The sequence below is a fragment of the Urocampus carinirostris genome, chromosome 11, assembly GCF_059441175.1.
Source record: "Urocampus carinirostris isolate Australia breed hairy pipefish chromosome 11, RoL_Ucar_1.0, whole genome shotgun sequence".
NCBI lineage: Eukaryota > Metazoa > Chordata > Actinopteri > Syngnathiformes > Syngnathidae > Urocampus > Urocampus carinirostris.
The window spans coordinates 11,635,507-11,923,864 of record NC_142359.1 but is presented as its reverse complement, the minus strand read 5'-3'; the positions used below and the strand labels follow the sequence as shown (position 1 = coordinate 11,923,864).

Sequence of the window (288,358 nt, the reverse complement as noted above, 5' to 3'; positions counted from 1 at the left end):
CCATTCTTCATTAAAGTAGGTTGAGTAAAAGTGGCAGATTTCTATACGTTCATCAGATTGTCCCATTTTATTTCTCATTAATAAGAGTTGCAATTGTCACGGTTCCCATGGCGCCCAATTGGCCCCGCCCGTGTGGCGCCAGCTGCGTCTCATTGACAAATTGGCTTTCCGTTCATTTAAGCTCTGTGCTCTCATTTTTCCTTTGACAGTCCGTCAACGAACCTCTGTCCCGCAAGATGTGGGTTTGGACTCGGTCCTGTTTCCTGTTGGCATTTCCTCTCCGGTATTATTTCTGTTTATTTTTGTCACGTTTAATATCGGTTTCCTGTTTCGTTCCCGTCTATTTTTACCCTGTTTATTATTGTCTCCAGTTTTCATTCCCGTCTAGTTTGTCCTGTTTTTTTTCAATATCCTGTTTCATTATCAGTCCTGTCTGTCCCGTCCTGTCTGGTATCGACCCCATCTGTCCGATATCTACTCGAGCAATTGGTATCGATCTTGTTGGCCGTTGGCTTCCTGTCTTTCCACGCCAGACCGCTGCCTAACGTGCATGACTCCCCATTTCCCGTAAAAAAATGCTTGTGTGTGGGAAACGTCACACATTTGGGTCCTGATCCTGTTCTGGTTCATGACGGCAATAGTCTGAGGTAGATAGGTATGTGTCTGACACATCTCAGTCAGCAATTTCTTTAAATAAAACTTGGGTATCTATTTTGACACAAGCCACAGGTGATCAGATCGACCCAACCTGACCCAACCTGATCCAACTTGACCCAACTTCACGCCACGGGTAGCTCAGCCTCAAAATGGGCACTATAATGCAAGATAGCTTCACCTTCATTTGTGCCTGTAAACATCCGAGGGGGCATGACAGATGCATGCAAAAACATCTGGAGCTATTTATAGCGAGCTTTCTGCCCGTTTGGCCCCGCACACCCCGACGCGATACTGTAAATGTCAACACTCGCTGGTTTCTCTCTGGCCAGGGATGGCGAGTAACGGAATACATGTAACGGCGTTAGGTCATTAGGATACCAAAAAATGTATTCCGTTACAGAGACAGAAAATAGACATCATTAAATTACAGTTAAAACAAAGATTACGTTGCAGGATAATAAATTTATTTAAAACTATTATTACATATACTTAATGCGCCGATAGACGAGTTGTGTATATCATAATATCTCTCATCTCTCATCTCATTAGCTGTACCGCTTATCCTTATTAGGGTAGCGGGGGGGCTGGAGCCCATCCCAACCATCTCCGGGCAGTGGGCAGGGGACACCCTGAACTGGTTGCCAGCCAATCGCAGGGCGTATATCATGATATCAATCACTAAAACTCGAGACACAGAGAGATAAGGCGCGTTCGTCTTGGTGAAGTCCAAAGGCCAATTTATACACTGTGTTGCATGTAAAAGCACTTCCCTTTTTGTCCCTCTTTATTTTTCACTCATTTTGTTAAATTGGTGTAAGTAGTTTTGTGGTGGTAGCGTAGTTGCGCACTGGTGATGCGTTCAGGGACATTTAGTAAATTTGACTGTCATCTCTTTTTATTTTGCAGGTAATTCATGTTCAAAATCAATATATGATCGTTGTATTGTTTTTTTCGTGAAACGTGTTTTCCATAGCCTTGTAAATCTAAATATTGTCAAGAGGTTTGGCATCCCAACTTCAAACCATCAAAACTTGACACAACAATCCTAAGAGTTTGTTAGAAATTTATAACGTGAAAACTTGTAGACGTTTTTACCACGGAGGAGGACCTCTTGAAGCGCATCTCCCAAAAGTAAGTTGAACCTCACTTTATTTATCTTAATAGAGTGTATTATTTTATGAAATGTTTATTTTTTAGTACAAAATAATACAGGTTACTTCTATAAGCCTTGAACATACTTATATAAACCTTAAACATTACAATCCATACAAAATATAGCACCTAAGCAACTTACGAAAAAATACAACTTAAGAACGATCCTCCAGAACCTCGTGGCTAAGTCGGGCAGCGTCTGTAATATTCTATATCCGGTGTATACTATGTGGTTCAAATTTAAGGACTACAAGCAACTTCCAAACCTTGGTCTGCTCCAATTCTTTTTTCAAATTTCCATTGTTCTAACAAAATTTTATAATTTTATTGTTTTTTGTCATTTATTAGCATAGTTGGCATTAGAGTAATCCAAAAGTAATCATTTTACATCATTGTTATATTACGGTAGTTTGACTACGTTACTGATTACATCCTTTAACAGTAACTAGTAGCTGTATCCGATTACATTTTTAAAGTAACCCTCCCAACCCTGCCACTGACGAGGATTCCTACACATCCGTCGCACCCTCTTTGTTTCCAGCTGCCTCCCTGCAACCGACAAACTCCCCCCCGTCCGTCTCTCACTCCAACCTCCCCGTCCAATCCCGCGCTTCGGATGGAGAACAGGCGCGGGTCACCATAGCAACAGATGACGATAGAAATTAGCTGCTGCAAAAAGTTTAGAGCCGGAATGGTCCGACGAGCCTATGTAAATGTGTCTGAAGGTGAAATCCAATCGAACAGACACTCCGACATCTATTCAACGCGTGAACAATCCGCATTTGGTACAGTGGTGAAGTGGGACACGGGGAACAAATAGACGCAGAGGTCTGCAGGGGAAGCTGAGGAGGAGGATGATGTCATTGTTTCGGGACAAAGTTTTATAATGCTTCTGGGTGCTACTCAATCACCCAACTCATCATGTCATAGTTCATTGAAAGCACAATGTCATCAGGATGAAGCCTCAGGTGACGTTGCCAGAGTATATATATAAACAAATCCATATCGGTTTTCAGGTTACTGCTGCAGTCTATCCGAATTAACTCAATCAATGCCAGATATTTCTCTAAAATGGGAAGAGCCGGTGCCTGCCAATTTTTGCCATTCTGACTCAATGTTTTTTTTGTGAAAGGATGCATTCCAAGCAGGACTTTCACATATACCTCCATTATTCAAAGAATGATTTTCCATAAACACAAGCAGGAACACTGAACTTATGCATAAACAATGCATGAACTTTGCAAAAATTTTGCAGTGACGTGATCACATGATATTGGTCACCAGGGCGATCGCATTTTGCCGACGTGCACAAAACATCATCCCTCTCTGCCCTAACGATAACGGGACTGCGTCATTTTTTTTTAGAAAGGAAAAAAAAGCTTTGTTGAAGTGTCTTTCCGTTACCGCACTGCTTCACAACGCATACTCTGGGGCTGCCTAAACACTCTCGATCCCTTGATAGCGCACACAAAACTATGACGTGGGGGCTTCCTTGATATGTGGACAAAAATCTGATCGAAGTCAGTCCTGCCATATAAAGGTGTTTTTTCATTCTGAAATCATTTCCAGAGGCTTGATACTTACTGATGACAACCCTTTATAATAATAAAAAAAAAACATATTTTTATGTTTTAGCAATCAGGGCCAATTCTTCTGAAAATATATTTATACGTTATGGCTCTAAATGGGTTAAGATGAATTGTTCCTCTCGCACTCCTTGTCATCAACGTATATTATGTAGTTGCAGTTGAAAGTTTAAATGCTTTGACTGATTAATTGACCGATAATAGCTGTTCACTGAAATTGGTGAAAATCGACGTAATTTTGTTAAAGGAAACGAAATAAATCCAAAAAAAGCAAAAGTTTCTCGTATTTCTTTTAATAGAAACTAATTCAAAAAGTGGATTTATGATTACTTTTTACAATTAGTTAGTCTCGATTCAAGTTTTGACTTAAAATATTTCCCGCTACAAGTAAGAAGTACAGTACTAGCACAGTTTCCATCAATAGCTAACACCCTGGTCTCTTGTTGCTTAATGAATTTAGGGCTGCAACAAACAACTATTATGATTGATCGATGGATTGGATACATCTTCTTTTTTCAATCCCAGAATTTCAAACCAAAATAGTTGTCGAAATTACAACCTCCAAAAAAAGGTAGAAAGATGATCATCAATTCCCGAAAAAAAGCTCACCCACATGTGGGGGAGGGCCAAGATTAAGGTTATTTTGGAACATGATGTAAATTACAAAAAGTATCATCTTAAAATTTAAACATCAACAAAATCTTAAAATCCAAACATCAACTAAATGTTTAGATTAAACACACATACACAAATTCAATCTTCAATCATTAAGAAAAAATGCAATTTATTTGCAAATCTTTACTGTTGGGAAAATGAGATTCTCACAATTTAGCAAATTTCAAATCCAAAAAAGAGCTCTTATGCTTGATTTTCCACTGTGCCTATCTGCTTTTATCTTAGTGTAAACAGAGCTGTTCAGCGCGTTAGAATTGGGGGCCATGAAAGGTACTGGACAGTGACGTTATGCTCAAGTTTTTTTTGTTTCTCATTGTCAGTGTGGCATGAAAATGGTGAAAGTAAGAAAATGCATGCTTCAAGTAGAATCTAAACACCAACCCAAAACTGTCATGATTACGGATGTGAATCACCTGTCCCCGCTCCTTTGGCGCCAACTGCCTCGGACTCTGATTGGCTCCCTGAACCTATTCAAACCCACTCCTATCCGTCCCCTTTTGACGGTCCGTCTGTGAATCTCTGTTTTTTACACGGCAAGCCCTTTTTTGACCCTGACTCACGCCTGTCCCGTTTTTTTGCTCCTGTTTGTCTCCCGCTACGATCCGTTTTGATCTCCGCCACGTCTGCTCTTCCGTCCCGAATTACGATCCGTTTTTTTTTATTCCGACCACGTCTGCTCTCCCGTCCTGGCGTACGACTCACTTCCGACCCCGACTACGTTTATGCTTTCCTGTCCTGGCTACTGAACCGTTTTTCCGTTCCCGACACCGCCATCGCTCGCCACGGAAGATCCACTTCCGCGTTCAGAGCGACCTGCTTTCCGCGTCCAGCAATCTCCAGATCGTGAGCATAACCTGTTGTCTTTCTTCAATAAAATTTGTGGTAACGTTTCGCGAGTGGGTCCCGTTTCCGTTCTGGTCCTGACAAAAACCCCAAGAAAGATGAAAAAAGGAGAGTTTTTCAATTGTGTCTAAGAAATGCACGTACTTGCACGCGCATCACGAATGAGCTGACTGGGGCTGCAATGATGACACAAGCCAGGGGACGGCGACAAAGAGTTCCAAACTCTGTACAGTTCTTTTAAAGGCACACAATTTCTGTTAAGCCAACAAAATCAACCACACCACACATTTTCTCAAACTTTGCTAGCAAAACTCCTCGCCTTCGTGTTGCTATATGGAGATTCAATAATGTGATGTAGAGTCGGTAGCGGGGGGCCGGTGACCTACTGTGCGCACATACTCAAAACACAAAGGTAACTCCTGGGCTGCGTTTGTATAGAATTTGGAGTGGGGGGCTTAGTTTCGCTCAAATACCAAGTCTTTTGTTTGGTGCATTGTCCGCTAGCTCGCTCATTTTACCTCGCAGCCCTCCCCTTTACAAGTAGTCAGCGACCTCTCTCTCTCTCAGTCTTTTGTCAGCGACTCCATTTTTATCCTCCAATCTCCTTTTCTTTCACTATCTTCACTCCTCTATTTTCCTTTTTTTACTGTTAACAAACAAGACGATCACTCTAGACCTGCAAGAGAGAGTTTTAACATCATGATGTCATTCGTGGCTCTCCTCCCCAGTCTTTCGGGCTCGTCTCTGAAGAGTGCTTGCTACATTACACGCAAAACCTCTGTCGAGCGCTACACAATCACCTATCCCTGTGTAATGGTTGATTAAAAGGTGACGCGATCACATGATATTGGTCACCACGGCGATCGCATTCCTGCAGATGGGCACAAAACGTCATCCCTCTCTGCCCCAACGATGACGGGACTGCGTCATCTTTTGTTTAGAAAGAAAAAAGCTTTGTTGAAGCAACTGTCCGTCACGACACTGCTTCACTATGCATACTCTGGGGCTGCCTACGCACTCAATCGCTTGATAAAGCACACACAACTATGAAGTGGGGGCTTCCTTGATATGCGGACAAAAATCTGATCAAACTTACTCCTGCCATCTAAAGGTGATTTTTCATTCTGAAATCATTGCCAGAGGCTTGATACTTACTGATGGAGTCGCAAAGCACAACGTCATCAGGATGAAACATCATCTTAGGCGACATGAAACCGAACATGAAAAGACATATATCCACAATAAAGCATGTGTACTTTGCATAAATCAAACATACAACATAACACAAACTAACGCTAAACAAACATTCTCCATGTTTACAGAATCTTTGAGTACATTAAACATATAAAACTAACACAAATTAACACCAAACAAACGTTTTCGGGAGAGGAAGACAGAAAAAGAACTGGGCCAACAACATCAATGAATGAACTGGTGCCAACTTTGCCACAACCCAAGAACAAACCAGGAATCGTCAACAGTGAAAAAGACTGTCCAGAGTTGTGTCCTCAATAGATTTGTGAACCCTTTAACCGTGATACATGAACTAAGCCATATTGGTTCTCAGGTTAGTCTTATACTCACCAACACTACTGTTTTATGCATTAGACTACTGCTTTTCTCCCCTTAACACATACCGGCTGGAAGAAGTTGCAAGCTTTAGGTGCTTGGGTTGTGATGTGGCTGCAGTTGGTGGAATGGAGTGCGAGGAATGGCACTGAGTGAATCAAGGAAGCAAGGTTTTGGGTGCTCTGAGGAGAGTGATGAGTGATGAGTAGGGATGTTAAGAGGGGACTGTATATGAGTGTGATTGTGCTGACTGTGTTGTATGGTGCAGAGACTTGGAGCCTGAATGCAGATTTGAGAAGGAAATTAAATGTTTTTGAGATGAAGTGTTTAAGGAGTATGTTAGGAGAGACAAGATTGGAAAGATTAAGAAATGAAATTGTGAGAGACAGAACTGGAGTAGCAGTGGAACTGAGCAAGCGTGTGGATAAGAGAGTACTCGGTTGGGTTGGACACATGGAGAGGATGGATGAGGAGCGAATGTTGAAGAGGATCTACAGAGCAGAAGTAAATGGGAGGAGAACAAGAGGAAGGCCGTGATTGGCGTGGATGGATGGTGTTATGAGTGCACTGCAGGAAAAAGGTCTAAATGTAGTGAAAGCTAGAGCTCTTGTTGGTGATAGGAATGAGTGGAGAGGTGTTGTGAAAGGATAGTGGGATTGTGGACGCGTTCTTAAGGATGGGCTGGGCACCCGTATGATGTGGCAGGGGTAAACCAGTGAAAGCTGTCGGGCCCTGCTGTTGAACAAAAGAGTGTGTTGTGTCACCCTGACCCGAGTGACATGGCCCGCTTTCTTGTGTCCCGTTTCATCTAGAGGGACGAAAAAATGACCAACTTGGGTGCCAGGGTGCTTAACTTGTTTGGGTTGGCCATGGTCCAAAAATGTTTGTGTGTGTTTTTTGCTATTTCTTCCCCTTTTTTTGTTTTCTTTGTTATTGTATGTGTCTTGCTGTTGGTCACCCCTCTTGAGGGATATGACCAAGGTACACAGAATAGATGGTCCTGCAAGAAGGACGGTAAGTTTTAACATCATGATGTCATTCGCGGCTTTCCTCCCCGTTCTTTCGTTCTCGTCTCTCAAGAGCGCTCTCTTACTTGCAAAACCTCTGTAGCCGCTGTGGTTACCATGACGACAGCCTATAAGGACCACTGACACAATGATAGAAAGTGTGGCCATGGCAACTCCAGGATCACTGGAGGATAATATGATAATTTGGCCACGGCGCAACTGACACATTACGGTCGCATGAATATGCCACGGCTCAGGAAAAGACGGCCTGACAAAGAAGATTTTGCGGTAACCAAGGGCAACCTTGAGCCACACCGGACACGCTTGAACAGGGCTGACGTACACAGAGAAAGCATTGCTTGGAGTCCCGCGGCCGCAGTCGATGTCTTCCCGAATTGACGGTGCTACACGATTGATTTTGCGCAGCGACCCGTCCCTAAAGTCGCTTTAGAGCAGGGAGCATGAAAATGGCACCCACAATGAAAGACAATATGATAAAGAGCATAAAAATAAGCTGGTCTAGATGAGAATAGCACAGGTGTGCAACGATGAATCAATGAATACCTTTGTCAACTATCGTCGCTAGAATGGTTTTTCGAACAGAGTGAGGTATCTTACATCATTATAATCTCTGCTGGGAGTCGCTCATGCGCAAAAGCCTCTTTGTCAAGAGAGGTAACGTACAGAAATGATGGCGTCAACACTAAAACCTATAAAGCCAGGGAGCAATTTAGCCTGGATACGGCGAATACAAATATGTTTGCAAATCAGACCTTGCGTATCATGGCAGTACCTCTGTGATGCACAAACATTTAAAGGGAAAGGACGTCAGACAGTTGAACAAAATGGAGGCTGACTCGCCTCAGTAATACTTAAGTAACATTTAATACGGTTGTTATGACGTCTATTGTATATTTTTACGCATACAGACGCTCCCCTACTTATGACCATTCCACTTACGATAAACTGTAGATACGAAAAAAAAAAATCAGGATGTCGAAAAACATCCGGACATTACTTTAAGTGAGATTTTGTATTGTGTTTACCTTTTTCCGAGTACAGGACATTGTTGTAGTGCTTCTTTCTGCCGCTACCGGCGTGTGGTGCTGTAAGAGGTTACCCGGCATCCACCCCGGAAGAAAAAAATCCGTTCCCTCTTCCTAGTATGTTTGTAAACATTCTATACTGTATCTCCAGCGGGCTAAGAACTTTGACATTTCTATTGTTTAATATCTCGTGCATCCAAGCACTATGGTTGGTGTGAAATGTAAAGAAGAAGCCAGCCATTTCTTTTGAAACAAAAGTGGAATAAGAAAGCTTGATGCGGTTGAGAAAATGGTCGGAACACTTTTTTTCGGCCAGTTTTTACCACGGAGGAGCATCTCTTGGAGCGCATCTTCCAAAAGTAAGTTAAACTAAACGTTATTTATCTTTATAGAGCATATTATTTTATGAAATGTTTATTTTTATTACAAAACAATACAGGTTACTTATACAAGCCTTAAACATACTAGTATAAACCTTAAACATACAAAATATAACACTGAAGCAACTTACAAACAAATTCAACTTACAAACGATCATAAGGAACCTCTCGTTCATAAGTAGGGCAGCGTCTGTAGATTTCTTTATAAAAGAGAGTTTGAGCATTAGGCCAGACTGTGACTGACAAATCTATTATATTAAAAATTAAATACATCCAGTCCGAAGAACAAACATAAATTCTGAAAACGTAAAAAATAACAAACGTAAGTTGTTAAGAACGTTTGATTCTAAACTGTTGAGAATCCTTAAATTCTCTTGTTACAGACTTTGCTGTTGACCACTGAATGTACTTCACAAAATGCACATGATATTTGTTTTATTTAATGTTCTACTACTGCTAATGAGCTTGTTCTTAATTAGCAGGGATAAAAATGTTAAATTGATTTTAAAGTATCATTTATTTGCCTGTCCCAAAAAAAATGGACCAAAGTTTATTTATGGATATTTGTCTTTCATGAACGAGCACTGTTCCTTACTGATTTTAGATGTGGATTTTTTCTTGTGTTTATTATCATTTGCCACATAATTAAATCAGATTAGTGCTAAATTTAAGAAATCATTTACAATTGTCTCTTTATTTGAGTAATCGTTTTAATGGTCTGTGACTAGTTGACTATTGAAATAGCAGTTTGTTGCAATTCTAGAACAGCAGTTGGGATTGCTATTGCTAATGCTGATGCAAGTGTATCAAACTCATTTAGGTCACCAACCAAATAGTAGCAATGATGTCCATTGGTAGGTCGCTAGAAAAATTGTAAATTGCGTTTATACAGCATTTGCGCAACATTCACTAGGACAATGATTGTGTACTGTACAAAATACAGAACATTAACATAAAAACATTCGTTAATGCTAAACTAAATGCTAGCTGGAGCTGGTTAGAGCTGGAGTAGGCTGCCGTCAAATGGCTAACTTTAGCGGCTAACGGAAGAAGCTAATAAAAAGGTCAGTGAAAGCTTAGGGCAGCAAACCAGTGATGTTCGCTTGCATGAACAGCTGCAGAAGGCGGGGAACACTGAAATACTTATAGATATGTAAGTCAAGAAAACTTTATGAACATGGTGGAGCTAGTAATAACAATAGCAGCTACCGGTAAGGCATAGGCCGCAGGCCAAGTGGCTATGGTGAGTGGCTAGTCAGAGTAACAAGCGAAAAATCAGTGGCTTTAATAGAGGATCCAGCCACGATAACGTGAAGGACATAGGAGTAGAATATAAGTGGCAGTTAAAGCAGTATTAAAATACCCTGTCTTTCAAAACCCTGTAATATAGTTTGTAGACCTATAAGTCTTATAAAATGATGTAATGGTTTTATTAAGTATTTTTACACCACTACGGGTGGCTATATAATAAAGACTGGGGCTTGAAGTGCCCTTTTTTTACATTGCTTTTTACTGTGTGTAGCTGTTAGGTCAATTTTTATACTTGTATATGTTTAAATGGATATTATTTCTGGGAATTGGTCTCTTCAACCATAAATGAGTATCTTTTTATTCCACTATAAAGTACGTTTTATTTTTTTGTTTTTCAAAGGTTCGAATTGCGTTTTGCGATGTGGTGAGTTAGCTAGATGCATAAACAGTATAGTAAAGTATTTTAATGTGCTACGGGCATTGTAATACCGCGAGACGGTCTTATGAAGATTTAAATACCTTTTGGCTCATTAAAGGGCCAGTCCTAACCCACAGCCCTTAAGTTTGGCACGTGACATAGACAGACAGACATCCATTATTCTATTATTTGCACCGCTTATCCTCAGTAGGGTTACAGGGATGCACTACTCTCCGGTCTCCCAAAGTCCAAAATCAAGAGCCTTCAGCTGGTACAAAATGCTGCAGCGAGGCTTTTAACCAAGACAAGAAAGTTTGATCACATTACCCCAATTTTAGCTAGCCTGCATTGGCTCCCTGTTAGCTTAAGATGTGATTTTAAGGTTCTGTTGGTAGTATACAAAATCATGCATGGACTTGCTCCCTCATATCTTTCAGATTTAATTTCCCCCTATGTTCCAGTCCGGAGCATTTGCTTTAAAAATGCTGGTCTACTAGTGATCCCAAGAGCCAAGAAGAGAACCGCAGGTTTGAGAGCGTTCTCCATCCGGGCCCCGGTGCCGTGGAATGCTCTTCCCGCTGAGATTCGATCTGTAACCTCAGTGGAACTGTTCTTCTTCACTTCTACTCTATAGCATGTGAATAACCTATATTTTATGTAGATAATGTGCGTATTATTTGCCCTCATGTAGGTTTTAGATGAGGGGATGTTGTCATAATAGTCTGTAGTTTGCAATAGTCTTTGATCTGTGCAGCCCTTTGAGACTCTTTGTGATTATAGGCTATACAAATAAACATGACTTGACTTGACTTGGAGCCCAAGGTAGGAGGAAACCGGAGTGCCCCGAAGAAACCCACGCAAGCACGGATAGAACATGCAAACTGCGCACAGGAGGATTCGATCCGCTGTGCCGCCCGACAGACCGTCATACTTTCCTGTATTTCATACACTGTCGATAAAAGACGCACCCCATTGACAATAAAAATAGTCTGTTCCAGGAAGTGAGTTGCTACACTACATCAATGTTTTTCCATGTTCATGTTTAAGAAAACTGTTCAATGTGTTTAAAAATCAGACAGTATATTGGCAATACTCTGCTTTGTAAAGAGGTTAGCGACTGCATGTCAGTGCAGACATCGCTGATTGACGCGACATGGAGTACAGCGCCACTATTTTGCAAGTGACATCCCGTCGATAAATGATCTCTCCCAAGGTCCGCTTTAATTGAATCTAGCGCAATCTAATTTCATTGGTATGTACTGTCGCTTGTTGCAATGTCATCCGTCATGGGGCAGCCAATAAAAGCCCGGGGCCTCGACCTCCCCCAACCTTTGGAGTGGAACGCTACCATTCGTATGGATGGTCATGCCAACATCGGCCTCCTTCAAGGTGAGAGCCTCTTTGCTGATGGAAGCGGGCTCAAAGTCAACGCTCGCGCATTCGTCTGCTCGAGGCACACTTGGAATTAAATTGGTAAACACAAAACTTTACTTATTGCTCTCCAGAGAACGAGACCATGGGACAATAATTAAGATTAGGAATCTGTAACAGTGGCCTGAAGAAAATGGTTATGTGCCTGGTGATAAATCCTGTAAAGTGAAACTCTGGTAGCGGTAAGACCTTAAAACCGAGCCCGGCCCGTAATTCGGGACGGCCGGGCCTAAAATGTCAATCATTACTTCAGGTTCGGGCCGGGCTTCTCTCACTGCCTTTTTTATCCCACCCATCATTGTTCTTTGTTACTTTTTTTTCTTAATGACACACTGTTATTGTGTTTAATGGTCCAATTGCCAAGCCAACAAAATGACAGCCAGCCTCAAATGTTCGCACCAAATCCGGAAAATCTTCGGTAAATGTAACCTCAGGCAGACATAGAAACATAGAAGTCAAAAAGCCCAACCTCCTCTCGTGTCCTCACAAATAAAATGTAAAATTGGTGCTTGATTCAGGCTCGGTCCCTCAAATCAAGTTAACTGGTCGGACTCGGGCTAGGTCGGGCTTTAATACCCGAGGGCCCGGGTCGGGTCTGGGATAACTAATGATGTAGGGAGACCATTTCTAGTTCACGTTAGGAAAAAGTCCCCCAGGAGATCCTGAAGAGCTTTAGAAATTAGTCAGGTTGTATCAAATACTGGATTTGATTCCTTAGACCCCATTTGGTTTCGGTAACAGTTTTTTACTCTTATTTATCATACTCTTATGTCATAATTAGTGTTGGGTCTTATGCGTTTCTCAGTAATGAGTACTGTGGGGCACAGTTCTGAGGTCGTGCAGAGTTTGCATATTCTCCCCAAGCCTGTGTGGGTTTCCCCTGGGCACTCCGGTTTCCTCCCACATTCCAAAAACATGCATGTCAGGTTAATTGACCAGTCCAAATTGTCCCTAGGTGTGAATGGGCGAGTGAATGGTTGTCCGTCTCTGTGTGCCCTGCGACTGGCTAGGAACCAGTTCAGGGTGTCCCCTGCCCACCACCTGAAGATAGCCGAGATGGGCTCCAGCACCCCGCGACCCTACTGAGGATAAGTGGTGCAGATAATGGATGGATGATTTATTATAACATCTTCTGATTTCTGAATACTCTTGCATTATCTCATGTTGGCACATACAACCATGAGCAGTCAACAACTTCACCTAAATGGCGGGCATGTTAGATTCACCTTCAAAGTACAACTGATTCCAGTTGTGGCATCAAAGTCTCAAGAACACAGTATGAGGGCATTAAATTCCTCCTCATGGAGATATTCTCACTTCCGTATCTAAGCCAATATATAAAATAAAATGCCGAAGTCTGGAGGTCAGCTTCTATGCACATACTGAATTTGGTTGTGTGTCACCAGTAGTAAATGGCAGGCAGCATGTAGGAAGGGTGGAGGGGCTTATACAGGAAAAACAATCCAACAGGAAATTAAAAGGGCATATGTGAGCACAGAATTTACAGTAATGTTGTAACCGCCATAGCACCGCTTTCCATACCTTGTTTCCCAATAAAATGTTTTCTTTTGTTTTGGCAATCTTGGGATCTGATTTGCTATTGCAACTATCAGGCATGACAATAGGTCAGATCTCAAAAAGGTGAGAAGGATGTGGAGGAAATATCGTGTTTATTTGTTTACAACGCACACCACCACTTTTGGATTAAAAATTGGTATAAAACGTAACTTTTTCAGCTCAAACTAAGCATTGCAAGTGACAAAGGGTGTTGAATATATGCGGCCGTGGTTTAAATCTTTTATTGAAAACTATGAACACAAAACCAACATAAAATTTAAGATATGCTTATTTCAGGTCCTTCAATGTCAGACTAATCATTAGATACACCCAAGAGTTGTTGCCCTCTTCGTGCTTCATTGCGTTTATTTACATCTTTTAGGAAGACTTTGTTTCCTCCATTCTCTAACATTTGTTTTTGGTACTGTGAATAAAAATAGTTGCATAATTGAATGCCTTTAACATATGAATAAATACAGCACGCCTGCGCAGACTACACTTTTATCGTCGCCGCCGACTTTAATCAGGCATGCTTAAGGACTGTACTTAACTGTAAATTCATTCAATACGTGGACTGAGCAATTAGGGAAAAACACTGGACCGTGTGTACAGTAAGATCAAACATGTAGTTAGATCCGGCCATCTCTGTCTGTCCCTCACCCCCTCATATACACCCCCCCCCCCCCCCCCCCCCCCCCTCTGGAGGAGAACAAAGCCTATGCAACAAGGACAGTACAAACATCTTCTTCGTTCCTTTATCTCTTTGTTTTCCTTATCCTCGCTGTAAAATATGGACCTGGAGTGCCACGTCCAATTTCGTTGTCACAATATATCCCATGTTGTAACTATGACAATAAATGTATATTCTATTCTATTCTACACTGATTTTAATTCAAATGGACCTCAAACGCCCGATTCCCTCTAGGAAATCTCACAATACCATCTTTTTTTCTCCAGATCTATACAATTCACGCAGGGCACTGTTTTTGGCTTCAAAACGGTGACTTTCTCCTAAACTTGAAAGATTTTCATGCCTGAACTATCAATCAGCTACATGTGCTATTCACTTTCAGTGCTCAGACGCCAGCGCGGTTGATTCTGAAGGCCCTTGGGCAGATTTTACACAGGCTGATGACACAGGCTAGCTAAACTCTGACCTAAAACTACTGGAGGGAGTGGACCCAAATGGATAAAAAACATCATGAAAATGACAAAACCAGGAGAATGATTATAAACATGTATCAAGGTTCACAGATACTTTAGAGCAGGGGTCAGGAACCTTTTTGAGCCATAAAAGCAAAAAATGTTTTAAAAAGAAATTGAGAGAGCCACATCATATATTTTCAGACAAAATTGAATAAACTGCCAAACACACTCTCTAGACAAAAGCTAATTCTTCAGCACATTTTATTTCACTGTGTGTCATTTGATGATTTAATCAAATGTATGAAATAATAATAATGCCAAATCCTGTGTCCCAAATCAATGTAAATATGCCATTTACAATTTTTCTTCCACCTTCATTTAAGAGTGTTGAGGCAACTTTTTTCAATGAAATTTGTCCTTGATAACGTTTTCAAAACAATGTGCATGCAAAGTTTTTTTGTAAAAATGTCAAAAATTACTGCAAACGATAAGCATATCGTCATATTCACTTTAGGTGTAGACTGCACTGAGCAAAACAGAGAGAAGGAAGTGGGATCCGCCCACCTGTACTGCTCACCCAATCAAAGTCGTTTGCCAGCGTTTTCATTTATCAGTTTAAATGGTTTCTTATCAAACTTCTGCATTAAGTTGCTTTGGCTTTATATGGACCAAAATCGGGATGAAATCACTTGACTTTGGAACTCCACAGAGAGATGTGCAATAGTTACATTCTATTTCGGAGCCATACGTAATCATGAAAAGAGCCATATATGGCTCCCGAGCCATAGGTTCCCTACCCCTGCTTTAGAGGCACCAGTTCCAGTGATGTGTAACAATTATGATAATAATTTCTGGTTATGTTAGGCCAGCAGAGGCCCACCACTACTACATTTGGAACGACAGAGAGAAGATTACCATAATCCTTATTTTGATGTACTCATGAAAAGAGCCATTCCTACCTCGCGAGCCTTATGTTCTCACTCCTGTCCTATCAGAACAATTTGATCAATTGTAAAGATTTGTTTTCCCCCCCCACTGTGCCCAGTAGCCAGCGGCACATAGAAATCCCTCACGAGGTCAACCACCTTCATCTGGCGTACGATCTCCTCCACGAAACAGACTCGACTTGCAAACTACGCAAGGAGCACATGAATCACGAAGTCATAGTGGAGGTAAGCAGGACCTCCAGGGCAGGATTAGGTCGGCGAAGGCCGTATCTGACTAGAGAAGAATAAAGCATGTGCACGCCATCGTTTTAATGACCGTCGAAGACGAGCGAGAGCGCTAGCTCGTTATTAGTTGCACAATCATCGACCCTCTTTTGCCCCCGCGGGCTGTTGTGACACACAAGCGTCGGACTGATTTGGGTGGACGGCTGACCCTAATGTTATGGTCAAGGGAGGCTGGATGGAGCAAAGCCCGCCCTCTCTCCAGCCTTCCAAGCCGGCCGTTCCCCGGCCAGAAGCAGAAAGCGAGAGCGCTGAAATGAAGTGACGTCATTATAGTGTCAACCGCATTCCTGTGGAAGGAGGGGTTTAGAGGAGGAGGGGGCACGAGGGACAAGGGGGATAGCAAATTGAGGTTTCAGGGACATTTAAAGCTAATCCCAAATTCTCATTCAGTATATTCCAATTATTTTCAGAGCTAGCGTGTCTTGTCTTTGTCTACTTTAACTGTGACGTCATCAGAGCAACACCAGAACCCTAGCATTCCGATGACAACATTGTTCGATATGTTAATTAGTTGGGTGTTTTAAGCAAAGTTTTGGTAGTTTTTGTAGATAATACCATGGCGTTGTGTTAAAGGTGGATGCAGTAATAGTAGGTCAAAGGGCGACCAGCTAAAATGGGGCTAACTGGGGAAAAACACACAGAGAGCCGCCAAAGGGGGGCTAACTGGGACCAAGAAGCGATAGGCTGCCGCAGCCTCGGCGGAAAAACGGGGACCAAAAAACTAGGCTAACTTTGAGGCAATAACGAAAAGCAGCGATCAACGCAACCCTGGGAGGGAATAAACAAACAGAGGAACATGGCAAAACCGGTGCTAACGTCATACTAGCCGGTCAAAAAACTACTAGCCAGGCTAACTGGGAACCAACAAAGAATAGCAGCGACGGCTACGGAAATAAACGCAAAGCGGGCCGGGGATAACCCAAGGGACACAGAAAACCAGTGCTAACCACAGGCTAGCCAGCCAAACGACACACAACAAGCACCAACCGGGAGCAAACAAAACAGGAAGGCTCTCAGCAGCCCCGCAAGAGAGTTAGCCGGACAAAATGAATACCAACCGCGACCTGCGCAGAAAAAAACACAAGTAAAAGTCAGCTTTATTGCCAATTCTGCAGCATAATCAGAGAATTGAGATTGCGTTTCTCTCAGCCCTCACTGTCTAGAAAATAAATGAAAAAAAACACTATGCTAGACACACATGTAGACAGTATGACACATCAGTCATAGAGTGCAAATGGTACCTTGTAAACAAAAAGTTCTGAGTTGTGCAAAAGTACATGATTGAGCAATGAGCAAGGTTGGCTTATTTTGGTACTGAAGTGTTAAAGTGACATACAAACTAAAAGCTGCAATCACCTACCTCCAAGCAAAACTAAACAGTATGCAATCGCTGTTCAATACATTCTATTCCGGAGCTGGCCTCGCGTGTTGTGGTAATGGGATTTGCCATTTTGAAAAGTGTTGTTTTACTTCAATGACAACATAGCTCTACAGCAAACAAGCCAGATGGGTCCACTTTGGGACTAAATTTCTCAAGTCCCTCTCGTGGAATATTTTGCAACATATCTGCACTGTTGTGAGAAGGAGCACGGCACGTTCTGTGCCTAATTGAAGGAAAATGTCTGTTGTTTGGAAATACCTTTAACCTTTTCACTTTAGCCCATTCGCTCTCGTCGCACAAGCGTTCTCTCGTCACGTGCTCGCAGATTCAATTCCTATGCTTCATCTTTGGACTCCTCATCCACCCCTCCCCATCTCAAACCCCCCTCCCCTGCTTCCCCCCTGTTCTTCTCCTCTTTCCCCTCTCCACCGACCAGAGGAATGCAAGAAACACATCTGGAACGTATTAGCCCGCCAAAGAGAGGAAGGGGTCTATGGAAAGAAAAGTGGGGGCGTATGGGGAAAGAGAGAAACCAAAGTGGGGGCAGGGGTGGAACAATTGAGAATGGGGGAATGTTACAAGTAACTCGTGCAACGTTGGAGATCACTGCGTTGGAAAAGCAGCAATCGCAACATGTTCTAAGTGAATGGGCAGCTTCACTGGGAGGGCAGTTGAGCACGAGTAATGGTCCTTTTTTCTTTACATCCCCCCCTCTTCCTCCTTCGCCCCCCTTCCCCATGCCAGTGACACACACAACTCACTTCTCTTTGCTCTTTCGCCCTCTCTCAATGGAGACCCCTAGTAAAAACGTCAAACACCTCCCTGTACAACCGCTAGCAAACCGGCTTCACCGATTCACAAGAATCGACGCCTTAGCGAAACGGGGTCTTTGCTACAGTGTGTGCGTGGTGGGGGGAAAAGGCCGGTAGGTTCAGTCAGATGTGATTAAGTGCACCTCTCTTGCTTAAGGGGACTCTGCATAAAGAAACCTTTCGAGGGGTTATGTGTTGTTTTCCTTGCCTTCGTTCTTTATATCACTATCGCCTACAGCCTTTCAAGACGTTATTGTGGTCCCGGGTTCTTGTGTTGATCAGCTAACTTTACTCAGGTCTCTAAGTTTCTGTTACATCGTGAGTGTACGCAAAAAGCCAAACATGGGCTTTGCATCAGTCGTGACGAAGCGATGTGTTTGAAAACTGTCGGTCCAACAACCCATTCTTCTCCTTTACTGTCAATATTTCACACAAGCTTTTTTTTTGGGTTGTTTTGCCTATGGCTTATCTGAATCTAGGTTTAACCCACAAGTGGAATATTACACGATAGTGTGTTTTTAGGGGCTTTTATATACGAATCCTAAAGTCCTTTACCAAACAAAGAACCTTTAACTACTAAGACCAGAGCTCTGGTTTGATGTACATTCATATTCATGCGTGTGTACGCCAGGTCTTAAGAAGTCACAAAAGCAAAGTCATTGCTATAGTTGATTTTATAAAAAAAAAAAAGAAAAGCCACAAATGATTGTCGCCCTGATCTCTGAAGAGCAGAAGGATGCTTTACACCGACAACAACGCCGACCAGATGATGAAGGTGCTGTATCTGAGTCAGACCAGAAGGTTCCTCCTGCCACTGGTATCCATTGAAACTGGAACGGTCTGTTTCATGTGGGGGAGCAACCTCCTACCCAAAAAGCCAGCCTGGGGAGGGATGGGCACCGCTAGACAGTACTTGTCCAAGACACACCACATGAAGTGGTGCCCTGACCACCCAGGTGTTTAAGTGTTCTGTGAATATGAATATCTAAAAAAAACTTGTTCAATCTAATCACATCCCTCCCAGAAAAAAAGAAAGGTTGAAAAGACTAAGAATACGCTTTGGTTCCGTCCAAAATACGTCTTTATTTGGTTGAAAACTGAAAGTTCAGGATGTGGAAAACACATTAAGCAAAAATAAAAAAACTATTCTTTGAGTAAATTTGGTCCACAGCAAAGGACGACTCAATGGTAGACGTCCATTTTGGTCTAAAATGGACCAGACCTGCTTTAGCCCAAAATCCACTGTCACAAAGACATTGTCTGCGACCCACTGTTTGGTTTTAGGTCTTCTTGTTTTCCGGTACCTAGGTTTTTCTCTTTTTTTCCAGGAAAACAATCTGGGTACCCTGTCTCAGTCATCTGGAAGCAGATTTCCTTCTTAGTAAAAATAAATGAATATATACGCCACCTTTTCCTACTCCTTCCCTTTGTCTATCCGAGCGCCCTCGCTAAACCTTCATCAGAACTACACGCTTTTGAGGCTTTATCAGCGTTTCAGCGCTCCCTCACACCAATGCCGAGGGTCCAACCACCTCCGGGTCCTAAAAAGTGTTCAGCCCAAGTGGCGCTCGCCCTGATTGATTATGCAGGAAGGCATTAACGCTTCCTCACCTTGTACGTCGTTTCAAGGCCGGCGACGCCGAATCAATCACGGCCGTGCCTGCATCATGACAACCTGGAAAACAACCGCCACTCGTGCCTCTTTCCACACGTGCCACTGAACCGGGCCCCACCAAAAACCGCTTACTTCGAGGCAAGACAAAGGTTCGACCGGCTATCGCGGTCTAGCAAACGTGTGTGCTTGGAGGGTGATAACGGATGACACGCTTGTAGACAATGTGTGATTGTCGTACGGATTTAGGAACAGGGAGAAAAAACTGATATGAGAACAAAGAGAGACGCGTGGGACAGTATTGAAAAGGATTGTGGATTCAGTGGCATAGGCGGTTGCTGCACCTAACCCACCCCTACACAATTCAGGTGGCAGACACAGTGACATCATCCCTTACTAGAACACCCCCCCATAACCCCCTACCAACCCGTCTTTTTCCTATATTAAGAGACAATGCCACACTCTTTGGCACCTTCATCAAACAGGTTGCATTTACATACTCATCCTCAATGCAGCCTTTGTCTCCTAGCAACTGTGACTATTAAATACCTGCTCTCAGCACAGGTACTGAAAAAATATGCAAAATGACTCGTTCGATGGATTCCCAGTGGATGCTGAGTGTCGGCAGCAGGGATGGGAATACGGAGGTGTACGCAGGTGAGGGCGAAGGAGAAGAGAGGGTAGTTACACACTGATCAATCACACTCATTCCTGTCACGTTCACTGTCAGTCTAAAGCAGAGATGGACACTCTGGGTCTTCAAGCGCCGCATGTCCTTCATGATTTTGGAGGTTTTCCTTCATCAAATCAGGTGGTACAATCTAAAGCGAGCTGGAGATTCGAATCACCTGTATCGGAGCAGAGAAACCTCCAAAATCCTGCAGGAAACGCGGCCCTTGAGGACTGGTCTAGAGAATGGCTTTGCATCATACGGATCTGCAAAGGTCGTCCATCCGAGGTGAGGACATTGACATGCATGAGTTAAAAAGCAGAGATACAAATGAGAATACGAAAAGCGTGTCCCTTTCTTCGATGCCCACCCACCCCTCTCGCCCCAAACCCACGTCACACTGAATACCAACGGAGCCTCATCCATGCGTTCACATTTGTCCCGTTTACCCCCAAAAAACGCATCCTTACCAGTTTGTGAAGTCAGCAGCGGAGTGAGGAGCAGCAGCAGCCTCTGCATGGTTCAGACCAGCAGTAATCATAAGTCCAATATTGGCCCGAAACTCCGTGAGGACGGCATCAAAAAGGAAACGCTGCAAAGGACATTTAGAGAAAGAAAATGGAGACAAGGGGGGGGAACAGCAATCGCCTGTCCTTCTTGTGTGGCCGATCGCACTCTGCTTTTAGAGAAATCCACTACTTTTTTTCCCCTCTTCTCTTTTCCCCTCCGCTCTTAACTGCCCCTTCACTCTTCTTCCCTCTGTGGCGGCAGTTCGCTCTCTGCTGCCCACGGAATGACGTCAAGCAACAGAAATGATGTATCGACTTCCGGTTGTAGTCTTCAAAATAAATACTGTACAGGAAATCAGAAACGCAGATGTTAATTGCCTTTATTGTCATTGCAGGAAAACATGATATCCCACGATGTAAGACACAGGTGTCAAACAGGCGGCCCGCGGGCCAGATCAGGCCCGCTAAGGGATTGAATCCGGTCCGCGAGACAACACTCAGAGAAGCGCAAGAGAAAAACAAGCTGCAGGTTGAAATATGCCAAAGCCAGGTGCCTCTCACAAAGACACTGTACTTGTATTTCTTTCTCTCTCTCTCTCTCTCTCTCTCTCTCTCTCTCTCTCTCTCTCTCTCTCTCTCTCTCTTTCTCTCTCTCTCTCTCTCTCTCTCTCTCTCTCTCTCTCTCTCTCTTTCGTTTCCACCCCTTTTCTCCCACTCTGTCTGTGTCTCTTTCACTCTCTGTGTCTCTCTTTTTTCTTCCTTTGTTGCTCTTTGTCTCTTTCTTCTTTTGTTCTCTTTTCTCTTTCTCTCTTTATACCCTTCATACTTTCTTTTCTCTTTTCTCTCCTTCTGTCTTTCTATTTCTCTTTGGATTTCTTTCTTCCTTTGTTGCGCTTTGTCTCTTTCTTCCTTTTCTCTCTTTTCTCTTTCTCTCTTTATACCTTTCATGCTTTCTTTTCTCTTTTCTCTCCTTCTGTCTTTCTATTTCCCTTTGGATTTCTTTCTTCCTTTGTTGCTCTTTGTCTCTTTCTTCCCTTTCTCTCTTTTCTCTTTCTCTCTTTATACCTTTCATGCTTTCTTTTCTCTTTGCTCTCCTTCTGTCTTTCTATTTCTCTTTGGATTTCTTTCTTCCTTTGTTGCTCTTTGTCTCTTTCTTCCTTTTCTCTCTTTTCTCTTTCTCTCTTTATACCCTTCATGCTTTCTTTTCTCTTTTCTCTCCTTCGGTCTTTCTAATTCTCTTTGGATTTCTTTCTTCCTTTGTTGCTCTTTGTTTCTTTCTTCCTTTTCTCTCTTTTCTCTTTCTCTCTTTATACCCTTCATGCTTTCCTTTCTCTTTTCTTTCCATCTGTCTTTCTATTTCTCTTTGGATTTATTTCTTCCTTTGTTGCTCTTTGTCTCTTTCTTCCTTTTCTCTCTTTTCTCTTTCTCTCTTTATACCCTTCATGCTTTCTTTTCTCTTTTCTCTCCTTCTGTTTTTCTATTTCTCTTTGGATTTCTTTCTTCCTCTCCCTTTCTTTTCCCCCTCGCTCACGACTTTTTATCTTTTGTTTCTCGCGCGCTCTCCCTCTCTCTCTCAGGGATGTTTCCAGGGGTGGCCTAAGTGGGTCACTGACCCACATGAAATTTGACCATGAAAAAATGGTGGATGCCCACAAGTGGATGCTAACGATTTGATGCTAACGACTACATGCTGACGAGTTGATACTAACGAGTAGATGCTAACAGCTACATGCTAACGGGTCATGCTAACAGTTAGAGACTTTAAAGAGAATAGTAAGGCAAAATACTGTCAGGATAAATTGGCCAAAATATTTACAACCTAGTGCTTAGAGAGGGAGTTCCCAACCTTTTTATAAGTCGAGAGCTAATTTTTTGCTACTAATTAGCGTGAAGGGCGCCCAGTTTGATATGCATTTCTAAATTAACAACTTATTTTGTTACTATGTTATTACCAGGTTGATATTTGGATGTAGGGTTGAATAGACTCAGTTAACGACTAAAAACATTTAACTAGAAAATCATAATGACCATGCACTGGTGAGAACAGTTCCGCAGGCTCCTCAGCTGTCCTTAGGTGAGCACACTGGTGCCCGCAGGCCCTACGTTGGAGACCCCTGGCTCAGAGACTGGCCTAATTTATAATAATAGTTCAATAAAAAGTACTGCAATAACATTTAACAGCAACAAATATCGCAAAAAAAGTCACACGGTATACATTTTTAACTGTTTTGATGCCCTAAGGCAGGGGTGTCAAACTCATTTTAACCCGGGGGCCACACAAAAGACCAAACATTCGCCCGGGGGCCGGACTAGTAGATTAAAGAGAATGAAAAAGAGAGAGGTTGGGACAAACAAAGAGAGAAAGGGAGAAAGAAAGAGAGAGAGAAGAGAAAGAGAAGGAAAGATAATGTGAGAAACAAAAGAGATAAAAAGAGAACTAGTGAGAGAGGGGGAGGTAAAGAGAAAGAAAGAAATACACAGAGAATTAGAAAGCGAGAAGGAGAGAAAAGAGAAGGAGAGAAAAAGAGAAGGGTAAAGAGGGAGAAAGAGAGAAGAGAGGGAGAGAAAAGGAAAAGGGAAGAGAGAGAATAATAAGGTAAAAAGACACAGAGAAAGACAAAAAGGAACAAAGAAAGAGAACAAGAGAGAGAGAGAAAGTGAAAGGGAGAGATGGAGAATGAGAGAAAACAGAGTAAGAGAGAGAGAGAGAGAGAAAGAGAGAAAGAGAGAGGGGTAAATACAAGTACAGTGTTTGTGAGAGGCAGCTGGGTTTGGCCACATCAAGTGGACGTATTTCAACATGCAGCTTGTTTTTCTCTTGTGCTTCCCTCAGCATTGTCTCGCGGGCCGGATTCAATCCCTTAGTGGGCCTGATCCGGCCCGGGGGCCGCCTGTTTGACACCCCTGCCCTAAGGCCATCACCCCCCTAAACGAGTGCACAAAACAGTGAAAACGCATCTTTTCGTTTCTTGCTACTGATTTTTTTCCATGAAACTGTACAAATATATACCTTTGCGGTAATGTTACACTGAACTATGGTTTTCATGAACGAACATTGCAATATTATTACAACTAATGCCAAAGTTTAATTTTTTTTCTCTTCAAAGTCTTAATTCCGTTTTTGCCCTGAAGTACCACGTCCAATCTCTTTGCAAAGAATGTTGCACAACGTTGATATCAATGACAATGAAGACAATTCAAATCAATCAAATTAAAAACCATTGAGGAACAACAACAAAATTGGAAGATATGTTTTAAGTTTTGCGTGCTCATTTAGGGTGGTGATGGCCCATGGGGAAGAAGCTGTCTTGAGCCTGCTTGTCCTTGTTTCAAGGAACCTCTAGCGCAGGGGTGTCAAACTCGTTTAAGCTGGAGGCCACAAATGCCATAAAAAAAATCTCACGGGGCCGGACTAGTAAGTTTAAGAGAAAGAGAGAGGGAGAAAAAGAGAGAGAAAGAGAAGGAAGGAAAGAGAGCGATAAACAGATAGGGAGAACAAGGGAGACAGAGTAACAGTGAGAGAAAAAGAGAGAGTAGAATAGAGATATGAATGGAGAAGAAGAGGTAAATGAATATAGAGAGAAAAAGAAAGTGAAAAAAGAGAACGATAAAAAGAATAAGAGAAGTGAAACGACAGAAAGAAAAAGAGTCAGCAGGAGAAAAAGAGACAAAGTGAGGTGAGAGAGAGAGAAAGAGAGGTTGAAAAGGGAAAAGAAAGAGGGTGGGAAAGAAAGAGAAAAATAGAAAAAAGAGAATTCAAATGTAAATTAGAGAGAGAAAATAGAAAGAGAGCAAGACAGAGAAAAAGAAAGAGTTAGAGAGTGAGAGAGAAATAAAGAAAAGAGAAAAAGAGAGAGTGAACAGGAGAAAGGAAAAGAGGGAGAAATAAATAAAAAAGAAGTGAGTCAGAGAGTAATGGAGAAATACTACCACAATTGTTTGGCAAGTGTTGACTGGCTTTGGTGACATCCGGTGGAAATATTTAAAACTACAGCTCATTTTCCTCTCGTGCTTCTCTCACTGTTGTCTTGCGGGCTGGATTTAAACCATTGGTGGGCCTGATCTGGCCCGCGGGCCGCCTGTTTGATGCCTGTGCTCTAGCGCCTACCAGAGGGTAACAGGTCAATAAGGTGGTGAAGAGTCCTATATCGATGGCTCTGCTGCAGCATCGTGAGCCGGCAATGTCCTCCAGACTGGGCAGAGAGCAGCCGATAATCTTCTGGGCTGTGTTGATTACTCCCTGCATGTTTTTTCCTCTCCCCCACCGTGCTCCCAGCATATCACACCGTGACGCCGTGGAAATTCAATCAAAAAGATTGAACTTTAAACCTTTGTTATTGTTTAATGGTAGAAGTGACACTTAAAGTGTAAATTATTTAGCGCCTCTTAGTGGTGAAAAACATAATTGATTTAGAAGAAAACAAGAGTCGTTGGAATCATACACATACATAATGTTCATAGGCCAAGAAATTTGTATTTATTCAACAGGAAGCTAATATATTTGTCAGCCATCTTGTTGCTAAGTTTACCACGCCAAAAAACAAATACCCGACTATTTTTTTATTTTCTCTATTTTTTTTGCTGTTTCCTGCTAGTTTTTGCTTTGTCCTCTTTCATTTTTCGTTGTTACTTTTCCCTGCCCATTTTTTTCTTAATTTTGTGTCACGACCAACGCACAGGGTAGACCCAATCGCGTAACGTTTTCTCGCAATTTTATTGAAAGAAAGAAGAAGGGAAGGACGCGGGAAGCAAGTCGCTCTCGCAATCGGATTGTGATCCGAATACGGAAGTGGATCGGTAACAGGTCGATAGTCGGGACAGGAGAGCAAAATCGGGGACGGAAACGGGTCGTAAGCCGGGACGGGAGAGCAGATGTGGTCGAGATCGAAACAGGTCATAGCCAGAGACAAACAGGAGCAAAAACGGGACAGGCGGGAGTCAGGAGCGAAAAAAGGCTTGCATTGTATAAACAGAGGTTTGCAGACGGACTGACAACAGGGGATTAACAGGACTGGGTTTAAATAGGGACAGGGAGCCAATCAGAACCCATAGCGGTTGGCGCCAAATGAGCGGGCACAGGTGATTGACATTTTGTCCTCTCATTGTTTTCATATTTTGCCTTTTTTGTGTTTCTCTCATTTTTCTTATCGTTTCTTCTTTTTTTTTTTTAACCTCTGATTACTTATTTCTTATTCCTTTTTTCACCTTTTTTTCATTTTCTATTTAGTTCTCTCTTATTTGTCCCTGTTTTCTTTCTCCTTTCCCTTTTTTTTCCTGTTTTTCCATTTCATAGTTTTTTCCCTTTTTTTTCTTTTTTTTCCTCACTGTCATTCAAGAAAGGCGGGACAAAAAATAAGACGGAAATGGTGCATTTTGGTAATTTGAGTTTCTGTAGTTTGTATTTATCCTCATTCTTTTTAGCAGGTGTTATTTTTTCAGAACACAATACAATGACGGCGCAGTGGTTAGCGCATGTGCGGCACAGTTCATGTCTTGGGAACCTCCTGCGTGGGTTCAAACCCAGCTCCAGACTTCCTGTGCGGAGTTTGTATGTTCTCCCCGTGCTTGCGTGGGTTTCCTCCGGGCACTCTGGTTTCCTCCCACATTCCAAAATGATGCATTTCAGGTGAATTGGCCCGTCTAAATTGTCCCTAGGTGTGAATGAGCGAGTGAGTTGTCTGTCCCCGTGGGCCCTGCGACTGGCTGGCAACCAGTTCAGGGTTTCCCCTGCCCACTGCCCGATGATTGCTGGGATGGGCTCCAGCACCCCTGCGACCCTACTGAGGATAAGCGGTGTAGCTAATGAGATGAGATGAGATGAGATGAGACAATACAACATCTTGTGATATAAATATTACACACTGTCCCTTTAAGTAATGTTGAGTCGGAATTTCCGGTTTTCTTTTATCTGAAATGTGCCCAAAACGACGTTCTCGCTCGCACTTGAGGCGCATTCCTCTCTGTCTCTGTTCTCTCTCTCGATTGCTCACACAGGTTTTTTTTTGGGACTGTCTCGTTTTCATGCCCTCTGCCTCTCCGTCTTCTCCCGTTTTAAATGTCTCTGGCACTACATGGCCCCGAAAATCCTGATTCCTGACTAATGATGAAGTGGTCAATAAAAACATTGTTAACTGTTAGAGCGACACATGTTTTCATTTATTGCGCAAAAAGTTTGGCTCTCGAGGTTCACTTTTAGAACCAAAAATCCCCTTCCCCTCGCGTTCTGTCTTAATGACGTCATCGGGGGGAGCACACAGCGGTCCCGTTTTTTAGCCAAATGAGGAAAAACTTGCAAAGTCGATGTCGAAATTTGAAGAATGTTCAGAAGGATTCCCAAATGAATCATGACCCGATGGCGAGAAAGCGACGTTTCAAAGTCATTCCAATTTTTTACGGTTTTTTACGTTTTGGGTCAGATGACCGTGGAACGTGAAGCCCGGGCGCCCCCTGTTGTCGGTTTTCCACTCATGCACAAAGTCATTCGAGGCAAAAAGACTGTTCTTGTTTTTTCTTTTTGTAAACCTCAGCCAATTGCATCATCCATTATCCATCCATCCATTATCTGCACCGCTTATCCCCAGTAGGGTCGCGGGGGTGCTGGAGCCCATCCCAGCTATCTTTGGGCAGTGGGCAGGGGACACCCTGAACTGGTTGCCAGCTAGTCGCAGGGCACACAGAGACAGACAATTCGCTCGCTCATTTACACTTTAGGACACAGGTGTCAAACAGGCGGCCCGCGGGCCAGATCAGGCCCGCTAAGGGATTGAATCCGGCCCACGAGACAACACTAAGAAGCGCAAGGGGAAAACGAGCTGCAGGTTGAAATATGTCAACTCTCACAAATACACTGTACTTGTATTTATTTCTCTCTCTTTCTCTCTCTCTCTCTCTCTCTCTCTTTCTTTTCCACCCCTTTTCTCCCACTCTCTCTGTCTCTTTCACTCTCTGTCTCTCTTTTTCTCTTCCTGTGTTGCTCTTTGTCTCTTTCTCTCTCTGTGTCTTTCACCTATTTTGCTCTAACTTCCATTTTTTCCTTTTCTCTTTCTCTCTTCCTACCCTTCGCGCTTTCTTTTCTCTTTTCTCTCCTTCTGTCTTTCTATTTCTCTTTGGATTTCTTTCTTCTTCTACCTTTCTTCCCCCCCTCTCACGACTTTTTATCTTTTGTTTCTCACGCTCTCTCCATCTCTCTCTTTTTGTTTCTTTGTCCTGCCCTCTCTCCCTTTCCCTCTCTCTTTCTCTTATTTCTTTATCTCTCTTTTTCTTTCTCTTTAATCTAGTAGTCCGGCCCCCGACAGAATGTTTGTTCTATCGTGTGGCCCCGAGTTAAAATGAGTTTGACACCCCTGCCTTAGGACGATTAGCTCGTCCAATTAACCAGACATGCATGTTTTCGGAATGTGGGAGGAAACCGGAGTGTCCGGAGGAAACCCACGCAAGCACGTGGAGAACATGCAAACTCCACACAGGAGGTTCGATCCCATGACCTCAGAACTGTGCCGCACACGTGCTAACCGCTGCACCGCCGTGCTGCCCCAATTCAATCAATGATTGCAATTCCCCTTAATAGGCGATAATAAACACAATGCGGCACCTATTTACTCATATAATTTCCACTACTACTGACTGGAAAGTGAAGGAAATACCACACAAAGACTAATTTAAATGATTGTTCTAATGTTTTAAAAGTCTTTGTGTTTTATTTTGAAATAAAAATATTTACTTGAATATGGGAACTTTGCTGTTAGATTTCATATTATTTCGAAAAAGGAGTTAAGCCCCAGTATTTTTTTGATATTGTATTTTTTTGTATCGCCTTCTGACTTTAAATTGAATTTATAACAGAGGTGTGGAGACATGCTCAACAGACTATATTTGTCACGTTTGCCATGGCGCCCAATTGGCCCCGCCCGTGTGGCGCCAGCTGCGGCTTGTTGACGAATTGGCTTTCTGTCTATTTTAAGCTCAGCAGTCTCACACTTTTCTTTGTCAGCCCGTCAACGAACTTCTGCTCCGCAAGACGTGGGTTTCGACTCAGTCCTGTTTCTGTTGGTATTTCCTGTCCGGTATTGTTCCAGTTTATTTTGTCCTGTTTCATTTCGGTTTCCAGTTTTGCCTATTTTTGTCCTGTTTATTATTTTCTCCAGTTTTCGTTCCCGTCTAGTTTGTCCTGATATTTTCGATATCCTGTTTCATTATCCATCCTGTCCGTCCCGTCCTGTCCGGTATCGACCCCATCTGTCCGATATCAATTCAATTGGTATCGATCTTGTCCACCTCTGGCTTCCTATCATTTCACGCCAGACTGCTGCCTAACGTGCATGACTCCCCATTTCCTGTAAAATAAAATGCTTCTGTGAGAACGTTACGCGTTTGGGTCCTGATCCAATTCTGGTTTCTGACAATGTTTCCCCAAAGTTCTGTTTGAGTAATGGTAGTCAGCCAATGCAGCTTTGGGAGTGGTGCTTAGCTTTGGGGATATCTAGTGGACATATTGAAAACTGTAGGTCGTTATTTGACACTCATTTCTCTCTTGAGCTTCTCTCGGCACTGCCTCGCTGGCCACGAGTTTGAACACGTGATGTAGAATTAAATATCAAAGCTAATTTTTTGTACAGATGAACAAAACCAACAACTATGTCACGGTTGCCATGGCGCAATTTGGGCTGCTGCAGCTCGTTGACAGAGTGGCTTCCCTTCTATTTAAGCTCAGTACTCTCGCTCATCCTTTGTCAGTCCATCAATGAACCTTTGCACCCGCAAGACGTGGGTCTTGACTCTGTCCGGTATCCCGTTTGTGTATCCTGACCGGTATCGATCCCGTCTGTTTCGTCCTGTTTTGATTTCGGTCTCCAGTGTCTGGTATCGTGCCCGTCATTCTCGTACTGTCTGATATCTGTCTCCAGTCTCTTATATCTGTTATCAATCCCGTTCTGTCTGATATCAACATCATCTGTCCGGTATCGGCTCGTGTAACCGGTATTGACCTCGTTGGTCTCTGGCTTTCTGTTGTTCCACGCCTGACTTCTGTCTTTCTTCTTTCGCCCAGCGGTCGCCGAATCACTGGCATTTTGTGCATGACTGCCCCATTTCCCGTCAAATAAAAGCTTAAGTGAGAAACGTCACGCATTTGGGTTCTCCTATACCGGTTCTTGACTAATCATTTCAGCAATTTTCCGAGTTCTTTCCCCACTTGCAGTAATTGAAGTGCTGCTTATTATAAGATTACATATTGTAATGTACTGTGACAATATTAACAATCTAGAATGACGCTGTGGTCTGCTACCAGTGACTGAGACAATCCAGCTAGAGCTGAAATGAGCAAAACGAGATCTGTCTAACAAAAAACGAGGTTTTATTTTTTTATTTCCCCCGTACAAAAAAAATGTCAATTCAGCTTTTTAAACTATAAAATGATCAAAAAACAATATAAAATACATGGAAAACGTGGAGGTTTACAGGTATGTCCACATTGAAAAAGAGATGTGGATTTATTCTAATATTTTGTCATTTTTTGAGAGTTGAATTAACTTGCATATTTAAAATGAAGTCTATTTTTTTAACCCTCCTGTTGTTTTTGGGTCAAACTGACCCGCCACGGTGTTGTTAAATAACTAGAAAGAAAAAGCCCCTGACTGATATTTTATTCGACTTAAAATTTTCTACAGTAGGTAGGAAAAAATGAACTGTATAAAAAAGTACAAAGACGGCGCTATAAATGAGGGCAATATGAGGGTTAAGAACACCGTTCATGATGGAGAATACACCGAGACGCCATACAAACGCTACAACAGCTCGCACAAGCGCCAAATGATGGCAACCAAACAACACAAAAAAAAACCCACCGATAGACAATCGAGGCGGTTTCCAGCGACTCATCTCTGCCGGGACTCGAACCCGGAGCCTCTGGATTAGAAGTCCAGCGCGCTATTCCATTGCGCCACAGAGACTGCGTCATGATCCATCCGCGCAGTCGCATATTGAACGCAGAAACCTCCGCCGCATCACCGCTCCATCGCGCAGCATCAGGACCAATGAGCTTCCATATTTGCAGTACTGCGACCAGCCACTCGAGGGCACTGTTGCAAACTCGGCTGTTGAGACCTCTCCACATGCAGCCTGTACGCCCACTTTATAAATACAGTACTTAGGACGGCATTCGTAGTATTTGTATATTTTGGCAATCCAAGCAAACACAAATAGAATCATAAAATGGATTTGGACTCATAAAGAACTAGAATGTGTGTTGAATGGCCGCTGATGCTGTTGATGTGTGACCACACTAATTTGGCTCTCCACTTCCTCCTTTTCCACAGTGTACAGTCTGTTAATCTAAAAAGAAGAAGAACAATTTTTGATAAATGAATATAATAATACTCAAATGAATGGCCATTATGAAGGAATGACCGTTATTGTCATTATATAAGTATAATGAAAAAGTATATAAATATGGCCATCTAAATATGATTTATACCATTTGTCCCACCCAACCAATGATGAGTAAGAATCTGTGTAACAACACCCATCCATTATTTGCACCGCTTATCCTCAGTAGGGTCGCGGGGGTGCTGGAGCCCATCCCTAGCAATCTCCGGGCAGTGGGCAGGGAACACCAAGGGACAATTTGGACCGACCAAGTAACCTTCCATGCATGTTTTTGGAATGTGGGAGGAAATCGGAGTGCCCGGAGAAAACCCACGCAAGCTCGGGGAGAACAAGCAAACTCCACACAGGGAGGCTGCAATAGCTGGACTTGAACCCTAAACCTCTGCACCGAATTTTGTTTAACTTTTTTGCATTGAATAATCCCCAAAGAGACACTATCTTAAAGAGAAATTGGGTGTTTTTGTAGAAAAAAATGACCAATAAAAACAGGGTTCCTACAGCTTTAGGCAAGTTAAATTCAAGACTATTTAAATGCCTTATGAAATCAAATTTAAAACCAAGACGCCCAAAAAAAGAAAAACCCAATTAAAACAAACAAAACAAAAAAACACAAATATTTCTTACACGGTGCCTTGGACACTTTATCTGGCACAGCTATTGGCCATGGCAAAAAACTGTCGTAGGGCAGCCATTTCCCACTCTATTTACACATTTTTAAATGGGTATGTGTATTGCGGGTAGACCTAAGACATGAGTCTACTCTGAAACGCCCGACTGAAACCACATCACCGTTTTGATAGTTCCAGTATTGCGGACACGAAAGCAAATCGGGGAATTATTAAAACAGACAATTGTTAAATGTTACTAAATCCTTTTCATTCAAAAATAATAATAATAATAATAATAAATCTTGCTAATGTGTTCACATTAAGACTTTTGAACTTGGATTTAGGATATTTTAAGGCCATTTAAGGCCTTATTTTTAGAATAATGAATTCAATGCCTTTTAAGATTTTTCAAGGATCCGCAGGAACCCTGAATAAAAGAAAAACAAACTGTATCATATCGTCAAAAAAAAAAAGGATAGATTGTTATTTTTAAAAGCCTCCCAACATTTTGTTACCCCCCAACTTACGTGAATTTGAGTAAAAACACCCAATGTTGTTTATTTGTCATTAATTACAACGCATAAAATACTATTTGTTAAAGAGAAATTGGATTGTTTTGTGTAAAAAAAAAAAAAAAAAAGATTAAAAACGTCCGAAAAAGAAAAACTGTCATGAGTACCGATGTGAATCACCTGTGCCCGCTCCTTTGGCGCCAACTGCCTCGGACTCCGATTGGCTCCCTGTCCCTATTCAAACCCACTCCTGTCTGTCCCCTTTTGTCAGTCCGTCTGCGAACCTCAGTTAACACTAGGCAAGCATTTTTCGACCCTGACTCCCACCGTTTTTTTGCTCCCGTCTGTCTCCCGGCTTCGACCTATTTTTGATCCCGACCACGTCTACTCTCCTTTCCTTGCTTACGACTCCCTTACGACGTTTTTGCATACATAAAATGTGACAGAAACAAAATGAAAATAAATCCAAACAGCTTGCCAACATCATTTTTGCTGTTCCATGTATTCCGTTACTCCCCAAGCCTGCACAAAATTTAGTAATTTTATTCATATTTAGTTTCTTTTGTCTTTTATTAGCATATTTGGTATTGGAGTAATCCAAAAGTAATTGAAAGTAATCCAGTTAAAGTAACCCTACCCAACCCTGAGTCTATCCAACATTCTCCTGCCCTGTTTTCTCCTGCCTGATACCTGTTGCCGACCTGTTTCTGGACCCGTTTGTTGCCTTGCTCCTCCTTCCGTCCATCAACCTGTTTTGCCCTGTTTCCTGCCTGATACCTTTTGCCGAACTCTTTTCTGGACTCGTTACTGCCCTTGCTCCTCTGTCCCGGCCATCGACCTGTTTTCCCGCTGCCTACGACGAACCTCGCTCAACACTGAAGTGCCACTTCCGCGTTCCTGCCATCAGCTACCCATGACGACGACCATCGGATCGTGGAAGCAAGCACTGCTCTCTTTCTCGATAAAACTGAGTAAAACGAACGCTATTGGGTTCTGTCTCCGATTCTGGTTTGTGACACAGATGGTTGATTTAAATTGATTTAAGTAATGGATTGATCCTTTTTTGAACGGATTTCAGCCTATTTCTTACCCAAGTCTTTCTCAATTAAAACTCACCATGCTGGTGTTGTTATGAATCCCGCTAATGAAGTCCCGAGGTTTTGGCACAGAGATGAAGATTTGTTCCCAATTCCTGCTTGGAGAAAGTGATGAAGAACATACATTATGTCGGTTTCAAATGAGTAATAAATGAAATAAAATACGTTTTCCGCCACCTTCTGCAGCAGGCAAACATCAGAAAAGCGAAGCTGGCGCACAGAAGTGGGGCGATGATGGTGGTGTACAACGTAAGGTCTTTGTCCGGCTCTGTGAAGGAAGCCAGTGCATTGTTGGAATTAATGATCAAAATGCACCGTTTACCAAATTGTTCAAATTAGTTATCTGACTCCATTAACCAAACACAACCAACAATTTATGCGCCCTCGTTTCTTGAGGGAAAAATGAACAGGTAAGCCGACATTTTCACACGGGGGCAGATTTAATTTCCCTAACAAAAGAACTAAGTGAACTCCATCGAAGACGGCCGAAGAAGCGACGTCGGAGTCTCTGGGAAGCCCTCTTCTGAAGTCCTTTCTCTTCTTGGCCCACGTCTCCCCGCAAGATGGCGTCTCGGCTCCTCCCATGGGCATCCCAAGGAATTGTTTTGCGCCCACCCTTCTCACAACACAGCGCCTTGTTCTCAAAACAACGCCTGCCGTCCTCCGTCAGAGTCCTGTTATCAAAATTCCCTAGAAAAAATATTCTGCATTTGCCTGCTCTGGCATTGAACTAAAGCCCAGTCAGTGAATATCTTGCATTAAATTCAATAAATGTAACTTGTATTCAATCGTATAAAGTCCTTTATAGTCAAATGTATAAAACCCTTCAGCATCTACCAAGTTTCCTGAAAGATCTGCGTTTCTCCTATAACGTACCGAAATATTTGACGTCGCTCCACTCCGTCTCGCCGCGATCGCTCTGCGCTTTGAGGGTCAAGCGATACCGACAACCCGACACCCGAGTCACGAGTTTCCAGTTCTCGTTCCCCTGGACCACTTCAATCTGAGATACGATAAGAAAGAGGAAATTAAACAAACCTACTCTCCAGAGGTAAGATCAGGCCTAAAAGTACATAGTCCGATCCAACCCAGGCTCAAATGTATTAAAGCCCAACAGAGATAACAAATTAAAGCTTGTCTTTTGCTAATAATTCTGAGTTAAACAAGACTGTAAAAACGTTTGCGTTTTTTTTCATTTCTGTGTCTGCAGAGGTTACATTAGCTGACAATTTTTCATCATTGACTGAACATTTTTAAGGCTGTCTGTCATTTAGATGGATTGAAAATTGGGCGATTAACCACAGGGGTTGGGAACCTATTTGACTCAAAGAACCATTAAAGCAAAAAAATTGGATTTTTTTACGGGCGAGGGAGCCACACCACACCCTATTCTTCAACAAATTGTATTTCACTGTGTAACATTTGATGATTTTATCAAATCTATTTAATAAAATAAAAATTAAAAAATAAAAATGCTGGTGTCACGGTTGCCATGGCGTCCAATTGGCCCCGCCCATGTGACGCCAGCTGCGGCTTGTTGACAAATTGGCTTTCTGTCTATTTTAAGCTCAGCGCTTTCACGCTTCCTTTGTCAGCCCGTCAATGAACTTCCGCCCCGCAAGTGGTGGGTTTCGACTCGGTCCTGTTCCTGTTGGTATTTCCTGTCCGGTATTGTTCCCGTTTATTTTGTCCTGTTTAATTTAGGTTTTCAGTTATGTTTCCGTCTATTTTCGTCTTGTTTATTATTTTCTCCAGTTTTTGTTCCTGTCTAGTTTCTCCTGTTTATTTTTGATATCCTGATTTCATTATCTATCCTGTCTGTCCCGTCCTGTCCGGTATCGATCCGATATCAATTGGAATCGCTCTCGTCGGTCTCTGGCTTCCTGTCTTTCCACGCCAGACTGCTGCCTAACGTGCATGACTCCCCATTTCCCGTAAAATAAAAGGCTTGTGTAAGAACGTCACACGTTTGGGTCCTGATCCTGTTCTGGTTCCTGACAGCCAGAGCCCGTGTACCATATAAACACACCACTTGAATTTGTCTCCCTCTCGCAGTTACTCATTTTAACCATCATTTTTGTCATAAATAATGGTTTCAACGTTAAGCAAAGTCCTTTTGTAAATATATCAATCAATTCTGCAAACGAGGATCCCGACATATTTACCTTCGGCGCAGACAGCGCAGGGCGAGAGACTAGGGAGTGCTTGCTCCACCCATCTCTACCGCTCAACTAATCGAATTGCTCTGGGTGCTCTGCTAGCGTTGTTTTGAAATGTGGATATTAACTAATGATAAGTATGTAGGCATCTGGTGAAGGTCGTGGGATGACGTTGTTGCAAGAGGTCACAAGCTGATATGCTAAGGGAGCCGTGGCGGACGACCTTCACAAGATATCTTAACTTTATTTGAGAACACTTTAAAGACCAATCTTGAACGTCTTTTTTACGTGTCCCAAATGCAATAAAGCGCGTTCCCTTTTCGCCATATCTCCTCTCTGCGTATTTTTGGGGGCGACGCCCAACGACAGTTTGTCCAAAATAAGTGGTGTATTTACAGTTTGTTCAGTGGATTTTCATCCTAGCTTCAATATAAAGTATTGCTAACAGCCAACATGATTTTTCTTTTTTTGGTGTGAAACCTTGACTGTAAATTGTATTTAAAAGTGTACCCTATTGGCTAAACAGTACCGATAGTAACCTCAACATTAGTACGGCCCTTGTTCACGTCAATGGGCTCACTCACTCAATCAATTTTGTCTCAGAGCCACATGTAATAATGAAAATTCGACGAGTAACATGTGGCTCGCGAGCCTCAGGATTCCGACCCATGATCTAGCGCAACAACATTAAGAGAAAAAGAGGAAGAGACACAAAGGACAACAATGATGGGTGGATAATGAAATAACAAGGCCGCGAGAGAGAAGCCCAGCCCGATCCAAACATAATGATTGACATTTTAGGTCGGCCTTAAGATCTTACCTTAGCTTCTCTCACCTTTTCATCCTCGCACTCTGTGTACTTTATGATGAACTTCCACTGAGAGGGACGTAAGACGTCCGGAGGAATCCAGCTCAGGTTGAAATGGCCTGCAACTTTACTCACTGTCCAGTTTAGAGGATCTGGCGTCACTGGGCAGGGAATTGAAGCCAATGCTTGAATATTATACATTTTAATACTATATCATTTTGAGATGTGTGAAAACTTGAAAATGAAATCACCAGATCAGGGGTCTCCAACCTTTGTGAACCTGAGAGCTAATTCTTTATTGATTAGCTCAAAAGGCTATCCGTTTTATATGCATTTAGAAAATGACATGTAATTACTATGTTATTACTAAGTTACTACCAGGTTTTAATTATTAGAGGTTCTAATAGGCTCAGTCAACCACTAAATATCATGCCAGTTAGAAATCAAATTTCCTAGAAAATCACAATAACCCATTATATATTTTTAGAACCAGTCCGCACAATATTGAAGACCCCTGAACAAATACATTTCAAGGCGCACATTACATACCGGGAAATACTGTTGAATAAAATTTGAAAATTATATGGCATTTGTATGTGTGCATTACTACACAAGGTTTTACGGTATCGCTGCTCAAAATCAAGGAACATTGTAAGCAACAAGAATCAAACCCGGGTTGCGGCGGTGAGAGCACCAAATCTTAACCACCAGCTTACCAGATAATACACAAACGTGCATTAGCTATTATCTCATTATCACTCTATTTTTACTCACGGTACCATAGATAAATGTTAAGAGAATTGAGATAACAGATAGTCGTCCTGAAGGGTATAAAAACTCAAAGTCCGATTTATCATCAGTTACAACAAAGACTTCTTTCCCTAGTCTGACTTTTTAGCATTTATTTATAACTTTCATGATGACTTTCTGGCTTCTCCGTTCTTTACCATTCAACAGTGGTACGATAGAAATACTTTAGTGCAATAATCTTTATTACTGGAGGTCTAGTGGTTAGGTTTTGGCGCTCTCACCACCATGACCCGGTTTCAATTCCCATTGCAACATTATTTGGGGATTTTGTTCAGCTTTTTTCGACTGATCAATGATTGCACTAATATACATCATAAGTGTGCAACTGTTAAAGACGAATAAATACGGTAGCTTTTACTGTTGTTTTAAATCCAGTCGCCTTATATATGAAAAATATATGACAGGGGACTATTTTTCGAAGGTGCGCCTTATAGTGCCGAAACTACGGTAATTCAGGCTGAGCGAGGACAGAGATTACCCAGATGTTGCCCTCGGTGGAAATGAGTTTGACAACCCTGGTTTAACTAAATCCAAAACCAGGTTGCAAAAGTCACAAATTGATCTCAGATGGAAATCGGAGATACAGCAAACAGAATTGTAAAGTATTGTTGATTTATTTTTGGTCTTCACCTTCCACGGGCATGGCCTTGAAGGTGTTCCTGACAAGGACCTCGTCCAGGGTGGCATTGAACAACATGTGAATGGATTCGTGTGGGCTGGACCGCAGAAGGCAGCCTGTCCGACGCCCCTCGACCAGCATGTACCTCGGGCACTCAGACAACGTCGTGACCCCGGACGGCGCGTCTTCCACCTCATTTTCTAACCTTAGACAAGTGAAAAACTAACTTCCATGAGAGGTAGGGTGGTCCTTATTTTTCGACTTTTAAAATGTCATGCTCTGACCCCTTGAATATGTTCCAATATATACAAAACGTAATTAGGCAAAGTTTCATCAAAATCAAAGGATATTTAGAGGTCGCTCAAGGCCTCTGAAATTTTGGTATGAAAAATAAGGATTTTTCGCACAATATATCAGACCTAGTGTACAAAGTTACTTGTAACTTTTCTTGTGTTACAATTATAAGAAATGGACTGAAATTGGATGTTCTAAAACGCCGTACACATAGGGTTAAGATTTCCGTTTTTTCTCGAAAATTGCCAAAATTTTACCATTTTGGGAAATTTCAAAGTCGTTGAGCTACCTCTAAATATTATCCAAATTGTTCAAAATTGCACACAGTGTGTTTTTATCGATATAAGAACATATGCGGGGGGTCAGAGCCCAATATTTCAAAAAAAAATTTTTCGACCCCCATTAAGGACCACCCTAATGAGAGGCCATTATTATACTCTGATAGAGATTCAGTCATACCCATCCACAAACACTACTATATGCAAACGACCATACTCTCTCACCCATACGATTATATTCTTATACACAAAATGCTATGATTTCACACACATACTAGTATACTCTCGTACACACACACACACACACACACACACACACACACTACTATGGTTTCACATACATACTACTATACTCTCATACACACACACTACTATGGTTTTAAACACATACAACTATACTCACGCACGCACGCGCATACACGTAGATACTAAGATAAACTCTCACAAACGCTAACAGGAGTCGTAGACTTTTTTCATTGCCAAATTCAAGGACTTTAAAAATAATGTTTGCAATATTTCCAGTACCATTAAACAAAGAAATCAAGTGTGAATCACTTTTTTTTGCAGAGGCAACATTTTTAATCTTACCCCTGTATTTATCAAGACATATGAATTTTAGATCTTGAGTAAATTGCGAAAATATTGGTGGATTTGAAAAATACGTCTGTAAGGGTGTGGGAAAGCCTCTAGTGCTGTAGTACTAGTATAGAGATAGGAAGAAAAAGCGCTACGAAGACCAACTGAAGACAGCGTCGAGGAAGTGTAGGATTAGCCCTAAGGTCCTGGAGGATGCTAATGCCGACCGTAGCCCATGACACTGGCAGTACCAAGAGTGGACGCGTATGATGGAGGAGACCAGGACAGCACGAGACAGAAGAGACTCAGGAGAAACGCACCTGCAGCTCCCTCTGCCATTGCAGCAAACTTTACATGTCCTTCCTGCAATAGGACATGTGGGTCTAGGATAGGACTCTATAGTCATCAACAAACTAACAGATAGAAGAAGACGTCATATTTGGCCTTTGATGGACTACTGCAAGCAAGCGTGTGTGAGAGTGTGGTGGTATGTCTAAAAGAGTATAGTAGTGTTTGTATGAGAGTATAGTGTTATGGCGTGACAGAGTATAGTAGTGTGCGTGTGTGAGAGTATAGTAGTATGTGTGAGAGCATTGTCATGTGTATGTGATTATAGTAGTATGTATGAGAAATTATAGTAGTTTTTCAGTTTGGGTATGACTGTCTCAATGAAATTGTTGTCCTTGTGTGAGAGGATGACGTCATAAGTGAGAGCAAGTATGAATTACTTTGCAGACAGCCTCTCATAAACATTGCTGTTACTGTCATTGCTGAGAGGAAAAAAACTTTGTACCAATAATAGAAAGCAAGATGCGTGGGAGAGTCCAGCGGCAGCCAGGAACAACGAGTCACGGTTGACGAGATGATTCTGCATTTTACGTTATTCACCAAATCTGAGGGGAAGAAAATGACATATAACATAGTTTTTAAAGTGACTGTGTGTAATATTTCACCACTAGATGTCACTGTATTGCACAGTGTGGGGTTCAGTAACCTGCAGCTCAAGAGCCTCACATGCTTTCTTAGCACTCCCCTAGCGACTCCTTGGAGCTGTTTCAATAATGTTAAAAATGGAAAGAGATGGAGGGGATGACATGTATAATTTTTGTTGTTTTATGTTTTTTTTTTGACACAAATACGACACAAACGTTATTATTATTTTTTTCTAAGCTTTAAATAAATAGAAATAACATTAAATGACTAACTTTAAAGTATGAAAGTTATTCGAGGCTTTATATTTTTTGAGGGTTTCAGAGAAATTTGTCTTTTATTTTCTTGGCTGATTATGGCTTTTTAGATATTTGGGTCGCTGATTCTTGGTGTAGTGCAACTGAAAACAAGTGCTGCCAAAGATTACAAACTCAAAGTGAACGAAATGCTTTCTTCTCATCTTATTTGTCCAGCCTTTTGTGAAGAAAAAGAAAAAAGGTAACAAAAGAAAAAGAAAAAAAAGAGAGAACTAGAAAAATCAAAGAACAAAAAAGAAAGAATAGAAAAGAAAAAGGGGTAAAAGGAAGAAAAGAGAAAAACTAAGAAAAACTAAGGAAAATGCAAAGGGGAAAGAAAGTAGGAAAAAAGAAATAGGAAAAGAAAGAAATAAGAAAATTATAAAAAAGGAAAAAGAAATCAAAAGAAAAAGAAAGAAAACAGAAAAATAATAATAAGAAAAAGGGAGAAGAAAAATCAAGAAAAAGAAGTAACAAGGAGACCGAAGCAAGGTAAAAAGGAAGGAAAAAATAAAGAAAAGACAGGTATTTGCAGCAAGATGGCCGGCAATGTTAGCTCCCCGTAGGTTGTTTTCTACCACTACAAAACGCTAAATAACACACACCGTCCCTTAACACAGGTGAAGTGGCACTCTACCTGGATATGTAACGTTGAGGTAGGTGGGCTCGCTGTGTTTGTCGTCACAGATGGTCTGGACTGAGAAAAACAGGCACCCACCTTCCATTGCCAGGGTATAAGATGAAGGAGGTTTTTGAAGAACCTGTAATGAATTTATTATATGAGAGAATATTTGCACAGGATCAAAAAGCCTCCCCACAGGATGTTCGAATGTAGTCCTTACACTTTCTTCATCACTGTCCTGCTCTGCCGTTTTCTTTAACACTTTATAATCACAGGTAGGAGGCAAAAACTCGCTGGACCACCACAGTTGAAGCTCAAAGTCGCTCAACCACAAAAGGGTTAAGTTTTGCGGTGCCCTTAATTGCCCTGAAGAAGGGAATAAGAGCAAAAAGGAAACAAATAAACATAGCGTGATTTGTTGTTTTTTTAAATAACTTATTATGGATGCAACAGTGTTGGGACTAACACCAGTCACCAGTGGTTCCCATACAATAGGATGTCCCTATATACAATAGGATGTCCCTATATACAAGAAGATGTCCCCTATATACAGTATATATATATATATATATATATATATATATATATATACATATATATATGCTGTTCAAAATAACAGCAGTGCAATGCGACTAACCAGAATATCCTTGTTTTTTATTATTTTTTCTATTGTTACATGCCAGACAAGTTACCAGTAAGGGCAGTAGATTCTTATAAATCAAACAAGACCCAGCATTCATAATAGGCATGCTCCGAAAGTTAAGCAATCGGCCAAATTGCTCAAAGGGGGGTGTTTAAAAAAATAGCAGTGTGGCAACCAATCTCTGAGTTCATCAATTTTGGGGGAGAAAAAGAAAAAAAATGTGTGAATTAGGTTTAAATTGGGTGGCTCCTCGTTCAGGATAATGAAGCCAGCACAGGTTTAACATTTAGGGAAAGTTGGTCTTTCAAGACACCACTCCAAAGAATGGCGTTCTTTGTCCAAAAAGTTGATTGGGGAGGGAATAACCTACCAAGAGGTGCAAAAAGTAGTTTGCCGTTTAGCTAAAATGATCTCCAATGCCTTAAAAAGGGTAGAAAAACAGAAACATTTGGAAGAAAACAGAAGATGATTTTCAAATTGGACCGGAGAATAACCAGAATGGCAAAATCTCAGCAAATGATCAGCTCCATGACAATCAAAAACAGTCTGCAGTCACCTGTTAGTGCTGGTACAGTTCGAAGATGTCTGTGTGAAGCCTGTTTATTTTTAAAAATCAAACGCAAAGTTCTTCTGTTAAGGACCAAAACGGGTCGTAGCCGGAGACAGACGGGAGCAAAAACGGGACAGGTGGGAGTCAGGGTCGAAAACAGGCTTGCCTAGTATTCACTGAGGTTCGCAGACGGACTGACAAAAGGGGACAGACAGGAGAGGGTACAAATACTGATCGGGAGCCAATCAGAGTCTGACGCAGTTGGCGCCAAAGGAGCGGGCACAGGTTCTTCATATCAGTAATCATGACAATAACAAGTGTATTTATAATTCAATGATTTGAAAGGACACACATTTATCATAGATCTAGAATCTAAATGTGTGCCCTTTCAAATCTAGATTCTAGATTCTTCATTTTGCTTTAGAAATGAAAAAAATCACTGCACTTGAATTAAAAATGCAAAAATTGCTACGATTTCTTTCTTCTTCTTTTTTACAAAATTAAATTACAATCAATTATGAAAACTCGGGGTTCCTACTTTATTTTTATTTATTTATTTTTTCATAAAATTGACCTCCTGCGAGACTCAATTCTGTTGTCGCCATTTTGTGTGTAAAATAACAAAAACGGCCATTGCGTTTGTAGTCATACAATCTGAACGGTTTGGAGTTAGAAGGTACGTAAACCAAATTTGGACAACTGTGTAAAAAGGCTGGGATAAATGAGAAAATAATCATATTTTGATTTGAAATCTGAGGTCTATTATGTCCTCCACATCCCAAATCCCCAGAAGATTAAAAAAGCAGATGAGTATTAAAATATTGCACAAAATAACGGAATTACTTTCACATATTGCAAAATAAATCTTTGCTTTTTTTGACTTCCTCTTTCGGACTCACGGTGGTCATTCAGTTGTGACGTTAAGTAGTCAAAAAAGAGCCCTGTTATACAAAAACACGTTATATTAACCAATAATTTCCAATTATATCAACCCCAAAATTCAATTTCTTACCTTCTTCTGTCTGAACCTCAGCTTCGACCAAACAGCAAAGAGCGACGGGTAAAAGCCAACGTTTCAAAAACATCCTCTTTGGGCCACAAATTGCAGTAGTCAGCGTTTATTTTGATTCATTTTAATCAATAAACTGGCAAACTTATTGTTATTTGCGATACTTTTCGGGACGAGTCGCTCGACGTTTCCCGTAAGTTTCTGAGGAAAAGCGCAGTCTGCATTGGAGAAATAGGCGGAGTTTTATTTTGTTTTAATTCTTTTTTTTTTTAGCACAGTGCCCCTTTAATGCTCTTTTCTTGTCAAAGAAACAAAAATAGCATGGCAAAAAAGTTTTTACCATCAACTAGGGGATTAAAACCAATTTATCAAGGACTCATATGATTAAAATTAACGTTACGCGTCTGTTGTATATGATATAAGGTGTCTGAATTCCGAGTGTATGTGAAGGCATCTTACAATCGAGGATTGGTAGGCAGGAAGTAAATAGAGGCATGTGAATATTCCTGGCTCCATGTTGGTAGGGGCAACGTTCCCCTCAAGAGCAACGAATAAATTAGGACTTGCTCGTTTCCCGGACGATTTTAGTCATTAAAATACCTGTCAACCTCAGCCAAAAGTTCACCTTATTCAAAATTCTAATTCCCCTTACTAAGCTATAATAAACCTTACAAAAGTGGCACCTGCATTCATGCCAACCTTTTGAATTTAAAAAACAGATTTAATTGCTCACTGTATTTTAATGCAGGAAACACAATCCGTCTCTAGAATATTACAAAATAAAAAGGCAACTTGTGCTTGTTGATAACCGAAAGCGGCAGACTTATCAAAACAAAAATCTAGTGTGATTGTTGGATATGTCAAGAACCAGACCCGGATCAGGACCCAAACGTGTGACATTCTCACACAAGTATTTTATTTTACGGGAAATGGGGAGTCATGCATGTTAGGCAGCGGCCTGGCGTGGAAAGACAGGAAGCCAGAGACCGACGAGATCGATTCCAATTGCCGAGTTGATATCGAAAGATGGGGTCGATACCGGACAGGACAGGACAGACAGGACAGATAAAGAATCAGGATTACAAAAATAAACAGGAGAAACTAGACGGGAACTCAAACTGGAGAAAATAATAAACAGGACATAACTCGACAGAAACAAAACTGGAAACCGAAATTAAACATGACAAAATAAACGGGAACAGTACCGGGCAGGAAAATACCAACAGGACCAGGACCAGCACCGAGTCGAAACCCAAGTCTTGCAAGGTAGAAGTACGTTGACGGACTGACAAAGTAAGAGGGAGCGCACTGAGCTTAAAAAGACGGAAAGCCAATCTGTTAATGGGCCATTGTTGCCGCCACACGGGCGGGGCCAATTTGGTGCCATGGCAACCGTGGCAGTATCGGTTTATTCACGCACAAAGACTTCCTCTTCAAAATAAAGCAGCCGTGGACTCAAATGCTAGTGTTGTGTCAATCATTTTATCTTTATTATTTTAAACTAGAAAAACAGATTTATTTTAAGGCTGCTGGCGTTTTTAATGATAGATCACGGGGTCGATACCGGACAGGACAGACAGGATAGATAAAGAATCAGGATAACGGAAATAAACAGGATAAATTAGACGTAATGAGTGAAAATCCGTTGTCCAATGTATAAAGTGATAGAGTTGTCCAGATTTTTACCTTTTTACTCACAGAGAGACTATGTAGAATATATGAAAAAATAATTTGTGTAAACAATTTTATTTTATTTCCCAAATAAAAGCTTCATAGAGTATAAACTAGTGTGCCATACCAATATAAGCAATCTCCGATGCTATTTTCGTCTGACACTAGTGAGCGACACGATCAGGATTAGATCCAAAATGGTCAAGATGATATAAATTTAAATACTTTCCCCGTATATAAATTGTTATACGACATACGCAATTTAAAGTGTTAAAAAAAACGTATAAACAACAAGGATAACTTTTAAGTTAACAGGTATGCATTTACATTTTTGCTAAATGTTAAAAAATAGGGTTGCAGGGGCTGCTGGAGCCTATGGCAGCTACCTTCGGGGAGTGGGCAGGGGACACCCTGAACTGGTTGCCAACCAGTTTAGGGCAAACAGAGACATCCAAGTCATTCGCTCATTCACACCTAGGGACAAGCTGAACCGGCCAATAATCCTGTCATGCATGTCTTCGGACTGCAGGGGGAAAACCGGAGTGACAAGAGGACCCCCAACAGAGGCACGGGGAGATCATGCAAACTCCGCACAGGGAAGTTGCCCTAGTTGGAATTGAACTCTTGACCAACGCACCGTGGCGCTGCGTGCTAACCACCCAGCTGCCATGTCAATGCCAAACAGTTTTAAGGAAAAACAATACTATTAACCAATGTTTCCTTTATTGGACTAAACCTCTTGAGTGACTCACATAGAGTACAAAGTGCATAAAAAGTAAAACAGCGCTATGGTCGCTTTGTCATCTTCCCATTACAATTCACCACTGGGAAACATGGCCCATAATAAATATCCATAATTTATACATAATCCTTACATTAATACATATTTCATAGTGCCCTGTTCAAACATAGCATGCACCTGTCCTGTTGGGCGTGATGAGGCTTCGTAAGACAATCCCATACAAACTAATGCCAGCTGCAGTTAATCACGAGGGAAGAAGAAATGCAATGGCATATGAAGCCGCCAGATAGCAGTGTCGGCGTCATTTTTAAGCAAACTTGTTGAGAAACATGGCAACATTTTCGAGCATTTACGGGCACTTCACCCAAAATTCAAGCACTTTTCAATCCTTGAACACACATTAAAATTCAAACGTTTTAAAGGCTTTCAAGCACCCGTACGAACCCTGCATAATGTTAATGTAGGTTCTCTGAAATAAATTACTTTAACTTAAATGTATTATGCCTTATACATGAAAATATACCACATAAGAATATTTTTGGGGGTGCGCTTTATAATTCGGTGCGGAAAATCCGGTACAAATATAGAGTACATAAGCTTTCCTGAGTTGAAAAAATATCAAGTCAAAGTGCAAGTGGGACAAACGCAGAACATAATCACTAAAAAGCTGTTGAGTGTATTTTTTCCGTCCATACGCCAACTCTTCCGGAAACTTCTCGTTTCCTCCTACTTCGATGATCACTGCCAGCAAATCCACTTGGGGGACAGTGGAGAATATGTCACTTTTCAATGTCCTGACAGGAACTAAGTAGTTTTTGCAGAAGATTAGGTCCATTTCCTCATTGTCCTAATTGAAACATTATGAAGGCCCATCAACATGGCGGCTCATCAAGCATGTTGTGTTTTAGTGGCTCGGATTCATGAGCTCCCATAATTTTGCAGGGTTGTATAATATCAGCCACGGGGGTGTAAACTTTAGGCAAGGTCTTGAAGGGGGGAAACAGAATAAAGTTAGTGATTTAGCTCTTCAAAGTACAGTGGTACCTCTTTATACGAGAAGATACGGGTTTTATTTGGCAGAAAAATCTTGGGTTGGGTAGGGTTACTTTAACTTGATTACTTTCGGATTACTCCAATACCAAATATGCTAATAAAAAGACAAAAGAAACTAAATATGAATAAAATGATGACTCACAACACGTGCTAAGCTTTCTCTCCTGGCTTTGATCTCTTTGATCTCCGGCAAAACTAACATAAAATGCGACAGAAACGAAACGAAAATAAATCCAAACAGCTTGCCAACATCATTTTTGCCGTTCCATGTATTCCGTTACTCCCCAAGCCTGCACAAAATTTAGTAATTTTACTCATATTTAGTTTCTTTGGTCTTTTATTAGCATATTTGGTATTGGAGTAATCCAAAAGTAATTGAAAGTAATCAAGTTAAAGCAACCCTACCCAACCCTGATGACGGAATATCCAGTTCATGAGCAGTCCCAGTGGATACCACTAGAGACCGCTCGAGATCTCGACACCGGCTTGTCCCAGTTTGCGCATGCAAACTGCTATGGGCAAAAAAGTGTGTAAATATTTTTTCAATTGAATTGACGTTAAAGTGAGTTAAATTTCAAGTGCTTAGGTATCTTCAACAGTCTCTCCATTTCATACCTGCAACCTAAGCCAATTGCTCCCCTTAAAATACGACAAAAATCTTACAACAGCAATACTACAAAACTTTGCTATAGTAAAACTAGAAGAATACGACAGAAATACTACAAATATCCTTTTACAGAAATACTAATGCAGAAAGATTACAAGAGTACCATTACAAAAATATTACTGCAGAAATACTACAAGGATATGACAAACTACAAAAATCCTATTGAGGAAATACTACAAAAATCTTACCACAGAAATACTACACAACATTAGTAATAATAATGTAATAATGTAGTAACTGTATTACGATACCAAACTGTATGTAACATCCTACATGCCGACATTTCTTGTGTAAATATTGAGTAAACTATAACTATGACCTTATCCTCCTTGTTTTATAACCTTATCTTCTCTGTTCCTTTATCTTCTTGGCTTTTTTTACCTCACTGTGAATGTGTGAACCTGGAGTGTCATGCCCAATTTCGTTGTCACAATATGTTAACCCATTTTGTAACAATGACAATAAAGGTATATTATATACTATTCTATTCTATTCTAATACTAGAAAAATACAACAGAAACCCTACAAATATCCTAGTACAGAAATACTAATGCGCAGCACGGCGGCGCAGTGGTTAACGCTTGTGCGGCACAGTTCATGTCATGGGAACCTGTCGTGGGTTCAAATCAAGCTCCAGACTTCCTGTGCGGAGTTTGTATGTTCTCCCCGTGCTTGCCGGGCACTCCGGTTTCCTCCCACGTTCCAAAAACATGCATTTCAGGTGAATTGCCCGGTCCAAATTGTCCCTAGGTGTGAATGAGCAAATGAGTTGTCTGTCCCCGTGTGCCCTGCGATTGGCTGGCAACCAGTTCAGGGTGTCCCCTGCCCACTGCCTGGAGATGGCTGGGATGGGCTCCAGCCCCCCCGCGACCCTAATGAGGATAAGCAGTACGGCTAATGAGATGAGATGAGATGAGAAATACTAATGCAGAAATATTACAACAAAGACGCCCGACCGGCCCGACTTGATGATTGACATTATTTAATGTCCGATTTGATCATACCTCTAGTGACTGTGGTAATTAATTCTCTACAGCTAACTTGCTTGTGAACAGGCTAACAACTAATCTAAGATGATCCTCAGAAATACATCTGAAACTTCTACTGTCTCGCATGTGAAAAATATATGGGTTTTATAACCCCCCCTATAATCCTGAAAACATTTTTTCCCTCACCCTTTTTGACTTCAAAACGGTGAACTTCTCCGAAAGGTGAGAGATTTTTATTTCTGATTACTATTGGAATGTTTTTTTTTAGTGTTCAAGAAGAAGTTTTTTATAGCTATCTAGGGTTTACTTGGATGTTTTTGGAAGGACGGGAACGGATCAATCAGATTTCAATTATTTCATATGGGGAAAATTCGCTCATTACGAGAGCAAAATAAGCTACGAACATGATTCTAGAACAAATTAGGCACGTATGAAGAGGTACCACTGTATAATGTACTCAAATCTGGTTTTAATTACCTTGATTTCCGCGTTGCCATTGATCATGTCTTTTAATAGCGCCGATGGGTCAGGAATGACCGGGAAAAGAACACCACTGTGCCTGCAAAAGACCAAAAAGTGCCACTTTGACATATGATGTAATAAGCAGGGTTGGGTAGGGTTACTTTAACTTGATTACTTTCAATTACTTTTGGATTACTCCAATACCAAATATGCTAATAAAAGACAAAAGAAACTAAATATGAGTAAAATGGCTCACAACACGTGGTAAGCTTTCTCTCCTGGCTTTGATCTCTTTGATCTCCGGCAAAACTAACATAAAATGCGACAGAAACAAAATGAAAATAAATCCAAACAGCTTGCCAACATCATTTTTGCCGTTCCATGTATTCCGTTACTCCCCAAGCCTGCACAAAATTTAGTAATTTTATTCATATTTAGTTTCTTTTGTCTTTTATTAGCATATTTGGTATTGGAGTAATCCAAAAGTAATTGAAAGTAATCAAGTTAAAGTAACCCTACCCAACCCTGGTAATAAGAGGCGCAGTTTGTTCTTGGGAATTGGATAACAAACCTCCTAAAGCAATAGCAGGATAATAGGACAATCACCGAAAGGAGTACGGCAATGGCGACCGCTATAACCGTAAGCGGGACTCTAGGCTGATTACTTCCTGCGGGGGAAAAGAAGATCATTTTTAGAGAAACAAGTTCCCGAAATGTAATTACTTTTCTTTGTAACGAGTACTGCAACGCCTTTTTCAATAACATTTTGTAACTCGACTGTCGTTACAACATGATGCGTTTCTCTGCTACCTATTAAAAGCAGATCGTGTCACAATCACCTGGATTGGGAACACCTGTGCTCAGGTTTTGGCGCCAACAGCCAGGACAGCCGATTGGCGCACCCTGTCCATTTAACTCTTCAGCTTCCGGAATCAAGTTGTCTGATTGTACTCATGCTACCTGTTGCCTTCAGCTCAGTAAGCCCGTACCTCTGACTCTTTGCCTGCTCCCTGTTTTCTTCTGATTGATCTCCGTTGCCAACCCGTTTCTGTAATTGCCTACGACCTGCTCTGCCCGTCTGACTCCTGAACTCTTTTCCGAATACTACGACGTCCTTCTTCTCCAGCCCCATCCCCGGCCAACAACACTACGATTACCTGTCCGCGACCATTCCCGCCAAGCCTTCACCCGCCTGCCAAGTTCCGTCAATCCGCCAACCAACGGATCGAAGAATCCCACCTTGTCATTTCCTTCCTTTCAATAAAACCAAGAAACGAGCGCAAGTGATCTCAGTCTTCCTTTCGTCCTGTCTGACAGATCGTAAAGAACAATGTCCTCTTATTACTAAACCCTTTACTCCTAGTTCAGTCACAATGTCACATTCAATGAGAATATTTAGCAAGTTAATATTGATCTACAAAATAAAACTAAATACAGTGAGGGTGGCCCCGTTTGAAGCACACAGTATGAGGACACTGAATTTCTCCTGATGGAGACGTTCTCCCTACTATATGTACTCACATCCAAGTTGAATTTAAAACTATGAAACAAAATCCTAAAATCAGGGAGTCAGCTCATATGCACATATTTGGTTATGCGTGTCCCGCGACCCTACTGAACATAAGTGGTGAAGATAATGGATGGATGGAAGGTTGAGCGTCACCAGTGGAGACTGTTAGGTGCGGTTTACACAGGAACCGTGCCTGGAGAAGAAAATAAAATGTCTTGGACAGTACCCAGAAATGAAAGAGATCTTTTAGAGGTTTGAAGCCCAGAGACAAAATGTATATGGAGTGTCTCGTAAGTGCTTGTTTGCAAGCTCTTACAATTGTACAAGCCAAGGAATATGGTCGGTGTACACATTTTCTTCTATTTCTTTTATTATTTGGCTATCTTAGAGCAGTTTTTAGGGGGTCAGCTTCTATACGAATATATAGAGTAATTTGTAACTAGATCCCTACTTTCAGTGTAACGCGGTACTTTCTAGTGTCAGTAATCTGGGAGTTAATAGAATTTATTTTTAAATGGATTAACCAGTAACGGTGACTATTTACTGTTTTTCAGTTTTGCGCTGAAAAACACTGGTATTGAGGTATTGGATTTGGCTGACGTGCTGTAATGTAACCGAAAACAAGTGCTAAAAAGAACAAGGACTAATATAAACTACAGAGCTTCAAAGTGACCAACACGCGCCATTTTACTCATGTCAGTCGTCCTAGGTTAGGCTCGTGTGATGTAAAACAACTGAAATTTCTCAACCTACAGGTATAAAGCTATTTTTATATAATCACAAATTTTGGGTTATTGTATAAAGCAATACTTTTAAATGTTTTTCTTTAACATGAATGACGTTTTTTAACATTAGAAGGTGCTAAAGAATACACACTTTCCCTTTCAAGGCATACATGCCTGACATCGGCCAATCACGTTTAAAAAAAAAAAAAACAGTCTTTTGTCCAATCTGGACAAATTACGTTTTCATTAAAAAAAAATGGAGAAAACAGGAAAGTGACCATTTATCCAATACAGTATATTTTTAGGATGATTTGTATATTATAATGTTTATGTCGTTTACCGAGAGAAGTTACAGACGCTCCCCTACTTACGACCATTCGACTAATGTAAAACGGTAGATAGGAACATTTTTTTCAGAATGTCGAAAAATATCCGGACAGTTAGATTTTGTATTGTGTGCACCTTTTTACGAGTAGAGGACAGTGCTGTAGAGGTCACCCAGCATCCACCCCGAAGAAGAAATTCATTTTCTACTTCCTGGTTCGTGTATAAACAAACTACGTGTACTGTACCTTTAGCGCGCTAAGAACTTTGACGTTTTTATTGTTTAATATCTCATGCATTCATTCAATATCGTTGGTGTAAAGTGTAAAAATGAGAGAGGAATAACAAAGATTGATGCGGTTGAGAAAATGTTTGGACACTCTTGAAGTGCATCTCCCAAGAGTAAGTTAAACTCAACTTTATTTATCTGTAATGAGCAAATTATTTTATGAAATGTTCATTTTTTAGTACAAAACAATACAGGTTACTTATACAAGCCTTAAACATACTTATATAGACCTTAAACATACAAAATATAACACTAAAGAAACTTACGAACAAATTCAACTTATGAACGATCGATTCTTTCTCTTCTTTTCCATTTTGTCTCATAATTTTTCCTGATTTTCCTGTTGTTTTCCTTTTTCTTTCCCTTTCCTCATTTCCCTTTATTTCCTCTATTTACTTTTTGTTTTGTTTTATTTCATCATTTCCACTATTCCCCTTTAACTTTTTCCCCTCTTCCTTTTTAACCCTTTTATCTTTTTTTTCACTTTTTTCTTGTGTATATCTTCCCTTTTTTCTCTTAGTGGATATCATGAAGCGTACTGCTCTTACCGTAAAATATAAGTGCACTGAAGTCGCTCGCCACATTGTGGCAGTAGTTGCCACTGGTGACCCGGGACCGGAACGCATAACGGCAACTTCTATCGTAGACGATCTGTCTAATCTCTCCGTGTGGAATGAAGCGCTCGCATCTCTGAAAAATAACCACCGAATGGAGAAACCCCTTCTCATGAATTGTCATTCTTCAAAATGCATACCTCTTTTCCGTCGCACTGGCTATAGCACAACTCGTAAGTCCAGCTGCATTGCGACGCCAGCTCCGGTGGGGCCCAACTCAGGTTCATCTTATCGCCTTCGACCGTGACGTGCAGTCTCGGGGGGTCGACCACTAAGAAAAAGCCACACGGGATTTAAGGACATTCCCGGCAAGTTTTACACAGGCAACACAACTTATCCATCCATTATCTGCACCGCTTATCCACAGTAGGGTCGCGGGGGTGCTGGAGCCCATCCCGGCTGTCATCAGGCAGAGGGCAGGGGACATCCTGAACTGGTTGCCAGCCAATCACAGGGCACAGAGGCACAGACAACTCACTCACTTATTCACACCTAGAGACAATTTGGACCGGCCAATTAACCTGATATGCATGTTTTTGTGAATGTGGAAACCGGAGTTCCCAAGGGGAAACCCACACAGGCACAGGGAGAACATGCAAACTCCACACGGGGTTGCGGTTGCTGGACTTGAACCCTTAACCTCGGCACCAGCCGCTATGCCGCCCCAACACAACTTAAGGTGGAACAATTAATCAATTTTCAAATTACCGTACTTTCCGGATTATAAAGTGCACCCAGAAAATATTGATCTTGTCATGGTTGCCATGTGGTGCCAGCTGCAGCTCGTTGAGAGATTGACTTTCTGTTTGTATAAAGCTCAGCGCTCTCTTGCTTCAGTGTCAGCCCGTCAAATGAACTTCTGCCCCACAAGATGTGGGTTCTGACTTGGTCCTGTTTTCTTGTGATATCTCCAGTCCGGTATTGTTCCCGTTTATTGTTGTCCTGTTTAATTTCAGGTTCCAGTTTTCGTTCCCGTCTATTTTGTCCTGTTTATTTTCGTTATCCTGACTCATTATCGATCTTGTCGGTATCTGGCTTCCTGTCCTTCCACGCAAGACCGGCTTCCTAACGTGCATGACTCCCCATTTCCCGTAAAATAAAAGGCTTGTGCGAGAACGTTACGCAATTGCGTCCTGATCCTGTCCTGGTTCTGACAGATCTGTGGGTATTGATCACTGACCATAATAGCATCACAATGATCCTGGTAAAAGCGCCGAATCCTAACCGCTAGGGACATAGATGCCATAGGAAAAGAAATTAAGTCTTATCTCATTATCACACTATTTTTAGTCATGCTACCAGATACGAATGTTGGAGAACTAAAAAAACAAAGAGAATAACAATCGGAACAATGATGTGTTTTTTGTTTTTTGTTCTTTTTTTCTTAACTCAGTCCAAGCAATGTAAGTAACAAACGTTGTTAAATGTGAGCGGCCAGACATCTATCCCTTCCAGGATGACCAAATTACTTCCCATAATACCTTTCAATTAATTCAGTTCAGAATCTCGTGCACTTCATAAAGACTTTGCAATTCGACAAATAAAATACTATATTTCAGTGTTCCCCAACCATACAATGGTATGGACATACGAGTAATTAAATTAGAATTTTCTTTATTGTCATTGAAAACAACGTAGGGAACATTGTTAACAGTAAGATTAGACATGGCACTCTAGCATAAACAGGTAATAAACACTTGAAAGAGAGAATTAAGATAAAAATAATAGGAAAAAAAGGCAAACATATCGATAAGGCAGATATTTATACAGTATCTTGTCATAGTAATACTGAATTTGTGTTTTCTACTGTTATAATTTCTTTAAAAGCACATACCGTATTTTCCACACTATAAGGTGCACCTAAAAGCCTTTATTTTTTTCAAAAGCTGACCATGCGCCTTATAATACAGTGCGCCTTATTTATGGATCAACATTAAGTCGCAAAGTCTTCCAACTAACTTGCAGCCGCCGACTAGATTTTCCCCCGAACGCCAAGTAGTCCGCGGTGTATGCTGGGATTTATTTACCGGCGTTTTATTGGCTAACCAATGTGTCAATCATCATTTGAATCGATCACTATTGACTAAAGTTATTCGGAGGTCAAGGGGCGGATCCTTTTTATCATTTACAGGCTTAAACGGCAAAACAAAGCCTGCAATTGGCCGAAAAAGATGAATGTGTATAGCACGTGGTTGACGGCATACAGAAAGCATTTTTTACTATTCTGTATTTGTAAATATTTTACTCTCCTGGATTTACTACACTCACGGATATAAGAGGACATTGGCTGCACATTATTATGAACACAACAACTTCGGTGAGCTACTCCGCGTTTTATATTAGCCCTGTATCTTGTTTCAGACTGAACTCGATGTTTCTGTGATAAGCGGTGCAGATAATGGATGGAATGGAGTGTCTATTTTTAAATTAAACTCAATTCCAAGTGTTTGTCATATGCACAGTAAAGTTGCGGGCGAAAAAGAAAATAGAAACTGAGGAATGGTTGGCATTTCTTGAATCCCAAGACTTTAACCTTCCGAATGATGGAACGATGCATGTGAGTGACATCGTACGGACACCGCATCCGCACGTGTTCTCGACGCGTATTTGCGTCTTTACAAGCTTTGGGAATGTTAAGGGGGTAATAAGTTTGACTGAACAATCTGACTGTTTTGTCGACGTTCCCATTGTAGCGCCCTATAACCCGGTGCGCCTTATAGTGCGCAAAATACGGTAGATTGCGACTCAACAACAGACTCATTAACAGTTTCGCTGAAAATCAAATAATTTTCTAGCAACACATAAAAAAACTAACCTTTCTCTGGTTGAAATGTCCTCATTGATGTGTCACTTTTCAAAAGCATGCAGATTTTTTGGTAGAGGAAGTCAGCGCTCAGGTAGCAGCCGTCCCGGAGCCCGAGGTGGTAAGGATGCTTGCACCATTCCAAACTTTGGCGGATTTCTGCAGAGCTGCCCCAAATCCTGAAATAAAGGTATCAGCTTCAACTTCCTGTGCACTTAGCCAAAGAACCAGAGGTGAAATCGGGCATGAAAAAATCAGCCCGACTCGACCCAGGCCCGAACAAAAACTTGATATTGTCAAGAACCAGAACAGGATCAGGACCCAAACGCTTGACGTTCTCACACAAGCCTTTTATTTTGAGGGAACAGGGGAGTCACGTACGTTAGGCAGCAGTCTGGCGTGAAATGATAGGAGGCCAGAGGCCAACGAGATTGATACCAATTGCCCGAGTTTATATCAGACAGATGGGGTCGATACCGGACAAGACGGGACAAACAGGATAGATAATGAAACAGGATGTCGAAAATAAACAGGACAAACTAGACGGGAACTAAAACTGGAAAAAATAATGAACAGGACAAAAATAGACGGAAACAAAACTGGAGACCGAAATTAAACAGGACAAAATAAACGGGAACAATACCGGACCGGAAATACCAACAGGAACAGGACAGAGTCGGAACCAACGTCCTGCGGGGCAGAAGTTCAATGACGGACTGACAAAGGAAAAATGAGAGCACTGAGCTTAAAAAGACGGAGAGCCAATCTGTCAATGAGCCACAGCTGGCGCCACACGGGCGGGGCTAATTGGGCGCCATGGCAACTGTGACAGATATAGGACCGAACCTGAAACAAACACGAATTTTCACATTTTATTAGTGAAGAGTTGGGGGAAGGAGACGTGCTTTATGATAATTAAAGCCTGTGTTTTGTACCAAAGTGTAAGTTAAATAAGACTGTAGAAACATTTCACAGTTCAGGGATCTCTTAACCACCTGGGTCATCATGGAACCACTGAGGACGCAACTCTGGACAGTTTTCACCACTGGGAACGATTCCTGGCCTGTTTCTGGTTGGTGGCAATGCTCGCACTAGTCCATTCCTTGATTCTGTCGATCCAGTTCTTTTTCTGTCTTCTACTCCTCGTGTTCCCTTGGCCAGTCCTGATAATCTTGTGATATTACCGTACTACTGAAGTTTTTGTCCACGCACTGTTGTTTAACAGTTTTTCGTAGGGTCCATTGTGGCTTCTGATGGTGTCACGCATCATTCGTTTGTCAAGGTGATGCCTAGAAGTTTCCTGTAACATCACATCTCCATGGCCTGGATTTTTTTTTCCAGTTTTGCTGTGAGAGTCCATGTCTGGCAAGCATAGAGGAAGATGAAAGTAACCAGCATTTTCATGAGTCTGATCTTTGATTTCACAGCTCTGTTCTTGTCCGTCCAGATGGGTTTAAGTCTGGCGAGTGTGGCTGAGGTTAGAGCTATACTGGCCATGATTTCTGGTTCTGACCCGTCTTCTGATATGACAGCTCCATGATATTTAAATTTTGTGACAAATTCAAGCTCTTGGTAGTTGATGGTGAGGATTGTGGTAAAACCGTGGGGATTGTTGGTCATTACCTCGGTCCAGGCGATTGACCAGACCTCTGAGTTCCTGTTCGTCTCTTGCCAACCCAGCAATATGATCAGAAAACGGAAGTTAGTGACGTTGCGTCCCCGAATGGTGACTGTACTTCCATGTGGGTCCAGGGCTTTGGTCATGATCCTCTCCAGTGAGATGTACAATAATTCAAGAGAGAGAATGAAGCCTTGTCCCACACTGACTGTGGTTTGAAACCCCGCTCCAATGATCAGAACCACACTGTTGGCATTGGCATGCAGCTGTTAAACATTTACATTTTATATTTATATTTTTGTGTCTGCTGATGTTATATTAACTAGAGAGCTCCTGTCTGATTATGCAGGACAAAAAGAGCCTTCATGACCATATAAACAAAAATCAAAATGAAAATTGACAATATGTTAAAATAATGGACGTGCAACTAAAAATACATATATTTTAGTAATATTTTTGATATATGCTCTGTAGCACTGTTTTTCGACGACATCTTGTGGTCAAATATTACACAATGTTGTCATGATTAATGATGTGAGTCATCTCTGCCCGCTTCTTTGGCGCCAACTGCCTCGGACCCTGTTTGGCTCCCTGACCCTATTTAAACCCACTCCTTTTCGTCACCTGTTGTCAGTCCGTCTGCGAACCTCAGTTTACTCTGGGCAAGCTTTTCGACCCTGACTCACTCCTGTTTTGCTCCCGTCTGTTCCCCGGCTTCGACCCGTTTTTTTTATCTTGACCACGTCTACTCTCCTTTCCTGGCTCACGAATTGCTTCTGACCCGACCAAGTTTTTTGCTCCCCCGTCCCGGCTACTGACCTGCTTTTTCCGCTCCCGACACCACCATCACTCGCCACGGAAGTGCCACTTCTTTGTTCAGAGCGACCTGCTCCCCGCGACCAGCGATCACCTGATGGTGTGTGCAATCTTTTCCCTTCTTCCCAATAAAACTGAGAGAAACGTAACGCAAGTGTGTCACAAGCCAGAAACGGAGACAGGACCCAATAGCGTTCGTTAAACTCAGTTTTATTGAAATAGAGAGCAGTGCTTGCTTCCACGATCCGATGATCGTAGGACACGGGTGGCTGTGGTAGGAACGTGGAAGTGGCACTTTTGCGTCAAGCGAGGATAGTCGTGGGTGGCAGGAAAGCTGGTCGCTAGCCGGGACAGGGGCGCAAGGTAATCAAGTCCAGAAAAAAGGTCGGCAACAAGTATTAGGTTGGAAACAGAGCAAAACAGATTGATGGCCGGGATGGAAGATCAGGGCAGAAACGGGTCCAGAAACAGGTCGGCAACGGGTAACAGGCAGTAGAAAACGGAGCAGGAGATTGTCGCAGGGTACGGTGCTTGCCTAGCAAAAGCGTAGGTTCACAGGACGGTCTGACGGCTTCCTATTGGAAGCCGGGGGTTTAAAAATGGTCCATGAACAAATCAGCGCTAGGGGCTGTTGGCGCCGACGGGGCATTCGCAGGTCCCCCGAATCAGCAATCATGACAAAGTGGGTCATGTCTCCATTCTGGTCCTGAGAAATGTCCCTTTAAATCAGGCTTGCATCGGCACAGATATTGGTATCGGTACTCACTCATTTCTGATATTTTTTCAAACAATAACTTTATTGCATTAGGTACCACAATGCACTTTATGACTTATGTGTGCTTTGTCTATTTATCTGTCGAACTGTCTACATGTGTGTCTTCGTGTAGTGTGTCCTAGCATAGTGTTTTTGTGTTTTCTTATTTTCTAGACACAAAGGGCTGAGAGAAACGCAATTTCAATTCTCTGTTTTTGCTGCAGAATTGACAATAAAACTGACTTTGACTTTGAACTCACAAATTTCCATTTTTGACGAGAACATTTTAAGGCCATCCATCAGTGGGTTGATAAACTAAAGCAGTAATATGTCCTTTAAGATCTAACAAGACACTTTAAGACAGAGAGGCAGAGAGACCAAGAAGACCAATGATGGCTCGGCAAACACAGATTTGTTTTCTTCTTATTATTATTGTTTTAGTATTCACACGTCATTTAAGTATACATATGTTAAAAACATATACTTACTCTTTTGAAAAAGTCATAAATTTGGTTCGGGTTTGGCTCAGAGTTAAGACCTTACCATTACAACTAACATTTGATCAGTTTTCCTCACCTGTAGAGGAGGGTCAAGTTCCCGGAGCGGTCGAGCGGTATCCAGGAACAATCCATTTTCTCAGTGCTGAGTAAACATTTGAAGTCTGTCACCAGTTGAGCTGTTAAGTAGGAAAAAAGACAGACTGATTTTCCTCAAAGTGTTTTTTTAAAAATGAGTTAAAAACAAAATTAGCTAAAAATTAGTTGACGTGGCATGTCCTAACAAGAAGAACTGGACCAAAACCCTGGCCGGTCACTCCTTGTATGTCTGTCAGCAAACCTCCGCGTACGCAAGGCAAGCACGTTGATTCTGGCTCCCGTCTGTCCCGTCTTCATCCGTACCCTCTTAGTCTGCTCCTGATTTCCCGATCGTCTCTGGCTACGACCTGTTTTTGCACATCTACCACGCTCTGATCTCCCTCTCCGGCTATTGACCCTTTTTTGCCCACTGACCACGCTCTGATCTCCCGCTCCGGCTATCGACCCGTTTTTGCCCACCGACCACGCTCTGATCTCCCGCTCCGGCTTTCGACCCGTTTTGCCCATTTGACCACGCTCTGATCTCCCGCCCCGGCAAATCCCCTCACTTCCCCATTCCGATCACGCTCCGATCCCGTGAGCTGCTTGCTCCTTTCCAGCGAGTACCTGATCACTGGTGTTGGTTTCCTCACACCTGACTTCCTCGACATCCCAATAAACTTTTGTGTGAAACGTTACGCGTTTGGGTCTACCATTAGTTCTGGTTCTGACAAACAGGGTTTTTCATCCGTTTTCCTGACATAATCTAAAAACGTATGTGGTGCTCCAAAAAGGCGAGACGAGTTTTGGAAAGAATAAACTCGGCTCTTTAATTCAATTGGTCAAGAATTTGTTTGTTAGAATAAATCATTTTCCACCCATATTCACCACATTACATTTTAACACCTCATACATACAGACTGACACAAAATATAACGTCAAGTCAAATCATGTTTATTTGTGACGCCTTTAATCACAAAGAGTCTCAAAGGGCTGCACAGATCAAAGACTATTGCAAACTATTGTTACAGACTATTACGACACCATCCCCTGATCTAAAGCCTACATGAGGGCAAATAATACACATGTTATGCTATAGAGAAGAACGTCTTTGAAAATGCTAGCAAACAAGCGCCATCTTGCGATTTCAAGTTACCTCATATTAAACTACTTCAAAGCACAAAAAAACTAAAGGGTTCACGTAAAAACGGAAGCCACATTTTTAGAATAAAGCTCTCTTATGGAAAAATTGAGTTGTGGTTATTTACACATTTTAATTTAATGCATGTAAATCGTTTTGACTAGGTCTGTCATGATTACTGATGTGACTAAGCCAAACATGGGCATAAGACGGCCCGCGGGCCATATACGGCCCGTTGGTCTTTTTAATCCGGCACACCAAACATCTCCCAGTTATATCAAAATATACTGGCAAACCTTGTTTATTTACTTTCCCCTGAAATGCCCACATTTCCCCAATAGATGGTGCGCTTGAGCATTTGCCCCATTTTCTTCGTGGTTAAGTTTTTCCCAGAAGAAGCAGTCTTCTCAGTTTTTGCGGAAAAGCTTTCCCCCTTCTAAAAACAAACATGAGTTTATCAAAGAAAAGAAAAGTCGTCACTTGGCTACGAAGCATTCCAATTATGCTAGCAAGCTGTCGGCGCAAGAACGGGAGAGGATGGCAGCCAATTTACTGTCCCAGCAAAAAAAAAAATCACAGACAAACTGTGCTTCAGGAGTCAACTACCAAGGCAAGCTTTTTGGTCACTAAGCTGTGCCCGATCTTTTGGCGCTAACTGCCCCTGGTTCTGATTGGCTCCCTGGCACTATTTGATCTCAGTCCTGTCAGTCCCCTGTGGTCAGTCCGTCTGCGAACCTCAGTGAATACTAAGCAAGCCTTTTTCGACCTTGACTTCCACCTGTCCCGTTTTTGCTCCCGTCTGTCTCCGGCTACGACCCGTTTTGATCCTGACCACGTCTACTCCCCCGTCCCGACTTATGACCCATTTTTGATCCCGACCACGTCTGCTCTCCCGCCCCGGCTTACGACCCGTCTCTGACCCCGACCCATATTTTGCTCTCCTGTCTCGGCTATCAACCTGTTTTTCCGTCGCTCGCTACGGAAGATCCACTTCAGTGTTTGGATCACAATCCGAGTACAAGAGCGATTTGCTTCCCGCCTAGCGAACTAACGCAATTTGGTCCAGTTTCCGTTCTGGTCCTGACAAGGTCCTTTTCAGTCGCATGCTGAAAAACTGTACCCCTGAAGTAGACCTTCAGAAAACACCTATTTCTACACCGTCAAATGAAGTTTCTATCAATGTTTGAAATCGTCTCTACCTGGAGGTTGCTGGGCATGGACGACAATCGAAGCAGATTCACTCTCGTTTTTGCCGCAATCCTGCAGTCCGGCAGTTCGGACTTTAACGGTCCAACCAGAAGAACCGACGTCCTTGCTGAGTAGGATCTTTGTAAAGTTTGTCCACTTAGTGCAAGACTGTTAAGAATAAAAAATTAAAAAAATATTCGAGTGAAAAAAACAAATTTTCATCTCCTACATTGTGAGGTCCAAATCTGTAATGGATCTTGCAGTAGTCCGGGAGCTGGTCTGGTCTCTGCCAATACACGTTCACCGTAAATGGATCCAGCCATCTGTAGGAAAGCCCCGTAGGTGGAGGAAGACGACCTTTTGGTTAAGAACAGAAGAAAAATAAATGCCATTAAAAATGTAAAAAGATTTGGGTGAGAATAATCCAATATTTTAGTTTGGCCTATATAGTTTTAGTCACTGGAGCTGCTGTACCCAATTTGGCCGCCAGGGAGTATTTTTCACAGTTGCCATGGCGCCCAATTGGCCCCGCCCGTGTGGCGCCAGCTGCGGCTCATTAACAGATTGGCTTTCTGTCTATATTAGGCTCAGCGCTCTCTTGCTTCCTTTGTCAGTCCGTCAACGAACCTCTGCCTCGCAAGACGTGGGTTCTGACTCGGTCCTGTTTTCCTGTTGGTATTTCCAGTGCTGTATTGTTCCCGTTTATTTTTGTTCTGTTTAATGTCGGTTTCTAGTTTCGTTCCTGTCTATTTTTGTCCTGTTTATTATTCTCTCCAGTTTTCGTTCCCGTCGTTTGTCCTGTTTATTTTCGATATCCTGTTTCATTATCTATCCTGTCTGTCTGTCCTGTCCTGTCTGGTATCGACCCCACCTGTCCGATATCAACTCGGGCAACTGGAATAGATCTCGTCGGTCTCTGGCTTCCTGTCTTTCCACGCCAGACCGCTGTCTAACGTGTATGACTCCCCATCTCATCTCATCTCATTAGCTGCACCGCTTATCCTCAGTAGGGTCGCATGGATGCTGGAGCCCATCCCAGCAATCATCGGGCAGTGGGCTGGGGACACCCTGAACCGGTTGCCAGCCAATCGCAGGGCACACAGGGACAGACAACTTGCTCGCTCATTCACACCTAGGGACAATTTGGACCGGCCAATCCACCTGAAATGCATGTCTTTGGAATGTGGGAGGAAACCGGAGTGCCCAGAGGAAACCCACGCAAGCACGGGGAGAACATACAAACTCCGCACAGGAAGTCCGGTAGCTGGATTTGAACCCACACAGGAGGTTCCCAAGACCTTAGAACAGTGCCGCACACGCGCTAACCACTGGGCCGCCGTGCTGCCCTGTGTGACTACCCATTTCCCGTAAAATAAAAGGCTTGTGTGAGAACGTCACGCGTTTGGGTCCTGATCCTGTTCCGGTTCTTGACAGTATTAGGTACCCAGCAAAATTAACAGTGTTCAAGGGGGGTAGATTTGGCGTGGGATGTCCCCCACACCAATATCAAGCATTATTGTTTTGACCCCACCAATAATATGTTTTCACTCGAAGAGACGCTTAGTAATATTTGACCATTAGATGCCACTGTCCTGAGTAATGTCACTGAAAAAGGTGCTACAAAGCACAAAGAAGAATACAAAAGACAGACACTTAAGGTGACCAAATTGTAAGATTTTCTTACTCTTTTTTTCACAAGGTTTTGGAGTTTTTAGGGGTACCCGTAGCAGCAAGATGGCGGACAATCTTGTCAGCTCCCCTTAGTTTAGCTTCATGGAATCTAAATCTCATCTTTTTCATCTGATTCTTTGTGATTAAATTTGAAACCCGATTTGTGTGTTTGTATTTGACTCATAGGCTCTGAAATGGCTCAACCGATTTTCGTGAAAACTTACACAGTTGTACTTTAGGTGTCCCGGTTTGTTTTTAGCTAGGTTTCATTCAAGGTACCCCCAATTAGGGCTGCAGGATTTTGAAAAAAAAATAATAATAATAAACTAATATCGATTTTTCAGACCAGTATTGCACTTTGGATGTGATTTTCAATTTTTAAAAGAAAAATGCATTTCTGTGCTTGTTTTGTTTTGGGAGAGAACTTATAACTAGTGGCAGGCAAAATTACCCCAAGATGACTTTATAACAAACTACCAAAACAACAACTATAGATCTACAAAAACATAAATAATAATATTTGGTCATTATATAAAAGTACAACAAAACTGGATGTCAAGAACCAGAACAGGATCAGGACCCAAACGCGTGACGTTCTCACACAAGCCTTTTATTTTAATGGAAATGGGGAGTCATGCACATCCATTGCATTGCATGCTCCAGCACCCCCATGACCCTACTGAGGATAATGTTCTCCTCCCATGCCCATTGCCCGAAGACAGCTGGGATAGGCTCCAGCACTCCCGTGACCCTACTGAGGATAAGCGGTGCAGATAATGGATGGATGCAGTTGTCGCTCACTGTAGAAGTGAAAGTGTGGTTGTTATGATTTTGTGCTCATTAATTCCAAGACCAAACCTCCGCCCTTGCCAGTGTTGGTTTAACACTCTCTAGATAAGACCATATGGTTACTGAGGTGGTGTTAAAAGTTTACTTTTGAGTGTTTACCTCAGTGACCATATGGTCCTTTATCTACTACGTCTTCACTTAACACAGTATATGACTCAACATGAAGAAGAAAAAACTAAGGATTTAGTGAATATTTCATTCAAAACTGTTTTCTAAAGTATTATCTTAAAGCAGGGGAACCTATTTCATCTTTTAAGAGAGCCAGACAAAATTCAGCAAAACCCCAGAAAACGATCTCCAGACAAGAGCTATTTTGTCCGGACCAGAACAGAGACAGGACCCACTTGCGTACGTTTCTCTCAGGTTTATTGGGAAGAAGGGAAAGGATTGCACTCACGATCCGGTGATCGCTGGTCGTGGGGAGCAAGTTGCTCTGAACACGGAAGTGGTACTTCCGTGGCGAGCGATGGCAGTGTCGGTGTTGGAAAAAACAGGTCAGTAGCCGGGACAGGAAAGCAAAAAACGTGGACGAGATCAGGAAATGGGTCGAAGCCGGGAAACAGACAGGAGCCAAAACAGGAGTGAGTCAGGGTCGAAAAGCTTGCCTAGCGTAAACTGAGGTTCGCTGACAGACTGACAACAGGTGACGGAAAGACGGGGGTTTAAATAGTGACAGGGAACCAATCAGAGTCCAAGGTCGTTGACTCTAAAGGAGCGGGCACAGGTGCCTCGCAACAGTAATCATGACATATTTTGAAGCGCATTTTATTTTACTGTTGAGCTGATCAAATTTATGAAATAATAATACTGCCAGAGCCAGTGTACAATAGCAAGAAATATACTACTTTAAACTCGTCTTCCTCCCACGGTTACATAAGACTGGAATCGCTCATTTTGACTTTCATTTTTTTTCACAAGTAATAGTTTCAAAACAAGGTGCAAGCAGAGTTCCTTTGTCAAAATGTCACAAAAAACTGCAGACGAAAAGTTCACAGATTTATTTCCGTTAATAGAGAGGGGGAGCGTGCTATAATGCTATGTGTGCCTGGCTGATGTTTTGGGTGTTTACAGTTTGGTCTGTGGGTTTTATTTATAAAGTGTCTCAACAGTGAACATATATTATTCAATGAGCTTCCCATATAAAGGATTGCTTAGTGACGTACTGCCAATATGGTGTCTGTTGGTGTGACACATTGACTGTAAACTATAGTTAAGACTCTGCCCTCTATATACTAGGCCAACAGCATTCCTTATCAGTATTGTGGCTATGCACGCGACAACCTTGACCATAAGTACTCATGGAAAACTGTCATGATTACTTACCAACTGCCTAGGACTCTGATTGGCCCCCTGTCCCTATTCAAACCCTCGTCTATCTGTCACCTGTTGTCAGTCCGTCTGCGAACCTCAGTTTACTCTAGGCAAGCTTTTCGACCCTGACTCACTCCTGTTTTGGCTCCCATCTGTTTCCCGGCTTCGACACATTTTCTGATCTCGACCACGTTTTTTGCTCTCTTGTCCCGGCTACTGACCTGTTTTTTCCGCTCCCGACCCCGCCATTGCTCGCCACGGAAGTACCACTTCAGCGGATCGTGTGTGCAATCCTTTCCCTTCTTCCCAATAAAACTGAGAAAAACATACGCAAGTGGGTCATGTATCCGTTCTGGTCCGCAAAAAACAAGTATGAGGCTCACAAGCGATAGGTTATTGACCCCTGTTCTAAAGGGACAGTGTGCACTATTTAACTAATAGATTTATTGTTTCATGCAATCGAAAAAACAAGCTAGAATGCACAAGGAAAAACATTACCTCAAAGTAACCATTAAGAACATTTTTTCTTCTATTTATTTATTTTTGCCCAGCCTTTAGCAAGGTTTTTAGGTCTCCATAGCAACAACAATGGGAACAAATAGTCCAGCTTCCTTTAGTTGAGGATCATGTTATGTGGAAATAATTCAGATTTTTCATTATACACAGTAAAATTACTTGTGTTAAATTAACAATCTGTAGATAAGAAGCATGAGTTCACTGAAGTAGTGTTAAACTTTTACTATAGTCCATTATTTCAAGTGTACCAGTACTCAGGAACAGGGTTAAGTGCTCTCTCAGTGCTCTCACTCTTCCTTTGTCAGTCTGTCAAGAAACCTCTGTCCGGCAAGACGTGGGTTTTGACACAGTCCCGTTTTCTGTTGGTATTCCCTGTCCGGTATGGTTCCCGTTAATTTTGTCCTGTTTAATATCGGCTTCCAGTTTCGTTCCTGTCTAGTTTGTCCTGTTTATTTTCGATATCTTGTTTTGATATCAATCCTGTCTGTCCCATTGTTCAATATCGGTTTCCAGTTTCGTTCCCGTCTAGTTTGTCCTGTATAATTTTGATATCCTGTTTTGATATCAATCCTGTCCGTCCCGTGGTTTAATATTGGTTTTCAGTTTCGTTTCCGTCTAGTTTGCCCTGTTAAATTTCGATATCCTGTTTTGATATCAATCCTGTCTGTCCCGTCCTGTCCGGTATCGACCCCATCCGTCCAATATCTGCTCGGGCAATTGGTATCTATCTCGTCGGCCTCTGGCTTCCTATCATTCCACGCCGGACAGCTGCCTAATGTGCATGACTCCCCAATTCCCGTAAAATAAAAGTCTTGTGTGAGAAACGTCACGCATTTGGGTCCTGTTCCGGTACTTGACAACGAATTAACTGTGTACAAGTTATTTTAGAAAAGGCAAGTTTTAATGGAGGGGCACGGCGGCTGAGTGGTTAGCGTGCACCCGCATAGTGCCGAAGTCCAGGATTCAATTCCAGCTACTACAGCCTTCCCATGCGGAGTTTGCATGTTCTCCCCGTGCCTGCGTGGGTTTCCTACCACATTCCAAAAACATGTATGTCAGGTTAATTGGCCGGTGCAAATTGTCCCTAGGTGTAAATGAGTGATTGGTTGTCTGTTTCTCTGTGCCCTGTGATTGGCTGGCAACCCTTTCCGGGTGTCCTCTGCCCACTGCTCGAAGATAGGCTCCAGCATCCCCCGCGACCCTAATGGGTATAAGTGGCGCTGAAAATGGATTGATTGGAGTGTATAGGACAGTTAATGTATGTTTGCTTACTACTTAAAAAAATACAGATATTTTTTAACTTAATAAAATGTATTTTTACGACAAGGAGGAGCTAAATTATGCACAATACTCCTTTAAAGTTAAATTGCATGTTGCAGCGATACTGTTTGAAATGACGATCACTCGATAGAGGCAGGAGCCCCAATTTGGAAACAACTCATTTTACACGACCATAACTTTCGACTTGACGATTTTTCCCTGCAACAAGGTTCAAAAATTCGTAAAAATACACATATTATCATCAAGATTTACAACAACAATCGCAAAGTCCGCCCGCGAAGGTGCGCGTTTGCACTTTGGCACCATAAACCAACCGCGTCGCTGTCTTTTAAAAACAAAAATAAAATATATATTTTTTTAGACTTAATTCAATATCTGTACTTGATAAGTCTTACCCGCTTCACCGTGGAGTACAAACGAAAGGGACAAGTGGAGAAAAACGGCAAAAATCCAACACGTGACCTCCTCTTGATTCCGCATGTTTTGCGTCTCTTCTCCGGTTCAATTTGTCAGAGTTTCATAAAGAAATCACCGAGAGACAATAGTAGGAAAACGGAATATAAGAAAGCGCAGGAAAATGGGGGCAAACCCCTGCTAACGAGTTGCTTCCCAGGTCTGCATCCCGGGAAGAGAGTGGGTGGGGAATGCGTGGAAAGTGACGGCTCACTCGTCCCTGCAGTTTCCCAATACTATTGCCACCCACGTCGGAAAATGGAGAAAAGAAAAGGAGGAATTCCATCCACGCAGCTCTACGCTTACCTGTCAACTTCAGCCAATTAACCCATTTATTATTGTCAAATCCCCGATAATCAATATTACAGACACAACACGGCTCATATTTACTCACGGCAAGACAAACTATCCATCCATTATCTGCACCGCTTATCCTCAGTAGGGTCGCAGGGGTTCTGGAGCCCATACCAGCGATCTTCAGGCAGTGGGCAGGGGACACCCTGATCTGGTTGTCAGCCAATCGCAATGCACACAGGGACAGAAAATTCGCTCGTTCATTCACAGCTAGGGACAATTTGGACCGGCCAATTAACCTAACATGCATGTTTTTGGAATGTGGGAGGAAACCGGAGTGCCCGGAGGAAACCGCGCAAGCACAGGGAGAACATGCAAACTCCTCACAGGAGGTTCAATATCATGACCTCAGAACTGTGTCGCCATGCTGCCCGCAAGACAAACTATGTAAGATAAAACCAGAAAATCTGTGCAAACACGTTTATAATTCGATTAAAAAACACAATTCTTTCAGCACTGCAGAAATCTCACAAGATACATAATACTACTGCAGAATATCACAAGAATCCTACAAAATACTACTGCAGACATAATACAAGAAGCCTACAGAAATACTACAAAAATCCTACTACAGAAATAGCACAAACAGTACCATTAATTTTACTACAGAAATACAACAAAATACAACTACAGAAATACTGCAGAAATATCACAAGAATCCTTCAAAATACCACTGCAGAAATAGTAAAAGAATCCTACAAAAATCCTACTACGGAAATAGGAAAAAAAATACGACCAAAATCCTACTACAGAAATACTAAAAATACAACAACATAAATACTACAGAAATATCTCAAGAATCCTACAAAATACTACTGCAGAATTACAATAAGAATCCAAGTACAGAAATTGTAAAAAGAAATACGACAAAAATCCTGCTACAGAAATACTAAAACATACAACTACAGAAAAAACGCAGACATATCTAAAAAATCCTACAAAATCTCAATACAAAAAAACTACAGGAATCCTACTATGGAAATAGTAAAAATACGACAAAAATCTTACTACAGAAATACTAAAACATACAACTACAGAAAAACTGCAGAAATATCTCAATAATCGTACAAAATACTACTGCAGAAATACTACTGTAATCCTACTATGGAAATAGTAAAAAATAGGACAAAAATCCTACTACAGAAATACTAAAACATACAACTACAGAAAAACCACAGACAACACTCAAAAATCCTACAAAATACTACTGCAGAAATACTACAGGAATCCTGCTATGGAAATAGTAAAAATACGACAGAAATCCTACTACAGAAATACTAAACTATACAACTACAGAAAAACTGCAGAAAAATCTCAAGAATCCTACAAAATACTACTGCAGAAATACTACAGGAATCCTACTATGGAACTATCAAACATATGACAGGAATCCTACTACAGAAATATCAAAACATACAACTACAGCAAAACTACAGAAATACCTCAAGAATCGAACGAAATACTACTGCATAAATACTACAGGAATCCTACAATGAAAATAGTAAAGATATTACAAAAATCCTACTACAGAAATTCGAAAACATACAACTTCAGAAAAACTGCAGAAATATCTCAAGAATCCTACAAAATACCACAGCAAAAATACTACAGGAATCCTACTATGAAAATAGTAAAAATTCAACAAAATCCCACTACAGAAATACTAAAACATACAACTTCAGAAGAACTGCAGAAATATCTCAAGAATCCTACAACGAAAATAGTAAAAAAATATATATACTACAAAAATGATCCTACAAAAATAGTAAAAACATACAACTGCAGTAATACTACAAAAATACAACTACAGTAATCCTACAAAAATGTTACGCCTCATACGTAGTACACGATATAAAATGATCCAAAAAACGTATAAAATACGGGGAAAACCTATAAGGGTACATGTATGTCTACATGTGATTGTGGCTGAATGGGAATGAGGCAGAAACACAACACGATATTTGGATTTTCTTTAATGGGGAAGGAAAACTGTACAATGCGATATTCTACAAAAAAATGGCCAACATATTTGCCTCATACAGTATATAAAATAAATAAACCCAGTACGACCAATCTTAAACATTTAAAGGAATACACAAAACGATAATATGTACATAAGCAGTATACTTTCTGGTCAGAGACTCCGAAATACCCAAATATGGGTTAAAAGTGGTCCCTTCCACAAATGGGGTCATTTGACCCAGCTTGGGTTATTTTGCATCTTACATCTAAAAAATATCAACATTTTAGTCAATATTTAAAAAAAATAAAATCAAAAATGTGTCATTTAAAGGGACATTGCATCCTGGTCATCCTTTTTAATCTCTTTTTTTAAAATTCTATATTATACTTTTTTATTTTTTTATTTTATTTCTATTGTTTGTTAATAAAACATTCATTGCAGCCTGGTCATCCTGGGAAGGAGATGAGCTCGTATGCGGTCCCTTCTCAAGGTTTCTTCATTTGCCTCATGTTGAGGTTTTTGAGTTTTCCCTTGCCCTCATGAAGGTTTTAGATCAGGGGATGGTGTCATCATAGTCTGTAGTTTGCAATAATCTATGGTCTGTGCAGCCCTTTTAGACTCCTAGTGATTAAGGGCGTCACAAATAAACATGACTTGACTCACCCTGAGGTTTTTGAGTTTTTCCTTGCCCTCATGTAGGTGTTAGATCAGGGGATGCTGTTACAATAGTCTGTAGTTTGCAATAGTTTGTGATCTGTACAGCCCTTTGAGCCTCCTTGTGAATAATAAGGGGCTATACAAATGAACATGACTTGACTTACTAAATGACCACTAGGGGACACTGTATTGTATACTGCAACTGTAAACGAGTGCTTAACAATCACAGGAAGAATACAGACTACGGAGATTCAAAGTGACCCAAAAGCACAATTTTCTTCTATTTTTTGCAAGGTTTTTGGGTACCCGCAGCTGCAAAATGGCAGCCCCCTCTAGGTTACCACCATTTAATGTAAAATAAATGCAAATTTCTTGAAGTACAAGTACTTACAAACATGTATGTTTATATGTTTGTATATTTTTTCCATTTTTTGAATTAATACTGTTTTTTATTAATGACTTTTTTCAAGCAATAACAGGTGCTGAATAATACACACTGTCCCCTTAAAATGACAACCAAAAAAAGGGATTATGTTGAACAAAACAACACCCAAAACTGGTTCGTTTTGAGCAAAACAACACCCATAAAATATATACAGTTAAATGTTTTCTTTCACTCCTTAAAAATCATGTTTTGGGGTACTCTAAAAAAAGCAAAAACTGGTTTTAACTCGGAAAAATGTTGTAAGAACCCCTCGAAATATAAACTCATTTGTTAAAAAAAATAGACAATATAGTACCAAAAAACCTTTTACGTGACAAAATTAACTGATTCAGATTATCACACACAAAAAACAACAAAAATAAAAACTTGAGGACATTTTGTTTCAACCCCTTAATCATTTTGTCACTTGTTTATGACAATCCGGAAAAAACGTGGGATGATTTGTACAAAACAGCCCAAAAAAACTGGCTTATTTTTTTTCTAAACCCCCCAATAGCAAGTCAAGGCGTTTGTACCAAACCCCTTAAAGGGACAGTGTGTATCATTTCACCACTCGGTGTCGCTGTGTGGCATAGTTCAACCAAATACGCATGATAAAAAGCACAAAGAAAAATACAAACTACAGAGATTTGGAGACAAAAATACACCATTTTACTTCTTAATTATATGTCCGCTCTTTTTACATTTTTGGGTAGCCGTAGCAGCAAAATGGCGGACAAATACGCCAGCTCCGTTAAGGTGATGTAAAATAAAGGCTAATTCCCTGACCTGTGAATCTTTTAAAAAAAATTATGTTCATATATTTTCCTTAGGATTTAAATCAATATTGTTATACTCTAATGTGTTTTTTTCACCACTAGGAGGCACTATATAATAAAAAGTTTTTGTTGTCCCTTTAAAAACTAACTTCATCTGATTGAATAGACAGCAAAAAAAGTGAAAGTTTTGTGTAATGTATCAAATCGACCCAAGAAGTGGATAAGTCACTTTTTCGCCAAATTTGGGTTATTTTGGACTCTAGTGTGTTTTTGAGTCTTGATTATAAATCAGTGCACACAAAAATAGCAAAAATATAAAAGAAATATCAAGGCACCTCTATAACTGTACAGCTGCAGCAGAAATCCTCGTAAATGAATTCTTGTTTACATTTGAAGCAACCTGATACTCTCTAAACATGACCCGCGTGTTTATGTTTGCGTCTTGTAAATGCAAACCTCCGAGGCCTCGTTTTATCAGCGGCGCACGTGCCTTGAAAGTCGCGTGGCTGCCAAAGGAAAGGAAAACTCACTGCAGGGGTGTCAAACTTACTTTAGCTCGAGGGCCACACGGTGGAGAAAAACCCTCACGGGGGCCGGACAAAAAAAAATGAAGGGAAAGAAAGATAGGGATAGAGAGGGAGAAAGGGAGAAGGACAAAGAAAGAAAGAGGGAGGAAAAATGAGAAAAAAGAAGCAAAAGATAGAGACAGAGGGAGAAAGAGGGAGACAGAAATATAGAAAGGGAGAGAGACATAAAGAGAGGTAGAGAAAGTGACATAGGAAGAAAGAGAAAGAGATAGACTAGAGGAAGAGAAACAAAGAGAGCAAGAAAGAGACAGAGGAAGAGGTGACAAAGGAAGAGAGTAAGAGAAAGAGACAGATAAGAGGAAGATTGAGAGAGAGAAGGAGAGACAGAGAGAGAAAGACAGAGAAAGAGACTGAGCGACGCAAATGGAAAAGGCGAGAAATAAAGAAAAAAAAGAGAGACAGAGAGAAAGAAAAAAAGAGAGAGCGAGAGACAGAGAGAGAGAATGGGAGAGAGGGAGAGAGAGTGGGAGGGAGAGAGTGACAAGAGCAAGGAAAGAAATAGAAAATGAGAGAAAAGAGTAAAAGAGAGTAAGACAAAGAGATTGAGACAAAGAACAATAGTAAGAGAAAGAGACAGAAACAAGCGGAAGAGAGCGAGACAGGGAGAGACAGAGAGAAAGACAAAAAGAGATAGAGATAAAGAGAGTAAGAGACAGAGACAAGGGCAAGAGAGGGATATAGAGAGACAGAGAGGCAAAGAGAGAGAAAGAAAGATAGAGAAAGAGGAAAAAAGAGCGCGCGAGAGAGAGAGGGGGACAAAGAGTGAGAGAGAGAGGGACAAAAAGAGTGAGAGAGAGAGAGGGATAAAGAGAGAAAGAGACAGAGAGAAGAGAGGCAGGAAAAAACAGAGACACAAGTAAAGAGAAAAAAAAAGAGAGACAGAGAAATGGAGAAAAAGCGCACAAATAAGAGAGAGATGAAGATAAAGAAAAAAAAAGGAAAAAGAAAGCAAAAGCGCTTGAGGCTTAAACCCCTTTGGCGGGCTGGTTCCGGTTTGCAAGCTCTACGTTCGACAGCCCTTGCTTACTGCATAGATTTCAACGGCGAACACGAAAATCCGTCGCCAGGCGGAAAAAAAAACAAAAACGAGTGCAACCGAGCATGACTCCATCTTGACATTCTTGGGGTTCGGCTCCCGCAGTTCCAACCCGAACCTCAACCTCCGTTTCAATCCAGGTCAGCAGACGTCCCGCTGATGGCGCGAAACACGTTGAGGGTGTTTTTCAGGAGCGAGCGCATCATACCTTCCCGGTAGATCTACAGGAAAAGAAATGGTGGACAGTATACAGTAATGGATACAAAAGGCCATTTCTAGCATTTGGGTGCTCTAAGCACAAATGCTTTATGATGCCCTCACCACAACCACAAAAATAAATAAATACTTTGTATTCTCAGGAAAATGTGTTTCTTTACAACACTGTCAACAAACACAAGAATTAAATAAGTAATTTTCTTTTGTTTCTTTTGAAATGATAAGGTGAGGACGTTTTAATTTGTTGTTTTAGTAAAAAATTGTTTTAAACATGCTTTGTATGAGATTTGTGTTAATAATATCTTACATGGTCCAAAAAATGAATTCGTACTCTATCAATCCAAAACTGACAGCTTGACAGTATCATCCACAGGGTTGGGTGGGGTTACTTTAACAGGATTACTTTCATTTACTTTTGGATTACTCCAATACCAAACATGCTAATAAAAGAAAAGAAACTAAATATGAATAAAATGACTACATTTTGTGCAGGCTTGGGGAGTAACGGAATACATGGAACGTCAAAAATGATGTTGGCAAGCTGTTTGGATTTATTTTCATTTTGTTTCTGTCGCATTTTATGTTATTTTGGCCGGAGATCAAAGAGATCAAAGCCAGGAGAGAAAGCTTACCGCGTGTTGTGAGTCATCATTTTATTCATATTTGGTTTCTTTTGTCTTTTATTAGCATATTTGGTATTGGAGTCATCCAAAAGTAATTTAAAGTAATCCAGTTAAAGTAACCATACCCAACCCTGATCATCCACTATCTAAGGTTGAGGGCTATGTTTCAAAAATGTGATTACCAAACTGTTTGGTCTTTGTTTTTTTAAATTTCTTCTTTTGTTTTTTTTTTGTTTTAAATTTTGTTATACAGTATTCTGGTGTTATTTATTTATTTTTAACACGCACACTTATTTTGGTATAAAAGGCGGTCGCGTGAGACTCGCAACTAATGGGCCAGTCCGCCAAAAAAAACAATCTGAACCAAGGAGAGCGCGCCCTTTAAAACAGTGCAAAAAATGGTGCTATTTATTACTTGCTTGTTTTGCTCTTCGTTTATTGTTGTGTCCTACTTATGTACAGAGAGCTTGGGTGTCCTGAAAGGTGCTTCGAAATACAATGTATTATTATATTTAATTATTATCATTGGTTTTGTGATTGTGGTCAGCTATAGAGTTTGACTGATCCTTTCACAAATACGGTAATATATTACCTTAAAACCCTATGTATAACGCCCACCCAAACGGAGTCATATTCTAAGGGGTAAAAATGAGTTACCGTAAATTCCGGACTATAAGCCGCTACTTTTTTCCCAAACTTTCCACCCTGCGGCTTATTCAGTGATGCGGCCAATTTATGTAATTTTTCTAACGGCCGCCAGCAGCGCTCGAGTACAAAAGTTGAGATTTAGACCGGTGGAATATATGCGCCTAAGAAGACTGCAACTTCTTGGCTTGTGCACGAATTAAATGAGCGTTAAAATACCCTCATCATGCAAAATGCAAAAAGAAGCCTTTCTTTTTGCATTTTGCATGATGAGGGTATCAAAAAATCCACCATCACCAACGGGTTCTGAAAAGCCAGTCTGCTGCGTGACGGAGAGGAGGGCACAGAATCAGGAGTGGATGGAAGCGTGGGACGACGTCTATATGACGTTTCTTTCCGACACTGAGGAAGACGACTTTGATGGCTTCAGTTTTAAGGAGGAAGATGAGGGCGGTTTGCCAAGATTTTTACAAGTACGGTATGTTTTTTTAACAGACCCGTTTACTGTGTTGCTAGCGTGTTGATACCATTAACTGCCCTGTCACAGGCACGGTTTGGGATGAAAGTTATATTATTATTATTAAAGCTTTGAAAACTCTCTCTGTGTACCGTCTTTCTTTGTAAATATGTGTAACCCATGTATGATATGTATTTGCTGTATATTTTTGTAATGTATTTATTTTAGAGACTTATTCTGATATGTTTTGCACGCGAGAATCAAAAAGAAGGGGCGAAACAAACGGGGGCTGACGGGAAGTGAAGTAAAGGTGTGACATATTTGTGGATGCGGCGGACAATAGTGGATATATATATATTTTCCCACCCTTACCTTTGGAAATATACACTTTTTTCCTTGGATTACTTTCAACGGGACCCGGACTCTGCAGGTCTGCATCAAACCTTAAGTACCGGTATCATTATCCGTTCATTTTGCCGGCTATGATTTTTGGACTGTGTACTTTAATGAAGGACATTCAGTTTCAATCGCGGGACTTAAAGTCGGGTTTGGGTTAATTTTGTGTTGGTGTTACATTTTTTTAATGTGGGCGCATGCGGCTTATATACAGGTGCGGCTTGTGCAAGTACAAAATCGGTTTTCCTCTTAAAATGTGGTAGGTGCGGCTTATAATCAGGTGCGCTCTATAGTCCGGAATTTACGGTATACATGAATAAATATGGTAAAAGAGTCCATTTCTACTTTCAATATTTTCTGTGAGTTTTTCTTCCTACCCGTGTTACCTGTTTTCCTTACAGCTGAGGGGCAAGCATAATTGGAAAAAGACACAGAAATTTGTTAAAGAAATAGTCACACGTGAGGATGCAACATTGTCATAATCACAAAAAAATGAATGGGGATTATATTATATTACATTAGACATCATAGGCGCGGTGTTTTTCGTCCCGTTTGACAACTACACTTTGTATTACTTTCTATCCTATCGTTATGGGTTTTAACACAGAGAAATGCGTGTATTCAAGGAATCAACTCCTTGCCCTGAAGAATTCCCGTGCCGGCGTGATGAGGGGGCCCTATCGTGAATGAAGAGCTGGAGCTAGCTAAGCGGCTAGCGGCGTTATAAGCCCTCGGTACCGTCTGTAATCATGGTAAATGTGAACTCTCTACCAAATAAGACCGACAAACTGGCTGTGCTGGTGAAAAACATCGAAGCGTACAGGGATTACAATTTGCTGTGTTTTACGGAAACGTGGCTCACGTCTAGCATCCCGGACGCTAAAGTGGAGCTACCTGGCTTCACAGACACAAAAGCCTGCGGGAAGCGGAGAGGAGGTGGACTCGCTATCTACGTCAACACGAGGTGGTGTAACCCTGGGTACAAAGATTTCCATCTGCTGCAGGGACGTCGAACTTTTGGCCTAGCGTGTGACGTCATCCACTCCGCTGTTGCTAAACTATAACACAGCACCCTGAGACCATCCTGTTAATCTATTAATAAACAACAAAAGGATGCTGCTGGAAGAGTGAATTGCCCTACGGGACTAAATAAAGTATCTATCTATCTATCTATCTATCTATCTATCTATCTATTATGGCAATAACCTAAACGCCAAGTCGGCATTTCTGACTATTGTGACGTTGCACCTAGTTCTTGGGAAAGAAAGGAAAATGTGGCTTACCTGTTCATGGATGATGTCAGAAAGCTCCTTCACCATTTCTTTGAAATTAGCCTTCAGGCCCTCGTGGTACTCAAACTGGTCCTCTTTGATCAGACGCTCATTGACGTCCAAAGCCAAGCTGCACGCCTCCACAAAACGCCTGCCGAAAATAGAAGACCACGTTCAGAGAATCAAAGTCATCCGGGTTTGCACTCGGACCACTTGCCGGAAAACGTCTTTCAGCTCTTTGACTTTCTTGCCGGATTGGTTGCACTTGCTTTCATCCAGGAAGGCCCGAGCGTAAGCCATGGGACCCGCGTTCACCTGCAGAGAATGAATGAATGAAAACTTTATTCGAACATCAAAAAAAAAAAAAAACAGAACAAAAATAATAACTCAACAACAAACAGTTACATAATATGTCCGAAAAGGGGTAGTAAGAAGCAAAAGCTTATATTACCTACCCCTTCATCTTCCCCACCAAATACACCAATGATATAACAACAATCGTAATGGTATTAATAATAACAATTATGATATAATAATAACAATAACACAAAGTTAACTAGACGCACTATTCCGCCAGGAATGTTTCTTTGTATCCAAACCTGAACAAGTGAATAGTTGGACACCGTTTGATCTCGTCTTGCAAACCGTTCCAAAGCTTGACTCCACACACAGACACACACATACTTTTCCTGGTGGTTCTCACCTTTGGGATTATGAATTCACTACAGCCCTTCAAGTCATAATTTCCCTCTTTCCAGATGAATAAATTAGAGATAGATAGATAGATAGATAGATAGATACTTTATTCATCCCCGTAGGGAAATTCACACTTCCAGCAGTCTACCCCGTTGTTTATTAACAGATGAACATGATGCCCTAGGGGTGCTTGTAGCGAAGTGGATGACGTCACGCCAGTCCAAAAATTCGACATCCCTGCGGCAGATGGAAAAATTTTCTTTGTGAAAATCCAGGGATACACCACCTCGTGTTAGCAAGTCCGCCTCCTCTCCGATTCCCCCCGGCTTTCGTGTCTCTGTTTAGCGGCGTTGAAGCCGGATTGCTCCGGGTAGCTTTCTGGCACTATGTTTTTGTTGACCTTAAATAACAGTTGTGCAGTGAAAAATTTTACTAAATCATCTAATTTTAATAATTTGGACTGCAGGAATAAAATATTAGTATGATCTCGATATCCTACCCTGTGTATGGTTCTTATTGCACATTTTTGGAGGATAAAAAGGGGCTGTAGTGAACTTTTGTAATTATTGCCCCAGACTTCTGCACAGTATGTCAAGTATGGCAGAACTAGAGAACAATATAATAAATACAATGCATTATAGTTTAAAATGAATTTGGCTTTATCCAATTATTGAAATATTTTTAGTTACTTTAGTTTGTATGTGTCTGATGTGTGTTTTCCAGCTTAATTTATTGTCTATTATGACCTCGAAAAACGTAATTTCTGATACAGCGTCTATTGCAGCACCATCCATTTTTACTTGTAAATCTTGATTTGCCTTGCGATTACCAAAGAATATTACTTTGGTTTTATTAAAATTTAAAGATAATTTATTTATGTCCATCCATTCTTTTAGGTTAATTAATTCACGATTAATACAGGTTACCAAATCAATATAGTTATCATTTGAATAGAAAATGTTAGTGTCGTCTGCAATTATTACTATTTTCAATAGTTTTGAAACATTAAAAATATCGTTGATTTATAAATAAATAACTTTGGACCCAGGATAGAACCCTGTGGTACTCCACAACAGATGTCCAAGTATTCAGATGACAACCCTCCCATTTTTACATAGTGCTTTCTCGCCGTCAAATAACTTTGAATGCATTGCAAAGCCACGCCCCTGTTGCCATATCTTTCCAGTTTTTTTATCAGTATATTATGATTGATGGTATCAAATGCTTTTTTTTAAGTCAATAAATACCCCGACTGTGTATCTCTTTTTTTCTATGCTATGGGTGATTTCTTCTACTGCATCAATAATAGCCATTGTTGCAATAAAACATTAGGAGAGCCCCCAAAACAAAGGTGAGACCTGAAGACCAAGCCTGAGTGTGAGGTCGAAATTCGATCGAGACGGGCCTAAAATGTCAATCATTACGTTCGGGTTGGATTTTTGGGCCGGCTGGCGTGGCACTGACCTGCACGGACACGCAGCCCTGAAGTTTGAGCTGCAGCTGGATCATGTCCACTTCGGCGCTGGAGCACAGTTTGTGAAGCTCGGTCGTGCGGGACCTCATCTCGTCGATGGCTACCTCCACCGGCTTGAGGTCCACATGCTTCTCGCCTACCACCTCCACTCGCTTCTTGACGTAGGGGAAGGTGTTGGCCGCTGAGGTAAAATGAGAGGAATGAGGAGTTATAAGCAGAAAAAGCGAGCTTTGGATTGACTCATTCATTGTCGACGACAGCTATCGATATCTATAATAAATTTTTGGGATGCGGGTTGATGGAATAATAAGACTTGGGTAAAAAAGATACCAGTTTGGAACAAGAGCAGACCGATCCATTACTTAGGTCAATTAGTCATTCCTTATAAATCTTAAGAAAATATTAGGTTTAGTAGAAAACAACAACTCAATCTGTCACCAAAATACAAGGGTTATTTTGCCTGAAAGAAAGCATTTTAACTCGGGGGCCCCACGATCGTACAAACATTCTCTCAGGGGCCGGGCTAGTAGATTAGAGAGAAAAAAAAGAAATAAGAGAAAGAGGGGAGAAAAGTAGAGAGAGAGAGAAAGAGATAGAGAGAGAGAGAGAGGAAGAGAAAGGAAGAGAAAGAGAGAGAAAGAGAAAGAGAGAGAGACAAACAGAGAGAGAGAGAAAGAGAAAGAGAGAGTGAGCAAGAGAAAGAGAGTGAGAGAAAGAGAGAGAGAGAGAGAAAGAGAGAGAGAAAAAGAGAGTGAGCAAGAGAAAGAGAGTGAGAGAAAGAGAGACCATGAGAAAGAAAGAGAGACCATGAGAAAGACAGATAGAGAGAGAGAGAGAGAGAGAAACAAAATAGATAAAAAGAGAAATAGAGGGAAAGAGAGAGAGACCATGAGAAAGACAGAGAGAGAGAGAGAAACAAAATAGATAAAGAGAAATAGAGGGAACGAGAGAGAGAGACCATGAGAAAGACAGAGAGACCATGAGAAAGACACACAGAGAGAGAGAGAGAAACAAAATAGATAAAACGTGAAATAGAGAGAAAGACAGAGAGCATGAGAAACACAAGAGATAAAAAGATAAATGGGAAAAGAGAAAGAGAGAAGGTTAGAAAAAAGAAGGAGAGAAAGAGAGAAGGTGAAAAAGAGAGCATGAGAAAGCAAGAGAGAGAGAGAAATAAAGAAAAGTGAGAGAAAAGGAAAAAAGAGAGAGAAAGAAATAAAAGTACAGCGTTCGTGAGAGGCACCTGGCTTTGGCAACATCATGCGGACATATTTCAACATCATTTTTCTCTTGCGCTTCTCTGGGCGTTGTCTCGCGGGCCAAATTCAATCCCTTAGCGGGCCTGTTCCGGCCCACGGGCTGCCTGTTTGACACCTCTGGTCTATAAAACTTTTTGAAGATACGTCAGGGGTGGTCATACTTGAAGTATGGTACCTGCCACGTACGACTTCATTACTGAGTAGAGCGAATTGTAAATGGTCTGCGTTTATATAGTGTTTGGAGAAGTCTTCATTGACTTACATTTACCCATTCACACACACGCACACACAGATAGTGGAGTCAGCCATGCCCAAGGAAACATAGGGCGGGCGGCATTAGCTCAGAGTGCTCGTTTTGGGATCAAGAGGTCTCAGGTTCGATTCCCGACTCCTCCGTGTTATATGTCAAAGTGTCCTTGGGCAAGACACTGAATCCCTAATGCCACCAATAAGCAGGTAGGCGCCTTGCATGGCTGACTCCCTATTGGTCTGTGAGTGTGTGTGTGTGAATGGGTAAGTGTATAGCAAATTTTAAAGCGCTTTGGAAGGTCTTCATTGACTTGAAAAACGCTATATAAATGCAGACCATTTACCATTTAATACGGAGGAGCCGGGAATCGAACCTGCGACCTCTTGATCAAGACAAGCGCTATACCTCCTGAGCTACTGCTGTTACTATGTTTTGACTTTGTCATTACTATGCTACTATCAGGGGCTAAAATACAGAAAGTCAACCACAAAAGCTGATTACATATATAATTTAATACATGATTTTAGAATTATTAGAAATATTTCCTCACGGATGTTAATTCACTCATCATGTTAATAATTTGTTTTATCAGTTTAGGAAAAAGATAAGTTGTCATGTCCTGCACGGTCGTCATGGCACCCAGCTGGCCCCGCCCCTTGACTCCGGCTGAGACGCATTGAATTGATTGCCTGTGGAGTACTTAAACGTTCCTTTTGGGACTGCCCGTTGCCAGACCATTGCTAAACCTTGAGGAAAACCTGTTCATGCCTGTTTGTTCTAAGTAAATGCCTTGTTTGTAATTTCGATTGCCTTTAAGCCTGTTTTGTTTTGTCTTTGGTCCGTTTGTGTTGGACAACTTCTCTTTCCTAAATTAAAGTGACAGATCGTCTACGCCACAGGTGTCAAACTGGCGGCCCGCGGGCCAGATCAGGCTCGCTAAGGGATTGAATCCGGCCCGCGAGACAACACTCAGAGAAGCGCAAGATAAAAACAAGCGGCAGGTTGAAATATGTCAACTTGATGTTGCTAAAGAATGGTGCTTCTCACAAAGACACTGCACACCTCTCTCTCTCTCTCTCTCTCTTTCTTTCTTTTCCACCCCTTTTCTTCCACTCTGCCTGTGTCTTTTTCACTCTCTGTATCTCTCTTTTTCTCTTCCTTTGTTCTCTTTTCTCTTTCTCTCTTTATACCCTTCATACTTTATTTTCTCCTTTCTCTCCTTCTGTCTTTCTATTTCTCTTTGGATTTCTTTCTTCCTTTGTTGCTCTTTGTCTCTTTCTTCCCTTTCTCTCTTTCTTCCCTTTCTCTCTTTCTTCCCTTTCTCTCTTTCTTCCCTTTCTCTCTTTTCTCTATACCTCTCTCTCTCTCTCTCTCTCTCTCTCTCTCTCTTTCTCTCTCTCTCTCTCTGTTGCTCTTTGTCTCTTTCGCTCTCTGTCTTTTTAACCAGGGATGTGATTTGACCGAAGTGAAATTATCTGAAAATTAGGCGGGGGTCTGGGGGCCGCGGGCACCCAGCTAGGTCCAGGGCAGTGCCCTGGTGGGGGGAAAAGTCGGGCGAAGCCCCCCGGAGCACATGGGTTTTCCGTGTTTTTAAGTACTTTCAATGCACTCAGATGACAAAGAAATAGACAAAACAACAGCATAAATTTTCAATGTATTTTGAACTATCCCATATAAAATTACAGTTTAAGTCAACTCAAAATCAGTCACATTAAAAAACATTGGACTGCCTTTGCTTTTAAAAACTATCACTGAGAATATCATCATATCTAACTCATGTGATTACTAAGTTAACACATAAATCATGTTGAAAAGTTCAAATTTCATGAACAAATAATTGTATCATGACCAAATGAAAAGTAACTCATATTAGAACATACCACAAATGTCTTTGTTATAGCAGAAGATGTTATCTATAAATGAAAGTACTGTAGTGGGTTGTACATAATTCACCCACGGAACCATTGTTTAGTTAGCGAGTTCCTAGGGGGACTCTTAATTCGGCCGGTTCTAGCCACTCTCGTGTTTGTTTTGTTATTGTCAGTTTAAATGTCATTAAAGCAGCTTTCGTTGGCACCTTTGTTTGACACTCCGCCTACGACTCCCGTCTCTGCTCGCTACATTGGATCACGTCGGGGTCACCAACATTTGTAGATAATTCCTTCTCTAACCAGTCCGATCGAAACTTGTTTTTTACGATCTTAGCAATTTCTTAGCAACTCGCGGAGCATCTTTGCGTTCGATCTCGGACATCTTTCTTTAAACACTCGGCAAAAACGTGTGAGAAATGAACAATGGCATACTCCTACGCCTTTATAACAAGCGCGTTTATTGGTCAACACGGAGACTTCAACCAATCGCAAGTACGTTTCATTTCAGTTACGGAAACACTAAAATGGAATGCTGTCGAGACGAAATTGTTTTTTTTACCAATTAAAAAATCGGAAATTTTAAAATTTTATTTTTGGAGATAAAAAAAGCGGAATTCCGCGAATAAGCGGAAAAATCACATCCCTGTTTTAACTTATTTTGCTCTAATTTCCTTTTTTTCCTTTTCTCTCTTTTCTCTTTCTCTCTTCCTACCCTTTACGCTTTCTCTTCTCTTTTCTCTCCTTCTGTCTTTCTATTTCTCTTTAGATTTCTTTCTTCCTCTCCCTTTCTTTCCCCCTCTCTCATGACTTCTCTTTTTATCTCTTTTGTTTCTCAGGCTCTCCCCCTCTCTCTCTTTCTTTATCCCCCCTCTTTCTCTTATTTCTTTATCCCTCTTTTTCTTTCTCTTTAATCTACTGGTCCGGCCCCCAACAGAATGTTTGTTCTATCGTGTGGCCCCCGAGTTAAAATGAGTTTGACACCCCTGGTCTACGCATTTGAGTTCACACTTCCGGCTTCCTGGCCCGTTTCTTGACATAAGTACAAACTAAAATACTTTCAATACATTTTTTCTTTTGTTTCCTGATCGAGATTTCCTAGGAATTCACAAGGACCAATGGTGCGCTATATTCTGAGCTAGTTCTTCTTTGGTGGCAACTTCTGGTCACCACCTTAGTGACCCTAGATATTGAACAATTGCCAAAAATTGGATCGAATGATATTTTGTGCAAAAATATCGAGTTTTGTGGTAGAAAAGAATCATAAAAGGGTAAGCAATTGGATCAGTTATGTTTTAAAGGCTTGGTAGATTTCAACAAACATGACTGAATGCTGTTGAAAGAGGACAGGAAGAAGGAAAATCTCTGTTCGGAATCACTAACCGGATTTAAATTAGACTAATGTCGGTCATTTGAGCATTGAAACGGTCACACCCCGAAACGGACACTGGGATGCTACAGTACTTGTGAGCACGGTCTTCCTCTTGCATTGCTCCTCCACGCCGCCGTGCTTCTTTCCCGAAAGCGTGTACGGCGTCTCGAAAACGAAGCGGTTGATATTGTGGCATTTCTCAAAATCCGTCTTCTTCTCCGGCGCTTCCTTCTCGTCGAAATAAGGCTTGACGAAGGTCACCTGCACGTAGGCAAACTTGGGGTCCACGTTTTTGGGGTTCACCTGCAGAGGTGGAGTAAAGGTTTCACACAGGGCTCTTTGTTTTGCCGAAAATTGCAGAAAAACCGCGAGGCACCTTGTTGGAATCTTGAATGATCTTGACGTTTTCAGATCCAAACTTCTCCCCGTAGAGCGTCAATAGACGGTGGGAGATTTCGGAAAGGCCGGTCAGTTTGGGTTCTTTGTAGATGTACTCCTTGCCGTCTTCCTCCTCGAAGAAACCCTACATAGTATTTTTAGAAGATCTAGTCAAGTCCCATTTGTTTCTTAATCACATACAGTGGAACCTCGGTTTTCGAACGCCTCTCAGTTCGAACAAATCGGAGTCCGACCAAAAATTTCGAGAAATTCTTGCTTCGCTGTTGGGTCAAAAAAATCGTCGAATCCGAACGCCGGTAATGCGTGAGTGCGTACGCTAGGGTGCGACGCTGAGCGGCATACGGGTGTTTTAGCCCCTAATTATGCCTCCGAAGAAAGTCAGTGCAAGCAGCAAAGTTGCTACAGGTGAAAAAAGAAGAGTAGTGCGTACAACTATTACATTTAGGAAATAAATAATAGCAAAATATGAAGAAGGTGTGCTGATCTTGCTAGGTAATACCCCACCGTCCACCTGCGCCTTCTGCTGACCACCACAAAAGTAATAAATCCTATTCATTATTCTTTTCTTTATCATTTTTTTATTTTTACACGTTCGTGTTAGGGTAATCTTTCGTACGGAAGATTACGACAACGCAAACGTACGATTAGCCTGGGTTAGCTTTCTTTACGTTAAACATTCAAGTTAAACATTCAGGGTGCTGGAACCGAGCCCAACATTCAGGGTGTTGTGACGGAGCCCCCTTTCCAATGAACCGCTGACCACTTGTTGTGGAGACCCGGGTGCTAAATGACTTGTAAACGACCTGATTTTTTTTATTTTTACACGTTCATGTTAGCGTAATCTTTCGTACGGAAGATTACGATAACGCGAACGTACGATTAGCCAGGGTTAGCTTTAGTTTACGTTAAATATTCAAGGTAAACATTCAGGGTGTTGGAACGGATTAAAACGATTTACATTATTTTTAATGAGAAAAATGATTTCGGTGATGGAACAAATCGGTTTTCGAACAGGGTTCTGGAACGGATTATGGTCGAGAACAGAGGTTCTACTGTATAGTCTTACAGGACAGAACAGGCTACAATTACAACATCCCCTGATTTGAACATGTTTCACCTCACCTCCTTTTACTACTGTACCAAAGCATTGTTCTACCCATGCTCCTGTACTCCTCTACAAGTTTTTTTTCTGTATTCGCTTAGTCACAAACCGGATCAAACCCGCAAAAATTATTTACACAGCAGCTAAAATCACCGGCGGACCCACACCCAACCTCTCAGACTTAACAGATCCATCATCCGACTGGCAAACGGAATAGTCCAGGATGTCACTCACCCAACTCCAATCAGGGTGCAGATACAGGACAATAAGATTTAGGGGGTGTGCCTTGGGAAAAGCCTGATCCCCTTTGCCATGACTGTTTAAACAACAGGCCTCGCAGACCCATCCAATCAGTCTGCTCTCATTGTCCCACTGTCATATATGCAGTGTTCTCGTTTGCCCGCGTCCCTGCGTCCTAGACTCATCATTTTTGCTGGGGACGCATTGTGTCAAATCAACGTGCGTCCCCGGGACGCAACTTTTTTGACACCAAATTGTCATTATTACCCGATTACTTTTTTTTTTAACAAAGATTTACCGCACTCCAAACTTTTGGTCAGGCATATCCGCCATTGTTGTTTTGGTCTCGCGCCGATCTCCGCAAACGAGATCTCGTTGCTTTGAGATGACGTCATTGTTTTGGTGGTTGTCGAGTGAAAGAGAAGTATGCCTCCGTAAAAACAGTTGGTATTAGGTGCAAATCAACAAAAAAATTGGTAATTTCTTCAGTGTCGGTAATAAGTCGAAACATAATACAGAAAGTGGTAACAACAGCAATAATTCTGCCACGAAAAAACGGCGGAGAAATTCTTCAGAAGACCGCGAAGGCAAGGAAAACACGTGTTTTGAAGCCAACGATTCGACGATAGATAAACAAAAGAATACTCCTAGCAAGAAAAGGACTTTTCTGCCAAAATGGACTCAATTATATTCCTGGTTACGCGATGAGGAGGATAATGGAGGTTACATGTTCTGTGATGCGTGCACCCAGCGTGACAAAAAAAACCTGCATTGCATAAATCATTTTGCAATACGAACTTTCAGAACAGCGCATTGGATCGGCACCACAACAATGAAAACCACAAATTAGCTATGGAAATTCCGTTAGGACCTTGAGAAGGCATAACAACTATGGCGGGACAGCAAACCACGAAGAATATATGAACTGAAAAATATGAAGTGATTAAAACTGCATGAATATATAGACTAACATTTCAGCAATATTATTTTGTATAATGTACAATATTTTTGTGAACTGAGGTGATAACTGCTTTGTATTACCAATTAAATGTGATGATTAAAACTGAATGAATACATAGATTTATAGATTTATTTATATATTTAATGCCGATTTACAATGTCAACCTCGATAACACTAAATTTTGGGGACCCATAGATCTCTGTTGGGACCCATAGATTTTTGAGCATGCGAGTCCCCGGGACCCATCACTTTTCAGAGGTAAAATAAATACTGTATATGGTTGTCATTCTGCTGTTTTTTTATGTAATGACTGTTGTTTTTCCCCAGGTACAGCCGGTGGAAGTGATTTTCCCTAAGGGGGCCAATAATTTCAATCCAAATATGAAAGACCCCAGCATAAGGAAAATAAGAAACTCCGAGAAGGGGCCCACACAAGAGGTAATCCCCCTCCGGAATGAACATGCTGCGATGGATATGCAATCTCTTGCATACATTGCGTTCCATCACATGATTATATTTTTGTAAGGAATCCTGAATTATTACGCAGTCGTTGGGGTTTCAACATTTTGCTGCGTAGTTTTCTTTTTAGGGAACAGAAAGTTGAGCAAAACGTGGTGAAACATTTGACAGTTAAGACGGTTTAGCGAAAGGTCAAATTAATATTATATAAAAGCAACTGTGTGTGAGATTGTGCATTCAATATTAATACAGAAGCAAATTTTCAATATTAGAACAATAGTTTAATTGGAGAAACAACAATATAACACAACAATACAATGATTGTTATGGATGTTGTTCACACCCCTGTTGAATTGTGTATTTTTAATAACTTGAACTAAGGCTAATATATTAACAATGTGCGTAATATTGGGGATCATTATTCGCCAATTTCTAATTTTCGGTAATTTTCACTTTGATTAATGATATTTCTATATTTATGAAGGCTCTTTTTGTCCTTCATAATCAGAGCTTGTTTTTTTTTTTTTTTAACAAAGGAAAAAAGTACTGTGTATTATTTAGCTCCTGGTGGTATAAACGTCATCAATAAAAATAAAAAAACACAATACTGATTGAATAAATAAAAGTACATCAACTATCATATAAAAGTTTATTTTTAAAAAATACTCATAGGTTAAAAATGAGTCTTCATTTTACATGCCTGTCATCTTGCTGTTACGGGTACTCCTCAAAACCATAAACCTTATGAAAGGCTGGGCAGAAATTCAGAAGAAGAATGGTGCGATTTGGTCACTTTGAGTCTTTTTAGTTTGTGTTCCTTTCTTGTGCTTTGTAGCACTCGCTTCCAGTTAAACAACACAATACAGAGACGACGAGCGGTCAAATATTACACAGTGTCCCTTTGAATAAGGCTCACATCGGCACTGAAAATTCTATTCAATGCCATGATTTGATAAAAAAAATATTATTTATGTATTGACCTGTGAGAAACACGTCCAAAATTGCTATTTATAGCATTTAATTTCTAAGTAAAATGCCACATTTGGATAAACTTTATAGGTTAGAATAGCTGGATGTAACTCAAGAGTAGGGCTGGGAGATATTGCCAAAGAGCAAAATCTTTATTAATCAGTCAGGGTCATTACATTTTCAATCAATTTCAAAGAAATAATATTTAAATGAAGCTATGCATTCATCTAAACACTAGTTCAGCACCAGTATAAAGAAATGTGGAGCACAAGAATATGATTGCCTTCAACACTACAATTCCCATACTGCAACATTCCAAAACAAGGAAGTGGACTCAAGCCCAGCACATTGTACGTTTACCGCTCACTTTTCGGGTTGCCTGCTGTTGCAAACCTAAAGTTTAACAACAGAAACAGAACAAATATCAAGAAGGCAGCAGGTAAAATTGATTAAACTCACCAGTGCTGTCTTGGGGACTCGCCGATTCTCATTTGACGTATTTTTTGGTTTTAATGTGTGTCCCGGATGTGCTGACAGCGTGCGCATCCCAAATCACAAATCACCTCGGTGAGTGCACTCGCACTTAAGAAGCTGTTGCGCATTACAAAAATCACTCGCAGCCACCAACAAACTAAAGTGCAAAATGTGTGCAAATGGAATGACAGTGGGGATCAGGTTTTTCCCGTGGCGGGCCACCCTGAATCTTGTTCTGTATCTGTGCTTTTATGGTAGCAGAATGAAGTTTTGGTGTAAGTGGGTAAGTGATATCCCGGGCTATTGTGCTACCCAGTCCAATGATGGATCTGTTATTTAAGTCTGAGAGATTGGGTGTGGGTACGCCCATGATTTTAGCTGTGGTACATGTGAGTTTGGTCTGGATCGTTACACGTAGCATAGTGGAAAAATACGTGGAGACGTGCAGGAGGATGGGTAGAACAATGAAAATTGGGGTTGTAAAGTGCGCCTTATAGTCCGGAAAATACGCTACTTCTAATATACAGTGGAACCTCGCTAGTTCGCGGTTCCACTTTTGCGGGTTCAGAGCTTCGCGGGTCTAAAAAATATACCTTACCTTCTCAATTAAAGCATTTATTGACTTGACGCCATTGAGCGCGAGCTTATGTCAACTGAGAACACGGTGTGGACACTCTTATTGTGAAGGGGAGGGGGAGGCCCTGACACAATAATTAGTCATTGCACTTCGCTCACCCCTCCCCTCCTTCAACTCCTCCCACCTCACCCCCTTCTTATGTGGCGCTCAGTGTATCAAGGAGGGAACTCGGCTACGCGACGTAAGTATATTCTCTTCTGTCACATTTCATCTCAAGTTTGACTTTATTATACCAAAAGCGAGCGGTTGTTTGTACTACCTAAACACGGCTAACTGTGTGTGGTTTCGTGTATTTGTTGTAAAAGCCGTTCGATGCCGCTAGCTAAAGTATGTTGTTATTGTTAGAAGGTAGCTCTTTCACTTTCATTAAAATGAACACGGACTATTTTTTTTACTGTTGTTTCCCAAATCGCTTCACAAACACTCATCAAATATCACATTTTCACCGTTTTTAGTTTCAATATGTAACCGGTAGTGTTAACGAGCGAAATAAGCTGCGATGGCTGCATGTGGTTGAGAGCGATTAATACAATCATACTGAATGGTTGGTAGTGGTTTCGACGCAGTCCTATTCCGTGTACATACAACATATTTTACAGTTGTTTTTTTTTGTTATAACGTGAATTTCACTCTCTCTCTACCCGTATTCTATATGGTGTACTGTATACAGGGGGGGTATACTGTATACCTGTATACGTTTTTTTAAGCATTTTTGAAGGGGCACTGCTACTTCGCAGATTTTCGTGGGTGGTCTTGGTCCCCATTAACCGCGAAAACCGAGGGATTACTGTATTGTCAAGTAACGTCTGTTTTAAGTAATTTAAACTAAACACTTGATTAACCCATTGGATTGAGGTAAAAAAACAACACACCTGTCCATAAAAGGCCACTCTGAAGTAGGTACCAAGCAGCCGGCGACCCGATTGGATCACCTCCATGATTTTATTGTAGGCTCTGTGCAACGTGCTGTACAGTCGGCTCAGTTTCTGCAAGCAACGCATGGCATTGTAAGAAGAGCAATGATTTATGAACGGAGGCGGTATCGTCGCATTCCGGCTACCTCGTAATCGTGACGCTTTTCGTAGCACGGGATCAGCAACCTGGCCACGTGCGTAATAAGCTCGTAGCGCTCGGCTTTCCACAGAGCCTCCACGCAGACTTCCAGGTGCTCGACTAGGACTTCCTGAGCACAATAGGGAATAATGAGTTTAATATGAAATATAAAATCTCCTATGCTACTCTTTCTCAAAAATTTGGAGCCAGGTTGATTTGTAAATAGCAATAGAGTTTGTAAAATGTTTCAGCATTTTGCCATACTTGTTTTTGTTCAATGACGATGAAAAAAAGGAGTGGGAAAGAACCTCTGTGTAGTAGACATCTTGCATCCCCGTATCTTCTTTCATGGCGGCTTCCTCCTCGATGTTGAACGTGACCTTCTTGAAGGCAGCCAAACCGCTTGGGAACAACTCTGTCCATCACAAAGCAACAAGAATCAAAGTTCTCAAAATGCCACTGTGGTCTATACTCTTCGAAAGTCTTCAGGTAGGGTTCCATCTTACTTTTCCTGTGCAGGTACTCGGCAACCAGCGCCGCCACGTGGACATGACACATGGCCGCCTGTGACAATCCCAATCGGGTGAGCAGAAAAAACCGGCAGAAATCTGGGTCGAATAATGGCCGAATCTACCTCGGAAAGATCGTTATTCTTAAGGTGAGCGCGGGCCATGCTGTCCAGCCAGGTCCGCCTCAGCTCGGGGGTGCTGGCATACGACCGGGCCAGACTATACTGGAGGTCCAATAACATTTCCGGGTCTTTTTCGTGCTCTCTCATCTGCGCCGTGGCCATCAGCACCGTGCGGATGCGTTTGGTTAGACCTTTTACCTCCAAGGGAAAGCCAGTAGACTAAAGGAGATAAGATAGAGGTGTTAAAGGTACTGTACCTCAAATGAATGCATTATGTTTAGTTTTAAGGCCTTTTGATTTACACACTGCATTTAACTGCTTATATTGTTAATGCATCTTTCCTAAGACAAATTCAAGCACTTTCAATACCAATTTTCTATTTTCTCCAGTACCATTAGACAGACAGACAGACAGACAGACAGACAGACACACTTTATTCATCCCCGAAGGGAAATTCACATTTCCAGCAGCATCTCTTCGCTGAGAACAATACAATAATAAAGCAAAAAGAATACAATATACAAATACCCAGTGTGACGTGCAAATGCCCACTGTAGCGTGTTATATAGAATAACTAAATAGTGCTACACAGAATACATATTGCAATAAGATTCGGTAATATGCAATGTAGGTGGTGTGGTTTACTGTGGGCTTTTACTCTGCCGGGTAGAGTTAAAGAGCCTCATGGCATGAGGAAGAAAAGATCTCTTCAGTCTGTCCGTAGTACAAGACAGTGACAGCAGTCTGTCGCTGAAACTGCTCTTCTGTCTGGAGATAATGCTGTGTAGTGGATAGAGTGTAGAGTGTAGTAGAAGAAGAAATCCATTGTGAATCATGTGTCTGTCATGAACCGGAACAGGATCAGGACCCAAATGTGTGACGTTTTTCACAAAAGCCTTTTATTTTACGGGAAATGGGGAGTTATGCATGTCAGACAGCAGTCTGGCGTGGAATGATAGGAAGCCGGAGGCCGACGAGATCGAAAACCAATTGTCCGAGCAGATATCGAACAGCTGGGGTCGATACTGGACAGGACGGAACAGACAGAATTGATCCCAAAACAGGATATCGAAAAAAACAGGACAAACTAGACGGGAACGAAGCTAGAAACTGATATTAAAAAACGGGACAGACAGGATTGATATCAAAACAGGATATCGCAATCAAACAGGACAAATTAGACGAGAACCAAACTGGAAACCAATATTAAACAGGTAAAAAAAAAACGGAACTATACCGGACAAGAAATACCAGCAGGAAACAGGACAGAGTCAAATCCCACGTCTTGCTGGGCAGAGGTTCGTTGACAGACTGGCAAAGGAAGAGTGAGAGCACTGGGTTTAAATAGATGGAAAGCCAATCTGTCAACGAGCCGCAGCTGGCGCCACACGGGCAAGGCAAATTGGGCGCCATGGCAAGCGTGACAATATCTTGCAGAGCTACAACTCTATCTATGATTTGCATATGCATTTTTTAAATCTTGCGTGTGGATTTATCTAGACATGATTTATAGATGTTGAGTAAATCGCGAATTTAATTGTGGATCTGAACAATAAGTGTGTAGAAATTTGTGAGACAAATCTCTCTCTACATATATGATAGGTGTCTGGTAAGTCGCAGGAAATTCTTCCCGTTAAAATATACTACTGGTATGGGGTACCTTAATTTTTGGCATTGCCCTTAATACATGTCCATAATTTATAGATAATCCTTGCACGAGGACACAAAGATCATAGTGCCCTGTTAAGGTGTAGCATGCGAAGACGCAAACTAATGCCAGGTGCCAACAATCACAAAGGAAGATGAAATGCAATGGCAAAGCGTCATTTTTAAGCAGACTTGTTGAGAAATATTGCAACAATTTCAAGCATTTACAAGCATGTCACCCAAAATTCAAGCACTTTTCAATCCTTACAAACACAACATTAAAATCCGGGCATCTTCCAGGATTTCAAGCACCTGTACGAACCCTGAAAATGATACCTTCATGGCTTTGTCACTGTTGGCAAAGTTGTTGATGATGGACAACGATTCCTGGAACCGCGAGCTTCCGCTAAGAGCCACATCAGAGATCAGCTGACTCACTGCAATGATAATCTGTGGGGGATAAGACAAGAGGAGAAACGTGATCCCCCGTTAAAAAGCCAGTTGGAAATAAATATATGTATGCATAGTATGTAAGTATATACCGGAGCTACATCCCCCTAGAAAGAGATGGCTAGAGTCAAGAACACACTCACATTCTTGACTCTTTCTGGGAGATTGATGAAAAGGAGGGGATTCCCAGCCCCATCGCTCAACCCTACCGCTGTGTCACAACACCTGTCGTTGGGAGTCATTAGGTGACCAAACCCCCCAATTCCAAACCCAATGTTGTTAGGTATGACTCAGCCGAGGCTTGAACTAGCGACCTCTCAGTCTCAAGAGCGGTGCCCTACCCCTAATGCTATAAGCTAAATAAAAAATAAGAAAAAAATAAAAAAATAAAAAATGAATAGATAAATAAAAGGACAATTCGACATTGAGATAAAATTTGACAGGAAACCTATTGTAGTAAATAAAAGACCACATACTTAAATTATCTAGTATAACAATGTATTTTTTAAACAATGATATGTAATTCCTTGTTCAATAAAGTTTTGTGAAAAAAAAGATCATAGCCAGCGCTGTTAGCAATCATTCGGCAGACATTGCTTGAAAAACAAAATCTCTCCTTTTCAAACAAAACCTTCTTATGATAGTGTGAGTCAAAAAGGCTTAGGACAAGTTTTCGTGAGTTCTTTTTTTGTTTCTCTGTTGTTTTAAAAGAAAACCTTGCTCATGGTATCAAATTAAAACGTTTAAATCAAATTTGAGATTTCCTTTGAATGTTTGTTGTCTCTGCTGAGGTGCCCGGGGCCCTGTCCTGAAAAAAGCTCACCAGTGCTGGTTCATTGTGATTTTTCTAGTAACTTCTTTTTTTTTCAGTTGCTAACCAAGTCTAGTTAACTATTTCCCAATAATTAACCTGGTAATAACATAGTAACAACATAGTAATAACATAAGTTGTTATTTTAGAAATGAATGTCAAACTGGCTGCTCTTTGCGCTCAGTCGTAACAAAAAGGATCTCTCAGCTTTCAAAAGGTTGGAGACCCCTGACCTAGAGACTTGCTTCTTTTTTGACATGCATAGAATTAATGGTGGGTTAAATTAGCCAATGGGCCGTGTGTTTGATATGACTTAAACCAAGTAAGAGTGTTGTTTTACTATAATGTATGTGAAATCTATTGTTTTGTCCATTGTTCATTAAATTGCAGTTTTTTGTTCACATTCATTTTGACTCTTTCTTCTACACAGACGCTCCCCTACTTCCGAACATTCTTTTTTGGGATGTCAAAAAATATCCGGACATTAGTGTAAGTTCGATTTTGTATTGTGCTTCTTTTTCCGAGTAGAGGACAGTACTGTAACGCTTCTTTCCGCCGCTACCGGCGTGTGGTGCTGTGAGAGGTCACCCAGCATCCATCCCGAAAAAGAAATCCGGCTTCCTCTTCCCAGTTAATATGTAAACACACTGCACGGTATCTCTAGCACGCAAAAAACTTTGACATTTTTATTGTTTAATATCTCCTGCATCCATTCAATATGGTTGGTGTAAAGTGTTGAGAAGAGGCGAGCCGTTTCATTCAAAATGAAAGTGGAATAAGGAAGCTTGATGCGGTTGAGAAAATGGTTGGATCGCTTTTTTTCGCCCACTTTTTACCACAGAGGAGGAAGTTGCCTAACTCTTGAAGCTCATCTTCCAAAAGTAAGTTAAACTTCACTTAAATTATCTTTATAGAGCATCTTATTTTATGAAATATTTATTTTTTTTGTGCAAAACAATACAGGTTACTTACACAAGCCTTAAACATACTGATACAAACCTTAAACATACAAAATATAGAACTGAAGCAACTTACTAACAAACGTCCGGAACGTAAATCATTCGAAAGTAGGGTACCGTCTGTACATGTTGCCAAAAATCAAACTAGATAAGTAGCTTTTCTTCCCCTTACCTAATAGCATAGCAGCAACAAACTCAAAACAGGTCTCAGGATTCACCTGCAAATGTGTGCGAAGAAAGGTTTTGCGTTTGGTATACTCGTAGTTGTTCCTCATGAGCAGGTAGAGCAGCCCCGATGCTTCGGCCCTCAGGGAGGCCATCTTGGACACACAGCACTTGAGGACCTCGCAGCACAGGAGCTCACAGAAGGTTACGCGACCTTTAAACAACACCGAGGGGAACTGACCACAAAACGCTTTGGGTCAGTCATTTTTTATCGCAACATCATGGCGACTTTCAGCTCCAGCGCCCACCTTGCTCATGAAAGCTCGCAGGGAAGCGAAGACGTGCCTGAAACCGGCTTCTGATTGGCCGACTTTGAGGAAGCTCAGGTAAACGTCAAACACTTTCCTCATCAGTGCGTTGTGACCGTCGTTTTCCGAAAGTTGGGTCTGAGGGACACGGACAAAATATTAGAAAGGGGAAATCTAGGGGAAGCAGCAGTGACGAGGAAGTGCTCACCTTGAAGCACTGGATAAAAAAGGAAAGGACATCCAGCACGCTTAAACAAACCTCAGTGGAAATGTTGGCCTCCAAGAGGGCCTGGTGATGGATTTCTGATTCGGTTGCGCCAGTGCCTGGACAACACAAACACTGTTGCAGCAATTCAAGAGTTTGCCTTTTTTTTTACCATGAGTGAGGTTCATGTTAGAATATTTTATATTAGTGTGGTTTCCCGATTTTGTTGATGTCGAAACCAATGTTCCCTCTAAGCTGCACGTTCTCAGCGCACAAGAAAATCTAGCCAGCGCACAAAAATCAGGGCTCGAAATTGCTAATTAAGAAGCAAATTAAGTCAAAGTTACAGTGCATGAAGGTAAAAATACACGGGTTCCCCTGACTCTGTTTTCTAAATGCGGTATTTTGAAGTCAATGTCGAACAAAGTTGAAAAGTAAAGTCAGTAGAGTTTTTCGAGAATCGGCTTCTTCTGCTCGGCTCACTAAAGAGAACCGGGTCCCAAACGGCTCTTCAGGTTGTTTTTGCTTCTTTAATCCCTACACGACCAAATATTATGTAAAATTGTGCACAAAATGACTTAAAGGAAGGGGGGGGAAATAGAACAAAAAAGAAAAAAATACCAAAATGAAAAAGTAGTGAAAAGCTGAGAAAAAAGAAACAAAAGGAAGAGAAAAAAGAAGGAACGTTTCAGAAAAAAAGAAAAGAAAGAAACAAAGGAAAAGTAAATAGAGAACAAAAAGAAAAAAAGTAACACCTAGGAAAAAAATAAACACAATGAGATTTTTTTAAAGGAATTAAAAAAAAATAGAAAAAAAAATAGGGAAAAAAAAGAAAAAGTTTGTGTTGCATTCAAATAATTTCCAATTATACCAAGTCAATCTTGTTGCCAACATTGTACTTCCACTAAAAGAATGTGATTAAATACAGTTCTGTATCTTGCAACCGACTAAATAAGCCCCTAAAAATGTTAGTCAAGTCATTTTTATTTGTATAACCCTTAATCACAAAGAGTCTCAAAGGGCTGCACAGGTTATTGCATAGACTATTATTTCAGATTATTATTACACCATCCCCTGATCTGAAACCAACATGCTTCAAAAGATACCAGGAAAAAAAAAAAGAAAATCTTGTGAAAAAATTGTTGTAAAAACAAATGACGTTTGTAGGCCGTAAAACCTTTGCAATAATACATTAGTCAATTCATTCAAAAGTGAATTTTTTTTTTCATTGCCGTAAACTCAGCAAAACGTAACTTGATGTCAAGTTTTGGACATGTTTGATAATTAATTATCTTGCCACACTTGAGATTGCCGTTGCTCACTGTTGTTTCAAGCGTTGCTCACCGACTTTGTGTGAACGCTCAGACCCGTGGAAAATTACATGGAACATTGGTCAAAACCTAATTTAAGAGGTTACGATTTGGCATTTATGATTCAAAAATCAAGAATACTGCCTGCTCCACATGTATGGATGACATTTATCGATTTATACACCATAATTTGTCCAAGTAATGTAAAAAAGCATCCCAAATATTCAATTCTCGGTTAATTATCTCAATCAACCTTCAATGGTTGATAAAAAAATTAAAGAGTGATGGTTTTCTTAATTCATCAATATTTAATGTACCGTTACATAAATGGAATGAAATTTTTTTCGAAATGAGAGCAAAAAGTCATTGAAAATTCAAATTATTTTGACAGCAGTAGGTTTTACAATAGCGATTTGTTTTTACTTTAAAAATTATCAACATTTTTACGTCAAGTGTATTTAAGTTCTCCAAAAAAAAATATATATATAGGGGAGTTTTTTATAGTCCTCCACAAAATAATCAACAGATTGATCAATTACCAAAATCTATCTATCTATCTACCCAGGTCATATCCCTCGAGAGGGGTGACTGACAGCAAGACAAACACATACAAAAAAAAAAAAACAAAGAAAATAAAAATGGAAATAGTAGCAAATGGCCAACCCAAGTGCCCAAACACCCAAACAAGTTAAGCACCTCGGCACCCAAGTTGGTCATGCTTTCATCCCTCCAGATGAAACGGGACACAAGAAAGCGGCCATGTCACACGAGTCAGGGTGACACAACACACTCTTCTGTTCAACATCAGGACCCGACAGCTTTCACTGGTTTACCCCTGCCGCATCATACGGGTGCCCTGCCCATCCTTTGGAATGCGTCCACACATCCCACTATCCTTTTACAACACCTCTCCACTCATTCCTATTACCAACAAAAGCTCTAGCTTTCACTACATTGAGACCTCTTTCCTGCACTCATAACACCATCCATCCACATCAATCGCGGCCTTCCTCTTGGTCTCCTTCCGTTAACTTCTTCTCTGTAGATCCTCTTCAACATTCGCACCTCATCCATCCTCTCCATGTGTCCAAATCAACCGAGTACTCTCTTATCCACACGCTTGCTCAGTTCCACTACTACTCCAGTTCTGTCTCTCACAATTTCATTTCTCAATCTATCCAATCTTGTCACTCCTAACATACTCCTAAAACACTTCATCTCAAAAACATTGAATTTCCTTCCCAAAATAAACATTTAAAATGGTCTATCCCAGGGGTCTCCAACGTGGTGCCCACACCAGGTAGCCCCCTAAGAACCCTTGAGCAGCCGCCCGGAGACACGATCTGATAACAGCTCACTGGTTATTAGAACTTTCAAGTAAATTTGATCTTTAAATTGCATGATGTTTTAGTTCCGTTTATGGGTAATTTTAAAATGTTAATCGATTCTATCAACCAGGCCCTCAGCTAGTAGCTTCATTTTCTGGCTTTTCCATCTGTTGACTTTGACACACCTGCTTTTAAGAGTAGGATTACAGAATTATTACTTTTTTCCATCAGTATGCCATGCGCTCCTGATAAGGCTGACAATCGCCATTAGTCATCAGCATGGAATGTCTGGCAAACATGAGTCAGCCTGTACTTCAAACTGTTTAGAAATCATTTTATGGCAACAACTTATCGTTCACTGTCGCGGCCGTGCCCCACCTATGTTGAGTGTGAGTGAGGCCTCCATGCTGCCAAATTGGTTTATTTTGGTTTGAATGGTGCTGGCGCGGTTGCAGCGCATAGCCGGCATGGTCTGAGACTTCCTGTCTGGGGAGAACAACTTAGACGCCCACAGCTCCTGATTCCTTGAAAACAAATGCATGGATGGTCAGCAGAATGACAGAACAGCTTTGGAGGCAAAAGATGATCACGACATCTCACCTGCAGATGTTCCTTTTCCCGATATACCGAAACTGAATCAGAGAGATCCTGAAACGAAAGAGACACGAAGCTTAGCGTTGCAATTAAATGTGGGTCTAGTTGTTTTTGATAGCTTAAATCAACTGTGTTAAACTCAAGGCCCACAGGCCAAATGTGGCCGCCATATCATTTTATGTCGCCCGCGACAGCTAAAAATTTGCATCTAGAAATAAACAGTGTCTGAAGAGTAAATTACGAAGTGATAGATCAGCGCGACTACACGCCAGTATTTCCATATCGATGCCATTGATTGTCACAGTCATGTTTGATTTTCTCTTTTCACGTTCCTTTCCTTATTTGGTCACTTACTTCCTGGCTCTTATTCCCCGCCCACACTGGGTGTACTGATTACTGTCCAATCTCACCTCTCTCTTCTCTATTTAAACCTTCTCTTTCCTAAGCTCGGCACTACTTTATTGCATCTTCTGGCGCATACATTTTATATGTATATATTATATATATGCAGTGTCTGAAACTCATGACAAAAAGTTACCGGACACCAGGGCAGACAAAGTGGCTTATGGTTAGTGATCAAAAATATGTTTGTAAATCCTGATGCGATGTAAAGTTGCCTGCTCCATTTTTCACAACTTGAAACACAATAAGACAACTGATCGCAAAAAACCCATTGTTGCAAAGTATTAAGGATTGATAATCAGAATATATAACAGAACAACTCTTTAAAATTAAGTTTATTATAAATCTACTTATAGCATTCATTGCATGTATATGACATCGCTGTTTTCCATCTGCCATCAGTATGTACCTGTATTTACTCATCTTCATTCATGCGATGTTTGCGTTGCGTCGTCTGCTACAAGCCACGTAAACTCCTCTTTCCACGATGTTTTTAATGTATGTTTACATTTTGTAGCGTCATACATATTGTTAGCTTCTTTTGAATATTTCTTCTGGGGCTTGATTCCTAACCACTTCTCCATTTTCTTGTGTTCTCTGTGCGTCTACTTAGGAAAATGATATGCAAATGCACGACCTTATAAGGCTCGGTAAAGTCTGGAAGTTATTCAATGCAGGCTTCTGATCAGCTGCCGAGTATGCAAATTGCCAAACCAACCGAAATTCCGAAACTGAACGAAGATTTTGAATTTGGAATAAAGGAGACGTTATTTTAGACACTGATATAGGTGTATATGTGTCTGTGTATGTGGGTGTGGTGACATTGTTTTTATGTAACTGTAATTAATAAAATTAGATTTACTTTACATAAAGGAGTAGGTATGTTTTTTTACATACCAATTACATCCGTCAATCTGCACCGCTTAGTGGGCAGTTACATTTCTAAGTTACATCAGGCCCTTTGAAGACAGCCAATAGGGTGCTGGGCCCTCTGTGAAAAATGAGTTTGACACTTCTGGCTTAAATGGTGAACCAACTAGTGCACATTAAAGAAATACTCACTCGAGCAGACTGAGGAAATTCATCACGTCTTGAGGATTAAGTTTGTTCCAATAAGCCATAAGAGAGTCTACAGGGGCAGAGGGAATTCACAGTTGGCATTTATATGCTGGCATGTCATTTTGTGCGGGATGTTGCTTGTCATTTACCCTCGGACAAGGTCTTCGCTATGTGTAAGAAGGTGAAAAGGAGGCCCCGAATCTCGTAGGGGCCCAGTCTGCTCTTAGGGGGCCCGGGACTGCTGCTCATGGTGGAGCCACGCCTCTGCAGCTGCAACGACAAGAAAAGTTATTGAGTGCCTTTTATATAAAAGTGGCTTATGGTTAGTTATCAAAAATATGTTTGTAAATCCTGATGCGATGTATTTTATGTGTTCTTGATTATATAATAGAAGACCCTCAAATAATTAAGGTTATGTGACATTGCTTGCACATTTCAAGATGGCTTATAAAAAGTCAAGTCATGTTTATTTATATAGCCCATTATCACAAGGAGTCTCAAAGGGCTTCACAGATTATTGCAAACTACAGACTATTATTACACCATCCGCTGATCTAAAACCTACATGAGGGCAAGGAAAAACTGAAAAACCTTAACATGAGGTAAATAAAGAAACCTTGAAAAGGGACGGCAAATGAGGAAATCCTCCTTCCCGGATGACTAGGCTGCAATAGATGTTGCAATAACAAATAATACATAGATATTGTCAACATGAAAAAGAAAACATTCTACATAAATTACTGCAATGCCTTGTTTGTCACAGTTAGGGGGACCACTTTGAGTCTTGGTAGCTTGTATTTGCCTTAGTTTGCATTCTTTTTGGTGCTTTTTAGCACTTGTTTTCAGTTTCACTAAAAATACACCGGCATCTGGTGGTCATATAATACAAACTGTCCCTATAGAGCATAAAATAATCATAAAAAACAAATAAATAAACCAATAGATTGATTTTATCTTATAATTTATTTTTCCTGTTGGAATAAAAAAAGAAAAAAAGAATCCCAATAAAAAACTGACAAAACATGTTTTCAAATATTGCTAAGAAGGAGAAAAAATATCTTATTTTTCAATAGCATTAAAATGAGCAAGATTATCGAGGTATACTTTTTTTTCTTTAAAGATGCATATAAATCTTCAGTTTTCTAACTGTACTTTTGAAAGTGTTTACATGATATGATGAATGTATTTTGATTAAAGGTGTTTGGATGTTCTATTCTATTTCTTCTAGTATTTAATGAATGTCCAGTAACCAAAATGACAATGTGAGGTCAAAAGGAAAATAAAGACGAGTAAATAATTAAACTAAAACAGAAGCTAAGATGCAAATAAGATAAAAACCCACAGTATTCAAAATGGTGTTCCATCTTTATGTATATGGTTTCGTTGATGATTAACTACTGAATTTAGATTAGACGTATCATGGAAACAGTCATATACAACAGTAATTAAACAAGGCTTACGTCAATGCTATCTGGTGTCCCAGAATCCATAAAGAGTGATCCTCTGGAGTCTTCCCTTCTCACTACATGGCCATTAAGGACGGGCAGATCTGAAAACATCAAAACAGGTTTGTCACCACCAAAATAAACAACACCTTCTCACAACCTAAATCAATTTAAATGGCTTCAAATGTTTTCCCCGGAATGGACTGCACTCACTGTGGTTCTCCATGGTGGTGCTTATTCGCTTGCCGTCTACTGAAACGAATGACACAAGGTCGTCTCTCGAGCCCTGTGGAGAACAAGTTCACACTGTGTGATAAATATGACAAAGGTTCTGAAATTCCAAAGCACTCTGTTTTGTGAGGTCCTCACGTTGAGATTGGAAATGTTTGGCTGGCCCGACAGTTGCTTCAAGTTCTGGTAAAGAACTTCAATCAGTGGGAGGTACAGCAAACATATCCTGGCCTGCTGGTTCTAAACCAAAGAGAATACAAATCATTCTTAGTAAAAATTCCCTTACAAATGTTATGAACTGTAGATGATGTTCAAATCAGCAAATACTAACATTTTTCATACAATGTTCATTTCCCTTCGGGGATGAATAAAGTATCTATCTATCTATCTATCTATCTATCTATCTATCTTACTTGCAATGGTTGCCATATATATTGACTGCCCTCTGGTGACCAAGATTGAACAGGCATTTGAAATATAAAGATAACTTTAAGGGTAATTGCGAAACTAACAATAAAAAGTATATAAGCAATTATTATTTTGATGTATTTTTACTTTGGTTTTTGTCATTAAGTCTATCTATCTACCTTGGTCATATCCCTCGAGAGGGGTGACCGACAGCAAGACAAACACATACAATAACAAAGAAAATAAAAGGGGGAAAAAAAGCAAAAAACACACACAAACATTTTTGGACCATTGCCAACCCAATTGCCCAAACACCCAAACAAGTTAGGCACCTCGGCACCTAAGTTGGTCATGCTTTCGTCCCTCCAGATGGAATGGGACACAAGAAAGTGGCCATGTCTCTCGGATCATGGTGACACAGCAAACTCTTTTGTTCAACAGCAGGGCCCGACAGCTTTCACTGGTTTACCCCTGCCGCATCATACGGGTACCCTGCCCATCCCTCAGAACGCGTCCACAATCCTACTATCCTTTCACAACACCTCTCCAGTCCTTCCTTTCACCATTTAAACACCAATTTTCTTTGTCATCCGGTGGAATATTTCTTGTTAGATTTCTATTTTCCATTCCAAGGATATTTTTTTTTAATTTCACTTGAGTAATATGCTACTATCCGACGACTAAAATTACTCTTAAAACGATCAGAATGTGTTTGTGTAAAGTGAAAAAAATAGGCGAGCCGTTCATTTTGAAACGAAAGTGGAATAAGAAAGCTTGATGCGGTTGAGAAAATGGTTGGATCGTTTTTTTGTCCACTTTTTACCATGGAGGAGGAAGTCGCCTAACTCTTCCAAAAGTAAGTAAAACTTAACTTTATTTATCTTTATAGTCAAGTCATGTTTATTTGTGACGCCCTTAATCACAAGGAGTCTCAAAGGGCTGCACAGACCACATAATTTCAACGCCTAATGTGTAGCTTTGTTTTTCAGTACTATACTTTATCATTCAGCCTGCTTTGCAACGTTATAGAGCATATATTTTACAAAACGTTTATTTTTCAGTTCTAAAACAGTACAGGGTACATATACAAGCCTTACTTATGTATACCTTAAACATACAACATATATAAATTAAGCAACTTACGAACAAATTCAACATACTATTTTGTAAGTAAGACAGCGTCTGTACAGTCCAAATTCCAACCCAAAGTTTATTAGAGAACGTTTAAGAAATGCACGTACTTACACGTGCAACATAAGGAGCTTGACAAAGGCTGCAATACTGTGATTTCTAACTTGTGAAAAATTTGAAATCAACACAGAATAATTGCCAGTGTAAGATTAGGACTAGGAAAGTGTTTGTACTGCATGTGTCTATAGCCTTGTTACGCTGAAAATGGTAAAAAAATAAAAAATTAACATTATTTAATGTTTGAGCAACACTATGTAAAAACACTTTAAGAATTGTCAAGTTAATTGGCATTGGTGTAGACACAAAAATAAATCACATTTCTAGTGTTATTCTGTCTTTTTATTGTGCAAATCCATAAATCCGCGTCTGCAAATCAAAAATGTCAGAAACACAACACGGAATAGTCATTTTTGGACGCCCAGTCTCACCTTGAAGGCCGTGTAACGATCGTCCATGGCGTGTTTGATCAGCAGGTTCTTCAGGGTGCTCACCGCCAGTTGCCGGACCTCGGGCCCCTGCTGAAGGGCCGCCGCCACATCTTGGAGGAGCAGACCTACCAGGAAGTGGTTGCGGCAATAGTCTTCGGTCAGGCTGAATTCCAGACTCTGCTCTGTGGCGGTAAACCTCAGGTCAGTGTCGCATAAAACAACAAGACTTACTCCCAAATAATGAAACAAGGTAGAAAACTATATGACATTTAAAAACGTGAAATAGAAAGTATTTATATGATAGAGTCAGCATTGTTGCAGGGATTTTTTTTTAAATTCCAGAATGAAAATTCAGCCTGATTATATATTTCCAAGTGCAGGAAATGTATAATTTTCGAGGTTTGCGCTGTGTAAAGAAAGAAAGCAATCGTGCTGCACTAATATCATAACAGGCAGTGTCTCCAGGGAAAGCTGAGTAGTTGGTGAAAATGATTCAGACATAACAATATTCAGAGAGTTCCAACCTCAAAACCTCAACCTTAACAGAAAATATCCCAAACAAGTTGCAAAATGCCTTCATTTAGAATGTGAGTGGATGCCCTAACAAAGCAAAGCTCATTTCTCCTACGACACAAAAGCATCAATCCAGCATTGGCATCATGTGCTTGGCGAGTGGAGGTTAATGGAGGCGAGAGTGCAGAGAGCCGTTGAAGGCGGGAGTTATCGGTAAAAGGCCGGCACGGTGAGCGTCACCTACCTACAGGGCCAAAAAGCTCCGTCGCATACGAAATGAAATCTGACGACAAGCAAAGAACAAAAAAACAGACGGGAAGGGTGTTGGGTAAAAATGAAGAAATGATGTTCATCATCCATGCAGCGTTGACATGAAATGCATCAACATTACGCTTGTGATAACGCGCTAAATGCACTTATCGATACAAACGCATTCTCGTGGTTTGGTGTTATATCGAAAACATATTCAAAGGTAGGGGTGATGGAACAGTTAATAGAGGACTGGCATAGAAATGCAGGTATGAAAAGAACATTAGGAAAAAGTGCTCCGCTCCTGTTGCCAACGTCCAACATGAGACACTAAAGCCCTCAAGTGGCAGAAAATGAATACAATAAAAGTCCATTTCAATTATTTAAATTTCTATCGATTTTCTTCATTAAACTTTTGTTTTTGTAACATATTTTTCGATATACCCGCCCTGCTCACCTTGCACCCTCTGCAGCTTTGTGCGCCCGAAAGCCATGGGCAGATTGAGAGGGATGAAGTGCTCGTGGTTGCACACTGCCATCAGGAACTCAAACTTCATTTCGGTAAGCACCTGCAGAAGATGTACGTACATATTCCGAAAAAAGCGACAAAAAAAACTTTCTCATGAGAGAACGTATACCTTGGGGTCTTTGTAACTGAAGTGACACATGTAGTGATTGATCAGCCCAAAGGTGAATCCACGATTCATGAAGGTCAGACACCTCTGAGGGGGAAAAAACTTGGAGTGAAACTGGGCCCTTTACAGGAGATGTACCGTATTTATGTGGGTATAACTCACTTTTTTATCTCAACGAAAAAGAAACTCAAAGTTTGGTTGCGCAGTAAATACGAGGTTTCACAGGGTTTTACCATATTTGTTCAATAATCCATCGATCAACAAATATCGCTGACCACAATCGCAAAACATTGGATGCAACAGGAATCAAACCCAGGTGGCATCAGCGAGGGCACCAAATCCTGACCACGGAACCACCAGTGACACAGATAACATACAAAAAGGCATTCCATTTTATCCCCTTGTCACTCTATTTGTATTCACAGTACCAGAAACGAATGTTGGAGAATGGAGAAAACAGAAACTCCTCCTGAAAGATGTAAATAAAAGTGAAAAAGCACGATGAGGATAATAACTCTTTAGTTTATCTGATGATGAATCTAAATTTGAATGTCATTAAATAAATATATTATGTTTATGTTTGAACAAATGTAATATCAGATTCAGTCAAAAATTTAGGTGTCACATTTGACCCCAATCTATCCTTTCAAACACACGTTAAGAATATTACTAGAACGGCCTTTTTCCATCTTTGCAACATTGCTAAAATTCTTCCTATGCTGTCTCAGTCGGATGCGGAGATTATAATTCATGCTTTCGTTACCTCCCGTCTTGATTCCTGTAATGCACTACTCTCCGGTCTCCCGAAGCCCAAAATCAAAAGCCTTCAACTAGTACAAAATGCTGCAGCGAGGCTTTTAACTAAGACAAGAAAGTTCGATCACATTACCCTGATTTTGGCTTACCTGCACTGGCTCCCTGTTAGCTTAAGATGTGATATTAAGGTTCTGTTGGTAGTATACAAAATCATGCATGGACTTGCTCCCTCATATCTTTCAGATTTAATTCCCCTTATGTTCTGGTCCGGAGCTTTCGCTCTAAATATGCTTGCCTACTAGTGATCCCAAGAGGCAAGAAGAAATCCACAGGTTCGAGAGTGTTCTCCATTCGGGCCCCGGTGCTGTGGAATGCTCTTCCCCCTGAGATTCGATCTGCAACCTCAGTGGAACTGTTTAAATCTAGGCTTAAAACACACTTCTATTCTCTAGCTTATGAATGACCTATATTTAATGTTGTCAATATCTGTGAATTATTTGTTATTGCAACATCCATTGCAGCCTGGTCATCCTGTAAGGGGGATTGCCTCAAGTGCGGTCCCTTCTCAAGGTTTCTTCATTTGCCTCATGTTGAGGTTTTTGAGTTTTTCCTTGCCCACAAGTAGGCTTTAGATCAGGGGATGGTGAAATAATAGTCTGTGGTTTGCAGTTATCTTTGGTCTGTGCAGCCTTTTGAGACTCCTTATGATTAAGGGCTATACAAATAAACATGACTACGTTGTCAATTAAAGATTTTTATCATGGCAGCACGAATTCAGCAATGTTGGTCAATGCTTATTTTGAGCTGAGAAAAAAGTGAAACAATATTTTATACTGTTTTTTTTTCATTAAAAATGTGGGGTTCAACACGAATGCGCGTTACACACAAATAACTACGGTAATAAACTGTGTCACCTTGATCAAATTGGCCAAGCTCAGGTTGATGCAGCGGGCTTCCTCAGGGATCTCTGTGTAGCGAATGGTGATGTGAGGCATGATGGACAGCACCAGCGACTGCAAGGCCTGATGGAAAGTGTCAGGAAAGCGCTGCGCCCTTGGCATCTGAAACGACGTTAGCGCAGGTATTGGTTGGGTAACATTTCCCAATTTGTCCCTTTCTGTAGTGGTCCGCAACCACCAGTCCATGGACTGATACCGAGCCGTGGGTTGTTTGGTACCAGGTCGCACAGAAAGAAAAATAAGATCCGATATTTTTCACCTATTGGTGTTCAACTGACACTGCTACGTTTTAGTCTGAACCAGGTCTGTGAGGGGCTACGTTTCAAATAAAATCAGTGTTGCTTTTTAGGTGGTGCAACTGTCACGTTAGAAACAAGAATTTTAGCCCACCAAAGATATAGTGCGCTCATAACCAATCAGAAAGGAAAATGTTCAATTACGTCATGCTAAAACAATTGTAAACAAACTTGTAGAGGCTATGGAAAAACCTTCGGCAATGAAGTTGGAAGGAGCATGGATCTCTATATCAAGAACACGACACTGAGACCACATAACACCAACAAGCTTTTAATAGGGTTGGTTCATTTAATGAGTTTGCATTTTCAATTATTTCGCAAGCGGGTAAAGGTTACAATAGGGACAAGAATGTGTTGCTACTTCTACGTACGCCTCACAGTTCACAGATCCGTAGTTCAACTTCAGCTATCCGCCACTTTGTGTGGGATTTGCATGTTCTCCTCAAGTCCTCGGGCACTCTGGTTTCCACTTAGTCTTAGCACCACAGTGTACCCTTTTGGGGTAAGCGGTTGGAAAAATGAATGAATGTGATTTTGGTCTGATGTTAAATGTAATTGGATTTATGCTTATTATTATTAATAATCTTTGTTATCATTATGAAGGTTATAATTGTTATTGATATTTTAGAAAAAGTATAAACATCTTCAATGCCGCTCTTGGGCCGGGCAGGGAAAATATTGTCAGACAATGAAGCGTTTTGTTGTACAGAAAATGTTGCCGACCACTGTTTTAAACGATTGATAAAGTTGACCAACCTTTATCCGGTTGTCCTCTTGCAGGTACTGGGCCATGGATTTAGCCATTGTTTCAAAGAAGAACCAGGAATACTATGGATAAAAGGCAATTGAATGGTTTTAATGTGAAAAAAAAAAGAAATTCAAGTGGCAAGTGTGCCACCTGACGTTTCGGTTTTGCGACAACAACTCGCACCTTCAGCAGTTTGTTACTAGTGTTAAAATCCGCTGTTTGCTTGAGAATGGCTGTAACCGCTGTTGCCAGCACGTTGTGAGTATATATTCCAATCCCTGACGTTTGGGTTTTGGATACAAACACATACTGAGGAGAAAAAAAAGAAAAAAACAAAGAATATTTAAGAAAATTCAGAAAGTAGAGTAGACTTGTTAAAAGCAGGTCTAAATAGTAGCGCACAATGATTATTGTACAAAAAAAGGCATATCTAATATTTGGTGCATGGACAAGTCTAATTGAATGAGTTTTTATATTTGGTGCATCACACTTCAATGACCCTCGGCACTGTAAGATAAATACCACTAATTTTCAGACTCTGTAAATGCAGGTCTAAATAGAAGTGCACAAGAACTATTGTACCGAAATAGTGCATGGGAAAGTCTAGTTTCACGCGTTTGTATAAGTGGTACATCTAGCTGAAATGACTGTCTTCACACACAATTTGGTAACAAAAATTATACTAATTTCTAGACTCAGTAAAAGCAGGTCTTAAGAGTCGTGCACAAGGATTATTGTAAGAAGATAAGCACACTAATTTTGTGCAGGAGCATATCTAACCCTTGAGAATCCATAAACCTTTTTCTTCTTTGCAAAATTATGACTCGTGGATTCTCCTGGGTGTTTGTATATTAGATGCTGTAATGACCCTCGCACGTGTAAACTGGCTATTTGGACTGGCTTTTACTCCATAAAAGCCAGTCCAAATAGCCAGTCTGATTTTGTGGAGATTTTTTATTTGACCTGCTTGAGAGGGCAAGTTTGCATTCGATCACACAACAGCATGTACACCCAGTTATGTTCAATTGTATTTTTCGCAAAAAATAACAATACAAAAAACTTCCACTTGTGTGGTCCAAAAAAGAGGGATGCATACCTTCACAAAAGAACGCAGGTAGTTTTCCAGACCTTCCTCCTGACACCTGGATACTATATGTATGATAACACTGCAAGACACAAAACATTGAATTTACACTGCCCAAAAGTAGGATCAATAAATAAATAAATTTTAGAAAATAACATCAACTGGGTCTATTTGCCCAAGTGTTATGTTTAACTCAATTTAGTCATTTTGTCATTTTTATACAAGACCAAACACATTGTCATCTTATATAAAAACAGCAAACAATTGGTTAGAATTACTCTAATCAGATGCAGAGGTTTTAATTCATGCATTTATTACTTCTCGGCTTGACTGTAATGTATTGCTTTCTGGTCTCCCGATGTCTAGCATCAAAAGTTTGCAGCTGGTTCAGAATGCAGCAGCTAGACTTTTGACTAAGACCAAAAAGTTTGAGCATATTACTCCTGTATTGGCCAACTTGCACTGGCTCCCAGTCCACTTAAGATGTGACTTTAAGGTTCTCTTATTAACATATAATTGTTTGCATGGACTTGCACCCTCTTATCTCTCTGATTTGATTTCCCCCTATGTTCCTGCACGGAGTCTGCACTCAGAAAATGCCGGTCTACTTGTGACTCCGAGAGCCATAAGTCTGCAGGCTTGAGGGAATGCCCTGCCTCCGGAGATAAGATCTACAACCTCAATGGAAGTTTTTAAATCAAGGTTTAAGACTCACTTCTATTCCAAAGCTCATGATTGATGCCCACCTCATATTCTGTATTGTCCTGTCTTTTTCCGACTGCCTGCCTGGTGGTGATACGAAGGAGAAGGACGATTTGAGAAGAGTCAGCGGACCAGTGTTTGACCTGATGCATGTGAACACCTGCATGGACCAGCTGGCAGAGATGGGAAGTGCGTCGTGGCCGTCATAGACTTTGTGGACTAGTTTACAGGCTGCTCTCATGCACTTTTCGGACAAATTTTCAACATGTTACCTAGTGTTTACAATGTTTGTGTACTGTAATGCTAAATGTAATTCACCCTGGTCATCCTGGAAGGGGGATTACCACTTGTGAGGTCTCTTCTCAAGGTTTCTCTTTTTCCTCACGCTGAGGTTTTGAGTTTTTACTTGACCGCATTTTGGTTTAAAATCAGGTAATTGTGTCATTGTAATCCTGTGCAGTCTTTTGAGACATTTTTGTGATTAAGGGCCTAATAAATAAATTTGACTTGACTTGGCCAGCCCGTGCCCAAGGGATCCAGATACATACATATGGGTGTCTCCAAGACGACCTATGAGTATTTTTGTATGATACTTCATGTATTGTTTGCTCATCATTTGAATCAGTTTGTAACTATCGGCCGGCCAAGTGCAAGAGAGATTTCATGGCAAGCTAGTTCCTTATTTTCACTCACTGTTCGTCGTTGTTTGGACTATTGCATCATTGTTGCCATCAACCACTCATGTTGCTGTTCTTTGATTCCACACCCTTTGAGGCTAATCTGTTTTTGTAACCTTGAAGATATGATCAACGGGGGGTTCATAGGAGCTTTAGGAAGGGATGGAATTTTTCTTATGTAGGGGCGCTTCTCTCGGTCCTCCCTGGAAGTTTAAAATGCATTGATATCTTCTTGCCTCATTTTGAGTATCTGCTAAAGTTTATACTGAACTGTTGTTTTTTTTACCGCTAGAAGACTGTAAATAATTCACAGTCTCTTTTAAAGATGTTTTTTTTAAGAACCCCCAAAAGTTGTTTCAAACCCCAGAAAAAGGGCTTGTATGGGACAAAATAATCTGAAAGAACAAAAGAAAAATGTGTAATTTTGTTTAAAATAACCCCTCTAAAATTGTGTTGTTTGGTTAAAATTACAAAAAAAAACACAACTACAGATGCTTGCCCTACTTACAAACGAGACGATCGTTCGTAAATTGAATTTGTTTGTAAGTTGCTTCAGTGCTATATTTTGGATGTTTAAGGTTTATATACACATGTTTAAGACTTGTATAAGTAATCTGTATTGTTTGTACTGAAAAGTAAACATTACATAAAATAATATGCTCTATAAATATAAATAAAGTTGAGTTCAACTTTTGGAAAATGCGCTTCAAGAGGTCCTCCTCCGTGGTAAAAAGTGGCTAAAAAAAGCGTTCAGACCATTTTCTCAACCGCATCAAGCTTTCTTATTCCACTTTCATTTCAAAAGAAACGGCTCGCCTCTTCTTTACACTTTACACCATCCATATTGAATGGATGCACGAGATGTTAAACAATAGAAATGTCAAAGTTCTTAGCACGCTGGACATACAGTATAGAATGTTTACACACGAATAAGGAAGAGGAAGCGGAATTCTTCTTTGTGGTGGATGCTGGGTAACCTCTCACAACGCCACACGCCGGTAGTGGCGGAAAGAAGCACTACAGTACTTTCCTGTATTCGGAAAAAGGTGCACAGAATACAAAATCTAACTAAAAAATGTTCGTATCTTCTGTTTTGCGTAAGTCGAATGGTCGTAAGTAGGAGAGCGTCCGTACGAAGAATAAGTAAGCCCCTTTTGGAGTTTTTTTCACACAAGAGTGTTTAGTTATGACTATCAAATATAAGCAATATGCCAAAATACAGATTAACTGACCGGAGAGCGTTGACAGCAATCTCTTGGCCTTCCTTGACAGATGTTGCGAGCACTTCAAACAGCTGCATGAGCACAGTGGGCAGGAAGTGGACCATTACATGCGTCTCCATAGCGTGCAGGCACTGAGGACGGATAATAGACAATGGAACCCACAGTTTATTCAAAATATCTTTGGACATCCAGAGTCTAACCTTTAAGTATTTGATCAACTCTGCCCGATTGTCCTCGTTACTGTTCCTCATGAGTTGGCAGTGTAGGAAAAAATTGTGGAGATGGAGGTCCTGTGGATGAAATAGCAAACTATGAGAATTTATAAAACATTCATATGAACACACATTGAACAGTTAGGAGAAAAATAACTTTAGATCAGGTTGGGTAAAAGTTTTGAGTGTGAGTTATTGAAGAAAAAAGATAATGGCAACCAAACCGATTTTTCTCAATTGCATTTATGAATAAATATACATGCAGACATCTAAATGTGCATTTTGTATTTTGTTTAATATTTGTTTATAAATAGAAATGCTTTAGGCTCATTACAAATTTCAGAAAAAAAAAAAAAATTAGGTCCTTCTTTTTAAAACACTTAATTTTATCATAGACATTGAAAAACTAGACATGTGATCGGGCTCGTCAGAAGGGTTCTTTTACTTAAGCAGATTTTGATAAATATCTTGATAAATAACAAACACATGATGCATACATTTTGGCTTTAAACGCAGTAGACATGAATGTTTCATGAAAAATAGACGGGAGAGGAGACACACACACACACACACACATAAGGGGAACATGGGGACAACAGTGGACCAAATACAACATTTTTTTTTATTAGTAGTACTTGATTTATAATTATATATATTATAACTATATTTGTTTTATTTTTCGTTAGGATGGTCATATCATGAAGTCTGATGGGCCTTTTGTGGCTTTAGATGATCAAAATGTGTTATTTTAGGTTTTTGTTTATGTTACATTGCAGCCTCATGTGTGGTCCCTTCTAAAAGTTTCTTCAATTTCCTCATGTTGAGGTTTTTGATTTTTTTCCTTGCCCTCATGTAGGTTTTAGATCAAGGGATGGTGTAATGATAGTCTGTAGTTTGCAATAATACGTGGTCTATGCAGCCCTTTAAGACTCTTTGTGATTAAGGGTGTCACAAATAAACATGACTTGACTCATCCTGAGGCTTTTGAGTTTTTCCTTGCCCTCATGTAGGTTTGAAATCAGGGGATGATGTGATAATAGTCTGGAGTTTGCAAAAATCTGTGGTCTGTGCAGCCCGTAGAGACTCCTTGTGATTAAGGGCATCACAAATAAACATGACTTGACTTGACCAATATTTATTTCTCAAACAATTTCCCTCGTGGGGCAGAACGGCTGCTGAGTAGTTAGCGTGTCTACGGCACAGTTCTAAGGTCATAGGATCAAATCCAGCGGCCAGACTTCCTGTGCGGGGTTTGCATGTTCTCCCTTTGCTTGCGTGGGTTTCCTCCGGGCACTCCGGTTTCCCCCCACAGTCCAAAAACATGCATGTCAGCTTAATTGGCCTGTCCAAAGTGTGAGTGAGCGAGCGAGTTGTCGGTCTCTGTGTCCCCTACGACTGGCTGGCAACCAGTTGAGGGTGTCCCCTGCCCACTGCCCGAATATAGCTGGGATGAGCTGAAGCACCCCCGAGACCCTACTGAGGATAAGCGGTGCAGATAATGGATGGATGGATTTCCCTCTTTTTTTGAGTGCAAGCAATCATCATGTATACGTTTTTTACCTGAGCATATATCGTCGAAACAACGCGGCTTCTCATTTTAAAGAGTGGCTTTGCATTTTCCACCCACTTGATATCTGCCTAGAATTGAATCAAAATTCACATTTTAAGCGGGGACACACGTGCACGGCTCAAATAATCTAATGTCTACAAACCTTTTTGGAATCCTGATTGAGATATCCAGAGGGCAGCGACGCAGCGACAGATAGCTGCAGTTCTGATGATTGCATCCTTCCATCTTTCATCAGAGGCATCCACGAGTAACCAACTGATAGCACAGCATTAAGAGAGTAAAAATAAAAAATATAGGCATGAGCTCCAAAGTTAAATGTTTATAAAACATACCGACAGATTCCACCGCCTCTCTTTTTTTACTGCTGGTTTTGCTGCTTGATTCACAACTAATATGGTAAAAGGTGAAGAGAATGTGGTGCCTCTCGTGCAAGTGGACAGGTAACTCCATCCTTACCTAAAAGATCCACAAGGGGCAGCACATCAATAAAATGTCATGAACACAAAAATCAGTAGTTCAATTAAATCCATGAAAAATTGATTTGTATATCACTTTTCAGGCAACGAATTCCAACTCAGAATGCCATATAAAAATTCTACGTACAACAAGAAAATAAAATGCCCAAAATATACAAACAAAATACATAGACACAATGGTTGAAATTAAATAAAATAAAAACAAATTAAATATGGAAAATAAATAAAAAATTAATTATTTTGTGATAAGTTGGTTATTCTTGGATGAGTGCAAAGGAGATTTCATGGGATGCCAGTCCCTTATTTGAACTTACTGTTGTACGTTGTTTTGATTATTGCATCATTGTCGCTCTCCGCCAATCCTGTTGCTGTTTTTTTTTTAATATTAAACACTGTGTAGGGCATCAAGTGCCCAGGTGGGCTCCAAAAGAAATCAGGGTTGTGAAAAAATATACTAACGTGTTAAAGGTGTTAATACGGTTAAGCAATACAAAAGCAACATTAACTAAACTTCCCAGGAAATCGGGTGAATCTGCCTTGTGCCCCAGCCTCTAGTCTCATGGTTCCCCCTCTTCCCCTCTCAGTGGTATGTTCAATTATGCCTCATTCGCAATTTGGTGAACACCTGTACGAACATGGCCTCGAAACGGTAACGAGAGTCTCGAGCGGAGAAAAGGAAAAAAAAAAGGAGATGAAGCTCAATTAAAAAAGCTCATTATTGTACTGTATTTCCACACTCATTGGGCGCACTGTTTTAAAGGGCGCACTCTCCATGGTTCAAATGATTGGCCTATTGGATGCGACCGCTCTGGCACACTGGGGGGGCACCATAAAGCATTTGTGCTTAGGGCACCCAAATGGCTAGCAACGGCTCTGATTTCACACCCCTAAGGGCTGATCTATTTTTTATAACCTTTAAGATTTAATTAAAAAAAGAGTGTGCTCGGAAGAGAGCTTTAGGAAGGGATGGAATTTTTGTATTTATCTGAAAGCCCTTTTCCTGGTCCTCCTTGCAAGTTCATAATCCATTGATGTCTTTTGAAGTTTAAACTTAATATTTGATCCTTCAAGCTAGATTATTTGAAAGCCTCCATCTAAGGCAGAGGTGGCAAACAGGCGGCTGGCGGGACAGATCAGGCCCCCTAAGGGATCGAATCCGGCCCGCGAGACAACACTTAGAGAAGCGCAAGAGAAAAACAAGCTGTAGGTTGAAATATGTCCACTTGATGTTGCCAAAGCCAAGTGCCTTGAACAAAGACACTGTACTTGTATCTATTTCTCTCTCCCCCTCTCTCTCTTTTCCACCCCTTTTCTGACACTCTGTCTCTGTCACTCTCTGTGTCTCTCTTTTTCTCTTTATTTGTTGCTTTTTGTTTCTTTTTCTCTCTGCGTCTTTTTAAATTATTTTGCTCTAACTTCCTTTTTTCCTTTTCTCTCTTTTCTCTTTCTCTCTTCCTACCCTTCGTGCTTTCTTTTCTCTTTTCTTTCCTTCGGTCTTTCTATTTCTCTTTGGATTTCTTTCTTACTCCTCCTTTTTCCCTCACTCTCATGACTTTTAATCTCTTTTGTTTCTCACGCTCTCCCTCTTCCCTCCCTCTTTCTCTTATTTATTCGTCTCTTTTTCTTTCTCTTTAATCTACTAGTCCGGCCCCCGACAGAATGTTTATTGTATCGTGTGGCCCCCGGGTTAAAATGAGGTGACATTGCTGGTGTTTCTCCGTGTGTTTTAGTATCTACCAAAGGCAATGTTTTGCTAGTTTAAAAACGTGAGTGTCAATTATTTTTAACAGTTTTTCCAAATGATTACTTGCTTTTACAAGGCTACAAGTTTAATCCTGCAGGTAAGGGTGTAAAGAACGAGCGATTGCCGTTTTTTGCATGACAACAAAAGTTCAAATCGGATTCAATTTTCGCTTATTGTTTGACTTCATTCCCAACTGATAAAACAAAGGTCATCTATGAGTCAGGCGTACATGAGAATGAAAACTCATCTGTGAAGCATTGTTTCTGTTGTGGTGATTAAAAATCAAGTGTTTGTGCATGTCACTTCATTTAGGGCAGGTTTGGGCAAACTTTATTACTCTCGGGCCATTTTAGGTTTATACAAATGAACACAAAGACCGGCTTATTGATGTATTTTAATTTTTGTAGATACCAATACAGTCTTATATCGTATACCTCGACAGTACATGAGATAAAAAAGATAAGCCAAAACCATCATGAAGTTAAATTTTATTGTCTATTTGTATATAAAACGGAGAATTGTATTCAATTGTTTTGGAAACATGAAAAAAAATACAAAAAAAATCAATTTCATTACAAATAGAAAATATAATTAAAAGTCAAGCAAATTCATTTGATCATTTGCATTGAACAACTCAATCAAATTGTGCACAAAATGTATTGATTTTTAAAGAGCAAGTCCAGAAAAATATAGCCAGCTATTAGAATGTTGGCCAAAAAAGCAATTAAAAATATATTTTGATGGGGTTACACAAATGCTAAGAAAACCAGGTGTGTGCAATCCAGGCGAGAGCGGTCATTTTACATTAAACAGCACGTCGTGACTTATATTTTAAGTTAAATAACATCGGGAAGGATGCTTACTCAAATGTTCTCTGGTTGATAAATATTAATCAGCAAATGAAGCTTTGGGAGTGGCGCCTGATTTTGATGACATCCAGCAAACATACTTAAAACTGCAGATCATTGTTTGTGGCTTGTTTGTCTCTCGTGCTTCTCTGAGTTTTGTTTCGTGGGCCAGACTTAATCCCTTGGCCCACGGTTTGCCCACCCCTGGTGTAGAGGTTGAGGATGTGTGTCTGCACGTGTGTACATTCTATGAACAAGCCTTAAAATCCTAATCTATTTAATTTTGAGACCATATGGGAGCCTTCTGTCTTATCCAGAGTAATGATTTCACTGTGCATGAGAGTGTGTGTGTGTTCACACTAAAATGGATTAATTGGATAATCTCAGCAGTGCCTTGGCAGTTCCAAGGTTATCTGAGGCTCTGAAATCCTTATTCATTATTTTTAAATACAATTGCGCAACAATTTTACCTTCTCCAAAAGCATCTCACCTCATCATAGAATTCTGGACTTTGGTTGTGGTGCAGGACTGCTGCATAAGCACTGCTGGTGAAGAGTGAGTCCCCTGGTTTTCCATAGATGCACTGAAGACAGAGAATGTTTCAATTGAAGCAATTGAGTGAGGCGTCTGGAACGTACTACTACAGCAATGTTGGACACATGGCCCGAGGGCCTGATCCGGTCCATTGGATAATTCAATCCGGCTCGCCATAAATTTCCGAGTATATCAAAAACGGAAGCGAATGTCTATGTCATTTCTACTAAAAGGTATGATTTTTTTCAAATAAATGCCAACCTAGTGCTCTCTTTGGCCGTTAGAGGCCATGAGTGTGTACAGCGTGGTGAGTTGGTTCAGGTGTAAGTATTCACCCAACGGTTAAAATAAACCAAGTAACATATTTAATGATAAACATGTCAAACTTATTTCCCATTATTTGTGAATAAATACATAATAGCCAACATTTTGACATTAAAAAGCGGTAGATTTCAGTGAGCACTCTTTACACGCTAAACACAATCCTCCAGCAGAACATTTGAAAAAAAACAACAACATGTGCTTGTTTACATCCAGAAGTAGCTGACTTTTACCAAAACAGAAATTGAATGTGATCATTCAAGGACTTTATACGTGCTCAAAGAATTAGCCTCGCTTCAAAATACAGCAAGATTTATTCTGTTTAAATCTGAAAAAGCGTTTGTTTTTTCCAAGCGGTCTGCGTTTTTAAAGGGCTAATCATATAATGCGGTAAAGTTGGCATTTATGTAAATGTGTTTAGAAAAGATCACTTATCATCTGTGGTTATAATATTTAGGGTAGGTTACTAATGCAGAATGATAAAGCATCACACTGAAAAAGGAAGCTAAAAATTTGGAATTGACACTCTTTTAGTGATCCGGCACGCCTGAGAACAGAAAGTCTGGCCCCGGCCCCAGAGCCAAACTAGGTTTGACATCCCTCTACTACTACTACCATGGAAACCTACAAAACTGGAGAGATAAGAGGTCTGATGGGAGGCAAGATTTGCTGCTTGAATATGAGGGACTTTTCTCCCTTGTTTTATGCTTAAGTTTTTCTTTACAATTGTCGCAAAATATGAGGTCCAAAACTTTTGGGTGTCATCTAAGTAGCAAAAAGTACATGTTTAAAGAGATTATCTATGAATAAATGGAGTCTATGGTAAGAGCAATGGAATGATTCCACCATTGTCAGTGGCTTGATCAAAAGCATCGTCTGGGAATGTTAGAACGGGACAAGTTGGAACAATCCGTTGTGCTTTGATAGGGGTCCAAGAATTAACACCAGGGGCGAAAAAATCTATTTTTTTTAACAATTACAGTAAAATTAGCATTCAGATTTTAATATTGCTTTTCATTAATTTAGTTTTACTTCTCAGAATTAGCAGAGAAAATCATAGTGAGTGTTGTATTATGGCCATCATGTTGAAATCAGCCTGTGTGTATCAGGTTTTAGATAAGTGTTTTTCAACCATTGTACCAGGGCACACAAGAGGGCCATGAGACCTTGTCTCGGATGCCATAGGAATTTAAATTTTTTTAAAGCAGGCCATTGTTGTATGTTATCAGTCGGTGGCAGCAGATAAAAAATATAAACGTATACTAATTATTTCTTCATGAGTTAGTGCAGTATATTTAATAAAAAAATGTTTTTTAAGCTTTTAACACTGTAAAGCAAAAATAAAAAAGAATCTTCCACATACTTTTGCTGATTTGAATCATCATTATTAGGGAAAAAGTATTAGAAAATAGTACAATTTTGTTCCAATGGCAGATATCTTTTTAAAGTTAAGTATTTTGTTAATATCTTTCTAAATATATGGATGTGTATATATATATTGTAAAACGGATTAAAATGGTATAATCCCAATAGGAAAAACTATACCGTCAACTTAGGCAACATGGTAATTTAAGCTTTAAAAAACAAATATAAAAAGGGTAACAGAAATGGAAATTCAAACATCTGACGTTGTGCCTCCAGATTATTTAATGAAGTGAAGTGTACCTTCGCTCAAAAAAGGTAGCAAACCTCTGTTTTTGATCCATTTCACAAAAAACGTATACAGACGCTGCCCTACTTATGAATGAGGTTCCGGACGATCGTTCGTAAGTTGATTTTGTTCGTAAGTTGCTTCAGTGCTATATTTTGTATATTTAAGGTTTGTATAAGTTACCTGTATTGTACTAAAAAATAAACATTTCATGAAATAATATGCTCTATAGATATAAATAAAGTGAAGTGGAACTTACTTTTGGAAGATGGGCTTCAAGAGGTCCTCCTCCGTGGTAGAGAGTGGACGAATAATAGTGAGTCAACCATTTTCTCAACCGCATCAAGCTTTCTTATTCCACTTCCATTTCAAAAGAAACTGCTCGTCTCTTCTTTACACTTTACACCAACCAAATTGAATGTATGCAAGAGATATTAAACAATAAAAATGTCAAAGTTTTTAGCGTGCTGGAGATACAGTATTGAAAGTTTACACGCAAACTAGGAAGAGGAAGCGGATTTGTTCTTCGGGGTGGATGCTGGGTGAGCTCTCACAGCGCCACATGCCGGTAGCGGCGGAAAAAAGCACTACAGTATTGTCCTGTACTCGGAAAAAGGTGCAAAATACAAAATCGAACTTACAGCAATGTCCGGATATTTTTCGACATCCCAAAAGAATGTTCATATCTACAGTTTTTCGTAAATCGAATGTTCGTAAGTAAGGGAGCGTCTGTAATCACAATGGAAAAAAAGGGCTCAACGTCCCTTACCCCTACAACAGAACCAACATAGTTGTTTCATGTGCCTCTCACCTTTAATGGGTTTGCACCTTCTTCATCTGAATCCCGGAACTGTATGCAGACTGCAATGTTTCTAGCCTGAGGAAAATAAAATCATCCACATTCATGAAATCCTAAAAGCAGGTCTACAATCACGGGGTCAATTGTTTGGTAAATTGTGAACACCTTGGTGAAACTTTTCTGGTTGTCGTATTTAAGTTGCAGAGGGTAGACGTAGAGTTGGTTCTTGTAGGTGGTGAAAGGGTAGTTGTACTTGGCCTCCTCAGGCAGGAACTCCTCCACTTCTATAGATACTCGCTCGCAGCTTTCTTCGAAGGGCTTCACAGGAATGTAAGAGGACGTCACCGTGTCTGGGCAGGGGAGCACACAGATTAAGTTTCTTCACAGCGCTCTTCTCTCCTCTCTCAATTGTGTTTCACCGGGATTGTTTAGTCTTGGAATGTGTCGCTATCCTTTGAAGATTTTTCGAATATCACATCATATTATTCTTCCCCACTGGTTGAGATCAACTGGAAATGTTTTCTCTGGTGCATTGAAAGGTCAGTGCAAAGCCTGGCACAGCATACTTGCTAATTGACATAAGTTGTGCCTCCCGTTTTGGGAGGTTTAGACATTCCACGACTGCCACTTGTTAGACTATAAATCATCAGACCTAAATGTAGAGGTAAGATCTTAGGCCCAAGGAGAAGCCGAACTCAACCATAAAAGGTCTATCATTACGTCGGATTCAGGCTGGTCTTCTCTCACTTTGTTATTTTTTTAAAAATGATCCACCCTTTATATGGTCCATGTTTCCTTTTTATCATGGAGGATGGAACGAGAGATCGACAGACGGGTTGGTGCAGTATATGCCGTCATGCGAACCCTGTACAGGTCCGTCGTGGTAAAGAGGGAGCTGAGCCGAAAGGCAAAGCTCTCGATTGACCGGTCGATCTACGTCCCTACCCTCACCTACGGTAAGAACACGATCCTGGATACAAATGGCTGAAATGAGTTTCCTCCGCAGGGTGGCTGGGCTCTCCCTTAGAAATAAGGTGAGAAGCTCAGTCATCCTGGAGGGACTCTATGTAGAGCCACTGCTCCTCCGCATTGAGAGGAGCCAGTTGAAGTGGCTCAGGCATCTGATAAGGATGCCTCCTGGACACCTCCCTCAGGACCCAGGACAAGTTGGAGAGACTATGTCTCTAGGGTGGCCTGGGAATGCCTTGGGATCCCGTCGGATGAGCTGGAAGAAGTGGCTGGGGATAAGGAGGTCTGGGCTTCCCTGTTGAGGCTGCTGCCCCGTGACCCGACCCCGGATAAGCAAAAGATAATGGATTGATGGATGGCTCAATCCGTGCAGCGCAGCATACACGCTTGTCGCCATGTGTGCTCATCAAAGCGTCTGCTCGTTAGGACTGTCGGACACAGAGAAGTTGATGTGCGGCAAGGTATTGGGTGGTTTGGAGACGGCAAAAAAAAAAAATTACCCTTCCTTCCTCCAGCTGAGTCTTCACAGATAAAATGTGAAAATTCGGGTTTGCTTCAGGCTCCGCCAAATAAAAGTAATTGGTTGGGTCAGGCTGAATTTTAAGGCCCGATCTTACCTCTACCTCAATGCCATATGGAGCAAGGAACTGTCAGATTCGGACCAAAGTTTTGCTTGGAAAATTGTCAATCAAAATCTTAAATCATCTTCAGGAATCCAGATCATCAGCCTTTTCACTATCAGTTTGTGCCTTACACGTTTTTTTCGAGTAGATCTTTTTAACATCGCTATGTCTGATGAAAAAAGTAAGGACTATTTTACACATTATGTTTTGATCTTTCATTGATAATAGACCAAAATATTCATCTAATACCTTACATTTTCCTCTCAAATTACTTAACATCAACTGATTTAACTTACCAGTTGCAGAATTAATAACTGCATCCTATTTGAATTTCTGAGTGGAAATCAAAGAATTTGGTACAAAATGGGTTTTTTCTTAGTTATTTTTGATCTACTTAGTTGTCGTACCTCTAACCATTTGGTGTGCCTGTGCGGTCTATCAATTATCAACTGTATAAATGAATATTACAAGCCAGCAAAATAACTTTTGGGGCAATGTTAAAATACTGTAGTGAAATGAGTCACTCAATAGTCAATATTGTGTTTTCCAGTTCTAATCTTGTTTTTTGTTTTTTTAAGTAATCGCATCAATATTTTAATCAAGTTAACCCTTTAGTGGCAATTAATGCACTTATGATTATCCATATATTTGCATGTTCTTATTTACCTATTGAATTCTTGTTTTATTCACTTGCCGCCACAATATATCCATTCATCCAGTTGTTATACAGTCTCTCCATTGTTCTTATTTCGAACTGTAAGGCCTAAAGGTGGTTGGGCAATGGAGAAAAGGGAAGATAATACTTAATACCCATGTTGCAATTTTAGAGCACACTGCAACGTCACTTTTCGCCGTTATAAAAAGAAAATGATAAAATAAAATCACACTAGTAAGACTCAGAACGCAAAGCTATACTAAATAGAAAAATAATTTTACGGCATTAGCTCAGGAGGTAGAGCGCTCGTCTTGGGATCAAGAGATCGCAGTTTGAATCCCGGCTCCGTGTTACGTGTCGAAGTGTCCTGGGGTAAGACACTGAACCCCTAATGCCCCCAATAAGCAGGTTAGCGCCTTACATGGCTGCACGACCGCTATTGGGAAATGTGAAGCACACTGTAAAGCGCTTTGGGAAGTCTTGACTTGAAAAGCGCTATATAAATGCAGTTCATTTCATTTCATTTCATTACATTATGAAAACTGAACGACAGCACATCAATTTACTTTCAAGACAAAAAAATTGCAAAATACCACAACCGCAGCTCATTGCTGCACCAAAGTGTGATTTGTAGATAGTGTTGCATCATTCCGGACAAGGGTGTGACAATAACCACAACTGATACTCTGCGCTATCTACTTATGGATGGAACGGTGAGATATGTGGTGTGTTAAGAAAGGAAAACGTACTTGAGAAGTCAGGTGGGACACACTCGATAGTGACATTGAGCTGTCCAGGGATCGTTTGAAGCTTGCTCTTCTCAGGTCTGAAATCAAAGTGATAAGTTTTACTGTTAAGTAGCCATTTAAAACAAGGAGAGCAGACATTAATGACTTTTGAACAGGACAGTGCGGTAGCAAAAACCCTCCAAAATGCCAAATTCCAAATCTGTTCTATGAACCCTCCCTCTTCAAGGTTCCAAAAAGTAAATCCGCCTTAAAGGGACAGTGTGTTATGTAGCACCTCCTAGTGGTTAAAATAACTTAATTTGAAAAAACAAAAACAATATTACTTTAAATAAGCAAAAATATAGGAACTAGCATCTTAACACGCAGTTCTTTAAAATAAGTGGCGGTAGAGAAAATAGCATTTATTTTTGACATGAGGTGATCCTCACCTAGAGGGAGCGGACATGATTGGCCGCCATCTTGATGCCAAGGCTACCCTCAAAACCTGTCCTTTTTTCTTTTTCATTCGTCTGCATATACTTTAAGTTGTTGAAAATAGTTTGAAAAAATATGCTCCACTTCAAAATTATTTTTGATCCTTTAAAATATTATTTTTGTTATTCTCCCTTTTTATATAATTTTTTTTTATTTTTCACCCTTTTTCTTCCTTTTTTTGTTCTCTTTTTCCCCTTTTCTCTTGCTTTCTTTTCTCTTTTCATTATTTTATTTTTTTCTTTCCTTTTCCCCTTTCCCTAACTTTTTCACATTTCCCTTTTCCTTTTTCGTGTTTTTCTGTCTTTTTTCTTTTTTTAGTTCTTTTTTCATGTTTTGCTCTCTCCTTTCATTCCTTTCCTTTTTCTTTTTTTCGTTCTCCATGAAAGGCTAGGCAAAATCAAACTTAGAAAACAAAGTTGTGTTTTCAACACTTTGAGTCTCCGTAGTTTTATTTATTCCTTGTTCATTTAACACTCCTCTTAAGTTGCACAACACTATGCAGAGGCATATAGTGGGCTAAAATTACACAGTGTATCTTTAAAGGGTGTGGTAATCAAAGAACAGCAACATTATTGGCTGATAGTGACAATGATGTCTACGTGCATAACAGTCAAAATAACGAACTGACATCCTATGCAATCTCCCCTGCAGGTGTCCAATAGTAAAAACAGGACAGGCAGAATAAACTCAGTAAGGATTGAAAAGAAATTGAAAATATTTAAATGCAAAGGGGGAGGGGATACATTTTAGGAAGCATGCACATTTTCAATACCACGGCAGCGCCTGTGACTCACTTCCTGGTGTCGGCTAGAAGTTTAATGATGTCCTCCGTGGAGATTTTTCCACTGTCTTGGCGGTAAAGGGGAGAAAATTTGCCGTCCATATCAAGAATGCCCTGAGCGTCCTTAAAAACCTGCCTGGTGAGGGAACACAATGATCGATGATATGAAAGTAGTGGAGAATAATTTGCTTGCGGTCTTACTTTGCAGCCCAGGCAAAGGGCATCCGGTACTGGCTTAGGCGTTGGCACGTCTGTTTAGCGGCCTTGAGAACTTTCTGGGCGGTCTGAAGAGACATGCAGTATAAGGACAATAATTAGCAGTGATTCATGAATTTCTTAAGAGAAATGTCTTTGAGAGCACACAAAGACCTTGTTTATGTCGGAGGTTTTTATGTATGGATCTGCACAATTGGTGATGCCGTTTTGCAGGACCTTCTCCACACGGGCCACCAGAAAGATATCAGCATGGGGGTTGGTGACGGAAAATATTGCCTGGGGTACAAAAGATTGAATGTGAAATGATATGAGATGCGCATATTTGTATTGAGGAACAAGAATGACAGAAATAAATCAATACAAATGTTTAAAAACTAATCAACAAGTATCAATATAGAAACAGAATAAAATGACTAATAACTTTCTGAAGTCGGATTCAAAATTCCATGCATTGTCTTAAAAAAAAAAGCGACATGAATTCATATTCAATTGAGGGGAATTTTTTAAGGTGATTCATCATTTTGACAGGTTAAGGATGCTTGTGAGTGAATGGTTGTATGTCTATTGCATGGCAATCAGTCACAGTGTGTCCCCTGCCCCACTGCCTAAAGTCAGCAGGCGTGGGCTATAGCACCCCCAGAACCCCAGTCAAGGTACACATAATTTTATAGCTCTAATCAAAGAAAAAAGTCTTAAAAGGGGTGCACAATCCACAATAAAAGACGATTAGCAGTTTGTTAAATGAATGAAGCATACCTGCCAACTTTTGAAAGTGAAAAAGCCTAGTAACTACGGTCAGGTCCAGGACGATGCCGGGAAAGGGGTCACCTAATGACTCCCAACACATCAGTTGGGTTGGGCGAGGGGGCTGGGAATCCCCTCCTCTGTATCGATTTCCCAGAAAGAGTCAGAAAAAGACTCTAGCCACCTCCCACTAGGGGGACATGGCTTCTTTTTTTTTTTTATTGGTGGGGGAATTGAAAGAAAGTTCTTTAAAGCTCATTAATGTATTTAATATAACAAAGTCATAGAAAACGCTCATAGTTTTCTTTTCTTTTCAATATTTGATACAATAAGAAACAAAACATTTAATTTTATATATATATATATATATGTATATATATAATGTAGTGGTTAGCGCGTGTGCGGCACAGGTCTTGGCAACCTCCTGTGTAGGTTCAAATCCAGCTACCGGACTTCCTGTGCGGGGTTTGTATGTTCTCCTCGTGCTTGCGTGGGTTTCCTCCGGGCACACCCGTTTCCTCCCACATTCCAAAGACATGCATTTCAGGTGGATTGGTCGGTCCGAATTGTCCCTAGGTGTGAATGAGCGAGCGAGTTGTGTGCCCTACGATTGGCTGGCAACCAGTTCAGGGTGTCCCCTGCCCACTGCCCGATGATTGCTGGGATGGGCTCCAGCACCCCCGCGACCATACTGAGGATAAGCGGTGCAGCTAATGAGATGAGATGAGATATATATATATTATATGTATATATATTTGTTTATTTTTAGTTTTGTAAATCTTTGTGCCCAGGCATACACCACCTCGTGTTAGCGAGTCCACCTCCGCAGCTGGGAATCAGAAAAGGAGGTTAGCTCTGGTAGCTACCGGTTGCTCCAGGTAGTTCCACGTTAGCATCCGGGATGCTAGACCTGAGCCACGTTTCCGTAAAACACAGTAAACTGGACTTCCTGTGCGCTTTGTTTTTCACCAGCACAGCCAGTTCGTCTGTCTTATTTGGTATAGAGTTCAAATTTACCATGATTACGGACGGTACAGAAGACTTATAACGGCGCTAGCCGCTTAGCTAGCTCCGGCTCTCCATCCACGATAGGGCCCCCTCATCACGCCGGCGCGAGAATTCTTCAGGGCAAGGAGTTGATTCTGGCAGCACCAATAGACTTTTCTTTGAAACGGTACTTCGTCTCCATCTTACGGTGGAATGTTTTTACGATTTTATTTTTTTAATTTTTTTAAGGGGAAACCCGTAGTTTTTGTGATCCAACCGTAACACCGTAATGAGTTCAAGAAAACCGTACTCATTACGGCAAAACCGTAGTACTTGGCAGGTATGATGATGCATCCCTGGATGCTTTCACTTTGATATTTCATGATCAAGATACGCTTTGTACCTGCGTCGGAAAATGCAGCAGAGCCTCAGTCACTCTCTGAAGAACAGGCGGGCTGCTGGGCCTCCCGGAATCCCCGCCATTTAAAGGCTTGCCTCCTCCTCCTCCTCCTCCTCCAGGGCCTCGCTCTGAGTCTGAGCAAGGCGAAAGCTGGCCCGCTGAGTCGGTCAGCATCTCCCTCACGCAAGGTGGGTTGAGATCCACGTGGAAGTCGGCAGAAATCTTGCAGTTTTTGGAGATGTCAAAAAGTGCCAGGCTAATGAAGAAAGGCTCCACCTGAAAGGGATAACGTGAGAATGAAAGGCCGAGAAATGTACTGGATTTTCAAGATTGTAAGGCGCACCCTAAAAATCCCAAATAGGCCAGAAATGTGAACATGGGCCTTATTATCCAGTGCGCCTTATGTGCCGACAACATTGGAAATGCGTAACAGTATTTGTGCAATTAGTCAATAAATGTTGTCGTTAACCACAGTTGAATAATAATGATGGCAAACGGGATTGGAGCTGGCAAGTAACGCTAAGGGGCCGGTCACACAGACATTTGCGGCTGAATCACGGCTAAAATTTTGCGTTTTTTTTTTGCCCGTGGTTGCCCGGGATGGAATATGCGCAAATTTGGCCAACCCACTGTTCATCTGTGGTATGGCCGGAAAAAAGACGCCGGCGACTGTTCCGCTTCCTCATCGCGTCATTTCCTCGTGTGGACCACGGGTATAAAAGCTCCCGAGCCGGTGTTGTGCCCATATCCAACTTCTACGCAACACCCGCACTGCCCCACCCCCTCGCGTGACTTTTTCATCCACGTTTACAAACGCATTTTGTAGAATACGATCGCACTTTATTGTTAAAATAAACGCGTTATATAGACTAGGATCTCCCAATTGTTATAATTAGCTCGCTTTATAGTTTTAATAAGCGTTTTATATAGAATACGATCGCTTTCGTTGGAAGTGCAGCAGAATGCGCGTACACGCGAGGGGGGGAGAATTTACGGTTCGATTACGTTCACGCTCACAACAAAAACAAAGACGGAATGGTTTGAGTTGTATTACATTTCCAACAAATGCAAGACGGAGTGGTTTTGGTTATATGTTCGCCAATACTTTCCCTAAATGTGAGAAGAAACGAGGTAAATGTGGTTGTAGTAGCGAGGGTATGCAAATTTCGGCACCGGGCTGTAAAATTCATAACGGCACAAGACACAGTCACGTGATATTCAATATTTCAAGGTATGGCATCATTTTTATTTTAAAATCTTGAAAAGAAATGTCAAGAAATAAAATTGGATCAATACGAGATCACTACGCTGACGGGGGGGGTGGGTTTAAGCGTTGTTGGTCTATCTTTTATAATCATTATCCATTATCGATAAGTTCATAATACGCTACAAATCTCAGGAGTCGGGATTCTTATTCTCAGCCAAAAGGCCAAGCTAAGGTCCTGGCATTAAAGCTTTGTTGCGACCACTGCGAATGCACCGAAAGATTTATTCGAAATGAAGAGAAACTACGGTGACGGGGATCCATGTTCACCCCCTTGACGTCACGAGCACAACTGACGTGTGCTCGGCATTCGCGCTGTTTATACGCGGAGAAAGGCGTTTGACTGTCACACGCGTAACACGCTAATTTCACGTAATAACACCGCGATACAGGCGCAGAACATGCTATTACCATACTCCACCCACGATTACCCGCTGAAATTTCCCGTCCTACCCATGTGTAAGCACACCCTGGCCGCGGCCAGAGCACGTCGTTTGCGCGTCATTTCCGCGTCATTTCCTCGTGTTGACCACGTGTGCGGCACGCGGTTTAACACGTGCTCAAACTTTTGAGCAGCTCAAAAGTTTTGAGCGCGGCCAAACACGTGAAAATTTCCGACCGCGAGTAAAGCACTGCTCAATCTAGTCTATATGGCGGTCTCTAAACGTCCAACAGCGCTCAACAGCTACTGCCTCACGGCCAGAAATTTCTGGCCGTAGTTCAGCCTCAATACGCCCGTGAAAGGCTGTGTACCCGCGCTCTGAAGAATTGAGCAGCACCTGACAGCTTCGCGCGCGGGTGGTGACCTCGTGTTAAGCACCGCTGTATCTCGTCTGAATGGCGATCTCAATGCGTCCAATAGCGTCCGCCTCAGAGGCAGAAATTTCTGGCCGTGATTCGGCCGCAAATGTCTGTGTGACCGGCCCCTTAGAGCACATAATGCTAACCACCAGGCCGCTACGGACATAGAGGGTTGTTCACAATTGCATAACATTAGATGGAAGGCAATGAGAATCGAACCCGGATCACAGTGGAGAGAGAGTGCCAGATCCTATCAACTAAAACACTAGGGAGATAGTAAACATGAAAAGGAGTTGGGGCATATCCTTTTATCACACTACCGTAAATTCCGGACTATAAGCCGCTACTTTTCCCCCAAACTTTCAACCCTCCGGCTTATTCTGTGATGCGGCCAATTTATGTAACTTTTCTAACGGCCGCCAGCGGGGCTCGAGTACAAAAGGTCAGATTTAGACCGGTGGAATATATGCGCAGAGGAAGACTGCAACTTCACTAAAACTGGCCGCATGCGAAAGGCAACTTTTTCGCAAGTCTGCCAGTGGATCCTGACAGCGTGGGGCAGCATCAAAAAATCCACCATCACCAACGGGTTCCGAAAAGCCGGTCTGCTGCGTGATGGAGAGGAGGGCACACCAGCGACAGTGACAAAGCGAGTGAGGCTGCGGGAGTGTGGGACGACGTCTATACGACACTGTTTCTTTCCGACACTGAGGAAGACGACTTGGATGGTTTCAGTTGTAAGGAGGAAGATGAGGACGGTTTACCGTGATTTTTACAAGTACGGTATGTTTTTTTAACAGACCCGTTTACTGTGTTGCGAGCGTCTTGCTACCATTAACTGCCCTGTCACAGGCACCGTTTGAGATGAAAGTTATATTATTATCATTAAAGGTTTGAAAACACTCTCGGTGTACCGTCTTTCTTTGTGAATATGTGTAACCCATGTATAATATGTATTTGCAACTGTATATTTTGTAATGTATTTATTTGAGACACTTATTCTGATATGTTTTGCGAATTAAGAGAGGCGGAGCAAACGCGGGCTGACGGGAAGTGGGGTAAAGGTGAGTGAGACCTGTTTGTTGTCGCGGCAACCAATAGTCTATATATTTTTCCCACCCTTACCTTTGGAAATATAGACTTTTTTTTCCTTGGATTACTTTCAACGGGTACCCGGACTCTGCAGGTCTGCATCAAACCTTAAGAACCGGTATCATTTTCCGTTCATTTTGCCGGCTGTGATTTTTGGACTGTGTACTTCAATGACGGACATTTAGTTTCAACCGCGGGACTTGAAGTCGGGTTTGGATCAATTTTGTGTTTATGTTACAATTTTTTAATGTGGGCGCATGCGGCTTATATACAGGTGCGGCTTGTGTATGTACAAAATCGGTTTTCCTCTTAAAATGTGGTGGGTGCGGCTTATAATCAGGTGCGCTCTATAGTCCGGAATTTACGGTATTTTTAGTCAAGTTACCAGATATGTTAGAGGAATGAGAAAACAGACAGTGATTAAAAATTGGTAAGAAATTTGGTTTCATTTGTTCTCAGCTCAAATTGAGCATAGTAAGTGACAAATATTATGAAAATGTGCAGCCATAAATTTATATTTTTCAGGATGATCAGATTACTTCTTACAATACATTTCTTTTCATTTTGTTCGGAATGACTGAATTACCTCCCACAATACCTTTCCCTTAATTCGGTTCAAAATCTCGTGCACTTTGTGAAGACTTTGAGAGTCGGTGATACAATATTGTATTTGGTGGTCCCTAACCTTTTCTATAACATGGACCAATTTAATGTCAGACAACGTTTTCGTGCAACGAACCAATAAAAACAACAACAATTTGGTACCATGACAAAAAATGGTGTCATGATGAGATGAAAACTAATGTTTTGACAAGTTATTTGTTTTCCTAGTGGTCTAGAGGGTAAAATCCGGCTTTGATTCCCATTACAACCAATGTTATGCAATCATGATCAGTGATATATTCCGACTGATCAATAAATTCACAAATACGGTACTTTGCATTTTTCTGTGCAACTTTAGCCCTAACTGTAGTTTTTAATTGAATGTGCCTTGTAGTCTGGTGCGCCTTTTATAGGAAAAAATATTACAAAAGACTTCTTGGGAGGCGCGCCTTATAATCCAGTACGCCTTATGGTATGGTAATATATAAATTGTATAATATGGTAATTAAAGCACTAGAGACATACGTTGGTAAGAACGCCGTCCCCCTTCTCACTGACGCAACCCTGGAGGCTAAAGGTGAGATCGTGGCAGCCGACCACAATCCGCCGGCCGAAGCGTTCCTCGAACGGCTTCACGTCCGGTTCGATACCGGAGAAGTCGAGCCTCTGCGGGACGGGGGAGAAAAGATCAGACGGCCGTACCATCAATACATGAATAAATAACGGGAAGAGCATTACCTGTGTTTCGGGGTCCAGAGAAAAAAGCTTTTGCCTGCCATCATTCCGGTTGATTTTATTGAGCTGGTCTGTTTCCCTCGCATACTAGACACAAAGGGAAGGATTGAGAGATTTTATCATTCATTTATAGAGTAAGAAAAAAATGGATGAGGGCATACTATTAGCGTAGGGCGCTATCTGTACCTTGTTGAGTTCAGGTTGTAGGTTCCTCCCCAGACCTTCTAGGTGGTTTTCATTTTTACCAAGGCTGGTTGTTTCGTCATCTAATCAGTTTTCAGAAAAGAATCATTAATGCTGTAGACCACATAACAAGGACCTATGTTATTTTTATATATATTAATTCCACGTTTCATAGAAATGGATCACTCAAGTGATAAACCCACAGACCTTTTTGTATTATTGTTGTAGAGAAATCTCATTTCTGACACTTGAATGAATCCCCTTTATAAATCGGGTCAATTTTGAGCCCGTTTTTACCCATCTCACGAGGGAAGCCGTTTTGCCACTTGCTAAAAATGTCACCAAATTTGCTCAAATTATGCATGGACTCCCTCATATCTATCACATTTAATTTCCCCCTATGTTCCGGTCTGGAGCCTTCGCTCTGAAAATGCTGGTCTACTAGTGAGAACAAGAGCCAAGAAGAGATCCCCAGGTTTGAGAGCGTTCTCCATTCGGGCCCCGGTGATGTGGAATGCTCTTCCTCCTGAGATTCCATCTGCAAACTCAGTGGAACTGCTTAAATCTAAGCTTAAAACACACTTCTATTCTATAGCTTATGAATGACCTATACATCCTGTTGATGATATCTGTTTATTAATTGTTATTACAACATCCATTGCAGCCTGGTCATCCTGTAAGGGGGATTACCTCACGTGCCTTCTAAAGGTTTCTTCATTTTCTCACATTGAGGCTTTTGAGTTTTCCCTTGCCCTCTTGTAGGTTTTAGATCAGGGGATGGTGTAATAATAGTCTGTGGATTGCAATCATCTGTGGTCTGTGCAGCCCTTTAAGACTCCTTGTGATTAAGGACGTCACAAATAAACATGACTTGACTCAGGGCTCAGTTAAAGGTGGGCTGCGTTGTTTGAAGTGCCCTATTTTCTCTACTCAGTATATTCTGACAATGCCCAACTGAGTTCAAAGAGCCCTTATATTTTTTCCAAAGCGCCAATCTGTTTTTATTTTAAAGCTGTGTGAGCAGCGGAAAAAATCAGGTAGGAGAAATAAGGGGATCAGTGGAGAGTAAATGTATGCTTGTCCCTGTTTTTTGATTCATTGTATTTGTTAGTGTAGAATAAAAATGGTGAAAGTAAGAAGAGGCTTATTTTAGTATATTCCAAATGCCAACCAAAAACCCCAAGAAAAAAAAAAAAATAATACAAGTTTATCCCAGCACATCTCAGAAATGCATGCACTGACACGCGCATCATGAATGACCTGACTAAGGCTGCAATCATGACTTTTAGCCAGGAGATGGCGGCAGAGAGTTAAAAAGATTTAGATTCCTAACAACTAATCATGCCTTCACTATCTAAGTCACAGGTAAAGATCTTTCCTCATCCGTCTTTATTTTAGAATAAGACAACCTATAATAGAAAACACTATGAAAAACAAGACTAATACATTAGGGATGGGCACTATAGTCATCAGACAATTTTGATTTGAATCTGTTTTCAAAAAAATTAAACCAGTCTAACACATTTATTTCAAAACATTGTGATAAAAAAAAAAACAACTATCAGGAGCAAAATTTTCAGACGAAATTAGGTTATCTTAAGAAAACGAGCACGCTTGTGTCAAAAATACAAATAGGTACCCATTGGTTGTGCCTAAGTTGCCCTAATGTCACAATTTATCAGTTGGTACTTAACGGAATTCGGAACTTACTTCGTAGTGGTTTCAGCGCTAGTGTCATAATTGCCGCCTCTGTCAAACTTCTTATGATGCTCGTGCAAGCATGTGAAATTCTAAGATGCGCTAAAATAGTCTTCTTTTTCATCTTTCTTGGAGTTTGGGTTGGTGTTTGGACCGTACTTGAAAGAAGCCTGTTCTTACTTTCACCATTTTCATGCTACAGTAATAAATAGAAACAGACAAAAAAAAACACACGGGGACGAGCACAAAATCACTCAACACCCCCGCCCTTGCATTATTCCTCCTTCCTAATGTGTTTCACCCAGAACAGCTTTGCTAAAAGTAGGATAGGCAACACAGGGAAAAACAACATAAAGGCAATTTGAACTCAGTTGAGCATTGTAAACACATACTTAATAGAGAAAAGATTTAATTTTCATTGTTTTAAGGGCACCTCAAATGACGCACCTTACCCTTAATAATCAACACCATTTTGAGTAACTTATATTTGACTTCTAAATTCCTAAGCTCGATTTTAAGTTGCATTCAATTTTCAAAGAGTTGATTGATAGAATGATGAATTAATCGAATGTATTTTTATTGCCCAGGCATAATAGATATGAATTAAAAACCTTCTAGCACGGCGGCACAGTGGTTAGCGTGTGTGCGGCACAGTTCTGAGGTCATGAGATCGAACCTCCTGTGTGGAGTTTGCATGTTCTCCCCATGGTTGCGTGGGTTTCCTGCGGGCACTCCGGTTTCCACCCACATTCCAAAAACATGCATGTCAGGTTGATTGGCCAGTTCAAATTGTCCCTAGGTGTGAATAAGCGAGTGAATTGTCTGTCTCTGTGTGCCCTGTGATTGGCTGGCAACCAGTTCAGGGTGTCCCCTGCCCACTGCCCGAAGATAGCTGGGATGGACTCCAGCACCCCCGCGACTCTACTGAGGATAAGCAGTGCAGATAATGGATGGATGGATGGATGGATGGATAAAAACCTCCTTGAGGGAGAAAATCTCACAATCAAGTTGCAGTCTCATTTCTTGGATTTCTGTTGTCTTACCCAATGAGCCGTCCAGACTCTCGCCTCCGTTCCTCCTCTCCTGGCAGGCTTCAGTACTGTTCTGCAGAGCCTGTTTGAGCGTCGCCACCCATTCCTCCATCTCTGCTTCACTGTCGGCCGCCAGAAAGTGACTGTAACGCTCCTGCATCTTTAGCTCAAAACCATTCCGCCGCATTTTAGGGCTCTGGAAAAAAGAGAGAGATCTAGATATACAGTAATCCCTTGCTACTTCGCGCATCGGTTGGCGCTGGTTCACGGCTCCGGGAATTTCGAATTGAATTATCTTCATTGTTATGGATATTCACGTATTGTGCATTGTCCTCTGCAGCAGACAGCAAATACGATCACGGGGCAGGTTTTATGTGTGCGTGTGTTGGGTGTGCGCGACTGTGATTCACTGACACCCTACACCAGCCTAACAGCAGGGCAGGCGCACAAGTCAATGTTGCCACCAAAACAAACTGCCTGGCATGGCGACAGCTAGCCTTTAGCGCCTTGTTACAATGAAAATAAATTCATCAGTTAAATCAGACTCTGAGAAAAGTCCGAAGAGCGAAAATGGTGATCACAGGCGGGTGCTCCGTGGATTTTTATCGGGGTTCGGGAACAGACTAAGTTACGTGACAACTCTCCCAAGTTACCCCTGCCAGTACTGTATCTCACCGACGCCAGATCCATTACCCGTGAAACGGATGACCTGGAGGTACAACTCGTTCGTAATTGACTGCAACATTCAGGTCAGATTTTAATCACCGCGGGTACCTGGCTCAGTCCAGGGATACCCGATGCATGCTTGCAGCTAGCCAGACACTCTGTGAATTGCTTTATTACACTGAAAGGAGAAGGCTTCCTATTTTGTAGTAGACGCTCCCCTACTTATGACGATTCGAATAACGTAAAACGGTATATGCGAAAAAAGGAAATTCGGGATGTCAAAAAATATCCAGACATTGCTGCAAGTTAGATTTTGTATTGCGTGCACCTTTTCTCGAGTAGAGGACAGTACTGTAGTGCTTCTCTCGCCGCGTGGTGCTTTGAGTGGTCACCCAGCATCCACCCCAAAGAAGAAATCAGGCTTCTACTTCCTGGTTCGTGTGTAATCATAAAATCGTGTACTGTATCGCTAGCGCGCTAAGAACTTTGACGTTCTTATTGTTCAATATCCCGTGCATCCATTCAATACAGTTGGTGTAAAATGTAAGGAAGAGGCGAGCCGTTTCATTTGAAATAAAAGCGGAATAAGAAAGCTTGATGCGGTTGAGAAAATGGTTTTCACCACGGAGGAGAACCTCTTGAAGCGCATTTCCCAACAGTAAGTTAAACTCAACTTTATTTATCTTTATAGAGCATATAATTGTATGGAATGTTTAGTTTTTAGTACAAGACAATACAGGTTACTTAGACAAGCCTTTAACATACAAAATATAGCACTGAAGCAACTTACAAATTCAATTTAAGAACGATCGTCCGTAACCTATCTCGTCCGTAAGTAGAGCAGCGTCTGTACTTTTGTATAAAGACAATTAAGACCATTCATTGAACTGCAATTTAGTATTCTGTGGTTTAATTGTAAATCTATAGTTGTTATTTTGTTACAGTCGTATACTCTCAGTCGGTAAAGACGTCATCTTGACGTAAGTTTCGCTCTTGGGGGTTGCTTCTTTGAGGATTTTCACACGTCGCAGGCGGTTCTGGTCCCCATTAACCGCAATACCCGAGGGATTACTGTATTTTGGACAGGACTAGATTCACAAACTGAAATTAGTGACAGGTAGAATGAAAGATGTGGCTTTCATTCAATTATAAGATTTCAAGTCAGAGCAATTAAACCGAGCGAGTTTCCTTCCATCCATCTTTTGAGTAGGCTCATCTAACAAAAAGCTTTTTTGGCAGCACACGTGACGAGAAGACTTTATCACCCTTGCATTGAAATCTATCAGATGCTTCAGTCTTAAATCTCAACCATCTACCTGAATGACATCAATGCATGAATCCAAATAAATGGAGCCTTTGGTCTCCTTGCAGTGTTTCTCATCTTTGTACGAGTTGAGGATGTAGGAACCGTCTGGGAGCTGGGACAGGTAGAAGTATCTCCTCTTAAATACCTGCAATGATGACAATGATGATTATTGTTATTATAGCAGAAGGTCTGCTGTGGTTTTGTGCGTGAATGGCATGGATGAGTCACCCTCATGGAGACGGACAGGCTACTGTTAATGTTGGCTTTCTGCAGCCAGCCCTGCTTCATGATGCCGCCCCTCTGGGAACACAACGATGACGTGTCCTGACAAAAACAAAGGAAGAGTATTGTCGCTCGTATTCTCATCTTGAATCTCATTCTTGTTTTTCAATACAGTGGAACCTCGGTTTTCAAATTCCTCTCGGTTCGAACAAATCGGTTCTCGACCAAAAATATCGAGAAATTCGCTTTTCGTTCAAAAAAATCGGGAGTTCGAACGCCGGTACGCTAGGGGCGATGCTGAGCGGCGTACGAGTGTAGATTGCCCCAACACCTCGTGAAGAACTGTTGTCACGGCAACGCGCACTCCTTCTCTGCTTTCGTTTTTCAAAAGCGGTGATGGGAGTGTTTTAACTTCTAATTATGCCTCAGAAGAAGGTTGGTGCAAGCAGCAAAGTTGCTACAGGTGAAAAAAGAGGAGTAGTGCGTACAACTATTGCATTTAAGAAAGAAATAATAGCAAAATATGAAGAAGGTGTGCGAGTTTCCCTTCTTTCAGGAATACAGCATGGCTTCCTGCAGACAACCGCCAAAGTAAGAAATCCTACTCATAATTCTTTTCTTTATCCTTTAACTGCTCACCACTTGTTGTGGAGACCCGGGTGCTAAATGACGTGTAAACGACCTGATTTTTTTTTATTTTTACAGGTTCATGTTAGCGTAATCTTTTGTACGGAAGATTACGCTAACGCGAACGTACGATTAGCCTGGGTTAGCTTCAGGTTTACTTTCGTGGTAAACATTTAGGGTGTTGGAACGGATTAAAACAATTTTACATTACTTTTAATGGGAAAAAACGACTTTGGTGATTGACCAAATCGGTTTTCGTACAAAGATTATGGTCGAGAACCGAGGTTCCACTGTACATTGTTTTAAAATTGTAAAAATGACAATGATCAGATGAACAGTAAAGAAAATTAGTACTTCGAACACCCTGCGATTTTGCTATTTCCCCCACTTCGAAATCATGGAGGGGTCTGAAATTTTGATCGTAGGTGCATGCCCACTGTGAGAGAGATAAACTAAAAAGAAAAATCCAGAAATCACAATGCATGATTTTTTAACAATTTATTTGTGTGATAGAGCTGCAAATAAGTATTTGAACACCTGAGAAAATGAATGTTAATATTTGGTACAGTAGCTTTTGTTTGCTATTACAGAGGTCAAACATTTCCTGTAGTTTTTCACCAGGTTTGCACACACTGCAGTAGGGACCTTGGCCCACTCCTGCAAACAGATCTTTCTAGATCAGTCAGGTTTCTGGGCTGTCTCTGAGAAACACGGAGTTTGAGGCTCCCCAAAGATTTTCGATTGGGTTCAGGTCTGGGCCATGCTAGAACCTTGATATGCTTCTTGCGGAGCCACTACTCCAATTGAAATTAAAATATTTTCATTGGGTATGGGTGAGTACTGATTCCCGGTATTGTATTGGGCAGATACTCAGCTTTATTTGCAGGTATTGGGAGTCGCGACAGTTGTCAGTAGTAATATCGACAACATGGTATCAAATGACGGTTTCAGCTCCATTAAATTCACTCAATAGCAATATCCATTTATGCTAAATGTAATTGTACTAATGTCCTGATGCACTTACAACTTCGGCCATTCTCCTAGCATTACCTTGTAAATATTTTTGCCTATTTATGCTCACATTCTTTATTACATGTTTATCCTGGAATGCCATGTCTAATCTTGTAGTAAACAAGGATCATTACGTTCATAATGCCAATAAAGATTTGTAATTCTAACCCTCACGATGACGCAGTTCCACGAAGCAACAGAGCAATCAGTGCATCCGCCCTGCCATCTCCTCCACAGACCATCATTTATTTTCCTCCACTTGAAAACCAAGAACCTACTTCCATCTGGCCGGAGGGTCAGCAGGGGTAGGATCAATAAGAGCAGCTATTTATAGAAGATAAACGGAGCACATCTAGCTCAATGTGGTTGCTTGCATTGCCTTCCAGAATAGGACCGCCCATCAAAGGAAAAGCTCATGTGCAGACCCTTTTCGGGGCCATATTCAAGCACTTTTTTAAGGACTTTCAAAGCCAATTTTCCAATTTCTCCAGTACCATTAAAAGAAGAAATCCAGTGTGAATCATGTATTTCACAGAGCCACAAAAATATATCTGTGATTTACATGTGTGATTTTGAAATCTTGTGTGTGCATTTATCAAAACATAGGATTTTTAGATAGGGTGGCAACTCGGCTAGGTGGTTAGCGCGCAGCCCCACAGTGCGGAAGTTCAGGGTTCATAACCAGCTTCCAGCCCCCCCTGTGTGGAGTTTGCATGTTCTCCCTGTGCTTGCGTGGGTTTCCTCCCATATTCCAAAAACGTGCATCTCAGGTTAATTGGCTAGTCCAAATTGTCCATAGGTGTGAATGAGCGAGTGAGTTGTGTAGTTCTCTGTGCCCTGCGCCTGGCCTGCAACCAGTTCAGCGTGTCCCCTGCCCACTGCCCAAAAATAGCTTGGATGAGCTCCAGAACCCCCGCGACCCTACTGAGGATAAGCGGTGCAGATAATGGATGGATGATTTTTAGATCTTGAGTGATTTGCAAGTATATTTGTAGATATGAACAATACTATATGGGAAAGGTGTTGGGTAAAAATGACAGTAGCATGTAGCTTACATTTTCAGTTATAATTTACTACCGGGAGACGCTACCTTTATTTTTTGCATGGCCCCGTCATAAATGTCCATAATTGATGCAAAATCCTTGCACTAATACAGATTTCATAGCGTAGCATGCGCCTGTCCCATAGGGGCAATGACACTTCACAGGACAATGCTATAAAAACTAATACCAGCTGCCGGTAAACACAAGGATTGAAGAAACGCGATGGTAAAGCGAAGCCTCCAGGGAGCAGTGTCGGAGTCATTTTTAAGCAGACTTGTTGAGAAATGTTGCACAAAACTTTCAAGCATTTACAAGCACTTCACCCACAGTTCAAGCAATTTTCTATCCATGAAAACACAAAATTTCGAGAACCCTTTGGAATATATGCGCGATTAATAAAAAAGCTCTCCTACCTCATCTTTAGCATCTTCATCCACTTCAAACACGTGAGCAGCGAGCTTGTCCGCCTTCAAGCCTTTGCTAGGTAAAGATTTCCAAAAGAAGCAGTCAGCTTTCACTTTAACTGTACTAGAAAAATAAACACCACTCTGCACCTAAACCCCCTCTTACCTTGGTAACATGCGGAAGTCACCAGAATAAGCCTCATATTTGTAGTTGATGACATGCCAGTCCGTCTTGTACATGTTGATGCACTTCCAGACACAAAAACAAGAAGAATTTAAGCAGCATGGAATTGCAGGAAAATTCTATAAATGGACTCAGATTCACAGTCCTGACCTAGAATAGTGTGTATTATTTAGCGACTCCAAGTCGTAATTAAATACTTCATTAATAAGAAAAATATACATATTGATTTAAAGGAAGCAAAAACACATTAACTATCATTTAAACATGCACTTTTTTAAATACTGGTAGGTTGATGAATTTGTATTTTGTTTTAACTAATATTAGGCTCATCTAGAGGGAACTGACATGATTGTCTGCCATCTTGCTACTAAGGGTACCACCAAAAAACAAAAACCTTGTGAATCATAAAATAACTGCTGAGACGGATAAACTTTCGACTTATTGAATATGGTTACAGAGATTCAATATTTTACAGTTCAGATTCCAGATATACTGAATAAAGGTGACTAAATTAACATATTTTACATAATAATGAGCGAAAAACTAGGATTTATTTTAGATAATAAACATCTGCTGACAAATATGCAAATTTGAGTAAGCGTTTTTTCTTTTTACATTCACACAACTCTGGCAGCTTTTTCCATCTTTTATTAATGCTTTTCCTTTCTTTGTTTTATTTTTTCCTTTTTTGTTTCCTTTTTCTCTCTTTTTTTTTCATTTCATTTTCCATGTTATCTTTGTTTCTCTTCCTTTTTTTCTTATTTTCTTTCTTATTTTCTTTATTTCTTGATTCTTTCTCTTTCTTTTCTTCATTACTTTAGTTTTTTCCTTCTTTCTTCACTTCTTTTTACTGGCTTTTTTCCTTTATTCTTTACATTTTAGCAAGATTCCTTTTACTTTTTTCTTTTTTTCCCTTTACTTTATTTCTCTTTCCTTTTCTCACGAAAGGTTTGCCCAAAATGTGAGAAAAATGATGCCTCTCGGTCACTTTGTGTCCTTGTAGTTTATATTCTCCCTTCTACCCTTTAGCCCCCGGTTTCAGTTGCACTACACAATAAAGCGACATCTACTTGTCAGATATTACACACTGTTCCTTTATGTTGTACCAGAGACATTGTAGTGAATACCCCTCCCCCTCCCCCAAACACATTTTAGGAAACCTCAACCAAAGCCAGGTCCCATAGCTCTTTGTCAAGCAGATGACAAGAAAAGGCGGATCTGTTTAGCAGAACCTGGCAGAAGTAATAAAGCTTGGACCTCAAACCCAAGCGGTGCTCTTCAACTCCCTGACCTTTAACTGACACGCACTTTACGAGCAAAGCATTGTGGTACCTTTTTGGCAAACAGACTTTTGGCATCCTGTTCTGCATTCTGCGGCACAGAGGGAACCATGGTCCGCCTCTGTCGTGAAATGTGGGACTCCTGCATGGAAGCACGTGTGCACGCGCAGTAAAAGAAGAAAAAAAAGAGTGGAAAACATGTTAGCGGCACGAGATTGTAAAAGCCATTTCATAAATAAATGAAAACATGTGCTTCCTTTGGAGAGAGTTTGGAAAAATCGGGTCTTGAAAAGAAATATTGGATGTTGGTTATTAGTATTGGAGCAAAAAGTACTATATACATGCAATAATTGTACTATCCTACGCTGGGTATCACAAATTTTAAGTCTAGTTATGTTTATTTGTATAGCTGTTAATCACAAGAAGTCTCAAAGGGCTGCAGAGACCATAGACTTTTACAGACCACAGACTATTATTACACCATCCCCTGATCTAAAACCTACATGAGGGCAAGGAAAAACTCAAAAACCTCAGGATGAGTCAAGTCAAGTCATTTTCATTTGTATAACCCTTAATCTAGCAGTATCGTGTAGACACTTCTATCTACCAAGAGAGCTAACTGTGGTCATTGTGCATGCTGTTTACGTTCCACCGGATGCTAACGTTAGCCTAGCGCTAAATCCCCTGCCCACTGCTATCAATAAACAGCAGCTTGCACACCCCAACGGAGCTTTTATCGTCGCCGGCGACTTTAATCGGGCATGTTTAAGGACTGTACTTCCAAAATCCATTCAATACATGGACTGAGCGATTACGGAAAAAAACACTGGACCGTGCGTACAGTAAGATCAAACATCAAGTTGGATCCGCCCATCTCTGTCTGTCCCTCACCCCCTCATACACCCCCTTCTGGAGGAAAACAAAGCCTATACAACAAGGACAGTACAAACATCTTCTTTGTTCCTTTATCTCTTTGTTTTCCTTATATCCTTACTGTAAAATGTGGAACTGGAGTGCCACGTCCAATTTCGTTGTCACAATATATCCCATGTTGTAACAATGACAATAAAGGTATATTCTATTCTATTCTATTCTACTCTAATCACAGGGAGTCTCAGAGGGCTGCACAGACCGCAGATTGTGATTATACCATCCCCTGATCTAAAACCTACATGAGGGCAAGGAAAAACTCAAAAACCTCAACATGAGGAAAATGAAGAAACCTTGAGAAGGGAATGAGATAATCCCCCTTCTGAACTGACCAGGCTGCAATGCATTAAAAAAACAATGAAATTAAAATAAAATAATTAAAGTATAATATAAAATCTAAAAAAAATCAAAAGGATGACCAGGTTAAAATTGATGTAACATTAACACACAATACACATACATTGTCAACATGAAATATAGGTCATTCATAAGCTATAGAATAGAAGTGTGTTTTAGTGTAAATAGAAATGTATTTCCATAAATGATAGGCTCAATTTAATAGGAATTTAACATATGCACCCAAACTAGTCTATACAGACACCTTATTCATATTGCATGTATGGAATATGAGTAAAGAGAATAAAGAAGCAAGCTTCTAGGCTGTTTCTATCAGAATTTTCTGATCTTTTTAAGAAATGCATACAAAATACTCTCTCCGACCGGTGGAAGGCAGTGTAGGAGTTTGTATAGCATGGCAAGTTGGTTCAGGTGCAAAACTGCATTCACTAAACTGTTAAAAGAAACCCGTTAACACCTTCATGTATGGAATATGAGTAAAGATAATAAAGAAGCAAGCTTCTAGGCTGTTTCTATCCAAATTTTCTGATCTTTTTAAAAATGCATACAAAATATTCTCTCCGACCGGTGGAAGGCAGTGTAGGAGTTTGTATAGCATGGCAAGTTGGTTCAGGTGCAAAACTGCATTCACTAAACTGTTAAAAGAAACCCGTTAACACCTTCATGTATGGAATATGAGTAAAGATAATAAAGAAGCAAGCTTCTAGGCTGTTTCTATCCAAATTTTCTGATCTTTTTAAAAATGCATACAAAATATTCTCTCCGACCGGTGGAAGGCAGTGTAGGAGTTTGTATAGCATGGCAAGTTGGTTCAGGTGCAAAACTGCATTCACTAAACTGTTAAAAGAAACCGGTTAACACCTTCAAAGCCAAACATGAGAATCTTCTTCCCTATTGTTTGAGAATTAATGTGATCCTTTGTCATCCATGATTATAATAGGTGGGATAGGTAACTAAGGTTGGCTGAATAATAAAGCATAGTAGTGAAAAACAAAGCTAACAATTTAAAGTTGATATTTTACTGATGTAGCCCGCCTCAGAACAGAAAGTCTGGATCCAGCACCAGCGCCAAACTGAGTTTGACATCCCTGTACTAAATTCACTTGTTTTTATTGTTCTGAGGAGGCGGACATTTTCTCATATGCCGTCTACTAAAACCAAAATACGGTCACGGGGAAAGGTCACGACAATGGCTCAGTGTGAGAAAACGGGAGCCGTGATTCGTCTGAGCCTTAAGCAACTTTGTTGTTGTTTTCAGTCGACAATATGAGGCAAAATGGCCGCCACCTGAGAGATTGGGTTTTGCTTATACAGTGATCCCTCGCTATAACGCGGTTCACCTTCCACGGCTTGGCTGTTTCGTGGATTTTCATCATGCATTGTATTCTGCATTCTGATTGGATAAACGGATTTTAATAGAGAAGGAATGGGTCCTAAAATAAATAAATGTTCTCAGGGACAGTATTTAGTATGTTTATTCATTAAAGGGATGCTTGGGCTAGTAAAAATTGTTTGTTCTATGGATTTGGACTATTTTTGGTCTGTAACCCCCACAATAAACAAGGGATCACTGTAATCCGTGTTTCACACATTCAATATTAGTCTGAACAAAGTGATTGGACTTTGAAAGAAAATGTATCTAGTTGGAGATAGTCTAGGGCAGGGGTGTCAAACAGGCGGCCCGTGGGCCGGATCAGGCCCACTAAGGGGTTGAATGAAATGAAATGAAAATGAAATGATCTGCATTTATATAGCGCTTTTCAAGTCAATGACTTCCCAAAGCGCTTTACAATGTGCTCCACATTTCCCAATAGCGGCCTTGCAGCCATGTAAGGCGCTAACCTACTTATTGGGGGTGTTAGGGGTTCAGTGTCTTACCCAAGGACACTTCAACATGTAACACGGACAAGCCGGGATTCGAACTGGGATCCCTTGCAGGTTGAAATATGTCCACTTGATGTTGCCAAACCCATTTCTCACGCTCTCTCTACCTCCCTTTTTCTCTCATTCTTTATCTCTTGCTGTCTCTTTTTTTCTTGCTTTGTTACTCTGTCTCTTTCTCTCTCTCTGTGTCTTTTTACCTTTTTTGCTCTCTTCCTTTTCACGCTATTTACTTTCACTCTTGCTTTCCCCTTCTCTCCTTCTACCATTCTCTTTTTCTCTCCTCTTTTTTATCCTTCGCTCTTTCTCGCTTTCAATTTCTCTTTGGATTTATTTCTTTATCTCTTTCTTTCCCCCTCTCTCACTATTTCTATTTTTATCGATTTTGTTTCTCACATTCTCTTATTTATCTCTCTCTTTGTCCATTTCTCTCCGTCTTTGTCACCACCCTCTCTTTTTCTCTCCCTCTCTTTTTCTTAATTCTTTGTCTCTCTTTTTCTTTCGCTCTAATCTAGTAGTCCGCCCCCGAGAGAATGTTTGTTCTATCGTGTGGGCCCCCCCCCCGAGTTAAAATGAGTTTGACACCCCTGGTCTAAGGAGTATGACTAGGATTTGGATACAGGTTTTTGCTTCAGTCTTTGGATTGGATTTGTATTAGCCAATCAATTTCAATCCCCGCCCCCAACCGATTCGTAAAACAAAGAGAAAGACATTACCGATACATCGTCGACAGGACAGAGGAGCAGGTCTCGTTGGGGGTCGCTGTGGATCTGAGCCTTTCGCTGGAACACCACGGCCTCGTAGTCTAAAGGCTCAATGAACTTTGGCTGCTCCTGAAGAAGCAAACAAGACAAGACTGTTTTTGCCATGATCAGGAGTTTAGATGATCCAACACAAGATACTTTTGTATTCTGGCTTCCACTTTGTGAGTTTTGCATGAACATCTTTGCTTTCTTTAAAGGGGCTTTACGGAATTTAGAACTTTGCTACTCTCCGCTCCCATCTCCTAGCTTGTGTCGTCATTACGGCCTCAGTCAGCTCATTCATGTTGCGCGTGCATGTACGTGCATTTCTAAGACACGCTCGAATGAACTTTTTTTTATCTTTCTTAGGTTTTGGGTTGGCATTCGGACTCCCCTTGAAGCTGGCCTTTTCTTAATCAACCTATTTTCAGGCGACACTGACAATTAGAAAATTTAAAAAAAAAAATGCAGGAACAAACACAATGTTACTGTCCAGTAATCCACAACCCAGTAATCCCCCCAGCTCCATTCCTCGAACCTAACCTCTTACGCCCCAAACAGCTCTGCCAAAAGTAAGATAAAAACAGATAAGGGCTGCAACAACCAATCGATAAAATCGTTTAAAATCTATATTTGAAAGCGTTGGCAACTAATTACCTCATCAATTTGTCTTTTAGTGAAATATATGAGCTATTAAGCACATAAATCAATGCAGAGAAGGGGATCGCGTTTTGAAGTTGTAAAGTTGTAGTATTACTTTGATCAGAAGAGGGCGCCTTAAGACAATTTGTTTTTGATAAAGTATCTTACTTTTTTTCTTTTAAATCATTTATTATTGAGCATTACACACAAAATTGCCATGAAACAGTCAAACACTAAAGAGTTAAAGAAACAGAAAGTGCTGCAGAATTACAGACAAAAAATATTATCAATTAATAAAATATATAAAGTGAAAAGAAGAAGAATTATGACATGTTCAGCTCAACCCATACCTTTTAGGCATATTGTATATTTTTTGCACATTGGGAATGTTGATCATATTTTAAGATGTAACCCAAAATCTAAATTTGTTGACAACAGTTTTAAAAGCGGGTTTATATTTCTGTTATATTTTTGACTGATTAATATTTTGCTACACATAAAAATTGCACTTTCTTCAATTTTGTTTAAGATATGTGTCAAATACTTGGGTTTTTTCATTGTTCTATATTATGGAATATTCTGTTGTGCACTATTTTTTCATCTGTACAAAACTAAAATATTCTAATATGGGTAGAAATTAAAAATGTGTTTTTTGAAAAATTCAATTCATCGATTAATCGAAAGAGTAATCAACCAATTCATCGATGATTAAAATAATCGTTTGTTGCAGCCCTAAAGCATTTTTTTAACCAAGTTGGCCAATGTTTTACACATACTTAACTCATTCAATAGGTAGGGGTTAGACATTTCTTTCAAATGGGAAGTGGAGATACTAGCCAATTTGACTCATTTTTTAAGGTCTACAGAAAATTCTGTTCTCTAGTTATATAGGCATACATACATATCTATAACTCACCATTGTTTAGTAAACCACAGATGAACATTGCTAAGTTTCTTGAAAATACTCATTTCCAAGAAAATGTCTGAGAAAAACAGCTTTGTGTGAAAGGATGCATTTCAAACAGAACTTTCACTCTGGTGCTTCTCTTTGCATTTGCATACCAATATCTAAACAATGCATTCCATATCCACAAGGGCACTTTGTTTACAAAACATCATTTTATTGCAAGAACACTGAACTAATGCATGGTTTACGAAAGAACTTCTCATTGCCCGACGTGATCACATGATTTCGGTAACTCTGGGGCCACCCACATGTTCTCAATTGCTGGATAGAGGAAGCAAAGCAACACAAGGAAATGGGGGGTTCTTGAGATCTGATCAAAGTCATTCCCGACATCTTGTGGTAATTTATCATACTGAAATCATTCCCAGAGGTTTGATACTTACTGATCAGCAGTGTCAAAGCCTTTAAAGTCGTTTAAAATAAAACAAAAATAAAAAAATATGTATTTTTCCATTTTGGCACCCAGGGACAAAGTGTATTTATACATTATGGCACTTAATAATAATAATAATAATAATAATAATTTCCTTGTATTGTCATTCTGTGTAACAATGTACACAGAACGAAATGTCGATTGCACCCGACCCGTTGTAGCGAGCCGATGCAGCCGCAGCCAACAGAGGGCGCCGCCGACCACTTTTTAAGTCTTAGGAATGACTCGGCCGGGGCGCGAACCCGAACCTCCCAGTCTCAAAGCGGGCGCCTTACCATCTAGGCTACTGAGCTGGTAATGAGTCAATAGAGAAAATATTTAACTTTCAACTTTTAAGGACACCTCAAACAACACTCCCCAACTTTAAAATCTGCAGCGTCTCGGTCCATAAAGTGTCGGATGAGAACATTTCCTCAAATTCCACCATCAATTTTGGTCAGAAAAGCTTAAGACAGCTATGTTAAAAAAGCCGTACGAATCCTCGCCTTTCCGCTCGCGAGCTTTGCCACATGAGGCAAGTTTTACAGCGGGAGTCTGCTGAAGTCGGTGCACACGCTCATACCCAAAAGTAGCAGTTCTCCTTCCTGTCATGTGCAACACGCTCCACCGCAGAGCCACAAGTCACGGGCCAGCTTGGAGCGACACTAGTGGGCCGGATCATGTTTCACACAAGAGGCCAGGGGGGAGGAGGGTTGAGACGTCAACACAGACTTTTCCTACGCTCGCTTGAATTTATATAAACCAGTCACGCGTAGGAATCGACTTGTAAAGGATATATTGTGTCTGAAGACGATATCAGGAAATTCTGGAGAAGTTGCGGCATGTGCCTAAAAAACAAACGCCTGCCCCGACAAGCCTAGGAGTGTGTCAGTAAATGAACAACAGCAGCACAACATAGAAATAAAGGCAGATTTTCATTTGTTACATCAGGTAAAATACAGTCTGGATTTCATTTTCTGGAACATTTCAAACACACTTTGTACAATGATTCTACACATGTGGCTATAATGTAATGATTTTTGTTTATATTTTGTTCTACTGCGTGGGTGGGCAAACTATGGCCTGCGTGCCACAAGCAGCTCATTAGGCTTTATAATCGGGCATGCCAAATGAAAATTAAAATCATACGATAATATCTGTTTAAAAATGGTCCAAAAAGTGAGACTAATTCAGATGTGCCTCTCTTTTCCTTGGTGTCTCTTCTTGTGGACTGCACTTTAAGCAAATAGCTGGCTATATGATTCGATCTGCAACCTCAGTGGAAATGTTTAAATCTAAACTTAAAACTCACTTCTACTCCATTGCATACGAATAACCTACTCCTCTTGTCGGTTGAAAATAGTTTGTGTAATATAGTGTAACAATCTGTGAAGCCCTTTGAGACTCTTCGTGATTTAGGGCTATACAAATAAAAATGACTTGACTTGACTTGACTATACATGTAATTTCATCCATTCATTCATTCATTCATTTGTCTCGAGCCTTTACATTCCTTGTGGCATATGTAAATACAACTTAAATAATAACAGAATGCCTAAAAGGGAGTGGGACGAAGATAACTTAATAAATATCACCCCTTATCTCATATATTGTTGGTTGGTTGTATCCCTTAACCACAAGGGTCATAGAGCACCATTTCCTCTGGTGTGTCTTGGGTAAGTACAGCCTGGTGGCACCAATCCCTCTCCAGGCCAACATATGAACAAAAGTCATGTTTGTTTGTACACCCCTTGATAACAAAGAGTCTCAAAGGGCTGCACAGACCACAGACTACTATTACACCATCCTGATTTAAAACCTACATGAGGACAAGGAAAAATATAAAAATCTCAGCATGAGAGAAATGAAGAAACTTCAAGAAGGGACCGCGCATAAGGCAATTGCACTTCCATATTCTGTCAAATTCACAAGGATGAAAAAAGTATCTGCTTTAACTTAAAACCCCCAAACATTTAAAGATTTCCTTATTTGATGAGAATAAGTTCACTAAAAGTAAATTTCCTGACAGTTTTGTTGGATTGATATTCCCAACAGACCGACAATGTTACATAGCAATTATATATGCATACATATATATATACATATATTAGGGCGGCACGGCAGCTGGGTGGGTAGCAAACAGCCCCACCGCAGCCTCTCCGTGTGGAGTTTGCATGTTCTCCCCGTGCCAGCGTGGGTTTCCCACGGGCACTCCGGTTTCTTCCCACATTCCAAAAACATGCATGTCAGGTTAATTGTCCGGTCCAAATTGTCCCTAGGGTGTGTTAACTGGCAACAGTAATGGAATTCAATACCAGTACTGGCAAAATTCGATAATTGCATGACAATATTAAAGCAATAAAGTAAGGAAAAGTACCAACAATGCTAAGGACAAAATTCCATCAATGCAAGATAACAGATATATATTACAGGACACAAAAGATCCCTGCAGCGCATATTCTTCAAATTATATGCAAAAAAAGAACTTTTGAGCTAGCTCTCTTGACTCTTGACGTATTCAATTCAAATTTAGTGTCTTAAAGGGGAATTACATGACTTTATTTTATTTCCAAATATTTCAAAAACTTTTTGATTAAATGGGCTAATATTAGATGACAGAACATGTTAATGTAGATGTCTGCATGCATAATCATCACTCGCAAGCAAAGCGAGATGGTGATGTTTTTGTTTGGGATTTAGGAATGTATATCTGTTTGTTTGGCTGTTTGTCTGTCTGTCCACCGAAGAAAACGGGGAAGAAGTTAGGCTATGACCACCATATTTTGCTAGCAGTCAGGTAGGTTACCCTAGATGTGAAAAAACACAAAAAAGCTGACTCTGTACTTTTGGTTTTGTTGACTAAGCATCTTCTACCAGAAACGCATGCCATGCTCTCAGGCCAGAACAACACTGAAGATCAACAGCTTCAGGTAGGTTACCCAGAATGTAAAAAATTACTTTTGGAAGATGAGCTTCAAGTGGTCCTCCTCAGTGGTAAAAAGTATAAAGAAAAAAAAGCCATCCAACCAGTTTCTCAACCGCATCAAGCTTTCTTATTCCACTTTCATATCAAAAGAAACGCTCTTCTTTACGGCAACCATATTGAATGGATGCACGATATATTAAATAATAAAAATGTCAACGCTCTTAGCGCGCTAACAGGAAAAGGAAGTCGGTGGATTGTAGGTGAGCTCTCACAGCGCCACCACACACCGGTAGCGGCAGAAAAAAGCACTACAGTACTGTCCTGTACTCGGAAAAAGGTGCACAATACAAAATCTAACTTACAGCAATGTCCGGATATTTTTCGACATCCCGAAAAAAATGTTCGTGTCTACCGTTTTACGTAAGTCGAATGGTCGTAAGTAGGGGAGCGTCAGTATTGGTTTTGCTGACTCAGCAGCTTTCCCAGAAAGACATTCTACTCTCCCAGGACAGAACAAGTTTGGCCAGGATAACAATCTTTCACAATAAGTCAGGTAGGTCACACTAGAGGTGAAGAGGACAATTGGAAAAATGCCACCCAAAAAAACTTTCATGTCTCATCGCGGGTGATGCTTAAATGTATCAGCAGATACAGAAAATCCAATCAATCTTTCATTTTTTCCATAGCCCAGCCCTTCAGCTGAATGTTTCAACCCAGTGCGTCCCACAATTAAAAGTTTGCCTATCCCAGTTCTACTGTAATATGGCATGTCTCAGTATACAAATGACACACTTGTGTCATGTATATAGACAGGGCAAGCCAGTAAAATGTCACATTGGCGGGACATAAAGAGGACATTGATGAACACGCAGCCACAGGAAGTCACTTAAGAGAATTCCCATGAAATCGCCTCGAAACAGCATCCACCATTCAAGCATATCATGCATCAACAAGAGTAAGAGCCCCAACGTATGTAACCATCTCCAGTAGTCTACAAAATACACTTCCAAGATTAGCACTGATCAAAGTATGTAATGAAGTGTTTTTGACACAGTGGAACTAAAATCCGCATTCAGCCACAATGCTGGGTCAGCAGGTTTCTCTCACAATGGCCTCAAACCACTGTAATCCTCTCATGAGTGCAGACAGCTCTGGCTGCCATTAAGACATAAAAAAACAACTCCATATGAATGAATAAGGGCATGCTTGGATTGTGCTTCACTCACTGCACCATGTGGCCGAGTCCATCAGACATGACGAGGCAAGAATGTCCTGTCCAATTGACAGACAAAGGGAGCTGCAGTGGATTGCAGGGCATTGTGCATCCATGCGCTTATCATTGCATATTGTGTACATAATAACAATGTTTTTCTGTCAGTTGATGATACTTTAATGCACATTTCATGGAAGATAAGAACAGACGGAAACAAACGCACAGTAAAACGGTTTGGGGAGTTATAAGAGGGGGGTATTAATGTGACAGTATCGGAGTTTTAGAAGGCTAATATAGATCACGCAGCTCGGAAAGTAGAATACATAAAGAAAATCTTTTCACTCACCACCGGGTCCACGGAGCTCCTCACCGCCTCCGAAACGCTCTGCCGGACTTCCGCCGCCGTCCCGGGTTTACTGAGCCTCTTGGTGAATTTCCGCACTTCGGACATAGTTTTCCGTAAAGGTTCGGTGATTTAGAAACGTAAAACGCGCGTTTTGGAGGAGGGGGTTGCTACTACCGGACCAGCCAGCGAGCAAGCTAGGAACAGCGGGTTGACGTCGCGAGGCGAGGCGGGGCGGAGCGGAGGGTCCGCTTCTCGTGATGCTGATGAGAGGGAGGCCAAGGGGGCGCGACCACCGGGATGCTTTGCTGGCGCTCACTTCCGGGTCTCGTGACAGGAAGTGTTATTTACAAGTTCCACATCTAAAAACAAAAATTGGTTGAAACAATGTGAACTGACAGAGGATATTGTAATGTGTAGAAAAATGTTGAATCTGGCCTGGTAGACAGCACAAGATTTCCTAGATTGCCTGAGTGTTCATTTGCTGCTCTCTAGTGTTGGTAATTGCGCACTACACATATCCATTTCGGAGCACTTGATCTGAAACAGGCGTCAATAACTGAATTTATTTAAGTTGCGGGTAAGTGGGGTTGAATCTGCTCTTCTCAAATATCGTTTTTTTCTATATGAATACGGATTTCAAGTCAAACCAAATCATGTTTATTTGTATAGCCCTCAATCACAAGAAGTCTCAAAGGCTTGAGACTTCACCACCAGACATATATAGGTTATGACAGAATGTCCGATGGTTGACATCAATAATATGCTATTGAATACAAGTGTGTTGAAGCCTAGATTTAGACACTTCCAGTGAAGTTAGATATCAAATCTCAGAGGGCAGAACATTCCACCGGGGCCCAAATGGAGATGCCCTCAACCCTCAGATTTCTTTTTGGCTCTTGGGATCACCAGTAGACCAGTGTTTTCCAGAGCAAAAGCTTCAAGGAAGAACAAAGGGTGACATTAAATTGGAAAGTTATAAGGGGCAAGAGTTTGGATAATAACAATAGAACCTTAAAATTGCATCTTAAACTTACAGGAAGCCGGTGCAGGTCAGCCAAAATCGGGGTAATGGGATCGAACTTCCTCGTCTTTGTTAAAAGCCTTGCTGCTGGCTTTCGGTGCTAGATTTTGGGAGAGTAGTAATCGAGACAGGGAGTACCAAACTCATGATTTATGATCTCAGCATGGAACTGAGTCAGCATAGGGAAAATTGTTGCAACGTTGCAAAGATGGACAAAAGCTGTAAGTAATACAAGTAAAAGTGTATTCAGAGCAGTGTTTGTAAACAAGTCATGGCATTGAGATGGACCAGTAATAAACATTTTAGTATGCTCAGTGAGGCAGGCCTCTAAAGATATTCTAATAGGAATTAGTAATTAAAGTGAACAAATCTGTCATAAATACTAATACAGTAATAGGGAAAATCCATCCATTTTCTGCACCGCTTATCGCTACAAAGGTCTGTTATATTCATGCAGTGGGCAGGGGACACCCTGAACTGGTTACCAGCCAGTTGCAGGGCACAGAGGCAGCCTTGAGAGATCGAATTTGTCAGAAGTGCATTTGCGAAAGCTCTCTCACTCGGTGTCAGTTTCTGTCTATTTAATGATTTTAATCTGAAAAGATAGCCAAATATACTGACTTTCAGATACTGCCTTTAAACCACACCGCAGACAGAAGGTGCATGTTGTGAGCTAACGTATTTTCGATCCCGAATCCACTGTACTTGTCAGCTGCATTTGTGAGTTTCCAATTTCAGACCCTGCCTGATTAATAAGCATCGAGGTGGTTGTAGTAACATTAAACTTTCATTTTAGGGTGGGGTCTCAAACTATCATCACACAGGCCACAATTGACCCGCAAGTTGCAAGTTTGAGACCATTGGTTTAAAATGCAAAGTAAAAATACTGATATTTACTTCACATTTTACTTGCTTTCTATAGAAGAAAAAGCCATTTCATTATTGTTTAAAATCCACAACATATGCAATGTGTGTAGTATGTTGTGATACTGAAAGTTTTGGACCGAAGGTGTTCCCGCAGTGATTCAGGATCTCTCAGAATTGTCACACGCCCCTGCCCATCAATGCCAAGGTCCGGCTCATCTCTGAAAAGCGGGAAGACGCTTTACAACGAAAAACAACGACCAGATGATGAAGGTGCTGTATCCGAGTCAGATAAAGTCGCGTCTCCTGCTACTAGTAACCATGGAAACAGTACTGTTGTCTGTGGAGGAGCAAACCCCTACTCCCAAAAAAAGTTCCAGGAGAGGGATGGACGCCATCATGCTGCACTTGCCCGAGACACACCACAGGAATTGGTACCGTTACGACTATCATCTTCCACAGGATTGAGAAAGACATTATATCCGTAACACAAGGCGATGGCAAGCCGAACTTCTTTAATATTTATTAAATACGTAGGAGGAAGAAGGGACAAGAATAGTGCAAACCAATGATCACATACATTTTTTCTTTTTACAAATAAAAAAAAAACTGAAGAGTTTACCATTTTAGCATACAATGTTTGTTAACCCCCGGTCAAGCCGTCTCATCACTAAGAATTCGACTTAGCAAATTCATTCAGAGCCCATTTTCCATTTTCAATTCGCTGCCGCAGTTTGCCATACTCCTCAGCCAAGGCCTCAAATTCCTTCCCCAAGATCTCAAAAGAGGACAACTTTGACTCCACAGACTGTTTCTCCACCTGGCAGGCTCTCAGCTTTGAGTCAAGGATTTTTCTGAAAGTCAAGCATAAAAATGAAATGTTATAAAATAAAGTCAAAAGCAGTGTCTGAAACTCATTTCAAACAGTTACCGCACACCAGGGCAGACATCTCTGAAAGGTTGCCTGCTCAGCCGTAAAGTTGCCTGCCCCATTTTTCACAACTTAAAACACAATAAGACGACTGATCGCAAAAAAAAACCATCTGCCATCAGTATGTACCTGTATTTACTCATTTTCTTTCATGCAATGTTTGTGTTGCCTCGTCTGCTACAAGCCACGTGAACTCATCTTTTCACGATGCTTTTAATGTACGTTTACGTTTTGTACGTCATCAATTTTGTTAGCTTCTTTTGAATGTTTCTTCTGGGGCTGAGGTTTTGGCTTGATTCCTAACCACTTGACAATTTTTCTTGTGTTCTCTGTGCATCTACTATGGAAAATGATGTCCAAACGCACAGCCTTATAACACTCGGGAAAGTCCAGAAGCACAAAGTTATTCGATGCAGGCTTCTGATTGGGTGCCGAGTATGCAAATTGCCAAACGAACCGAAATTTCCAAAGTGAACGAAGATTTCGAAATCGGAATAAAGCAAACGTTTGATTTGGAGAAAATATATATATATATATGTTTTTTTTGTTTTTTTTTTAAAGTTGTCGGCCACCCGGGCAGAGACGTTTTGTAAGTTGTACGTTCAACGTAAAAGATCCACGCCCCAGGTGTCCAAGTAGACGTTATTTCAGACACTGCCAAAAAGGAGACTATGATAAAAACACAATGCCACCAAAATTCTCACCTTATTTCTTTGTGGGTAGAAATTGTGTCAGTTGTGTATGTATCCAGAGCTATCACACCCATCTCACCCCTAAAAGGAACAAAGAGACGGATGATTATTAAAAAGAGCCATGGAAAACCCATAGCCGATCGAGTACTTACTTAATTTTTTGCATGAATAATTCACATTTGTCTTCAAAGTACTCCAACTTTTTCTTGTCTAAATCAGCTTGGATTTTTGAACAGTTCTCGAGGATGAAAGACTGAAGGAGCTGGACACATGTTGTCATTTCCTGCAGAAGAGGATCAATAGTACACATTTTTTAATGTCCTCCAATGACCTTGTACCTCTTAAGAAGACAACTCAAGGTATCTTACAGAAAGGTACAGTCGTGTTTGCCTTTGGAGAAGCACTCGCTTTTCCTTGGTGCTTTCCTTCAGGACCTCAACCTTTTTCTTATCTTTATCCAGTAGCGCGGACAGATGAGACAACTTGCTCTTCTTGAGGGATTCACTTTGATGGTCTAAAAAACAAACAACGCTCAGTCAGCAACGCATTAAAATGATCACAGAGGGGATTCTTTCGCAAGTGTACCCCATTCGGATTGAAAATAGGAGAGGACACCAAAACATTTTGTCCTGAGGTGTTCTTCCAAAGCTCCAGGTAAAATCTCTTTGGATTTTTGGATATTCTGTTAATGACAAGGAACATCGGCCCGATGTGAGTAACACGCTGCTAGGAGAGAGTGTGTTTTAAAATCTTACATTCTCGGAAGGCATGAACTCCATGATATGTTGGGGGTCTAAACCTAATATGTGAAGCGGATCATTTTCGGTGCTGTTGCTAAGATCGAGCTGCTTTGTACACTGGACCACAAGAAGGCACTTCTCCACGGTTTCATAAAACTTGAAACAAAAAGCAGATAGATGAATTTTATGGGAAAAAAAGGCAGGATTTGACTCTCAATTTTTTGTCTACGTTAAAGATACATGTTAAGACTGTACCGTGTTCTTATCAGCTGGTACAACCGCATGATGCTTCCTGACTCTGTGGTTCTGAATCATCTCCTGCAGTGCTCGGTGAAGGCTCTCACACTGAAGCCAGAATCTCCGCTGGCTCTGTAGTTTCTGTTCAGCCTAAATAAGACAAACGACAAAAATTGATGACCTGTGTTTGGAGTAACATGTTACAAAAAAAAAAAAAAAAACGCGTTCCTGCAAAAGCGATTACTTTTCTCGGTAACAAGAACTGTAACGCGCTATTAATAAAAAACATTGACCTCAATTGTGATTACATCGTACTATGCTACTTTTTGAAAGCAGATCATGTCTAGACAAGTCATGTTTATTTGTGACGCCCTTAATCACAGAGTGTCAAAGGGCTGCACAGACCACAGATTATTGCAAACCTTAGACTATTATGACACCATCACCTGATCTAAAACCCACATTAAGGCAAATAATACACAGATACGCAGATATTTAAAAATATTCTTCTCAGATATAAAATCATTCAGTTGCTGTGCCACGACTTTTTCAAGTACTTTAGAAAGAAACGGTAGATTTGACGCAAGCTTTCTGGATCAAGGTTGGGTCGTTTTTTTTTTTTTTTTTATGAATTGTTATGTCTTTTGTACGCCCTCGTTATTCAATCATAAACATGTATAATTTTGTCATATTTACCATATACTGATGTGATATTGATGTTTTTATCTGGGTTACAACGAGTTCGGATTACCATAGGTTTCTATCCCTTTTTAAGAACAGACTGTTGTTTTTTTAAGCGTGGGAAAGCATCTTACAAAACCTTCCATAACACACTATTTACATAGCGCTTTTCAAGTAAATGAAGACCTCCCAAAGCGCTTTACAACGTGCTTCACACATTTCCCTTCTACACACCAACAAACCGTTAGCACAGTCAGCCATGCACGGAGGAGCCGGGAATAGAACCTGCGACCTCTTAATCCCAAGACGAGCGCTCTACCTCCACAGTAATGTGGGGGGTAACGAGATTACTTTTTGAATGAAGTAACTAGTAACGAACTTATTACTTATTAGTAACGCAACAAACACTGTAGATGACATCAAGTACCATAACGTTTTAACATCTCGCAGTTGAGTTTCCTCCTTAAATGGATGTAAATACCTTCTCTAACTCGGTTTTCAACGAAGCGGTGAGTCCAGTTTTATCCACACGATGGGAAAGGTTGTTCAAGAGTTGACAGAATTGAGGATTCTGTCTCAGGTCCTCTTCTGTCAAGTCACACTGAGGAAACGAGGCTAAAACTGTGCGGCATTAAAACAAAATACGTATTACACGCCCGGAGTTAATAACAAGTACATTAAAAGTCGTTTTTGCTTTCTCACCTTGTTGGAACACGTTGTCTTCCTTCCCGAGTATCAATGCAGCGGGGGGACCAGAATTACCAGCCATTTTGGAAAATATGATTATATTTTTCGAGTTTTAGCCAAAATGATTCTCTTCCTGTTTTAAACAGCGCGCTTGAAAGAAACATTCTCATTGGCCAATTGAGACACGTGGTAGATTCATTCATGTATACGGCGACATCTCGCGATAAGACGCGAGAGTGCAAGACGTGATGTTTTGAATTTGTGCGATTAATTTTACCGATTACAAAACATGTCTCACTTGACTACAACATCAAAAATGTATTATGTACATGCTAGTCATGCAGTTTCTATGAAGTTATTGAGAAAATAATTGTATCAATATAACGAAATACAAGCTCGTTAAAACCTGGACAGTCGTGCAGCGGTATTTCAATGAAAACATGAGTTCCAGTTTGTGTCACGTGACCTGAGAAAGTATGTTTAATCTTGAATTTCCCATTGGAGGCGCAGAGAGTATGGCTCGTTATGACGTCAGCTAAAAAAAATACAAACATTTATGGTCTTTTTGGAGAGTGACAACGTAGGGCATCCATTTATTCCACCTATCCATTATTTACACCGCTTATCCTCAGTAGGGTCGCGGGGGTGCCAGAGCCCATCCCAGTTGTCTTCGGGCAGTGGGCAGGGGACACTCTGAACTGGTTGCCAGACAGTCACAGGGCACACAGAGACAAGTCACTCGCTCATTCACACCTAGGGACAATTTGAACCAGCCAATGAACCTAACATGCATGTTTTTGGAAGGGCGTGTCCGTAGGTAACCTGCGCAGGCACTGGGGAGAACATGCAAACCCTGCACAGGAAGGCTGGAAGCTAAATTTGATCCCATGATCGCTGCTCTCATCCATCTGTTGAACACACTAAACTTCTTCAACTCGCACTTCTCACGCACACACTTACGGTAAATGTAATAACCTCATAAGACAATGCTAGAATGAACGAAACTTTATTTAAAACAGGATAAAAATACATTTAAAAAAAAGTGAAAACAAAAGTATAAACAAATACGATGTTAACACAACTGGTCTGAAAAGGAATAGGAAGAAGCATATGCTTATTCACTTCATCATTATCATCATCATTATAATCACTATCACTATTTTCAACGTCATCATTATCATCATTGCTGTCGCCATTTTTCAGTATAAGGGTATTTATTATCCTAACAATAACTAACTGGTGCTCATGTTTTCTGGTGTGTGTTGTCCATCATACAAAGTACCAGTGACGAGAGGGGGTCCGCCCACAGGCAGCAGGCCCATCCATTGCTAAGTGTCCTTAACAATGCAATAAAAAGACAAAACATGGGAGATTGACCCAGATGCATCCAGCATCAAGCTCCCACTTGTCTGCCCTAACTATGAGATGTCCAGTACATGTCCGTTTTGTGTTGTAATAAAAATCTCTCTATGTGATTGCATCCCAATGTATTTTGTTTTTGTTTCATTGGAGAAGCACCAATATCATCAACATATATTAATATAGATCCCGGGTGGCTAACCCGGTCCTGGGGAGCCGCACGTCCAGCATGTTTTGGAGGTTTCTCTGCTCCAGCGATTCAGGTGATTCTCAAGGTTTCTTCATTTTAATCATGTTGGGGTTTTTGAGTTTATCCTTGCCCTCATGTAGGTTTTAGATCAGGGGACAGTGTAATAATAGTTTGTAGTTAGTAATAATATGTGGTCTGTGCAGCCCTTTGAGACTCCTTGTGATTAAGGGCTAAACAAATAAACTTGACTTGACTACTGGACATTGCACAATTTTGCCTCAAGGGGGCAGTATTGTAGTGTGTATTTTCAACACAAAATTGTAATGACACGAGAAAGTTTATATTAAAAATAATAATAAATCATTATCTTGCACAATTTGGGAAAAGTGTTCCATTGATGAGTGTTATTTTATGTGCTGTGGATATATCTTTCCATGATACATTTCATTTCTGAAGTAGATAACAACTGGTTTGCCATTCAATTGGAATGTTTTGACTGACAGTCAGGATAGCCATGTTATAAAAATAGATTGTTTCATATTTAAAGATAGACCTGGTCTTACCTTCAGTGCGTTCTGTTTAGTTTCACTTTAGAGTTCACCCTGGGATGTCATTAAGCATCTTAAAAGAGTCAGGATCGGCCTTGGCTTGTGTTGATCCATTTTCAATTGATTTGGTAGGGAATTCAAGGCAGTTTACAAATAAATGTTTTGTATTTGATTATTGAATTAAAATGATTAAGAGAAGTTAAAATCAGAGAACTATGAGAGGTCTCCTGTAATGCAGAAGCGCCCCCTGCTGGCAATTGGTTCTCCAGTCAGTCGCCTTAGTCGCATATTATCGCAAGAGCCATGTCTTTGATTCTCGTTATGAGCTTTGGGGCAGGTTCACAGGGACAAAATCTCTTAAACGAGTTTTCTAGAGCTGCTGAGAACATCCAAAAAAATCTGGTCCGGGTGCCCCCTGCTCCTGGACGCCTCCCTGGGGAGTAGTGATGGCAAAATGAAGCCCCATAAAGCAGTGAAGCCCCGCAGGGAAAAGCTGCGCACACACATTTAGGGACCTCAAGATGATTACTCTCCTCAACCACGCAGTCATGTTGATGGAAAAATGTATGACATGTTTGGTGCATGTAATAAAACTGTGGGATGCAAAATATTCTCTGAATACTAAAAAATACACATTTGAAGAGAGTAACAGAATAAGAGTGTATCATGAATTATGTGCTTTTGTGAAAAAGGTAAATGAGGTAAAATAAAATTGTTCCTTTTCATTCAAAAACAATAGTCAAGTCATTTTTATTTGTAAAGCCCTTAATCACATGAGTCTCAAAGGGCTTCACAGACCACAGATTATTGAAAACCACAGACTATTATGACACCATCCCCTGATCTAAAACCTTCATAAGGGCAAGGAAAAACTCAAAAACCTCCACATGAGGAAAATGAAGAAATCTTAAAAAAGGACCGCGCGTGAGGTAATCCCCCTTCTAGGATGACCAGGCTGCAACGGATGTTGCATTAAAAAAATGAGACCAACAATTAAATTTCGGTCTTCTCAGAGTTGAGGAGCAAGAAGTTGAGTGACATCCATCTTTTTATCTCAGTAACGCAGGCCTCCAAATTTCCAGAGTTTAGTGGAAGATATAGTTCAGTGTTATCTGCGTAGCAATGGAAAGTGATATTATACTTGTGAATAATATCACCTAATGGAAGGACGTAAATGCTGAAAAGAAGGGGGCCAGGTACTGAACCCTGCGGAACACCACAGGTAACTAAAGGGCTCAGATGTAATTTCACCATATTTAACACAGTGCGTCCTATCTGAGAGGTAGGATCTGAAAAAACAGAGGACGGTTCCTGAGAGACCAATCCATTTTTTTTTCCCACTAAGTTTTTGGACCTAGGTGTTTTTTATATTTGCAGAGAATTTCACCTGCTTTTGAAAAAAAAAAAAAACTCGTTCACATGGTACAGATGAAGCAAGGATGCATACATGTGTGATAGCAAATGTGTAAATAATAGGAAGTGCATATTGCTGTGATTCCAAGTACTGAAGGGGACTTTCAACTCTGAGGGTGTGTCTTTGACGCTTTTATTTCGAACCACAATCAAATATGTCAAAATAATTTCCTGAATCAGTGGCATGGGACTTCAAAGGTAACCGCTTACGTAATAGACAAACACCTCGAATCACGGTTCATGAAACACTCCCCTAAAATACTCAGCACACGCTTCAGGGATTCAACCTGATTAGCACATTAATAATGGATAGGTGTTTAAGGCATCTCCATGACACATCTGAGAGACTCAACATGTTGTGTTCTCGATGGAAGAAAATTCTCAAAGATATATTGCGGCTGTGGTTTATGGCTGAAATTTCAACCAATCAAAATGACTGACGGCCTTAAAATATTCCTGTCAACTAGTAAAAAATGTGTCAATGATGGAGAAATGTTGGTGAATGTAACCTGCGCAAACACAAGAATATAAACTATGTATATGTTTATACCGTGTTGTTTAACTTAAATTAAACTTAAAATACAGGCTTTAGTTTGTTATCATAAATCACCTCTCCTCCTCCAGAGTCCTCACAAATAAAATTTGACATTTCTGATTGGTCCTGTAAATCAAGTTAATTGGTCGGGCTCGGGCTGGGCTCTGATACCCGTGGGCCTGGGTCGGGTTGGGCTGAATTTTCTATGCTCGATCTTACCTTGAGTATGAATAATCCATTATTTAGTTGTGCTGGGTCAGCTTTGAGATTTGAGTAAGGCCTAGAGTGTCAGAACCAGAACGGAAACAGGACCCAATTGCGTAACGTTTACCACAAGTTTTTATTGAAAGAAAGAGGAAGGGCTGTTCCCACAATCCGGTGTTCGCTGGACGCGGGAAGCAAGTCGCTGCCGGACTCTGACTGTGATCCGAACACAGAAGTGGATCTTCCGTAGTGAGCGATGGCAGTGTCAAGGACGGTAAAACTGATCGGTAGCCGGGGCTGGGAGAGCAAAGCGTGGTCAGGGTCGGAAACGAGTCGTAAGCCAGGACGAGAGAGTAGATGTAGTCGGGATCAAAAATGGGTCGTAAGCCGGGACGGGAGAGCAGACGTGGTGGGGAACAAAACAGGTCGTAGTTGGACACAGATGGGAGCAAAAATGGGACAGGCGGGAGTCAGGGTCGAAAAAGGCTTGCCTTGTATACACAGGGGTTCGCAGACGGACTGACAACAGGGGAGTAACAGGACTGGGTTTAAATAGTGACAGGGAGCCAATCAGAGCACGTAGGAAAAGAGCGGGCACAGGTGATTGACATCGGTAATCATGACATAGAGAAACAACAAAGATTTCCATTTTTATGTCCAAAGACAAGTTTATCAAAAGAATAGGCATCAGACGTACAAAAAGATAAAATGAAAACAGTAATAAAATATAGAATTTCTCTCACAATCTAAAGAAGCTTGTAACTTGCAGTCTGTTTCGTTCTCTTCTGGCCAAACACCGAGACCTTTTTTTTTTTTACAGTCTCTTGTCATCAATTGACTGAGGTCGAAATATTACGACGGAGCAATTTTTTTTCCAGCATCGGCAAATGCGATGTCGGGCTCAAAAGAAGACGTCTCGGTCAAGCTCGGTCGATCTTTCATTTGCATTCACGGGCGTTGGGGTGAACGTCTCTCGCCGCGGCCTCATCAATCTCGCTAATGGAGCTTCTCGGCCCCTCGCGTTTTCTCCCCTCCCATGAAGGTCACGCCCGGCTGAGGCAAGACGGCGGCGACTGGGCGAAGCCTCGTTAAGCGCTGTCGCTCGTCGGGATTCCACCGGTTACACCGAGACAAATGGACTGTTTAATGGACTGTCCCCTTTTTCGTTGCAGTATTTCAATGCCTGACTATGCCTTGAAGAGCGACTCTCTCGGGTCCTCCAATGCACGTCAGCACACGCCGGGCCAGAATCAGAACAGATGATGATCCAAATCGTAATCTGTGTGCTAGTCGGTTCGATTTTGGTATACATTAGAGCAGGGATGTCAAACTCTGAGGTGGGATCGAGACTTTCTATTCTCAGGCGGGCCAGATCAGGAAAAGAATGTCAACTCCATGATTTTGCTCTATATTATGCTTTATCATTCAGAATACAACCCTACCAGCTTGGTAGTGTACCAGCTCGGTAGCCTAGATGGTAGGGCGCCCGCTACGAGACCGGGAGGTCGCTGGTTCAAGCCTCGGCTGGCAACATTGGTACTCATTGCCGCCCTGCTTGGCGCTCGGCATTAAGGGTTGGAATAGGGGGGTTTGGTCACCTAATGACTCCCAACACAGCAGTTGGGTCTAAAATGGCGGCGCCCTGTTTGGCCGCGGCTGCATCGGCTCGCTACAGTTTAACTGTACGGGTCAGGTGTATCGACATTTCGTTCTGTGTGCATTGTTACAAAGAATGACAATAAAAGTAAATTCTATTCTACTCTACTGTCATGATTGCCAATTCAGGGCACCTGTGACAGCCCAACAGTCCTGAGAGCTGATTGTCTCAGAAACTCATTTTAAACCCCCGGCTTTCAAGAGGACGCCTTCAGATCGTTGCGACCCTATGCTCCCAGCTAGGCAAGCTCATTCCGTCCGACATTTTTCCTGCCCTGTTTTACTCTGCCCCATACCCGTTTCTGGACTCGATTCTGCCCTGTTCTGCCATCCCGACATCCAACCTGTTTTGCCCCGCTACCTGCCTGACACCTGTTGCCGAACTCGTTTCCGAACTCGATACCGCCCTTGCTCTCCCGTCCCGGCTAACGACTAGTATTCCTGCAAATCTACGATCATCCTCGCTCGACATGGAAGTGCCACTTCGGCGTTTCCAGCCACCTGCTACCCGTGTCCATCCTGCTCTCCCTCTTTATCAATAAAACTGAGTAAACGAATGCTACTGGGGCCTGTCTCCGTTTCTGGTCCGTGACACATATTAAAATCACGGATGACAAAGGATCTTATGTGAGCATAACACGTTGAATCACAAACAATGGGCATAAAATGGCAAGGAATGCGTTAACTAGTTTATTTTAACAGATACGTCGATTCACTTTTACACCTGAACCAACTCACCAGGCTATACAAACTTAAGAGGGAGCCATGAACAAAACATGATTTTTGCCTCATAAAGGAGCTGGGCCTACTAAAACGGAGAGTATTTTCCCCGCGTCCTGCACATAGCATAACGGAAGGTGTGCACGCGCGGGTCTGGCTAGCGGTAGCCCGGTAGCAGTGCAACCGGGTTGTTTCCGGCAGGGTTCCATGGGGACTCGTGGGATTGTGCTTTGTCAAAGCGTAGCGTTCCCAACCCCGTCCTTCCGCACTGTCTCTCGTCCTCTTGGAGGCACCCTGTGAGTTTCACTGGGTCTGCCTACCTCTTCCCCGACCCCGATAGCAACCACGTCCCACCTTAGTCCGCAGCCTGTCCTACCTCGGTGTCATTGTAATCCGGCCTCCCTTGGAACCTAAACCCAGTTGCCAGGTATGCAACGGCAGGGTTTAGAATCCGCGCTATATTTCTAGATGGACATCTAACGTTGTGAAATGTGAATGTATATTTTCTGGTACTGACTCGTTCAGTCTGGATGCTATACGTAAGCTCTTTTACACATTTACTACCCTCTAGATGCCGTAGAGAGCGTTTGGTTTGCATTTTTAAAAAAAACAAAGAACTGATGGAATTTACCTAGAGACTCGCTTCTTTTTGTGACATACCCAGAAATGTATGGCGCGCTAGATTAAATCATCAAATGGGCTGGGTCTGACCCGCAGGGCGTATGTTTGACATGAGTGCATGAGAGTGACATGTCCTTCTTACGATCCAGTTGTTTCGCCTGCGTATTTCCACGTTTTCAGTAAGCTGTCAGAGTTTGGGTCAAGACAGGACAGAGTCAGAAGTGTTTCCCAACGGGCGATCCTGAACCTTACCCCGGAATGATCGGGGCTGGGCCGGGCGCGCGTTATTTACAGACGAATTGGTCAACCAGTGAGGTGCAGCGTTTGCACTTGACGTAGCAGCACCAGTGGAACTTGCAATGGCAGCGCTCGTGCTTGTAGGTCTTGAACTGGTCGTAGCCGCGGCCGCAGCACATAAGCTCGCAGCCGTCCATACCCTCTGAGGTCTTGTTGCACAACCGACCCCGGGTTCCTAGGGAGCCTGTGGTCTCGTTGTGGAGGCAGTAATCAGGACTGGGGTCGATGTAAACCAGGTCCGCTGCTGTAGGAGGGTTGAAGCGCTTGTCTAGTTGCTCTAGTTTGCCCTGGAAAAGACGAGATTAGTAAAATAAGCTCTTCTATTTGGTCTAGTTTTCTAAATTCCGACAAACTAGTCTAGGTACCCTGCGTCCGATCCGCATGGCCGCGGCACTGTCGTACTTCTCCTTGAGGAACTCCCCCACGCGGCGAAAGTCGGCCAGCTGTAGCCAACACGTCTTCAGGCTGCAGGAACCCGACACTCCGTGGCACTTGCAGGCCACGTTGGCGAGGTTGTACACCGCCTGCGAGATTCGGGAACAGATCAGCAAATGCGGGGCTAGACTGGTCATCTGGTCAAGGCTGCTAGCATTTCCGATTAGCATCACGGTTGCTAGCATTAGAGACTAGCTTCGGCTTGCTCCACAAACGATGAGGCATCAGATATGGAAATTAGCGTCACGGGTGCTAGCATAAGAAGCAAGTGTCAGGTATGCTAGCATTAGCGACCAGCTTTTGTTTGCGTCGCCAACACAGACGACAGTATGTCAGCAAAATATTGTTATCTTTCGTCAAAAAATACATTGGGTGGGCAAAAAATTAGGGAATAGAAAAACCTGGCCCTCCACTGATCACAAACTCCAATTTGAAAATGACAAGACACAAAAGACAAACCAGTAACTGTTTTTTACACACTATACGCCGCACCCTAAAACCCCTAACTAGCTAGAATTTTTAACCTGCGCCTTATAATCCAGTACGCCTTATATATGGACACGATTGGGTGTGCGTTACCATACTTGTGCAACTATTGATCTGTTCGATAAACTTGATCACTGACCACAATTGCAATAGAATGGTGGTAAAAGGGATCAAACTGAATAGAAATGATGTTGCCAAAGCCAGTTGCCTCTCACAATGATGCTGTACTTGTTTCTTTCTCTCGATCACTCTTTTTCTCCCTTTTTCTCTCACTCTCTGTCTCTCTCTTTCACTCTCTGTGTCTCTTTTTTATCTCTTTGTCTCTTTCTCTTTCTGTGTCTTTTTAACTTATTTTGCTCTTCCTTTTGTCCTTGTCTCTCTTTTCTCTCTCACTCACTTTCCCCTTCTGTTTCTCCCCTTCTTCTTCTCTTTTTCTCATTTATCTCCTTCTCTCTTTCTCTTTATTTTCTCTTTGGATTTCGTTCTTTTTCTCTCTTTCGTTCCCCCTTCTCTCACTATTTCTCATTTTTCTCTTTTGTTTCTCACACACTCTCTCTTTTCTCTCTCTCTCTATTTCTCTTATTTCTCTCTTTTTCTTTCTCTCTCTACTAGTCCGGCCCCCGAGAGAATGTTTGTTGTATCGTGTGGCCCCCCGAATTAAAATGAGTTTTCACACCCCTGATCTGTAGGTCAGTTTGCATGCCATTATGTTTAAGTTCTTCCCAAAACAAAACTAACCCAGAATGCACTTTTCCTGTAAAATCAAAAATCACATTGAGTCGGGAACGGAAAATGGGTCAGTAGCAGGAGAGCAAAAATGTGGTCGGGGTCGGAAGTGAGTCGTAAGCAGGGAAAAGAGAGTGGATGTGGTCGTGGACAAAAAGAGGTCAAAAGCCGGGACGGGAGAGCAGACGTGGTCAGGATCAAAAACGGGTCGAAGCCGGGGGACAGACAGGAGCAAAAAACGGGACAGGTGGGAGTCAGGGTTGAAAAAGGCTTGCCTAGTGTTAACTGAGGTTCGCAGACGGACACACAAAAGGGGACAGACAGGAGTGGGCACAAGCACTGATCGGGAGCCAATCAGAGTCCGAGGCAGTTGCTGCCAAAGGAGCGGGCACAGGTGATTCACATCGGTAATCATGACAAAAACCCCACAAAAGACTATTTTATGGGGGCCTTATAGTCCGGTGCGTCTTATCGTGTGGAAAATAAGGTCAACAAAAAATGGTGCAGGACTATACTGCCTTTGTGCTACAAATGGGGTTTTGGGGTTTTTAAGGGTTATTGATCTATCTTCGTTATTCATTATCCATTATCCGTTATCGGTCAGTTCATAATACGCTACAAAGCCTAGGAGCCGGGACACTTACTCTCAGCCAAAAGGCCAAGCTAAGGTCCTAGCCCTAAAGCCTTGCTGCGATCATTGCGAATGCAGCATAACTAGTGCCAGAACTCCGACTGGCACTGGAAAGAATTGTTTTTTTGTGCATTTCAGTCTCTGCCAGAGACTACTAAGTGCACGGTTTCATGCGAGCAAAATAAATACAATAAGATTGATGATCCGATCTGCAGCATACTTTAGCGAGCAGCCTGGCCAGGCCATTTCGTGCATCCCTCAAACGCAAACTTCATGCCAAGCGGATCACTCCGCACGCTTTGTGTTCTTTTTAGCGTTTGCCACACTCAAAGACCTCACCACGTCCTCACATAACGGCTTGTTCTCTCCTCATGTTGCCTTATCCCAATTACCTTTTCACCTTTGTTAACCCCTGAACCCCAAAGCCCTGCAATCCCGCTCCTGCCGGCCCTCTCTTTTCCTACCCAGCAGGCATAGCACTCAGCACCCCACAATTCAACCATCCAAAATCAGTGAGGACATCCCCCCCCTTGGACAAACAATGACATTTTGTCAGGCCAGGCGAGCCGATTTGCCTTTTGGTCTAAACCAGGGGTCAGGAGTGTATGGCTCGCGCGCCAGGTATGGCTCTTTTCATGAGGCTCGAAGATCAAATTGGCTATTTTTTAACGCCTTGAGGACAGGAGTGCAATACCGCATTTCTACCACTAGTGGTCTATAACTGGTTAGAACAATATAATATTTATATTGAAGGATTTTATACATTTGACTATAAGGGATTTTGTACGATAAAATACAAATTACATTTATTGCAAAAGATATTCTCTGACTGGGCTTCAGGTCGCGCCGTTCCAAGTGCGGAGTGTTTTGGCTGGGGAATTTTGATAACAGAACTCTTGACGCAGACGGCACGCGATGTTTGGAGAACAAAACCCTGATGACGTGGAAACACTCAGGGATGTTTTGACCATTTCAGACACCGAGGCAAAGGGGCGCTTCTGGCCTGCCCATGGGAGGAGCCGGCACACCAGCTGGCGGAGAGACGTGGGTCGAGAGAAGAACTTCAGAAGATCGAGAGGGGCAATCGAGAGAAAAGGCTCGACGAAAGCTCGGGTGACAATAATTCGGCTAGTTCACTTAGTTTATTACTTTAAGAAAATAAATCTGCCCCCGTGTGAAAATGTCGGCTATTCTTGTCCATCTTTTCCCAAAAAGAAACGAGCATGCATTGTTAGGAGAATGAAGGATGTGTTTGGTTAATGGAGTCAGATAACTAATTTGAACAATTTGGTAAACGATACATTTATAATATTCGTTATCCTAACAATATATATATATATATATATTATACTTTTTTCCCTTGCTTTTCGCCAATAAGATGAATTAGAACACGCAAGCAAGTGTGACCTCCGCCGTTTACGTGTAGTTTTTAAAAGTTATGAAAAAATGAAGAATAATAAACGATGCGCTTGTGGACTTTTAAGACAAGTGTTTGTAGATCTCAAACATATCAAAAGATTCAAATCTATAAAACATATCGGAAGACAAATCATGACCACCTGATTCCCAAGGTTAGAACTGTGATCACATCACATGATTGACGGTAAATACATCAGTTGCCTTTCTGTTTGCAGTTTTCTGTGACATTTTTACAAACAAGCTCTGTTTTAAAACTATTATTCACGACAACAATTTTGTCAAAATAAAGTTTGACGACTATAAGGGATAGCGGGAGGGAAATACATTTTAAGTGGGGTTTTTATTGAGATGAAACACAGGCTTTGAAAAACAATATCTCATATATTTTGCAAAATTATCAAATGTCACACAGCAAATTAAATGCACTGAATAATTAGCTATTGTCTGGAGAAAAAGTTTGTCAGCTTTAATTTTGGCTTAAAATATAGGGTGCAGCTCTTTCTGAATTTTTTTTTTTTTTAAATCTAAAACTTCAAATATTTTGCAAAAGGTTCCCAACCCTGGTCTAAAGCCTGCCATGTAGATGATTAAATACACACAATCTTTCAACATGACATTTTTAGTGCCAAAACATGATCTCAAGCGCGCTTAGTTGTTGTTTCTTCCTAGCTATGAGCTCATGCTGTGCATGTGTAATTTCCCACCTCGTCTTAGGTAGGACATGCCTGCTGGGCTCGGTGACACGGTCAGTCATCCGTGATGGAAACACGCTTTTTTCAAGAACAAAAGGGTGGAAACTTGTGGGTGGGTAAGTGTGTGTTTCAAGATCAAATTTGAGGGGCTTTCTGACTATAAAAGTATTGGAATTGGATGTAGAACAAAAACCTTAACAAAAAAAAAGAGGAGAAATGTAAAAATAAAATATACACAGGCCCCTCTTTATACGAGATCTATTTGTTAACGGATCAAACTTTTATAGAGAATTTCTCAAATCTTGAACACATTTTCTCCATAAGAAATGACTGAAAACCAATTAATCCGTTCCCAGGCTCCCATAATCTGAGATGTGTTCCCTAAACAGATTAAAACACATCTTCATGATCACTAAAGGCACAGTAAAATAGTAATTGAATATAGAATAAAGTAGATGGATACATAAAACGATAAGAACATGACTTTAAAGCTGAATCGTAGCAGATTACTATTTAATATGCTAATTAATTATAACTATAACCTTCTTATGAGTTTGTTCAGGGAGATATACATGTGTATACATACATATATATAAATATTAATTATGTTATTTTATATTTCAGTGTGGCAGGGGAAACAATTCTTTGGGTGTATTTCTCCTAAATGGCTAAAAACAGTTATTAAACAACCCGATAATTATCTTGTCCATCCATCTATCCATTAACTGCACCACTTATCCTCAATAGGGTCGCGGGGGTGCTGGAGCCCATCCCAGCTATCTTCAGGCAGTGGGCAGGGGACACCCTGAACTGGTTGCCAGCCAGTCGCAGGGCACACAGAGACAGACAACTCACTCGCTCATTCACACCTAAGGACAATTTGGACCGCCCAATTAACCTGACATGCATGTTTTTGGAATGTGGGAGGAAACCGGAGTGCCCGGAGGAAGCCCACGCAAGCACAGGAAGAACATGCAAACTCCACAAAGGAAAGCTGATAGCTGGATTTGAGCCACTCCTACATTAGTAACTTGTGTCAGCATGTATAATGATTTTTAGGAGATAGACGGAAACAAAACCAGACACAGGAGATCGAAATTAAACAGGAAAAATTAGACGGGAACGAAACTGGAGATTGATATTAAACAGGAAAAAATAGACGGGAACCATACCGGACAGGAAACACAAGCAGGAAACCCACGTCTTGCGGGTGCAGATGTTCGTTGACGGACTGACAAAGGGTGAGTGAGAGCAGTGAGCTTAAATAGAAGGGAAGCCAATCCGTCAACGAGCAGCAGCTGGCGCCACAGGGGCAGGGCCAATTGGGCGCTATGGCAACCATGACACCGAGAGCAAATAAGCTACGCTTCTGCTCACTCTGTTCTGAACATGCATTTTGTTTTATCTTCTTTGTTTTCTGGTTTGTGTTGCTTCATCATTAGTTTTTCTATTGTACATGTTTTTGTTTGACAATATCCAGGAAGCCTTCTCATGATTACTGATGTGACTCAGCTGTGCCCGCTCCTTTGGCACCGACTGCCGCGGGTTCTGATTGGTTCCCAATCAGTATTTATATCCAGTCCTGTCTGTACCCATTTGTCAGTCCGTCTGCGAACCTCAGTAAACACTAGGCAAGCCTTTTTCTAACCCGACTCCCACCTGTCATGTTTTTTGCTCCATCTGTCCCCGGCTTCGACCCGTTTTTTAATCCTGACCACGTCTGCTCTCCCGTCCCGGCTTTTGACCTCTTTTTGTCCCCGACTATGTCTTCTCTCCTATTCTGGCTTACGACTCGCTTCCGACCACGTTTTTGCTCTCCTGTCCCAGCTACGACCCACTTTTTCCGTCCCCGACACCGCCATCGCTCGCCACGGAAGATCCACTTCCGCGTTCGGAGCATAATCCGAGTATCAGAGCGACTTGCTTCCCGCGTCCAGCCAACATCGGGTCGTGGGCGCAACCCTTTCCCTTTCTTCCAATAAAACTTGTGAGAAACGCAACGCAAGTTGGTCCTGTCTCTGCTCTGGTCCTGACAAGCCTTGCAATACTTGTAATGTACATTCAGAATAAACAACAACAACAATCATTTATGCATCCAAGGGTTAAATTTGCGCATGCAGCTTTTAATCAGGTGCGTTCTGTAGTCCCAATTCACGTTTTCTCAGGGGAGAATTTGTGAATTTCGACTGAGAATGTACATTTAACGTTTTGTGGGTGTGCGACACGAGACGCCCCATTTGATTCGTGTCAAACAGAGACAGTGAGCCCCGGTGTGTGTGTCCCCGAGTCTTTGAGAGTTGGGGGAGTGTGACGGAGCTCCATCGCTTACCCCCTTTCCTCAGTTTGCTTGTGACGAAAACACAATTTCATGCACACACACGTTGCTTGCCTTTGTGCACAGGTCAAATGCAGCTAAACACATACAGACACTGTTGCACGCCCATGTCCCCTCTGCACAAAAGCGCCGCACTATGCCATGTTCAACCGAGCGTGACAAATCTCCAAAGCAGCGTGTTGCCCCCGTAAAAAAAAAGAAAAAAAGAAAAAGAATTCTCGTCCCTATTTGTGAACCCCTCCTGTGTTTCATCTCTCTTCCGTTTGGGTGACTAGGAAACAATGCATGAGGAAAATGTGCGTGTGAATTTGTGGAAGGACATAAAGATTGTTTATATCAGGGTTTCCTAACCGTTTTGGAGCCAATGGCCCCCTTTTTTTCCTGAATTTTAGTATCGAGGCACACCTTCTGTCGAAAAGATGTCAATAATAATTCCCTGCACCAATTACATTTTATTTTCATAGGTTAAAGTTGGGGTGCATTTTTTGAGGTCTCATTTAAAAGTGGAAATATTTTGATAGGTTAAAGTTGGGGTGCATTTTTTGAGGTCTCATTTAAAAGTGGAAATATTTTCTCTATTGAGTATGTGTTTTAACCATGCCCAACTGAGTTCAAAGAACCCTTATGCTTTTATCTTGCTTTTAGCAAAGCTGTTCGGAGCAGAACAGTTTTGGGTAGGAAGAATGGGGGGTGACATTGAGTGCTGAAGAGTTACTTTATGCTCGTCATAGTGTTATTTTCTGTTTCTCCGTGTGGCATGAAAATGGTAAAAGAGTACGAGGCTCGATTCAAGTACAGTCCAAACACAGACCGAAACCCCAAAAAGGATGCGAAAAGAAGAGTTTATTCGAGCATGTGTCACGGTTGCCATGGCGCCCAGTTGGCCCTGCCCATGTGGCGCCAGCTGCAGCTCGTTGACAGATTGGCTTCCCTGCTATTTAAACCCAGTCCTGTCACTCTCCTTTTGGCCAGTCCGTCTGCGAATCTCCGCGTATATTAGGCAAGCCTTTTTCGACCCTGACTCCCGCCTGTCCTGTTTTTGCTCCCGTTTGTCGCCGGCTTCGACCCGTTTTGATCCTGACCACGTCTGCGCTCCCGTCCCGGCTTACGACCCCTTTTTGTCCCCGTCTACGTCTACTCTCTTGTTCTGGCTTACGACTCGTTTCCGGCCCCCGACCACGTCTTGCTCTTCCGGTCCCGGCTACCGACCAGTTCTTCCGTCACTGACACCGCCATCGCTAGCTACGAAAGATCCATTTCCGTGATCGGATCACAATCAGAGTACGAGAGCGATTTGCTTCCCTTTTCCAGCGAACACCGGATCATGGGCGCAGTCCTTCCCCTTTCCTTCAATAAAACTTGTGGTAAACGTTACGCAATTGGGTCCTGTTTCCGTTCTGGTCCTGACAGCATGTCTAAGAAATGCATATACTTGCACGTACATCATGGAGGGGCTAACAGAGGCTGCAGTGATGACACAAGCAAGGAGTTGGGGGCATTCCATCCAGCTCCTTTAAATTATCGTGTTGCCTATATTGACAGTTTCGTTTTTCTTACCGTTTCCGGTCACCGTGGCTCAGTAGGTAATATAGGTTATTAATTTTGCTGAATAGTTTTGCTGTTATTTTGGATTTAACTATATTTTCAACCAGTTTTTCAAGTGTAAGATGTTATTTTTAATCCATCTTTAAAAATGATATTTAAAATGGGAAAAAAGTATCTGCTTGTAGAACACAAAAACGTTTTATAACAAGCTAATCTTTTATTCCAATTCGGTTGTTGTTATCTTAGTGAAATAAGAGAAAGATTAAAATCAACCAAATTTTGTGCAATATCGTTACCTTATTTGATTTATTATTTTCTATTATTTGATATAATCCTTTTGATACTTCATGAGCAGATAATTAGTATATAAAAAGAAAAAATATATAATCTGTTGCCACCTACTGACATGGATGAATATTAATTACTCGATTAATCACTGGAAGAAAGAAAATATACTGAGCAAACACATACTTTTTTGTAAATAAAGACAAAATCTCACGGCAAAATTGTGACGGTTTCTGTTCCAGAATAACACCATTTGTAGAACAGTCTGCAAAATTCTACACTCCTACGTATGATAAGCAAAACTAGATTTACTGCAACAAGGGTGACAACTAAGAATGATGCTTAAATAATTGTGTGTTTTGTGTATTTGGTAAATAAAATAAACTTGTTTACACAAGTTATCTTTTTATTTATTCTACATAATCATTCTTGCTGTGAGTAAATAGGTGCCGCATTGTGTTTGTCAGGTTCATCGTCGCTTAATAAGGGTGTCACGGTTGCTATGGCCAATTGGTCAGCTGCAGCTTGTTGACAGATTGGCTCCCCGTCAGTATTTAAACTCTGTCCTGTCAGTCCCCTTTTGTCGGTCCGTCTGCGAATCTCTGTTTTTACATGGCAAACCCTTTTTCGCCTGTCCCGTTTTTTGCTCCTGTTTGTCTCCCGCTACGATCTGTTTTGATCTCGACCACGTCTGTTCTCCCGTCCTGAATAATGATCCGTTTTTTATCTCCACCACGTGTACTCTCCTCTCCTGGCTTTCAACTCGTTTCCGATCCCGACCACGTTTTTGCTCCTCTATCCCGGCTACTGACCCGTTTTTTTCCGTTCCCGACACCGCCTTCGCTCGCCACGGAAGTCCCACTTCCGCATTTAGAGCGACCTGCTCCCCGCGACCAGCAGCAATCCTTTCCCTTCTTCCCAATAAAACTTGTGAGAAATGTTACGCCAGTGGGTCCTGTTTCCGATCTGGTCTTGACAAAGGGGAATTTTAATCAGTAATAAGAGGAACAGTTGGTTGAGGTTGACAGGTATGGACACCCCTGGTATAAATTAAAAAAAATACAAATAATAAAGCCAAAATCTCATAAATTGAGCCAGATTTGAAGAGATTTAGTACCCATGAAGTTCACTATATGTGACCAACTGACGTAAATCAAAATAGCCATAGATCCTTCATAGAGTCTCTTACAGCCCCAGCGGGGCTTTCGCAGCCCCTGAGCTCAACAGGCAGTTCCTGACTTCTGACCCCAGCCACAAAACACAAAACCAGGCTCGCTGCATTTGGAGCAAATCAAACGCGAGGGTCCACAAAGGCTACACCACCCGGCCCCTCGTCTTGTAAACGGCTTCCACAAATACGCTCCCCTCGTGCACCGTCCGGCACCGAGCGGCAAATGGAGCTTTTACGAGGCAGCGCGCCGGTGGGATGTGGAGCCTAATCAAAGGTGAAAGGTTGCTTTTAGTGCTGTTCCTGCTGGGGATTCCCAAACAACTCCTGTTGTCCCTTGAAAATCTTAGAAGACAGCAGCCGCGGGAGTGCAATCTTCTTGTTCATGACGGAAAAAAACTAGGACAAATTGTGGACCCTCTCTACTTTACTTCAAGAGTTACAGGAACGTCAAGTTTATTTGTGACGCCCTTAATCACAGAGAGTCTCAAAGGGCTGCACAGACCACAGACTATTATGACACCATCCCCTGATGTAAAACCTACATGAGGGCAAGGAAAAACTCAAAAACCTCAACATGAAGAAAATGAAGGAACCTTGAGAAGGGACCGCACAAGGTAACGCATTTACTTTTCTCAGTAACGAGTATTCTGACATTTTGTTAACTCAGTCAGTGCCAAAACGCATAAATGTGTTTTCAGAAATATTGTCCCTGAGCGCCAAAACGTAGGAAAACAGTTTTCTTGTTTTCATTTTGTCTGTTTTTTTTTATTATTATAGAGGGTTTGGGGCCGCTCATCAATAAGGATCAAGCTTTTGGGAATAGTTTCTGTCAGGACCAGGACGGAGACAGGACCCACTTGCGTTACGTTTCTCTCAGTTTTATTGGGAAAAAAGGAAAGGGTTGCACAAGCGATCCGGTGATCGCTGGTCGCGGGGAGCAGGTCCCTCTGAACGCGGAAGTGGCATTTTCGTGGCGAGCGATGGCGGTGTCGGGAACGGAAAAAAAACGGGTCAGTAACCGGAACGGGAGAGCAAAAATGTGGTCAGGATCAGCAACGAGTCAAAAGCCAGGAGAGGAAAGCAGACGTGGTAAAGATCAAAAACGGGTCGAAGCCGGCAAACAGACGGGAGCAAAAATAGGAGTAGGTCAGGGTCCAAAAGCTTGCCTAGAGTAAACTGAGGTTCGCAGACAGACTGACAACAGGGGACAGATAGGAGTGGGTTTAAATAGGGACAGAGAGCCAATCAGAGTCCGAGGCAGTTGGCGCCAAAGGAGCGGGCACAGGTGAAGCATATCGGTACTCATGACAGTTTCAGTATGATAAATCTATCTGTGAATGATTGTGTGTAGGCGTCCCCGTATGGCGAGTAGGCAGTGAAGTAGTGTGGTGAGAGTTGCGAGATATGGACAAATAGTAATAGGCAGTTAACTCTTCAACAGAGCTTATTCCTTTAAAAAAAAGATACCAAGTTACATCGTCATCGTGTGGTCAGAGAGGGATGACGTTTTGTGCTTGTCCGCAGGAATGCAGTCGCCCGAGGGAATTGGTGATTGGAATCGTGTCATCATTGCCACCAGAAACCTCGGGTGCTGAGAAGTTATTCCAAAGTCAGTGCATCGTTCATGCACTAGTTCAGTGTTCTTGCAAGAAATGTTATTTTGGTGCCCTTGTGATCAAAGAACGAATTAATTAGATATTGAAGGTATCACTTATCAAAAAAACAAAACACTAAAGTAATCGTTCTGCTATAAATTCATCCTTTCGCAAAAAGCTGTTTTTTTTTTTAAGTTATCTTGGAAGCCTGTATTCTCAAGAAACAGCAATGTTCAATGGTTGTTTACTAACCAATGGTAAAATCTAGAAGAACCCTTAATATCTAATGAAAAATGAGGGTTCAGGCTTTGTTTTGATATGTCCTTAGCCTTGATAGCTACACAGCTAAATTTTCTATAGCCCTTCAAAAACAGAAAAAATGGCAGGCAACCTATTTGAGAAAAACATATGGCATTAAATGAATTAAGAAATATTATAATTCAACTGTCCCTACAACAAGATGCGTTACTCGGCTACGTACTAAAAGCCAGTCATGAAGTACATCGTCCCCTGATTGCTATCTGTTCCTCTTTCGCACACGATGTAACAAACCACACTCACCCCGCCCACAACGGTTAAGAAGAATGGACATAGAACAACTAAATACAGTTACAGTGGCGCAAAGAGCATGTGAACGCTGAATTTTTCCTCATAAAGATATTCTCCCGAGCGTATTTGTTTGTATCCAAGCCGTAATTACATATCTAAAATAATATACCCTAACCAGCGGGGCAGTTTAAATGTGCATATGTGGTTGTGTAGCAAAAGGTAAGCAGTTGGTGGGGAGGGTTGTGGCTTATACAAAAACAACGTAATGAATGTGGCAAACGTGAGCAGAGAATTTACGGTAAACGTGTGCTGTGTTTTGGTCTTTTCCTTTGTAAAATTACTTTTTCAGTAGCCCATGCCTGAAGATAAAGGAAAAGGTATTGGAGAGTAACTAGAAATGGAGAAGGAACTCTTCGAGTGGTTTGAAGCCTAGAGACAAAATGAATATGGAGTGTCTCGGCTGAGTGTTTTTTGCAAGCTCTCAAGACTGCATAAACCAATAAATATAAAGGGTTCACCGCTTCTACAGTTTGATGCAAACGTTTTCTTCTATTTCTTTCTACTACTTTCTTCTATTATGTAGCAATTTTAAACCAGTTTTAGGGGGTCAGCTTCATTGTGAGTATATACAGTAATTTATAACAAGACTCGCGTTTAGTTGTCAGGAATCTGGGGAGTTATTATCGAAATGAAGTAACAATTTTAACTAATTACTGTTTTTGTGTCTATGCTTCCCTGCTGGAATGCATAGCGACGGGGTTACCTAGCCAAACTCCAAGGGCGTTAGCAGTACTACCATTTGGACCCTCCTAATAAATAACCTTGACACGCACACACACAAAAGAAATACCGGCAAGGAGCTCGGGGGCCACCTTGACTCGGCCCACGCATTCCTTCCTTCCATGAAGACAACACTCCAGATGTTCAAATGTATTCCCAAACAGATTTTTCTTTTAATTAGGCTCAGGATGTGTAGGTGTTTCTCCCCACAATTATGCAAATATTTTGCATGTTATACGGGAAATTTAGTCTCAAAGTTGACCTATTGGGCTTGTTTGCTGTAGAGCTGTGAGGTCATTGGAGGAAAACAACAACTTCCAAAAGGTGAATCCCATTAACAAACCATATGAGGCTAGCTCCGAAACAGACTGGGATTTTAGTGAACTAAGTTTCTGTGACCCCAATTTTATGGTCGATTATGCTGAAAGAATGTCCCAGAGAGATATGTTTAGAAAAAAACGGTTATAGTGCCAGAGATTTAGGTGTACAGGCGCATCAATTCGAACAAGTGGTTGAGGCGAGTGACAAGGGCGAACTTCATATACAAAGGAGAGAAGGAGTGATCGTTTCCAGAACACAGATTGGCAGATTGTGCTTAAGACCCTCCATCAGGGATAGTGTTTGATCTAATTACCAGTTTCTATCACTTTTTCATAGAGGTAATTTTGCAATTTTTGATTATAGGACGAAGTTCGCTTGTCAGTCAAGAACAAAATGTTTGGGACGGCCCATACTACAGAATAATAGAGTGAATATATTACTGTTATAAAATATAGATGTATTACTCCGTTTTAGTTGCCTGAAGTACGATTGTGAAAATTTTCACGAAAATCGGTTCAGAACCTATAAAAGAAACGATGAAGACTCAAACGGAGCATCACTCGCCGATGTATTGCTCGTCTGAAAAGGACACGGCGTCGCTAACTCATGATTCTGACAACCCTTTGTATTCATTGGGGGTGCCTTGACACGAAACCTAGCTTAATACACTCGCAGAGACCTAAAGTACAACTGTGCACATTTTCACAAAAATGGTTTCAGCCATTTTGGAGATTATAAGTCACATACAAACACACACACACAGGATTAATCAAGTAGTTTTGATTTTATGCTAAAACCATGTCCCTTTTCCTCATATTAACTCATGTTTAGGAGTTTGGTATTACCTTATTATAAGAAGTGTGAACTAACTCCCATACCTGTCGCCCCGCCTCATTGTTCTGAAGGTTCATCAGGGTGCGCGAGTGCTCGGCCGATCCTCGGGGGAAATTCTTCTCGCGTTCGCGAGCGTCCACGAATTCGCGGGCGAAGCGGTAGCCGTAGTGCACGTTGTCGCCGCAGCCACCCCACAGCCAATCGCGGGGTAGGTCCCGGGGACGGGCCGCCCGGCTGCAGCCGCACGTGGACAGCTCGCCCTCGCGGCAGGCCCGGCTGATGGCGTTCACCACGCCGGCGGCGCTGATTGCGTAGGTGAATGCGGTTTCACGTGAGCCTTGAGGAGAAAACGGAAAAAGGTTCATTATCAGAGCTCCTGATAAGTTTGTTGTTTGGTACAGTGTTTCTCAACTGATGGGTCGCAACCTGTTTTCAGGCCTTTTTCTCGGCTAAACACAGTAATCCCTTGCTACTTCCTGCTTCAATTATTGCTCGTCCACTGCTTCGCAGATTTTGAAGGTCATTCTTTTTATTGCCATTGATATCAACATATTGTGCATTGTGTTCTGCAACAGACAGCAAATGCTATCACTGTGTATATGTGTGTTGGGTGGGTGTGACGGCCTGGGTGCGCGACTATGAAAGGATGTTGACTATGAAATATGTTGTAGCCACCCAAACATACTGCAAATCATGGTGACTTTTAGCGGCTCAGTACATTAAAAAGAAATTCATCAATTAAATCAGACTCTTCCCCTGCGACTAGCTGGCAACCAGTCCAGGGTCTCCCCTGCCCACTGCTCGAAGATAGCTGGGATGGGCTCCAGCACCCCTGCGACCCTACTGAGGATAAGCGGTGCAGACAATGGATGGATGGATGGAAATTAGAATCTGAGGAGAATCAAAGAGCGCAAAGTAATAGTGATCACCAGCGGGTGCTCCGTGGATTGTTATCGATTCCAGGAAGGGATTGCGGCAGCGTTGGTAGAAAAGCATTTCCGGGCAATAGATCCGGCTTACTGTGTGTAGGCTATGAAATAACCAACACAAACCACCCCTGCTGAGCCTGCATGTCACCAACACCAGATCCATTACCCGTTAAAGTACAGGTAATTGGTCTTTCCTGCTCGGTATTGGCGCTTATTGCAGCTCCTCCGGTGTCCATGGCTCAGCTCCAGGGTCCTCAGCTAGGAACCTCTGATTGTCAAAATTTCGCTCTAATGTTTTCTAGTGGAGGATCAGTAACAGGGACGTCTCCCTGCCACCCCCTGCAGCTGGTAGATCCAATGAAACGGATGACATGGAGCTTACCCAATACTGGGAACAAAGTATTGATATTTCAAGGGGCCGGACGAGGAAGCAGTGAAACTTTTGATACTAAATCTTAACCTGTATTTTTGACCCAACATTTTTTATTGAGTGTATGTTGACACGAAATATAGTAGCTCCTCCACAACTACCTTGTACAGGGGAACAATAGACTAAGAACAGGAAACCCCTTTTTATCTGGAGGTGTATCTTTTGCAAGTGTAGTTTTATAATGCAGACTAAAACTTAATGCAAGGTTCGGATCTTTAATGTTAATCTTTTTGTTGTTGTTGGATTTTTCCAAATTTTTAGCCTTTAGAGACCAAGCCCCCCAATTCCAACCCCTAATGCCGATCACCAATCAGGGAGGCAATGTGTACCAATGTGTATCAAGATTCGTCTTCTGTTATGCACAACATGACCAGCAGGAGAAGTAAAACACTCAGTGCTTAGAAAGTGTCACAGCTAATTAAGATTTAGGTTTTCCACAGCACACTTTATGGCTCTTTCTTTTTTTAGTGCTGCAATTTCCCAACCCCCCTTCCAATACAGCTTCCCAGACCTTACTTTGGAATACACAACACGAGCCCCGAGTGTCACCTTTGATGGATTTAATACACAAAGTGCCTTGGAAATGGAAAAATATATGTAAGCTACAGTGAAACTTGACAATTTACATGAAAAAAGGTAACAGACTGAGGCAATAGCTTGTTGAATTTCACACTGCTGTGGTCTCATTATTTACCAAAAGAGGGAATGTATAAAATGTAAACCATTACATAGAATATGCTAGAATAAGCTTTGATAGAGTTTTTTTGGGTTCTTGTTGCTCTGGTTTTGTTCTACTTTTGAAAAATTGTGGACAAAATTGTTATCTCTAATTACTTTTAGATGATTGTCGCCTTATTTGTTAAAAAATGTTTGCTAGATAGCGAGCAAAAAATGTAAAAAGCTACATTGCTAAATAGTGAATAACGAAAAGGTTGGGAGATAGATAGCTATAAAGCTAAAAAGGTTGCCAGATAGACATCTAAAAAGACTGCACATTATTTGCTCATTCGCTTTATAAAACCAATAAATTGGAATTTAGTGGGCGGCACCAGGCTGTACTTGCCCAAAACACACCACAGGAAACGGTGGTTAAGGGATACACCTACACCCACATTTCCTGTAAAATAAATCAATAAAAAGATTGATTTGATGGTATGTTTAATACATGAATAGATTCTCATTCTATTCTCTTAATTCATTGCTTAAACATAATGATTAATTTCAATTTCTTAAAAAAAAGTTATGTTCTTACTATGTTATAACAAGGTTTAATTATTGGAAGTAGGATTGTTTCTCATTATCACACTACAGTATTTCTATTCATGGTACCAGACATGATTGGAGAAAACAGTTGCCCTGAAAGATACAAATAAATGAAAAAAAAAACATTTCATTGGTGTATCTGATAAAGAATTGGACTTTAAAGGACAAAATAAATACATTGTATATTTTATGTTGGGGCGGCATTAACTCCGTAGTTAGAGCGCTAGTCATGGGATCAAGAGACCGCAGGTTCGATTCCCGGCTCCTCTGTGTTATATGTCGAAGTGTCCTTGGGCTGCATGGCCGCTATTGGTGTGTGAGTGTGTGTGTGAATGGGTAAGTGTGAAGCACATTGTGAAGCGCTTTGGGAGGTCTTCATTGACTTGAAAAGCTCTATATAAATGCAGACCATTTACTATTTAAAAAGACTCAGTCAACCAATAAAAAAGGAAATGTTTTACTCGAAAATCACAATAACCTAGCACTGGTAAGCTCTTTTCACACTCACTTTGCCATACGGTTCAAATAGAGCAGGGTTGGGTAGGGTTACTTTAACTTGATTACTTTCAATTACTTTTGGATTACTCCAATACCAAATATGCTAATAAAAGACAAAAGAAACTAAAAATGAAAACAATTATGACTCACAACACGTGGTAAGCTTTCTCTCCTGGCTTTGATCTCTTTGATCTCCGGCAAAACTAACATAAAATGCGACAGAAACAAAAGGAAAAGCTTGCCAACATCATTTTTGCCGTTCCATGTATTCCGTTACTCCCCAAGCCTGCACAAAATTTAGTCATTTTATTCATATTTAGTTTCTTTTGTCTTTTATTAGCATATTTGGTTTTGGGGTAATCCAAAAGTAATTGAAAGTAATCAAGTTAAAGTAACCCTACCCAACCCTGAAAAAGAGCTACTAATCTAGATGGCTTGCAAAATAGCTAAAAGGGTAGCTTGTTAGTTAGCTAGAAAGGTAACCAGGTGCCCGCAGACCACAGGTTGGAGACCCCTGGTTTAAGTGAAGCGTGATTTTTTTTATACATTTATTTCTACTTAAAGCAGGATCGGTTCCCTGTGTTAATAGTGATAGAGATGTGAAATCAGCACTCGAAGTCATTAGGGAAAAAAACAAACAATGCAAAAAACAATAGTAAGGGTCTGGTGTGTAAAAATCGATGACGTCACAGTCATGCAGTTTCGACGCAAACTGGCCTGGTGGCTTTATTGCTCCGGATGTGCCGGCTCGGTGTCAGCTCGTCTGCGCATTTCGTTTTCTTTTTTTTTTTTTCGTCGGCGCATTTCAAAAGAAAGTAGCCACAATGGATCTCCTCGCACCTTCTCCATTTAAAAGTGGACAGAGACGGACTGTCAATAGAGACAGACACGGGAACGAGACGGCACCTCGCCCGCTTGCCTCCGAGCGGATTTGACACGTACTTGTTGATGAGCGCTCTCTCACATTCCCGCTGCGAATTACAAGCGCTCCCCCGACTCCAAAAATCTAGCAACATTTTGTTTTATTAGTCGAGCCTGCAGACGCATGACGCGTGACTGCTGCTCCACTGTCTGCATTATTTGCTTATTTAACAACGGCAAGGACAACTTCTGTCGTTGCAAATTTCATACATGTCAAGCTCCAGGGCTCCACGCCCTTACAAACTCGTATTTTCCCTTACAAAATACAAAATAATCTTACACCATATTTTTTTTCAAACGTGTTTATTTATGTAGTTTAACTTGTTATATTGTACATGTGTTTCGCTATATCATATCTATTATTAACATTTTGTTGTGAGATAAGGAGTTACTCGACATGAATGTGGTTTATTATAAAAAAAAAAGTTCACAAACTAAGTAGCTTGGACGTTCACCGTAGAAGGAAAAAATACTTGCAAATCTAATTAAGTAGAATTTTATTAGTCAAATTATTCATTCATTTTCTGCATTATTGTTGGTAATATACTGATTAAAGGGATAACCACAAACCTGTCTTTTTTCATTTTCTCCTTTTATACTTCCTTTTTTCTTAACTTCTTTATGCAACATAATCATTCGTAATTTAATGCATCAAAGCCAGTGAGCCGTTTGAGAGCCGGCTCTCTTTAATGAGTTGAGCTGAAAAAGCCGGTTCTCTAAAAAGAGACGGACTTCCTTTCACTACACACATAACACAGAATGATGCATGATGGGAAATCCCCAGGCGGCAGACGCATGCGCATAGTAGCATCAAACTGCTCGCTTCATTTGCAGCGGAAAAAAAACCATACCCAGATAGAGGCTACCGCGCTGAACTCGTTTGACTTGCCGTTTCGTGATAGTAGGTGTTTACCGGATGGTACCCCATAATTGACAAATTTGCGTTTTTCCGTACAGATTTTCTTGTACGTTGTACACGTTTTGAAATGCATAATAAACATACTTTGTACAGCAAAAGGTTGACAGGTATGAAATTTGGACCACAAAAGTCCTCAAATGAAGCCTAAAAGTCGCAGGGGCAATTTTAGGTTCAGAGCTTTGAGGGGTGCTGGTTAAAATCATTCCTATAAGTGATTGGGATCGTTCAACATTGTTCGGGGGTGTCAATCTCCAAATTCTAATTCGTCAGCCCATGTCAGGACCAGAACGGAAAAAGGACCCACTCGCGTAACGATTCTCACAGTTGTATTGGGAAGAAGGGAAAGGATTGCACACACGATCCTGTGATCGCTGGTCGCGGGGAGCAGGTCGCTCTAAACACAGAAGTGGAACTTCCGTGGCGAGCGATGGCGGTGTCGGGAAAGGAAAAAATAGGTCAGTAGCCGGGAAAGAAGAGCAAAAACGTAATCGGGATCGGAAACAAGTTTAAAGCCAGGAGAAGAGAGTAGACAAGGTCGAGATCAAAAACGGATCGTTATTCGGGACGGGAGAACAGACGTGGTCGAGATCAAAACAGGTCGTAATTCAGGACGAGAGAGCAGACGTGGTCAAGATCAAAACATATCGTAACGGGAGAAAAACAGTAGCAAAAAACAGGACAAGTGAAAAAGGGCTTGTCGATTCGCTGACGGACCGACAAAAGGGGACTGACAGGACAGAGATTAAATGCTGACAGGGAGCCAATCTGTCAACAAGCTGCAGCTGGCGCCACACGGGCGGGGCCAATCGGGCGCCATGGCAACCGTGACACACGCGGAAGCGGCCAATTGGGCGCCATGGCAACCATGACAGCCCATTTTATTTCCCTGTGTGACGTTTGATTATTTAAAAGAATGAACTAACAATACAGAGCCAGTGTCCCAAATCAATATAAATATACCACTTAAAAATTCTCTCCCTCCTGCAGTTACTTAAGAGTGTTGAGGCACATTTGGTCATTCTTGTCCTAAAAATGGTTTAAAAACAAGGTGCGAGCAAAGTTCTTCTGTAAAAATTCTGCAAACGAAGATGACAACGTATTCACCTTCAGTGCAGACGGTGCTGAACGAGAAAGAATGTGCGCGTTGTGTGTGTATAGCTCAGTCTATTCCTACCGCTCACCCAATCGAATTTGCTAATGGATCTAGGTGTTTACACTTTGTTTTGTGACTTTTCATAATGGAGTTTCTCAACAATGGACATAGATTGTTAAATGAGCTTCCATATTAAGGATTATTTAGCAATTTCCAACCAAAACCGGGTCTCTTGGTGTGGCACCTAGACTTCAAATTGCAATCAAGACTGTGCCCTACATATACCGCACGCACCGCGAGTGGTCCCGATTCGGTCAATTCAGTAAATAAATGTGCGCGCTCCATTTTATCTCAGAGCCAGACGTATTCATGAAAAGAGGAGCCATAGGTTCCTAACTCTTGCTTTCTAGTTACTGTGAGTAATAGACTCTCGCCTGAACATGTTGCTTTTTTTCATAGAAAAAAACTGCAAATGTCGATTCTGGTGCTGGGAGGATCACCACAAGGCTAGCTTACACGTGCGCAACATTTAAGCTAGCCTGATCATTTTTGCATGCGATTCAAAGCAGCTAATGAAGGCGAACATATTTTCATGATAATAAAGTCGTAGTATTGGGTGGTAAAATACTTCAACATAACCACTGTACATTCACTGTAATACACCAGAGCTTCCACAGACTCCGCCGCTATGCCCCAAGTGACACTAGCTAAGAGACACGGTGGTAGGAATCAAATAGACTGAACCCTTTCAAGGCAGCGACGTTTTTCCGATGCTGGGTTGTTCACATTTTGGTTTTGTTCTAAATTTTATAAAACAAAATGTATCTAGTGTTTTTCCTTATATTTAAGCCTATCCCATCCTATATTAAGGAAAAAAGTTTTTAAAAGCTATATTTTTGGGAATGCTTGGGTAGAATTTGGAGGTGTATGTGCAACCCCAAAACCCGGCCGTTTACTTCTATGGTTTAACATTAAACTTAGAAGAATAGAACCTAAGAAAAAATGTTATATCTAAAAATATTAAGTAGAAAATAGGGAAAAACACGTCATCACCCATTTTCTTTTCACATTTTTGATAAAGCGACATTTTGTGTGCGCCTCCTAGTATGTTAAAAAACAACATTCTTTTAAAAATATCAATAAACATATGTATAATAAGAACAGAAGCTGTTGGCGTCCTTCTACAAAGCCACAGAGAAGAGCATTCTGGCATACAATATCATGGTAGCGGACAGGAAAAACATACAGAGAGTAATCATCGCAACCCAAAAGATCAAGGGCTGCTCTCAGAAGACATTGTCAGCATGTGATAGAGCAGCAGAGCCATCAACATTATGAAGGACTTTTGTTGCTGCTAAATTGCACTATTGCTACAATGCAGTTTTTTTCATTAGTAAACATTGCACTATTAGTATAACTTGGGTCACTATCTAAGGTTGGTTGGTTGGTTGGATCGCTTAACCCAGGGGTCGGGAACCTTTTTGACTCAAAGAGCCATAAAAGCAAAATATATTAATTTTATTTTGGGAACGAGCCACACCATATATTATGAGACAAATTTACTAAATTGCTAAACCCGCGCCCCAGACAAAAGCTTAGTCTTCAGCACATTTATTTTTGATGATTTGATAAAAATAATGAAAAGAGAATAATCCCAGAGCCCGTGTCCCAAAATCAACAAACATACCACTTTAAACTTGTGTCTTTCTTGCAATTACTCAAGATCGGTTAAACTCATTTTGACCCTTTTTTTTCATACATATTGGTTTCAAAACCAGATGTAAGCAGTTATTTTGTAAAAACGTCACAACATTCTGCAAATAGGGAGCCTGATGAGCTCACTTTTGGTGCAGATGGCGTAGGGCGAGAGATGGGAGGGAGTGCTTGCGCTTTTTGCATGGCTCCACCCATCCCTCCCACTCACCCAATCAAAAGACTAAGTTCTCTTCCGGTGTTTTGGCGTATTTACAGTGTGTTCTGTGGATTCATCATAAGGTATCTGAACACTGAACACAGATTATATAGTGAACTTTTATATAAAGGATTCTTTAGCGTTGTACAGCCAAAACGAGTTTTTTCCCCCCTTTTTTGTGTGACACCTTGACTGTAAATTGTAGTGAAAAACGTGCCCTATATATACTGCGAAGTAACGTCGTACACTTAGCTTTGGATTGGATTTGCGTGTACCTGAATAGGATGAACAACTCAAGTTTCGAACAAGATGGAGAAATTTTGCATGCAATCAAATTTGTCTCTGAGCCATAGATATTCACAGAAAGAGCCATATATGGCTCGCGAGCCATAGGTTCCCGACCCCTGGCTTAACCACTAGGGTGGTAGGGGCACCATTTCTTGTGGTGTATCTTGGTCAAGAACAGCCTGGTGGCACCCATCCCTCTCCAGGCCAATGTATGGTTCCACCCGTTTTTAAGGACTACATTGTAAATATTGTTTGCCTATTTCTCTTTTTTAAAGTTTTTAATCCATGTTTACCCTGGTGTGCCATATCTAATCTCACTGTAAACAATGTTTTCACAGTGATGATGTCAATGACAATGAAGACAATTGAATTAAAAGTACACAATCTATCATATAAACGTGCCTTTTCAAGGTGTGAAATTCAAGGTCGAAAAATTTGTATACATTTTAAATAACTTGAGGTTTACCTGGAGCAGGGATCAGTGACCCAAAATGTCAAACGAGCCATAACGGACTAAAAAAACAACAACAAAAACATGGCTGAAGACGCAAAAATACGACAAGCCTTTCAAAAATCAAAACAGGAAGGGGATTCGTACATTAAAGTTATTTACTAAATATTTAATATTTATCACAAACATATTCACAAAAATGTTTAATATGGGTTTTGTGTCATGCTTGTCTTCCTAAAAAAAACATTTTCAAAATAATGTATTTTCCTCCCTCATCTTTTTCCAAACATTTTTGACAAAGATCCAGCGAACCACCAGGGCAACACAAAAGAGCCCTATGCGGACCTAGAGCCACAGGTTCCTGACCACAACCTAGAGGGAGCTAACATAATTGTCCGGCATCTTGCTGCTACTCCTACCCCAAAACTAAAAACTTGATGGAAGGCTGGGAAAAAAATGGTGCAGTTTGGTCAATTAGACTCTCATTGCTTGTATCCTTGTGTTTTGTAGAACTCATTTTCAGTTCCACTACACAATACCATGAGTTCCGTTCGTCAAATATTACACAGTGTTCCTTTAAGTTGTGTCATTAAAACAGTAACACAATAATTATCTCCATTAAGTAGAAATATAAAAATATTTTGTTCTTTTTGCTATTTGTCACATAATGAAAGTCGTGTCATGCTGATGAAACTGTAATATTTGACCATTAGATGTCAATGAATTGTGTAGTTTAACCTAAACCGAGTGCTACAAAGCACAAGCAAGAATACAAACTACGGAAACGCAGAGACCTAACCACACCATTTTCTTCACATGTTTTGCCCAGCCTTTCAAAAGGATTTTGGGTTTATCCTTGAGCTCCATACCTAATTTCATGAAACACAAAGTTTACAACATTGTTATCAAAGACAACACAGATAAACTCGTAATTTTCTAATATTTAAGTAAACATTTTGTTAACGTCGTTAGGTATCGTTAGATGTTGAAATTTCAAGTCATGTTTATTTGTGATGCCCTTAATCACAATGAGTCTCAAAGGGCTGCACAAACCACAGATTATTACAAACCACAGACTATTTCACTATTTCGGTCACATTAAACAATACAGTGCCATCTAATTGTCAAATATTGCACACTGGGGCTTTACAATTGGTCCCTCTCCCGCAGTTACTTAAGATCATTGAGGCTCATTTTGACCGTCATTGTTGTCCCATTTTCAAAACAAGGTGCGAGCAGAGTTCTTTTGTAAAAATGTCACAAAGTACTGTCAACAAGAATGATATGGAGGGGAGCGTGCGATGTGTGCAGAGATCCCCCGACCACTCACCCAATCAATTTGCTTTGCTGGCGTTTTCAGGTGTTTACAGTTAGTTCATTGGGTTTTCATCACAAAGTGTTTCAACAGTGAGTATACTTTGTTTATGATCTTCAAAAAAATGATTACTCAGAGAAGTACATGCCAAACAGGGTCTGTTGGTGTAATGAGTGTGAAGAAGCGATATGGAGTTTTCCTACCGATTTGCATAACTCGCCCAAAAACGGACGTGTTGTCCACCGTGCTGCAGTTCCAGCGCCTCTGCCTAAACTGGTACTGGCACTCCTTGATGCCCGTCTTGGCACCGTCTCCGATGTACATCATGTGGTCCTGGTAGAGCTGGCACAGCTTTCTCTGACCCTGAAAGAGAGTTCGGGAATCAATCGGCCAAGCACTTGAGCATTAGAAAGGCGAGAGCCGCAGAAAAAAACGGGAAAATAACCTGTGAGAGGCCAGACAGCTGACTGCACAGAGGCTGAGCGCCAATGATGTACATCTCCGGCCTTTGGATAGGGGTCAGCGCCATTGACCTGAGAAATGACCCCCAAAACGATTAGTGCGAGTGCTTTAGCGCTCAAATATTCAATTGGATATCATGTCGTTTGGAGGTCAAAATCCATGAAAAAAACGGCCTGAAAAGCAGAGGTAAGATCTTGAGCCAAAGCCGACCCGGATTTCGGTCCCGGTTGACCCTGAAATGTCAATCATCGGATTCAGGTCAGGCTGAGGCGTTTTGAGGTAGTTTTCAAGTCAAGTCAAGTCCCATTTATTTGTGATGCCCTTAATCACACAATGTCTCAATGGACTACACAGACCACAAAGACCACATACCCTGATTTGAAACTGACATGCTACAATAGTGTCACAGTTGCCATGGCTCCAGCTGCGGCTCATTGACAGATTGGCTTTTTCGTCTTTTTAAGCTCAGTGCCCTCATTTTTCCTTTGTCGGTCTGTCAACGAAACTCTGCCCCGCAAGACGTGGGTTCTGACTCGGTCCTGTTTTTCTGTTGGTATTTCCTGTCCGGTATTGTTCCCGTTTATTTTGTCCTGTTAAATATCGGTTTCCAGTTTCGTTCCAGTCTATTTTTGTCTAGTTTATTAGTCCCTCCAGTTTTTGTTCCTGTCTAGTTTCTCCTGTTTATTTCGATATCCTGTTTCATTATCAATCCTGTCTGTCCCGTCCTGTCCGGTATCAACCCCATCCGTCCGATATCTGCTCGGGCAATTGGAATCTATGTTGTCGGTCTCTGGCTTCCTGTCTCCCCACGCCAGACCGCTGCCTAACGTGCATGACTCCCCATTTCCCGTAAAATAAAAGGCTTGTGTGAGAACGTCTTGCGTTTGGGTCCTTATTCCGTTCCAGTTCTTGACAGATAGCCCTTAGTCCACAAAACAGAAGTCGCATCATCACAACTCGGACTGTCTCAAACGTCTCAAAATACTGCATGGGTTACAATGACACCATCTCCTGATCTTAAACCAACATGCGGGCAAGGAAAAACTCAAAACCTCAGTGTGAGGCAAAAAGAAACCTTGAGAAGGGGCCTCACAAGTGGTAATCCCCCTTCCAGGATGACCAGGGTGGAATAAACAATCTTGATTCCGTTACTAAAGACAGGCTTTAATTTGTTATCATAAATCACCTTTCCTGCTCCCGAGTCCTCAAAAATAAAATGACATTTCGGTTTGCTTTAGGTTCGTCCTGCGAATCAAGTCAATTGGTTGGGCCTTAATAGTATGCGCGGGCCTGGAATTCTTAGGCCCGCTCTTACCTCTGCTGAAAATATGTTAAAAACCCTATAAGACATTTTCTGTTGTTGTTTTATTGTCCTTAGCTGCTCGCTTCCCAGTCCGGGGGACCATGCTAGCTTGCAATGCCACAAAAGAGCCAACAACTTTATAAACGAACCTCTTTGACCCGTAACCCTTTGGTAGGTGCTATGCGTCTCTAAAAACAAAGTCTGAAAGACCCAGAGACAGTTTCTTTCCCAGGGTCATCACCATCCTAGATAAGTGAAGAAACTTAATTTCCTATTTGCAAAAACGGTGTAAGACTTTGAGTAAAAGTGACCAAATATGAACTTCTGAACACATTTTTGTTAAAATCTCTCGCACAATTTTTAAAACAGGGACCAACAGGCTCAGAGGCAGTTTCTTTCCCAGAGCAATCACAACCCTAAACAAGCGTGAACCAAACATTATTTTATCTTATTATCTATTTTAAATCGGAATTCTCTCTCTCTCTCTCCCAGTATCAATCTATATATATATATATATATATATATATATATATATATATATATATATCTCTCTCTCTCCCAGTATCTATCTATATATATATCTCTCTCTCTCTCTCTCTCTCCCAGTATCTATATATATATATATATATCTCTCTCTCTCTCTCAGTATCTCTCTCTCTCTCTCTCTATCTCAGTATCTATCCCTCTCTCTCCCCCTCTGTCTCCCCCTCTCTCTCCCTCTATATATATATATATATATATATATATATAAAATCTATCTATATTTGGGGCGGCAGTGGCTCAGGAGGTAGAGCGCTCGTCTTGAGATCATGAGATCTCAGTTCGAATCCCGGCTCCTCCGTGTTACATGTCGAAGTGTCCTTGGGTAAGACACTGAACCCCTTATACCCCCAATAAGCAGGTTAGCCCCCTACATGGCTGCACGGCCGCCATTGGGAAATGTGAAGCACACTGTAAAGCGCTTTGGGAAGTCTTGACTTGAAAAGCGCTATATAAATGCAGATCATTTCATTTCATATGGCTATCTACAGTATCTATATACAGTATCTATCAATCTATATATTTATTCTTAAATTTTGCAAGGCTTTTTTTCCTCTCAAAATTAAACAACAAAAAACTTGACTCGAGACTAGTTTTTTAGTCTATGGCTGCTTTGTGGGTGAATTAACCGCTCCAACAATCACATTAGAATTCCGTTTTTGGTAAGTTTGCCACTTCCAGTTTCAAACAAGCACATGTCCTTTTTTTGTTTTATTTTAGTACTCTGGACATGGATTATCATCAGATAACATTTACTACTTTTCAAGTCAAAAGCTCGGCATGGAAGTATTATTGATATTTTTGTTTGTATCTGCTGATTTCTATGATAGGTAGAAGAAGTGTCAAATTATTCTGGGGACAAGTCCTTTAGAAGCTTTTTAACCTGTCATCCGCTGTTTGTTTTCAGGTGATTCGTTCATTTTGTCATTGGATGTTTGTTGCAACATGATTGTAAAGAAAAAAATACATTGGAAAACACAAGACAATACAAATAGTTTCAAATCAGATACAGCCAACAATACATAAGGGGAAAAGATTGTGTAGTCCATCTGGTTTTTCTCAGATTGTCACTGCCATTTCAAAAAGATGGACATGCATGTTTTTCCCCCTTTTTCTAATATTCTGGAGACTAGTTGTGTTGTATCAAGGGTAAAAATAGAGTGTGCAATAACATCCATCGCTAATGTCAAAAGGTTGGGATCTATGGATAAATCAAGTCTATAACGGACAAATCCAGATGTAGCCCCAAATCAAAAATTCAAGACAACTCCTGTTACCTGGGATGTACTTCCCATTGGTCTTCACGTCTCTATTGGGACTCCAGGTGACCTCAACCTGCACATTCCTCCCCGCAGGACCACATTTGCCTTGTGAGTCAAGTGTGGAAAACCGAAGGCCAATTGGGGCCGAGCAGAAGCCCCCCATCTAGTGCCATTTGGGGCTCCCTGAGAGTAAATATTGTGACAGAGCACTCACATTTGTTCTGATGAAAAGCCTTCTGCCTTCCCTCCCCTCATCAAAACACACTCACAAAAATGAGTCTACAAATGTCATTAAGCGGCTACATATCTGTCAACTTATACATTTCCCCTGTATTTTATATATTTATATATTTAATGATTTTAAATGATGTACACTGTTTAACAATTTTTGTACGGGGAAAAAAGTAACATACTACTCTGTATAATAAACAACACTTAATTTACTGCAAGTTGGGTAAGAACTAAGAAATATGCTAAAATAATTGTTATTTAAATAAAATAAACGTGAAACAAATTATCTTTGATTTCTGTTCCATATTAGGGGACCATTTGCAACATTGCGAGGCTCCCATCTTATTATGGAAATTTAAGGTTAAAGTTTTGATAAGGATGTTTTCTTCACAGTAGATCGTCACTGCTGGTGAACTGAAACTTAAACGACAGTGTATTCGCCTCGCAAATGACTTACGGTGAGTTTCTGCCGGGTGTTAAACGTGTTTTATCTGCTTGAGTGTGGTCATGAAACACAACGTGGCTAAAAACATGAATTCACACATATGTAGTCCTTCCTGATAGATAATTTTACAAAGGATCAATATATTTCTTTATTTTATAGACTGTATGTTTGCCTAAAACATATTTGAGAGTGGTGTATTTTTATCAAACCTACCCCACACAGACACAAAGTCCGACAACCCAAAGGAAATCAAATTTGAGACCCCTATTCAACATAGTCTGTCTGGCTGTGAGTAAATAGGCGCTGCGTTGCGTTTGTAAAATTAATCATCAATTAATAAGGGGAATTGCAATTATCATTAATCAATTGACTGAGGTTGTGCGTAAAAGGGAGAATCATGCGTAAAACCAACGCGTAACGCCCTTACGCTGATCCTTACGTGTCACAATCTGTTTCTACTCATTGCACACTTATTTATTGGAGCTGTAAAAGTGCAATAAAGAAAACGCATACAAAGGAGTTACTCACCACCACGAGTTGGCCTCCGTCGATAACAAATGTGAAGTTCCGGCGAGGAGGGCGATCAGCAGCTGGAACAAGTGCCGAACCCCGCCACCCTGACGCCTCCACGCGGGTTCGCAGTCCATGATTCGCCGCCCCACTTCGGGGAAACTGCTGCGCTGTAGAGACAAGCGCACAGTTGTCTTTGGAAGTAATCCAGTTGGCACAATTATCTCAAAATGAACTAACATAGGGTGATGATAATAATAATATAAAAAGGGGAATCGTGCAACAAGTAGCGCGGAAAAATGCAGGTGAGAAAGCGTGCGTAAATTTCAGTTTACGCATGAAAAATCAAAGGGATAACCATAAAATATCTAAAAAACACCAACCCAAAATGATTTTTGTAACAAATGTAAACGCTGTTCACGTCTTCATCTCCCCTCTCCCGAATCCTGTTCCTTCCCACCCCCTATCACCTCTGAACTCCCCCTCTCCCACACCTCCCTATCCAATTCCCAGCCACCCCCCTTACAGTTTTACGACCTGGTGTTGGGCGAGATTGGATGCAAAAGTGGAAGGCAGGTTTGAATATTCCAAGCTGCTGCAGGCTCTGGAATTCTTTTCGTGTCGTGAATCTTGACTTGCTCCAACCCTCTATTTTTGTGTTAAGATCAAGGGTGGGAGGATCGATCCAAATATCAATATCATCGATACTGAGCAAGTACTTGAACCGGATCGGTTATTATTGTGCTGAGATCGATAACAGCTTACTATTTTAAGTAGCACGATAATAAACATGTTAGTGAAATGTGTGATTGCAGCAGTGGTGGGCCGTCAGGGCCTGCAAGGCCTTCTCTACTGGCCTTAAAGTATTAGAAATATCTCATGTAAATATATTATGTCCATGATTATTTAATTTAATCATTCCAAATTGACTGTCAGCTTCCTTTCATTGCTTTCGCCCTTGCTTGTGCGGCTTTCAGACGTGTACTTTCAAAGCTAAATATTTAACCAATCACATTTCCGCCTTTATTGTTGCCAGGGTTAGAAATCTGCCCAGAGGTCTTCTCTAGCAGATATGCAGGCCATTCTGAGACTTAACAAGTGATGATAAAACTGTTTGTTTAGCCAATCAGTTTTTGAGTTGGTCACTTAAAGGCCTTCTTGCAGGCGTAATGAAACGTCCAATGGGGGCGGTAATGCACCAAAGTCCAAAATCTATCATTATACTAAATTACAATAGATGTTTTCACTCCACAGTCAACTTTCAACTGATTTTAAAATGTTTTAAAGCAACAAAAATGTCAAGTAACGGAGAATCTTTGAAAAACACACAAAATTATATATATATATATATATATATAATATATATATATATATATTACAAAACATTGACGTTTGAGTCCAACAACATATGAACTATGAAGTACGGTGAATAAACTTTAAATTTGTAATGTAAAACACATTACCCTGAAAAATAAAAGAAACAAATTAAAACAACTTAGTATCCCTGAACAAAAACGGACATTTGAAGGGACCAGGCTCTTTATTGGCGGGGAGTCGGCTCCTGTCGTTCACTTCATGGAGCCGGTTCGTTTGTGAACAACACATTCATAAAACCCATTACTAAAGGCTTCCGACAACATTAAACAAGTGTATGTAACCACTTCTGGTTTTGCATTTCTTGCAATTACTTATCAAATTATTCTGATTCTTCTGAATTTTACATATTGACCCTGCAATTCCTCTTTTTGAGCAATAATAAACATAACACAATGTGGCACCTTTTTACTCCAAGCAAAACAGACTATGTAAAATTAAGATAATTTATGTGAAACAAGTTTATTAAATTTACCTAATCAACAACACAAATAATTCTTTCAGCATCTTATTTTCCGTTGCTTATTATACGTGGCAGTACAGTATATCTAAAAATAGTTGTTATTCATCGTACACAATTTGAGATGATCAAACAAAACTTAAAATGCAGGCAAATGTAGTGGTTACTCTGAATGAATGAATGAATGAATGAATGGATGGACGACAACATTGCCGGTGTAACAGAGTTAAAGTTTGATTATTTTGAGTTTTTTTGAATTCTCACAAAATCTATTTTTATTGCATGACTGTTAAAACTGTGGTCCCACATTCATTTGTTAAGCCATGGGCGTGTGCGACTGTCTTTCTCGTTTGGCACTTTATGGGCTTCAACGCTTGCCGTACCTTCAGCTATATCACCTCGTGCTGAAGGTAAGTCAGTTTGGGTAAAAGTTCATATTTTGCTAAATATAGGAGCTGCATCCACGAACTATTTTTGTATGTAAATGTATAAAAGTTAAGCTAAATGATGCATAAAAAAGCACGAATTAAAAGTAAAGTAATGCAGCTTGAAACGATGATTACTGAGATGCAACATGCTTCAATGCAACCACGCTCCGGTGTGCGGCACGTTGAGTGATGTCCCGTTTTTGTATTTTTGTTTCTATTAGTGTTTTAGATGTAAGCAGTTGTGCAAGACTCACAGACTTTTTTGTATTGTTTTGTTTACTGAATGCAGGTACGTGGGAAAGCTATGTTCATTGTTGTTATTAAGGTTTCACTATCAATGTGCTCGCATGTTGTCTGCTGGCCGTACCTTCAGGTATATCACCTCGTGCTGAAGATATAAGCAGTCGTGCAGACTTTTTGACTTCTTTGTATTATTTTGTTTATTGAATGCAGGCAATAAACAGAGTGACTGTGAACCCTTGTCTCGTGCATGATTGGGGGTCATTACGCCGCTCACTGGCATAACAGTGTGGTTGCATTTGTAATGCAGTACACCAAGGATGTCAAATTCAGTTTGGCTCCGGGGCAGGAACCAGACTTTCCTCCTCAGTCAACTTACAATTTTCAGCTTTGTTCTTCAGTATTATGTCTTATCACTTGATCCCAACTGGTCTGACTTGAGGACCCACCATTCCCCCCGAACGACAAGCTGTGACCCAAAACCAAGACAAGAATTTCCACTTCTTAAATGTATCCAATGAAGGGATTCTACGCAAAAGTAGTGTATAAAGTATGTTGCAAAAGTGAGTACACTTCTTACATTTCTGCAGAGATGTAATCATAAGGTTAAATGGAACAACACTGAAGAAACATCGCTTTGACACAATGAAAGGTAGTTTGTGTAAAGCTTATATAGCAGTGTAAGACAATCCCCACAAAAAAACTCAGAATATAGCTATTAGAAGACAAACCCCTGGTAACAAAAGTGAGTACACCCTTAAGTAAAAGTTCCTGAAGTTCAATATTGTGTGTGGTCACCATCATTTTGCAGAACCACTTTAATCCTACTGGGCATGGATTTCACAAATGGCCACTGGAATGCTCTTCCACTCCATGACAGAGCTGGGGGATATTCAAGATCTTGTTCCTCTCCACCTTCCACTTGAGGATGTTCTATTGAATTTAGATGTGAAAACATGCTTGGCCAGTTCACCCCATTTACCCTTAGCCCTATTAGAAAAGCCATGGTCATCTTAGAAGTGTATTTGGGGTCATTGTCAGGCTGAAACATTCTCCTGCGACCCAGTTTCTGGAGGGAAGGAATAATTCTCTGTATTTCACAGTACATTCTTGAGTTTGTGTTTCCCTTAATGAAATGCAACTCCCCAGTTCCATTTCTCCCCATGCAGACCAAAACCATGACATTCCCAACACCATGCTTGACCTTAGGCACGACACATACATGTTTGTACTCCTCATCTGGTTGTCGCCACACAGGCTTCACACCATCTGAGCCAAATAAATGCATCTTTGTCTCCCCAGACCAGAAGATATATTTGTTTACATACTTGTTTTCATTGTGTGAAAACAATGTTTCTTCAGTGATTTTCTTTTAGCCATAATCAATTGTTTGAAGAAATGTGAAGGGTGTACTGACTTTTGTGAAACACTGTATTTCCTTAAAAAAAAAAAAAAAGACAAAATGACCAGGAAAATCCAAACGACTCCATGTACCATTTATACTTGCATAAAATCCCACATCACACGTATCGACCCCCTAAAACCTCTGTAAAGTCGCCACATATTTAAATAAATCAAAATATTAATCAAGCGTGTACATAAACATCAATTATTTAATTGTACTGAATTTGTGTTGTCACTGTTTTGCACTTTTATTTCCACTTATCACTAACTTGATTGGGATTCATTCAGAAAAAGAAACCAAACCAACAAAATCACAATAAAATTAAATGTACTCCCTCTCAAACATGCCAATTGACTGAACAGGCAGGGGAGATCGAGCAGGGAATTAACCTCATCTACTGATAAGGAGTGTAAATTACGCTCCTTTTTTTCTCTTTTTCCTGGCGATACTATTCCAAGGAAAAGGCCCACGACCCAACTGAATACGGGTCTAGATCCTCTTTTGGGTCCTGACCCACCAGTTGAGAAATACTGTACTGTGCTATATATTTCAGACCACTTTAGTAGCTTATCCTATGTATTATAATCAGGAATGACCAGGGATCCTTTCTAAACCCATTTATTCACAAACAATAATTTTCATGTTTGGTATTGAATGCATTTAATTGTTTCTTTGAACAGTTAGACCACGCAATTCAAACCCAAGGGGAGCTAATAAAAAAAATGTATATATTTTGCCATTTATTGTCATTATTGTTTGAAATTAATAAACAGGGGATTAAGATTAGAAGTCATAAAACTAACTACAGTACTAGGCTGGGGCTACTAAAGCTGAGCGTCTATCCTTTACTGCCCTCTAGCGGCCAAAGGGAGCACTTGGTTTGCTTTTATTAAAAAGAAAACAAATCATGACATTTGATAGAAATGACCGAGGGACTCACTTCTTTTTTGACACGATTGCAAAACACTCAACATTGGAAACCAATATATAAATTGTGATATTTTGTTTATAACAAGTTATGATAAAAATGTATTCACAACCCATGCACAAACATTTTTTTGCAAACACAAGGTGATGGATTTTGACACAAGCTTTTTTGTGTTTTATAAGTTAATTCTACAAAAACAATATGTTGTTGTAAAAAAATGGAAAATTCTAAAAAGTATTTGTAGGTTCCAAAATGTTTTTCCATTGACATGAGACGTAATCACATCAACATGACTGTTTTACTGCCGCTTTTCGTATGTCCTTCCATCTCTTCTCGTGCTTATTTGCGATCGACAATGTGATGAAGGATTATGGTTCATGGATAAAAAATAAAATAAAATAAAAATCCCAACCTCAACACTTGAAGTACCTTGTAATGCACACTGTGAGCACAGAGGGGCGCAATTGTGCCACACTTGAGAATGAAAGGGTCGGGACAGCAACTCAGGCCATGCGAGATAATCACAATAAAATAAAAAGAGGAGGAGGGCAAACAACTTGGACAGCGGTGAGGAACCATGTTCGCCTAGAGAGCCATTATCACAAAATATTTTGGTCTTTTTTTGATAGAGAGCCAAACCATATACTATAAGACAAAATTCAGCAAAACCACCACACCCCCACTTCAAGTCAAGTCACATTTATGTGATGCCCTTAATCACGAGAATTCTCAAAGGGTTGCACAAATCACGGATGATTGCAAACCACAGACTATCATTACACCGTCCCCTGATCTAAAACCTACATGAGGGCAAGGAAAAACTTAAAAACCTCAACATGAGGAAAATAAAGAAACCCTGAGAAGGCATGAGGCAATCCCCCTTTCAAGATGACCAGGCTGCAATGGATAGTGTAATAACAATCAATACACAGATATCATCACAAGGATATATGAGTCATTCATAAGCTATCGAACAGACGTGTCTTTTAAGCCTATATTCAAACAGTCCCACTGAGGTTGCAGATCGAATCTCAGGGGGCAGAGCATTCCACAACATCGGGGCCCAGATGGAGAAGACAAAAGCTATTTTTTTCCCATCAATTTTATTTCCCTGTGTGACATTAGATGCTTTGCTAAAATGTCTGTGTCCCATATCAAAACATGACTCCCTTCCACAGTTACTCAAGATCATTAAGGCTCATTTTGATGTTCATTTTTTCATAAATAATTGTTTTAAAACAAGGTGCAAGCAGAGCTCTTTTTTAAGTATGTCACAAAAAACTGCAAACTAAAAGATTATGGATGTATCCCTTCAGCGCAGTGGGTGCGTTTGAGAGAGAGGGCCGTACACTCTTACTGCTCACCCAATTAAAGTGTTATGTGCTTGGCTAGCGTTTGTGGGTAATTACTGTTTGTTGTGTGTGGTTTCATTATAAAGTGTCATGGTTGCCATGGCGCCCTATTGGCTGAGCCCGTGTGTGTCACGGTTGCCATGGCGCCTAATTGGCCTCGCCCGAGTGGCGCCAGCTGCAGCTTGTTGACAGATTGGCTCCCAGTCATTTAAACTATGTCCTGTCAGTCTCCTTTGAACGGTCCGTCTGCAAATCTCTGTTTTTACACCACAAGCCCTTTTTCGCCTGCCCTGTTTTTTGCTCGAGTTTGTCTTCCGTTACGATCTGTTTTGATCTCGACCACGTCTGCTCTCCCGTCCCGAATGACGACCGGTTTTGATCTCGACCACGTCTGTTCTCCCATCCCGAATAACGATCCGCTTTTCATCTCGACCACCTCTATTCTCCTCTCCTGGCTTTCGACTTGTTTCCGATCCCGATCACGTTTTTGCTCTTCTATCCCGGCTACTGACCCGTTTTTTTTTCTGCTCCGGACACCGCCATTGATCGCCACCAAAGTGCCACTTCTGCGTTCAGAGCGACCTGATCCCCGCGACCAGCCATCACCGGATCGTGTCTGCACTTCTTTGCCTTCTTCCCAATAAAACTGTGAGAAATGTTACACGAGTGGGTCCTGTCTGGGTCCTGACAATAAAGTTCCTCAACAGTGAACATTCCTTACTTAACGAGCTTCCATATGAAGGATTCTTTAGCGATGTACAACCAAAACGGGGTCTGTTGGTATGACACTTTGACTCTGAGCGAAATAATACTGTTCCCTTTACATCCTGAAACGAACAGTTCATTAAAATAGAAACCCGACATTGAGACAAATCGGAACGCTACGGAGAAATTTGCACAGTTTTATCACAGAGCCATGCGTAATCATGAAAAGAGCCACCCATGGCTCGCGAGCCATAGGTTCCCGACCCCTGAACTAGGAGAAGGAGAGATGAGAGTGAGAGAAAGGCCTGCTCCCCGGGGGTTATTCGCAACAGCCATGCAACAGGGAGCAATTCGGCGAAAGGGAAAAAAGGGCCAACAGCTCCTCTGCGAATTCAACATCCAACAACAGGCACGGAGGACAAAATGTTTTAATGATTATTTCCACTTGAAACTACCACTTCAGAGTCCAGTCCCACCGTTACAGACCCATATGGTCAGAGAGGCAAGAGCTATAAAATGACTAATAGCTAATGAAGGAAGACCAAGTTGTAAAGTGAATGTTTTTCTTCACAGGCCACGTCTTCCTTGGACTTGGGAACTAAGACCCCCGACCCGGCTTGCTCGTGTATCCAATATCCGGTATCTATCCCGTCTGTCCCGTCCTGTCCGGTATCTTGCGTGTGTATCCAGTATACGGTATTGATCCCGTCCATCCCGTCCTGTCCGTTATCTTGCTCGTGTATGCAATATCAGGTATCGATCCTGTCTGTTCCGTCCTGTCCGGTATCTGCTTGTGTATCCAGTATCAATCCCGTCTGTCCTGTTTCGATCTTGTCTGCCTCTGGCTTAATGTTTTCCCGCGCCTGACTTCTCTGTCTCACTTCTTCCACCCAGCGATCGCCGGATCACTGGCGTTTGTGTCCAAGCACATGACTGCCCCATTCCCATAAAATAAAGCTCATGGGAAAACGTTACGCGTCTGGGTCCACTGTCTGTTCGGGTTTTGACACTCACCTTCCTTCCCTTAATGCAACTGACAGATTTTCTGGTTGAATTTAATCCAAGAGACCGATAGTGCTCCATATTGGATGCGGTCTTTGGTTATTTCTCATAAAACAAGAACTAAACACCCTATCAAAACCACAGCACAATCTCCGCTAGTTTGATAAGTCCTCGAAAGGATTCAACCAATCCAGGGGGCAGCAGTCAGCTGGGATGAGCTTCAACTTTCTGTAGTAAGAAATGAGCAGGATTTTAAAATACTGTTGGATGGAAATTTTAAGACCGTGGCTTACCTTTTGGTCAGGATGGGTGAATCAATCCAAATATCAATATTATCAATACTAAGCAAGTACTTGGATCGGATTGATACTATTCTCCTGGGATCCATACTTCACCAACTCCTTCAAAGCGCTGCCTCTCTATGTAAATAATAAAACCCTCTCTCTCTCACCCAGCGCATGCTCTAAGTTTATGACAGAGTGTGTGACTGACAAGCGCATTTTTAGCAACCCACCCTACCTGGTCTGCTGCTACTTACTGCCTGCCTGGCAGAAGACCGGGTCAAATCTATGTGTGCACTCCTACTAGAAGCTAAAATCTGACAGAGGCAAACAAGTTGCCTGGTGTGGACTCTTCATTCGAGGGTGGTCTTGGGCTGGCGAAAGTCTTTTTGAGAATCTCTTGAAGAAAAAACCTGGTGAAGAGGGTCTCGTGACAAGGAAAGGACAGCGGACGAGGGGCGACTTGAGAGAAAGACTTGGGAAGTAGTTTTTGGGTTGGCGAAAGTCTTGATAATAAAATTTCGGGGTACTTTGAAGAAAATGCCTGTTGAAGAAGGTCTTGGGAAGAGAAACTTGTCGTCTTGGCGAAGAAATATTTTGAGCAGAGTTCAAAGACAAATCAGCAACATAGAGTGGGAGACTGGAGTATTTATAGTAGAGGATGGCTATTTAGCTGATTGAGAGCACCTGGACAGGCGAGTTGAGCGAGAGAGAGATAGTGTAATTAAGATACGATATTTGGATTTTTGTTACATTGCTACTTTTTTAGATTCACCCTTTTGGATTTTGTTCTGCAACGGTTGTAATATACATATATATTTTTATCCTGTTAAAGTTTCCAATGTAGTTATTTAATAAAACATGAACATTTTTAGTAGTTTTTAGTAAAATGTTTGTGCTGTGTTTATCGTCATTATAAACTGACAAAAGGGGTAGGGTTCAATTATTCAATGATCATAACACTTCCAAGCAAAAAGTATCGGTATCGGAACGATACTACCATGTATTTACTTGGATCGGATCAATACTAAAATTCCTAGTATCGCCAACCCCTACTATTTGGCAGCTTCTAACACACAATTCAGAGAAAAGAGGCTAGGGTTTTAAGTTTGTTTAAAAAAGAAAAAAAACATTTATGTCACCCTGCTTCATCACACATGCTCCTCCTATCTTCCCTCGGTCCATCTTCTCTCCTTCATCCCTTCTTTCCTTCTGTCAGCTGGCAGAGGATGAGTCATGCCTCTCGCTCGGAGGCTCAACTCCCTCCCTCTCTAAATATATCTTTCTCTTCTCGCTGCACTTCCTATCTGCATCTTCATCTCTTCCATTCCCTCACCATCTGTTTCTCTTTATTCTGCTACAAACAGATTCCTCTCACACTTTTTTTCCCAGTCTTTTTTGCCACGGTTAAAAAGTGAAATGGACATTTTTTTTTCTACCAGTCCTTCTCTTAACCTCTTGTCGCGCAGTTCACATATGCAAGCTGTTTAAGCCCCTCCTTCATCCTTAAACTCGGGGATAATGTGAAACAAGTCCGCCCTCTTGTCAAACACAAAAGCTGGCAAAGTAAAAAAAATCTGCCCCACTACAAGTGAAGAATTGGAGGTAAGCATTTTTTTTATACAAAAGGGGATAAACGTACAGTGCCATGAAAAAAGTATTTGCCCATTTCCTGATTTCTGCGTTTTTTGCATATATATATCACTCTCAAAAGTTTCAGACAATCAAAGACATTTTAGTATCACAGAGATACATACAACCCAAGGGAGTACAAAATGTGAAGTCATGTTTATTTGTGACGCTCTTAATCACAAAGAGTCTCTAAGGGCTGCACAGACCACAGATTATTGCAAACCTCAGACTATGATGACACCATCCCCTGAACTAAAACCTACATTAGGGCAAATAATACACAGAGATGGTCAACTTAAAATATAGGTTATTCATATGCTATAGAGTAGAAGTGTGTTTTAAGCTTAGATTTAAACATTTCCACTGAGGTTGCAGATCGAATCTCAGGGGGAAGAGCATTCCTCAGCACCGGGGCCCGAATGAAGAACGCTCTTGAACCTGCGGATCTCTTCTTGGCTCTTGGGATCACTAATCAAGCACAAAAAACTTTTCTGGCTCTATGTGAAAAAGTAATATCCTCCTGAACCTAAAACAGCGATAACATTTACGATAATTGGTAATGAGTCTTTCACATGCTGTGGAGGAATTATGGCCCACTCTTCTTTGCAAAACTTTAACAAATCTGACATCCATTATCCATTATTTGCACCACTTATCATCAGTAGGGGTGAGTGGGCACTGGAGCCCATCCCAGCTATCTTAAGGCAGTGGGCAACTAGCTGCCAGCCAGTCGCAGGGCACACAGAGACGGGTAACTCAATCCCTCATTCACACCTAGACACAATTTGGACCTGCCAATTGACTGTGCATGCATGTTTTTGGAATGTGGAAGTGCCCTGAGGAAAACCCACGCAAGCACCAGCAAAGGACAGCTCATAGCTGAATTTGAACCCATGACTTTAGAACTGTGCCGCGGATGCGCTAACCACTCAGCTGCCATGCCGCCCCAAATCGGCCATATTGAAAGATTTTCTATCATGAACTGCCTGTTGAAGGTCCCACCACAGCATCTCAATTTGCTTTAATTTTAGACTTTGACTTTGGTACTCCAGAACCCCGTTTTTTATTTTTAGCCATTCAGAGTTGGATTTCCTGGTGTTTTTCGGACCATTGTCCTGCTGCATAATTCAAGAGCGCTTGAGTTTGAGGACACAAACTGATGCCCAGTCGTTCTCCTTCAAGATCTTCTGATGAACACCAGAACTCATTATTCCATCAACCACAGCAAGTAACTGAATAACCAGATTTTTGAAAAAGTTAAATTCTACAGGCCACACCCAAAATTGATTGCCGCCATCTGTGTTGAATCAATAAATCACTTAAATTAAGTATGTTGGACGGAGTGAAGTAGGCAACAAAATCTCAAGAACACAATTGACCATACATGATCTAGAGAATTCAAAAGATCTGAAAACCACCAGCAAGTCCACCTCTGAATGGCCAAAAAAAACCTATAATGAAGGGTCTGGAGTTGTACTGTCAAAGTTTAAATTTAAATCCATGTTGATGTTCTGGTGTAACCTTAAACGGGCAGTTCATGCTAGAAAACTCCAATATGACAGATTTTTTTTTTAAATTGCAAAGAAGAGTAGGCCAAAATTCCTCCACAGTGTTGTGAAAGCCGTATTAACAATTATTGTAAACATTTAATTTCTTTTATTACTACCAAAGGTGGCCTAACTTGCTATTAGGTTCAGGGGGCGATTAGTTTTTCACATAGTGTCATGATTACTCATTGCACTCACCTGTGCCCACTCGTTTGGCGCCAGCTGCTCCAAATTGCCTGATTGATTCCCCTCCTATTTATTCCCAGTACTCCAGTCACTCCTTGTCAGTCTGTTAGCAAACCTCTGCATACGCAAGGCAAGCACTTTGACTCTGGCTCCCATCGGTCCTGTTTTCATCAGTATACCACTCGTCTGTTCCTGATTCTCCGTTTCTCTCCAGTTATCGACCCGTTTTGTTTATTTGACCACGTTCTGATCACCCGTTCCAGCTAACGACCCGTTTTTGACCCCCGACCATGCTCTGATCCCCCGCTCCGGCTGTCGACCCGTTTTGCCCATTTGACCACGCTCCGATCTCCCGCCCCGGGAATCCACTTCCGCGTTCCGATCACGCTCCGATCCCGTGAGCGGCTTGCTTCCCTCGTCCAGCAAGCACCGGATCGCTGGCGTTTGTTTCCTTAATATCCCAATAAACTTTTGAGTGAAACATTAGGCGTTTGGGTCTACCATTTTTTCTGGCTCTGACACATAGGTTTTGATATTTGGTGCCTTAATAACTGGAATCAACACTTCAAAACTGCATTTTGTATTTCCTTGGATTGTCTCTGTGGGGGATGGATTTGATGATCCGAAACCTTTGTGAGTGATAAATAGTAAAAAAAAACAGAAATCAGGAAGGGGGCAAATACTTTTTCACGCCACTGTAGATACCACGAGTAAATGCCATTTAATACCCCTTGCAAAAATAGCAGATCACAGTTTTGGAGAAATATCGTAAATAAGGTGTCCGATGCTTGATGGAGTCAATGAATATAATTTTAACCTCAACCTGTGCAAGGCGCCTAAGCTCAGCTACTTGCTAACAGTTTCCAGTCGAGCCAGCCCACTTTGACACCTCAGCAGCGTCAGTAAAACGCCAGGCCTCGTTTGGCAGCTGACTGGAGCCTTGAGAGGGTCCCGGTCCCTGAACAGGAAGCACCGGCACGGGCACAGAGGCTGGGCCAAGATTGCCTGATTTCCCCCCGGTGCCCTCCGGCTCCGGCGGTCAAACTGCACCGGCCTCGTGGGCCCTTCCCTGGAGAAATTAATATCACACACCAACACACACCATTTCCATCGCTTCACAGGGAATCATATCGAGTTCCATTCATTTCCTGTGGGATTACCCTTCCGACAATACTGCATATTGAGTTTTAGCCACTGAAGCCCAAAGCAGCTTTTCCCACGCTGTGACGTAGATTTTTCACCCAACTGAACTGAATTAGCGACTATTTAGTCTGACGGTCCAAAAAATGTGATGCTATCTTTGTTATACTGATTGAACCAGGGGTTCCCAAGGCTTTTGCTGTGAGGGCCACATAACTTTCCCTTTTCTGATGAGGGGCCGGGGTCTGTTTGTAACAGAAGTGTGACAATTGCAGGAGTGCCTAAATGTAAAAATGGATCTCTTTCCAGAAAACCACAATCAAATAACTTTTCTGGATTCTTCACATGACAAGTCAGCATATAAACAATAACATTCATTCATTCATTATCTGCACCGCTTGTCCTCAGTAGGGTCGCGGGGGTGCTGGAGCCCATCCCAGCTATCTTCGGGCAGGGGACACCCTGAACCGGTTGCCTGCCAGTCGCAGGGCAATAAACAATAACACAATTTATAAAATAAATAATAACCAAATAAACCTCTTTGGATTCTTCAAAGAACATATGTCAAAAAATAAATAATAACACTATGAATTGAGGGCAGCACGGCGGCGCAGTGGTGTGCGGCACAGTTCTAAGGTCTTGGGAACCTCTTGTGTGGGTTCAAATCCAGCTACCGGACTTCCTGTGCGGAGTATGTATGTTATCCCCGGGCTTGCGTGGGTTTCCTCCGGGCACTCCGGTTTCCTCCCACTTTCCAAAGACACGCATTTCAGGTGAATTTGGCCGGTCCAAATTGTCCCTAGGTGTGAACGAGCAAGCGAGTTGTCTGTCCCGGTGTGCCCTGCGATTGGCTGGCAACCAGTTCAGGGTGTCCCCTGCCGACTGCCCGATGATTGCTGGGATGGGCTCCAGCACCCCCGCGACCCTACTGAGGATAAGCGGTGCAGCTAATGAGATGGGATGAGATGAGACTATGAAATGAATAAATAACAAAATAGCACTCGCTGGTTTCCTTACAAAAATAGTCCATGGAATATAAACTTTCTCCTGTGCTGTGTACAGTCTTCAAAGGTCCAAGATCAGCTTCGCTGTGGTGGAGATGACTTGTGAAAAGGCAGTATATTTTACATCGTTATTACACTATTTCTAGTCACGGTACCAGAAACCAATGTTAATTTTGTTGGGCGTTTTATTATTGTTATTGTTATAAAAATAACATTGATGGAGCGAATCATCAATGGATATATGTATATGTTTAACTGTTCACTGTAATAGCATGTTACGATGAAACATATTGTCATTTCAACATGTGAAATGCACAACAAAATTAACATTCATCTCTAATACCATGACTAAAGATAGTGTGATAATGAGATAAAACCCAATGCCTTTTAATATGTCCTCTCTGGTAGTCTACTGGTACAACTTGGGCTGTTATGCTTAGGAATTTCTGGGGACGATTAATTGTCACACAAAAAAATCACGATTGAAAAATCTATTTACATTTTTTTTTCCCCTCTGCACTTTATGCTATTATGATTTTATGAGCTTGGTAGTACAGACGCTCCCCTACTTACGACCATTCGACTTATATAAAATGGTTGATACGAACATTTTTTTTTCGGGATGTCGAAAAATATCCGGACATTGCTGTAAGTTAGATTTTGTATGGTGTGCACCTTTTTCCGAGTACAGGACAGTACTGTAGTGCTTCTTTCCGCCGCTACCAGCGTGTGGCGCTGTTAGAGGTCACCCAGCATCCACCCCGAAGAAAAATCCGCTTCTTCTTCCTAGTTCGTGTGTAAACATTCTATCCTGTCTACGTCTATACTATCTCCAGCCCACTAAGAACTTTGACATTTATATTGTTTAATATTTTGTGCATCCATGCAATATGGTTGGTGTAAAGTGTAAAGAAGAGGCGACCGGATTCTTTTGAAATGAAAGTGGAATATGAAAGATTGATGCGGTTGAGAAAATGGTTGGAACGCTTTTTTTCTGCCACTTTTTACCCAAAGGAGGACATCTTTAAGCGAAGCTTCCAAAAGTAAGTTAAACTCAACTTTATTTATCTTTAGAGAGCATATTATTTTATGAAACATTTAGTTTTTAGTACAAAACTATACAGGTTACGTTAATAAACCTTAAACATACAAAACATACTACTGAAGCAACTTACGATCGTCCGGAATCTCGTTCGTAAGTAGGGCAGCGTCTGTAGCTCCAATCGTCAGCGGAATCAATATTCCTCTCTACCCCAGGAGGCCAAAAACAGACCCAGGACAAAATGGATGGAATTCGCTAATTACTCTCCAACAGTTCTACTTCAAAAATGTCCCATTTTTTCTGTGAAACATTACAACTTTCATAAACGTGAGCATTTGCTAAACTCCGGACTTTTATGTGGTTGTTTAAATCAGTCGTCCACAATATTTTCACCGCCCGGCCCTATCCTAACTTTAGTGATAATAAAGATAACAAAAACAATAATAATGATCATCATAATAACAAACCTAAATCCAATTTGTAATCACTAGACCAGGGGTCTCCATCGTTGTGCGTTCTTTCACCAGGGTGCCTCCTAAGGAGAGCTGAGGTTCCCACAGACTTGGTCTGAAAATAGCTCACCAGTCATTGCGATTTTTATTAAAAATGATTATTTTCAATGGTTGACTGAGTCCATTCACCCATAATTCTAATAATTAACTAGGTAATAATATAGTAACAACATGGTAATAACATAAGGTATTGCATGTTAAACTGGTTTCCCTTTGCATTATTTAGTAACAAAAAGTAGCTTTCAGCTGGAGACCCAAGCATTAGATTAATAGGGATTGAGATGACATAGGAAAAGGCAGTAAGTTTAATCAAATCACACTATTTTTAGTCATAGTATCGTTCTGAATTATACAAATAAACACATAAAAAAACGAGTAAAACAACTCTTTTGTGCATCTGATGATGAATCAGACTTCGTAAAACATTAGATATATTTTAATTTGGTATTGTGTTTATAGTTTTAAATTTTGTTCTTTATAACGGCCCCACATATTCAACAACATGGCACTGTGAGTAAAAGTTAAGATGATGAGATAGAATCGAATGTGTTTTCCTATGTCATCTACATCCCTAGTTTTCTAGTTGGTAGGATTTGGCGCTCTCACTCTTGCGATCCGGGTTCGATTTCAGTTGCATCCAATGTTGAGCAAATATGAGCGATATTTTTCGACCGGTCAATATTGCTCAAATACGGTACTATACTACCGTAAATTCTCGTGTATAACACGCACCCAAACTTGGATTTCTTTTGTGGGGAAAAATAAATGTGCGTTATATAGTGTGAATTTCCCTGCGGGGATGAATAAAGTATCTATCTATCTATCTATATAGGGTATAAGCAAACATTTTTTTTAATATACATATAACTTTTTATCATTCTGTGCAGCCTGGCACCAAAAGACCCTCAGCCCAGTACTGGTTCACAGCCACAGGCATTAATAACTCATCGTCATGTTTTGCTCCACCTCCCCTCAGTGTTTGAAGGTACGTTGCTCACTTCATTAGGGTAAAAAAAGGAACATCTGCAGAGAGCCGTATAAAATATGCATTTTGCAAATTGTAAAAAGGTGCAAAATAGATTCCCCCCCCCCATCATCTCCTGCACAAAGACGGACCTCCAATACACACAAGCCGACACGCACGAACTCTTTTCATGCCAACAGATGACAGAGTGCATTGAAAAAATGCCAAAATGCTGACTACTGAGGGTGAGAGCGAATGTGCGGCTTAAAAATTTCCGATGTCAGACTGCAGAGCTGGCAGAAACCAAAGGCATTGTTGAGGACACACACACATACAAAGCGAGGAGGCCGGCATGTTGTCAAGGCATGTATAAGAACGCACACACAGTCTACAAGGCGACATAGCGAGACGAGCTGTCAGGGGGAAAAAAGAAAATAGAAGTACGCGGAAAGACCGCAGAAAAAAAAAAGGAAAAAAAAAGCACACACTAGGATTGACGAAAGATGGGAATGACCACAAGGTGGCCACCCTCATGTCTGGCAGTAATTCACCCTATGTTCATCAGTCAGTGGGTATGACCAATCAGAATCATCTCTTTACCTATGCAGTGTCAACAGTTAAACCATATACAGACGCTCCCCTACTTATGACCATTCGACTTACGAAAAACAGATACTAATATTTTTTTCGGGACGTCGAAAAATATCCGGACATTGCTGTAAGTTCGATTTTGTATCGTATGCACCTTTTTCCGAGTACAGAACAGGACTGCAGTTCTTCTTTCCACCGCTACCGGCATGTGGCGCTGTATCCACCTAGCATCCACCCTGAAGAAAAAATGTGACTTCTTCCTCCTAGTTCGTGTGTAAACATTCTATACTATATCTCCAGCGCTAAGAACTATCAGGCTACTTACATTTTCTTTTTGTCAGGACACCCTTTTCTCCTTTTGTTTTCCCGTTAGCACACGCAAAACTGAACATTCGCATTTCACCCTAATTCAAATAACTCCGGCCTTTGAATGACTGCATCCTCTGATGGACAGTGCCCGGACGCACCCAGGTCAAATCTGAAGTGGATTACAATAAAGTCCTATAACATGAAGTTTCTGACTGGGCTATGTAATAATCAAATCAGTTCCCATAATTAGTAAATGTGTGGGGGACATTGCTGTGTATAGATTTACTACGTTTAATTTCCGCTCATTGGCTTTGAAAACAATCTTAACGAAGGCCCATTTGAACACCGTCAATTTCAAATATCACCCGATATAGAGAAAAAGGTACCACCTTCCCCGAAAAAAGAAAACACGCCCAAGAGGCGTGATTTAAGTCTAGTGTCACTGTCCCTTTAACAAGAGATATCGACCAGAGTTTGTTCCTTTTCTTCCAGGACTTTCCACACGCAGCCATGCAGATGGCACAGGCCTACATTGCGACCTATTGGCACGTGGGACATGAGCTAAAACACCTCGGAAGATGAAGGAGCATAACTCAAGACGCAACTTCTAAGGTAACGGTTTAAACTAAACATCATACTGTTAACAACTGTTACGGTAACAAACCTTTTTACCGGTCAATTTTCTCAGTGTCACTTGCGTTTTCTTTCTTGTGTTTCTTGTTGATTACATGTATTAATAAATCGTTTTGTTTTCTATTACTCTGCCTGTGTCAGAACCAGAACAGGAGGAGGACCCAGATGCGTAACGTTTCACACACAAGCTTTACTTTACGGGAAATGAGGCAGTCATGCACGTTAACACAAACGCCAGTGATTCGGCGATCGATGGGTGGAAGGAGTAAGGCAGCAGTCTGGCGTGCAATAAAAGGAAGCCAGAGGCCGACGAGATCGATACCAGTTACACGAGCAGATACCGGACAGATAGGGTCGATACTGGACAGGACGGGACAGACAGGAATGATATCAGACACTGGAGACTGGAGTCCGATAACAAGCAGGATGGGATAGACGGGAACGATACCAGACACTGGAGATCGATATCAAAGAGGACAAAATAGACTGGAACGATACCAGGCACTGGAGATCTAAATCAAACAGGACAAAATATACGGGAACGATACCAGACACTGGAGATCGATATCAAACAGGACAAAATAGACGGCAACAATACCGGACAGAGTCAAAACAAACGTCTTGCAGGTGCAGAGGTTCGTTGATGGACTGACCAAGGGTGAGTGAGAGCACTGAGCTTAAATAGAAGGGAAGCCAATCAGTCAACGAGCCGCAGCTGGCGCCAAACGGGCGGGGCCAATTGGGTGCCATGGGCAACCGTGACAGCCTGGTTACTTGGTTCCCTGTCTTTCTGGATTAGTAATTCATATCAGAATTTAAAGAACTCAAAGTGACAGCTTAATTTAAAATTAAATTAATTTGTAGAGAGAAATATCAAAACTAAACTTTATGGTGAAGCGCTAGCGACATCTCGAGGTGAATCTTTTAATTCGCTTATGGATTACAAAACAAAAGTCCTCTGTGGCAACGATGAAGAAAAAAAATATCCGAAGAAGATGTCAAGAATGCACGTAAGGAATCGTAAAAAAATTGGTTTGCATAAAAGAGTAATCTGAATATGAAAGGACACACCCAGATCTCTTAGTTGGAATATTCGCAGTCCGAATATTTGGAAAACTGCAAGGTTATTGGCAATATTCAGATTTTTCTCAGACTTTTCCCTGCATAGAAACATACTAAGTGGTGAGAAGTCTTATTCTCTTTTTTATATTGAAGAGCATCTACATTCATTTTGTTAAACTTTGATGATAGAACAGAAAAGGATGAAAAGAAAGGCAAGAGGGTAAACGGCAGGTTGGTTGGGGTTCAATTTTGCGAAGACGTGGAAATGCACTTGAAGGGCGCTGCTGCATCTGCGGCTGCCGCACAGAGAGCAAATGAACTTTGTGATGAAGTAAGTGTCAGCTAGCGTCTCATCTCGCCTCTTATTGATGCCGCGCGCCACACTGCTGAGAAATATCGCATCAAAACATGGCAAAGGAGAGCTGGAAGTGGGAATTTGACTTTGTCGAGACAGGGTTAAATGAAGATAGCTAGCGTGAAATACAGCAAGGTGTATGGACAAAGAGGTTCTGATAATGATGAAAGTTTTGTTGTTGTACCCGCTAAATATTCATGTTATTTCACTGCTTTTCATTGCGCTATTATTACAACTTAAGCCAGTCTACTTTTTTTGTTCATTTATCTTGACAGTCTTTTTTCCTATTTTTCTCTTTGAAGCATCTATTACATATTTACCCTGAAGTGTCGTATATAATCCCATCCATCCATCTATTATCTGCACCGCTTATCCTCAGTACGGTCGTGGGGGTGCTGAAGCCCATCCCAGCTATCTTCGGGCAGTGGTCAGGGGACACCCTGAACTGGTTGCCAGCCAGTCGCAGGGCACACAGGGACAGACAATTCGCTCGCCCATTCACACTTAGGGACAATTTGGACCGGCCAATTAACCTGACATGCATGTTTTTGGAATGTGGGAGAAAACCGGAGTGCACGGAGAAAACCCACGCAAGCACAGGGAGAACATGCAAACTCCTTACAGTAGGTTTGATCTCATGACCTCAGTACAAAGTTTCACAACATTGATGTCAATGACAAAGACAATTCAATTGTCAATCAGCCTTAGCTTTCGTTAGCTTTGTGCTAATACTCAATTTACTGTATTTTCATAACCACAAGCCACGAGTGTGTCATGTAGAGCGGAGGATGCAGACAAGCTCAGTGGCCTTAGGGTTGGGCACCCACCCCCAAACCTGGGAGGTCACATGTTCGAGCGTTGATTGATTCAAGAATTACAACATTTTTAGGGTGAACTAGAAGGTTTTTGTGAGATCGTTCACATCATCAAATAAATGTGACTTCTATGCGTCTCCTGTAACCTTAAAGCCTTTCATGTATGATTGCCATCATATCCCGCTTATGTCACAAACAATGCATTGTTTGCGGAAGTGCTCATGGATGCTACCGCTGTAGCGTATCTAGCAACTTGACAGTTGTTCTACTGGGACAGAGTTGACTCCCAAAATCTAAATAAATCCAAATATTTTCATTTTCCTTCCACTGAATGCTCTACGTTTTGTTGCCTGCAATGGTGTGTCGATTAGGAAACCGAGCACCCGCGAGAGAATTGAAGAAGAATTAATTGAAAGGTTAGCAAGTGGAAGGAAGCTGAAAAACGAACCCTGAACAAGATTTTATCCGTGTGTTCTACTTTGTTATCAATACTTTAAAAAACCACAACCAAACTTAGTTTTATCACTGTATTTTTATATACACGCACATATGTATGCTTTTTTGTGTTGTGCCGAAAAATGGACTCCCTGCATGAAATGTCCTGTACATTTCAAACAATAAAACACTCCTGAAATAGGCCTAGTGTTTTTTTTAATGTGAATCATCAAATTTAGTAATTAAAAAGGAGGTAATACTTTGCTATTACTTTTAATAACAGTTTTTATTTGTCAATAAATATAATTTTTTGTATATTTTCAAAAAACATTGGCAGGAACGGTGCCTTAATGAACAAATTAATCAATGAAGAATAACTAGGAGTAAATGCAAACAAGAAAGAACGGATTTGCATTTGTGAACCTTTTTCCTCATATATTGCCGAGTTATTGGATTTAAATGGTTGCTTAAACTCTAAAAACAAGTAAAACGGGAGAGAGTAGTAGGTTTTTTTCGCATAATATACATATACATATATCAATACATTCCAATTAGTTTACAAGATAATGCTTTTTTGAAGACAGCACGTCTCGTGTTTGACTTCCTGAGCTTTGATACCGTGTGAGGAACACCATCAAAAACCTGGCCAGGAAAAAATGGCAGGCTGGCCGGCTGCTAACGGGGGTTAACCGGAGCAATCAACGAAAGGCGGCGGCAGCCTCAGCGGTAAAAATGTGAGGCTGGCTGACAAAAAACACGCAGCGAGCATGCAAAGCTAATAGGTAACGAAAACCGAAAATCATAAATCCGGTCGGGAATAAACCAATGGACACGGCAGTCCTAGTCCTAGTCGGCTAACCTGGAGGAAACAAAACTGGAAGCTTTCAGCAGCTAAACAGGAGCCAGCCACCAACCAAAAACACAAAAGAAAAGCCACAAAAGGAGGAATGAGTGTGTGAGTGAGTGGTCATCTGTCTTTGAATCAGGTTGAGGGTGACGAATGCCCACTGTCAGAAGTCAGCTGTGATGGTTCTCCATCACAGACAAGTAAACTTCGGGAGGTGGAATTCGGACAAAACAATCACAAGGCCCCAGCAACAGGATAAGCAAAGTTCCAATTTCTCCAAACAAAAATGAGCTGTATCCACTCGCTGTTCACGACAATCACTTCTGTTACAAAGCTGCCACATATGTTGTGTTAATGGGATTGGCCATTAAAAAAAGTATTTTGTGCATTTGATGACATCAAAGCTCTGGAGGGTATGAGCCAAATCGGACAACTTTGAGACTACATTTCTTGGAATATTTTGCTGCATATTTGCATAGTTGTTGCATTGAAAAATAAGGTATTTTTCAGTACCTTCAAGACTATCTGCATTTAGAAATTATAAAATACATTAATCAGCCATTTATTTTTCTCCAGCCCATATGCTTAGTGTAAACCACAACTCAAAAAAATGGTACCCACCCCTGATATTGATATTAGCCTATAAAACGCCTTTGAGCCACAGTTTTGCGAGTCCAAAATGTCTTCAGGAATGAGTGTGTGAGTGAGTGGTCATCTGTCTTTGAATCAGGTTGAGGGTGACGAATGCCCACTGTCAGAAGTCAGCTGTGATGTTTCTCCAGCACCCCCTAGTCCAGGGGTGTCAAACTCATTTTAACTCGGGGGCCACACGTTAGAACAAACATTCTATCGGGGGCCGGACTAGTAGATGAAAGAGAAAGAAAAATAGATAAAGAAATAAGAGAAATAGGGAGGGAAAAGGAGAGAGGGCGGGACAAAGAAAGAAAAAGAGAGAGAGAGGGAGAGAGCGTGAGAAACAAGAGATAAAAAGTCATGAGAGAAAGAGAAAAGAGGGAGGTGAAGAAAACAATCCAAAGAGAAATAGAAAAACATAAGGAGAGAAAAGAGAAAAGAAAGTGTGAAGGGTATGAAGAGAGAAAGAGAAAAGAGAGAAAAGGAAAAAAGGAAGTTAGAGCAAAAGAGGTTAAAAGACACAGAGAAAGAAAGACAAAGAGCAACAAAGGAAGAGAAAAAGAGAGACACAGAGAGTGAACGAGACAGAGACAGAGAAAAGAGGTGGAAAAGAAAGAGAGATAGAGAGAAATAAATACAAGTACAGTGTCTGTGAGATTCACCTGTCTTTGGCAACATCAAGTTGACATATTTCAACCTGCAGCTTGTTTTTCTCTTGCGCTTCTCTGAGTGTTGTCTCGTGGGCCAGATTCAAATCCCTTACCGGGCCTGATCTGGCCCGCGGGCCGCCTGTTTGACACCTGTGCCCTAGTCAGACTAAGCAGCCGGGAAATTAGTGGAATGATATTCAAACGATCATGCTGTTCATCATCACCACAGAAATCCTATCAACTCAGAATTTTGGGGCTTATTATTCATATTTTTTCTTTGTCGGTCATTATGTATTCCACTCGAAGTAAGATGATATAGAAAAAAAACATAGCTAAATTTAGATAATTATAACCAATAAATGCAGCACGGCGGCACAGTGGTTAGCCCGTGTGCGGCACAGTTATGAGGTTGTGAGATCAAACCTCCTGTGTGGAGTTTGCATGTTCTCCCCGTGCTTGCATGGGTTACGTTTGGGCACTACGGTTTCCTTTCACATGCCCAAAACATGCATGTCAGGTGAATTGGCTGGTCCAAATTGTCCCTAGGTGTGAATTAGCATGTGAGTCTGTCTGCTAGGCGACTGGCTGGCCCCTGCTCACTGCCTGAGGATGGCTGAGATGGGCTCCAGCACCCCCGCGACCCTACTGAGGATAAGCGGTCCAGATAATGGATGGATGGGTGGATAAAGAAAGTAACTATTCAAGACTAAATAAAGGCAATAGCCTGTTCCAGTACAGTAAGACCTCGGTTATCGCGGTTAATGGGGATCAAAACCACCCGTGATAAGTGAAAATCCGCGAAGTAGCGGCGCACCTTCAGAAAAAAAAAAAAAAAAAAAAAAAATCTCATCTCATTATCTGCACCGCGTATCCTTATTAGGGTCGCGGGCGAGCCCCAACCCGGGCGCAATACGCACGACACCGCTACAAGCCGAGCAGGTCGGGCGCTCGGCGCGGAGGCCGGCCTGTCGGAAGCGCAGCAGAAGGCGCGTTCGCGCGAGGGGGGGAGGATTTTGTACGGGAGTCGGATTTGGGTACAACGCTCGGGCCGCGATGGCTCTACATGGCTCCGGCCGACGGACGGGCGGCCGCGGGGGAAAGGGGTAGGGAGGACCTGTGGGGTTAGGGGGGCGGTGAAGCAGAAGCCGCACTAAAACCGCGCGCCGTGCTAGGGTCGTCGGCCGAGGGGGATTCCCGCAAAAAGTGAAAATCTGCAAAGTAGCGACGCCCACGCTCATTCAAAAAAAAAAAAAAAAAAAAATTTTTTTTATTATTTTTTACCATTACAGACCGCGAAGCTCTGAATCCGCGAACGTCGAACCGTGAAGTAGCGAGGTCCCACTGTTGTCTCAACTATGACTCAGCCAGGATTGAACCCCTGACCTACCAGTCTCAGGGGAGAACCTCTCCCACTAAGACGGTCGAGTGCCGATTTTCATAATGGAAAATCTTGAACGTGACGAGACGGGAAAAGGAGGGGAGGGGTTTGGGATTTGGAAAGCTAACAGTTGGGAAAAAACAGCTCAAAACAGGAGGAGAGAATAATGAGAGCAGGGCTCTTTGAAAGCAGCCCTACGTGAGAGCGCTGTGCAGGTGGAACAAGGAAACACCTCAAAGGAACATGAAATATTAATTTCACACACACACAAATGCATGCACACTAAGTTTCAGGGCATCAATGAAACTGTCAGCTCTCCCTTTCATGTCTTCTCTGTGGATGCATGTGTGGCACCGACATGGTAATACCCATTCAGGTGTCAACTTTCAGGACAGAATGGGGAGGAGAGGGCGCTTGGCAAGTTGATACAGGCCTGCGTCGCCTTGGCAACCGGAAACAATTATCCACCGACGACCCTGCTTTTGAATCATAAACACGTCAGATTGCACACGTGCATAAATCAACACTAGGAAACGTTTTGACTCAAAGAGCCATAAAAGCAAATGTTTTTGATTTATTTTTTTGCAGTCAGAGACACAATGTACAGTGGAACCACTGTTTTTGAACGCCTCTCAGTTCGAACAAATCGCAGTCCGACCCAAAATTTCGAGAAATTCTTGCTTCGCTGTTCGGTCAAAAAATCAGAGTACATGTTTTAATGTGGGCGCATGTGGCTTATCTACAGGTGCGCCTTGTGTAAGTACAAAAGCGGTTATCCTCTTAAAATATGGTGGGTGCGGCTTATAATCAGGTGCGCTCTATAGTCCGGAATTTACGGTACTGATATTCTCCCTACCCTACCTACTAGCACAACTATACTGAAATCAGGGGTCAGTTTATATGCGCAAATTTGGTTGTGTGTCACCAGTAGCCAATGGTAGGCAGTGCGTGGGAAAGGTGTGTGGCCTATACAGGAATAATGAAATTCATAGTGCAAACGAAGCCCCAAATAGGGCTCAGAATGCTTTGTTCATATTTGTAAAATGATTTTCACCAACCAGAAATTGAGAAGGAATTGTTCAAGTGGTTTAAAAAAGAAAGACAAAATGGGTATGGAGTGTCTCAACTGTTAGTTTGCAAGCTCGTAAGATTGTACAAGCCGAGAAATATAAAGGGTTCGACTCCTCCACAGTTTGGTGTACCGTATTTTCCGCACTATAAGGTGCACCTAAAAGCCTTTATTATTTTCAAAAACTGACCATGCGCCTTATAATACAGTGCGCCTTATATATGGATAAATATTAAGTCGCAAAGTCTAGCAACCAAGGCAAGCAGCCGCCGACTAGATTTTTCCTCGTAGGTGATGTGGTCCGCGGTGTATGCTGGGATACATATGCTGGTGTTTCATTTCCCAGCCAATGTGTCAATCATCATTTGAATCTATCACTATTGGCTAAAGTTATTCGGAGGTAAAGGGGGCGGATCCTTTTTATCATTTACAGGCTCACATAGGCTAAAGGGGCAAAACAAAGCCTGCGATTGGACGAAAAAGATGAATGTGAATAGCAAGTTTGGTTGTCTACGGCATAGAGGAAACATGTTTTACCATTCTGTATTTGTAAATATTTTACTCTCCTGGATTTACTACACTCACGGATATAAGAGGACCATGGTTGCACATTATTTTTGAACGCAACGACTTCGGTGAGCTACTCCGGCTATACTGTATATTTTCCCAGTATCTTGTTTCAGAGTGATCTAGATGTTTCTGTGATGGGTCTTTTTTTAAATTAAACTCAATTCCAAGTGTTTATTGTCATATGCACAGTAAAGTTGCGAGCGAAAAAGAAAATAGAAACTAAGGAATGGTTGGCATTTCTTGAATCCCAAGACTTTAACCTTCCGAATGATATCTGGAACGATGCATTTGGGTGACATCCTACGGACACCGCATCCGCACGTGTCTACGACACGTATTTGCTTCTTTGCAAGCTTTCGGAATGTTAAGGGGGTAATAAGTTTGACTCAACTATCTGACTGTTTGGCGATGTTCCCATTGTAGCGCCTTATAATCCGGTGCCCCTTATGTATGGAAGATATAGGACCAAAAACTATTTTTGGGGGGTGCGCCCTATAACCCGGTGCGCCCTATTGTGCGGAAAATACGGTACGTGTTTTCTTCTATTTAATTTTTTGCTGTGGCCATTTTTAAGCAGTTTGAGGGAGTCGGCTTCTACTTAAATATATATGTATATATAATGTGCACTACTTTTGGGTGTCAATAATATGAGGTGGGGGTTACTTTTTAAATGAAGTAACTATTTTCGGTAACTAATATTTTTTTTTCAGTAACGCGCCCAACACTGGGTGCCACACACGTGCAAAACATGCAAAAAAAAAAAATCATGTGACTGCTTCTCCTTCCTCATCCCCACTGAAAATACTCATCTTCCTCTCATCACTGCTTAGTTCTCTGGCCTCTTCCCCTTCTCCCGCTCACAGTGTGAGTGCTAGAAAGAACCCAGCAGGCAATACACATTCGCACACAAACGTGCACACAAATGTGCAGGCGCTAGGCAGCAGGTCATGCAGAGGCTCAGCGCTCGCAGCTCAACACTGAACCACTGCTTTTTTTTTCCTCCGCCTCCCTCTGTGTTTGTACCTCTTCACTTATAAATTGACCAGAAATTTGAAAGTATGCCTTATTCCGGTTCACCCTAAACATCAGAGAACCCAGTGGATAAAATTGGAAATGCATCGTTACAGCTAAATGATACTGCATACAGTAACTGTTTTGCCTTTGAGAAACACGTAGAGTGGTTTTTCAAGTGCCTTCCTGTAGTTAACATGTCAATTGTTTTTTGCTAAAATGAATTTTAGTGGTGAAACCAGATCTCATAATGTTAATTCATGTCCATTATTTACATTTATGCTAAAAACAAAGCTTGATAGCTAGCTCGAAAGAAAGCCAATATTTAGCTTGGTCACTAGCATAAAAAGCAGAATGTTTGCTGGAAAACATGCAAAAAATGTAAAACGCTAGCTGATAGCTAGCTAAAAGAGTAAAAATCAATTTAAATAATCGAATAGAATGCTAAAAACAAAGCTTCAGAGTCAGCTATAAAGGAGGCCAAAATAAAACTTGATAAGTATCAAAAAAGATGTTAGCGAGATAGCATGCAGAAAACTGCAAAGAGTTAGCTCGATAGCTCGCTAAATAGCACAAATGTTAGCTTGATCGTTAGCTAGAAGGTAAACAGGTAAAACACTGAAAGGGGGTTAGATAGCTAAAAACAGAGCTTGATAGTTAGCTTGATAACTAGCAAACATTGGAGACCCCTGTCCTAAATAATGGTTTTAAGAAAAGGTGCAAGCAAAGTTCTTTTGTAAAAATGTCAAAAAAGACGGCAAAGGATAAGGATATCGGCATATTTACCTATAGCGCAGACGTCACTTAACGAGAGAATGAAGGGAGTGTGCCTTGCACTCTTCCGCTCACCCAATCCAATTGCTCTGAATGGTTGGCTGGTGTTTTCACCTGTTTACAGTTTGTTCTGTGGGTTTTCCTCATACAGTATCTCAACAGTGAACATATTATAATGGGCTACTGCCAAAACTGTTGGAATAATGTACATAAGTTATTCAACTTTACTATAATCTATGTGTGTTATATGTTTGCTTGAAATATTGTGCTATTAATTCATTATGCAATACTAGCTCTACTTTTATTTTATGTCCATGCGCATTATAGTCCAGTGTATGAAAAATAGATCACAAACGACTAATTTTGGGGGGTGCTCCTTATAATCCGGTTGCGCCTTACAAATCAAAAAATACAGTAAGAAAATAAGGTCTTCAACCCTTTGGTATTTTATCTAAATATTCAAAGAGTTGAAGAATGGCATTAATAGCAAAATTCATGAAGGTAGTCATTCAGCTAGACTCTATAATACCCGTAATTAAAGCTGTTGCTAATATTCATTGACAGAAGATGAACATTTCCACTAAATTGCACTCAAGGCCACCGTGGCTGATTTTCTATTCCCTTTGAGCCTCACAAATATCACATTTGAGAACATGGTTGCTGCACAGGAAATGATCAGTCGCAGAATCTAATTGAACGGAGCCAGAGTAATCAACCTTATCGCAGTTTTGCGAGCGGGCTGCAGAAACTCTGAAAAAGTTAGCACGCTAACCGAGTAAGGCGCAAGGCTGTCCGTCCAAATTGTGCTAATGTATGCTATTCAAGTCACGACTGCGTGCTTTGAAAATGCAGGTCGCATATAGCGGCTGGCGTGTCCAGGTGTTACAAGGACGCCTTGGAGACTTTGGCAAACACAAGGGATTGATAAGTTTTGCCCTTGGTGGAAAAAACAAATTGTTGAAGAAATTTTAAATTAGCCATACAAAGAAAATACTATATATTACAAAATATTATTGTATATTTTCAATATCAACACATGCTAAGATGATGTACCTACTTTCAGCACTGTAGGTCTTACTGAATTATGGGCATACCACTCAAAAATAGTCTTTTGTCATAGATTTTTCATACAAAAGGCGCATTGGACTATCGGGAACGTGGAATTAAAGCTGCTGTAAGAGGTAGGGTTGCATAAAATATAAATACACCAATATTAAAATAATAAATCTAGTTTCTCCGTTAAAATTCATTCATTCGTTCATAAACGGTTACTGTGCTGTCTTCACTCTGAAATATCTCTTTTTTTGCCAGCTAAACCGCTATTGAATGACATTCCGAAAAAAACATTTTCTTTGGTTGCTGTTTTTTCGGACAATGGCCTCGAGCATTACTTTCATAGGGTCGCCGTAAAACAAAAAACTAAGTACAAAAAAAGTCTTGTTAGCTTGCTAACTATAGAGATATATTCCAAGCTGACGTAAGACATTCATAAGCAATTCAAACAACAGTACATAATTTTACCAGGAACAAAATTGTTCATTCACAATATGTTTTCATCCTTACAGGCAATAATTGTCTAAGGCACAGGTGTCAAACAGGCGGCCCGCGGGCCAGATCAGGCCCGCTTAGGGATTGAATCCGGCCCGCGAGACAACACTCAGAGAAGCGCAAGAGAAAAACAAGCTGGAGGTTGAAATATGTCAACTCGATGTTGCCAAAGAAAGGAGCCTCGAACAAAGACACTGTACTTGTATATTTCTCTCTCTCTCTCTCTCTCTCTCGCTCTCTCTCGCTCCCTCTCGCTCTCTTCCACCCCTCTTCTCCCACTCTCTGTCTCTGTCTATTTCTCTCTCTGTGTCTTTTTAACTTATTTTGTTCTAACGTCCTTTTTTCCTTTTCTCTTTCTCTCTTCCTACCCTCCGCGCTTTCTTTTCTCCCCTTCTGTCTTTCTATTTCTCTTTGGATTTCTTTCTTCAGCTCCCTTTCTCTCCCCCTCTCTCACCACTTCTCTTTTTATCTCTTTTGTTTCTCACGCTCTCTCCCTCTCTCTCTTTCTTTGTCCCGCCCTCTCTCCTTTTCCCCTCCCTCTTTCTCTTATTTCTTTATCTCTCTTTTTCTTTCTCTTTAATCTACTAGCCCGGCCCCCGACAGAATGTTTGTTCTATCGTGTGGCCCCTGAGTTAAAATGAGTTTGACACCCCTGGTCTAAAGCAACAACAAAAGAGGATTTGCAATGAGCGTTTAACAGTTGGCGTCCGACCTGCTGTCCAAGTACTGCACTTCACATTGTTTCCTTTTGAGCAACAAAAATAAACATGTTAAACCACAAGGGGTATTTTAAGACCACTGTATTTGTTTCTCAAAGCCAAAACAGTTACCGAATGCAGCATCATTTATATTTAACTGTGCATTTCCAATTTTATCCACCGAATTATGCAGTACATAAAGGTGTACCCAATTATAAAGCGTACTTAAATTTCTGGCCAATTTGGGGTTTTTATGTGTACATTATGGTACGAAAAATGGAAATTATCTTTGGGCCAACATTTTCACCTTGAAATTCACAAAAAGTGACACGCTACGTAACTTTGTTGAGTGTCAACCGCAACAAATACATCTGATCTCTAGACTGCTTTGCAAATTTTTGAAATATTTCACAAATAATTCCTCATTTATGTATATTTTCTTTAATAATAGCAGTCCCCATGGATAAAAAGTCGAACACTTGTATAATGGTTGGAATGTGTTATGATTTCTTTTAATCTAAAAAAACAAATTCAACATAAACTTCAGTTACACAGCCCAACGACTTGGCCTATTTCCAGATGTTGTTGCGCTTGTTTTAATCCACACCTGATCCCTGTTCTCTATTTCAGCCTATTTCTACGTTTCCCATCAGCTCTTCCTCCCCTCGCTCGCTCTCCGAGAGCACTCGGACACACTCCGCTGACTTTAGCAAACGGCTCCCCTGTCATATTATCTCTCTCAAACACACACACAAAGATACACATAGACACAAAGACACACATCTACGCTCACACTGGGGCAGATCCAAGCATAGGAACAGACATATGTTCCTTTAAATGAATGGGCTATGCACACACATTATAATAACACACACACCAAGAGTCCGTGACAGGGGTCGGGTACCTAAGGCTCTCGATTCAGATATGGCTCTTGACTACATTCGGTTCGGGGATAAAATACTCCTATTTTTGCATACGCAAAGCTGAGGCTTGACACCAAATTTAAATATCTTGGAGCTGTCATATCAGAAAAGGGGTCAGTACCAGAAATCACAGCCAAGATAGCTCAATACACAGCCTCACTTGCCAGACTTCAACCCATCTTGAGGGACAAGAACATAGCAGTGAGATCAAAGATCAGGCTTATGCAAGCGCTGGTTACTTCCGTCTTCCTCTACGCTTACGAGACATGAACTCTCTCAGCAAAACTGGAAAAGAAAAAAATCCAGGCCATGGAGATGCAATGCTACAGGAAATTTCCAGGCATTAGCTACATAGACTATGTGACAAACAAACTGGTGCGCAACACAATCGGGGGTGTAGATTGGACCCTACGAAGATCACAAGATAACCAGGACTGGCCAAGATCATTCTCCAAGGCACAACAGTCCAAGGGAGCAGGAAGAGTGGGAGACAGACGATGAGAAGAGTTGGGCCGACATCATCAAAAAAATGGACTGCTGCCAAGCAGGCAAACAGTGGAGAAAGCTGTCCAGAGTTGCGTCCTCAGTAGTCTTCCTACGACCAAGCAGGTTTAGGAATCGATGAACACCGGGTTTGAGCTGAAATAGCTAAAACAAGAACGGTCTTTGGAAAAAAAAAATCCATATCAAATATTGTAATACTCCGTACACAATTTTAAATGATCAAAAAAACATAAATTACGAGAACCTACAAGTTGACAGGTATGCTAAAAGTTGCTTTGGCAATGTAAACTATATTGAATGGTCACATGTTGTTTATTGTTTAGAATTTACCAGTCGTGATACATTCCTCTCACTGATTGACCCGCTAACGTTCCACCACAGACTGTTGAGAAGTTGCGAAGACGTTTCTGTATAATGTCACCAGTCACTGGTCCTTTCGGAGTCTAAAACACCTAGACATTCCCTTACAAAAATGTACAATACACTAATGCTTACTTTTTCATATTGTGATCAACTTTAACCTCGGACCAGGTAAAGGCTAATGCTATTGTCCTAGCTGTTTTCCAGCTAAGATGTCCATGCTACCCCCTTTTGCACGAAAACAATTCAGCTGAGAATAAGAAACTTCTATTTCTGTGTTTTCCAATTCAGATTACTCAATCTGAGTAGCACTTGCATTGTTTATTTAAGTTTAGGACAGAAATTTAGAATGTTACTGTTCGAAAGAGACCAACACCGTCCATAATCTCCAAACGGTTAAAGAACAGCATTTAATTTACTTTGGGATTTTCGGTGAATTTTACGGGGTGGTTAAGGGGTAAATGTTTGCAGCCACTGAACTGAACTGTATTCATTTTCTCGCCTTGGAGGATTTCCCCCACCCCTTGCTGCACCCAAAGGACTCAAAGCGAAACACAAAAGGTGTCAGCAAAGTAAGAAAAGTGAATAGATTCCTCCAGTTGACTTTAGTTTCCTGTGTGGTCCGCTTAAAGGGTTAAAACTCTCAGTGAACCGGATTATAAATTCGTTTCCAAGTATACAATGACCCAATAATGAACCTTGAAATGGAAATAGACCAAAATGTCACCCAAAATGACAGAAACGACTAGAAAAAGTACTCTTAAGAACGACCAATATAAAAAAACAGTTTTCTTAAAGATGTGTGCCACAAACATGATGAAAGGAAAAATGCAATGAGAACAATACAAAAGTGTTTTCTACTACTAGAAGGCGCTAAATAATAGGCTACACGCTGAAGGATTTTATACATTTGACTATAAAGGTTTTTATACGATCGAATACAAATTACATTTAATGCAAAAGATATCACTGGCTGGGCTGTGGTACGATGTCAGGGCACCCTAGTAGAAAATGTTGTTTACAGGAACGGCGGAAATGGGACGTAAGGCTGATAAGATAATCATTACATCCAGACGCAGAAAGGCCCTGATGAAGTAGAAACGCTCGGTGTTGTTTTGGTTGTTCCAGACGTCGCGACGCTCTTCTCCGAGATGGTGAAGCCCGGGAGGCTTCATTGGCACGCCCATGGGAGGAGCCGGCACACCATCTTGCGGGGAGACGTGGGCCAATAAGAAGAGAGCAAAAGGACTCCAGAAGAGGGCTTCCCAGAGACTCCAACGTCACTAATTCGGCCGTTTTCGATGGAGTACACTTAGTTAAATGGTTAATGAAATTAAATCTACCCCGCGTGAAAATGACGGCTTTTTTGTTCATCTTTTCCATCAAGAAACAAGCGCACATAAATTGTTGGGTTAATGTAGGTTGTGTTTGGTTAATGGCGTCAGATAACTAATTCGAACAATTTGGTAAAGGGTACATTTTGATAGTGGCCCAGGAGGTAGAGCGCTCGTCTTGTGATCAAGAGATCGCAGTTCGAATCCCGGCTCCTCCGTGTTACATGTCGAAGTGTCCTTGGGTAAGACACTGAACCCCTAATGCCCCCAATAAGCAGGTTAGCGCCTTAGATGGCTGCACTGCCGCTATTGGGAAATGTAAAGCACACTGTAAAGCGCTTTGGGAAGTCTTGACTTGAAAAGCGCTAAATAAATGCAGATCATTTCATTTCAATTCCCAACAACGCTCTACCTTTAGAACATTTTATTCCCCAGCAAAAGAAATCAGCGATTATCTCTTTGTTGTTACCACTTAAGAGCGTTGCTTTTGTGTTTTTATGTGGATTTCAATTGCATTTGCCAGTAGTGCAAGGTGTGCAGGGTTCAGTAGTGCATTTCTCTCACTATGTAACGTCTGCAGCCATAGGACTGAACTGAAATCTTGGAGGATTTTCCTTGCTGCAGCGAAAAGACTCAGAGCAAAACACAAAAGGTGTCAGCAAAGTAAGAAAAGTGAATAGATTTCTCCAGTTGACTTTAGTTTCTTGTGTGGTCCGCTTAAAGGGTTAAAACTCTCAGTGAACTGAATTGTAAGAAGTTGGTTTCCAAGGGAAACTGTTCGCAACGTTCCAGCTGAGGTGGAACGAGCCATTTTCCAGACACGGAAGGGGGAGAGTATGTCGGTTAAATCGAGTAATGCGCTCTTCACTCCGATTATAATCAGTCAACACAAAATATTTTACACTGAACTCTTACAAATATATATGATGTTTTCGTTATGAGGAGTCAAAAGTGAAGTTTTAAAAGCGTTCAATTTATATCGGCGTGTGGGTTGACCCCTCCCGGTAGGGCAGAGCGCAGGGGTTCATGCCAAGTCGGTTTGAAAAGAGTAGTGATGGGCATTCTTGCGCTTTTTTAGAGAACTGGCTTTTTCGGCTCGGCTCACTAAAAAAATAGAATCGGCTCTTTCGAGTCCAAAACGGCTCTTTAGATTGTTTAGTTACTTTAAATACATGTATTACGAATCACTACGTAACAGTATGTATGAAAAAAATCTTAAAACGGTTTAAATGAAAAAAAGCAAGGGAAAAAAAGGAAAAACAGACAAGCAAAAGGGTAGGAAAAAAGTAACAAAATAAGAAAAAAAAGCTAAAAGTGAGAAGTAAAAAGTGAGTAACAAAGAAAAACATGATTAAAATAAAAGGAAAAGGGGACAAAGAATAAAAAGCAAGAATAATAATTAACAAGCAGTTAGGGAAAAATGTGGAAGAAAACAATAAAAAAGAAGAAGAATAAAGAAAAATGATGGGGAAAATGGTTAAGATTAGGGGGTTGGGGTTGATGGTTAGATATTTTTAAAAAAAAATCTGTAAAAGGTTAGAAAAAATAAACAAAAGAGGAAACCTATGGGAAAATCAGAGAAAAAGAAAAAATCAAGTAAAATAAATAAAACATTGAAAAAAATAAACAGATGGAAAAAAGAAAACAAGAGAAGAAAAGCAAGAGAAAAAAAAACGCTATGGGGAAAAAAAAAATATTTTGGTCCCTTTCACTGGTATACTGTATTTCTAATAACAATGTAACATTTCATCTCATCAGCCGTACCGCTTATCCTCATTTAAAAAATTGAATTAATAGTTTCAAAAAACTAAAGGAGGGGTGCCAAACTCATTTTAACTCGGGGGCCACACTATAGAACAAACATTCTGTCGGGGGCCGGACTAGTAGATTAAAGAGAAAGAAAAAGAGAGATAAAGAAATAAGAAAAAGAGGGAGGGAAAAGGAGAGAGGGCGCGACAAAGAAAGAGAGAGAGGGAGTGAGCGTGAGAAACAAAAGAGATAAAAAGATAAGTGGTGAGAGAGGGGGAAAAATAGGGAGCGGAAGGAAGAAAGAGAAGTAGAAAGACAGAAGGAGAGAAAACAGAAAAGAAAGCGTGAAGGGTAGGAAGAGAGAAAGAGAAAAGACATAAAAGGAAAAAAGGAAGTTAGAGCAAAAGAAGTTAAAAAGACACAGAGAGAGAAAGAGACAAAGAGCAACACAGGAAGAGAAAAAGAGACACAGAGAGTGAAAGAGACAGAGAGAGAGTGGGAGAAAAGGGGTGGAAAAGAAAGATATAGAGAGAGAAATAAATACAAGTACAGTGTCTTTGTTCGAGGCACCTTTCTTTGGCAACATCAAGTTGACATATTTCAACCTGCAGCTTGTTTTTCTCTTGCGCTTCTCTGAGTGTTGACTCGCGGGCCGGATTCAATCCCTTAGCGGGCCGCCTGTTTGACACCTGTGATCTAAAGTCTCTGGCGGGCCGCCAGGGTTTTCTTGGTCCCACCAGAGTCTCATGAACTTGTAAGATCTCATCTCATCTCATTAGCTGCACCGCTTATCCTCAGTAGGGTCGCGGGGGTGCTGGAGCCCATCCCAGCAATTATCGGACAGTGGGCAGGGGACACCCCGAACTGGTTGCCAGCCAATCGCAGGGCACACAGGGACAGACAACTCGCTCGCTCATTCACACCTAGGGACAATTTGGACCAGCCAATCCACCTGAAATGCAGGTCTTTGGAATGTGGGAGGAAACCGGAGTGCCCGGAGGAAACCAACGCAAGCACGGGGAGAACATACAAACTCCGCACAGGAAGTCCTGTAGCTGGATTTTTCATTTTACAAATCAGGGGTCTCCAACGTGGTGCCCGCGGGCACCAGGGTGCCCTGTAAGGACAGTTGAGGTGCCCACGGACCTGTCCTGAAAATAACTCACCAGTGGGGGGGTCATTGTGATTTTCTAGTTAAATTATTTGTTTTATTAGTCGACAAAGTCTATTTAACCATATTTTTAATAATTGGCATAGGAATAACATAGAAATAGCATGATACATTGTTATTTCACAATTTGAAATAAATACATTTCTGTAAATGGGCTTAATGAACAAAGAAAATCTATGCATGTGTTAAACAAATCATCTTATATTCATCTTGTTATTGGTTTATTTTACAGGAAGTACAACAAATTTAATTCTAATTTCTGAGTTTTATGAAGCAAAACAGCAAAAATGTGCAGATTTTTTAGCCAGCTATCTGGCTACCTCTTTAGCTTTGTAGCTAGCTATCTTCCTACATTTTCAGCTATTCAGCAAGCAATCTAGCTAGCTTTTTACATTCGTTTTGCACACTAACTAGATAACATTTCATCTTTTTGGCTCATTAACAAGCTAAGTATTGGCCTCTTTTCTAACTAGCTATCTAGCTTTTTTTAGCTTTCAATTTGGCTAATTAGTTAGATTTTTACATTATTAGTTAGCTATGTAGCTCCCTTTTAGTTTTTCACTTGTTTACTTTTCTAGCTAACTATGCAGCTAAATTTTAGCTATTTAGCAAGCTAGCCAAGTTGCCATTTTAGAAATTATTATCAAACTGGGTGCCCAAAAAGTAGCCCTTCACTTGAGAAAGGTTGGAAACGCCATGGTGTGTATTCGTGCTGCGTATTTCCTCAAAGCGCTCTGCTCTTTCACCCAGAGCCCTCGGTAACAAACAATTTTAACCTTTTATAATGAATTAAATTGTCTTGTCATTTATATCAACGTTGTGAAATATTGCATGCACTGAGATCGGACATGGCACTCCGGGTTTAACAAGTCATGTTTATTTATAAAGCCCTTAATCACAAAGAGTCTCAAAGAGCTGCACAGGTTATTGCAAACCACAGACTATTATTACAGACTATTATTACACCATCCCCTGATCTAAAACCTGCACGGGGGCAAGGAAAAAACTCAAAACATCAAACATGAGGAAAATGAAGAAACTTTGAGAAGGGACTGCACATGAGGTCATCCCCCTTCCAGGATGACCAGGCTGCAATGGGTGTTGCAATAACAAATAATAAACATATATTGTCAACAAAAAATATAGGTAATTCATATGCTATAGAATAGAAGTGTGTTTTAAGCTTAGATTTAAACATTTCCACCGAGGTTGCAGATCGGATCTCAGGGGGAAGAGCCATAAAGACCCCAAAGAGAAAAGAAAATACTCTCAGGATAAAAGGCAGATAAAGAAAAATGTATAATGAAGCACTTGCTTGAGTTATAACAACAACAGTGCAATATCATTGAGCAACAAAAAAGGCACAAGATATGTTTTCACAGTTGTGTGCGCTTGTTTAGGATGGTGATGGCCCTGGGGAAGAAATGTTTCCAACAAATGAAAGGTCAACAACACGGAATCCGCGAAAAAAAAGGCATATCGACCAATCACAAAAGAAAATAAGGAGACTGGGAGGGAGCTGTTTCTATATTAGCAGGGAGCTGTTGCTGGTTGCTTTCAAGAGCCGGCTTACAGAGCCGCTTGGTTCACGAACGACACACCACTATAGAAAAGAGCAGACAAAGGCTCGGAGTGCAGGACGTCCCCTCGCCTCAACCGCGCAACCTTCGGTCGGACTTTTTTTTCTCTCGTTCCGCCCGCCATGTGACAAGTACTCAAGAGTTAACCGGGGCCCTTTCTCTCCCCCTTACTTTCCGCCATTGACATGTATGACCGTTTGGATCCGAGCTGGGCCGAAAGCGGCCGCCGTTTTTCGGTGAGAATACAAGGAAGCGTCGCGTGAGGGAGGAGGGAAAGAGACCAAGCGAGGGAGGGAGCGAGGAAGCTTTGACGCCGTTTCTTCCTTTCCTCCGCCTCCTTCGTCTTCCTTTCGCCCCCTCTCCTCCTTCTTTCTGGCGGAATAAACGCTTTTGGGGACTGTTTTTGCCTCGCTTCTTTCCGTTGTGGCCGCGCCAGCCACGCCGGCTCGCGTTGTGATCAACTTGGGTCGACGGCGCCACACTTTGAGCGCGAGGGAAGAGAATAAAAGAAAAGTATCAAGGGGGGTCTTTGAGGAGGGGGCTGGTGACAACCGACAACTAGGACTGTTGCTACTTTTTGTAACCGGAGGACTTTTTTTTTCTCAGCCGTGGTGGTGTGGAGTATTACTTCTTATATGCCTGGGTTTTGAAAAACAATGGAGACGCACATTTCGTGCCTCTTCCCGGAAATTTTGGCCATGATTTTCAGTTATCTGGACGTGAGGGACAAAGGAAGGGTGGCCCAAGTGTGCTCGGCATGGAGGGACGCTTCGTACCACAAGTCGGTGTGGCGGGGGGTGGAAGCCAAGCTGCATCTCCGGCGGGCCAATCCTTCGCTGTGCCCCAGCCTCCAAGCCAGGGGCATCCGGAGAGTCCAGATCCTGTCCCTTCGCCGCAGTCTGAGCTACGTGATCCAAGGGATGCCCAACATAGAGTCCCTCAACCTGTCGGGTTGCTACAACCTGACGGACAACGGGCTGGGCCACGCGTTCGTGCAGGAGATCCCGTCGCTGAGGGTGCTGAATCTCAGCCTCTGTAAGCAGATCACCGATTCCAGCCTGGGCCGCATCGCTCAGTACCTGAAGAACCTGGAGGTCTTGGAGCTGGGCGGGTGCAGCAACATCACCAACACGGGGCTTCTGCTCATCGCCTGGGGGCTTCACCGACTCAAGAGCCTCAACCTGAGGTCCTGCCGCCACGTTTCGGACGTGGGCATCGGACACCTGGCGGGCATGACTCGAAGTGCCGCCGAGGGTTGCCTGAGCCTCGAGTACCTGACCCTGCAGGACTGCCAGAAACTGACTGATCTGTCCCTCAAGCACATCTCCAAGGGACTGGCCAAGCTGAGGGTGCTCAATCTGAGCTTCTGCGGCGGGATATCTGACGCCGGCATGATCCACCTCTCTCACATGGCGTCCCTGTGGAGCCTCAACCTGCGTTCTTGCGACAACATCAGCGACACCGGCGCCATGCATTTGGCCATGGGCACGCTGCGTCTGTCGGGCCTGGATGTGTCCTTTTGTGACAAGATCGGGGACCAGACGCTGGCATACATTGCCCAGGGGCTGTACCAGCTCAAGTCACTTTCACTGTGCTCGTGCCACATCTCAGACGACGGCATCAACCGCATGGTACGGCAGATGCACGCGTTACGGACGCTTAACATAGGCCAGTGCGTTCGCATCACCGACAAGGGACTGGAGCTCATCGCGGACCACCTGACCCAGCTGGCAGGCATCGACCTGTATGGATGTACCAAGATCACCAAAAGGGGGCTGGAGAGGATCACACAGCTGCCCTGCCTTAAAGTACTCAACCTGGGACTCTGGCAGATGACGGAGAGCGAGAAAGTCAGGTGATGGCGCAAATGACGGACTAGTTAGAAAGGGACACCTACCGTATTGTCTGGACCATACTGCGCACTCCAAAAATAGTCTTTGGTGACATTTATTTCATATATAAGGCACGCCGAACTATGAAGCGAATGGTATTAAAACTACAATCAGGGCTGGAATCATACAATGAATAAAAAGTGCCCTAATTGCACATTAATTGAGGAGTCGGAATATTTCGCTGATCACAATTGCACAACATTTAGATGCAACAGTAATCAAACCCAAGTCACTGCGTGGAGTATACCGGATCCTATCCACTCGACCACCAGAGATACAGGCGACTCATGAAAAGGCATTAGGTCATATCTCATCATTACACCTTTTTAGTCTCAGTACCAGATTGTTGATGTTATTATAGAGCTACCCCGGGAGAATATTCTCAAACATCAAACCGACGCGCACAAGATTCTAAACTGAATGACAGGAATGGCATTGTGGGATGTAATTCAGTTGTCCCGAAAGATAGCCGCACTTATTCAAAATATTTGTCACTTACAATACTAAGTTTGAGCTAAAAAAAAACGTGAAACGACATTCTCCAACATATTTGGTACTGTGACTAGAAGTAGTATGATAATGGAATAATGTATCGTCTGTTTTCCTAGTGGTCTAGTAGATAGAATCAGGCATTCTCCCCGTCGCGATTTGGGTTTGATTACAGTTACATTTAATGTAATGCAATTGTGGACAACCATCCATGTCCTCAGCGGCTTGGTGGTTAAGACTCTGATCCTACCAATGCTGCCCAGTTCAATCCCCATTACAATCATTGTTACGCAATGATGGTCAGCGATCAAATTTGATGACTCGTGAATTATGGGTCAAATATGGTAACACATTTCCAATTTTGTAAGATGCGAGGGGCACCTGGTTATAAAGGGCATGTTCAAATTTCCGGCCGATTTGGCGTCGAGTGCGTTTTATAGTCCAGAAAATACGGTAATTTCCCAGAGTTCTTCCATTAGCCGCAGATTGCGCCCTGTTTAGAGCAAGGCGTCAACTTTTTGTTCTGTTTTTTTTGTCTTCTCACAGTCCCGCCACAGCCTGAACAGGAAAGCAAATCTTTTGGCTACCTCGTACGTGCTTGTTTTTCCACAATAGGGAAGGAAAAAGCCGAAAACAAGAGATAATGTGCCTAGAGGGAACGTCCGTGTTACCCCCCTTTCCGTCCCCGCCTTCTCCCCTCGCAACTATTTCACAGCCGAAAAGACGATCCGCGAGCCGCTGCCATCCGACCGATGCATTATGCAAACGAGAACATGCCTCGTGCGTGCGAGATGTCCTTTCGAATCAAATCTTGCGCCTCCGTCATGTCGCGGGAAAAAACAAAGTTTGACACGTAAAGCTTCAGGTATCTCAGTAGAAAGGGTGAGGTGCCCAGTTGGGGCACTGCGGGGCAAAATCAAGTCAATGTTGCTTCAAATTGAAGTGATTTAAATATCTTTTCACCCTCTTTATCGATCCAAACGAATCAGGGTTCCGTTTTTTTCTGTTTTTCGTTTGGAGGAAAATGCTCTTTTTTCGTTCTCTCCATTCCCCGCCAGATACAAATACCCCGAGCCCGTCCGGAGACATGCTTGGAATAAAGAGCAATCGATTTTTTTTCTCTCGCTCAAGCCACATCTCACTTTTTTTGGATTATCATTTGTTTTTACATACCCTGGCAATCTGTGTGTATGTGTTTATTTTGATGTAATGCAATGACCTGCTTGATAAATGAACATGTGCGTCCTGCTGAAACAGCTAAAGAGGAAAAAAAAAAGATGTACTGTATATTAGTTTGTAAAAAAATGTTTTAAAAAAAATTGCAGAATCCCAAACTTAAATTGTTTTATATTCTTACAAGCAGAAACAATTAAAGATATTTATATAATGAATCCCAAAGCGCCTTTTGTGTCGATTTCATTGACTCTCATCTCTAGGTCGTTGAGGATTAGCATATTTTTTGGCATCCTATTATGAATCCCGTCGTCCCCCCACCCTCGTCGTCATCACCATCATCCGAGCGCTCTAGCCTGCCTTTCATTTGGAGGGGCTGAGGAGGGGAAAAAATCTGTTGTGTTGTTTTATTATTTATGAGCGAGCTCAAAATGGATGCCTTGATTTAGCCGCATCGCCTTTGTAATTGATGATCGCGAGGCACTGGAACCGCTACAGTTAGATATTATTGGAATCTGTTTTTTTTTTTTTGTGGTTTATGAATAGGGCTGCAAAAAATGCAATGTTAATGGTCGACGAGTCAGACAAACGATCAGTGGAATTATCTGAAAAATTGTGATTTTTTTTCTTTAGTTTTGTACAAAGTTGATTTCATTATGTGGCTAATGATAGTAAACAAAAAAAATAGTTCGTGAAAAAAAAATATATATATAACATACTGCGGATCTGTAAAAAACAAAACAACACACAATTTAAAACTCATAAGACACATTGCTCAGTAGAGTTGTGATTCCATAAATAATCTGTCCATTTTTAAGGACAGGCAAATTAAAAAAAATATAAAACAATTTTTAGCCCCGTAAACCCAAATAACGGTTTATTAGCAGCAGTAGGACAATAAATAAAACATGTGCATTTTGTGAAGTACATTCAGTGGTCAACTGCATAGTCTGTTACAGAAGCACTTACCACTCTCAAGTTTGAAGTCAAAACGGTTTTAACAACTGACAATGGTTGTTTTCAACATTTTATTAACTGATGTTTGTCAGGCACAGTCTGGCATAAGTTCTCTTAGAGCGAAACATCTGCGTATAGAATGCTCAATGCGTGTCTTCAAAATCATATTAGCTTGAACGTTACTTGAATCTTACCGAGGCGAGTCAGACTCCAATTTGTTCAACTATCCGACTGTACTCTACTTTATATGTTCGTGCATCACAGAGGTACTGCCATGATACGCAAGGTCTGCTTTGCAAGTACCGTCAATTCCAGATTATAGAATGCACATGATTATAAGCCGCACCCAGTACAGTTTAAAAGGAAAAAAACATTTTGTTCATACAAAAGCCGCACTTGACGATAGGCTGCATGTTCCCATAATGAAACATGAGGTATTCACAAAGAAAGACGAGTTAAATGCTTCGACTTTAATGTTGTGTTTTCGATGATTGGAGAGTGCCTGGCATTTTGGTAAGATGCTTGTAAATGCTTGAAATTGTTGCCAAGTTTCTCAACAAGTCCGCTTAAAAATGATGTTGAGACAGCTTTCTGGTGGCTTTGCTTTGCCATTGTATTTCTTCTTCCCTCATATTTAACTGCAGCTGGTATTATTTTGTACGACACGTCCTATAAAGCATCATCGACCCCTACGGGTCGCGTTCAAGAGGACAGTTGCATGCTACACATAAACAGGGCACTATGAAATGTATCAGTGAACGGCTATGTCTAAATAATGGACATCTATTATGGGCCATGCAAAAAAATTATGGTAGCCTTTCTCAGTGGTAAATTGTCATGGGAAGACCTTCCTGCAACTGAAAATGTAAGCTACATATTTATGTCATTTTACCCAAGACCTATATGGGGAGAGATTTGTCTGAAAACATATATTTGCGATTTAGTACATATCTAAAAATCATATGTCTTGATAAACAATCAAAATCACATATGTAAACTGAAGACATATTTTTGCAAAATACATGATTGAAACCATCTTTTAATCGTATTAGATAAATTCCTTAAGAAGTGCTTGAATTTGGCCATGAAAAAGCTCTATGAACCCTTGAACATTCATGTAGAAATGCCTCACTCTATTGGAAAAATGTGTCCGGTAATACTGGTCAAAAAGAGATTCCACGTCGACTATTTCCATGATCCATCCATAATCTGCACTGCTTATTCTCAGTAGGGTTGTGGGGGTGCTGGAGCCAATTCTAGCAGTCTTCGGGCAGTGGGCAGGGGACACCCTCAACTGGTTGCCAGACAGTCACAGGGCACACAAGGACAGATAACTCACTCGCTCATTCACACCTTGGGACAATTTGGACTGACCGTTTAACCTGACATTCATGTTTTCGGGAATGTGGAAACCGGAATGCTTGGAGGAAACCCACGCAAGCACAGGGAGGACATGCAAACTCCACACAGGAAGGCTGGTGGCTAGATTTGATACCATGACCTCAGAACTGTGCCTCAGACGCCATATATTTTAATACAGCGTTCAACAAAACTGCCAAATATGCTCTTCAGACAAAAGCTAATTCTTTAGCACCTTTTATTTCTCTATGTGACGTTTGATCTTATAAAAAAACTTTATGAAGTAATAACCATACCGATCCTGTGTCCCATATCAATTTAGATATACCACTTACATTTTCTCTCCCTCCTGCAGTTACCTAATAGTGTTGAGGCACATTTTGTCATGATTGTCCTAAAAAATAGATTAAAAACAAGGTGCGAACAAAGTTCTTTTGTAAAAATGTCACAAAATACTGCAAACTCTGCACAGTAAGGCTGGTAGATGGATTAAATCCCATGACCTCAGAACTCTGCTGCGCTCACCACCCGATTTTTAGACGACAACATCGACAAATCATAGCAGCCCTGTTCACGAAACACTATTATCGGTGTAAAATTTATCGGTACGACAGCTGCATACAGTGTGTCATTTCAGACAACAAATCTCGGCTGCGGAAGTCAACACGCACGTGCAAGCGTCGTGTGCGTTTTAGAAGTTAGAAAGGCAGGTTTTGGCAAAGTGGGGGTTTTGCTGCCCTCTCTCTTGTTCAGTCACGCATACCAGATCTGACCGGCCAGGAGACCCCCCACTCGCCTTTCACCCCCCACACACTTCTTTTTAACATTCCACACCATCATTCAAAGCATTTAGGCATTCCCCCAAACACACCCCAACCCCCACCTTCTGACACCACGTCCACGGGGATTTAAGGATGGAGAGGATTGCTGACCACAAGGACAGAATGTCAATGTTTGCCGCGCTCTCCAGCCCCCCATTTTCCGTGGGTTTATTTTTCGGTAGCGCGTCTAGATTTTCGACAAAGTGCTATTTTAGCCCGAAGGCATCGATTGCAGCGACATGGCAGCGGCCAGAACGTGTAACTCTGCCGGCTAATAACGGCAATGACAGCTTTAACGCCGCCTCCTTTTACGGCTCCTCGTCAACTATTATGTTTGATTACAAGTGCAAATAAAACAGGCGACGGCTGGGTGGCCGGCCGCCGTGCGCCCGGCTACCGTGCCGGCACTGCAACCGAAAGAATCGGGTAAAAGAAATAAATGTTTAATAAGGAAATCAATTCTTTTAATCCCGATATATTGTAGCAGGGCCTAATTGTGTGCATGTATGTCTCCAAAAATGAAAAGTTAGCATCCGCTTTAATTTCACTTCAAGCAGGGTTCTCAATTTACTCAGGGGACGCCAGAGTTCAATCACATAAAACATATTCTCAAAAATATTATTTCATGTGCAAGTTAAGATCTAAAGACAAGAAAACATATTAAGAAATAAGAAAATAAATAAACCAGGAATAACTAAATCAAATAAGTCAGAAGTCTTTTTTTCTCAGTCCATTTCGCTCTATATTCTTCTGTCTCTGTCCATCTGTCTCTTTCTCCATTTCTCTGTATATTTCTTTGTCAGTATGTCTTTCTCTTTTTGTCTCTCTGTCTCGCCCTCTGTCTTTATCTATTTGTCTGTCTATATCTGTTTGTCTCACCTTTTGTTGGTCAGTTTCTGTCTCACCCTCAGTCTCAGTCTTTGTTTTGCTTTCTCTTTCATTCTCTCACTCTCCCATTCATCTCATTTTATTCATTCTCCCATTACCTTTCTCATTCTTTCTCTCTCATTCCTTTTCTCATTCCCTTTCTCTCATTTGATCATTCTCTCATTCCCTTTCTCATTTGCTCATTCTTTCATGATTTTCTCTCATTTGCTCATTCTGTCATTCCCTTTCTCGTTCTTTTTCTCTCATTTGCTCATACCCTCATTCATTTTCATATGCTCATTCTCTCATTCCCTTTCTCATTCTTTTTCTCTCATTTGCTCATTCTCTCATTTCCTTTCTCAATCCCTTTAATATGCTCATTCTCTCATTCCCTTTCTCATTCTCTTTCTCAATCGCTCATTCTTTCATTCTTTTTCTCTCATTTGCTCATTCTCTCATTTCCTTTCTCTCATTTGCTCATTCTCTCATTCCCTTTCTCATTTGCTCATTCTTTCATTCTCTTTCTCTCATTTGCTCATTCTCTCTTACTCACCCTCTCTTACTCACCCTCTCTCTCACTCACTTACCTTCTCTCTCATTCACCCTCTCTCTCACTCACCTCCTCTCTTGCTTTCAACAAGAGCGATCAGGAAAGTACAGATACCGAGTTTAAATCATTCCGGACAGAACTTCGCTAATTTTTTTGCCTTTTGTTTGCTTCTGCATGTAAGTGTGAATTGTTCCCAATATTGAGCCCTGCCTAACTTATTAGCTCAGATTTAGCATCCATATCAAACTCTTGTGGGCCTCACGGAGTTTAAACTCTAATGTTAGGCGGGCTCCTCAAACTATAATCACAAAGGCTAGAAATTGCCCATGCTCTGCGAGTTTGAGACCCTGACTTAAAGAAGCGAGCGAGATTTGGGCCTTTTTTTAAGCATCTATCCCATTCCCGGCCTCGGTAGCGGGATAAGCTAATCAGCCCTAGGGGCGTCGGATTCATATTTCACGGAACGAGACTCCCGTCTTGGACTTGAAAAGGTCACGCTATCCATAAAGGAGATAAGCTGATGTATAAAAGTCGACTTAAATGACTGAATCGCTCACCATCTTCAACACGTGCGTTCCTCGTGGAGATGCGGGGCAATTGCTACCGTTAGCACACACATTGCTTGAATACGGAGATCATTCTCATCAGGTAGGGACATCATTTGACTCCTTCTAGTCCAGGGGTGTCAAACTCATTTGAGCTCGGAGGTTAAATTGTAGGAAAACACTGACTGAGCCGAAGTAGTACATTAGAGGGAAAGGGAGAAGAGAGACGGGAAGAACGCAAGAAAGAAAAAGATAAAGAATGAAAAAGAAATGAATAGATAGATAGATACTTTATAGGGTGAAAGAGAATTAGAGAGAAAAAAAGAAAGAGACAAAGACAGAGGGAAAAAAGAGAGAAAAAGAGAAAGCGGGAGAGATGAGAGAGAAAGAGGGAACAAGAGAAAGTGAGAAAGTAAGAGGGGAAGAAAAATAGAAAGGGGGAGAAAGACAGGAAGAAACCAAAATACAATAAAATAGAAAGAGTAGGAAAGACAGAGCAAAAGTATAATAAAGAGAAACAATTGAGGAGAGAAAGAAAAGAGGGAGGAAAAAAGACAGACAGAAAAAGAGTGAGAGAAATAAATAGATTCAAAAAGGTAAAGTAACAGAAAGAAAAAAGGTAAATGATAGATAAAAAAGGAAAGGCAAATGAGGGGAAAAAAGAGAGAGAGAGAAAGAGAAACAGAGAGAAAAGTCGATAAATGAAGGAGAAAAAAGAAAAGGCAAGAGAGTTCCTTCCTCTCTTAAAGAAGAGACAGAGAGAAAAAACAGAAAGATGAAATAAGAGAAATTAAGAGAGAGATGGAGAGACAGATAAAGAAATAAGACAGAAACGGAGAAAGGGAGATAAAGAGAGAATGAGAGGAGATAAGTGAGAGAGGGGAAAGAAAAAGGAATGTCAGAGAAAGATAGAGAAAAAAGAACAAAAGGAAAACGAACGTAAGAAAAAGAAATAAAGCTGCAGTTGCTTTCTGAATAGGGTCTAACTTTGGCGACATCCAATGAACATATTTAAAATTGCAGCGGGTCGGATTAAAGCTGTTGGTGGACCTAATCTGAAAATAAGGCGCGGTTGACAAAATATATATAAAGGCTCTTTGAACTCAGTTGGACATTGTTAACACCTACCTAATAGAGGAAATATTCTACTTTCAACGTTTTAAGGACACCTAAAATGACTCACCCCACCTTTTACTATTTACTAAACAGAAAAAGTTGGGATCTAGATACATCTTTTTTTCTCATTTTATACATCATTAAAAAAAACAGATAGCAATAACCCTAAGAATATGGTTGAAAAAAAGGAGTTAAATCCAAAATTACAATAAAATTATTCCTCAAAAAGAAAAACCTGTATTACCACTTGACCATAAACGATACGAAAAAACCTTACATTGTCAATTAAGGCAACATGATCATTTACCTTTAAACAAATAAAACTAGCGGCAGGAATTCTTCATTGTTCTCAAAATAAGGTATGTCCACACTGGTATGAACAATTTAGTCAGAATAGATGTGCTGACCTGTCAATTATTGAATGGAGTTAGTTAGGTTCCCCCACTAGTAGTTTTAGGTATTGCAGCTACAGTTTATCACTTCCTGTAGTCCGCATGAAACACTGCAATGCCATATCGAAGCCCCGGGGAGCAGTGTCGGCGTCATTTTCAAGCAGACTTGCTATCAAACATGGCAACAATTTCAAGCCTTCGTCCAAAATTCTTTCACTTTCCATCCTTGAAAACACAACATTAAAATGAACTGTCAAGGATTTCAAGCACCCGTACGAACACTGCGGGCAGCCCATGCCAGTGCAAATGCACATCAACCTAAAGAATACTGCTGAGGCAAATAAGTGGGATGTCGAGACTTAAATCGGAAACTTAAGACAATAATGACCCGATGGAATATGACAACGCAGCCCAGTCGAACAAAGTCAGCAAAACAGTCCCATCTAGACACGACGGGGAACGATTTGCAGGCGTATTGCGAAAGCTGACCTCGCTCGGGGACTAACAGGCTGCCTTTGAGGCTTTTCAGCACTTAAATATTCTCCAATTTATGATTTCCTATCTACGTCTTTCATCACACAGTTTGCAGTCGTTTCCGGGAAAATGCGCCGCCGCTGTTGCGATCAAAAGCGAAAGGAAGAAGCGATTTACGCTCACGGTAACGGCGCGGCACGCAAACACATGCTGCCTATCTGCAGGAGTGACAGATTTTCAAAGAGGTTTGTTCCAAAACGCCTGCAAAGGCCCCAAATTAGACATAAAACCCCCAGAGATTTTCCACATCTAGGTCGCGGAGCAAAAGTCGTCCAATCAAAACTTGTTCATAGTGTCAACGCTGCTTGGACTTGGCAGTGTGTGTGTGTGAGACAGTTTTTGGTGCATTACTGAAAAAGAGTAATTAGTTACATTTATTGCAGTAAATGCACTACCCCAAAGATTACTGAAATTAGTCTAAAAGTTCAGTAACTATCTAGTAACAAATTATCGTATCTGCACACGTTGAAGCCGATCCAATAGAACTGATTTAAAATAGCCTCATAATAATAAAAAAAAAGATACAATTGTGTACACTAACCAATGAAAGGAGTGAACCCGTTCATATATTTTGTCTTAAGGGCTTGCCAATGAACACAACCAAGACACTCCATATCCATTTTGTCTTTTGTTTTCGAGCCACTCAAAAATGTAGTCTCCATTTCTGGGTAATGTCCAAGATGTTTTCTATTTTTCTCTAGAGAAAGGTGCGTCCTAAAAAACAAATAAAACAAATAAAAAGGCCAAAACTCTTTTACCATAAATTCTGTGCTTATGTTTACCTCATTGTAATAAAGCTCTGCCAACCATTAGCTGCCAGTGACACAGCAATCAAATATACGCATATAAACTGACCCCCTGATTTCAGTACTTCATTTTAGACTTGTAAATACGGCTTTGGTGTAAGTATATATGTTAGGGAGAATATCAGTAGGGAGAAATTACACATTCTCGCGTTTTCTCAATCTTTTTTTAAGACTGTAAAAGAATGTCTATTTACATTTTTTAACTTTCCTACCCTTCTTATAATAATCATGGGTGACAAAGGATCCTTTCTAAGCATAGCACATGCACTCACAAATAATGGGACAAAAAGAATTTCATATTTGGCATTGAATGTGTTAACTGGTTGACAGTTGAGTAAATGCAGCTTAATACCCGAACCAACTCACCACGCAATACAAACTCAAGTGGTAGCTATGAATAAATATATATATATATTTTATATTTTTTTTAATATAATTGTCATCCTAGTTTGAAATAAATAAAACATGAACACAAACAAGTTTAATGTTAGAGTGTGCGTGAATAGGTAAGTGTGAAGCACATTGTAAAGCGCTTTGGGAGGTCTTCAGTGATTTGAAAAATACTATATAAATGCAGACATTTACCATTTTACAAAAATTTTAGCAGTGCATGGGCAATACAATTAAACCTGGTCATCCTGGAGGGAGATTACCTCATGTGCGGTCCCCCTTCAAGGTTTCTTCATTTTCCTCATGTTGAGGTTTTGAGTTTTTCCTTGCCCTCATGTAGGTTTTAGATCAGGGGATGGTGTCATAATAGTCTGTGGTCTGTGCAGCCCTTTGAGACTCCTTGTGATAAAGGGCTATACAAATAAACATGACTTGACTACTGAACATCAGATCAAACTACTAGGCTGTGCCTACTAAAGCTGAGAGTATATATTTTACTGCCCTCTAGATGCCAGGGCGAGCATATAGTTTGCATTCATTAAAAAAATCATAACTTTTGATAGAAATGACCAACAGACTCGCTTATTTTCTTGACACTTGGAAAATCGTATGTGTGACCCGGCTGGTTTGTTGAATTGAGCGTAGTGTTGCCCACGGATGGGGGGTCGTATCACACTCTGAAAGCAATGGAGGGCTAGCCAAACTGCAGAAGATATCATAACTCTTGATCGGTTTTTAAAAAACTAGGGGAGCGATGCACCATGTTGTAACAGCGTGTCGAGTTACAAAATGTGACTAATAAGACGTTACAGTACTTGTTACCAAAAAAAAGTGATTGCCTTCCAGGAACGCGTTACAAGTGAGAGAGATTGCATCGCTAGCTACATCACACTTCCTGTCAGGCGAGGGGAGGAAGACTTTTATTGCTCGTCATTAAAGAAGAAGCTCATCATTTACAAAAAAAAAAAAAAAGAAGGGATAGGGGCCCTTTACAACAACGCGTAGAAGGGGAGTGGGGGGCATTAGCAGCCTGGTGTGACTGCCCTCACCCGACACAAACACACTGTCCCCTTCCCCCAACCAGAATTCTCTTGTTTACCGCTCCAGTGTTCTGTCTGCCTGTGGCTCCCTCACTGCTCCATTTTTAGCTCTGTCTGTTTGCGTGGTTATCATCTGCTTCTTTGATTTTGTCTTTTTTGTGAGAGGGTGTCATTTTTTCCTGTCTGGCACCACATCTTCACCCCTTCTCCTCTTTCGAGCCCCCACCTGGTGCTGAGGTGTCGCCAGGGTACAGTAGTCGGAGCTTTGAAGTCCCGCGGGAGAGCAGGGGGGTTGGAAAAAGGGGGGTCTTGGGGATGTCGAGCGAGTGTTAGGACCCTTTGCTGTTTGGATTTTAATTTGATTGGAAACATTGGTTGGTTGGTTGGATCCCTTAACCAATAGGGTCTTAGGGGCACCATTTCCTGTGGTGTCTCTTGGGTAAGTACAGCCTGGTGACGCCCATCCCTCCCCGGGACATAAGTCTCTTAAATTCAAACAGTGTTGGGACTTACCCGTTACAACTGGAACCAGTTCCTGTAACGCTATTACATTTCTCTGTAACGAGTACCGTGTTATTTAAAAAAAGAAAAGAAAAGGACGTTACATAGTGCGTTACTCCGCTACGTATTGAAATATTGATTCAACAATGTCCTCTGATTCGCTGAAAGATCCACGTTCTCGTAAAAAAGGTGTCTCCAATTGATGGACCCTTTTATCTGGATGTCTATGAATATTTATTTAAAAACACTGAAGTAAAAATTTGTTTAGTTTTCACTGATGGTTGATTTTTGAACTGGCACACGGGAGGACAACTATACCTAAGCAGCGGTCCTATTAAGTAATCCTTAGTTTTGAGAACAATGTGTCTAATGTTTTAGCACTTGATGATTTCAATGTAATACACGATGACTACATTTGGTCTTTGGGGAAATAAAAATAGTGTATTTTGGGGGAGATCTTGAAACCAACAAATATTTACCTCCATTTGACTTCTATCCTAGTCAATAATGCCTGTTGTTACCTTTGTCATGAGGACCCTTAAGCCATAATGGGTCACATATTATAATGGGTGTTTTTAATGTTAATTAAGGTGTTTTTCCAGACCATAGTTAACTGGGCTAATGACGTACGTGGACCTTACTCCCAGTTTAATTGGAGACCCCCATTCTAGGGGCGGTAATGCACCAAAATGATGGTGCCAGTCACAGTTAAACTTTAAGATAACCTTTGTTATAGAAGACATCACTAGAGGACAATGCTAGCTTTTTGTGTAAAAGAAGATGAGGTTACAATGCTGCTGTCATGCACTTTCCGGACAAATTTTCAACATGTTACCTACTGTTTACTATCTTTGTGTACTGTAATACTAAATGTAATTCACCCTGGTCATCCTGAAAGGGGGATTACCACTTGTGAGGCCCCTTCTCAAGGTTTCTCTTTTTCCTCACGCTGAGGTTTTGAGTTGTTCCTTGCCCGCATGTTGGTTTAAGATCAGGTAATTGTGTAATTGTAATCCTGTGCAGTCCTCTGAGACATTTTTGTGATTAAGGGCTATATACCGTAAATTCCGGACTATAAGCCGCTACTTTTTTCCCAAACGTTCAACCCTGCGGCTTATTCAGTGATGCGGCCAATTTATGTAATTTTTCTAACAGCCTAGCGGCGCTCGAGTTCAAGGCACATGACGCAGCTTACAAGCTAAACGCAATCGAGCAGTCCGATAAAGAAGGAAACAGCTACTGCACGCAAACTTTACCTTGCGAGCATGTTGCTAGCGTGTTTTTGAATAAGGGAGCGTGGGACGAAGTCTATATGACAAATTCTCTTTCCCATACTAAAGGAGGACAACTTTGATGATGTCAGTTATAGGGAGGAAGATGAGAACGGATTACCGTGGTTTGAACAATTTTATTGACACTACTAACATCAAATAAACAATGTGAGGTTTGAACATTTTTTTCTCGACAATCTTAACAGCAATTAAGCATGTTCATACCATGGTTTCTACATGTACGGTATGTTTTTTTTTAACAGACCCATTAACTGCATTGCGAGCGTGTTGTTAGTAGCGTTTGGCTACCCTTCACAGGCACGGTTTGGGATGAAATATTATTAAAGCTTTGAAAACTCTCTGTGTACCGTCTTTCTTTGTAAATATGTGTAACCATGTATAATATGTATTTGCAACTGTATATTTTTGTAATGTATTTATTTGTATTTATTTTGGACACTTATTCTGATAAGTCTTGCACTGACCAATTAAAAAGAAGGGGCGTAACAGACGCGGGGGATGACGGGAAGTGGGGACCGGTAAAGGTGAGTGTTTGTGGACATGGCAGACAATAGTGGATATATATTTTTCCCACCGTTACCTTTGGAAATATACACTTTTTTCCCTTGGATTACTTTTAACGGGACCCGGACTTTGCAGGTCTGCATCAAATCTTTACCACCGGTATAATTTTCCGTTCAATTTGCCGGCTGTGGTTTTTGAAACGTGTACTTTATGTTCAGTTAAAATCGCGGGACTCAAAGTAGGGTTTGGGTTACTTTTGTGATTGTGTCACATGTTTTAATGTGGGCGCATGCGGCTTATATACAGGTGCGGCTTGTGTAAGTACATAAGCGGTTATCCTCTTAAAATGTGGTGGGTGCGGCTCTATAGTCCAGAATTTACAGTAAATAATTGTGACTTGACTTGACTAGTACTAGTTTATCTTCGTTTGCACGCGTAGCTTATATTGCCCTTTAGGTGGACAAGATTAGCATCACAGGATGAGCAATACAATTAATTGAATCTCAGTATTAAGTCTTAAAACACAAATGGTTTAGTTGTTGTCATTCGATTTTGACGTAATATGCGCCTGTTTGGGCTTAGTGCAGGTCTCTTTATTCATACCAAATGTGATAAAACCCAATATGATTTTCCAAAAGTTATTAAAAGAGAACTTGATTTAAATATGTTTTGCATAATGGGGTGCTGGGAAAGGAGAAAGGAGATGAAGCAAGAGAGGAATCTGTGAGTCACTTTGACTGCGAGCTGCTAAAAGTCGGCTAGTCATGTTAAAATACCGTAAGGCCATCGACATTCACACACACGAACACACATGAGAAAGCAGAAAACTGCTCCAAAATAGGCCTGAAATCAAGAATAAAGTCGGGCAAAGCTTAGCATTCATATTAAAACTTTATGGAATTCCTGCTGCTTCTCTTTTGTGTAAAGCTGCCCAGCAGACCAGCTAATTATTTTCAACACACACACGAGCAGACACGTGCACACCTTTGCCGCAAGTTCCTGCAGGTAGGTAATGAGCTGCGTTCCCTCACAAGTGACGTATAAAGGAGGTGAAAAGAATGCATTTCGATTTCCATTTCAAGCATCAAACAGTGACGCAGAGGAGCAACAATGACATCATCGTGATTGGCGAGTGACATCACCCTGATTCTCAATGAATGATTGAACGAGACGACGATGGAGGCAATCCGTGCGGAGGCTAAATCATTCCCTGCTTTGAAATGGGAGTTTGTTGGGTAATGGCATTCAAACACAATTTGAAGTTCCCAAAAATTTGAGTGCATTGTTGTGTAGTGTGCGAACTGTAATTGTTGGTGGGCGGTGTTTTGTAGTTCATGTGGACAATGGAACAATGAGGGATCCGCTTAGTCAGACTGCAAAAATAAAACGTTTTCTTTGCAGAGGATAAAGAATGCCTGTGAGTATTGTGTTTTAACATGTTACAACCGAAATGTTGAAGTCAGATTTCTTAAATGGGACATTGTGTATTATTTAGCTAATCTTAGTGGTAACAAAAAGGCATTCATTTAAAAAAAAAACAATATTGGTTAGAATAATAAGCAATAAATACACAAACTATCATAAAAATGTGTTTTTTTATTACTCACCTAGCGGGAGTGTCCGCTATCTTGCTGTCAAAGCTACCCCCCCAAAACCAAAAACCTTGTGTAACGCTAGCTAACTTAAATGAGAAGAAAAATAGTACGATTTGGTCATTTTGAGTCACTGTTTATAATCTTCTTTGTGCTTTATAGTACTCTTTTTCCGTTTCACTACACAATATGGCAACAATTAGTGGTCAAAAATTACGCGGTGTCCCTTAAATGCCATTTTCTGCGCTTTCTGTACTGTCAAGTTTTGTGTCTTACTCTTTGAAATCTTGAAAGTAGGGTGTGACAAAGAGTTCTAGGGAGTGTACCAGGGCCATCACAGCTTCCACCTTTTGTCTGGTAAATGTGGTATTCTATGGAGCTCCTGTTGTTATTCTATCGACGTTTTGGTATGTCTTTGGTCGTCTTACCTCTACGTTGTGTATACCGTAAATTCCGGACTATAGAGCGCACCTGATTATAAGCCGCACCCACCACATTTCGGTAGGAAAACCGATTTTGTACATACACAAGCCGCACCTTTATATTAGCCGCATGCGCTCACATTGAAAAAACGCAATTCAAACACGAAATTAACCAACACCTGATTAAGTTAAAAAAAACACAGCCGGCAATTTGAACAGAAAATGATACCGGTACTTAAAATTTAATGCAGACCTGCAGAGTCCAGGTGCCCGTTGAAAGTAATCCAAGGAAAAAAGTGTATATTTCCAAAGGTAAGGGTGGGAAAAATATATATCCACTTTTTTCGGCCGCATACACAAACACGTCTCACCTTTACTCCACTTCCGGTCAGCCCGCATTCGCCCCGCCCCTTCTTTCTCATTTGCTCGAACAAAACATATCAGAATAAGTTTCTAAAATAAATACATTACAATAATATACAGTTTCAAATACATATTATACATGGTTACACATATTTACAAAGAAAGATGGTACACCGGGAGAGTTTTCAAAGCTTTAATAATAATAATATTATAACTTTCATCCCAAACCATGCCTGTTAAGGGTAGCAAAACGCTACTTGCAACACGCGCTCAACACAGTAAAAAGCTCTGTTAAAAAAACGTACCGAGCTTGAAAAAAGCTCGGTAAAACGTCCTTATCTTCCTCCTTATAACCGACGTCATCAAAGTCATCTTCCTTCAGTATGGGAAAGAGACTTTGTCACATAGACATCATCCCACGCTCCCCAATTAAAAAACACGCTTGCATCACGCTCGCAAAGTAAAGTTTCCTTCTATGTCGGACTGCTCGATTGCGTTTATCTTGAAAGATGCGTCATGTGCCTTTTTTGTTGCAATTAGCATGATGAGGATATGTCTACGCCAATTTAATTTGTGCACAAGCTAAAAAGTTGCAGTCTAAATCTTACTTTTTGTACTCGAGTGCCGCTGGCGGCCGTTAGAAAAATTACATAAATTGGCCGCATCACTGAATAAGCCGCAGGGTTGAAAGTTTGGGGAAAAAAGTAGCGGCTTATAGTCCGGAATTTACGGTAGTTAGACTTAGTATCCCTACAGATCCTGTGTTTGTCATAATTACTGATGCGAGGCACCCGAGTCTGCTCCTTTGGCGCCAACTGCCTCGGACGCTGATTGGATGCTCATCTCTTTTTAAACCCTCGTCTTCCCGTCACCCGTTGACAGTCTGTCTGCGAACCTCAGCTCACGCTAGGCAAGCCTTTTCGACCCAGACTTTCTCCTTTCCCGATTCCTGTTTGATTCCCGGCTCCGACCAATTTTCTGAACTTGATTACGTTTTTGCTCCCCCGTCCCTGCCATCGATCTGTTTTTCCCCACTCTCGACACTGCCTTCGCTTGCCACGGATATACCACTTCCACGTCCGAGTAAACTGCTCGTCACGATCAACGATCTACGGATCCTGTATTCTACCCTTTTCCTTCTTCCTAATAAAACTCTGAGAAACGCACGCAAGTGGGTCCTGTCTTCGTTCTGGTCCTGACAGTGTTGTCTTCTGTCAAGTTTTTGTTCAGTTCTAGTCCGTGTTCCAAAATATCTTTCCTTTTTTGGTTTGGTTAGAGTTGGTGTCAGTAGTCTGGGGGTAACAGAATTACTTTTTAAATGAAATAACTACTAACTACTGTTTTTGAGTAACAAGCCTAACATTGCTATAACAAATTAATCTGCAACGACTCACATGAGGTATACCTAGTGTCTTATGCGTGTGCGGTCCCTACTTTGCATCACATGCCGAAGGCGCATTTTACCCCGGCGACGACGACTCCAGCGGAATTTGACACAAGCACAGCAGAATAAATCTTTCATTTCAAAACTATAAGGCCTTCGTTTCCAATCACACAACGGGCCTTGCTGCTGAATATTTGATTGGTGTGGGGGGTGCAGAATGCGAGGGGGTGCAACTGCAGCCTTGCAGCCAGTCGAGCAGCTACACTGCCTTGTTGATGTCGGCCCCCACGTGTCATTCACGCATCGACAAAGAGAAACTTTCCTTTTTTTTGCAGCTTAAAATGTGTCACACTGTTTCCCAGACGCGGGGGAAACGTACCGAAAGAGAAACAGACCCTTTTTTTCTTTCTATTTTTTTGCCGATTTAGCAGGAAGCGCTGCGTGCATGAACAAAGAGTACATACAAGCTTTTAACATCGGGTGTTGCTGATTAGCGCCATAAGCAATAGGGCTACAACGACTATTTTAATAGTCACCAACTAATGAAACAATTAGTCGAATAATCAGATATATAATTTTTTTTTTTTTATTGTGTCTGAAGTTGGTTTAATTGTGTGGAAAATAATACTAAAGAAAAATTAGTTTAGTTAAAAAAAGATATTGTATTGAACATACTATGGATGCGTGCAAAAATTATATAAAAATGCCCAATCGAAAACCAATTAGGCACAGTTATCGGTCAAAAGAGACATAAATCCATCAATAAAGGTCTGTCCATTTTTAAGGGCAACCAATAAATAATAGATAAATAATAAATTAAAATCAAGTAAGCATTCTTTATACCTGTAAACCAGGACCAGGCTCATCAGCAGTAGTGGGACAATAAATAAAACAAATATGTGCAGTTTGTGAAGTACATTCAGTAGTCAACTACGAAGTCTTGAACAAAATAAATAAACAATTTAAAAAAACTTGAAATCAAACGGGTTTAACAATGTTTGTCGTTTTTAACGTTTTAACAACTGAGGTTTGTTCTTCACACAACATGCGTTTAATTTCAAATACATTATTCTCAGCACAGTCCGGCATAACACTCAATGTATGTCATCAAAACCATATTGAATGTTACTTGAATCTTACAGAGGCGAGGCTGACTCCGCTGTCCGACATGCTCTTAAAATGTTTGTGCGTCACCGAGCTACTGCCATGATATGCAAGGTCTGCTTTACAAACCTGGCAAGTACCTTATCCTCATGCCCATGTTGTGCACTGTGTGAAACGCCGCAGTCCCCGTAGTTGGTTCTATTTCAGATTTTAACACACTGGAGATGCACCCGCCCACAGCTTGCAATAAATGTTTCCCCTGGCGCATACATGGGGCAAATGCTCCGTACTTTACTGTTCTATTATATTCCCCCAAAATAAGATACAAAGACATTTTGGTAATGCTTGCGCCGCGAGAGGAGGCAATTTTATGCATGGGGGGTGGTTGGATCATTTTTCGGCACAACATAGACAAGCATAGAAGTGTGCGTATGTAAAAATACAGCAGTAGCTAAACTGAGTTTGGTTGTGGTTTATTGATTACAGAGTAAATTACTTGCGAACCTTTGATTGATTGATCTTCAATACTCTCGCTGCTGTTTCTTTTCCATGTTCTTCCACGTAGAAATCAACAGACGTTGGTGGCCGAAAACACGGAAAGGATTCAATGAAGGGAAAGTGAGATTTTGGATTTAGTTCATATTTGGGGGGACAATACTCTTCAGCTAGATAGGCTACGGCATTGGCATCCATGAGCACCTCCGCTAACAATGCATTGCGTGAGACATTACAAGTCTTCTTCCACACAAGCGGGATATGATGGCAATCAAACAAGAGATGCTTAAAAGTCACAGAAGTCATGGATTTCACATTTAGTTGGAAATGTGAACTGTCTCACAAAACCATCGGATTTCACCCAAAAATGTTGTAAGGCTCGACTCAGCCAAGGCTCAAACCTGTGACCTCCCATTCTCAGGAGCGGGCGCCAAACCCTAAGGCCACCGAGCCGGTCTCCGTCTGCCGCACTGGATGAGAGACAGGGCGCACTGCCCAATAAGCCCCGCCCTACATTTTGAATGAAATCTGAAATTTTTGTGCGCTTTACGGGCGTGAACGTATAAGCGTAAGTTTTGTTTCGCGTACTTATCTTGACGTCGCCATTTTTGTGTGTTTACGTTACTGCTCAAACAAACACTGCAGGCAACTCTCATCAGAGATTATATTCTTGTAGAGATACCTCACTTTGTTGGACAACAGTCGACAATGGAACTCATTGTTGAATATTCCTACCATTTTTGTCAACAACGTCGACTTTTCAATGTTTTCATCGTAAAGAAATAAAACCAAGGCCAGGAAATGCGGCTTTGCAATCAACAATCAATCAACAAAGTTTGATCACATTACCCGGATTTTAGCTAACCTGCACTGGCTCCCTGTTAGCTTAAGATGTGATTTTAAAGTTTGTTGGTATTATACAAATCATGCATGGACTTGCTCCGTCATATCGTTCAGATTTCCACCTATGTTCCAGTCCGGAGCCTTCGCTCTGCAAACGCTGGTCTACTAGGGATCCCAAGAGCCAAGAAGAGATCCACAGGTTCGAGGGCGTTCTCCATTCGGGCCCCGGTGCTGTGGAATACTCTTCCTCCTGAGATTCGATCTGCAACCTCAGTGGAAATGTTTAAATCTAAGATTAAAACACACTTCTACTCTACAGCATATGAATAACCTGTATTTTATGTTAATAATATGTGTATTATTTGCCTTCGTGTAGGTTTTAGATGAGGGGATGGTATCATAATAGTCTGTAGTTTGCAATAGTCTTAGATCTGTGCAGCCCTTTGAGACTCTTTGTGATTAAGGGCGATACAAATAAACATGACTTGATTTAACTCTAAATTCACGTTTTATCACTCATCTCCCTTCTCGGATTAAAACCTCCTCCTCAGTCGCATGAGTGGAAGTCGGTAGGTGGACATGCGAAAAAGTGAAGAAACAATCTTGTGTTTTTGCAAGAAACGAGAGAAAATAGATATAAAAGATGTGAGGAGGCGAGAGGCTGGAGCTGAGTCTGGAATACAAAGAAGTGTGTGCGTCTGTGTGTGCGGCAGGTGTGTGTGTTGTCCCTATGGTCCTTCTAGCTGTCTTCTCCTATTGATCAGCTCATATTGATCCGGTTTGGCACATAAGCCTTGACGCGCTCTTGCACGCACACACACGGTGCACTGTTTGGCTTGATTTGCCGAAGCTTTGACACGGGGGACATGACGGAACCGTGTTAATGCAAACGAAAGCCTCTAAAGCAGAGTCACTTCGTTAAAAGTTCCCCGTTTAAAAATGCATATCTGCAAAACAATAATGCTTTATTTTGAGGTGGGGATGTTTACCTTTTGGAATAATGAGTGGTGGTCTTAAGCCTTTTTAATAACCAAATTGGTCAGTCAACTTATACGTTTTCCTTGTCTTATACATTGTGTACGCTTATATAACATTTGTTACTTGAAACATATTTCTTAAAATAAAAATGTAAAAAAAATATTTGTTAGACCAATCTCGTTTTGCCCATTTTGACTCTATTCCAGATAGTCTCTGTCACTAGTAGCAGATAACAATGACATTGTCGATGGCCAATGAAGATGAAGTTTGCGATATCATGCACTGCTACGTAAGATAAGCAACACTAAATTTACTGCAAATGGGCAAAGGACTAAGAAAAATGCTGAAAACATTGTATGTGTTGTTAATTGGGTAATTACGATAAGCTTGTTTGTATACATTTTTTTGTTTTCATTCGACATGGTGTAATAAAAACAATAGGTGTAATATTTGATAAGTCGAACTGCAATCCATAATAGGGGGATCAATTGGCTGAGGTTGACAGGTATCAAAGGTGGGTGGATCAACCCAAATTTTCACGGTTGCCATGGTGCCCAATTGGCCCGGCCCATGTGGCGCCAGCTGCGGCTTGTTGACAGATTGGCTTCCCTTCTATTTAAGATCAGTGCTCTCACTCACCCTTTGTCAGTCCGTCAACGAACCTTTGCACCCGCAAGACGTGGGTTTTGACTTGTCCGGTATTCCGTTTGTGTATCCTATCCGGTATTGATCCCGTCTGTTTCGTCCTGTTTTAATTTCAGTGTCCAGTCTCCAGTGTCTAGTATCGTGCCCGTCATTCTCGTTCTATCTGATTTCTGTCTCCAGTCTCCAATATCTGTTCTCAATCCTTTCAATCACGTTCTTTCCGGTATCGACATCATCTGTCCGTATCGGCTCAGGTAACTGGTATCGATCTCGTTGGTCACATGCTTTCTGTTATCCCACAGCCAACTTCTGTCTTTCTTCTTTCGCCCAGCGATCGCCAAACACTGGCATTTTGCGTTAACGTGCATGACATCCCCATTTCCCGTAAAATAAAAGCTTGTGTGAAACGTCATGCATTTCAGTTTTCCTCCTGTTCCGGTTTATGACAAATATTGATATTATCGCTAATAAGCTAGAACCTGGATCTGAAGATACTATTGTCTTGGGATCGATAGTGTTTCCATTACAACTATCTCTGTGATAATTTTGTTAGTGGGTTGTAAGCTTATGCATACATTAGAACTTTCAAATTTGATCCAATAGTGTTTACACTGTATTTGCACTTCTTTGTTTTAAAAATGTTGTGCAACGGAAGTTATTCTAATTGTTTTTTTTCACATTGTTACGCAGTACTTGTATTTTTGTTACATTAATACTTTTTTTTTGGTTTGAATCTTTTGTTTTGAAACAGATGTTATAGTATTATTTTAATTATTTTTTATAATGTTAAAGATTTTCATATTGTATTCTTGACACGATTTGACTTCATTTTCCAAATATTGTGAAATGGAAGGTATTGCAGTTGTTATTTTGACTTTGTTATATTTGCATTTGACTCTTGATTTTTGTTATGAAACAGTTGGAATAGAAATATTCATATTTATGTTTTCATCCTATTAAAGTTTTCATTGCACACAGGAACATTTTGTGCCTAAAATTTTGGTGCAGTATTCAGTTATTTAATCATCGTGACATCCATCCATCCATTAGTGAATTCAAAATCCCAAAGGTGAGAACAACCAGGAAAAGTATGTGTGTGTCTGTGTGTGGAGTCAAACTTTGGAATAGTTTACAGGATGAGATCAAACAATGTCCAACTATTCATGTGTTCAAATTTAAATACAAAAAAGAATTACTGGCGAAATACAGGGATGAAGAGAATGGGATATAAGGGAGATTGGAAATACTCCGTTTAAAACTATGGTTGTTGTTATTGTTGCTATTATTATATCAGAACTGTTATTATAAATACTATGTTTATTTGTATTGTTGTTATTATCATTTTTGCCGCAGTGACATTTGGAAACTAGGCGCATTATGACGTTGAGGGATGGGTATTGCAAAGAATAGTGTATAAAATATGAGATTATAGTAATTAGTATAATTATTGTTATCTGACCTATGTAATAAGTATATCCACGAGATTTTGTTTTATTAGACATAAGAGGAAAGGAGGATTTGTAAAATGTATTTAATAAAGGGGTAGGAAAAATAAGCATCTGCTTCTGACTACCCCTTTTCGAACATGTTATGTGACATTATTTTGTTGTTGACTCATTGTTTTTGGCCTGTTTTTATTTTAATGTTCGAAATAAAAGTTTTCATTTATTCATTCATTATCTGCACCGCTTATCCTTAGTAGGGTCGCGGGGGTGCTGGAGCCCATCCCAGCTATCTTTGGGCAGTGGGCAGGGGACACCCTGAACTGGTTGCCAGCCAGTCACAGGGCACACAGAGACAGACAATTCACTCGCTCATTCACACCGATGGACCGGCCAATGTTTTTGGAATGTGGAAGGAAACCCACGCAAGCACGGGGAGAACATGCAAACTCCACACAGGAGGTTCGATCTCATGACCTCAGAACTGTGCCACACACGCGCCAACCACTGCCCCACCATGCTGCTCATGATCATGACATTTCTGAGCAAAAAATATCGGTATTGAATCATTATCGATCGATACTCGCCTGCATTTACTAGGATCAGATACACACTCAAAATCCCGGTATCGCACACCCCTAAACAAGTATGCAATTAGATGGTGAGATGTGCCTAATGTTGTCGCTGTAAGAACATGTGAAGACAAAAATATCACTGTGGAACGAGAAACTTTGGTCTTTTGTGTGAGTGTAGACACACATACACACACTCACACATAGAGCCCACCTTCTGCTGCTGTCATGGCTGTGAGCTGTCAAAATCACCCTCCTCCGTCTCCTCCCCTTCCTCCCCTCCTCTTGCTGAGCTCGTCTATTCCGTCTATCTTTACACCCCCCACCCCAATTTCTCTTCCCGCCTGCGCTTTACTTGTTTCGTCTCATCCACAATTGTGCATCTTTGCATCTACATTCTGCCTCCTCAACACGCTCTCGTTGTCCTTTGCCTTTAACCGGGATGAGCATTTACATACAAATGGGGCTCCGTCGGAAGAAAGGAACGAACGAGTGCTCGACAGTGTTTACATCGCCGTGCGTGGATTTCAACATGTTATTTACATGCAAATGTCAATAAACACGAGTTTAAAAAAACAGCTCCACTTTGTCGACAAATATTCTGCGGGCAGCTGCAAAAACTCTGGCGTGGTTGCACAAGAGCTGGGCTTTGTCATTTTGCAAAGTAACACACAGTCCTTTCATGCTAGAGGAAAAGCGTTTCAAGGGTTGCACACAATACTTGCATACAATGTTCTCCATGGCATTAACACAATTGTGGGAATAGTGATTTGTTAAAGGTTCCTAGCAGCAATCAACGACAAAAAGAATGTTGGAGAAAAAAAGAGTTGACAAGAAGATCATTCGTTTTTTTCTTTTTTGGTTCATTATTCACATATTAATTTAGTTCCAAGGTGAAACCAAATGAAATCAACGGCCTGCTGCGACAAACAGGGTTTGTACACCTTTTACAATCCCTTTTTAAGGACTTTTAAAGCCAATCCTTCAATTTATCCAGTTCAGTCGCTCCCCTTCTTACGACCATTCGACTTTTGTATTGTGTACACCTTTTTCCGAGTACAGGACAGTACTGTAGTGCCTATTTCCACCACTACTGGAGTGTGGCCACCAAGCATCCACCCCGAAGAAGAAGTCCGGCTTCCTCTTTCTAGTTTGTGTGTAAGCATGCTTTACTGTATCTCCAGCGCGTTAAGAACTTATTGTTTAATATCTCGTGCATCCATTCAATATGGTTGGTGTAAAGTGTAAAGAAGAGGTGAGCCGTTACATTTAAAATGAAAGTGCAATAAGAAATCTTAATGCTGTTAAGTATATGGTTGGATCACTTTTTTGTCCACTCTCTACCACGAAGGAGGACCTTTTGAAGCCCATCTTCCAAAAGCAAGTTAAACTCAACTTTATTTATCTTTGTAGAGCATTTTATTTTATGAAATGTTTATTTTTTAGTACAAAACAATACAGTTTACTTATACAAGCATTAAACATACTTATATAAACCTTAAAACATATTCCATACAAAATATAGCTGTCATGATTACCGATGTGAATCACCTGTGCCCGCTCCTTTGGCGCCAACTGCCTTGGACTCCGATTTGCTCTCTGTACCTATTTAAACCCACTCCTATCTGTCCCCTTTTGTCAGTCTGTCTGTGAACCTCAGTTTACACTAGGCAAGCCTTTTCCGACCCAGACTCCCACCTGTTTTTTGCTCCCCTCTGTCCCCCGGCTTCGACCCCTTTTTGATCCTGACCACGTCTACTCTCCCGTCCCGGCTTTTGACCTCTTTCGTCCTCGACACTTCAAACCCGACCACGTTTTTGCTCTCCTGTCCCGGCTACTGACCCGTTTTTCAGTTCCCGACTCCGCCATCGCTCGCCACGGAAAATCCACTTCCGCGTTTGGAGCGACCTGCTTCCAGCAATCCTCGGATCGTGGGCGTAACCCTTTCCCTTTCTTCTAATAAAACTTGTGAGAAACGTGGCGCAAGTAGGTCCTGTCTCCATTCTGATCGTGACAATAGCACTGAAGCAACTTACAAACAAATTCAACTTACGAACGATCGGGTAGCGTCTGTACATTACAAAAGTGCAAATCAGTGTGACTTCTGCTGTTGTCTTTGAAAAAACGGTATAGGTATGCATGGCTCCTGCAAGGCAATTGCTACTCTCATGTCATTTTCAAAGCAAAGTCGGTTCATTTTCATTGTTTTATGTCCAGAATCCTCAAAAAATATTCCTGGGAAAACTATGTTGTAAGAAATGGTATAGAAAACTACAGGGCTTTCTTGGGAATAACTGGATACTTTTCCATTGTTTGACACCAAAACGTCTACAGCCTTGTCGTTTGAAATAGTTGCTTTTGAAATAGTCATGTGTGGTGAATTTTAATGATTTTGTTAAGGTATTCATCATTGACTTCTGCTGCCTCCTCATCAAACGTGAATGTCCGGCACACCCATGCTGGATATGAGGCTCGTTCAAGGAAGTATCTGTCAGAAGACTTAGCTTATCTAAGTGCGTGGCAATTGCTTGTTTCACTTCCACCAGTACAGAAATGTCAGCAATTCCAGACACATTTTCGATCTTATTTACACCGTTGTCAAGAAGGTGACATGTTGTAAAATTATATTGAACATATTTGTCCAACCGCTTTCGCAGGAGCGGCTCCACTGAACCCGTGAGACTGACTCACCAAACCCCTGGGGCTCGATCAAACCCAGATAAAGAAACACCGGCTCTAGTACGATAGAAAAACACATTTGGTGAGATACTGAGAAATTTAAAGAAGCTATGCTTGAGACGTCAAGTCATGTTTATCTGTATAGCCCTTAATCACCAGGAGTCTCAAAGTGCTGCACAGACCTTTACAGACCACAGACTATTATTACACCATCCCCTGATCTAAAACCTACATGAGGGCAAGGAAAAACTCAAAAACCTCAACATGAGGAAAATGAAGAAACCCTGAGAAGGGACTGCACATGAGGTTATCCCCCTTCCAGGATGACCAGGCTGCAATAACAAATAATAAACAGATATTGTCAACATAAAATATAGGTTATTTGTATGCTATAGAATAGAAGTGTGTTTTAAGCTTACGTCAAAAAACTGTGTGACTGTACTCCTTATAGACTTTTTATATCAAGTCAAATCATGTTTATTTGGATAGCCCTTAATCACAAAAACTCTCAAAGGGCTGCACAGACTACTATTTCACCATCCCATAAGCTGAAACTTACATGAGGGTTGGAATAGAATAGAATGGAATAGAAGAAAATGCCTTTAATGTCAGTACACAGAGTGACAATGGAATTCTAAGCTTCCCCATACAATGCATAGAATTCAAAAGTAGAGCAATTACGAATGTAATAATAAAATATATATCACCTAAATTTATACAACACAAGACACAATATCCAAACCCAGTAAGAACACGCTCCAATCCCGTGAGTGGCTTGCTTCCCTCATCGCTGATTTTTCCCCTATATCTCAATAAACTTGGGAGTAACGTTACGCATCTGGGTCCTCCTTCTGTTCTGGTCTTGACACTGCAATTGCTTTGAAATGCACAATCCTTACATTGAATACATTTGAGAAGTGGAATTGTTTTAACTTTCTTTGGGTTACAGCTTGTCATTAGGGTGAAATGGTGGGTCCTGTAGTCAAACCAGTCGAGAACCAGTGCTTTAGACAACACTGAGAGCTACCTACAGATGCACGAAGTATATAAGGGACACTTAGATATTTAACACAAGGGAGGTATTTTTACTCACTTTTTGTTTTTGATCAGGCAGAGATTGTCTCATTGTTTGTTAGCGTTTTCAAATAATCCTTTATATATCATTATATAGATCATTATCATATATCATTTATTTGTGTGTGTGAGTTGAGCCACTTACACCTGTGCATGCACGCTCGTATGAATACGATCTGTTGACATCTCGAAAAAGATGAGGCGATGGACCTTCCTTTTTCCTCTTATTCTGTTTACTTCTAAAAAAATAAATGTATACATACTCTACAGTATGCACGTTCCCCAATGGTGTGAGAGAAAGGTTTTAAAATGTACATATTCTATAAGGAGAAAGAAGCAGAGCATGGTGAAGAGAAAAATGCAATCTTTTGTGTGTGTGCGTGTGTGGCGGGGCGTGTGTTGTGTCAGTGGAGCTGACATCTGATCTTGCTCAGCATGGTGAAGACTAGCTTGCGTGTCTGCGTGTGCATGTGTGTTCTCGTGCATGCGTCTGCTTTTGCATGCGTGTTTTTGTGCATGTGTGTGTTTTGTGGCCTGTATCTGTCCTCCTTTCTGTGTGGGTGGTTTTGTGACGTATGTGTGTGTGAGTGCATTTCGTCTGTTTATGAGCTGACATGACGAGGACGGAGGACAAAAAAAGGAGCAGGAAAGAAACATGGAGATTAATAAACATCATGTTATGTCAAGCTACAAAAATATTCCTTATTAGGGGAAAAAAAAATCCAAGCATGTTTGTCAGAAACCAAAGACTAGAAGACTGTCAGGACCAGCACGGGAACCAGACCTAATTGCGTTACGTTTCTCACAAGTTTTATCAAAGGAAAGAGGAAGAGCTGCGCCCACGATCCGGTGTTCACTGGACGCGGGAAGCAAGTCGCTCTCATACTCGGATTGTGCTCCGAACGCAGAAGTGGATCTTCCGTAGCGAGCGATGGCGGTGTCAGGGACCGAAAAAAACAGGTCGGTAGCCGGAACTGGGAGAGCAAGGCGTGGTCGGGGTCGTAAGAGAGTCGTAAGCCAGAACGGGAGAGTAGACGTAGTAGGGAGACAAAAAAAGGTCGTAAGCCGGGACGGGAGAACAGACGTTGTCAGGAGCAAAACAGGTCGTAGCCGGAGACGGACGAGAGCAAAAACAGGACAGGTGGAAGTCAGGGTCAAAAAAGGCTTGCCCTAGTATTCACTGAGGTTCGCAGACGGACTGCCAACAGGGGACAGACAGGACTGAGTTCAAATAATGACAGTGAGCCAATCAGAACCCGCGGAAGTTGGCGCCAAATGAGCGGGCACAGCTGAGTCACATCAGTAATCATGACAAAGGCTGCAACTAATGAGTAATTTTAAAAGGTTCTTAAACATTGTTCACAACCAAATTCAAGCACTTTTTGAGGACTTTCAAAGTCAATTTTCCATTTTCTCCAGTCCCATTAAGAGAAGAAATGTATTTTGCATAACCACAAATATTTATGCAATTTACAAATGGGATTTTTAATCTGTATGATTTTTAAATCTTAACTAATCCTGAATGTAGTTGTTTTTTTTATATTATTTTAAACGTCAAGAGAAAACATTCCACAGCATGTTAATATAGCATGTCCAAAAAGGAGTAGGATGAAACATAAGCTTATTTACTCTTACCCCTTTGACTTCCTTAATACAGTGGAACCTCGGTTTTCGAACACCTCTCAGTTCGAACAAATCGGTGTTCGACCAAAAATTTTGAGAAATTCTTGCTTCGCTGTTCGGTCAAAAATTTGGAGTTCAAACGCCGGTAATTCGTGAGTGCGTAAGCTAGGGTGCGATGCTGAGCGGCGTACGGGTGTAGATCGTGTAGACCGCCCCCACCCTTCGTGACCAACTGTTATCATGTGCGCACTTGCCTTTCCGCTTTCGCTTTTAATATCGGTGAACGGAGTGTTTTAGCCCCAAACTATGCCTCCGAAGAAGGTCGGTGCAAGCAGAACAGGTGAAAAAAGAAAAGTTGTTCGTACAACTATTGCCTTTAAGAAAGACATAATAGCTAAATATGAAAGAGGTGTGCGAGTTTCCGATCTTGCTAAGGGAATACAGCATGCGCCTTCTGCTGACCACCACAAAGGTAAGAAATCCTATTCATAATTCTTTTCTTTATCTTTTTTTTTTTTTTACACGTTCGTGTTAGCGTAATCTTTCGTACGGAAGATTACGCTAACGCGAACGTACGATTAGCCTGGGTTAGCTTTATGATTCGAAGTAAACATTCAGGGTGTCGGAACTGAGCCCACAATTCAGGGTGTTGGAACGGAGCCCCCTTTCCAATGAAGCGCTAGCCACTTGTGGTGCTAAATGACTTGTAAATGACCTGATTTTTTTATTTTTACACGTTCATGTTAGCGTAATCTTCCGCACGAAAGATTACGCTAACGCGAACGTACGATTAGCCTGGGTTAGCTTCATGTTTACGTTAAACATTCATGGTAAACATTCAGGGTGTTGGAACGGATTAAAACGATTTACATTATTTTTAATAGGAAAATCGATCTCGGTGATTGAACAAATTGGTTCTCGAACAGGGTTCTGGAATCGGATTATGGTCGAGAACCGAGGTTCCACTGTACTTGGAACTCAAATTAGCTCTTCCGTGTATTTACATACAATGAACAAATACCTCACGTCTATACATTGTCACATAGGTTCCTTGTATAAGACACTTGGAAAATAATACTACTACTACTACTCATAAGAGTAATAAACGTATATCCCGCTCTAAGCAAAAAGTAGAAAGGGGAAAAAAATGAATGAATAAATAATAAAAATCACATAAAGGAAGGTAAATAAACCAAAAAAATAGCACGAACGGGATGTGGGTAGCAGCTATGCTTACCTTACAAACAGGGCTGCACCTAATGACTATTATAATAGTAGACCATTCACTGACTATTGAAACAAGTAGTCGAATAATCCAATGTTTAACTTAAATTTAACATGAACTTGATTTATTTATGTAACAAATTATATCAAACAAAAGAAAAATTAATAAAATGAAAAATACATCTTTTATTGCACATACTGCAGATTTGTACAAATATTTGATAAATAAAAGCGATTAGGCACAAAGGGGCATAAATCCAACAATATCGGCATATAAAATGTATAATGCAGATTATCAAAACCTTATTGGTTTGCATGTTACTTGAATCTTACCAAAGCGAGGCAGACTCCATTTTGTTTAACTGTCAGACGTTATTTCTCTTCAAATGTTGGTGCATTTGCAATCTTTGCTACTAGTCTTTTTATTGGCCGTATCCAGACTAAAATGATGCCAAAATTTCCAAGCTTTTATACGCGCACTAGATGTTTATGCTGCTCAAGTCAGAGGTGCTAATGCGAATTGGTGGCTCTCAGCAGAGATTATATTCTTTTAATGATGCCTCACTCTGTTGAAAAATCCTGTCCGGTTGTAAAAGTCGACAAATAGAGGTAAGATCGGGCCTAAAAATATCCAGCTCAACCCGACCAATAAAGCCCTTCCTAGCTCAAGTATGACAAATAAACTTGATTTTTGGGACCAAGCCCAACGCAAACCTGAACTTTTATATTTTATATGTGTGGAATCGGGAGGAGGAAGGGTGATTTGGACCAACTGCGCCCCCTGCGCTAAAAATAAAAAAAACCCCAAAAGAATAGCACCCCTTCCGCAATGCTGATGCCAAGCGTGCACTCGGGCTGCGATAGAGTCACGGAATCCATCGTGCTGATTATCCACAAAGAAAATCAAACAATAACGGGTGTGTAATGGATTCACTGATTAATGGAAGATGTATGGTTTGGAACTCATGGAACAAGCAACATGGCATCGCATGCAACTGGATGTCAACAACATTTTGTCACTGCCATTAACAAGCCGTGGGGCACGTTCTTAAAGTGATAGATGTGGTTAACGATACTAATATTCAATCACACCACAGGAAGGATAATTAATACAAAAATGAAAAGTCAGCGAGATGAAAACCTGACCCGGCCTAAACAAACTGAATGATTGACAGTGTAGGCCAGACCGGGTTAGAGATTACCTCTATTGTGGTGTCATTAGCTCACGAAGTATATCAAGAGGTCGCAGGTTCGATTCCAGGCTCCTCCGTGTTATATGATGAAGAGTCCTTGGGCAAGACACTGAATCCCTAATGCCCCCGATAAGCAGGTAGGCGCCTTGCATGGCTGACTCCCTATTGGTGTGTGAGTGTGTGTGTGTGAATGAGTAAGTGTGAAGCACATTGTTAAGCGCTTTGGAGGTCTTCATTGACTTGAAAAGCGCTATATAAACGCAGACCATTTACCATTTATTGTCAATGAATCCAATTTTCGACTATTAGTCATTTATCGATTTGGTTTCTCTTGAGGCCAACACATCAACCTTCCTTTTAGTCATCATCCTTCCGATCTCCTCTTTCTTCCACTGAGTCACTTTACTTCCACATCCTCTCACATTTAGTCACCCTATAACTAGGGTTTGCGTGACCTTTCTTACCCCCTTTCTTTGCCTCGCTGTCTCTTAGGAAGTAGAGATAGAGAGGAGAGGATCCCCAGTCTCCTCGCTCCCTCCGCTTTAGTCGCCTCTTACGACACGCAGCCGACCACGGTGGGAGAATTCTCTCACCTCTCAGGAGGAGAGCGCCCCTCACCACCAACCTCTTGTTGGTGATAGGAATGAGTGGAGAGGTGTTGTAAAAGGATAGTGTGATGTTTGGACGCGTTCTAAGGGATGGGCAGTGCACCTGTATGACGCGGCAGGGGTAAACCAGTAAAAGCTGTCAGGCCCTGCTGTTGAACAGAAGAGTGTGTTGTGTCACCTTGACCCGAGTGATGTGGCCGCTTTCTTGTGTCCCGTTTCATCTGGAGGGACGAAAGCAGGCCCAACTTAAGTGCCGAGGTGCCTAACTTGTTTGGGCGTTTGAGCATTTGGGTTAGCCATGGTCCAAAAAGATTTGTGTGTATTTTATGCTATTTTTTCCCCTTTTTTATTTTCGTGTGTCTTGCTGTCGGTCACCCCTCTTGAGGGATATGACCAAGGTAGATAGATTATCTATTTTTGTCAACAGTGTCGACTAATTGTTGCAGCCCTATTCCACCCTAGAAAAATATTCCCCAATAGCAAAAGGAAACCTCGCGTGTTTGTCCGGATCCAAAAGGAGAGATGTCCACACGAATAATGTAAGACAAGAACCCGCACGCACACACGCATGGAGGTATAAGTCATTCGTCTGGTTGGTACTTGCGGGTATTTTATGTCGGGTGTTCTCTGTGCGCGCTTCCATCGACTCGCTGAAGGAGCGGCGCCATAAATATTTGATCCGCTAACGACCAAACAAGGAAAAGCCGCGAAAGATGTTTTTATTTCAGATAAAAGCGAGGACGCTTGCTGACTGCACCTGTGGTTCGCAGCCGTGCGACTCGAGGGAGGAAAAAGCACAAAAGAGGAATCGGAAACACACCGATGCATGCAACCAGTGACGCACATCCTCACGGCCTCATTGATTTTGTGCACTAACACTGTCACCATGTACAGTGGGCTTGACCCCCTCCCTCACCCCTTATACATGTGTAAATGCCACACTTGACACTCGTCTCCCCCCTCGGCCCCTCCTATACTCATTAGAAAAACCCTTCGCCTCCCTTGATAATCCTCCATCTTATCACCCCCTCCCACATACAAGCACCCGCACATAACTCATCCGTCTCCACCCATCTCCGCTGCACATGCTTTGCTACATGGGCACACACACAGCGCCGCATATGTTAATTTTGAAAGAACCTGACCCCTCCACTCCCCTTACCTCACGTGCTATTTAGCGTTATAAGGTGCAACATTTTCGATCTACTCGTGTGAAACATGCAAGGTTGCGAGGCTCAACAGCGTGCTCCAGATGCGTCAGCGTTTCCAGAAGATAAATATGTGGAACTGTCAAAGACAGGAAAACAATTGAGTTCTTCCTTTTGACTATTATTGTTTACTTTTTTCATTGCTTAGACTGTTATGCGCCGTTTGAATCATTGTCACTATTGGCCAATCCTAATGCTGTTCTTTGATATCCACACCCTTTAAGGTGGACCTGATTTTTGTAACCCAGGAGATTTAATAAAAAGAAAAGGCATAGAAAGGGCTTTTAGAAAAGGTGGGAATTTTCTATTCAATGTTTGAGTCTTTTCGTTCAAAATCACATTACCGCGATTTTAGCTAACCTGCATTGGCTCCCTGTTAGCTTAAGATGTGATTTTAAGGTTCTGTTGGTAGGGTACAAAATCACGCATGGACTTACTCCCGTATATCTTTCAGATTTTATTTCCTCCCGTGTTCCGGTCCGGAGCCTTCGCTCTGAAAATGCTGGTCCACTAGTGATCCCAAAAGCCAAGAAGAGATCCGCAGGTTCGAGAGCATTCTCCATTCAGGCCCCAGTGCTGTGGAATGCTCTTCCCCGAGATTGGAAATGTTTAAATCTAAGCTTAAGACACTCTTCTATTCTATAGCACGTGAATAACCTATATTTTATGTTGACAATATCAGTTTATCATTTGTTATTGCTCCATCCATTGCAGCCTGGTCATCTTGGAAGGGGGACTACCTCACGAGCGGTCCCTTCTCAAGGTTTCTTAATTTTCCTCATGTTGAGGTTTTTGAGTTTTTCCTTGCCCTCATGAAGGTTTTAGATCAGGGGATGGTGTAATAATAGTCCGTGCTTTGCCATAGTCTATGCAGCCCTTTGAGACTCTTGTGATTAAGGGCTATACAAATAAATATGACGTGACTTGTATTATTTCCTTGTTTTGAGAGTCTTCTTACTCTCAACTTATCACAGCTGAGATGGTACATTTATTACGGTCATGGAACGCTTGAACAATTATACATATCACTTGTGTTTTTTATTATTCCTTTTATTTAATGTTGACCATGTTTTGTGTATTGTTACGCAAAACAATATCTATTGCAGCCTGGTCATCCTGGAAGGAGTTACCTCTTGTGTGGCTCCTTCTCAAGGTTTCTTATTTTCCTAATGCTGAGATTTTTTGTGTTTTACCTGCCTGCTTGTCGGTTTCAGAACAGTGGATGGTGTAATTTTGGACTGGGTATTCCTTGAGACATTTTGTGATTAAGGGCTTTACAAATAAATGTGACTTGACTTTTATGTTTTTTCTGATAGTGACAACATGGTGACAATCGGCTTTACAACAAACTGCAAGCCCATACTACTCTACGGACTTCTGCTGGAAGGCAAAACCCCCCAAAATATGCACATACAGTACAAACTGTTATTTTGAACTGCAGATATTTCCTTTCACCTTATCAACAAAACACCAATATAACAGTCTGGCTTCTGCAGTAATTCGTTTTCAAGGTTACTTTGCGCATTTTCATTGTGCATTGCCTTCTGCTTTCTGATAGGCTTAACAGTTACCCTGCCAGTTTTCTTCCTGTGTCTGCCTGTGCATCAACATTGTTGCAGTCCAAGTTGTACACATACGTAAAACAGTTTGATTAACCTACATCACATACAAGTAAATATCTTTATATTTCCATTTCCTTTAAACCCATCATGTCAACAAAAAGCTCTGGACCAAAGAAAGCATCCAAAGGCAGAGGAAAATGCTTTCCAACGCCAACAAAATCAGACTTCTCTTGACGCAAAAAAATAAATATTCACAGCATTCCTTTCAAACTCCCACCTCTTCCTGCTCCTCTTGTGACCACCTTTTGGAGGTCACGGCGGCTTCTACATTTCTCCCCTCCTTCTCTTGTCTAAACTACTGACCTGCCTCCATGCTTATACCCAACTTACTAAGGATAGCGGGAGACCGGCTTTTGACTTAAACAGGAGCTGGCTCCCTTCAAGACGTTTTTTTTTCACCCCCAGCAGGACGGCTGCAGCTCAGCCTAGCTGGCATAGCGGGCAGCTTGGAACAGTTCCAGTCCAAACGCATATGCAGAGTACACACAAAGCTGCTTTATGTTTGTTGTTTTTCAACCGTATACACTGTAAAAATTCCACACCCCCCGTTTTGCAAAATGATGCAGCAACATCAGTGTTGAGTGACTCACTGAAAAAAAAGGAATTAGTTACATGAACTAATTACTTCATTTAAAAAACAATTGCATTACCACCCTAGATTACTGACCCCCGAAAGCAGCGCGTTTCACTAAAAATAACCTTCTGGTTACAAATTACCAAATATACATTGATGCTAACCCCCTGAAACTGCTTAAAAATAGCCAAACAAAAGAAATAGTTTGTAAGTACACATTTTGCCAGCCGAGACACTCCATATCCATTTTGTGTTTTGTCTTCAAACCATTTGATTTGAAGATTAGTTTCTCCATTTCTGCGTAATAACCAAGACGCTTGCTTTTTTCCTCTAGGCATGCTGTATTGGAAAAGTATTTAAAAAAATAAAAAGACTAAAATTCAACACTCTTGAACTTGTAAGTCTGTGCTCATATTTGCCCCATTGATTTTGTTGTTAGGCCACACTCCCTCCCCATGCGCTGCCTACTACCCTCTGATTTCAGTATTTTGTTTTATTGTTGTAAATGCTGCTTCGATGCGAGTATATATAGTAGGGAGAATATCACAATATCAGTAGGGAGACATTACGCGGCATTGTTGCTTGTGCTCAAGACATCATATCTGTATTCAGTTGTATTCTGTTGGTAGTTCTAACCAAGCCTAACGATCCTGTGTAATGTATTCAGGGTTGTGTTGATGGCAGATTGAAGATTAAACGTTGAGCGGAGGAGGTTGTTATGGTAATTGTTTCCCTTAACTACTAGGGTCGTAGGGGCACCATTTTCTGTGGTGTGTCTTGAGCAAGTACAACCTGGTGGTGCCCATCCCTCTCCAGGCCAACTGTCAAAAGCATAATATGGATGCTACCGGGGTAATGCGGCATGTTGTAACGCCAGTTAAGTTACAAAATGTTACTAACAATGCGTTACGGTTTACGAAAAGTAATTGCGTTGTAGGAAAACGTTCTTTTGTAACCCATTATTCCCCAACACTATATATAATAGATGGTCAAGAAATAGAAACATGTTCCATGGGGAAAATGGGGGAGTGAGGCAGAGAAAGAGAAATAGCGGGGGCCTCGGTAATTTGGTATTTCCTTTCTGGACATGGGAGGAAGGGCCATTGCCCTGGACTGCCTGCTCACAAGCCCACATAGAGCCCTTTTAATGACCCATAAATATGGTCTGAGGCGCTCAGGCTTGAGAGAAACACAGGGGAAAGGCAAACGGTGGTCTAGCCCATGAACGGATAGGAGGAAGCCTCTGGTTTGGTCATATTACATTTGGTTGTTAATACTAAACAAAACAACAACAACGCAGTAATCACAAGTTATATCACGATTTAATTTCATGGGTACGCTGCTTTACGGATTCTTAATTGTGTTCTGCCTTGTCATTGGATAACAATCACCCTGCCCCTTTTCTGCCTGTGTCTACCCGTGTGTCAATAAAGTTGCTGTCTAAGTTGTTCACGTACGTAAAACAGATTGAAGAACCTACATTACATACACGCAAATATTTTTCATTTTCCAATTTCTATCAAATCCACAGTGTAAACAAATAGCTATGCACCCACAAAACCAGCAAATGGAAGAGGAAGATGCTTTCCATCATCCACAAATTTGGACTTCTCCACATGCAAAAGGATGGCTAAAGCATTTTTAACTCCACATTTTTTGTTTCCATAAAAACGTCCACATGATGTTGACAAAATATCTTCTCAAATAAAAGTGTTGTCCTGAAATCATTTTCACCCCTTTTCAGAATCAAAATAGTTTTTCCCCAGTGATTTAGGATATAGTATCCGTATTGTCACACACGGCTGCCCGTCAATGGCGAGTTCCGGTGTTAGGATTTGGGGTGGACACAAACGTAGGAAAGGTAAGGTGCTCAAAAACGATGGTGTTTGATCACAAAATCATCAACAAAGTAACAAACAAATAGTTAATAAAACAACTAAACTATCCAAACCAAAAAAAAAAAAAACCTCATAAACCAGGACTAAAAAAAAGTGACGGCAGTATGGGTGGTGATATTGAGGGATATGACCGACAACTGGTGCTGTCCAAAATGTCCTTATGAAGGCTCAGGATAATTAGGGGCAGACAGACACACCACAGGAAGCGGTACCCCTACGACCCAGGTGGTTAGGAGATCCATGAAGTGATGATAGCGACAAACTATGATGTCAATTAAAAAGTAGTGCCCTGAAATGATTTACACCCCTTTTTGGAATTAATAGTCCAATATTTAATTTAAACATATATTTGTGTAAAAAAGAAAACATAAGTTTTTTTAAGTACAGTACTTTTTTTGTTAAACAAATTCATGAGCGTGCAAACGGTGTTTGGTTTCAATGTATAATAGAGTAATGAATGAATAAATAAAAGCTTTCTACTTTTTACTATCGCGGATGCATTTAGGAACGCAACCCCCGCCAAAAAACAAGGGATCACTGTAGACGAACACAAGGAGTACCGAAGGAGTAAACTCACAAAGGTATACACACAAATAGGGACACGAACCACTGCAGGAGTTCAAATGCAGGTTAGACCTTCAGGCTCCTGGGCTCAAAGAAAGACAGAGAGAGAATTCATAAGCAGGCAGGGACACACTGCTGGGATTACCGCGTGAGTACTGAGCACGCACATGAAAGTGGAGGAGGGGTTTTGGGGGATCACAAGAAAATTAAGACAAAAAAATATATGTATGTATTTTTTGTTAGACCCCAACATACGACGATTACATGTTCATCAATGACATTCTGGAGGTGAGAGGCTCAATGCATTGATGGTTCAGTGGCCAATTTCAAATTACGTTTCGGGGAAGAGGGAGAAAAAAGTTAAGGGACAGTGTGTATTATTTAGTCCCTCTCGCGATGCGGAAAATCTTCCATTTAAAAAACAACAATATTGATTCAAAAACATGCATTTTTAAAGCACTGTAGGTGAGAAATGTGCAGTTATTTTGCATAACATGAGCCTCACATAGTAGGAGCTGATCTAGATATCTGTCATCGTGCCACTGAGGGTACCCTCAAAAACAAAAACCTTGACTGGGGGGAAGGGGTAGTAGTGAGATGCATTTCTAAAATAACATGTTATTACGATTCTATTTTTATGCTACCAACAGGTTGTAATTATTAGAGGTTAAAATAGGCTCAGTCAACCACTAAACATCATGTCAGTTGGAAATTAAATTTCTAGAAAAATACAATGACCAACTATATATTTTCAGAACCAGTCCGCAGGCTTCTCAAGTGGTCTAAGGCTCTTAGCAGGCACCACGTTGAAGACCCCTGCTTTACACAATACAGCCACATCAAGTGGTCAAAAAATAAACACTGTCCCTTTAAGACCAACACAACAAACTATTTGAATTTAAATTCATGTGTCTACTAAAAATAAAAGGGTTTTTGAGAATAACCATTCTTTTTGTTTCTGGGCTCAAGTGTTTTTGAAGGAATTTAATTTTGCCAGTAAAACTGCAATATCAACACAATATTGTTATATTGTTTTTTTTGTAATATAGATAAATTGATTGTCTTTGGTTGTTAGAAATGCAAAACGCAAAAAGGCCCTTGAAGAAAATGCCACAACGCATTAAGTCAAAGTAACAAAGTGAAAAAAGCAGGGTTCACACACCTTTTCATCGCCAAAATCAAGCACTTTTTAAAGACTTTCAAAGCCAGGACTATTAAAAATTGAAATCCGGTGTCAATCATATATTTTGCAGATCCACAAATATATCTGCTGTTTACATATGTGTTTTCTAAATCACGTCTGCGCATTTTTCAAGACATAGGATTTTTAGTGTACAATTTACCACTGGAAAACCTTAATTTCCTTAATTTCTTGCATGTCCCATAATTGATATATACAAATTGCACTAATACAAATTTCATAGTTCCTTTTTTAGCTGTAGCATGCACCTGTACCGTAGGGGGCGGCAAAGCCTTAAAGATCAATGCCATTCAAACTAATGCCAGCTGCTGTTAACTACAAGGGAAGAAGAAACACCATGGCACAGCCAAGCCACCAGAGAGCAGTCAGTATCATATTAAAGCTGACTTGTTGAGAAACATGGAAACAATTTCAAGAATCTACAAGCACCTAAAATTCAACGCCTTTTAATTCATGAAAACATTAAAATTCAAGCATTTCCAAGGATTTCAAGCACCCCTACGAACCCTGAAAAAGTGATGAAAGTGGATGGATGGACGGCTGGAGGTTCGTCTGGATGAACACACAGACAGGTAAAGGATGAAGGGTCGTAGTGGGCGGCAGGAGGTCTCTGATGGTCTTTGATCGTCCCAGCAGAAATAATCAACAAAGTCTTGAGCATGTGTGTGTTTGTATGTGTGTGTCTTTTTTGTGGGGGACAGGGGGCTATTTTGGCTATGTGACAAGATTATCTCCAACCAGGCGAAAGATCTAAGACTGTACAGACTCCCTCTCTCAAGCTCAATTCTCCCCATCATCCAGTTCTCTTGTCACCTAAAAGCATTTCTGCTGTACAGTCACAGTTATACAACCAACTCCCTGTTTCCTCTGGAGCCAACACACACATGCACACGCCACACAGGCAAATAGTGTAGAAAAAGCTAAGTCCAAGCAAGATTTTCTACCCCAGGACTGTGGGTTTGTTTACAAGTAGGAAAGAGTGAGATTAAGATCAAAATTTTGGTATTTTGACCAATCAGAGTAACCCATTAACATGACTTGGGACAAGAAAAAACCTGCATCATAGCACAAGCGATGTCATTAAGCAAATTCATTATTTTCTCATTTAATGTATGACATTTTATCAAAACACTATAATATGAATTTCACTTACTCCAAAAGCATACTTGGTTTTTATAGCTAGGGGGGTCCCTGTCAATGCAGAAACAAAGAAAGTACAGTAGTTTTTGTTTCAAGCAGGGTTTGGGTCACGGGAAATCAGGCTTCGGGGCAGCAGTATCTTGATAACCAGAGGCAGCAGTCATGGTCAAGAAAGGAGGCAAGCTATGACAAGAAATGAATTGAAATGAAATGATCTGCATTTATATAGCGCTTTTCAAGTCAACGACTTCCCAAAGCGCTTTACAATGTGCTCCACATTTCCCAATAGCGGCCTTGCAGCCATGTAAGGCGCTAACCTGCTCATTGGGGGTATTAGGGGTTTAGTGTCTTACCCAATGACACTTCGACATGTAACACAGACGAACCGGGATTCAAACTGGGATCCCTTGATCCCAAGACGAGCGCTCTACCTCCGTAGCTACTGCCACCCTCGGGACTTGGTACAAGAGGCAAAGAACTAGCACCGAGCCAAACACAGAAGTGCCTAAAAAGTGAGCAGGAGAGGTGATGAGGGAGCATTCACGGCAAGTGAGACCAGGTGAGTGGCCACCAGGAAGGGACCAAAAAGGCAAGGTAAAGTCAAAGGGGGAGAAAGAAAATCAAACCTGGCTGCCGGACAGTGACAGTTCCAGGTTGTGCTTGTACGTTGATCACCAGGATACACTATATCAACCAAATCACATTCGGCTTTTAGCTGAAGGTGGTGTCAAGTCATGGTTATGCTCTTCTGTGTGAGTATACTAAATACTCATGTATAATCTAGTCCAGGGGTGGCCAAACTGGTCTTTAAGAGTCGCATATCCTGCATGATTTTGGAGTTTCACTGCTCAATTTCAGGTGAAACCATTCACCTGGGTCATTATCAAGCTCCCACACAGCTTGCTAACAAGCTTTAAATTAGCATCACCCGAGTTGGGGAAGAGAAACTTCCAAAACATGCAGGACATGCGGATGTTGAGGACCGGGTTGGCTATCCCTGATCTAGTCTCTTGTGCTACCTCACTCCTCAACAACTCACACCTGTTACCAACCGCTGACTTCCTCTATGTTAAGTACTCATCATAAACTCGCATTTTCTTTCATGAATTTCCACCGATTTACTTTATTAATGTATTTTTATGTTCAATGACTATTTGAATGTGTTTTAGTGATAAGGAAGATGTGTTTTATAGCTATCTAGTGTTAACTTGGATTATTTAGAGCAGACATGTCCAAAGTCCGGCCCAGAGGCCAGTTACGGACCGTGATCTAATTATTACTGGCCCACGGCCTCTTTCTTAAAATTAATATGTAATGTTGACCGCAGTATAAAATGATAATTAAAAAAAGAATTCACCTTAGGCCACCTTGCCTTTAGCTTTCTGTGACAATTTCAGCCCACCCAGTTTCCAACATGGCGACTGTAAATAAAAAAAAGGAAAGTTGACTGTGAGGGCCACCACTCCCAAGACAAGTGGAAATTAGAGTCACTGAAATCCGAAACAACTGCCTCCACCTAATTTGCCAAGAGACTGTTTCTGTTTTCAAAGAATATAATATCAAGAGGAAACATGCTGACTATAAAACGCTAACTGAAGCCACTTTAAATGGGACGCCAGCTTTTCACGAGATCTCTGCAACTCAAATGAAAATGCTACAAAGACGAGCTCTGAGGTTGCAACGCCGATCGCCAGAAATAGTAAACCTTTTACCGAGAGTGACTTCATCAAAGACTGTTCAAATAATGCCAAGGTGAATAGACGGCCCCAAGTCATTTTCAGCTTTCCAAACGTGGCCCGCTTTCTGAAAAGTTTGGACACCCCTGATTTAGAGAAACAGAGAACAGATCACTTGGTTTTCAGTTAATGGGGAAAAATATATTCGCTATACAAGGAATTCTGGATGCAAGCTTGATTCGGGAACAAATTAATCTCGTATTTAGACTGGCCACTCTATTAACGATATTCGGACCATAATCTGATTATTCCCTGCATGTTAATGTACCGTGTTCTGCGAAATCCCCCACAAACATACCCAATGTTGATGTATCGGATTCCTCGACTATTTGACGGGATAATTAATAAAATGATAAATTTTAAAACGATTCAATGACCAGAGCACAAGACAAACATGCTTGTTTATGGCGTCATGGAGGCAGGAGTGTTTCCCAAAACCAGTTACGATTCAAACTCCACAGATAAGAATAAACTGTGTGCAAAATGAGAAGAAAAATCTAAAAAATATGAAATAAATAAATAAATAAATAAATAAATAAATAAAAGATTTTCTTCATATTGAGCTGGTTTTAACTATGCTTGGGAATGAGCAGAAATTAAGAAATGAATCCCAAAATTCCAGCCTAGTCTTCCTGCATCATTCAAGCCATCATCTTCACACCCCATCTCTCAAAAATGTTTCCACTTCTGCCTACCTTGCTTTCTCTCGCTCTCTCTCGCTCTCACTCAGACACACACATTTGTGCTTGTGTACGCACACACCGGAGCAGTAGTCATTCTACTTATAGCCTCGCCATAAATCAACCTGTCATTCTCCGTCATGCTGGCTGCATTTGGCTGGTGGGGCTGGCAGCGAGCACACACACAAATACGCGCAGAAAGCGAAGGACAGCAGCGAGCACATCTACCCATAAACACATAAAGACCAACAGAGTCCAAAGGGAGCCTTAGAAAGGCAACTACTTATATATCGGACTCCAACAGAAATACGAGTTAAAAAACAAAAATGTTCCCATTTCAAGTATAGCACTGCTGCTCAGATCGAGAAGAATTGGTCTTCGTTCTAAAAAACGGAGCCTTGAAAACCCGCAGGGTTTTATACAGCTATGAAAAAATAAAAATAAAGTATTTTTAGAAAAAGTTGGAGGTCTAATATTGACAAAAATATCTCACCATTTCAATGATTTGGCTGATTGGATTCAGGATTGTGCCATAGATGGGAGTAGGAAAGTAGAACGACAGACCGGTAAATCGGGAGCTTCACCTTTTGACTCAGCCCCTTCTTTACTGTGATCCATTGATAGAGATTGTGCATGGCGGCAAACGCAAATCTTATCCCTAACCCAAGGGCATGCCAGACTTTTTTGACAGAGAACAATGGTCTCGGACTTGGAGGCATGTATCTTCATCCCTGAGGTCAGTCCCACACAATCTCTACAATACACAGAGTTAATGGTGCCTCTTCTGAGACAGCAGATGGTGGTTGATAATTCCCTCAAAGCCATCCAGAAGTCCTTTTTCATGTCCTTCACTAACTTCTCCTATGCCCATGTTTTTGCCTAGGTGACCACTGAAGCCCTGTTATGCTTGGCCAGCCTGTACATGTCAGCAGCTTGCCAAATTCCAGTGGCTGAAAAGCCCCAATAAGACTGTTAAGCTTGACGGCATCCCCAAACTGCTGTTGTCCATCAACAGATCTGGGGTTTGTCACAACAACAGGCAGTGCCAGTAGGCCAACTCTTCAACATAGGCCTTGAACAGAGTCTAATCAGACTAGAAGTCCTCCACCTTTTCCAGGATATGTGTTAAATTCTGCCTCAGGTGGAAATTGAAGCTTTCAGACGGAATTCTGCCAGAGGTTTAAAAATGGCCCATACAACAAGCTTTGGTCTGCCAGGTTAGGCCTGTCTCTTCACCCACAATGGGTGCCAAACTCAGCACCATACTTGAAACTGTCAAGAATCTAATTGGGGTAGTGTGGAAGCAATGTGCAGAAACATTGATTAGGACAGAAACTAGTGACCTTTCAATTGGGCAGGGTTCAGTACACATAGTCAGGTAGCGAGGCAACAATTTTGATCCACGGGGCAGGCAAAGGGTCAGTGTTTCAGTAAACCCAACCACTGGAAGCAACAGTCCAAGAATTCGTCGGGCAGGACTCGTGATCCGGAAGGGCGGGCAGGGGTTCAATACATGAGAATAAAAAACGAGAGTTCTTTAGACTTGACAAAGAAAGCCAAGCTACTAGTCAAGAATCCATGGGCCAGAGTGTTTGAATAGTGACAAGAGTTGTGATAGGAGGGAAATCAGGACAAGTGACTGCAGCTACCAGGGGAAATACTGAACCAGGAAACATGTAGCCAAATAAGGTAAGGCCGAGACATTGAGAAAAAAAGAGAGTGACAGACACAGGATCCTGATTGCAGGAATGTGACAGAAACGACCACGAGGTGGGTCATATACTGTAATTGTGGCCTAGGGTTTCCTGAGTTCAAGCACATATAGAACCTCAAAAGCTTGAAAATTTCGTTTTTTCTGGACTCAGAGGTACAAAAACAAAACACAACTTGAGTGGACAGGGACTTATTCCTAATCATACGTCCTGGTCTTAAAGTCGTTGTCAACATGGCCTACAGGTCTGAAAAAGAATAGGTCCCATCAACAGAATGAGTGGATCTACAGGGGGAGTACATTAAAAATAACACAGGTACGTTTTTTGTTGTCTGGTAAAACAGCCATCCCACCACTCAAGGGTGGATCGAAGCAAAACTTTCTGGTTACCCACGTCCAAGTGCAATCATCAACCACAGTGTTCCTATCATAAGGAGTCGGATTTCCAACCAATTCAGTAAAATGTGACGCAGGGTAAATTCTATTTCGTTAGCTTCAATGTTGCTCACACATTTGACAGAAACAAAACTTTTCTCCCATGTTTATATCATTCCAGGATGCTCGGTGTACCTAATAAAATGTCTATAAGACGTACGGTGGTTTATGAGGAAAGAAAAGATATTACCCTCTGGTTCACTGGTGGGTGCAGTCACTGATTATACTCCATTATAGTGATGGTGATGATGGTCATTTAATGGAGTGCTAACATGCAGAGTCAGTGATTCAGGCACAAAATGACGGTTATTGTTATGCGCCATTTATTTGAAGTACAATCCACGTACAGTAAACAAGAGTGATAGATTATCATCATTTTCTGACACCGTGTCACGTCTCATATCTCATCAAGCATGAGCGAGAAGATGTGCCCCCAGTCTCCTCCCTCCAGACTCGCCAACCACTTTTTTAAGTATACGTAATGGCACTTCGAGCCGATGTCAAGGGAGGCGTGTAAATTTCCAAGGTCGAACGTCTCAAGCTTTTGATATCTTAGGCAAGGCGTCCTCCCTCCGCACTCTCCTTTGCATTCTTCTCTGTTCCTCCCTTTATCCAAGACACACACAAATTGCACACACTCTCCAGCAGAGGATGGGTTGCTCGGGAACGAAGCGGCTCGATGAGAGGGCAGTTCGAAGTGAACGACGAGAGCCGGCTCCGCATCAATGAGGAGACGGCTCTCTTCGAAATTTGCTCTCTCTCACAGTCTCTCTCTCTCTCATTTTCTATCTTTATCTTTCTTTCTGTCTTTCTATCCATCTTGCTCATCTGCTGTCTCTTTCTTTCCCTCTCTCCCTTTTTATCTTTCTCTCGCTTTATCTTTTTGTTTTTCTCCCTCTCTCTCTCTCTCTCTCTCTCTTCTCATTTTCTATCTTTATCCTTCTTTCTCTCCGTTTTGCTATCCATCTTGCTAATCTGCTGTCTCTCTCCTTTTTAGCTTTCTTTCGCATTATCTTTTTGTCTCTTTTCTTCTTTTCTCCCCCTCTTTCTCCTTCCCCTCCTCTGTCCCTCTCTATTTCTCGTGGTCTCTCTTTCTCTTTCTCGTGGTATCTCTCTCTTTGTAATGCTCTCTCTTGCTCTCTCTCTCTCTCTCTTCCTTTTTGTAGTCTCTCTCTCGCTCATGGTCTCTCTCTCTCTCTTTGTCATTGTCTCACTCTCTTTTTCAAGTTCTCTTGCTCCCTCTTTCTACTTTCCTCCCTTATCTCCCTCTTTCTCTCTTTCTCTTTCTTTCTCCCTCTCTCTCTCTCCCCCTTTATCACTTGGTCCCTTTCCTGCACTCGTGACTGGGCAATATAATAATAATAATAATAATTTCCTTTGTATTGTCATTCTTTGTAACAATGTACACAGAACGAAATGTCGATACACCTGACCCGTTGTAGCGAGCCGATGCAGCCGCAGCCAACAGAGGGCGCCGCCATTTTACCAATTAGGTATGACTCAGCCGAGGCGCGAACCAGCGACCTCCCAGTCTCAAAGCGGGCACATATGAGTGGTGTCATCTCCGTGTTTTTCATTAAAAGTACATTGTGTATTGAAACAATACAGGCTGTTAGCATACAATAATACATTTTTTAAATATTTATTATTATTGGTAATATATCAGTAAAAACAAAAACATCTGAAGAACTGTTTGTGAGCCGAAAAAAATGGCTATTTTCAGTGAGCCAAAAGGACTGGCTCTTTTCACTGAGCCAAGCCAGGTTTCTAAAAAGAGCCGGAATTCCCAATGCTACTCTCCAGATTGGTGTCCCGCTGCTCTGACCTGTCTCTCGCTTTCTCTCTGTCTCTCTCTCATACGCTTTCTTATGCTCTGTCTCTCTCTCCCTCTCCAAGGGAGGAGAGTTGGCTGTCTGCCCAGTTCTTTTCCTTTCTTTCCCTCACTCTCTTTTTTGCCTTTGTATCTTTGGTCTTTGTTGGCTCTATCGCTCCATCTATTGATCTATCTATTTTCTAATCTCCTTTTGTCTCGCCTCTCCTATGTCGCCCCCCCCCCCTTTCCCCACTCTTCCTCCGATGCCTGTATAGCGCGCATCCTCTTATCTCTTCATCTTCTCGACTGTCACCCGCACACTTATCTTCTCGTCCGCTCTCCTGTTTTAACCCCCTCCTCCTCCTCTTTTCTTTTTTTCTCTCTCTTGCTTGCTTGCTGATGCCGAGGCTGCATCCCTCTGGGCAAAAAGAGAGGGGGGGCGCAGGGGGAGTTGTGTCTTTTCACAAAATGGGGCATGTTTCTCTTGACTCATATTTGTTAAAATAAAGTGGTGTATTTTTTTTGGGTTGTCACAGCATTTTCCATACGTAACTTAAAGGTGTAGTGCGTCCTTTGAGGTGTCTTTAAAAAAGTTAAATATTTGATCAATTATGTATATCCTACTGAGTTCAAAGAGGCTTTATGCTTTATTTTCCACTGTACCTATATGCTTTTATCTTACTTTTAGTAACACTGTTGGAGGTGGAACATGTTAGGTAGAACAAATGGGAGTGGGGAAGTTCTTGATAGTGACAATATGCTTGTCCTTGCATTTTTTCTCTTTCTGTTTGTTACTGTAGCATGAAAATAGTCCTAACGCCAACCCAAAATTACAAGTAAAATGATGGTTAGCGCTTGTGCAGCACAGTTCATGTCATGGGAACCTGTCGTGGGTTCAAATCCAGCTCCAGACTTCCTGTGCGGAGTTTGTATGTTCTCCCCGTGCTTGCGTGGGTTTCCTCCGGGCACTCCGGTTTCCTCCCACGTTCCAAAAACATGCATTTCAGGTGAATTGGCCGGTCCAAATTGTCCCTAGGTGTGAATGAGCAAATGAGTTGTCTGTCCCTGTGTGCCCTGTGATTGGCTGGCAACCAGTTCAGGGTGTCCGCTGCCCACTGCCCGGAGATGGCTGGGATGGGCTCCAGGCCCCCCGCGACCCTAATGAGGATAAGCGGTACGGCTAATTAGATGAGATGAGATGAGATGAAAGAATAATTGTATTCGAGCGCGTATAAGAAATGCACGTACTGGCACGCGCATCATGAACAAGCTGACTTGAGGCTGCAATGATGACACAAGCAGGAGTTTGTGGCAGCAGGTAAAGGTCACCAATTCAGTAGAACTCCTTTAAGTAAACTAAAGTTTGGCAGATTTTGGATTTCATGGAGGAATCTGCTATCTGTAGTTAAGGGGCAGGTGAGGCGCGGCATCAACTGTCATCATGGATCTATACATTTAAAAATACAGCAACAGCTTACATTTCTTCAAGTGTTAACGTCACTATTTTTTTCTACTATTTGTCAAAATCCCTGTCTTTTCCCTTATATGACGACTATTATTAAATCACTATGTATGTAACTTGTTTAGTGCGTCAAGATTCTGCAGATTTAAAGTGAGGCACATGATTCTCTTGCTTCAAAACAAAGAGCGGTAGTGAGACCAAGGATTCCTATTTTCCGCTCACCTCAGCCTTAAACAATAAAATTAGTCAAAGCATTTAAGAGCTAGTAGCAAGTAAAACCATGCAGTATTTTTTCTCATTGCAAGGACATTTTCTTCTCATAGAAGAATACCTATCTATTGGTGTTTTTATTCAAAAGGAGCAATATTAAATATATTACTTGTCATGATTACTGATTTGGTCCACCTGTGCCCACTCATTTGGCGCCAGCCGCTGCGGGCTACCTGATTAGTTCCTTGTCCTTTTTTAAGCCCAACTCCTGTCTCTCTCCGGTTGTCAGTCCGTCAGCGAACCTCTGTTGTTACAAGTAAGCATTTTGACTCCGACTCCCGCCTGTCCCGTTCTTGCACCCGTTTTTCCACCTGTCCGTTCCTGATTTCCCCGTTTGTCTCTGGCTCCGACCTGTTGTTGATCCCAACCATGTCTGCTCTCCCGTCGCGGCTTACGACACGTTTTATGATCCCGACCATGTTTTTGCTCTCTTGTCCCGGCTATCGACCTATTTTTTTCCGTCCTTGACACCACCATAAGATCCACTTCCGTATTCGGATCACGATCCGATTGCATGAGCAGGTTGCTTCCCGCGTCCAGCGAGCACCGGATCGCGGGCGCTGCCCTTCCTCTTTCTATCAATAAACTTGTGGTGAACGCAATGCATTTAGGTCCTGATTCCATTCTCGTCGTGACATTACTGTTCTGAGCATCTGCAGATGCAGAGTGAGGCACGCAATTCTCTTGCCTCATGGCAGAGGGCAATAGTGAGACCAAGGTTTTGGATTTGGTATGATTTTTTTCTTGTTTCATCGACTTTTCTGATAAGAGAGGATTACCTATTCTGTTATTCTATCTTATTATTTATTAGTGCTTTTTTGCCCAAAAGGAGTAGCGGACGAACTGAGATTTATGGGTTAAGGGAGAAAAATAAAAGGGTTATTCTGTATGCTGCAGTTATATATTGCTTTTTTGCTCCACAAAATAAATGATGAATAAGATGTAGGTTGATTCATTTGTGAATCAGATTGTGGCTCACAAGACACAAACCTCACCTCAACTTTAAAATTATCTAAGCAAAAACAGATTAGCAATAAAAAGAATAACCACAGGCATATATTATTTACCTTCTGGAATAAAATATAGAGCATCTTGTGATGCTGTCTTTCTGTTTATCATGTTTTACTGTCATGTTCCTGTGGGGTAAGATGGGCACACTTAAATGTATTTGTAAAATCAAATTCCAAAGAGTTTTCAGTTCTTTGATACTATGTGTGTGTTTACAAATTTTGGTTGCGTGGAGTGCTATTTTTGCTATTGCTGAATTGAAATTAAAAGATTGGAGTTAATACGTTTTGTATTGTCATGGGGAAACTGAAATTAACATGAGTCATTTTTTAGTTGTCTTTTGGGGAAAACAAATATGTCATGTTTTCTTTTCTTCTAATCCTTTACGTAAGTTTTGCCTTCGACGTGATTTCTGCATGGCCTTTTTTCTCTCAACCCTTGCCCCTTTTGCCCTGCAGCCCCACTACCGAAGCGTCAGTTAGACAGCGCCATCTGTCTGCGTGCTCTTTTACTGCAAAAGATTCGCCACAAACTGATGTTAGGTAATCAGTGATAATACAGAGTCGATGGTTGTTTATTTACTGATATTTTGTTTTTGTTTTCTGAGCAGAGACTCCATTATCCCTCTGCATTTTGCAGCATTAGAATACACGGAATAACTCACTCAACTGAATTATATTTAATTGTCTTTATTGTCGTTGATATCAATGTTGTGAAACGTTGTATGCAGAGATTAGACGCGACACTCCAAGGTAAACATTGAATTAAGATTTTAAAGAGAAAAATAAGATCGAAGACTGTCAGTATAAATAGCTAAACATATTTACAAAGTGGTGCTTAGAGATCGGCCTAAAAAGAACCATTCTTCTTTTTTTCCTCTAAAGAATAGTGCATTGTAACTGCAGTGCAACGAAAAATAGTGCAATAACACTTCACAACAAAAACATTTACCGGCAACAACAAAAATACTCCCAAATAAATTGCAAGCTATATATTTTCACAGTTTGTGCACTTGTATGGGGTGGTGGGAAGAAACTCAAGGTATCTTTATCGTGTTCAAACCTTCTTTGAGTCGATGGCAGCAGCTGAAAATTAGATGGTAGTCACAAATATATTTCGTTTTCCAATCTTTTGTGGGTGTTTTGATTCCGCGTGGAATGCTTAGAGGCGTTGTAGTTACAAAAAGTGACCAGTAGAAGTCAGCTTTTCTTTTCATCTAACTGTCCACGTTGCTCACTTTTGATCTGACTTTTCAACAGTAAAAGCTCCTACACGTCAAAATGTCATACGAGTATTGTTTTCCATATGCTTTACTCGCAATGTATTTTATTGGGTGCTCCATATAAAGTCACTTCAATCCAAAGATAGGAAATAAAGCACCTTTCAAAACTACACACGTTTGATTTGATTTCCAGATCCCCCAATTGTTCTTAAACAAAAAATTGACTAAGCTCCTCAGCTTGTAAAGTGCTACTTTGAAGAGGGTTAAGTGGTGCCTGCCACAATACAAGCGCCTATTATATAGACCAGTGGTTCTCAACTTGTCAGACTTTGGGACCCAAATATTCCACCCTAATGACAAACTGTGACCCAAATCAAGAAAAAAATCCACCTTCTCAAATGAATGAAATGAAAAGATTGTATGCGTATCACGTGTGGTAGAATTTATTTACCTTTTTCTCTTTCAAAAAACTATGACAGGCAAGACCAAAAGTACTTCAAGTACCGTTTTATACTGGGAAATAAAGCCAACAACGCACTCCCTAATACTGCTTTTCAATAGGCACATACCTAAAGAAATGTGTCCCTATACAATGATAATTATTCAATTACGGAGATAATACATATGAATATGCTGGTTAAAAGCTAAAAACAACGTTTTAAATCACTTACTGTACTTTACAGCAGCTCATTGATAGCAGACACTCTTACACCATTTTGGTATTTCACAATCTTCCATCTTCGATTTCAATTATTGTTGTCACCATTTCCTACTTTTCCTTACCCTTCTTACAAATGTTTTTGGGACCCATTACTACGTATGGACATAAGGGGCAAATAAAACTAACAAAATCACAATAAAATTAGATGTGGTCCCTCTTAAACCGAATTGGGACGGCGCCTATTGACTGAACAGGAAGAAGAAATCAAGCGAGGCATTATCGCCATAACATGTTAAAGAATGTAATTGACCCTTTAAAAATCAATCCATCCATCCATTATCTGCACCGCTTATCCTCAGTAGGGTTGCGGGGGTGCTGGAGCCAATCCTAGCTATCTTCGGGCAGTGGGCAGGGGACACCCTGAACTGGTTGTCAGCACACAGAGACAGACAACTCACTCGCTTATTCACACCTAGGGACAATTTGGACCGGCCAATTAACCTGACATGCATGTTTTTGGAATGTGGGAGGAAACCCACGCAAGCACGGGGAGAACATGCAAACTCCACACAGGTGAGGTTGGATCCCATGACCTCACAACTGTGCTGCACACGTGCTAATCACTGCGCTGCCGTGCTTCCCACCCTTTATAATATACGTGTAAAAAGCTAAAAACATTAAAATGTTAAAAACCATTGACTGTACTTTCCAGCTGCATGTCGATGGCAGACACTCGTGCATAATTTTGGTATTTTGCAATTATTTCCTTCTCCAACTCCATCGTTTATGTCACCGTTTTCGACTTTTCCTACCTCTTCTCACTAATCTTACTGTCCCCCATTATTATCATCAGAAAAAAGGAAATAAAAACCAACAAAATTCAAATAAAATTAGATGTGGTTCCTCTCAAACAATTGGGAAAGTGCAGATGATTGACTGAACTGAAGAAGAGATCGAGCTAGGCATTATTCCATCTAATGTTAAGGAGTGTGATTGTCCCTCAGTTTTTTTCTTATTTTTCTTCCTTTCTTAATACACTAATATAGACAATGCCTGTAATAATATGCATAGCACGCATGATAAAGTCAGAACCTTGCCAAGTCTCGGCCATGATGACATCAGGTCGGCAATCTGAAGCTCCTCGTTTGTCAAAGAAATGGCCAAATTTGCAGTTTCAGTGCCTATGCATCCCTGATTGATTGGTCCCCAAAGGTGCATGGGGACCTGTCTTGCCTCACACTGACACAAGCACATTCCCAAACGGAGGAAAATTCCCAGGATGCACATTAGCAATGAGGGGGTCGTTTTTCAAATGAGGTACCAGTGTTTACATCAGGGTTCGTACACCTTTTTATGGCCAAACTCAAGGACTTTTTAAAGACTTTCAAAGCCAATCTATCCAAATTCTCCAGTACAATTAAAAACAGAAATTCAGTGTAAATCATGTATTTTGCAGATCCACAATTATATCTGCAAAATACATTTGCGATCACGTTTCATAGGACAATGTTGTGCAAACTAATGCCAGCTGCAGTTAACCACGAGGGAAGAATGAGTGCAACATCAAATCGAAGGCACCAGAGAGCATTGTTGGCGTCATTTTAAAGCTGACTTATTGAGAAACATGGCAACAAATTTAAGCATTTACAAGCACTTCACCCAAAATTCAAGCTGTTCTCAAGCTTTGAAGACATAACCTTAAAATTCAAGCATTTTCAAGGATTTCAAAAACCGGCTCCTCTTGGATTCGATGCACACAGATGCCTCTTGAATAGTTGAAACACACATAACTAAGTAGGTGATCCTTAAAGAGCCAGTATGTATTCTTTGACCAGCAGGTGTCGCCGTTTTGTTCCGTGCAACCAAAAAGGTGTGGCAAAAAGCCCAATGAAGAAAAATGCTTTAAAAAAAGTACTAAAAATGATGAATTGGTGCCACTCTTGCTCCCAGTGTCCTTAAATTCAAATAGCTGGCTATATTTGTCTTTACTTGCTATTTTTAAATCATGTATTCATTTTATTCATCACAATATTTAAAAAAATTAAATTAAAAAAAAACTGCTGATACTTGAACATTAGATGACGCTGTAGTGCAACCAAAAATAAATGCTATAAAGCACAATGAAAAAAGGTCAATTTTTAATTTTTTCTAAATTGTTGATTCGGTTCCACTTTTGTCCCCAGTGTCCAACATTGAAATAGCTGGCTACGTTTTTCTTAACTTGATTAAAAAAAAATAAAAAATCATTTATTTAATTAATTCGTCACAGTAATGATCAAATTGAAAAATAATAATAAAAACCATATGTGCTAGTTGTATTGCATTTTGAGTTTTTCAATTCATATTATCAAATGTGAATTCAAGAGGTGTACTATTTGACCACTAGATGTCGCTGTGTCGTGCAACCGCATTGAGTACTATAAAGCTCAAGGAAGACTACAAACAATAGGGTCTCAAAGTCACTAAACTGCTATTCATTATACATTTTGCAAGGTTTTTTATTTTTTCGGGTACCCCTAGCAGGAAAATGGCGGACCTCTTGAGGTGAGATTATCATATGTAAAATAAATAAATACATATTTCTTTACCCGTGAGTATTTTTGAAAAAAATGCATGTTTCCATGATATTTCATGTGTTCTTGCTTAATATTAAAATACATACATGTACAAGTTTTTTCTTTTTAATGATATACACTGTCTCTTTAAGCGCCACTATTGAAGCAGCAGAGATACTCTACATCAGGGGTGTCAAACTCATTTTAACTCAGGGGCCACACGATAGAAAAACATTCTCTCGGGGGCTAGACTAGTAGATTAGAGAGAAAGAATGAGAGAGAGAGAAAGAAATAGAGAGCGAGAAAGAGAAATAGAGAGAGAAATAATGAGATAGAGAAAGAATGAGAAAAAGAGAGAAAGAGAGAAAGAATGAGAGGAAGAGAGAGAAAGAGAAAGAGAAAGAGAAAGAGAGAGAAATACAAGTACAGCATTTGTGAGAGGCACCTGGCTTTGGCTGCATCAAGTTTCAACCTGCAGCTCGTTTTTCTCTTGCGCTTCTCTGAGTGTTGTCTCGCAGGCCAGATTGCATCCCTTAGCGGGCCTGATCCGGCCCGCGGGCCGCCTGTTCGACACCCCTGCTCTACATGATTAAAGACAATTTCATTGATGAAAACAAAGTAGCTACAAGTATTTCTAAAATGTTCGCTCGAGAATAAAGTGTGGTGTTTTTCTGCTGTACTGGCCCACCATCAAATGCAAGCAAGGCCTTCTAATCCGAGTCCAAATCCTTCCACAAGTGTTCATTAAACCAAACAGAAATTCTTCGTCTGCTGATGCATAGATGGGTTAAAAGAAAGAAAGAAAGAAAGAAAGATTTCCAGCCCGAAATAGAAAAGAGGCTGCACCGCATAGTGAGAGGGCAAGCTTTCTTGGAGGCTAAAAACACACATTGCACATCACCACCGTCGCTTGACATATATAAAAGGCACTTTTTCTCCACATTGAGATTCGGCTTCGTGGGAGGTTGTCACTCAGCGACTTCATCGTACATGGCAACCTTCGGACAAGGGGTGTCAAAGATGAGGCACGCGAGCCAGATCAGGCCCGCTGAGAGAAGTACAAGAGAAAAAATAGTTCCACTTAATGTAGCCAAAGCCGGCGCCATTCCCAAAGCAACTGCAGCTGTAGAAATAAATTATATATTTATTTCGATCTCTCTTTTTATCTTTCTCTATCTCTCTCTTTTCCCTCTTTCTCCCCCTTTCATTCTCTCTATATTTCTACCTCCCTTTTGTCTTTGTCCTGCAGTCCCTCTCTTTTCTTTGTCTGCGTCACTCCTACTCTTATTTGTCTTTCTCTGTCTTTGTCTCTTTCTCCCTCTGGCTCTCTTTTCTTTTTTCTGTCTTTCTCTAACCTTCACTTGCTCTTGTTCCCCTTTCTTTCTCACAGCGTCTTTCTTCTAGTGTCTGTTTATGTTTCTTTCTTATGGTCCTTTTTTCTTTCTTGTGGTCTGTCCCTCTCTTATGATCTCTCTCTTACGGTCTCTCTCTATATTACATTCTCTTTCTCTTACGGTCCCTCTCTCTCTTATGATCTCTCCCTCCCTCTCTCTCTCTCTCTCTCTTACGGGTTCTCTCTCTTACACTCGCTCTCACAGACTCTCTCACTTGCTCTATCTTGTAGTCTCTTCCTCTCTCTTAAGGTCTCTTTCTCTCTCTTATGGTCTCTCTTTCTTATGGTCTCCTGCTTTCTCTCTCTTTTCTATGGTCTCTCTTTCCTATGGTCTCTCTCCCTTTCTCTCTTATGGTCTCTCACTCCCCCTCTTATGGTCTCTATTTCTAATGATCTGTCTCTCTCTTATGTTTTTTCTCTTTATGGTCTCTCTCTTTTATGGTATCTCTTTCTTATGGTCTCTCTCTCTCTCTCTCTCTCTCTTAGAGGCTCCCTTTTTCTCTCTCTCTTTCCTATGGTCTCTCTCTTGGTCTCTTTCTTATGGTCTCTCTTATGGTCTACCTTTATCTATCCCTTTCCTTTGGTCTCTCTCTCATGGTCTCTCTTTCTAATGATCTGTCTCTCTTATGGTCTTTCTCTTTCTTATGGTCTCCTGCTCTTATGGTCTATCTCTCTTGTGAGTTCTCTTTCTTTCTCTCTCTTTCCTATGGTCTCTCTCTTTCCTATGGTCTCTTTCTTATGGTCTCCCTCTATCTATCTATCTATCTATCCCTTTTTCCTTTGGTCTCCGTCTCTCTTCCTCTTATGGTCTCTCTTTCGAATGGTATTTCTCTCTTTCTCTCTAATTTGAAAAAGGTATTAAAAAAAAAAAGGCGGGAGAGGCGTTTTTTGTGGTAAAAAGTAGTAGTGTTGGCAGGTATACTCAAGAAGGTCATAAAATAAAAACCAGAAAAGCCCCGTTACCGCCATGCATTAACACGATTTAAAAACATATACAATTCTCACATAACTATTTTTTTTCTTACCTTGTGACCCAAAATCTTCTGTTGAATTCCAAGAAGTTGTTCTCAAGTACAAAAAGTGGTCAAAATGGAAAACGGAAACCCACTTGCTGCCGTGCCTCCATTCAGAGAGATTTTGCCTTAAAGTCCACTTTTCCGAAACACTTAAATGTCTTTCATGAACAACTCATGACGAGTCTTCTTTAAGGAAATGTTCCGAAAATCTTTTAAAGTCCTCCGTAAGGAAAAATATCAATCAAAACCGGCGCCGTCCGTCAACAGGTGTCAGGAACAAACATCAATTAAAAAGTTAAAAATAGAAAAAAAGGAAGGAGGAACAAAAAACGAGGAAAAATACCGGAATAATAATAAAAGCAGGTAGATATTCGTGAAAACAATTCGTTTTATTTCTCAAGTGAACCAAAAAAAGTTATGGTTCTGACTGCCGAATCTCTCGGTGCAGTCTGTCAAAAACTGGGGAGACGAGGAGGGAGTGGGTGTTCCTAAAAAGCGAGAGGTGTGTCCCTCAAAAGTGCCCGGTTTCTTGTAAACTTTTTTTGTAAAGTTTTTGGGCCAAATTGAATGAATGAATGAAAACTTTAATTCGTACATTATAAAATAAAAACAGGACAAAAATAATGACTCAACAAACAACAAAATTGTTAACATATGCATACCTGTCAAGCTCCAGGGCTCCATGCCCTTACAAACTGTCGTATTTTCCCTTACAAAATACAAAATAATCTTACACCATATTTTTTTTCAAACGTGTTTTTTTTATGTAGTTTAATATGTTATATTGTACATGTGTTTCGTTATATCATCTCATTAGCTGCACTGCTTATCCTCAGTAGGGTTGCGGGGGTGCTGGAGCCCATCCCAGCAATCATCGAGCAGTGGGCAGGGGACACCCTGAACTGGTTGCCAGCTAATCACAGGGACAGACAACTCGCTCGCCCATTCACACCTAGGGACAATTTGGACCGGCCAATCCACCTGAAATGCATGTCTTTGGAATGTGGGAGGAAACCGGAGTGGCCGGAGGAAACCCACGCGA

General features: G+C 41.2%; 7 protein-coding genes and 1 non-coding gene across 11 annotated transcripts in view; 1 reads left to right on the top strand and 7 right to left on the bottom strand.

The window, feature by feature from the left end:
• The window catches only part of kirrel1a (kirre like nephrin family adhesion molecule 1a), a 61,250-nt gene extending 40,023 nt beyond the window's left edge, over window positions 1-21,227 (bottom strand). For both annotated transcript variants that reach the window (XM_088347695.1, XM_088347696.1), the window contains exon 1: window positions 20,896-21,227. In XM_088347695.1, the coding sequence (XP_088203821.1) occupies window positions 20,896-20,944 (49 nt within the window). In that variant the 5' untranslated portion in view covers window positions 20,945-21,227. The remainder of the gene's footprint in view (window positions 1-20,895) is intronic.
• Window positions 21,228-30,429: 9,202 nt separating this feature from the next.
• On the bottom strand, window positions 30,430-43,339 carry LOC148356412 (uncharacterized). The gene is made up of 10 exons (XM_088347517.1): window positions 43,132-43,339; window positions 41,147-41,292; window positions 40,942-41,065; window positions 39,872-39,971; window positions 37,942-38,135; window positions 36,529-36,662; window positions 34,411-34,537; window positions 33,712-33,802; window positions 33,554-33,629; window positions 30,430-31,263 (listed from the first exon to the last, which is right to left on the bottom strand). The coding sequence occupies exons 1-10, from the start codon at window positions 43,202-43,204 to the stop codon at window positions 31,156-31,158; spliced, it is 1,173 nt and encodes a 390-aa protein (XP_088203643.1). The 5' UTR covers window positions 43,205-43,339; the 3' UTR covers window positions 30,430-31,155.
• On the bottom strand, window positions 30,808-30,881 carry trnar-ucu (transfer RNA arginine (anticodon UCU)). Its single transcript has one exon. It is a non-coding gene; the product is annotated as a tRNA-Arg (tRNA).
• A 2,342-nt stretch (window positions 43,340-45,681) lies between the features above and the next one.
• il13ra1 (interleukin 13 receptor, alpha 1) lies at window positions 45,682-67,244 on the bottom strand. Its single transcript, XM_088348001.1, has 10 exons — window positions 67,093-67,244; window positions 61,299-61,426; window positions 61,081-61,237; window positions 58,742-58,841; window positions 54,990-55,156; window positions 52,315-52,445; window positions 52,109-52,250; window positions 49,284-49,380; window positions 48,728-48,809; window positions 45,682-46,527 (listed from the first exon to the last, which is right to left on the bottom strand). The coding sequence occupies exons 1-10, from the start codon at window positions 67,175-67,177 to the stop codon at window positions 46,414-46,416; spliced, it is 1,203 nt and encodes a 400-aa protein (XP_088204127.1). The 5' UTR covers window positions 67,178-67,244; the 3' UTR covers window positions 45,682-46,413.
• Window positions 67,245-69,461: 2,217 nt separating this feature from the next.
• Window positions 69,462-150,704, bottom strand: dock11 (dedicator of cytokinesis 11). The gene is made up of 54 exons (XM_088346870.1): window positions 150,506-150,704; window positions 143,973-144,089; window positions 140,141-140,230; window positions 138,791-138,873; window positions 138,634-138,700; window positions 135,546-135,641; window positions 135,328-135,462; window positions 133,358-133,541; window positions 130,620-130,699; window positions 130,437-130,520; window positions 130,224-130,364; window positions 125,942-126,214; window positions 123,961-124,083; window positions 123,793-123,875; window positions 123,605-123,727; window positions 122,337-122,413; window positions 119,506-119,690; window positions 119,353-119,418; window positions 116,526-116,618; window positions 113,300-113,423; window positions 113,110-113,222; window positions 112,958-113,035; window positions 111,386-111,475; window positions 111,195-111,316; window positions 108,596-108,665; window positions 107,683-107,808; window positions 107,508-107,579; window positions 106,411-106,557; window positions 104,744-104,827; window positions 104,563-104,674; window positions 104,101-104,139; window positions 103,344-103,525; window positions 101,455-101,556; window positions 101,299-101,371; window positions 101,101-101,189; window positions 99,790-99,910; window positions 99,644-99,710; window positions 98,186-98,233; window positions 97,964-98,109; window positions 94,951-95,066; window positions 94,743-94,880; window positions 94,488-94,670; window positions 92,386-92,499; window positions 90,406-90,621; window positions 90,278-90,335; window positions 90,080-90,186; window positions 89,779-89,901; window positions 89,591-89,704; window positions 83,854-84,000; window positions 83,570-83,780; window positions 78,719-78,909; window positions 76,776-76,873; window positions 76,571-76,709; window positions 69,462-73,171 (listed from the first exon to the last, which is right to left on the bottom strand). The coding sequence occupies exons 1-54, from the start codon at window positions 150,608-150,610 to the stop codon at window positions 73,082-73,084; spliced, it is 6,255 nt and encodes a 2,084-aa protein (XP_088202996.1). The 5' UTR covers window positions 150,611-150,704; the 3' UTR covers window positions 69,462-73,081.
• A 2,184-nt stretch (window positions 150,705-152,888) lies between these two features.
• On the bottom strand, window positions 152,889-156,714 carry haus4 (HAUS augmin-like complex, subunit 4). Its single transcript, XM_088347672.1, has 9 exons — window positions 156,374-156,714; window positions 156,153-156,292; window positions 155,009-155,140; window positions 154,769-154,909; window positions 154,599-154,695; window positions 154,382-154,527; window positions 154,166-154,296; window positions 154,026-154,094; window positions 152,889-153,244 (listed from the first exon to the last, which is right to left on the bottom strand). Exons 1-9 carry the CDS (start codon window positions 156,438-156,440, stop codon window positions 153,061-153,063), a joined length of 1,107 nt encoding a protein of 368 aa, XP_088203798.1. The 5' UTR covers window positions 156,441-156,714; the 3' UTR covers window positions 152,889-153,060.
• A 6,344-nt stretch (window positions 156,715-163,058) lies between these two features.
• On the bottom strand, window positions 163,059-287,780 carry wnt5b (wingless-type MMTV integration site family, member 5b). Of its 2 annotated transcripts, none has more exons than XM_088348743.1 (7): window positions 287,326-287,780; window positions 192,496-192,647; window positions 188,170-188,257; window positions 187,928-188,087; window positions 177,750-178,042; window positions 164,267-164,425; window positions 163,059-164,188 (listed from the first exon to the last, which is right to left on the bottom strand). In XM_088348743.1, exons 2-7 carry the CDS (start codon window positions 192,612-192,614, stop codon window positions 163,889-163,891), a joined length of 1,119 nt encoding a protein of 372 aa, XP_088204869.1. In that variant the 5' UTR covers window positions 192,615-192,647; window positions 287,326-287,780; the 3' UTR covers window positions 163,059-163,888. The 2 variants fall into 2 exon arrangements, with proteins under 2 accessions (XP_088204869.1, XP_088204870.1); XM_088348744.1 differs by lacking the exon at window positions 287,326-287,780 and adding an exon at window positions 192,861-192,910.
• fbxl14b (F-box and leucine-rich repeat protein 14b) lies at window positions 229,713-233,457 on the top strand. 2 transcript variants are annotated; one of them, XM_088348053.1, is made up of 2 exons: window positions 229,713-231,533; window positions 232,606-233,457. In XM_088348053.1, the coding sequence occupies exons 1-2, from the start codon at window positions 230,335-230,337 to the stop codon at window positions 232,619-232,621; spliced, it is 1,215 nt and encodes a 404-aa protein (XP_088204179.1). In that variant the 5' UTR covers window positions 229,713-230,334; the 3' UTR covers window positions 232,622-233,457. The 2 variants fall into 2 exon arrangements, with proteins under 2 accessions (XP_088204179.1, XP_088204181.1); XM_088348055.1 differs by having other exon boundaries at window positions 229,713-233,457.
• Window positions 287,781-288,358: the final 578 nt, after the last annotated feature.

What these genes read in the sequence shown, in the direction of transcription:
- haus4 (XM_088347672.1), bottom strand. Translation starts at nt 156,440, where the DNA reads ATGGCTGGTAATTCTGGTCCCCCCGCTGCATTGATACTCGGGAAGGAA. An exon ending in TGAAAACCGAGTTAGAGAAG is followed by an intron (nt 155,141 to 156,152) that starts GTATTTACATCC and finishes TGTCTTATTTAG; the next exon opens with GCTGAACAGAAACTACAGAG. An exon ending in CTATTTTCAATCCGAATGGG is followed by an intron (nt 154,528 to 154,598) that starts GTACACTTGCGA and finishes TTTGTTTTTTAG; the next exon opens with ACCATCAAAGTGAATCCCTC.
- wnt5b (XM_088348743.1), bottom strand. Translation starts at nt 192,614, where the DNA reads ATGGACTGCGAACCCGCGTGGAGGCGTCAGGGTGGCGGGGTTCGGCAC. An exon ending in AGCTGTCTGGCCTCTCACAG is followed by an intron (nt 188,088 to 188,169) that starts GTTATTTTCCCG and finishes ACTCTCTTTCAG; the next exon opens with GGTCAGAGAAAGCTGTGCCA. An exon ending in ACAATGAGGCGGGGCGACAG is followed by an intron (nt 164,426 to 177,749) that starts GTATGGGAGTTA and finishes CGAATCTCGCAG; the next exon opens with GCGGTGTACAACCTCGCCAA.
- LOC148356412 (XM_088347517.1), bottom strand. Translation starts at nt 43,204, where the DNA reads ATGTTTTTGAAACGTTGGCTTTTACCCGTCGCTCTTTGCTGTTTGGTC. An exon ending in CAAGGCCATGCCCGTGGAAG is followed by an intron (nt 36,663 to 37,941) that starts GTGAAGACCAAA and finishes TTCCCTGCCCAG; the next exon opens with TGACGCCAGATCCTCTAAAC. An exon ending in ATGTTTGCCTGCTGCAGAAG is followed by an intron (nt 33,630 to 33,711) that starts GTGGCGGAAAAC and finishes TTCTCCAAGCAG; the next exon opens with GAATTGGGAACAAATCTTCA.
- fbxl14b (XM_088348053.1), top strand. Translation starts at nt 230,335, where the DNA reads ATGGAGACGCACATTTCGTGCCTCTTCCCGGAAATTTTGGCCATGATT.
- dock11 (XM_088346870.1), bottom strand. Translation starts at nt 150,610, where the DNA reads ATGTCCGAAGTGCGGAAATTCACCAAGAGGCTCAGTAAACCCGGGACG. An exon ending in CTAGTAACAAACTGCTGAAG is followed by an intron (nt 107,580 to 107,682) that starts GTGCGAGTTGTT and finishes TTTTATCCATAG; the next exon opens with TATTCCTGGTTCTTCTTTGA. An exon ending in CACCACCATGGAGAACCACA is followed by an intron (nt 101,190 to 101,298) that starts GTGAGTGCAGTC and finishes TGATGTTTTCAG; the next exon opens with ATCTGCCCGTCCTTAATGGC.
- il13ra1 (XM_088348001.1), bottom strand. Translation starts at nt 67,177, where the DNA reads ATGCGGAATCAAGAGGAGGTCACGTGTTGGATTTTTGCCGTTTTTCTC. An exon ending in GCCAGTGCGACGGAAAAGAG is followed by an intron (nt 52,251 to 52,314) that starts GTATGCATTTTG and finishes GTTATTTTTCAG; the next exon opens with AGATGCGAGCGCTTCATTCC. An exon ending in ATGGCAACGCGGAAATCAAG is followed by an intron (nt 46,528 to 48,727) that starts GTAATTAAAACC and finishes CCCCCCTTCAAG; the next exon opens with ACCTTGCCTAAAGTTTACAC.